At 45.6% G+C, this 208,013-nt stretch overlaps 11 protein-coding genes and 3 long non-coding RNA genes across 31 annotated transcripts; 7 read left to right on the forward strand and 7 right to left on the reverse strand.

The window, feature by feature from the left end:
• Nucleotides 1-927: 927 nt before the first annotated feature.
• On the reverse strand, nt 928-15,639 carry LOC136015889 (uncharacterized). The gene is made up of 2 exons (XR_010613387.1): nt 3,260-15,639; nt 928-2,398 (listed from the first exon to the last, which is right to left on the reverse strand). It is a non-coding gene; the product is annotated as an uncharacterized LOC136015889 (long non-coding RNA).
• Nucleotides 15,640-15,948: 309 nt separating this feature from the next.
• On the forward strand, nt 15,949-76,441 carry PSME4 (proteasome activator subunit 4). Of its 2 annotated transcripts, XM_065682517.1 has the most exons (48): nt 15,949-16,209; nt 23,766-23,906; nt 24,534-24,650; nt 26,607-26,666; nt 30,122-30,166; nt 31,530-31,679; nt 33,166-33,229; nt 35,942-36,016; nt 36,543-36,665; nt 37,064-37,156; nt 38,052-38,317; nt 39,841-40,027; nt 40,717-40,806; nt 42,270-42,334; nt 42,427-42,577; nt 44,053-44,151; nt 44,516-44,585; nt 45,037-45,104; nt 45,647-45,862; nt 47,847-48,004; nt 50,043-50,138; nt 52,385-52,440; nt 52,849-52,905; nt 53,074-53,129; nt 53,227-53,325; nt 53,801-53,863; nt 54,029-54,124; nt 54,727-54,858; nt 56,327-56,536; nt 57,205-57,341; nt 57,668-57,721; nt 58,348-58,477; nt 58,855-58,936; nt 59,538-59,691; nt 60,227-60,296; nt 60,998-61,123; nt 61,462-61,614; nt 62,108-62,212; nt 63,006-63,097; nt 63,495-63,626; nt 64,349-64,557; nt 64,863-64,948; nt 65,874-66,002; nt 67,094-67,249; nt 71,371-71,533; nt 72,766-72,899; nt 73,878-74,016; nt 74,870-76,441. In XM_065682517.1, the coding sequence occupies exons 1-47, from the start codon at nt 16,034-16,036 to the stop codon at nt 74,010-74,012; spliced, it is 5,526 nt and encodes a 1,841-aa protein (XP_065538589.1). In that variant the 5' UTR covers nt 15,949-16,033; the 3' UTR covers nt 74,013-74,016; nt 74,870-76,441. The 2 variants fall into 2 exon arrangements, with proteins under 2 accessions (XP_065538589.1, XP_065538590.1); XM_065682518.1 differs by lacking the exon at nt 26,607-26,666.
• A 4,960-nt stretch (nt 76,442-81,401) lies between these two features.
• Nucleotides 81,402-84,414, forward strand: GPR75 (G protein-coupled receptor 75). The gene has a single exon (XM_065682531.1). It carries the CDS (start codon nt 81,402-81,404, stop codon nt 82,884-82,886), a length of 1,485 nt encoding a protein of 494 aa, XP_065538603.1. The 3' UTR covers nt 82,887-84,414.
• Nucleotides 84,415-84,549: 135 nt separating this feature from the next.
• On the forward strand, nt 84,550-93,683 carry LOC136015898 (uncharacterized). Of its 7 annotated transcripts, none has more exons than XR_010613392.1 (5): nt 84,550-85,124; nt 86,564-86,761; nt 90,486-90,629; nt 91,241-92,887; nt 92,968-93,683. It is a non-coding gene; the product is annotated as an uncharacterized LOC136015898 (long non-coding RNA). The 7 variants fall into 7 exon arrangements; XR_010613391.1 differs by lacking the exon at nt 84,550-85,124 and adding an exon at nt 86,144-86,309; XR_010613395.1 differs by lacking the exons at nt 84,550-85,124; nt 86,564-86,761 and adding an exon at nt 87,314-90,240.
• On the reverse strand, nt 86,763-92,069 carry LOC136015890 (toll-like receptor 2). Its single transcript, XM_065682520.1, has 2 exons — nt 90,734-92,069; nt 86,763-89,713 (listed from the first exon to the last, which is right to left on the reverse strand). The coding sequence occupies exons 1-2, from the start codon at nt 91,066-91,068 to the stop codon at nt 87,100-87,102; spliced, it is 2,949 nt and encodes a 982-aa protein (XP_065538592.1). The 5' UTR covers nt 91,069-92,069; the 3' UTR covers nt 86,763-87,099.
• A 2,472-nt stretch (nt 93,684-96,155) lies between the features above and the next one.
• ERLEC1 (endoplasmic reticulum lectin 1) lies at nt 96,156-111,106 on the reverse strand. The gene is made up of 14 exons (XM_065682532.1): nt 110,876-111,106; nt 110,169-110,273; nt 108,888-108,968; nt 107,982-108,059; nt 107,770-107,833; nt 105,430-105,470; nt 102,957-103,180; nt 99,852-99,981; nt 99,273-99,434; nt 98,531-98,590; nt 98,143-98,267; nt 97,428-97,505; nt 97,166-97,241; nt 96,156-96,446 (listed from the first exon to the last, which is right to left on the reverse strand). The coding sequence occupies exons 1-14, from the start codon at nt 111,023-111,025 to the stop codon at nt 96,375-96,377; spliced, it is 1,446 nt and encodes a 481-aa protein (XP_065538604.1). The 5' UTR covers nt 111,026-111,106; the 3' UTR covers nt 96,156-96,374.
• Nucleotides 111,107-111,110: 4 nt separating this feature from the next.
• On the forward strand, nt 111,111-149,760 carry ASB3 (ankyrin repeat and SOCS box containing 3). 3 transcript variants are annotated; one of them, XM_065682528.1, is made up of 11 exons: nt 111,111-111,317; nt 124,954-125,045; nt 128,569-128,782; nt 129,738-129,896; nt 139,112-139,224; nt 139,842-139,977; nt 141,232-141,409; nt 143,028-143,225; nt 144,680-144,931; nt 147,927-148,060; nt 149,263-149,760. In XM_065682528.1, the coding sequence occupies exons 2-11, from the start codon at nt 124,986-124,988 to the stop codon at nt 149,517-149,519; spliced, it is 1,701 nt and encodes a 566-aa protein (XP_065538600.1). In that variant the 5' UTR covers nt 111,111-111,317; nt 124,954-124,985; the 3' UTR covers nt 149,520-149,760. The 3 variants fall into 3 exon arrangements, with proteins under 3 accessions (XP_065538600.1, XP_065538601.1, XP_065538602.1); XM_065682529.1 differs by lacking the exon at nt 124,954-125,045; XM_065682530.1 differs by lacking the exon at nt 124,954-125,045 and having other exon boundaries at nt 111,111-111,248.
• On the reverse strand, nt 115,384-128,581 carry CHAC2 (ChaC glutathione specific gamma-glutamylcyclotransferase 2). Its single transcript, XM_065682533.1, has 3 exons — nt 128,167-128,581; nt 122,586-122,621; nt 115,384-118,276 (listed from the first exon to the last, which is right to left on the reverse strand). Exons 1-3 carry the CDS (start codon nt 128,299-128,301, stop codon nt 117,893-117,895), a joined length of 555 nt encoding a protein of 184 aa, XP_065538605.1. The 5' UTR covers nt 128,302-128,581; the 3' UTR covers nt 115,384-117,892.
• A 309-nt stretch (nt 149,761-150,069) lies between the features above and the next one.
• On the reverse strand, nt 150,070-152,615 carry MALL (mal, T cell differentiation protein like). The gene is made up of 4 exons (XM_065682534.1): nt 152,410-152,615; nt 151,121-151,288; nt 150,897-151,025; nt 150,070-150,592 (listed from the first exon to the last, which is right to left on the reverse strand). Exons 1-4 carry the CDS (start codon nt 152,509-152,511, stop codon nt 150,530-150,532), a joined length of 462 nt encoding a protein of 153 aa, XP_065538606.1. The 5' UTR covers nt 152,512-152,615; the 3' UTR covers nt 150,070-150,529.
• LOC136015899 (uncharacterized) lies at nt 151,632-165,201 on the forward strand. Of its 2 annotated transcripts, XR_010613399.1 has the most exons (4): nt 151,632-151,722; nt 158,344-159,677; nt 161,004-161,275; nt 164,825-165,201. It is a non-coding gene; the product is annotated as an uncharacterized LOC136015899 (long non-coding RNA). The 2 variants fall into 2 exon arrangements; XR_010613398.1 differs by lacking the exon at nt 151,632-151,722 and having other exon boundaries at nt 156,176-159,677.
• Nucleotides 152,825-171,765, reverse strand: NPHP1 (nephrocystin 1). Of its 7 annotated transcripts, XR_010613388.1 has the most exons (22): nt 171,688-171,765; nt 171,546-171,610; nt 170,675-170,735; nt 169,768-169,904; nt 168,738-168,945; nt 168,351-168,452; nt 167,514-167,605; nt 167,041-167,083; nt 166,186-166,270; nt 165,455-165,549; nt 164,903-165,031; nt 163,668-163,742; nt 162,830-162,940; nt 162,287-162,369; nt 161,023-161,099; nt 159,999-160,098; nt 159,489-159,601; nt 157,181-157,254; nt 156,865-156,909; nt 154,601-154,904; nt 153,210-153,352; nt 152,834-152,908 (listed from the first exon to the last, which is right to left on the reverse strand). XR_010613388.1 is itself a non-coding variant. In XM_065682524.1 (21 exons), the coding sequence occupies exons 1-20, from the start codon at nt 171,754-171,756 to the stop codon at nt 154,626-154,628; spliced, it is 2,043 nt and encodes a 680-aa protein (XP_065538596.1). In that variant the 5' UTR covers nt 171,757-171,765; the 3' UTR covers nt 152,825-152,908; nt 154,601-154,625. The 7 variants fall into 7 exon arrangements, 6 of the variants coding, with proteins under 6 accessions (XP_065538596.1, XP_065538595.1, XP_065538597.1 ...); XM_065682524.1 differs by lacking the exon at nt 153,210-153,352 and having other exon boundaries at nt 152,825-152,908; XM_065682523.1 differs by lacking the exon at nt 152,834-152,908 and having other exon boundaries at nt 153,186-153,352.
• Nucleotides 171,766-172,970: 1,205 nt separating this feature from the next.
• MTLN (mitoregulin) lies at nt 172,971-174,104 on the reverse strand. The gene has a single exon (XM_065682538.1). The coding sequence runs from the start codon at nt 173,683-173,685 to the stop codon at nt 173,509-173,511; it is 177 nt and encodes a 58-aa protein (XP_065538610.1). The 5' UTR covers nt 173,686-174,104; the 3' UTR covers nt 172,971-173,508.
• LOC136015901 (uncharacterized) lies at nt 173,640-188,098 on the forward strand. Its single transcript, XM_065682537.1, has 19 exons — nt 173,640-173,813; nt 174,138-174,220; nt 176,273-176,387; nt 177,019-177,147; nt 177,382-177,498; nt 178,427-178,545; nt 178,719-178,820; nt 179,354-179,480; nt 180,475-180,676; nt 181,479-181,623; nt 183,199-183,384; nt 183,921-183,985; nt 184,232-184,319; nt 184,620-184,689; nt 185,233-185,452; nt 185,675-185,765; nt 186,208-186,321; nt 186,784-186,902; nt 187,553-188,098. The coding sequence occupies exons 1-19, from the start codon at nt 173,793-173,795 to the stop codon at nt 187,696-187,698; spliced, it is 2,259 nt and encodes a 752-aa protein (XP_065538609.1). The 5' UTR covers nt 173,640-173,792; the 3' UTR covers nt 187,699-188,098.
• A 2,570-nt stretch (nt 188,099-190,668) lies between these two features.
• Nucleotides 190,669-207,779, forward strand: BUB1 (BUB1 mitotic checkpoint serine/threonine kinase). 2 transcript variants are annotated; one of them, XM_065682535.1, is made up of 26 exons: nt 190,669-190,750; nt 190,922-190,981; nt 191,313-191,457; nt 191,816-192,012; nt 192,532-192,572; nt 192,840-192,946; nt 194,246-194,298; nt 194,403-194,593; nt 195,276-195,436; nt 195,779-196,113; nt 197,346-197,398; nt 197,898-198,035; nt 198,830-198,925; nt 199,569-199,659; nt 200,045-200,126; nt 201,008-201,188; nt 202,081-202,159; nt 203,038-203,258; nt 203,733-203,873; nt 204,448-204,563; nt 205,055-205,177; nt 205,942-206,103; nt 206,302-206,459; nt 206,553-206,730; nt 206,974-207,080; nt 207,482-207,779. In XM_065682535.1, exons 1-26 carry the CDS (start codon nt 190,734-190,736, stop codon nt 207,675-207,677), a joined length of 3,429 nt encoding a protein of 1,142 aa, XP_065538607.1. In that variant the 5' UTR covers nt 190,669-190,733; the 3' UTR covers nt 207,678-207,779. The 2 variants fall into 2 exon arrangements, with proteins under 2 accessions (XP_065538607.1, XP_065538608.1); XM_065682536.1 differs by lacking the exon at nt 205,055-205,177.
• The last annotated feature ends 234 nt before the right edge of the window (nt 207,780-208,013 follow it).

A 208,013-nucleotide genomic window follows, 5' to 3' on the forward strand; every position in this document is an offset into this window, starting at 1 on the left:
CCCAGGATCCGGTTGGTTTCTGGGCTGCGAGCGCACACTGCAGCCGGCTCATGTTCATTTTCTCATCGACCAGCACCCCCAAGTCCTTCTCTGCAGGGCAGAGACTGGTTGTAACCCCCCCTAAAGACAACAGGGTCAGTCAGGGTAGAAAAGCTTTAAGAGAGGAAGGGTTTGGACGAGGCCGTCTCCTCGTTCAGGGCTGCTGCAATAGGCGTCTGCGCCCACCTGGGCTTCCCCATCTCACGAATCGGGTAACCAGCATTAGCCTTTTCCAGGGATTTACAGGAATTATTAAAACACGAAATAGTTCACGTACATGGCTAAACTGAGGTAATTTGCACTGATACAGTGGGAAGTTAAGCAGTTGAAAGCTAAAAGATACAGAAAAAGCAGGGCCAGCAAGGGGCTGGGCTCCTCAGCTGGCATGGCATGAGGTGAGATGCAAGCTCAGCTCCTGCAAGCTGTTCAGCAAACCTTCAGTGGTACCTATCAGAGCTCCTGTTTTCATTAGCAAGCCTTTCCAGAAGCATTGACGTGTAATTTCTTTTATGTAGGTGCTACATGTGCAAAAATACAGAGCAGAAATTGGTTGTTTAATGGGCTGAGTCTCCAACCAAACACCACAAAGATCTTTCTTTAGTGTTTTCTGTCTGCTTGCAGTTTAATTCCCCCTCGTTTGCCTTTCCTGAAACATCCAAGTGTTTCCAGGCAGAATCTTACAACTTATAACCAACTTCAGAGGATGAGCTCAGCCTTCACTTACCAACACATAAAAGCAGGTGAACTGTGACTTTACAATGAAACTCAAATAATCTTACTTGCTGTGTCCATTAGGTAATTCCCTCCCACGCACCACTTCATGTCCTAGCAGTAATGCAGCATAAGGGTTCCTTATCTGCTTGGATCTCAAGACAAGAGGGCTGTTAATACATAGCAAAACATGAAATTGCTTTCCTGAGCACATTAGTTAACGAGGGAGACAACGTTCAGTGCAGAACAAAACTACTCAGATTTCCAGTACCACAGGGAATAGGAAGAGAATGGACAAAGTTTCATCGTTTGCTTTAACTGCACAACATGTTAACCCAAACCCTTGCCTTGACAGGGATTATACATTTTGCTAGTGTGGCATCAGCACCATTTTGTTTTTGAGGAGGAGGATTCTACAGAAAGAGGAGCAGAATGCAGCACAGACGGAAACTCTTCTGTCATTTGCTGCCATCTATCAGCAGTGAAGAGCAAGGCAGGTAAAAAATAAATGTACAATAGAGCCTATTTACAGTACAAAGCATTGAAACACAAGCCTTTAAACCAGAGCTTGTTCTGGTATGATTACACCGTCCTATGTGCAGATTCCAGTGCTGGCAATGTCAGCCTTTGTTTTAGCAAGAGAATCTTTGACGTTTCAAGTTGAGTTCTCAATGTCACTCAGGTCTCCTCCTATCTGTACTGGCTTGTTCTGAGCATGGGGACCCATTCCTGTGCCTGTCTTTGAGAGCTTCCAGGCTCAGAGATACTCCCATTTCCTATCTTCCTATAGTTATTGTCCTTTTTCTGACAAGTCAGTTTAAGATTTTTTCCTTTGTTTGCCATAAGAACCTTTTGCCATGAGAAGCTTTTGCCACTCTCCCTAGATAAATCCTAGTTTTTCAGTATTTTCACCATACAGAGCCTGAAGAACCCCAGAAGATGATACCTCAAAACATCTAATACTGTACAGTCAAAGTAATCAGTATTAGTAATCAAACAGTATTCAAATACCCCAAGTAGCAAGAGAACTTTATCATATACTGTCATAAAATGGTTTGTGTTGGAAGAGACCTTAAAGCTCATCCAGTTCCAACCCCTGCCACGGGCAGGGACCCCTTCCACTGGAGCAGCTTGCTCCAAGCCCCTGTGTCCAACCTGGCCTTGAGCACTGCCAGGGATGGGGCAGCCACAGCTTCTCTGGGCACCCTGTGCCAGCGCCTCAGCACCCTCACAGGGAAGAGCTTCTGCCTAAGAGCTCAGCTCAGTCTCCCCTCGGGCAGGTTCAAGCCATTCCCCTTGACCTGTCCCTCCAGGCCCTTGTCCAAAGCCACTCTCCAAGTTTCTCACAGCCCCTTTAGGCACTGGAGCTGCTCTCAGGTCTGCCCTTAAGGAGCCTTCTCCTCTCCAGGCTGACCCAGCCCCGCTCTCTCAGCTTGTCTGTCAAGAAATGTAGACACTCTCTGTGAAATCAATTAAGTTTACCCCATTTTCAGCTGGTTACTCTAGGGGGAAGCTAAGAAGAATTGGCTGGTTGCACATCATAAAGCTACAGGCAATTGTAACAAATGCTGAGCACCTACCTCTGTCAAGGCATAAGATATATTCTTTGATTATACTGCAGAGGAATGCAGATGACTAAGAACATCTCCTGCAACAAGCAAATTATTGCGCCTTTAGAGTGAACTTGAGGATGAACAAAAAACGTAATGCCATAAGATCTGTAGATCATCTGAAGATGAAATACAGAGTCTTTCATACTGCTGCAGCTTTGCTATAACCACATGTTGGATTCAGTTTGCTACTGAGTAAATACAGGTGACCTTTTATTACTAAAACAATATAGTAACAGTCATGATTAATACCTGGGTGTGATATTCAAGGCTGCAGTGAATTTGTGATGATCATTATAGTACCAGTTTGTCCTGGCTTGTGGTATGCTCATAGTAATCCCCTTTTTAAGATTCATCTCCTATTTCACCATCATAATTTCACTTTTCTGATCACTACATATCCTTATTAATTCAGGAATGTGCTAGCCAGCTTTTATTCCTCTGTCTCCTTTAGAAGTCATTGGTTTGTGTTCATACAGATTGGCTTCTACTACCGGCACAGTGTCATATAGGAACAACTATTAGTACAACTTAAGCTTTTGCAGAAGGGCTTCTTTATTCTGAAGGCTGCTTAGAAAGGTGCTTTATTTGGCAAGTTTCCTGAAATTGGGGAAAATTCTATCATTAATAGGGCCAAGATGACAAATAGGTCATCTGCGTCTACTCTGAGCATTAAGCCTTTACAAAATCCTCCCAGTACTTGCTCCAAATGCAGGAAAAGTTTTCCCACTACTCTGTTTTTAATCATAACATAAAGAAAGGATATATTTAAGAATATCATTATTTGAAAACACCAAGAACCTGCTACATAGCAGCCAAACATCAGGGAACAGCACAACTGCTGCTACATAAGGAGCCAAGGGTGGCCCTAGCACTAAAGTGGCACAATCTTAGAGTACCTGAGCAGGGCCAGCAGAGCCAAGGGCTAGTAGCAGGATGCATCCAGAAGCAGCAGAAAACCAGAAACACAGCTACAACATAGAAACAAGAGGTATCCTAGAGATAATGCTGAAGACAGAGCTGAAGATTAATTCACCTGTGATTTAGGAGAAATAAGTGTGCTCAGCCCCGAGCTTAAATGGAGTTCCTGGAGCAAGGAGCTGAGGGGGTGTGGTTGTATCCCAGGTGAGGCTGGTCAGGGCAGTTAGAGCTATTGATGCACTTGACACTGACCACTATCAGTAACAACTGTTTGGTAAAAGAATCTCTTATTTATCAAGCTTTTGCTTTGGTTGTTAAAGTTATTTTGAAAGTTGTAGCTTCATTATTTATGCTGTTTGTTCACCTCTGGCACAGAATAGTTGGAGAAGCATTAAGACCTTATTTTCTTTCAATACCTACCACTACTCCTGCCTTCTTTCTGTGTGGCTGTCACCTCACACCCCCATATCCACTCAAAGTTTTCCACTCCTAAAGCTACTATCTTTAGCATACACACAATGTCCCATCAGGCACATAACCTCCCACCTCACTGTCTTAATTCATCCCTTAGCTTGTAACTATGCTGCTATTTTTCTGCACCATTTTAATTTAAATGACTCCTCCTCAGTCCTGTCTGTGGTTGCATTTCTGCCCTCCTGCCACCTTTTTGTAGAGTTTCTTGCACAATCTACAAACTGTTAACATTCCTGCCTTTTCTTTGGCATTCTGGATCTCTCACCATCAACTTCCTAGCTGATATCTTCAGTTGTATATTTTCTTAAGAATTTTTAATATTTGGGCACTCTGTTTTATCACTCTCTTTATCTGAACCAGGCTCTAAACCTGATTCACTTGCTGGTCCCTAGCTGATTTTGATGAGTGGTTTCCAAAGGATACCAAAGCTTCTAGATACAAAGAGCTACTGCTGTTGTTGCCTGGTTATTGCTGTTACCTAGGGAGCACTGAGCACCCAGGAAGAGGGTTAGAAGTTATGGAAGCTTAGCTTGTCTTTTCTAGCTTCTCTTTTTGCTTGTTTTCCATCAAATGCAATATGTATTTGTCTCTGGTTTTTATTCTTTAAAATAATGCCCTGTCCTTCCTTTATGTTTGCTTCTTCAAGCAAAATGATAAGCTCTCTACTTTTTTTACTGGCCTTCTTCTTTCCCTTTTTCCCTTATCGCAGTTTCTTTTCATAAATTGTATTCACACTCATTACTTTAATTCTGAATAAAAATTAATAGGATTTCCATTTTTACACAGTTTGTTTCATGCTTGTACAAAGTTCTTCAGGGTCTTTATTTTGTTGTCTTATTCAAATCGTATCTAAATATACAAAAACTTTTTGAAGGTTTAATCTTGACCAACTGTTCAGTAAGGGATGGCCTTGCTTCATCCTATCAGTAGCTGTTGTATTTTCCTTAGCTGTAAAGATTAGGTTTAGAAGCCTGAAGGACAAGACAGGCACACAGTAGGATTCTTGAAGTGCCTTAGACTGCCTTCTTCAGTACAAGATGTAAAACAATGTGTTCTTTTGCAAAAATAACAAATAGAAATGTTCTAATCATGTAGAAATAAATGCAAAAGAACTTTCATTCCCGAAACTTTAGCAAAGACAGTGAAGGGTTTCTAACCCATAGGGGATTTGCCAGGGCCATTACCAAGAGCCACCAGCAGCTTCTTTAGAGCAAATTAAAAATTAAGTGGAGTGGTTGTTAAGGTGTCAACTGAAGTAAAGATTTAAGCTTTAGGTACTTTACATACAGTATATTCAGTAGTCTAAGCCCTCTGTAGAAAAGTGTAGAAAAAGGGTGTGCCTGAAGAGAAGGCATTTGGATAAAAGTTAACAAGCCAAAAAAGCAAAGTCTCATGTTAAAATAGAACAACACAGGAGGAAACAGTTTTCTTTAGCTGCATCATAAATGCAAAATTACTTTGTACTGTAGAACTGCAAAACTTGAAATTCAAGCATGGAAATTTTAGAGAACCTTAGAGAATGAGCTACCTGGTTACTTATATTATATTGTGATTATTACTGTGTAACCTAGAGAAAAGTGTTAACTGAATGGTTTAAAAAACTACCATGTTCAGTTTTGGAAGAGGAAAAATACAGATGAAAGATTGCTGAAGTAATAATGCATGGACAAAAATCACAATTGTAGAACATTTGCTTGGTGGTTGACTGACGGTGTAGATGTATCAACAGGACACCCATCACACAGGCAGCTGACCTGGCTAAAGCATTCGTTTCCTGACCCATATATAATAGAAGACCCAACTCCAGCAATGTGACTGGTGTGGGAGGACCTCACACCTGTGCCAAGGCCCACTACAGCAAGTACAGTGTTGCGCATAGGAGGGGTCATGCCCACACACATCACATTGCAGGACTACAGCCAAACCTTGCATGGATGGCACCTAAATTTGTCCCTCTTGTGCTCTATAATTCTGGGCTGCTTATATAAAGGAACTCAAGTTATATGGTGACAGATATGAAACTGTGAGCTAATAAACATGTAAAAGCAATGTTAGTCAGGAAGAAGTTGATTCTGCATGCAAACAGTGTTAAAGTTCTTCAATTTAGCAAGCAGCTCTTTTGGAGTTGACATTGTGATCTTTGTTTTACCTGGATTATCATTGAGCAAATTGTGATCTCTGTTTTACCTGGATTATCATTTAGCAAAAAAAACCCTCCCTGAGGTTTTACTGGAGACACCAGTGAGCTCCAAAGGAACAGAGAGAAAGTGCAGAGGGTTTGGGGCTCAGTGAAGAAGTGGAGCCCAGTCCTCCTTCTTACAGTTAGAACGAGCACATGAGAAGGCTTAGTCAGATAGCTTAATAGGAGAGCAGGAAATTTATCTGACATTTTTTTAAATATCCATTCACAAAAAAGTCATTAAAATTTGGGGAAATACATTGACTGAGCTGCTGGTGCTGATTATATTTTCTCTTCTTATGCAATACACTGAGGGAGAGATGTGGTCATTTAAAGCAATTAGTTCTTTATTCCCTTTGAAATATGGGAAATTCAAGCACCACCCTTCCCACAGCCACTAGAACAATGATGTCAGATTTCGTGGAGGATTTAGGGCTCTATAAAAGACCTAAGAAAGCACAAAGGAGTGTGGGCTGGGAAAGGAATGGTTCAGAATGGAGGTGGGTTGACAGCTGTTACGTTTTGCAGTTCTATGAAACAACTTGATTCATTCTCATTAGCTGCATTAACCCACCATTTCTTCTCAAAAGCAACAAAGAGAAACCCTAATTAGTGTTTCAGCATCTTGCCATGTGTTAGTGGAGCCTGTGTCATCAGGTATTTCAGTCCACTCTTACTGAATTGATTACCACTTCAGTTCTTGGTACTGGATAGCTTCAAAAGCTTAATTTGGACTGAAATAGATAAAATAAGTGATTTGCTATTATTACAGGGGTATCTGAGAATAAGTGATGTCCAGGCAACAGCTGTTGGAGTGGGGGGTTGGAATAGCTTCTTAGATTTAGCAATAAATATTGGCATATTGTCATTTTAATTCAGACATTTCTCTGGGAACATAAGTAGTCTGTTCCAAACATTTGCTTTAAGTTCCCATAATGCCGCCTCCTTAAACTGGTATATTGAATTATTATTTCTGTTAGAAAATTAAATGGTAAATTAGTAGTAGCAATGAGAACAAGCTGACATGCTCATCTTGCTAAGACAAAAAGAGAGAAAGCCTGAAGAGCACTAAGTCTGTAGATTGCATCTATATTGTAACACATAAAAACTCTCGGATGGTTTCATATGCTCCTTCTGTTCTCATTTCATTGTTCCGCAGTACAGGATCTTGTTCTGGTAAGAGTAAGCTGATTAGAATCACAATCTTTTCCTGAAGACGTGATGTTGCTGCATTCGTGGTGTCCATCTGCCTGTTACTTCCCATATCTTTCTCCAGGTTTGAATCTGCTGGCTGACTCCAGTTAAATGAGGAAAGCATGTTTAAGACATTAACATGTAATGAATTTGGTGAAAATCAGCATCTGGGTGAAGGAAGATGCTCTCTTGCCTCTGAAAGGTGGGATGCTGGGGAGGGACTCTTCATCAGGGACTGTAGTGACAGGACAAGGGGTAACGGGTTAAAACTGAAACAGGGGAAGTTTAGATTGGATCTAAGGAGGAAATTCTTTCCTGTGAGGGTGGTGAGGCACTGGAATGGGTTGCCCAGGGAGGTTGTGAGTGCTCCATCCCTTGCGGTGTTCAAGGCCAGGTTGGACGAAGCCTTGGGTGGGATGGTTTAGTGTGAAGTGTCCCTGCCCATGGCAGGGGGGTTGGAACTGGGTGATCTTGAGGTCCTTTCCAGCCCAAACTATTCTATGATTCTGTGAAGCTCTAGAAATACATACCATGTTATCTAGATGCAACAGGCAACCCTAATGCCTGCCACAGGTATGAAACAGACACCTACAGTGGAGTCCTGCATGCCTTCTCTTTTGTCCTGGTGGATAGGAGTGTTTCTGGAGTTTTAAAAAGCTTTTGACAGAATCCTGTATGGAATTACTCTGAGCAGTGCCACTGTGAAGAACTGTAGAAGTATTTCAGTAATTAAATGACTGGGCATGGAAAAGTCATACTAAATTCAGTGTTATTAAACAAAGTCATGTGCAGAGCAAAGGCACAACAAACTATGCAAACACAGCTTGGTTTCTAGATGAGCCATTTATTATTCAAGAAACCAGTTCTGGAGTTAATGTGCACAGTTTTATAAGAAGATCAGTGTAAGGCTCAGCAGCTGTCAAGGAAAACCCTTAGGAGAAGAATGTTAACTGAAAGCAAAACAGAAAATAACCCACAGGTCACTGTGCAAACCTTGGCTGTACCAAATACCCTGTTCTAGCCATCCCATCCCTCACCCCAAAATCAGCAGAAAAGGCAACAGTCAACATCAGTAAGGATGATCTGAACCCTGAAACAGCTCCATATGTTGGAAGGCTAAGCAGAATAACACTATCCTGTGTCTTCTTGAGACAGAAGACTATTATCCAGTCCAGCAGAGGATACCACACAGGTCTGTGTCATCATCAATGGTCAATAGCCTCATTATTTCTCTCATATGAGAACTCATGGGCATCACACAAAATTACCAGGTAACATCTTTCTGGCAAACAAAAGGGAACAACTTTTCTCACTGTGCATGAATGAGAAAATGCAGCTGCAGAACACTGATGCCAAAACATAATGAGCTTAAAAAGCAGATGAAGGAGGGGATGAAAACCCGATTTAGCACTATTAAACATGACAAAATAGCCTGTGACTCAGGACATCGGTCTGTGAGCTGAACAAAATGGGGAGTGTGCAGAGGGGAAGTAAAATTGTATGAATGCCCAGTTCTTAGTCTTTAGTTCTTAGTTTTAGTCTTGTCACAGGAAACTGTTCTTTCATGTTTCCGCAGTAAAGACTGAGGTCAGCCTGAAAGCTTTCCTGGAAAAAAAGAGATGTTTGCATGGGCTGGAAAGAGAAAAAGGCACAGAGGCCGGGAATGGAGTGGGAAAAGAGGGGAATATCTACAGTCTGAGTGCAGCAGCTGATGTGCTGTAGAGGTGTGTTCAGCAGTGAAAGCATATCAAGCTGTTGTGCGCTCTGTCGGGATCAGAAAGTGATCCCTGCTTGGTAACATCTCTGGTATGCCTGACACCACCCCAAATTCTCTTTCCTCCCCATTTCCCATTTCAAAATGCCCTGTTGTTCAGAGGTGTTTGTTTGCTGGGGATTACCAGAGTGGCTCTGACCCAGTTTCTGTTGATTTCAGTGGCTGCCAGGCCTCCTGCTGATACCATTCTGGATGCTTATGACCAATCCCTCACTCAGACAAGGAGGCTGGAATCTCCAAGGATAAGTGTTTTTCCAGCCATGTCTCATCAGACCTTTGGGTGAGCAGATTAATTCAGAGGACAGTTATGGGATTTGAGGATGCATTTGGCAAAGACAGGAAAGCATGAATCAGATTCTGCATTCATCCACTGAAGTATTGCTGAAAAAGAAAACACATGGGGGCTGCAGATAGTGGTATCACTGTCTGTGTGAGGATGTAACAGTTAACACTACTGCATTGTCCTGCAGAGCTCTCTTTTGAGATTACAAGCTCTCTTTTCTGCTCTTTTTGTTCAAGACAGATTCTCTTTCTCGCTTGATTTTTTTAAGCCTCCTTAGTTCTTTCACCCACCCAGTTCTTGGTACTTTGCCCAGCAGAAGGGCAGCTTCTGGCTTTATTCTAAATATGGCTCAGTTTCCACTGGGCTTAGCCTTTAAGTTACAATATACCAATGTGGCAAAAGTGACTTTGCCCTCTCCCTGGGGTTTCTCTGGATTTCCAGTCCTATTGTGTTCCTTAATTAGAGCATTCCTTCTATCCTAAATGGCCTTTTTGACAGTTACAATTCCAAGAGGTTGTTATGAAGCGTTAAGTTACAGTCATTGTTTCACCTTGAACTGTTCTTAATGGGACACAGAATAAACCCACCAATTTACAGTTCCTTAAATCCCAGTTTTAGTCCCTGACACAGACACAATTGTCCCTGTGTTGTTACTAGGACATGGGCACAACCAACTTGTCACATTAGCCCAAATGAATGCTATTTATCATTCATGTTTCATGTGAGCCTCTCCCAGGTTTGTTCATCTGCTGCTTGTCTCCATAACACCCCCTGAGAGAAGCTGCTGCTTTAGAGATGTGCCAAAAAGTCTACTGTGCAGATTCAATGCATAAAAGCCTGGGGCAAGAAGCAAAGTATGAATCATTCTTTAGCAGGAGAGAAAGGATTGGTGGCTTCAGGGAATGTTGAAGTGAGTTTGCCTCTCCTCTAGAATTCATAAATACTTAATGTCTCTGATCCACACATTGAAACAGTGAACACAAAATCCTCCTAAAGAGTTAAAGCCTGAACAACCACTTGAGCTATGGCTGTGATAAACACAATTATTTGTGCTGAATGCTGCTTGAAACAAGATGGAAAACCTGAACAAAGATTTTTGGCTGTTACTTCATTTATCCTGTGTTGGGAAAACAGATCTTATACTTTTTTCTTTATTTTTTTAGAAAGACACTGCCAATTTCTTCTAACTGGAACAACATGGAAGACCTTATATGTTCACCTAATGCCTAATTCAAAAGTGGAGAGACTGCAGATATTTTAGGATGAGGAGTTCACAGCTTCCATCCATCAGTGAGATCCAAAGGGGTTTTGAAGGCTCTTCTAAAAGAAAATACCGTTTTCTAATGCAAAGCAGCGCTCTGCTGTGTGTGGTACCCCACTGAAGTCAACAACAAATGGGATACTATCAAACAAGTTTGTATTTCACAGTCTGTTCCTAATTTGAAAGATAAATCCTGCCCAGAGAAGTTACATAGAGTTGCCTTTTAGCTCACCTAAGAACTGGAAAGAGACTAAAATGAGAGAACTGACAACTGCAGATGAAGATGCAACGGATGCATTTACCACTAAAAATAAAAATACCATCATCTACTCAAGCCCTTAAGGTGAGGTTTGCTACAACTCAGCTTTGGCAACCACAGAGTAGCTGTGTGAAACAGCAATGTCCATGGTGAGCAGTGTTGCCATGGGACAGTGTTGCTCTGATTTCCTAGAAGAGCTGGATCGCTGGTGTTGACCTTTGCGAGTTCGCTGTCATCACATGCTCCTCTGCAGCTGATTTCTGTTTGGCAGGGCTATGAGACAGAAAAAGCCACCTCAGTGCCTCAAGAGGAGAGAAAAAAACATCTCTTTCCCCCAGGTTGGCTGCATTTATTTCATATCCAAAGATTTGTTATTTATTCCAGATAGCAGCAAGTAATTTGGAGAGAAATCAGCAGGAAACTCCTATAATGAGGCTCAAGTCTATCATATTTCCCTGCAGGCATAACAGTTTCCAGGGATATATTCAGGAGTTTCAGATATGGAAAGGAAACAGACTGTCAAAGCCAGATTCTCTTGTGTGGATTTAAGACAATTTTGCTTTCCATATCTTAGTCAATAAGACACCTAAAGAACAAAGCCAGGGAATGGAGGGGAAAACAAATTTTGCTATAAATTAATTTATTTTACCAAGCTGAATTTTTCTCTGCTCTTATAGTGACTGTCCAGTCTTGTAAGAACAGGAACCCACCAACTTTAGCTGGGAAAGAGTGAAGGCCAAATAATATCTTGTGAACTGATATAACTGAGGATGGATTTAACTGTCATAAACAGAACCGCTGAGAAGGTAAAGGATAGCAGTGTTACCCATATTCAGTCAGCCTTGTAGGCAGTAAAGTTGTACAGATTACACAGGTGTGATAACATTTTAATCCCTTCACAAGTGCCTTTTGTTTCGGTTTAATATAGGCTAAATGGAGAAACATTCCATTTCTGTTGGAACATGTGTATCTAAACAGGCATTACAGAAACAGAACAGCATCTGGGCCACTCACTACAAGAGAGACACTGAGGTGCTGGAGCAGGGCCAGAGAAGGACAGCAGAGCTGGTGCAGGGCCTGGAGCACAAGTGTGATGGGGAATGGCTGAGGGACCTGGGGGGGCATTGGAACAGGCTGCCCAGGGCAGTGGTGGAGTCACCATCCCTGGAACTGTTCATACACCATGTAGGCAAGGCCCTCAGTGACATGGGTTAGTGGTGGCCTTGGCAGTGCTGGGCAATGGTTGGACTTGATGATCTTAAAGGTTTTTGATTGATTCTGTGATTCAGTATATGTGCTTTAGGTGATGCTGAACCACCTCCCCATCCAATCTGAAACATGCAATAGAGCATTTAGGCAGCCTTACTTTAGGGACCTAAAATTAGTTCCTCTGAATCACGCTTCAGAAGAACCTATTTTTGTCCCATGGGATACAGAAAGCTGATGTTCCTCAGCACCTCACTCAGATCCTGCAATCACTCTTGCCCCATGCTCCAAATAGATGTAGTCTCTGTCAAACGGAAGTTTGTGCAATAGGTGTGCTTATGAGTTTTAGTCATATTGACTACTACTGAGGTGCAGCAGTGGTTCTCATATTTTTCCTCAATAAAGCAAAGGAGGTCATATGTCTCTAGGTGAGATTTATCTAGCTACAAACCAGCACAGATATGTTGTTTTTAAAATCAGAGTTTCTATTTCTTTGGCTTAAAACTACTGATTTAAATCACACTCCTGTGTTTCAGAAGATGGGTTAGAGTGACTAATCCTACTACCATCTTGCTCACACAAGTGCAGTTGACTTCCTAGGGGCAGGAGTAGGTGTAATTATTGCTCATCCCTGTTTATACCACACAAGGAACTGCTACTACCCAAAATCTATAGACCCACCCAGTTTCCTGGGGACAGGGAGTTAAAGGTTTTCACAGCAGGCTGCAATTCTGGGCCCTTCTCTAGTCCCCATGCTGAAGGGATGGAGCAGTTCCTTGCAGTGAAAATGCCCTTGTTAGTCTGAAGACTTGCAGCCAGGAATCACAGATGCTTCTTCCTGGAGAAAGGAATTTACTGCCATCTTGCCTGAAAGGTGGTGAGCAGAATGGCAGCAGCTTTTTGACTCTCTTTGGCACCTTCCAGTGCCTGCTTTGGATGAGTGACCAATTTAGAAACCCAGGGATGAGAGGATGTCTGAGGATCCTCATCACTGACAACACCAAAAAGCAAGCTATTCTTCTTTGTTTCTGCAGTGGGGCTCTTGGAGATATGGGGGTCACAGACCAGGATAAGTGGGATGCAGTAACATGAAGCTCCTATTGGACTGGGTTTTCTTTTCCAAACTGCAACACATATTGAAGTCTGTCTCTCAAAAAATGACTCAGGTTGGAAGGGACAGATGGGTCACTAAGCAAAATGTCTATATAAGAAAAGTAGTCGCTTGGGGGCCGAGAGAGCATAAACTGTGGTTAAGGCTGAGTGACAAGTTCCCTGAATAGCAGTGACAGTGCTGGTGGTAGCTGACCAAAGGCAGCAAACCATCCAAGGAGGGAATGTGTGAACACTTCACAACGTGACTTACGCCACCGCCAACAGTCCCCATTTCTCATGAATGGGAAGATTGTATTTTCTCTTTCACAACTACAGCACTTGGATTCATCAGTTCTCAGGATTTCATGCCAAAACCAACAGGTTGCAGCCATATTTGGGCTGTTCTCAATTCATATTCCTCCTACTTAATAAGAGATGGAAAAGCTGTGGATGCAAGTAGCACAGACGGGTTCCTTGTTAGGAAAGCGAGCCCCTCGTCATATGACTGGGGAACCAAATGTGCTTTTACACACTCTGCCACCAAAACACATTGCAAACTTGAGGAACAAACTTATTTTTGACTCACTTGGCAAAACATGTCATTTTTTTTCCCTTTTAAGTAGCAGAATGCCAGTGTATGGGGGGGAAAGGGGAAGGATTAGAGTTTTAATAACTAGTAAAAGGAATTAGTAAATTAATCAGCTATGCAGGAAATACTTTCAGAATGCAAGTACTATATGTGTACTTACTGCTGTAATTGTGGCTGGATTCAGAATCAATTTTTTCCTCATTTCAGCCTCTGAAAATCATGTTTCTGAGAACACAGAGGGCAGTTTAGTGCTATGACCACCTCAGTAGCTGACAGCACTCTGCATGTTCTCCCCCAAAAGGTAAGTGTTTAATTCTGGTGGAAAGCAGTGATGTGTCTGAGGTATGACAGTCACAGGTCAGCTCAGACCAGACAGGCTTCCTGAGGTCAGAGGTGCTTGCTCACAATGCAAAATACTTAGAAATGTGTGAAAAATCAAGCCTCAGTGTCAGGGTTAGAAAGGGCAGAAGCTCCAGAGGTATTTTTCTGTGATAATGTGGCTATAAAGCAACAGAATACAGCTCTGAAGTTCCTTCTGGATCTGCCAATTTCCATTTCAGAATACTGACTGTCAGTTTGCAACTTTTTTTCCTCCAAGTCCAAACAAACTCTGCATGCTTCAGATTTAATCAGCACTTTGCACATTGGAAATGGCTGTTCAGGCAAACCACCACTGCCATTAAATTGGAAAGAAGAATTGCCCATAGATGACAGAAAATAAGGAAATGAATTCAGACTTTTCAGTTTCAAGGCACTTGTATTTTCACTTATCCTTAAACATGGGGGGTTTTATTACAGGTTCAAGGCCCATTTTATCCGTGCCTGAATTGATGATAAAACTGTTTTGTAGTGTTCAGCTACTCCTGTTTTCACCACCAAAACACTAAAATGATAATGAGGGATGTGGAGCTGTTGGAACGAGGCCAGAGGAGGCCATGGGGATGCTGCGAGGGCTGGAGCAGCTCTGCCCTAGAGCCAGGCTGAGAGAGCTGGGCTGGGGCAGCCTGGGGAAGAGAAGGCTCCTGAAGGGGAGACCTTAGAGCAGCTCCAGTGCCTAAAGGGGCTACAAGAAATAATAGTGAAATCCAAGTATTTTGTACTAATGTAAAGAGTGATAGAGATGAGATTATGTTATACAAAATCTTCAGGGAATGGAAGGGTGTTTCAGAAGTATTGAACACTGAACAGAATCGCTGTGATTCCTTTGGTAAATCAGAGTAGCATGACTCTGCTCATAAAGGCTTATGTGACTATAACACAGGATTGTTCCCTGTGTCCCCTGCAACATGGACTAGAAATAAAAATAACACCTGATCCCAAAGGCATGTAGAAGATGGTATAAACGTGCTCTTCAGGAAAATGCCATGACAATATCTGCACACTGTGGGCACTGCTGGCCATGCCTAAGCTTCCTGTGGCATTTCTCCTCTTCCTAATGTGTTTTCAGCACTTAGTTAGCCATGTTTTGGGGATTTTTGTAATATTAAGCAGAGCTAGTTTGAGCATAAAGATCAAAAACCAGGATTTGCCCATGTCATTATCTTTAAATCTAATCAGGGTGCAGCTGTTGCACAGTCACCACGTCATTCTTGAGGGGAAATTGTATTAATTATATTTAGGACAGCTGGGGATGACTATCAGCACTGCTGGCACCGTTATCACACCCCCACCACGAGCTTCATCCTGCACCCACAGGCTCGCAGCAGGACCAGGCACCGTTGAGCTCTGCTGGCTGGTGATGTTATTTCAAGTAAGCCTCTTAGAGAGCAGCACAATCCGCTGTCAAACCCTGTGGCCAATTATCTCCAACAGAAAGTCCATCCTCACTAAACGTTACAGCAAATTTTTGGGGGCGAAGAGTGATGCTTGGACTTTGCCTGGAGCTCTGCTGGGAGGTGAATGGTTTTTATTCTGAAGTAGGTGTTTGCACGGAATGGTTTGGGTGTGAAGGGCTCTTGAAGCTCCTCCAGCTCCAATCCCTGCCACGGGCAGGGACCCCTTCCACTGGAGCAGCTTGCTCCAAGCCCCTGTGTCCAACCTGGCCTTGAGCACTGCCAGGGATGGGGCAGCCACAGCTTCTCTGGGCACCCTGTGCCAGCGCCTGAGCACCCTCACAGGGAAGAGCTTCTGCCTAAGAGCTCAGCTCAGTCTCCCCTCGGGCAGGTTCAAGCCATTCCCCTTGGCCTGTCCCTGCAGGCCCGTGTCCGAAGCCGCTCTCTGGGTTACTTCAGGCCCTGCCAGCCCTATGGCAGCAGCTCCTTAACCACCCCCAAGCCCTCTCCCGCCCGTTGCTGCCCCACCGGGGCCGCAAGGGGGGCGGGACACGGGACACAAACCGTCCGCTCCTTCCGCCGGAAGTGATCTGCGCGCGGCGCCGTTCCCGGTGTGTCGTCACGGCGCGGCTCTGGGGCGGCGGGCGCGGAGCGGAGCGGGCAGCGGCCATGGCGCCGCCGCCGCCGCAGAAGGAGATCGTCTACAACAAGCTGCTGCCCTACGGCGAGCGCCTGGAGGCCGAGGCCGCCCGCTTCCTGGCCCACATCAAGGACAACCTGGCCCGGGCCGTGCAGCTCCAGGAGCTGTGGCCCGGGGGGCTCTTCTGGACCAGGAAGCTCTCGACGTGAGTGCCCGCGATGCGGTCCCCTCTTTGCCCCGGGGCTGTGGCGGTGTCTGTTGGGACGGGGCCGGGAGGGCGCCGCGGAAGGCAGGCTCCCCTCCTAACGGTTCCGCCCTCCGCCGCTGAGCTCCGGCCGGGCGCCCGCTGCCCCGTGCGCGCCCCGAGCCCGGGCAGTTCCGCTGGGCCCCGTGGTCAGCAGGGAGGAGCCCGCCCGCGGCTTACATAGGGAACGGGGGCAAAGGTGGCTGCGCTGTCACTGCGCCCTTCTCGCCTCTGGAGCTTCCCCAGTCGGTCTTGTGCGGTCGGTTGTTGCGCTTGTCTTCTTTCAAGCCGCCTCTCGCCTGCTTAAGTCTCCCCTCTTGCCTGTTTAAGTTGTGTGAGCTGCTGTCCCCGTGTAACTTTTGCTGCGGGAGCGTCAAGAAGTCTTTCCCAAGACGGGCTGGTTGTTAGTTGGGTGCTAGCCGGATTAAATTCAGGCTTAGTGCTGTGTAAACACCGTGCTGTCCTTGATATCTTGCCTGCGCCGTGGCACGGTGTGGTGTGTGCTGATGTTGGCTCTGCTGTGTGTGCTGGCAAGGGGCTTTTCGTGTAGATAAAGCCACGGTGGTTACATAGATAGCACTGAGTGAAACGTAGGTTTTTCTTAGTGAGTTTTTCAAAGCTGTCTTAACCCTTTTGGGCACTCCGCTGCTGAAAATGGCACATGTGACAATGACTTCCATCACTAAACCATGTTTCTGTGGATGTTTATCAGGGTTTTTTTTTAGCTGAGTGCTGTGTGCTCGTATAAACCGTTTCCTATGTACTAGAGGTGATGAAACGTGTTTTGGACAAATGTGAGGTCTCCACTTACAATTTTCTTCCCTACATAAGTATTTTTTTAAATATTAATAGGGAATTTAATATTTATTTGGCATTCAAATCTGTTTGATCCGTGTGTATTACAATCTAAGTGTCTTTATGTTTGCCAAGAGGCATTCTTAGATAGAATTACATTGATGGTTACAAAATGACTCATATGTTTGCGTTGTGTGACAGTTTGAACCCGCTTGGAAGCAGTTCAGTACTGTTTCCCTTCCCACCCCCCAGCCATCTGCCAGCTCGCACTGGTTTCAGTGGTACCTGTAGCCTTTGTACCTGTGATGGGGCTTCACGTACTAATGGAGTTGAAATGAACTGTAGCAGTTCTTACTGTGACAAAGATTGGCATTAACTGAACAAGCTAAACGTGGCACATGAGTCCTTTGAAAAGGTGCAGGACTGTGCTAGACTCTCACCCAGTTACTCATTCTGTAAACTGCAATTACTGTTACCACTTTAGGCTTCAGGGCAGTGAATTTAGCCTATTGAGAACTGCTGCTCTGCCACTTTATGAATCACAGACAGGTCAGGAGACTCTAATTTGTGGTTTTCCACCTACTCTTTGAAGTTTGAATTCACTGTGTGCGTTTGCAGCTTGTCTGTTGCCTGCAAGTCCCGAGATTCCTGTGTGGCATATTGTATCCAGAAAGACTTCTGAGTATGTTTGGATGTTGGCAGGGAAGGAAACAGTGGGCTTGGTTTAAAAATAAGCTGGTGTATTTACCATGAGAGATGTTTTGCTTCTTAGTTTAACTTGACAAAGTGCTTCTGTGGGATGAAATACGTTAATAAAAGTTCAGGCCAGGATGAAACACTTGCAAGCATATGGTGTTCCAGTGGCATACCCTGGTCAAACTGCGGGATAATGACAGCAAGCTCCAAGTTTTGCTGTCTGTTAGTAGGTGGTAATTTATCTCCAAATCAAGTTAAAGCTTTCTCTCCCTGCCTGGCCAGCCATAGTAAATTGCTTATTTGTTTGAAAACAAAATGCCCAGCATCTTCGTAGCTGTGTGGTGGCTCCTTAGCTTCGTTGCAAGTATCTGAGTTATAAAAGCCAGTATTCTCACAATGTTCTGTGAAATAATTGACAGTTCAGAACCGTGGGTGATGTGTATTTCTCGCACAGATACAAATGTTAACATGAACATTATAATACAGAATCCCAGAGCGGTTTGTGTTGAAGGGGCCTTAAAGCTCATTCAGTTCCAACCCCTGCCACAATCAAGGACACCTTCCACTAGAGCAGCTTGCTCCAAGCCCTGTCCAACCTGTGCATACATATAAAGGAGTAACAGAAAAGACCGTGTGTAGCTGGTATACTAGTACAGTTACATCTCCTCAGGTACTCACACAACCTGCACAAGCCCTGTGGAGCGTGAAGAATGAAAGTGAAACTCTAATCTTTTTTTCATTTAGAAATATGAGTACCAGTTACTATTTCATGGTGACAGCTGAACCCAAGATCTTGCATTTCTGATACTCCCCACAGCTGAAAACATGACTTGCACACAGTTATCTTAAGAGCAGCTCTTTTAGCTGGCTGATGTCACGAACTGAGTAGGAGGTGGGAAAAGCTAAATTGGAGTTGATCAGATAAAATGTCTGTAATCTGATTTGCATGATTATTTTATGCATAAGTTTCAGCCATGGGAACTGGTTCCTTGGTTAGGATGCATGTGAGGAGTGTGGGGAGAGAGAACTCTCTCCTGTGAAGACAGGAATAGTGCAGTTACTTCAGTAACTTCTGGCTTAGTGGGGCTTCTTATGCAAGTACAACTGCTTGCCTCAAAGGCTGACATTTAAACCTGTCATCATTCCTCCAGGATTCCCCAACTCTGGCTAGTAAAATCTGTACCTTATAAAGCCCTAATCCGGTTGTGAAAGCAGAAGACTGGATCCGTGTTGTGTAGCTTGCTACAGTGTGTGTGGAGAAAGCAGGTTGCATCAAACCTATTTGCTCAGGTGGATTTGCATCATACTCTTTTTATGGTCTCTAGGTCAAAAGTAGCTGCTGCTTCAGGTTTTTTCCTCTTTCAGGTTTTACATAGAAACCTTGTGTATATATTCAATTTTTATTTTATTATTTTTTAGAACATAGCTTATAAATGAGATTATTAGTATAATAAGAACATTTAATAGCTGCTTTACATGCAGTTGACTGCAGCCTGGAGAGAACACACACGTCTTCCTGTGCTTTCTACTTCAGTAACAAGGGTAGAGTCGCTGGAGCTGAGGGCCACAGTTTGCAGTTTCTGTTCCTGACAGTGGTGGTTTCTGTGCTCGCTGGCTAAAGGCTTATTACAAAATGACATTTAACTGCCTTGCTGGAAGGGGTGGAAAAAATATAGCTCAAGTGTTTAGCATTAGAATGACAGGACACAAATTAGAGTGAGGATGAAAACGTCTCGGTGGGACTTGGCTGAAGTATTGTAAGCACTATAAATCCTGTTTTACATCCATTTCTGTCTCATTTTTAACAGAAAAATATAAATTTTCCTTTTGGATACATAAGCAGTGTGTGTGTACTGTGCACATATGATTTAAATAGTCTTGTTGAGCATGATTCATTGTTTGTCATGTCATTACCCAGAAAAAAGAGTTTTAGAATCATAAACCCATCCTAATCCTGTCCTGGGTGCTGGAAAATGAAACTAGATGGCTGGGAGTTTAGGAGAGTGCTCTCCTCAGCTTTGTTATGCAAAGGCAGTTTTTAACTGCGGCAGGGCAGCCAACTTGCTAGGGCAGTTTAGGATGTCTGCTTGATAGGATAGTCCACTTCCCAAAAATAGGTCTATTGTAACTGTGGAGTGAGAGATTGGATACCCAATACTTTTAGAACAGGGAGTTGTCTTTTTGGTTGTTCACTGTAATCTCCAGAGAGCCTGTACTCTGTACAGCAAAGATACAAATGGAATTTTCACTTCTTAATCAGGGTTTTTGGGTTGTGGGGGTGGGTTTTATAGGGATTTTTTTCCTCTTTGCATAGCTGAACTCCAAACCAGAACCCGGTGTGACCAGCATGATGCAGGACAATTGATTTACCCTTTTTGCACCTGTGTGGTGGAGGTTGAGAGCTCATCACACATCTGATGGTTTTCTTAAGGGAGGAATGAAAAGGGAAATGAATTAAGATTACAAGAATCATCTGAAGGTAGAAGGTTGGAAGGGACTTCAAAGCTTCTTCAGTTCCAATCCACCTGCCACAAGCAGGGACAAGATGTGCCTTGAAGAATAAGAAGGAAGTCTTATTTTTGGTTTTACAGCAATTTAGTTCTAGATTTATTCCCCCCCCCCAATAACCCAATTTTATTTTGTTTTTTATCCTGAAGAGTCATGTTTATAAGATGAACATACATCTGTGTGATTAGTCCTGAGGCATCCTCCAGGGTTCATGAAGTTCTGCCTATATTCTATTTAGTAATGGCAATATCTCATCCTCAGTGATGGGATATTCTGAAGATACTGCAGATCTGTTCGATTTTGCTCATTTAATCTTGAGGAAAAGGTGATTATCCCCTTTCTAGAAGTAATTATTTTCTGTCAGTGCCTTAATGCACAGTTGGATTAAGACAAATAATTCAGTGGTTTGAACTCTGCCTCCATAAAGAAGCTGTAAATATGGGAGCAATTTGGCTTCTTGGGCATGGTGACGTCTTTGTGTTCAACACATTTCTGTGTACTTGCCTCCTTCTGTTTCTTAATTAAAGAGCATTTTGTAGCATAGAACTCCTGGTAGCAAATAGCAGGAAAGGTAACCAGCCAAACACTTTGGTTATATATAGCAACAGTGGCAGATTAATTGGATCTCTTCACAGTGTTTCTTTGTTGTTAAATTGTATTTTTCAGGCTTCTGCAGTTTCTTCTTCTTAATCATATATGAAGAAAGGAAACCAATATTCTTTGTTGCTTTATCCCTAGTATTATGAGAGTGGAGAAGTCCAGGCAAGTGCGTATGACTGAAGGATAATGAAATGGAAGTTATTAAAGGTTGAAGTTATTAAAGTTATTAACGGTTCAGAATCCTCTGTTCCATGGTGAAAGGAGCCCTTGGTGTTGCTGTGTAACTGGTGTTTTTCCTCCCAGAAGCGTGCCGGCATGAAAAGTGCAAACACTCTGGTAGGCAAACTCCTTTCAGGTTTGTCACTGCATCAAACACCATCTTTTATTGAACAGTAAGAGAAGACTGAGCGAAATGACTCTGTGGGAGCAATAGATCTGTATGGCTGGTCATTTCTTATGGGTGTACAGAATGCCTCTGATTTGCCTGTGTTTTCAAAGCATGTGCTTTTCCTTTGGGAGTCTGGGAATAGCTCTCATGTCTGCTTATGAAATTCTTGTGTTGTCCTGATTTAGCTTGAAAAAGCTTTCACACTTTTACACTGGGTTCCTCACATATAGCCTATGAGCAGTGCATGCTTTTAGGAGGCAAAATACTGCAGTTAAAAGATGTATCCCTCACAAAATCAAATGCCACCCCTTTCCCCCCGCTCCAAAGATTCTTTTTGCATGTCCATTTTATGTATGTGAAAAGTGTAGGTGTTCAGCTGTTGGTGTAATTCTGTAGGTAGGTAATCCAGATCATTTCAGTTCCTGTATTTAGTTTCCTTCCTTCTGTATTTCAAGTAAGTAAAATATGTTGAAAGAGCATTAGTGAAAATACTGCCCATCAAACGGAGAAATCCCCACTTGAAATCAATGCGGAAAGGGAATTGGAAAGAGGTGCTGTAGGGGTGGTTTCATTTTTTCTGTGCAAAGTGGTGGTTTCTGGTTTGCCAGAGCCTTGCTGCTCTTCCATGGTGTCTTCAAAGGGAGCTGCAGGAAAAAGGCTGGGAAAAATTTTGCAAGCAAAGAACAAGAGGTGCTGGTGTATGTGTATTTAAGCAAACCACCTCCTTTTGGTCAGATCTAGCTGTGGGTGATCCTGGGAGTTCAGAGATAATTTGGCTTTAAATTGAGGAACTGGGAAGTAGGATAAAGTACTCAAGCAGTACTTAAATCCCATGTATCTTGTGTCACTGTGTGAAGTGTGCTCCATTGTGTATTGTATTAAGTGATCTGATTTTTAGTTCTCAAGTAGTCAGTTCTCCCACTGGCAGTGACCACCCCACGAGTCCTGTGCCCAGCTCTGGGGCAGCAGCACAAGAGGGATATGGAGCTGTTGGAGTGAGTCCAGAGGAAGCCACGGAGCTGCTGCGAGGGCTGGAGCAGCTCTGCTCTGGAGCCAGGCTGAGAGAGCTGGGCTGGGGCAGCCTGGAGAGGAGAAGGCTCCTGAAGGGGAGACCTGAGAGCAGCTCCAGTGCCTGAAGGGGCTGCAGGGAACCTGGAGAGGGGCTTGGGACAAGGGCCTGTAGGGACAGGCCAAGGGGAATGGCTTGAACCTGCCCGAGGGGAGACTGAGCTGAGCTCTTAGGCAGAAGCTCTTCCCTGTGAGGGTGCTGAGGCGCTGGCACAGGGTGCCCAGAGAAGCTGTGGCTGCCCCATCCCTGGCAGTGCTCAAGGCCAGGTTGGACACAGGGGCTTGGAGCAAGCTGCTCCAGTGGAAGGGGTCCCTGCCCGTGGCAAGGGATTAGAACCAGGTGAGCTTTAAGGTCCCTTCCATCACAAACCAGTTTGGGACTCTATGATTTTCGAGGGGTCCTTCAGAGCTGTGTGCTGCCCTATGTACTGCATCAACAGCACGAGATTTGGCATTTTTCATGATACCAGAGTGAGCCTTGATGCACCATGAGTGTGTGTTTGGCTGCAAATCAGTCCAAGCTCTACTAAATCAAAACAGTGAACAGGCTTCTCTAAAAGTTGTTTTGTAGGGGTTTGTATCTTACATGCTTTGTCCAACTGCTACTTGGAGGACAGACTATTAGTAAGGTTTCTTATGAGTTGCTAAGAGTAATAAAAACAGTAATAAAAATAATGGAACAGTAGTAAAAAGGAGTGTGTGCTTCCTTGGTGAGTGGTGATTTATAGTGTGTGGCACGTGAAATGCTGCACTAGAACCTTTGATAGGTTTTTTGGTGCAGAATGTATTTTAAGACTTCAAATGTATTTCTTTTTTCAAGCTGAAATAAGCAAGTGCTTCTTCCAGAGTTAGTCCAAATGGATCTACACCCTCTTAAGATAGTAACTATCAGCGACAGCAGTGGGAGACACCACCAGCAAAGCTCAGTGTCTAAATCGGTTTTTCACCCTTACTGGGAGTGCTCAGATTTGGACTTTACTTGATTATTATTATTATTAGCTTCTGGATTGTGTCCCATCTCATTCTGAAAGTGCCCCTGCCAACAAGGATTGGGTAAAATAAGGCTGTTTGTGGGAGCTGTTGTGTGGTTGTTTTTTTATTAAGAGAAATACATGGGGATATGGAAATACCAAATTTAATGGCTGGTAGACTTTGAGCTGAGGTCTAAGACTGTGATCTTTGTTTTTGTTTTGTTATGGTATCTGGTGTGAGCATGAAGTTATGGTATGAGTTGAATCTTAGAAGACTGTGAGCTTTATTTGGTCATTGCTTTTCTTCCTGTGGTTAGTTTCGGTTGTTCATCTCCCTTTGCATGAGCTTTCAGCCTCTTATTTGTTGGGCTTGTGAACCAGGTTTCAGTTTTGTTTCATTAAACACCGTGTCACACCGAGTCTGGCTCGGGTCTGGGATATAATGGAAATGTTTGAATATATTGCTGACTCATTGTGTGTTTTGGTTGCAGGTATATACGATTATATGGGAGAAAGTTTAGCAGAGAAGATCATGTGCTTTTCATCAAACTGTTGTATGAGTTGGTAACAATCCCAAGGCTGGAGATCAGCATGATGCAGGGATTTGCACGCCTCTTGATAAACCTGCTCAAGTGAGTACAGATTTCTTCTGACTGGCAAGTAGTTGATTACTTGAGTTGCTCAATATATTGTAATCGTGGAATCCTAGAATGGTTTAGGTTGGAAGGGACCTTAAAGCTCATCCAGTTCCAACCCCTGCCACAGGCAGGGACACCTTCCACTAGAGCAGCTTGCTCCAAGCCCCATCCAGCCTGGCCTTAATGTAATAGTATGTTCTCTTACATGTTACTTCACGTGGTCATCCCCTGTACAGGTGATGTTGTTTAAAAGGAGTTCTCATTATGCAGACACCTTTCCCTCTTCAAAGCTTTAGGAGTGGAATTGAAAGAATGTCAGTTTTTCCCCCCCTGTTAGAAAGCCAAGTGTTCAGGTTGAATCTCAAGTAGGGAGAACATAAAGACGTGTCTCACAACATGATAATTTTTGTTTCACTTAGAGTTATCCTGAAGGTCTTGACAACTTCTGTGGTTGCAGAAATACTGCAAGTGGCCAGCTGCTTTCTGGCCTGACCTTGCTGAAGCTTGTGCCAAGCACTGAAGCTAAGCATGGTTCAGAGCAGTGACCTGGGACATTCTGATGCCAGTGTGTCCATGTGAATGTTTAAACCTAAAGTGCTTGTTTTTTTTGTTTTCTATTAGGAAAAAAGAGCTGCTTTCCAGGGATGATTTGGAATTGCCATGGAGACCACTTTATGAAATGCTAGAAAGGATATTATACTCCAAAACAGAAAACCTTGGACTGAATTGGTTTCCTAAGTAAGTTTGCATTTTAAAACATTTGATAAGCTATAAGTACCTGTAATGCTTTCAAGTACTTTGTAATTTGCTTTTAATAGTTGGAATTTGATGCACAGCAAATATTTTGATTCTATTTTCACAAAGTATATTTCAGTCATATTGTGCAAGACTGAACTAAATCATGTCTATCCTTCTGCCAGTGAACTGTTTGATGTTTCTCTCTTCATTAATGTGATTGAGTTAATTTCTAAATATGGGGTCTTCATCAATATATTTTAGGATGATATCTCACAGTTTAACGGATTTGATGTTGATTTCTTTTTAATGTTATTGTGGTTTAACCGCAGTTGCAGCTGAGCCCCACACAGCTGCTCCCTCACTGCCCCCTGAGGAGATGGGGAAAGAATGAGAAGGGTAAAAGTGAGAAAGCTCATGGGTTGAGATAAAGACAGTTGAAGAGGGAAAGCAAAAGCCACACATGCAAGCAAAGCAAAACAAGGAATCCATCATTCACCACTTCCCATGGTCAGGCAGGTGTTGAACCATTCCCAGGGAAAGCATCATGATGACTTGGGAAGACAAATGTCATCACTCTGACTGTGCCCCCACTTCCTTCTTTCCCCATCTTTATATTCTGAGCATGACATCCTATGGTCTGGAACATCCCTTGGGTCAGCTGGGATCAGCTGTCCTGGCTGTGTCCTGTCTCAGCTCCTTGTGCACCGCCAGCTCCTGTGGGGTGAGCAGAAAAGGCCTTAGCTCTGTGTAAGCACTGCTCAGTGATAACAAAAGCATCCCTGGGTTATCCGCACTGCTTTCAGCAGGAATCCACAGAATGCCAGCTATTATGGAGAAAATTAACTCTATCCCAGCCAAAGCCAGCACAAACAGTCAAGTTAAATTCTGCTGTTCCAGTTTATAACACAATAGGAGTTTTGGAAAAAGATGAATGGTACCGTTCTTAGAATAGATGTGCTGTAATCATTGGTAGTACCTGGAATCTAGGTGTAAGTCTGTGCACAGAGAAAGGAAAGTGAAGTACTTTTTACAGAAAATACATACACAGATTTTCAAAGTGATGATATGGACAAATCATTTTTTCCCAGTTAATGCTACAAATGTTTGACTGATTTTAAAATGAAAACTTGTTTCTGTTCTTTCTTTGTGCTGCTGATCCCTCCCCATTTGCCAGACTCCCCTAATAATTCCAATTAGAGAAGGTCCTGCTCTATAAATTCCAGGTTATAAAAGATATTACATGGAGAACTCACGATGCTTGTTTGAATTGAAACTTCATGTAAAGAAAGGAAGGTGAAGATACTTGCTTTAAAAATCATCCCTTTCTGCCGAGGGATGTTGAAGTACCACCGCTGATCCCTTCTGCTGAGTGGAAGGTCTTATTGCTGATCAGTGACACAAACAAAATACATGTTGTAGCCTTGTAACTTGTTCTAGAGCATTTAATGCTGATTTTCTCTGATAGCTACATAGTTGGAAGAGTAATTCTGCTCAATTGCACTGTTTTGCTCACTGTAGGTACTACTTGTAAGTGAAAATCCAGAAGAGCAGAACCTTTTTTAGTTGGTTCCTTCTAGGCATGTGTCAGCACCTTGGGAAGCTGCTTACTTTGCTCTGTGGGGCTGTGGTCCAGTGTGTGACGCCGGTGTAGTGGGAAGGGGGCTTTTCCAAGAGGGGAAAGGAGGTTAATCTGGGAGGAAGGTATTGGTTGTGGTGGTCCATCTGCAATATGCAGCTTCTATTAACTGCATAGATAGCACACACTCCACCTAAATATGCAGTGCGATTTCTTCTCATACGGTGCTTATCCTTTTTAACATCAATTCTCAGGGATATCTTTCTGGTGCAAATCAAGTGAGACTTTTACAAGCTGATTGATTTGATTTAGAGCTGTTAAATTAACAACTGTTTTAATTCTGTCTTATTTTTGTGTTTTGTTTTTTTTTTTACATTCAGTTCATATCGACCAGGCTTGTCTTCACCTAAAACATTTGTGCTTAATGTATTACATAGGTGGTAAGAAAGACTTTTTGTTCTGTTCAGCTCTGGCCGATGTGTCATCTTATGCATGTTCTGTTCAATCATAACACTTGCCACACAAGTGTCATTTCCTGCATAAATAATTGTATTGGAAAACCGATGTTAACATGACACCACTGTTTATGAGAATGTCGCACTGTATGTCAACCTTTCTAATGGGGACCAAGATACAGCGTGTGTCAAGTGGCTGATACAGTGGCTACATCTAACTAATTTAACCAGCATATCTATTCCAAGGGTCAAATGGAAGGGAAAATTGACATTTGAATAATCACTGGGTCTGAATGTGGCCAGAATGAGCTTTGCTGTAGGAGTGCATGTCATAGAGGCAGTGTACCTTACTATTAAAAACGATGAAATCATGGAAAGTGCTTTAGCAGTGAGGTAATAGGGTCTGGAAAATCCACCCGGCAACAGCCTTGTAGCTGTGGAGTGTGAAGCAGAGTTTGTCTATTGGCAGAGCTGACTGTGAATTTTTGCAGCAAAAAACGAATCAGGAGATTTGGTGGATATATAAATACAGAACACTGGTAGAAGTGGAGTGGAATTGCTGTTGGTTTGCTTTGTTTGGGGGCTTTTAGGAAGAAGTATTTAGCTGTACTAATCCAATCAGATGCTGATATTTGGCTCACAAACTGCAGTTAGAAAGTCACTGAAATCATTAGTGAGAGTACCGCTGGTTGCTCTTCCATTGTCTTAATTTAAGCTCTTGTAATGGAGTGTCCACCACAGGGCTAGAATGTGTCCTGGAAACAGTGGTTTTACTGCTTTTCGCTCATGGAATAGTCAACAGTGTCAGTTTATGTGTTGTCTTATCTGAAACTTGATTCTCCTTGAAAAATGCAGGGAAAACAACCCAGATTTACAAATTAATATGGTCGTGTCCTTCCTAAAAGAAGAAAATGAACGTGTAGTGCCAAAATGATGACTGGTGATAGGGGTTAATAGTATTGTTGATGCTTTTTAATATATCCATGTGGCAAGATGGTAATAATGATCTAATAATACTTCAGGTAATAAGTAGGACCTAAAAACAAAGTCAATGGCATGAGACATTTTCCTCTTCAGTTACTAATAGTAGGAGATGCTTTCCCATGTATGTGGCTTCATTATCTCCCTATTACAAAGGTTTTAATACCTTATCCAAGTGGTCAGCATTAAATACCAGAGCAGGAGTACAAACCACAGGAGGCTGATGCAATCTCGTGTGGTTTATGTATATCATTGTTTGCTGTTGTGCTCTCTTCTTTCCTGGCTGGTTTAGTGTTGGATTTCAGACACAAGTCTGTGTGTGATAACTGTAGATCTTTGTGGGCACTTCAGCAGTAACAGGTACGCAGAAAGTCTAATGAAGAGTGGAGCAGGAGCCACTACTAAAAGGTTTGAGTGAGTTCAAAGTGATAATGAAACCAGTAACCAGCGGCCTCTTTGCAGCTGTATTGTCCTGTCCCTTTCTAACTAGTAGTCATCAAATGGGAGTTGTACAAGATGTCTCCTGTACTTGCTCTGTAGTTCAGGTGTGTCTTGGATGGAAGTTTCCTGAAGTACAAAATTACTGCTGTTTGTTTCCTTCTAGCTTCCATTCTAAATTTGTGATCAGAAGACAGGCAAGGACATAGAATGATGGAATAGTTTGGGTTGGAAAGGATCTTAAAGCTCATCCAGTTCCAACCCCTGCCACGAGCAGGGACACCTTCCACTAGAGCAGGTTGCTCCATGCCCCATCCAGCCTGGCCTTGAACACTGCCAGGGATGGAATATCCCTTCCAGACTTTCTCCTTTGCTCTCTTCCACAAACACATGCTGGGATCTGACTGAAAACTTGTGAATTAGAAACATTTGTTGATCCTGGCATTGGTGTTTCTTAAAACTGCTCTGTCCTTCACGTTCTCCTTAGTCACAGTTTCCTCCAGTGGTGTGTGATAGAGCAGGGATGGCTTCTTTGTTTGGCCACACAAGCATTTTTCATGTTAATCTTTAATGCTCTTAAGGAATGTGCTGGTTCATGCTCTGTTTATCTCCTCTTGGAACACCCGTTATCTGTTTCCTAACTTTCAAGAACAGTATTCACTTTAACCCAGAATCTTGATGAGCTTCTTGCAGAGTCTGATCTCATTTCTCTCTAATGAATGGCTGGCCATTCCCCTTCATATTTTAGAAGCTGCCAATCAGCTCAGACTTTTCATTCTGGGAGAGGCCATGGATTTCCTTGGTCACTGTTGCATAGAACATAAAGAACTTTTCATCTCCTGGCGCACTGCTTGAGCTGAAGCGGTGGTGTGAGGGCTGGGTGGGCTTGTGCTGGCTTGCATTGAGTGTCAAGGTATTGGGGGGAAATGGTGGTTTATCCATTTTATAGTTCTCCTGGCTTGTATGGGATCAGTTTGTTTTGTATAGGACTAGAGAGGGTGAGTGTGTGCATGCCCAGTACTGCTGTGCCTCAGAATGAATTGACCTAAGCTGATCTTTGGTAGAATTCTAAAGGTGATCCATCTGCATCATCTTTTTCTGATCACAGTAGCAGTTCTGTGTGGTAGTTTTTGATGATGAGCTGAAGGATGCAATTTTTCCGTTAAAAGTACAGAAAGTGTACCTAGAAGATGTAGCAAGTTCTGCCAGCACCTTTCTTGTTCATTCAGGGAATGGTTTTTGGTAAAAGTGCAATCAAGTCTGGAGCTTGTCTTGTAATAAAGAGAAAATGAGAAGAATGTGAGAGTTTGCCACTTTTATGGTTCCACTGATGGATCTCTCTCCTCCCCTCCCTTTTATTCTTTGAGTGTGTTGTGAGGTTTAATCTGTTTTGAGTGGTTGATGGCATCCTGTGGCAGTTTGTGTTCAAATGATTTCTCAGACAAGTTTCCTTGCAATGGATGAAAACCCTTCTAAAACCAGCAGTTAGAGGGAAACTAATGAAATAACCAATGCTTTACAGATAGTTCACTTATCTTTCTTAGAACCACTGGACAAACCCCAAAACCAGATTGATACGTGTGTGGGGTATAATAACAACGACAGCTTTCTGAAGTCTGTTCCCTTTATTTATCTTGCAAATACTTATTAAGTCCATAAACCCAATTTTCCTGTTTGTATTTTCAACTTCCCTGAGGAGTTACCTTGCTCTGTTGGTTGTTCATGGATGAAATGCAGGATATTACTTATAATAAACGATAATAATTCTTCACTTATCACTTAACTGCATTAAATGCAAAAGCAGTGTATGAAAAGTAGGACTGGGAGTTTAACAGAGCAATTTGAGTCAATTGTGATTAGGTCTGTGTAGAAGGCAGTTAGCTACTGCATGTTCACAGAGGACATCTAATTGCATCAGCATTATCTTAATCTCTTGAGGGAGAAATCAGCAAGTGGTTGTTTTTCTGCTGTCACTGAAATTAGGTAACACACCATCCCTGATGTTATCTTTCTTGTTTCAGTTCTGTAGAAAGCGTTCTGAAAACACTGGTGAAGAGCTGCAGACCGTAAGTGTGTGTTGTATGGGGGGGGGTTAAAGCCTGCATCCTTAATATTACATCAAGAGGGGGCAGAAAAGTAGAGTGGGTTTTTTGGTTAAAACCAAAAAACCTTTTAAACCTTTGGTTTTAAAACCTTTAAAACCTTAAAACCTTTGGTTTTAAAACCTTTTGGTTTAAAAACTGAAGTCATTCCCTGGCTAATGTCCCAGTTCATTTAAGGAGGTTTTGGTGAAGGGTGGAGACTTTTCAGGTTTACTGCATTATGGATGATCGATACCCCAGGTTTTAGGTTGCTTAAAATGAATGTTCTATGTTATCTAAACAAAGTGTAAGGTGGTTTGGTTTTGCTTGTGAACACCCTTGGTGGAAAATCTGTTAATAGTTAAGCCATATATCACTAGATAAGGCCACCACTGCCTTTGCCCTTCCGTGCTGTTGTGTTCACTGGGAGTGTGTGTGCCTGAGCCAGTGCTCTCTGCACTAACTGACTTTGATCACAGCTTAGGGTACAGCAGAGATGAAGAGACTTATTCTCTTAGTACTGGCTGTACAACCTTTCGTAGTTATCATCTGCTTTCATGGGAGTAGTTGCTCCACACACTGATGCTACTCTGTTGAACAGCCCAATAGGAGATGCTGTTCTAAACACACACTGCTAGTATGAGAAGCATAAGGATAAAACAACCTTAACACTTCTGCCAGATATGTGTGGTTTTGTAGCTAAATAAAACCCCTTATTTCCAGCTTTGATTTTTCTGGTAGCTGGTACGAATGTGAAAGGCACTGAAGCAGAGTGTTTAAAAAGGAAATGTGATATTTGTCTCTTGAGAATTCTGACTTAAGGTTGGGACACTGATGATGGTGCTTCCAGTTGGCCCTTATCAACTGCAATAGTTATGTTATATAAACAGTTGCATCTGGTGTGCATTTTAAATAGTGCAGTGCTTGGATATTTAGGGGTTTTTTTTAAAAATTAAATAACCAGCATTCTTCTAATGTTCCTATAAATACTCCTCATGCCTTAAGTAATCTTTTTTCCATATTGCATCAAATGTAAATAGTTGTTTGATTTTTTTTTCTGACCAGCCTTCACATTGAAATGGTTTTGCGTTCTACAGAATCTTATCTGGTTCAACAAGGCCAGATCCTTCTTACATTTGTGGTCTTGAATGATGCACATGGTGTCCTTGCTCTTAACTCTGTGGTCTGTGAAGGCTGAGTGGGGTGGAGGACTGCCTGTCTATTGCCCCTGGACACATGCTCTTCCTGGGAGCTAAGATTTATTATGACAGATTAGTATATGAGTTTTAAATATGCTTTAAGACGACCCAAACTTTCAAGCCAAGCCAAGTGGTTTCCTTGCTTTCAGGTATTTTCCAGAAGATGCCACTGCGGAGATGCTGGATGAGTGGAGGCCTTTAATGTGTCCTTTTGACGTTACCATGCAAAAGGCTATAACCTACTTTGAGCTATTCCTACCCACAACCCTTCCTCCTGCCCTTCACGAGAAGGGTTTCAAGTAAGTGCAATCGAGTATCTGTTGGTGTAGTGTTCTGTTGCAAATGCAACTGATGATCTTTTACAGGGTGGCTTGAAGTCAACCAGCAAAATGAATGGTGGCTTTTAAGAGCATTGTTGGAAGGAATTCAAGACAGATGCTGTCAGCATTCTTTTGTGAAAGTAACCTGGGGGGATTGTGTAGTGTCTGTTCTCAAAGGAGTTCTCCCTTCTCTAGGGTAAAGCACAGAGTACACAACAAAGCAAGCTAAATTGAATTAAGTGCACTTTTAATCCTGAAGGAATAGTCTTGCAAGTAAAAATCATTAACCGTAACAGAGCTTTAAGTCCTACCTTTTATTTAATTTGGGCCAGGTTCCAATGAGTCCTTCATGTAGGATAAAGTACAGCTCTTACTACAAATATGGAACTGGAGGTGGAGGTCTTCAGTTCACTGTCAAGATTAAGAAATGTGAGACAGAAGAGAAGACTGGAGAAGAGAAGACTCGGGGGAGACCTTAAAGCAGTCTAGCAGTACCTAAATGGGGCCTACAGGAAACCTTGAGAGGGGCTTTTTACAAGGGCATGTAGTGACAGGACAAGGGGGAATGGCTTTAACTTGCCAGAGGGGAGATTTAGGTTAGATATAAGGAAGCAGCTGTGGCTTCCCCATCCCTGGCAGTATTCAAGGCCAGGCTGGACACAGGGGCTTGGAGCAAGCTGCTCTAGTGGAAGTTGTCCCTGCCCATGGTAGGGGTTGGAACTGGATGAGCCTTAAGGTGCTTCAACCCAAACCAGTCTGGGCTACAGGAAATGAGTTTCAGAATTAAAGGAGAAACTTTAAGAGGGCAGGACAGTATCTGGGTCATATTTAAGGTAGAACTATTGGAACTTCAAAGAGCAAGCCAGTGATGTTTAGTGCATGTAGAGATTACTTAGGCTGTGAAGTTAAAAGTACATTTGTGGCATGGGGTTACTGAAAACTTCAAGAAAGGGGGTGAATATAGTTTATACCTGTAATTTGAGGGACTGGTATGGAGGGTTTGCATCGTTGGCTTCAGGTGAATTCCGAATAGAAGCTCTTGACACTTGTAACCATTGGTCAGTAAAGACAAATTTTAGATTTTAAGGTAGAGGGAAATGAAGTGTGATTTATTTTCATCTGTTTTACCTTTGTTGAGATGGCAAAATGTAATGAAGTGGTGAAACTGATGTAGATAAGGAAACTGCTGGTGAAACACTTATGTGAAAGGAAGGGTTCAAACAAGAATGAGAGCAGGGGAGGTGGAAGAAGTAAGCACTGAAACTCAGGATCAGATTTGTGGGTAGAGGGGAAACAAAGTGATATAAGCCTGTCAGTGCTGATCCCTGCTCATGTTGAATGAGTTGAGGGGCAGGTGATTTCTTGCAGTCACCTGGCAAAGTGAGGGATAAACCCAGTGAGGGAGCTGCTTTCACAACATTTAACTGTAATCAAAGTAACTTTCTTTGATTCTGTTCTCTTGTAGGCTCTGGTTCGATGAATTTATAGGCCTCTGGGTGTCAGTTCAGAACCTTCCCCAATGGGAAGGGGTAAGTATTAACTTTTTACCTGCGCTAGAAGAAATTCATTTACATGTTCCTGCCACTTGTTTACAAGGCATTGAAGTCCAACAGTGATATAATGGATTGTTGTTATCCTTCTGCTGTAACTAACACAAACAAGCAGAGACAGTAACTTCATGGCTGTTAGCAAGCAATTACTGGCTGACCAAATGAGAGTGCGCTTGTGCTTGGTCAACAGTGTTTAATGGTGAGCTCGGGCAGCTTTTCTTTTCAGCCTTGGAAATGTGGGCATTTTCCAGAGTGCCTGTTAATGGTTATGATGATGCAAGATGCTATTGTGATTTCTGTTAAGTTAGAATTCTGTAAAGTCCCATCTTTTATATCTTAATGGATCTTTCATGATCCCTGATTTTGAGTAGCAATGCTTTGCCTTGACTGCAGTGAGCTATTGTCATCTTTGTTTTAGATACAGTAACGAACCTGTATTCCTCATGCCCAAAAATACCACTGGGCTATTTCTTTCAAGTAAAATAATTTACCGTGTACTTGTCTGTCTTTTACTGTGTGTCTTATTGATACAAACTTGGAAAAGAAAATCAGGTCTCATTCTTAGCTTAGGTGCTACTGTTGCAGCTGACTTGTGCCTTGGCTTTACTGCAGTGAAACTTGGCATATAACCACATTTTTTCTCATACTCAACACGAACATAAGCTCGTGGACCATCTGCTCCTCTTACTGACCTCCTGCCAGTGTACACTTCTCAGTGTCTTTGGAGACACCTGATATCCAAAACTCCAGTGTCTTTATGAGAAGGTTTGTGTGTAGGTCTTCCTGGTTTGAGTTTTGTTCCATCGCAAAGGAAGACAGGCAGTCTTTGCTTCAACAGTTGACAAGTGTCCAGATTGAAACAGGATGATTGCCAAAGCTCTATTTGAGATTGTCTGTAGACATTGCATCTTTCTGCTGGCTCTCCAAAACCCCACAATTCCATCTACTCTTTCTGACAGGAAGATGACAGCCTGCTCTTTAATACCATGATTTGGTTTGTCTCTGTCAAATGGTCTAACAAATAATCATCAACACTCTTTCATAAGCTGTCTCTGGTATTTTTTCCCTCTTCCACCATGTTCTGACAGTTTGCTCACAACAACTTTATTTTTTCCCCCAAAGCTTTCACTTCTTGTTTCCTTTGCTGTCTGCTCTGCATCTTAAGGGCAGGCATGTTCACTGCATCAGGCTTGGATGCAGAAAACGAGACATATGGGTTCTGACTGTGCAATCCAATTTAAGCCTCTCTATGCTGCAAGCTTTTCCTCAGCTTGCTTTGGCAGAGCTGGACTTGCTGTTTGAAGAGGAGCTATAGAATCAGTTGCCTTTGTGCATGGTAAGGGATTTTTTTCAGTGAGTATTTCCTGTATCAAAAAGGTAGATAATTTAAGGTAGATAATTTTAAAGGTAGATAATTTAAATGGAACACTTGTCTTCAGGCTGTGTCAGATGTGACTGTCCTGAACTGAATTTGTGGGTTTTCCAAAGCTATCATGTCCTTCAGACTGAGAGGTGAACTGTTCTTCTGTGAAAATCTGTCTCCGACCAAGGCAGGATTGTTTAAGGCAGTTCCTTTTGGCTTTGCCATGGCTTCAAGATACTGATAGAAGCATCAAGGCTCTTGGAGACCTAAGGGGTATTTCCCTATTTGGACAAGCTCATAAAAGGAGTGTTGGTGGATTATGTGCTTCCTCACAATCAGGATATGAGAGTCAGACCTTATCTCCTTTTTGTTCAGTCCTGATAACTCTTTCCTGAGGACATTTTTCAGTTCCCTTCTGGACTCATGAGGCTGTCCTCTGGCAGTGGAGTATCTAATTCTTCACAGTCACATACTGCTGTCCCCTCTGACATCTAATGACTGTGACCTTTACAAGCCACAGATGTGCTTAAGCCGAAGCTTACAGATGTGACAGCCATCAGCACACGGAAGGCATGCTTTAAGTAGGATGGATCCTGCAGAAGCAAACAGTGTTAGCTGAATTTTCTTCACTGTCTGTATATAGATGCTGTTTTAGGCCAGTGTCCACACTGAGCTCATATGAGAGTGCTCCTAGTAATGAGGAAGTGCCATGACATGAATTGGCAATCATAGGTTCTTGCTAAGCTGCTCCAGCTCAGAGTTACCCTGGAAGGCTCAAAAGGGGGAAAGATGTTTCTTAGCAAAGGCTAAACTCTGACAGCGTATAGCTCAAGTTTGTCTGTTGTTCATCTACTGTTCTTCAGAGTTGCTCTAGCAATAAATGGTTGAGAATTTAAATGGTAGTGAATGCATTCTGCCTTTCATGTTAATTCACAGAGCATGGGGAAAGGGAGAGAATGAGTGTACCTTGTAGAAGTACTATTAATACGTCTTTACATTAAAAAAGATACATATATATATCTTTTGTATGTATATATATATATATTGAAGAGGTAGGGGTATATGTTCTGGCAGGCTGCCTCTGCCAGAACTGAGATCACAATTACCTGTTTTGTAAGGGCTCAGATGTGTGGTGAGCTGGACTCCTGAAGACAGGAATTCTGATGCATTGTGGAAGATGGCATTGGTAGCTCCTGATAGAGTGAAGTCGCCCTTTACAAGCACTGTGGTGCCATGGGTGGCTTTTCTCTTGTACCTGCAAAGTATATTGAGGGCTTTGTGCATCTTTTATCATGATTCTAATAAATTTCTTTTATGGTTGTTTTCAGCATCTAGTAAATCTGTTTGCTCGCTTGGCAACTGACAACATTGGATACATAGACTGGGATCCATATGTACCAAAGGTAGTATTTCTCATTTTATGGAATTAATCATGTTTGCTTTAAGTCTCCAGTGTTCCTGTGCTAAGAATCATTCATATTCCCTGTGTGGATCTTACGTTGCAGTGGGCCACTCTTTCAAATGAAGTACATTCATTTGAAGACCTAAGTTTAAGATGGGAAGATTTGAGCATCCTTTTGTACCAGGCAGCACTGGAAGTTGCTGCTGTTATCATCTGTGTCAAAACCAAACTGAAGCAACAGCACATCTTACTGTGCAAGTGCTATCTGATTGTATAACTAATACGTAGTTACTGTGGAAATGGCTCTTAGTGGTATTATTTTGATAAATAGTCTGTGTGACCTTTTGAGTTTTTCAGCTTTTTCTAAGATTTATAGCATTTATGCTGTTTAAACCCCCAAACTGCCAAACACCTTTTGATTAGAAAACTTAATTTATGCCAGTTCTGTGGCATAAATTCATAAAGTAGATCATTCATAAAGTAGTAAATCCATCAAGTAATTTATGCCAATGTAATTGTCTTTTCAGATTTTTACCAGAATTCTGAGGAGTTTAAATCTTCCAGTGGGAAGCAACCAAGTTGTTGTTCCAAGATTCCTGACCAATGCTTATGATGTAGGGCATGCGGTCATGTGGATCACAGCCATGATGGTTAGTAGCCTTTTCATGAAGAGAAACAAAACCTAATGCAGAGCTTTAAGCAAGTATGTGTTTAGCATGAGTGTTTATTGTGTTTAGCTGATGGAAATGGCTGTGCCCTTCTGGAAATGAATGTTATCTGCATTCCAAGTGTGTATCCACAGCTGCCAGTGCTACTGGCAGCTGAAGGCTTGAATCACTCTTTTAGGGGTGAATCTCATCTGATGTGATGGGGAGAAATTGCTCCTTAGTGCTGAGCTGAGGGTGGGGAAGGGAGGGGATTTGCTGCTGTGATTTGATGCTTTGCAGTATGACTGTGGTGAGAGTGCTCACTTGTACCTTGTACTACTGTGTTAACTGTTCATTTAACTTGTTCCATGTAATAAAATACTGTGATTTATTTGTTACAGGGTGGACCAAGTAAACTAGTGCAAAAGCACCTGTCTGGCTTGTTCAATAGCATTGCCTCTTTCTACCATCCTTCAAATAACGGGCGCTGGCTGGTGAGTTCTTTGCATGTCAAGACAATAACTTTGGCTGTAATTTTGACAGTCAAACCTGTCGCTTCAAACATGTTGATAGATGCATTATGTGCTCCAGCAGCCAGATTGTCTGTTGGTTGGATATATATTGAGACTTTTCATTTCCAAGATGTGATTGTACTGTCATTCAAATCATACTTTTGCTTGATATCAGAACCACAGCTAATGCAGGTATTCTTCAGATGTCTAACCCAAATGCAGTTCAGAAGCCTAAGCTAGACATCTAATTTATAGATAGCAGGGAAAAAGAAGCCAGCACATTAAAGGAGGGTGATACACAGGATCGGTGTTACTTGTGTGACATAGCTTCTGTATTACTGACCCGCTATCTCTAAGTTAGCAAAATCTAAACAAAGGAAAAAAGAGTTTCAGTGCATATCCAGTTTGATGAAGTATAGCTCTCTGATGGTGCAGCTAGCAGAGTATTCTGCTAGTAAGAATCTCCCTCAGCTGGTGGAAAGTACAGATTAAAATAGCAAGGCTGGCCAAAGCAGTGCCAAAGGAGCTGGCTTGTTCTAGAATAGCTTACTTGTTTACATGTGAATATGCAGAGAATGCTCTCAGAGATGTCCCAGAACTATTGGTAAGTTATTTTAATTCTTGGCTATAGCATTTGTATGTATTTTTCATGATCTTTTAAATCATAAGGCATGGTGCTGGCAGCGTAATTCCTGATATTTTGGGAATGGAAGTTTAATGACAAGCTGCAAACATTGTGTTTTAGGGCTTTTCAGAGTTTCCTTTTACTCAGTCATGTAATTTCAAGATATTGGCTTTACTATTTCTGTTGTACATTTAGCAGCTCAGACTCTGCTACTGCCAAGTAACTGAACAGCATTTCTTGTGTATTCAACAGAACAAACTGATGAAGCTACTTCAGAGGTTACCCAGTGGTGTTGTGAGAAGGCTGCATCGTGAGCGCTACAAGAAGATGACGTGGTTAACTCCTGTGCCTGAGAGTCACAAACTTACTGACCAGGATGTTACAGACTTTGTAGAGTGCATTATTCAACCTGTTCTCCTGGCTATGTTTAGTAAAACTGGAAGCCTGGAGGCTGCCCAAGCCCTGCAGAACCTTGCACTGATGCGTCCTGAATTAGTAATTCCACCTGTACTGGAGAAGTAAGTTCTGCAGAAACATTACAACTTCCCTGTTCCCTTCCCAATGGATAAATACACAAAGCAGTTGTACTAAATGATAAGCAATTTCCGTGCTGCAGTGAATGCTTGCAGTGAAAGGAACTGCTAATACGCACCCCTGAGCAATCACCTGAGTCAGGACAGGGAGTGAGGGAGGACTTTGGTTTCAATTGTAATTTGTTTGGTTTGGGTGTTTTGAAGCACCTGGCAAATGGAATAGTTCTGGGAGCTGGTCGTGGCTTGTGCAGTATGGGGCAGTCCTCAGGTGGTTTGCAGTACTGGCAGCAGTGTGAGTGGGTCAGTTGAAGCAACTGTGCCCCCTTTATTCATGAGCCACCTTGTACTTCCTCACTAGCTTTCAGCTGGGACAAATGTGAATGATGTTTATGTAGTTAGTGTTTATATAGTAATAAGGGTAAGTTTCATATTTCTGGTTTGTGTCAGGGTATGTTGCAGTTACAGATTGTTTAAAATGACTGTCACTGCTTCTGTGTTCATAAGCACATCGCTGAAGTACATGCCCGTATGAAATAGTTTGTACTATTACTAATGCCTTGGTGCCTGAAATTCCATGAGAAGAATATACCTCCTTCTTGCCCCAGGGGAAAGCTTTCTTCCTAGTCCCTATCCGTGTTCTTCCTCCTATGCAGTCTCTTGTACTTTCACACCTCATATTGTAAAAACGATGGAGAAATGAGTTTGTCTTGAAGAGCCCTTTAGACTCAGCTGGTGGTAAAACCTTGCTGAACCTGCTTTTACATGGAAATGCTTGCAGCATAACGGTTCTGAGGAGGACAGCAGTGGATGCATGTGTTGGGCATGATTGTTACAGTTTCTGTTTTGAGAGCAGACTGAACCTCTGCTCCAGTTCAAACTATCACAGGTATGTTTGCCTTGGCTGCAGCTCCCGGTTGGTTTTGTTAAATAGTTGTAGATCCTTTGGATGATGTAGGGCAGGGGTAGCACTGTGACTCCTGTTTCAACTGCAGGTTGTGGGTAACAGTAGGAAGAGTTATGCCACTTGCTAAAAAGTAGTGTAAAAAAAAAAGCCCTAAAAGGTTAAAAAACCACAGTACTTTAACAGGTTTTTATTAAAAAACACATGGACTTTAATGCAGCATCAAGCACTATATCCCTTTAGATGTCATCGAGGCAGGTTTTCATGCTTGCCACAAGAACCTTACACTGAGCTTGAAGTTCAAACACTAAAATCATCATAGCTTTGAAGCCATGTGCTGTTATCGATTCCTATGCTGCAACTGTGAACAGATCTTTAATCCTGAATTTGTTAATAGGCCTGATCAAAGGAAAGGATCATTTTCTATTACAGCAATGTTGAGTCCATTGGAAAAAGATCAGAAAAAAATAGGGAACCATGGACGAGCTTTTATTTTTCTTCAGAAATTTTGTCCCTTTTCCATAGAAAATAACACTTGTGATGCACTTTTCTTTGGAGACTTCAGAAACTTCACTGTTGCTAAAATAACTGCTCTTAAACTTCACAGGACATACCCTGCACTTGAGACATTGACAGAACCTCATCAGCTCACAGCCACGTTGAGCTGTGTGATCGGGGTGGCTCGCAGCCTGGTGTCCGGGGGGAAGTGGTTTCCTGAAGGTCCAACACACCTTCTACCTCTACTGATGAGAGCATTGCCGGGGGTAGATCCAAATGACTTCAGCAAGTGTATGGTGAGTGTGTAAATCCCACATTTTATAAGATAGTTAGCCAGTAGTTCACTCTGAGAGCTGTTTTATATTCGTATGAATAAGTAACTCATGTTTCTTAGCCTGATTTTGTTTCTGCACAGTCTTATTTGTAGTAAGTTAATATCACAAACCTCTAACTTCTAATAATGGTTTTGGCTTGCTGGACAGCACAGAGTGAATCTTTAACACCAGATTGCGATGAGCATTGTACTGGCTTTCTGGTCAGCACTAAAAACCAAGATAAAACAGATGTTCCAGAGGTCCTAGCAGATATTCCTGGTCTTTTAAGATCAATAGGAAGACCTTCATTACTAGATTTTCAGTTAATTAGGTCCTAAAAGCCCACATCTTCAATGGGCTTTAAATATCCTGTTCAAACAGTGTGAAACGATAGGGGTTTTGTAACTTGGAAGTTCAGCACAAAGTATTACCTAGGAAATAGTAATAATGATAATAATGACTTAGAAAATACTTGAGGGGGTTTTGCACAGTGCTGGAAGTTTTATACAAGAAATCAGAAAGAATTATTGAAGTTTTGGGGTGGAAGAATTAGGCTCTGGATATTTTTTTTTAATGTAATGATTTATTTTAGCTCCTATACCTTAACTGCAAGAGCTTCTCAATGTGAATGCGGTAGTGCTTACTAAAGAGCTGTTTGCAACTCTCAACAGATTACATTCCAGTTCATTGCAACATTTTCTACTTTGGTGCCTTTAGTAGATTGTTCATCTGTATTGCAAGAAAGAGATGATCTGTCAGAGGTAAGTGCTGTGCAGTTATAAAACCAAAACTATAACCTACTCTTTAATTGAATTTCTAGTAATGCAATGATCTCTTCAGAACTGTAACAGGTTTGCTGCTCTCTCCTGTATATGTAAAACTAAGTTAAATGAAAATAAAATGCAACAAAAACCCAAACATGTGGATCATGTTTGCTTCAGGTCAGTGTGGTAGAGTGGACATTGGCGTGCATATTGGCCATGTGTTGTTAGCATTGCTGCTTAGTCATAAGGTGTTGCAGAGATAATGTTAAATTCAAACAGCTTAGTATCAATATGTAGCATAATTAAACTCTGAGCTTGCCCTGATTAGGAGGTTGGACCACATGGTCTCCAGAGGTCCATTGCCGTCTACATTTTTTAAGTTAATAAAATAGCAGCTTTGATACCATTAAATTTTTGAAACTTCCTGTCACCGTAAAACATTATGACAGAGAAGACAGTGAAGCTGCATCTGGTGTACTACAGATGAGGCAGCAGCAGTGTCCACTGTGGTACTTGAAACTGCCCTGTTAGAATCATAGATCAGTTGAGTTGGAAAGGACCTTAAGATCATCCAGTTCCAACCCCGCTGCCGTGGGCAGGGACACCTCCCACTAAACCATCCCACCCAAGGCATTGTCCAGCCTGGCCTTGAACAGCGCCAGGGATGGAGCATTCACAACTTCCCTGGGCAACCCATCCCAGTGCCTCACCACCCTTACAGTAAAGAACTTCTTCCTTATATCCAATGTGAACTTCCCCTGTTTCAGTTTGAACCCATTACCCCTTGTCCTGTCACTGCAGTCCCTAATAAAGAGTCCCTCCCCAGCATCCTTGTTAGGCCCCCCTCAGATGCTGGAAGGCTGTTATGAGATCTTCACGCAGCCTTCTCTTCTCCAGGCTGAACAGCCCCAACTTTCTCAGCCTGATTAATCAGCCTGTTAAATGTCTTGTCTACTGCTAGAAGACTCCTCTGGTAGCGCAGAGAATAGATAGTAGCTACAGATAACCCAGATTCTGAGCTCTCAGCCACTGCAAGAAGGTTCATTTCATTGCCCCAGAGCAGTAGCACTCAGAAATGAAGAGGAGTTTACATGCTGGATGCTCAATGTAAATATGGCAGCAGAGCCAAGTCTGTCACCAGGGCTGGTGCTCACTGAGTTCCTGCTCTAAATGCAGATTAGTAGGAAAGCCAAAGGTTGTATCCATGGAGGCAGACCCATCTCACCCCGAGAGGTCGCTTGGCTAGACATCAAGGCCTGGAAATTGGACAGGGCAGCAGAAAGAAAGTGTAGTTGTTTTGTGTAGTGTACTTGAGACTATACAATCTTCAACAGGAAGTGCACTGTAGTCTGTCACAAAAATGGGAAGTGTTTTTGAAGTTAATATAGGAAATAAACTTTCTATTATGTTTTCATAAGAAAAGCCAATCTTTTGTGCTGCTTTTGTGTTGGAAAATGCAGGTGGAAAGAGAATTGTGCTCTGCAACTGCTGAATTTGAGGACTTTGTACTGCAGTTCATGGATAGGTAAGAAGCTATGAGTAGGCGAAAGCTTGGTGTGAAGAACTTGAAACTTTCAAGTTCTACTTACTAACGTTGTACTTACTGTATTGGTGTAGATGTTTTGGACTTATAGAGAGCAGCACACTAGAACAAACCAGAGAGGAGACTGAAACTGAGAAAATGACTCACCTGGAGAGTCTGGTGGAATTGGGGCTCTCTTCTACTTTCAGTACAATCCTTACTCAGTGCTCAAAGGATATATTTAAGGTACGTACAACATGGGCTCTCCATCTAACTTTGAGGCTTAATTCTTCCTTCCTTCCTTGTCTTGTTATGACCTTTCATGTTTAACCAAAGAAGGGGCTGGAGGGGGCAGTTTAGCACTTCATGTCAATGTGTTTTATGATTATATATACATCTGTACAAACCTGCTTTCCTTTTCTCTCCCTACCACTTCTTCAGCTGGGCAAAGGAGCTTTTTCAAGGAACTGTGTGGCTAATGGGATCAGAAAAATGATCTAGATTAAAATAACTCTGAGGGGAGGGGGGTGGAGAAACCAGGTTCTTGCCTTGCAGGTTGGGTTAACAACCCATTTGAACCTGTTTGTGTTACATTACGCATATATTTGGAGATACTTTTGTGGTTCTGTACATTTGGAACCATTGTACTGGACACTTTGGTATGAGTTTTGTCTGGAATTTTTTAGTTTCTGTAAGTTTTAAGTTAATTCCTCATTGTCATTAAGTATTTGATTTGTATTTTCACTGATTGTCCTTTATTGAAGCAATCAGGTACTATGTACACTGTGTGTAATTCGCACCCCTGCAAGGTATTGGATGGTAATAAGCTACTTTAAAACACACTGGCTACTTAGACAGTTGATAGTTAATTCCTTGTTTCTTTGTTAAGTAAGGGATGTCTTGCCTTTGAAATAGCATCATTTTCCTTTCAGGGGAATGCAGCTTATTCAGCGAAAACACTCTTTTCTGTGTAGCTTTTTGAAAGCACCCCAAGCTCACATTAGTCAACAGGATTTCTCTGACCTCCAGTCTTCCAAAGTGAACATGTGCCAAGTGTCTCCAATTTCCAGTTAAAGCACTGTGTGTCTTGTTTACAAACTCTTGCAGGAAGAGGGGAATACAGATCTTCCTGTTCTTTGGTTATTTTAAGGATACTGAGCACTGTCATGTATTTTTCTGTCACTGTGTTACTGTAACTGAGTGCTGCAACAAGTAAGAAGATAAAAAAAAGGGACAGTCCTCAAACTGAAACTATTTTGACAAACCTCTTGTCTCTGCTACTTCTGTAACAGCCTTTATTCTTTACACAGGGTGGTAGTTGTGCAATTAGACATAGGTGTTGAGTGCTGATATATGTGGGAGCAACCTGGTCTGTTGGAAGGTGTCCCTGATGAGCTTTAAGGTCCTTTCCAACACAAACCTTTATGTGATTCTATGGTGACACTTAGAATCTTTTCCTGAGCAGTTACTGTTCACATCAGTTTTAAATCTATTCTGTAGTACTGTCAGCTTTAATTGTGATGGTAGTTACATTTTACTCAGCTTTAGGCGATCTGCAGAACTGCTTTTCTGTCTGCTCTGATTCAGTGTGAATCATGGTTGCAGTCTTCTGCTACAAGAATGCTATGGACAGACACTGCTTTGTGTGTGGCATCAACCACTTCATGACACCCAGTTTTCCTTTTTTAAAGTAACCCTCATCTTTCTGTACTCATCTTTAGGTTGCTTTGGAGAAGGTTTTTAACTTTGCTGTTTCAAACATATTTGAGACAAGGGTTGCTGGTCGAATGGTTGCTGATATGTGCCGAGCTGCAGTAAAAGTAAGAGAAATACTCTGACTTCACTTGTCTTTGGTTTAAGAAGCCAATGCTACTACTTCTTCCTTGTTGTTTTAAAATAAGATCTTTAACTTTTCATGCAAATACAGGTTATTCTTAATATTATATCTTCAAAAATTGGGTGGTTGCATATAACAATAATTTAAGAGGTTCATTCATGGTTTTTCTTGCACTTGGATTTTATTGAGTGTTTAAAATCATGAAGTCAGGCTGACTGAATTGGAGTTCAGACAGAATCTATTCTTCTCTGTTTTACAATACTCTTCTTAAAAGGTTGTCATCAATGTGTGTCTGAGCTCCATAAGGCAGCTCTTTTGAAATGGGTTATTTATGTTGCTGTTTCCAGTGCCGCCCTGAGGAATCCCTGAAGCTGTTTGTACCACACTGCTGCAATGTTATAACTCACCTCACAGTCAGTAAGTTTGTAAGATTTCTGGTGTTACTTGCTTTGGTTTAGGCTGACTTTTGTTAAGTGTGAAAATAATAGCTAAAACTTGCAAGTGCTTTCCCCAACTTCATTTTAATGATGGAAAATTAATCGTGTCTGTTATTTAATTAAAAAATCCAAACCAACCTCTATCTATGTGTAATTTCAAGACAGAAGTCTATCAGGCTGGATAGGAGCACGCTGCTATCAAAATGTGGCAGTTTAAATTGTCTCCAGACATTCCTCAATTTCTCCAAAAGCTTTCAAGACTGGCTGAAGTAACTTCCAGTTGGACCTGGGTGCAGTATGAAGTAGAAGGTTGCAATAGGAGGGTTGGGAAGGAAGCTTTTGGGATGCAGACATCTGGTTTGTGATATAGCTTGTTTGGAAAACTTGACCGCAGTTATCTTTACAGCAGCACTTATCACTTGTTCCTCTAGATGATGATGTGTTACATGATGAAGAGCTAGATAAGGAGCTACTTTGGAATCTTCAGCTTCTGTCAGAGGTATTGCAGAGAACATTCTTCCCATGCATGTATGTCACTGAATCCTGTTTAATGCCCCTGAGAGAAGAAGGAAACAAACTTCTGCTACTAAAACAGAGTAGATCTTGTATGAACAGCACTGCAGAGCTTCTTTTTCTTTTCCAACTTGAAATGGGAAGTGGCTGCTAAGAAACATACCGTGTTTGTGTGGAATAAAACATAAAGGGTTTAAGACAATTATTGAGGGACAGAGAAAGAAGAGGAATCAGGGGAAAAACATAAGATGCCTTTAGTAAAGATAAGTCTTTTAAAATTAATTTCAAAATATGAGTGTTGCTAGAAAATTTGGAATGGGGTTGGGAGGAGATGTTTGTCACAGCTCTTGTGTTGCTTAACCTTTTCCAGCAGCAGCAGTGGTAGCTGATGTGCGTATTGAATTTGAATTCAGAGTGACACGCAGAATGAAAGGTGGTACAGGATCGGTTGAGCACTGTAATCCTCTTTAGTCCTCCACAGCAAAACGAGTTCTGTTTACCTTTGAAATGTTTTGTCTTTCCTATTAGATCACTCGAGTGGATGGAAAGAAGTTGCTTGTGTACAAGGAGCAGCTTGGGAAGATACTGCAGCGAACCCTACACTTAACCTGTAAGCAGGGTTACATTCTGTCTTGTAACCTACTGCACCATCTTCTCCGTTCTGCTACACTTATCTACCCCACAGAGTACTGCAGTGTGCCAGGTGGCTTTGACAAGCCTGTTTCTGAATACTTTCCTATCAAGGCAAGGATTTTCATTTATTTAGGATTAGAGGATTTGACTTTCTTTTTTAAAAAGCAATCATACGCTATATTATTTGTTTTTATTTGGAGATTTCTGAACATAGGGAGCAGCAAAGGAAATTGTATCTGAAAAATGCTTTGGGCTTTGAAACATAGAGCAAATTACAAGTAACTGACAATTATATTGGTAGCAAAGCATGAATGCTGACTTGTTTGGAGTAATTTTATAGCATGAGATGTTACCTAGTTTATGATGTGTGTTTTACAATGACTGCATGAGTACAAGATAATATAAAGCAAGAGTGCCTCCTCATGTTCCTTATTACTATAATATATGCTGCATTTAAGAGACCCAGCTATCATGAAGTATGGTTGGTATCAATAGTGAAGTTTGGAGTTTAGTGGGAAAAGTTTGCTGTTCACTTTATCCTATGACTGGGTATTTAAGTTAGCCAGTTGTACTGGGACACAGTCTTTTGTCTTTTTGTGGATGAGAGCTGCAACCTTTTCTTGTTCCTCTTCATATAAATATGAATATTCCTCTTCATGTAAATATCAGATATGAGAAGTAATGGTGAGTGCATAGCAAAATGAGCATGTCAGTGCAAAACCATAGAAGAAAAGAGATGGGGTGTTTTACAGGTCAGAGTAACAAATGGACAAAGAGCTAAGATGAAAGTAGAAGTGGCAGTATTAAAAATCCCTGATACTGTCAAAAGTAATACTCTAGTCTGCTGTTAAGGCTTTGAGGTCAATATATCAGTGTTGCAGGTGAGCAGTGCAGCAGTTTTCAGCTGGCCTGTTGGAATATAAACATGCATTTTGCTGTGAAGGTGTTCTTTTCTATAACTTCATAGTGGCAGATAATCTAATGCTTGTTACTGCAAGCCAGTGCAGCTTTATAAACTGATGGCAGCATTTAAAGACCAAGAAAGGAATCATAATTAAACGCCCCAACACAAAAATAGATCAGTTTTTAAATTCCTCCTCTGAAACTGAGGAAATTCCCAATTACTTTGCTGGTCCATGCATCAGTGGCTACTTTACAAAGTGTGTATTGTATCAACTCTTGATTGCCATTAGCTGCTCGAGTCTGTCACTTAGATGCTTCCTACCGTGCCTCGTATAAAACTACAGTTGTGTCACTTCCTCAAGTGATATTCCTGGAGGACTAACCTGCTCTTCCAAGGGATGCAATAGCCTACTTGAGCAAGTGCATTACTGTAGTTCCTTGTACTTTTTGTCTAGTCAGATCAGTCCAGCTTTTTAAGGACAGATGGTGAAGTTTTGGATATTACCATGTAAAGTTGGACAAGGGTAGGAAGTGGAACATACAGACTGCAAAGGCCCATCTATTAATACAGTCCTAAGCATGGACTTTATGTTTGAATATGTATTAGTAATAAATATTGACTTTTCTCTTCCAAATACGGAAATGACGCTTATTTTATAGCAAGTCTGAGCTCTTTATAAGCCAAAATATAAGATGATGTCTTTGTTATGGGATAGCCTACCATTGTATGGAGAGTCCAACTTACATTTTAGCTTTCTTCTTGTTATTTTTGAAATGAAAGTAGTAGGTTTCCAGATTGTGGTTCAAAACTGAAAATAATTATTATTAAATGGGCAGCTTCTTTATGTTCTCCGTAGGAGTACCAAAGGTGTGATTGTACTTAAGACTATTTCAGACTTTTGTACCTAGCCAAAGGAATAATAAAGTTACATTTCAGTTAGGCTAGTGCAGTCCTCTTCCTTTTAGTCCTTTCAGGTGTGTGCTATTTTCCAGATACATGTGGACATTATAGTAGGTTTGGGATTTCTGTTTGGTTTTATTGTATTATTGGGGGTTTTATCCTTGGAATTGTCAGGATGACTGCTTTACAGCAAGAGTTAGTTCATTTTTGTCAGTTTGTTAAATATTAAATGCTAATTAAAAGACAGCTTGCTTCATAGTTTGATTAATAAGAAATGTATCTTTTCTACAGGACTGGGGTAAACCAGGTGACCTATGGAACTTGGACATCCAGTGGCATGTTCCTTCCTCTGAGGAAATAAACTTTGCTTTTTATTTGCTGGATACTTTCCTTCAGCCTGAGCTCATCAGACTAGAGCACTATGCAGCTGGAAAACTGGAAATGTCCAGGTTAGTGATGATAATGTTATATGGACAACATGCATTTATCCGTTCACGTCTGGTTTAAGTAGTTATTACCAATCATACTGACACTGCAAACATTAAGGAGTAAAATGCTATGATGTTACACTGTCTCTGATATTATTTCAAGGTTTCCAACTCTTAAGAGTGCATGTAGCTTGGAAGTGCCTGTCACAAAATGGATAATATTATTTTAAACAGACACACTGTAAAAACATGATCTTAGAACAGTTCATGTTGGTATAAAGACACTTCTGTTCGAAGAACTTTTTAAATGCATACCACAAATTGTTTCCATATAACTGTAGTCAGCATTAAGAAAGCTCTTCCTCTAAAACCTTATCTTGTTATTTTGGCACCACTATTTGTGTTCCTGAGTTCTGGAGAGCACAGAAATGATTTAACTGATTTGGTAATCAGCCCTTCTCTGCTTCCTTCCTATGAGTAAATGGAATCAGTACATAGTGTGTCCCTGCAAAAAGTGGCAGTGCTGAAATAGAGGAGGTAATGCAGAGTCAGTGGTCTAAGAGATGGGAATGAAGCCAAGAGTGCTGCTGCCAATGTTAAGCTCTGTTAGTATGAACCAGTGGCTTTCCTAAGCACAAGATAATCATGAGTTTAGTATGTCCTAATGCATTTACAAGTATCAAATAGCTGAAGCTGTTTACAAGCATTGAATCTCATTCTTCATTTCTCATGTTAAACCTACACATCTTGAAGCTATATATGCTTCAGCCGATGTTCATAGCATGTGATGTTACACCTCGTGATGTGAAGTGCGGCCCCACATGAAATGGGACATGGTGTATCAGACTCTTACATGTTTTTCTGTCTCACCATGTCCCCACTTCTTGTTACCTGAAAAAGTCAATACCACTACCACCAGTGATCAGAAAATAGACTTCCTATTCAAGTCTTTGGTTTATTTATATGCTTATTTCTTTTGTTTGGGTTTTTTTCCCTTTCTCTTGACACCTTGTATGTAAAGCTGTTAATTTATAACAGAACTGGGCTTTGGCTTACTCGAGGCTTCACTGTGCTGTCTGACATAACTAACTGGTAGTGATTTGGGAGAGTACAGCCAAGTGCATGATTTCAAATTAAATTGGAAGGCAGGACAGCAAAGAAAGAGTACTATTAGTTACTGAGGGAATAACAGATGAGAATAAATGGGATACTGGATGAGCCCGCTGTTGCTTTCAATTGTAATATTCCTGGGGCTTTAATTCTTGTCAGACTTCTTCCAATATCCCACTAAGTAACAACTGGAAGTGAATATTTTTTATATATTTAGGAGCTTCAGAGTAAGATTTTCTGTTACAAAGAATAAAATGAAGAATTCTTGCAGCCGTTGCTGAACACCTATTTAGAGAGTTGATAAGTACTGCATGAGTACTGAGAGCTGTTCAGTTAAGGAGCCTCTTAAGAGGGCTGAAAGGAGTTATTCTACAAATCAGGGGAGAACAAAGGACGAAGTTTGTAGCTGTATGCTAAAGGCTACTACTTCAGATGAGATGGCTTTAAAAGGAATTCCTTGATTCTCTTAACACAGGAAAAGGTTATTCACATTGATGCCTTACTATTTATCTTCAGCCTGTAAATAATCACTCATAAGGGATGTATTCCCTCCTTCTGCTTTAGTGGGAAGGACTTTGTCTTCCGAGCGAGGAGTTTTCATAGGTTTTCTCTGAGATCTAGATAAAAGTAGTTGGCGCAGGTTTTGTGGTAAACTAGTGTCAAAACAGACAGACTTATCTCATTGTACTGACCTTACCTTCACAGTTTCCGACTACAAAATCTCCAAAATGAGGTTTTCAGTAAACAAAGTTGAACGTTGGACTTCTGAGAGGGAATTAGGCTGGATCCAAAAAGCGCAGTCTGATTTTTGTAGTGCTCCCTCTTGTGGATAGAAGTGGTACAGCAAAAGAAAAAAGCTTGTCTAAAACTCCCCCGGAAACATGGTTTATCATTTGTCTATTTATAAGCATTTAACAGATGACTAATCAGGTTTTCTTCTTTGTTCAAGAGATGATGTGCAGCAGTGTCTTGCTATAGTGCATAACTGCTTGATTGGATCAGGGAACATTCTGCCTCCACTGAAAGGAGAAAGGGTGGCTCATCTGTAAGTAAAATCTTTATGTCACAAACCTTCTTAGCGACTGTATTCCTTCATACTGGGTTTTGCTGCTTTCTTATTGCTGTTATCACACAACTGCTTCTGGTGGCTGTTTTTAAGGAACTCCAAACTAGTAGAAATTTGAAATGGTGGCTTACAAAAACACTTGACTGCTTAAAGAGCCTTTTTCCATGCAAGACTCAAAGGCAGGTGACAGCACTGCCCTGCTGAGGCTACTTTGTGTGAAGGAAGTGGAAACAAGGCATTTACTCATGTGTTTCCCCTCCTCTAAAAGAAGCCTTCTCTGGGCACCCTGTGCCAGTGCCTCAGCACCCTCACAGGGAAGAATTTCTCCCTAAGAACTCATCTCAGTCTCCCCTCCAGGCTGAATAACTGGAAGTAACCAGAGCAGAAGTAACTGAGTAAAAAGAAGTAACTGGAATGTTTTGATTTAAAAAGTAGTATAAAACAGCTTGCTATGAGTACTGCTTTCTATCCCATATGCTCAAAAAATTATATCCAGTTTGAATGTAGGAGGTGTCTTTTGATGAATTTGCTTTAAAGCAGAAAAAAAAGTTTGGGTTTAATTGTTATTTATTGTGAGTTTTGGGGTTATTTTACTGTAAAGTAGCAGAGAAGCTGTGGCTGCCGCATCCCTGGCAGTGTTCAAGGCCAGGTTGGACATAGGCGGTTGGAGCAAGCTGCTCCAGTGGAAGGGGTCCCTGCCTGTGGCAGGGGATTAGAACTGTGTGAGATTTAAAGTCCCTTCCAATCCAAACCAGTCTGAATCTATGACTTCCAAGTCTGTTCCCATTATATACAATGGGAATGCACATAAAACACTCAGACTGTAAACTCCAGAGCTTTTATTGAAAGTAACAAAGTCAGGTACTCAGAACCACCCTTGCTTTAAGTACTGTGTATTCATCCTTAGTACTTACCACTAGTGGTGTGTGATATTCACTGTCCTAAAGTGGCAGTGTCGGAATATGTTTGAATGCAGGTATTGGTAAATGGCTTGATGCATTCAAGTTAAAAACATTCTGTGTGTATACTTCTGAAACAAACTGGCACATGAGGTTTCTTCTCAGAACCTCCTACACTACTACACCTACAACTCTAGTGAACCATAGCTTATCACACACCATGTAGTACAGCATTGTTGTGCTGGGTGTAAAGCAGAGCTGAGTAGGTGTAACTGCTACATTCTCCTTCTTGACGGTTAAGGGTACCTGAAGATTCTTGCCAAGACAGACAGATAATGAGTATTTGTTCCTTTATAATCCTTCAGCCTGCTCAGTGAATGAAAGGAAAGTCACAGAAGTGGGAGAGAGCTTGGAGCTATGGCGTTTAAATCTCAGCAAAAGAAATATGTGGGTAGAATGAACTTTAAAGCTTTGAGTATAGCTGGATGATGAACTGGATCTGATGTCAACTGTGCCTGCCTGCACCCTGCTCCTGCCACCAGGATGCTTTTTTCCCCAAACATAAGGGGTTTATTTTCCTATTTGACAACTGAAAGGTGCCCAAGTATTTGCAGACCTTGTTACCAGGGTCTGTTTGCAGTTTTGCTTGAGTGACAGGCAGGGGACAGCGTGGCAGGAACCAAGGAGAAAGGCTGCTTTCTTCAGCAGCAGCAGGCTGTAACAGCATATGATACCTGAGCGTGTATTTAATCCATGTTTGCATAAAAGGAAATTGCCAAAGACGAAGAATTCGCTTTAAAAAAGTGGGTGGATAAGTTTGACCCAAATCTTGTAAGGAGCATGGCTTTCTTTGCCTTTATGACTATTAATAGTGAACTTCATACAGCAAGAAGTAGGTTATGGGTACATTTCCTTGCTTTATAAAGAAAGGGCCAAAATCATAAGAGCTTCATCAGCTGAATTTGTTGGGAAAGGGTTCTGCCTCAGGAGTCAGTTTCATCTGTCCTTTAGATGAAGTCCAGTAGGAGCCATGCTGGTTTGTGTGTTCATAGTTTTGACAGTGAGACCAAATCTCTGGCTCTTTAATAGAACTGATGAGGTTCTGTTAAATGAGAAATCAAGATTCTGGGTTCATGGTGGTGTCCTTATGATGTATTCGGTCTCTGACGCATAGGTGCAGCTGACTTATAAATGTTAGAACTGAGACATGCTGTTAGTAAATCCAAACATCTCTGGTGCTACTGGCATGAAATGTAACCGGTTAAAATGAATCAAATGTCAATTATTTCTATCATGTTTAGTAATACTTGGTTTGCTTTCATGCAGGGTCCCGAGCCTGGTGTCTTTGGAAGAGACAAAGCTGTACACTGGTGTTGAGTATGGTAAGTAGATGTCCCCAGACTTTTACTAGCTTGGTATGTAATATCTATGTTCTGATTACTTTTTTTACCCTGCTTAATGTGTTACTTTTCATATGCTAAATAATCTCCTTCAATCTGTGATTAGAAATTAAGCCAGTTGTCAAGGTAGATAAAGAAGAATCATAGAATAGTTAGGGTTGGAAAGGACCTTAAGATTATCTAGTTCCAACCAAATATACTGTTGGCTTGATAAATAAAAGATTGCCCCAGAGAGATGTGTCCCTGGATAGAACAAGATAGGTATTTTTATACTAGTCCACACTACCAGTTCTGAAGAGACTGCTCTGTCTTTCCACTGACTTAACCTATATATTACTGTTTGTAATTTATGCTGCTGTATATAAAGAAAAATGTTTAATTTCTCTTTAGATTTATCAAGAGAGAATTATCGCGAAACAATTGCAAAAGTCACACGGAAACTGCTGCGTAAGTTTAACCACTCCTGTCTAAAAAGTACTGTTTTTCTAAGACTTAATAATTTCATAGATAAGAAACTTGTTTCGTTTACTTTACATATGTAAACTTGTAGAAATAAAATTAAGTTTTAAAGCTGTTTTCCTGTCTGATAATAATTTCTTTTTCTTCCACTTGCAGGCTACATACTTGATAATTCAGAAGATGATACCAAGTCTTTATTTCTAATAATAAAGGTATAAATTATAATGCTAATGACAAGATCACTTGTTTTGCAAAATAATCACTTGTTTTGCACAGTAACCACACGTTGTCATCCTTTTCTTTCTGCAGATCATCAGTGATGTTTTACAGTTCCAAGGCTCTCACAAGCATGAGTTTGATTCACGATGGAAAAGCTTCAACCTAGTGAAAAAATCAATGGAGAACAGGGTCAGTGGTTTCTGTCTGTACAGCTTAGATGAGGGGTGGGAATAGTTCCTCATGTTCAGAAAGACTTTCTTCATTTTTTATTACTGTCCTAATTGGTTTTCATAACTCTGAAATCAAATTCCTTCAGAAGAATGTTGCTTTTATACCTTTATTTGGAAATCTTATGAGTAAGTAGCTTAGTGTTTCCGAATTGTAGAGCCCCGTTTCCATACATACTTGGTCCATGGTCTGAGATCTGGCACAATACTCCATCCTTGTCCTTGTTAACTGAGACATTACTGTGACCAGAGCTTCCTTTTGCTCACAGAGCAATAGGCAAATACAAAACTTCACCAGGGCAAAAAAATCAGGGTTGTCTGCCAAGAATTTCTGCATGAAATTTGCCTGTTCCTAGAAGAAAAAGAGTACCAGGGGATTCAGTCAGTACAGATTGCTAGTATCTGGCATCTAAACCAAATTATGTGTTTGCTTCCAGCTTCAAGGAAAGAAGCAGCATATCAGAGCTTTGCTGATAGACAGAGTCATGTTGCAGCATGAGGTAATACTTTCACTTAAATCTTCCCTAACTACTTACACTTGAAAAGCTGATTTGCTGCATAGTCATTCAGTAGAATATATACGCAATACTCCTGCGCTAGTGTTTCTCTTACCTGTGCGACATGTTAGAACAGCTATGTCTTTATTTATTTCCTATGCAATTTAGCTAAGAACACTGACGATGGAAGGCTGTGAATACAAAACTTCCCACCAGGAGATGATCAGAGATCTTTTGTGTTTGTCCACAAGTTCCTATGGTCAGGTAAGGAACAACCCCCTTTAAACCGAAATGTATTGTTGAGCTTTTAAATTAAGTTTTCAGGATCTTTGCTTTTCAATGTATTTCCGTGGCAGCAGGAAATCTTTACTTATTTAATTTGCATTAGTTGCATAGTTTTTGCTTTAAGCCCCTTTGTCAGATAAAGAGCTTAACTGGGTGAAGAGGCTGCAAACTTAGGTTGGGATGATAGCTGGATTCTGAACTCTTTGCCTGGTGAGAGCCCTGTGTGTGTATATATATAAATTCAGATCCATCCACAATGTCTAGGGCTCTTTAGAGTTCTGCTGTCTGCATCTATTCTCGTAGCTGTTGGCTTTTTCCATCACCTCACAAACACATCAGTTGGTCTTGGCAGCATAAAGGATTTCCTTGAACTTTGTAGCTGTTCTCAAGTAAATGCTACAAACAAAAGGCAGGTTTTTATAACTCACTGTGAGGGTGAGAGGCAGCACAGCATGATCTTTACAACCTTCTGTGCACAAACACATCACAAACTCAATGCATAAGTAACTGTATGAGGATGTTGGTTTCGTATCGTATTTTTTTGGTTCAGAAGACTTTCAGTAACATCCCTCTTCCCACAGGTCAGAAGTAAAGCTCAGCAAGCATTCTTCACAGCTCTAGGAACATACAATTTCTGTTGCAGAGATATCATACCCTTGGTTTTGGAGTTCCTGCGTCCCGACCGGCAGGATGTCACTCAGAAGCAATTTAAAGTACTCACTTTATTTCATGTCTGTCTCTTGAAAGTGCTTTTATAGGAGAACTTTTAATGGTGAAAGTGGGGTTTGCTTGTTTATCAGCATGACTGATATTCTCATGCCATGTAGCTTAGGTATGACTAGTGTAAGGAATTATCATAGAATCCCGGACTGATTTGGGTTGGAATGGACCTTAAAGCCCATCCAGTTCCAGCCCCCTGCCACAGTCAGGGACACCTTCACTGGACCAGTTTGCCCCAAGCCCCATCTAACCTGGCCTTCAATGCTTAATTACTTATTAGATCAGTTGTCAAGAGAAACTCTGTGTTTATGGATGTTCCTCATTTCATTGCGTGTTCAGATATCACAAAAATGTATATTAACATCTCTCTTTAAATTATGAAATGGAAATTGAAAAGCCATAGTCCAAGGGAAGTAAAACTCTGTCAGCTGTAGCAGTGTAAGGAAATAGTGTGAACTGGACAAAAAATTATAACCCAAAAAAGTTACACGAAATCAGGTGGGTTTTGTGATGACATGGTGGGTGATTGCTGATGGTGTCAGGCCTGGAAAGGGGGCTGATGCAGTGATGGACCCCCCTCAGTCCTCCTTTCATAGAGGCAAGTTGGACTCTTGTCATATGATCAGAACAGCTGTGGCTTGTTATCCTGCTCCAACTGCCTGACAGGCACTATTGATAGGTGAAGATAGAAGAAATGATAATCATCTCTTTTTCTGCCATCCTTGTACCTTCCTTTCTCCATCCCCATCTCCTCCCAGAAAAGCAGCCCAGCCTAGTTACTTGTTCCCAGTTGGTCCTGGTTTTACTACACTTCCAGCATTTGCTACCACACCTGAATCTGGTATTTCTGCTACTGCTGCCAGGCAGTCTTAACCCGTATGAATTAATGATGTGGTTACCTGGGTGCTGTTCTTGTAAGACTGTGCTCTCCAAAAGGTCACCAGGACTTCCTTCTAATTGCCTGAGACGTTTCTCACGTAGCTCCCACATACCTCTTGTCAGCTCCTCACACAATCCATCATGTTGACCACTTTGCTGTGTCACACATCCAGTAGTTATGCACATCTTGTTCAGCTGCCATCATTTCAGGTGCTCGGTTAACAGGATTATGATCTGCCTGCTGCCCAAATACGAATAGTTCACAGAAAGGCCAGGTCTGGTAGTTAATGATTGAATTGAATTATCTCCTTTATAATGTAATTGAGAAATCAGGCAGCCGTTCTGGGGATAATGAACTGCCAGGGCTTCAGTCTCATTAAAATGGTTTGCAAGAGGAGGATTCTGTGAGAAATTGTCAGTATTCTGACCATAGCCACATAGCTGAATGTTTGTGGTACACTTTAATGATCTGGTAATGTGAAGATTGATTTTTATTCTGTGTGGATGCATGCTTATGTAGTAAGAGATCACTTATACACGAGTAATGCTTCAACTTCCTAAATTGCATCTTCCATTTTACAGGGTGCCTTATACTGTCTTCTTGGAAACCACAGTGGAGTGTGTTTGGCAAACCTTCACGACTGGGACTGTATTGCACAGACATGGCCAGCAATTGTCTCTTCTGGGCTCAGCAAAGCCATGTCCTTGGAAAAACCATCCATAGTCAGACTCTTTGATGACCTAGCAGAAAAAATCCATAGGCAGTATGAAACAATTGGCTTAGATTTTGCAGTAAGTGACAGATTGCTTGGTGCTCATGTCTTTTGATTCCATAAATGCTTGAGACTTGTGTACATTATTTGAGCGAGTGTTCTGATGTTGACTGCATTGTGCTTTCGGTTACAGAGGAATGTTAGATGTGTGCTTTTGAGACTGAAGCAATATAACTTCCCATAGTACAATTGGATTTTCTAACTTCTTGTTAATCTCTAAGGAAGCCTGGTGCAGAAAGGAAGCTTAAGTTGCCTTTCAGTGCTAGCTAGTATGGGTTATGCTGATAGAGTGCAAATACGTGTGTTGGTAGGACAGTGCCATCACATGAACACTGTCAGGTTTTGTAGTGTTGTCCCACTGTGCTAACACCCAGCACTCATTACAACAACTGCCTCTTGCCTCGTCATGGGATAAATGGCATAGTATTTGCTTTAAAGAATGAGTGCCTGTTAACAAAAACCTTTCATAATAAATTTTTATGCTTAATGAAATACTAAAGTTTATTTCAAAGTAGAATAAAACATGGACTTGAAATAATTCTGCTGTGTGAGCACAAAGCTGGGTTCACTGCTTCTTCATGGACTTGTCTACGTGGACAAGACATTCTCTTGCTTCAAAATAGAAACAAACAATAAAAACTTGAAAGTTGCTGCTGAGTCCCAGATCTCTGTATCCTCTTTCAACAGGTTCCAGAGAAATGCATTGAGATAGCTATGATGCTGCAAAAATCAGAACATCCAAGTTCAGACTTTACAGGTCTGTGTTCAGAAGAAATTCAGCTTGGAATTCAGCGACAGAAAGAGAAGAATGCTGAGGCTGTGCGGTAAGTTCAGCTTCCCTTAACACCAGCTTCTACCACCTCATGTTTGCTGCGCATTAAATATAATAATCCAAAATTGCTAAACTGAAGCTTAAGCTTGACAAATTCAGGATGCCCAAGGCTTGTGGTGGTGTAGCTTCTCTCTTGACTTGGCAACCTCTCTGCTCTGCACTCACATTCCCTTCCTTCCTCCTCCTCTTCCCTGTCCTCCCAGCTGGTGCTGGGGTTGCTGCATTGCCTTCACCCACCTTTGGTTGAGGAACATCTGTTTTATTTTTAAAGGGTTCTCTGAGTATCATCTGGTTGACGATTCCCTCTTTTTCCCATAGAAACTATGAAAACTTGATCAACATGCTGCTGGACTGTGTGGAACAAAGAAATCTGTAAGTGTCCCTTTCTGCGCACTGAGAATTTTAGGGATGTTGGATTAGATGTGGCGACACGACTAGATATCACTGCACCCAGAAGTGCAGTTGGCATGGTCAGAACTGAGGAATACTTTGCACTGTCGAGGTAGTTGTCCAAAAGCAGTATGTCAGTAGCAGTCTTGCATCAAATGGATTGTGGCTTGTGTCTTGGAGAGCCTTTGCAAAGGAATCTGCAGAAATGGAATACCTGGAGGTCCTCGTGCACTTGAATATGGATTCTGCTTGCCCAGGCAGGAACATAATGGCCAATATAGGGGAATCTTGATGACTGTCTCCTAGGTAAAGAAGTGAAATAACATTAGTGTTTAAAACTTTTAAAGACTATCCCTACAGGTATGTATTTTACATTGAAATGCCAGGATCAGAAAGGCACCGTTAGCCAAATGCACTTGTGTGTTCCCAGAACACTGGAGGTTTCCCTGTATGACAGTTGAGCTCATTGACTGTAGCAGTGGCACAGAAGATTACTTATATTAGTCCAGACATAAATCCTACTCCATACAGTCATTTCTATTCAAAAGCAGCACAAGCAGCTATGTTCCTTAGTGTCTGTTCTGAATAGTGTTTATTTCTGTTTTCAGCCCCTGGAAGTTTGAGCACATCAGCATTGGGTTTCTGTCTCTGCTCCTGAGGGATGACAGGGTACTGCCTGTCCGTGCCATAAAATTCTTTGTGCAGTGTCTCAACCACGATGCAATAGTGGTTCGGAAGGTAAAACCGGAATTACAGCTTTTGCAGAGTTTCTTTTGCAGATGTTTGGTTTATTACTCAAAGGGAGCCAAATATGTGTTTATATTTGCACCTTTCTTTCTGCTTCTTGCTTCCATGAGGCTGAAGCTAATGGCCACCTCCTTTTGGTCCTGCAAATGAATAGCGGGGAGGTTTTTCTGGGCTGTAAAGGTCACACTTAAGTCAGGGTCTGTATCCCCTGTAATGACAGAGATCACTTCTTCATGGGAAGCATCACTGCGATGGTCACTGGCTTTTTAGCTGGCTTAAAGTGTGTCTGTGCTGAAGTGATGAGACACCTCCTTCTGGAGGTATATATATATGGAATGGATGCATTAATGCCCATTTCTTTCTTCTAGGTGGCCATCTCAGCTGTGGCTGGTATTCTTAAGCAGCTTAAGAGAACACACAAGAAAGTGCCCATCTGCCCTTATGAAACAAGTAGGTTTTATTTGATGTAAGAAGTGTCTTGCCTTAATTTATCCTTTTTTTTTTTTTTTTTATTAATGCAAGTTTTTCTGATTAAGTTAAACTAATCTTTATGGTAAATAACTGCTGAGAGCTGATTCTCCAGAGGGTAATTCTCATGTGGTTCAAAGCCCACATGAACTAGAGTTGCCTTAAATATTTCTGGGTAACAGGAATAGAATCCTAAGCTTTTTGTTTCTCTCTGGTTGTTAATGTCCTATAACATAAAGACTTGTTTTTTAAAGCAGTGGTACACTTGCAAGTGTCTGTGAAGCTATTCGCTTACTTGAATTAAGTTAAAAATTCAAATATATGCTTATTCTCCTTTCAGAAACCTTTGTGTTTGTGAGAATAACTTGTGTATCGCCTTTTAATTCTTTTTAAAATCATTTCAAATGGCACATTTGTAGAAATTACTAAAGAAATCTATTATAGTTAGGGTTAGTTTTAACATCCTAGGACAAATCTTTGTGCAGATTTCATTGGAGGGGAGTGAGACATTAAAGCTCTTTAGAATCTTGTCTTAAAATGTTAATGGACAAGTTTGATGGAGTGTAAATCCTTCTTTAACCAGGTGGAAGCCCAAAGCCTTCAAGCATTCAGGCTGGTGACAGACCAGATAACCAGTGGCTGCACTATGACAGTCAGAGCTTACCAAAGACAAAGGAGGCTTGGGAATCATGCTGCTTTGTGGAGAAGACCCACTGGGGATATTACACGTGGCCTCAGTGAGTATCATTAAGCACAAAGATAGAATTGGGAGAGTCAGCAGGAAAACCCTGTGGGAAATGAAATCGTGCTCATTGGGTTTAATTATTTTAACTGAAACAAAGCCCCAACCACTTACTTTGTCTTTTGTGCTCTTTGCTCCTGTTAGCACTTGTGGGTAGGGTTTGTGAGGGGTTTTATTGCTTGTTTGGTTGGGTTTTGTTGGTTATTAATATTATTACTAATTTTTTACCTATTTCTCTTTGGGGTTTTGGGTACGATGGGCACATATTTCATACTGCTGTTAAACTGTTGAGTTTAAAATGAAATGGGCATATTTGAAAACTACATAGTTGTGAAAATACGCAGAGTATTTTATCACTAATAATTCTGGATGCTTGCAATAGCAAAGCCTTTATAACAGCAAGGCTTAATTCTTCTAAGTTTTGCTCTTTGGGAGTTGATAAATCCAGTTTAATATAGACAATATAGAAAATAATCATAAGCTTTATTTTACTTTGAAACATTTAGCTGTATTTTATGTTTAATATTCAGAACTATGACAGTTTATGCTCCAGTTGAGCATCAACCAAAGCTTGGGCGAAGGAGGGATGAGCTGACAGAGGTAAGGGTTTGGTGGGCTTCAGGTTTGTGGGGTGTTTTAATCCTACTTCTTTTTTAAATGCTGTCAACAGATTGTTGTAGAGATAAATTCCCTTCTCTCTTTTAGCTGTAGTATTGCTTGCCATTTAGAGAGTGCTCACACAAAATATGTGGGAACAGATTTGTTTTGCTTGCAAAGCAGGAGGGAGATGGAACTCTGTGGTTTCATGGCTGTGTGGATATGACCATGGTTTTAACAAGCAACAAGTGATAACTCTTCTCAAACTTAAATCCCCACAAGACACATTTAGTCATGTTTTTCTACTTCATTTTCATACTTTACTGTGTTAGCATGCAAGAAGAAATTATTACTTTGAGGTATTGCAGCTTCTCTGTCAGTAATCATGGGATAATGACAATTGTGTTAATGAGTACTTTTTGTTCCCTTTCCAATCTTTATCACAGTTTAGAACAAGGTAACTAATGACAGTGGGAATAATGATTTTGTAGGGGTTTTACTGGTGAAAGACAACCCAAAGCCATTAATAAAAATCGGGAGTCTTGCAAAACATTGCCCATAAAATGAGGGGGGAAACAGATAACCAAGGCATGATTTTTGCCAAAACCAGAATTCAAGTGAAAAAGGGGACTTGGAAAGATCGGGATAACACTGTGACAGTCAAGCACCTTAAAGCTAATTCTTACTTTTGTTTCCTGTTACAGGCAGAACAGATTATCTATGATCACTTTTCTGATCCCAAGTTTGTGGAGCAGTTAATAAAGTTCTTGTCTTTAGAAGACAGAAAAGGAAAGGACAAATTTAATCCTCGCAGATTTTGCCTCTTCAAGGTAACTGGAGTTCAAGAACTGAATTGCTTCCACTTTGTAGCTGATTATCAAAGCATGGAACAGCTGTATACTACTTGGCTTATACCCCACTGTTGCAAAGTATTGATTTTTAAAGGTGCTCTAAATAATCCTGCTAATCCTCCCTTCTGATTAACTCCTTAGGGAAACATAGAGTGATATACAGAGCACACTTGTCTATAATTCTCTTACAAAAGCCAGCTAATATGAATTTTTCTGCATATTCAAATCTCAAGTGCTTCACAACCTTAAGTTCTTCCTGTGAAGACAGTAGTTTAGATGGAGAATTACTGGCGTCACTTCCATATATGTTTTTACAGGGCCTCTTCAGGAACTTTGATGATGCCTTCTTGCCGGTTCTTCAGCCCCATTTAGAAGAGCTTGTGGCAGACTCTCATGAAAGCACCCAGAGATGTGTGGCTGAAATTATCGCTGGCTTAATCAGAGGTTCTAAACACTGGACATTCGAGAAGGTGCTGTGAAGTAGCTTTTTTTGAGTGATTCATTAATTGAGGGACTAAGCCTGAATTACTAAACAGATGTATAAAATTGAGGGCTTTCAATGTGTCATGCCCAAGAAAGGACTGGAAAATGTTACAACACTTAGTGCTTCATTGCCAGACACAGTTCATAGTGTGGTTTGGTGCCTGTATAATACCAGGTGTTAGTGGAATGCTTCAGGATTAAAACTAAGAACAGTTTGCTGGTAAGCAGCTAGCAAAGCTGATACGGCTTGTAATTTCCAGTTGGAGTAAGTGCTTATGTCCACCTTGGTCTATTACATCTTTATTTCGTCTAGACTTAGCTGTCTACATCATCTTCAGATGAATTTCTGTGCTGAAAAATAATGCTGGGAGAATCAATTCCTTAATAAAAAAGACATTTTTAAACCTGGGGGGAGGGGGAAGTCCTCGGTGTACAAGACTGCTATAGACAAATCTGCTCTTTTGCCTTCTTACTGAGCAGGTGGAAAAACTCTGGAAGCTTCTCTGTCCATTGCTTCGAACAGCTTTGTCCAACATCACAGTGGAAACATACAACGACTGGGGCACATGCATAGCAACCTCCTGTGTAAGTACCCCAGTCTTAGTCTTAGCTACAGCCAGATGGTCGAGTTTGACAGAGAATATGTAGGAAGAGCTTTATGAACAGAGGCATTTGGTTGTATTTTATCAACTGAAACTGAGAACTGCAAATGCAGTATAAAAATAACACCCATCTAAACATCTCAGGGCTTTTTGTCTGCCCTTTGCAGACAAATACAACATTTTAGAAGGGGAGTAAAGCCTTAGTTGTGTTTTTAAGAGCTGCACGAGGTTAGTGGGTGATGTTAATGTGTCTGCTTCCTTTTTTGTGGGAGTTTCTGCACTGCAATTGTACTTTTATTCTTGCTTTACAAGTGGGCAGCAGAGCATTATTCTGTGAAAATTGCCTCAAGTTATCTTGTCACATACAGTGAGATTTCTAGACTGTGGTGGGCTGGGAGTTGTGGTGTCTGGGAAGCAGGGTAAGTGATGGGCCACAGATGTCTTGGATCAGGAATTCCTTGTTGAAATCACTCAGTAAAATTCAGCACAGTTTGTCAGCCAGAACCCCAGCAATTAATTGGCAAAATTCAGACATGATTATTGATATATGTCAAAAATGAAGTCAGAATTTTGTCTGTTATCGTATTTGCCAAATCCTTAAAACGGGTTAGTTTTTCATGGCGTGTTCCTCCTATTGAGGTTCATTGTGGAAAGATCTTTGACTTTGTACTTCCTTAACAGAATAAACCCAAGGGATGCAAAGGAAATCTGTCAAAACTTTCTTTACACTAAACCCAATCCCAATTTCCTTACACCTTTGATACATTTGTTTTCAGGAGAGCAGAGATCCTAGGAAGCTGCACTGGTTATTTGAATTGCTGTTGGAATCTCCGCTGAGTGGTGAAGGAGGCTCCTTTGTAGATGCCTGGTAAAATTGATTTTAACTGTTGGATTGTGGCTGAATAAAGAGGGAAATAAAGCATGGATAAAATGTATTGGGAGCACACTGTGCCAGCTGGCTGTGGAGCAGGGAGCAAAGGTGCTGCTTTCCAGTTAGCTTCCCCACGCAGTGGCATTTTCTTCGTTATTGCTATTTTGTTAAGTGTGATTCAGTCTAGCTAACAGAATGTGAAGGGTTGGAACTGGCCTAGCAGCACCACTGTTGTTTCCTCCTATATTTTCCCCCTATCTTTGCATGCAGCTCATGCAAAGACACTTTCATGCATCTCCACACACAAAACATTCCAGCACAAGGCTTGGAGAGAGGGTTGGGGAAGGGAGGAAGGATTTTTGTGTGACTAAAGCTAAGCTGTTCTCATTCCCAGCCGGCTCTATGTACTGCAAGGTGGCCTCGCACAGCAGGAATGGAGAGTGCCAGAGCTGCTGCACAGATTGCTGAAGTACTTGGAGCCCAAACTCACCCAGGTTTACAAGAACGTCCGGGAGAGAATAGGAAGGTCGGTGTCCTTTTCTGCAGCTCTTGGGTTTTAACTCTTTGTCTTATTTGGGTAATTCAGTATCTAAATAATGACACTGAAATGCACTAATACTGGTCTTAGAAATCAGATCGGTTATTGTTAACAGACTTGCTTTGGAAACTTTAGGTGATTTCTCTGGTTTTGTCTTTTACTGTATGCCACTGGAGTGTGTCCCTGCCCATGGCAGGAGGTTGGAATGAGATTATCTTCAAGGTCCCTTCCAACCAAAAACATTCTGTGATTCTATGGCCTGTTGCCTTTATGTTGTTAAAGCTATTAATAAAAACCCCACCGAACAACTAACCATTTCCCCCTCAAGCCCACCAAATAAACCCAGAAAACACCACCACAACCCAGATTTACTGTGTCTGATCCCTAATAAACCATAAATAAACAGGGAATCCTTTCTCTAAAGCTCTCCAGTGACTTAAAAGCTAGTTGCAGATCTGTTAGGAGATGGGGGTTGTAGCTTGGTGATTGTCTACCCCTGCTTGATTCAAATATCTGTAGATTCAAATGTCTAAATAGATGTCTAATCTATTAAATGTTATTTAAAACATTTGGTTTTAAGTAACTTTGAAGTGAAGATTTCCTATAAGTATTAAACTTCAACAGCTTGATCTCAGCTGACTTTTAGCCATGTTCTCTAAACAGCATTCGTATTAACTTTATGTTCCTGCTTTCTTTCTTTGCCTTTTCAGTGTTTTGACCTACATATTCATGATAGATGTTTCCTTGCCAAATACTGCTGCAACTAAATCTCCTCGTGTCCATGAATTTACTACCCGGATACTTGAAAATCTTAAACCCCTCATGGAAGCAGATGAAGAAATTCAGAATCACGTTATGGAAGAGAATGGAATTGGTGAACAAGATGAGCGAACTCAGGGCATTAAACTCTTGAAAACCAGTGAGTTGCTTACTGAGCTGAAGAAATGGGGGTGTTGTAAGACATGACTGAGGTCTGCAAATCGGTAGAGGTGGAGTACGCAACTTCTCCTTTCAGATCTGTGCTGCGGCGAGGTATCTCTAGTTTAAGGGTTGGGGTTTATAAAGTCACCTTTAGAAGGTCAAACTTAACTCCTGGTATAGCCCCACTTTAATGGGTGAAAATCTCACAAACAGCTCTTGCAGTAAATCTGGTCTATAACTTGTTTGGGAACTATTAGTATTTTTGTCTTCTTAATCAGTGATCATTTCTCTTTATAAAAACAGTTCTGAAGTGGCTGATGGCAAGTGCCGGACGGTCCTTCTCTACAGCTGTCACAGAGCAGCTTCATCTCTTACCTTTGTTTTTCAAGGTAAGCACTTTAATTGCTCTTTTATTAGTTATGCTTGGTTAAAAAGAGATTCTGTATATACAAGAAAGTTATAAGGGACATCATAAATCAGAAGAAGACCTAAAATGGTAATAAAATCCATCCATACCAAAGAGGCCCAATGTTTTTTATGCTTCTCTGTGTTTACAACTGTTTATTCAGCCTGTTAAATGGTTTCCTGACAGTGATCTGTAGATGAATGCCCTGTACATGTGTAACCTGGGGAGCAAGTGTTTAATTCATGTGTATGTTGTTTCTATTCTGATACTTATTTCTTAGTTGCTTTCTTTTGTTTCATGATTATACAGTGGAACTTCTCTTGCTTTTCCTGGCACCTCTCATCCTTGTATTGTTTTATAAGCTGAGTCATTCAGTGCTATAGATCCGAAATAATCAGTATTTGCATGCTCCAGATCATATCTCTGTCTTTTATATAGACATCAGTTATCCAAAAATAATGTACATGACCACAAAATAAAGGTTTACTTATGTAAAGTGAACTTGAAATGCAGATAAAAGTTCCTCTCAGTTTTGGACCTGCATCTAAAATATTAAATCAAATTGGATTTGATACCGCAAGAGTTGCAGTGGGGAGCCAAAGTCGTAACAGCACCCATTTAATCCTCCTTAAGAGCTTCACACTAATCACACTGTTTAGATAAGTAATACGTGGTGCAAGGAACAAGGATCTCAAGTCTGTTCATTTTCCACAGCTTATTGCTGAGACTGTTTTATCATTATATTGATTGTTTTTCCTAGTTAACCTTTCAGCACTGCATTGATTGTGTTTTTTCCTAGACAGCAGCCCTTTCATGACATGGAACTTGCTTTCAGGATTTGCTGTTAGCAATGCTTATTTACTGACACTGACCTTTTGTTTTCTTCCCTCTCTCGTCTTGGCCTATAGATTGCACCAGTAGAAAACGACAATAGCTATGATGAGCTCAAAAGAGATGCTAAGATGTGTTTGTCGTTAATGTCTCAGGGTTTGCTGTATCCTCAGCAAGTGCCTTTGGTACTTCAGGTGCTAAAACAAGTGAGTATGGTCTGGAGACCTTTAAGCTTCTTGTTACCTGATGCATGCTCTTCTCTTTTAATATTGTAGAATCATAGAATCCCAGCCTGGTTTGTGTTGGAAGGGTGCTTAAAGCTCATTCAGTTCCAACCCCTGCCATGGGCAGGGACCCCTTCCACTGGAGCAGCTTGCTCCAAGCCCTGTGTCCAACCTGGCCTTGAGCACTGCCAGGGATGGGGCAGCCACAGCTTCTCTGGGCACCCTGTGCCAGCGCCTCAGCACCCTCACAGGGAAGAGCTTCTGCCTAAGAGCTCAGCTCAGTCTCCCCTGATTAAGTTTAAACCCATTACCCCTTGGCCTGTCACTTCAGTTCAAAATCCAGTTTCAAAATGAGTTGTCACATGAAGAGCTGCCCTTGAATCTGTGCCTTTTTATAGTTTACAGTGTATTTATCAACTGCTGCTGCTTCCTGAAAAAGAACACAAATGAAAACTCCCTCTTGAATCAATTGGTTCATTCTTTGTCATGCAAGAAATGCCTTTTTTCATTCAAGGCTGATCTACTGTAGTAAAACTCCCTATTGCAAAGTGTTGGTGTAAGCTGTGCACACAGCCAGAACAGTAACTGCGGTGCTTCAATCCAGCTGCACCCATGCCCGAAGCTTCCAATAATTTGGACTTCCATAAGCACGAGGAGGTCAAAGTAAAGGAACTTGAAGAAAATTGGCTTTCCAAATCCATTGTATAGGATGTATGTCCTCGAGCAGCACAGAAAGTCTGGTTTATTTATGTGTGCCTTATGACTGATGATGGGAACGAATCAAAGGGAGAAACTTGCCTGCTTTGTTACAGAATTAGGTGTCTGTTAAATATTATATAATTAGGTGTCTGTTAAATAATGGTGTGCTTTGAAAGTGAAGGCTGTGTAAGTTATTGTCTAAATAATAGTTGCACTTTGGGAAATTAAAGACTGTTTGAAACAAGAATATCTGAATAAGGGAACATGTTGGCAACTGTCCCCAAAAGCTTTTTCTTAAATGTTGCTAGCTTTACATTAGGTACCTGATGCTTTAGCATTCTTGCTTTCTTATCTTCATTTATTTCTGTTTGCAGACAGCAAGAAGCAATTCTTGGCATGCTAGATATACCGTGCTAACCTACCTCCAGACCATGGTGTTCTACAACCTCTTCATCTTTCTCAACAATGAGGAAGCAGTCAATGACATTAGATGGCTGGTTATAAAGCTCCTGGAGGATGAGCAGCTTGAGGCAAGTGATACCTCTTCTGAAATGCTTTATTTCACATCACTGGTTTCTCACCCTTGTCAAGCTTATGAAAAAGCCGCTGGCTATAAATGAATACAGCAAGTATGTCTAGCTCAGCATTCCTCTTACTTTGAATATAGAACTGGCTTTACAGAATTTATTCCTTTCATATTCCATTTTCCCTTTTAATATTCCAGGAAAACAGCTGCGTAGAAAATACTTCATTAGTGAGTTTTAAAAGTTCCATTGTTCCTTTTCAATGGAATGGAACTTTGCTTTGATTCATTCTTGGTTTAAGTACAGCTGAAATAAGGATGTTGTCATTTTACTATAAATACTAGCATGGATGTTGGTAGAAAATTCAACTTCCAGCAAGGTAAAATGCCTTCCTGTATGAATACTGTATAAAACCAGTATTTATTACTCTGTAGGTCTGTTTCCCACTTAATCATACCAACTTATTACTGACAAAAATACTTCCAGCTCACTAGGGAAGTATTTCTTTAGTTATAAGTAGATTTCCCTTAGTTTTGTGAAAGTAGCGTGTGTAATGGGACAGAATTTGTCTAGCAGATGCTGGTGATGTTAGGTGATCCAAAAAGATGATGGCTTGCTAGCTTACTTGTCAGTCTGACAGGGTTTTGTGCATCTCTTGAGCTTGTGATGCTTCAGTATGTACAAATGGAAGGAGGTAAAATCCAAAGTCTCAGCTGTGGTGCACACATGCTGTTGGAGATCTGTGTGTGAACACACAGGGTGCCCCTCTAGAAGTACGGTCAGGATCATAAGCTTGTTCTCAGGGGATGTTTGTCAGGCTTCCAGAAGCTGGGGGGGAAAATCAGACAGGTATTCTGTATCACTCATTCACAGAACTGCAGGCTTGTATTGAATGATGTGAATTTAAGTGTGTTTGATCACATTCAAACCCATGACGGATCTTTGGTGTTCACGTCCACCCTGTTCCATTTCCTCTGCACCATCATTTTCAGTGGTTTTGGTGCTGCTGGCAGATGTCAGTGAAATCCTCCTTTTGGGTGCTGAGTGCTTGCTTCTTTCTAGAAGAAAGAGAAGATTCTGAGGTGGGATACCCTTCTGCCAAAACAAAGATCCTGGTTTAGGTCTTCCTGAAGCTGTGTGTAAAACACTATTTACACGTGTGTAAGTGAGATGTGAAACTTGCTGCTGTGAACAGTGAACTGGAAATAATTTGAACAGATAGATTAAAACTTGTGGCTTAAAGGTTTGGTATTTGTCTGTAGAAGTGCGTACAGTACTTAAGGACTACTCACCATTTCAGTCTTCACATGAGATCTCCTGTCTTTCCTGTCACTGCGTGGAATTTAACAGCTCCCAATACTAGGTGACTTGTTTCACACACCCCCCCCGAACACGTGCCTCAGCATCTCCCATAATTCTAAAACACAGCTTTTGTTCACTTCAGTACAATTCACCCACTCGTTTTAAACGCACAGAATCATTCCTGTGCTCTAAAGAGATGTAAATCAGAAAAGCTTCTCTGTGTTCATAACCACTCACGATCATGATGTTACCATGGAAGCTTTCACTTTGCTTTGAAGAGCAGTCTTGTTCTTTCTTGATAATAATTGGCAAGATGCAGTGTCTTGCAGAGTAATTCCTATGTGGCTTTGTAAGGCTGGATTGTCAAGATGAGAATCCTGTGCTGTATCTAGTATTTGGTTGTGTCTTTACCCTATAGAACTGAGATTTTGGTTCTTGGATTGAAAGATTCGCGGTTATGGTTGAAGTGACAGCCTAGGTTAATCTGAAGGCATCTTTCTCACTTTTCTCAGCCATGATTTGATCTAGGAAGCTCTCTGGGCAGGTGTTTCTTATCTTTATATTTTCATTAATCAGTGTATGGGATACACAGCACTTGATAACCATGTTTCATATTACACTGCACTACTACAGGAATCTTTTTTTCTTTGTAGAAGCAGCTCTTCTACATATACAAATACTGCAGTTAGGTTTGGCTTGTGCTGTGGAGTGGGTTTGTTCCAATACTGCTACAGTTTTGTAGACCTTGGTCAGTCAATTCTGACCAAAAAAAACTCCAAAGCAAACCCCATATTTGATTGGAACCGTATTTGTCTGCTGCTGCTCTGCAGATGTTATAGTCTGTAAGTCATTGTGTGAGTATGATGACCTGTGAATTACTTGGTGTCGGGTCTGATGAGTGATCAGCTTCCTAATGTATGACTTTAAAGGCTTTGCTCCTAGATCCTCCTGCAGCAAAGTGTTCCTTTTAGTTAGATGATTAATTTAGAAAGGAAAGTGGTTTTAATACAGCGACCAGTGATGTAAATGAGCACAGTTCACTGGGGAGCTTGCGCACTTCCCAGCCAAGCTCCTTTCTATTCCGGGGTCTTGCATTAGCACATCATGTTTCATTAAATAGCTTAGTCCTTCAGGGGCTCACAAATTGCTGATAAACAGCACTGGCAGCATTTCACATTGTACTTCTTCCTGCTGTTAACAGAGTAGCTCACGTTTGAATAATGTGCTGTAGAGATTTCACCGGCATGAAGTGAAGTCTCAAGAGCTCATTGTTAACTTCTGACATTTAATTACTGCAGCACTTGCAGCTCTACTCACTGCTTTGTGGAGGTTCAGAACACGATGTTCAAGGATATAATTTATTATAATCTGCTGTGTTGGATTCAGAGCATTGGTAGGTGGTTGTGCTCCAGACAGACAAATGTTCTCTTTACTGTTGCCTGTAACAGTATGTACTTACCCAGAGAGTCAGCTGTCAGTGTTTCAGCACAAGACAGTTTGGTTTTTAGGTGTGTAAATGTTGGGAGGTTTTTGTCAGGCTGTAACTATCCAAAGTAGAAGTGAGCTTTGGAGGGATTCCAGTTTAAATATGGTCTTATGGTCGTATAACTTTATGAGTTTAGGAGATTAGAGTGGATGAGATAAATTAGCAATACTGATGGGTTATATGTGCTTTTAAAAGCAAGTTGTCTCTACTTGTAATCCACTTACAGGGTGTTGTGGCTGCTTTAAAAGGAATGGGAAAGATCTGTGTTTTGAGTGGTTTTTGGTCATGTTCTTTGGGGTTTCTGTGTTACCAGAGAGATTATTTTGGGTTCAAACTTAAAGAGGGTAAATTTAGGTTGGAGATAAGGCAGAAGCTCTTCCCTGTGAGGGTGCTGAGGCGCTGGCACAGGGTGCCCAGAGAAGCTGTGGCTGCCCCATCCCTGGCAGTGCTCTAGGCCAGGTTGGACACAGGGGCTTGGAGCAAGCTGCTCCAGTGGAAGGGGTCCAGGCCTGTGGCAGGGGCTGGAACTGGATGAGCTTTAAGGTCCCTTCCAGCCCAAACCAGTCTGGGACTATTTTTTCAGCCTTGGAATTCTGTATTTATTCATGCAGTGAAAAGAAGTGGTACTCAGGACAGCAAAGTGAATAATGCTGGTGTATTAATAATGTGTCTGTAATGAGTTACAGAACTGAGCTGTTGACCACAAAGCACAAGTTGTCATTGTTCATTAGTCCAGCACCTGTTGTGTCTCCAAGAATTCCCATGCTATGGGTAGAACAGAGTGAGCTTTGTTTAACGAACCTTCTCCCTTCTCCTGGAAAAACTCCTCTGCTTTTGTCAATTCAAATGTCACCACATACATCTGAGGGGGGGAACTTACATGCTTTTGAATAAAGCACTTTTTTTCCCTTGGTAAAACTGATGTTAATACAAAGATTATTACAGATATGACAAAGCAGGTTGATTATTTGGGGTGGTGCATCTTGTTCTCATTCAAAAGTCTGCTTTTTAAAGTTCCTAAAGCTTAATTTTGATATGTTACTTGACTGTGGAGGTCAGTTATGTTATTTGTTTGAGTAGTAGGTCACTTAATGACTACTGATGTGAAGGTAGTTCTGTATTACTATATAACTATGTTTATCAGTTTGCAAAGAGCCATGTAGTAAACTAGTAGTAGCTTATGATCTATGAGATAACAGGATGTATCCTAAAGACTTAGGCAGAGTTTGGTTAACTTGGCCTGGCTGGATGTGCTTAAAGGAGAGTGATAGTACAAATACCTGTTTCTTCTTGTGCTTGTGTGCTTAGTAATTGTGGTATGTGTTCTTTCTGCTTGTAGGTGAGGGAGATGGCTGCTACCACACTTAGTGGCCTGCTACAGTGCAACTTCCTCACCATGGACGGGCCTATGCAGACCCACTTTGAACAGCTCTGCAAGATGAGGCTCCCCAAGAAGCGCAAGCGAGACCTGGGCTCTATGGTGGACACAATTCCTTCTGGTGGTAAGGGAATGGCTTCCACTACAACCATGCATGTGGGTAGTAGGTTTGGAGGAAGTAAGTGTTCTGTACTATACTTACATGTTCATTCTGCAAGTGCTGCAGATGGAACAGGATTTGTCCTGTGGTTAAGCAGTATTTAGCAAACTAACATATACCTAGAGAAACATACTCCTGTTTTTATCTTCCTGAACATTCATAAACCATAATGGCAAATCACTTGTCCTTAGGTACTGTATATTGGTGTGTATGTAATGCAGAGCCTAATCCTTGTGAAGTGCTTCAAGAACTGGTTTTACAGCATAAATGATGAATAATACTACTGCTAAAAAGCAATTAATGTTATTTTACGATGTCTTCCTCTGTTAAAGCAATTCTTTACTTTCCCAGAATTAACACTAAAGAGATTTCTCCATCTCCCCTGTGCACAGTTCACATAGTTAAGAATGCAGATGTGACGGATAGCTGTTTCCTCAGTAAATGCACTTCCTCAGCTGTCATATCATTTCCTTACCCGCTTTACCTTCTGCTTGTTAGCAGTGGGGGGGTTATTCTAAGAAAACTCAACACACACACACAAAAACCCCCTTAGTTAACCTTAGTTAGGAGCTTTGGCGCCTGACCAGACACTTAATGCATCTGAGTCACATTCATCTGACCCAGGAGGACTCGGTTTGCCTATTGTCAAAGAGGTCCCGTATTTGAGGACACATTTCTGAGTGCAGAAACAGGGAACAGTGGAGATGTAATTCGTGAGCTGTTTACTGAGAGGAGGATTGGGTGAAAGAAGGAAGCTCATTTGTAAAGTATACAGCAGTTGCAGATGATTTTTTTTTACATGTTCTTCCATTAGAAATGAAGATAGAATCAGAGAATGAATCTGTGATTCTGTGTAAGAAAGCAGAAGCAGGTTGGAGATCCATGCACTTGTGTGCATTTATTTGACTATATGGGCTGTAGAACTGTCTGGGTTTATGTAGAAGCGAAAGTTCTGTGCTATGGCAGGGGGTTGGTTTGCCTTTAGTTTTCAGTTCAGAGTCAGACCTCAGTATCAGTATGTTACGCTTATTAGATCACTTCTGTTTAATATGTAGTCTCTCTTCAGTCATTCCCATCAGTTAAAATTAGCCTGTTTTCACTGATAACCAGATTTAAGTTTGTCTGTGCCATTGTGGAGGGCCTTAGATGAGGTGGTTGCACCTTGCCTCATGTAAGAGAATCCTCTACGATTGCAGACCTGGTGAAGCGCCACGCTGGCGTGCTGGGACTTAGCGCCTGTATCCTGTCAAGCCCGTACGATGTTCCCACCTGGATGCCACAGCTCCTGATGGATCTCAGTGCCCACCTGAATGATCCTCAGCCAATTGAGGTAAAAATTACTTATATTATTATTTCTCTTCAATAAAATACATCTACTTTGACTCATTTGTAGTTCCTCTTTCCTAGAAAAAACCAGGAACCTATTGAGAACTTTATTCCTGCTGCTTTTTTATTGGTTCAAACTATATTTTAAGTCACGGACTGTTTCTCAGTATTCTTTTGTGGTTCATATTTAAAGCATAAACTGGGAACTGCAGTAACTCTCTGTAATGAGGAAAGAGTCTTTTTTTTGTTAATTAAAAACGTCACTTTTGTGCACATCGTTCTAGAAGACATCAACCTGAGCCAAAAGTTCTCTCTGAAATGTTTAAAACAAGCTTTTATGAGCAGCTCTGGAAACAAGTTTTTAATGAAATAGTGATCTTCAACTCTAGTTTTTAGTCCTGTCTGTTCAGTTTTGTTGACCTTTGCTGTTTTAACCAGAATAATGAGCTTATGGCTGAAGAATTCCTTAGATTTAACAGACTTTGCCCTGCTGTGCTTTCCTGAATGAAGAAACTGAACTGGTGGCACTTTTCTGTTGTTAATTTAACAATAATCGTACTAGCAGAGGTAGTTTTCCCCTGATGTTTCTTCTCCGCACCTTATGCAGTTCATCAACTCTTTTTCATGTTTTGAGACCCAAACCATTGGTTTGAAAAACGTAAGGAAAAGGAAGAGAGGAAAAGCATTTCACTTGTACTTTATAATTGGACTTTAATAGTTTTTTCAGACCCGAGAGTTGTAGCTCAAAGAATCCTCTTTCTATGAATGCTGGAGTTGTGACACTGGTCAGCAGACCAACCAGACCTGTAAAAACTGGAATCCTGGGGAACTGGATTGAATTCCCCAGGGCCCGTTGTAACCTTGGCCGCTGCTCAGACTCTTGGCTCTACTCAGCGGTTATTTCTGTTGTAATCAGTGGTGTTTTGCCATGGAGCTTAAACCCGTCACTGACACAGCTCAATGGTGATTGTCTGCTCTGCAGATGACTGTGAAGAAAACACTGTCCAATTTCCGGAGGACCCATCACGACAACTGGCAGGAGCATAAACAGCAGTTCACAGATGACCAGCTACTGGTGCTCACTGACCTCCTGGTGTCACCGTGCTACTATGCATAGATAGGTAAAATGGTTGGTTTTGACATAAATTGACAGAAACATCGTTCACCCCAGGGAAATGCTGGAACCAGGTGCAAGTCCCTTGTGCCTGTGATGGTCTGTTTTTGACCAGATTTATTTGGGTTAAATATCATCTATCTTCTTGTGTTTCCCTGTATAACACCAGTGTTTTATTAAGGCAACTTCTTTTCTTGACTATTGATGTTCCTTTTCATAGAATCACAGAATAGTCAGGGTTGGAAAGGACCTCAAGATCATCCAGTTCCAACCCTCCTGCCATGGGCAGGGACACCTCACACTAAACCATCCCACACAAGGCTTCATCCAAGCTGGCCTTGAACACCGCCAGGGATGGAGCACTCACAACCTCCCTGGGCAACCCATTCCAGTGCCTCACCACCCTAACAGGAAAGAATTTCCTCCTTAGATCCAATCTAAACTTCCCCTGTTTACGTTTTAACCCATTTCTGCCAGTTGGCTGCCTTTAAAATGCGTGGCAGTTGCACTAAAGGCAAGGTGTTTGCTGCTTTTGATGCCTGTGAGAACTTTAGCCAGCCACCCAGTCCAGTATATCATCTACATCTCACATGGGGAATGATTGCTACCACACAGTTTCCTCTTCCACATTGTGGCTTTGCTGCTAGGTCTCTTCACACAGGCACGCCCCCAGAGAGTGAACCCATTCCTGGAGTTTCACTTTGTTACGCTCCAAGATCCTGATCTCTCTTGTGTTGTGATGTTTTGTGACAGTATTCCAAGGGAAGTTCTAATTTATGTTTTCCTTTTGTTCTGTGGCAATAGCACTAGGCAGTGATGTTGTGAATCCTTGTTTTGAATTCTTCCTTCTTTCTTTTCAGGTTTCTCCTGGGAAAATGAGGGCGTAGGAGCCTTTCTGTGAAATAAAAGCAACTCAGAAAATGATCTCGTAGAAAACTTTGTGTTGGAAATCCTGATGCCTGATCAAAACCACTTTTAGATGCAAACATAAAGGCCTGGTCCTATTCAAAAAGAATCTCACCTCCCCGGGGAGCAGCTGTGGGAGCCCCCCAGCCTCCTTGCACCTGCACTTGCAGAGCCCAGTTGTGAGTTTATCACCAGACCCTTCTCGTTGGCCTCCACTGCACATCAGTCTTGTTTCCGCTCCCTTGCACACAGTGACTTACACTGCACATTTCTTACCCTCTTTCTCTGATCCTCCTCTCAGCTCTTTCCATCATCAAAGATACGCAGACCCAGCGAGTGCTGCAAACCACAGTGTTCTCAGTGGAGCTCTCCAGTTCCCTTGATGCAACTTCGTACCCAGTCAGTGTACAGTACCAGGAACCTCTCCTCCTCAGAGTTTTATTTTTCACTGCTTGGATTGAGTGCCCATCGGGTGATGGGCTCTGTACCATCCAGTCCACCTCAGGGCAGGATTGCCTTTTTGTACCTTGTCAGATGTATATAGCTGATCTCCTGTGCACTGTAGATGATGGCAGGACAAACATGGGGAGTGAAAGCTCTTGCTGCCTGGCCAGGTCTTCATAGGTAACTTGACCACGTGTGGAATAAACATCTATGGTTATCTGCTTACTCTTAAGGGTGAGAGGACTCTGGGTGTTTCCACGTCACTAGAGCCCACAGATGTGGAATTACGGACTATCAGGTGACGGCTGATTCACAGAGTTGAAGCATGTGCACGGTGTGGATGGCTCATGACTCCTCACAGGGAGCGTCACTGTTTGAGCAAGCGTATCTTGTTTGGAGATGGTGGGAGCTCTATTTTCTTGCCTGCAGCTTTGTTCAGAGACTGGTATCTATTGGCTATTTAACACCATGTTTAATATGTGTTACATAGTTGTAAAAGACTGTATAAAGTGTAGAGGCATTGCATTGACAAAACATTGTACAGTTTGCAACCTTTTACATAACACCATTGTGAGATTACTTTGTAAAGATTCATACTTAGATGTTAATACGGTAGTAGCTCTGGCTTTTGTATCGAATCAAATGCCATTATTATTAGTTTTTTAAATTATTTTCTTTAACAGAATCTCTCTTTGTGTCTGAAAAGCAGGAGGGTGTTTGCTTTTGGTTTCCTGTATCTCATTCTTACTCTTGTCTCGTTCAGATCTTAACGCAGCACTCGTGGCCATCTCCAAATGCTGGCATCACACATTCTAGTGTGATAGGCTTCTAGAACGTGAGGCACATTGAAACAGTTCATAACCTGGTGTGTGATTCAACTTCCCTGCAGCCCTTCAGGAGCATGTCGAGTGATCTTCCTGCCGAGTGCGTGGCTCATTCCGGACCTGAAAGCACAGCAGTGCTCCTGGGGCAGCATCCACCGAGTGTCAGCATACGGATGTAACCACTGTATAGCGTAGTGCCAAATCATTATTTCAGTTGTGTATGTAGTTTAAGACAAAATAAACGGACTGTTTGTAACAGCTGCATTTCTTCTTTTGTATTTCTGAAGTGGAAGGTTCTTATTTTGAAACTTAAGGTTGTTCACTTTGCTTCTGAGCTGAGGTTAAGGCAACATTGTGCATTAAAGACGTAGTACTAATGGTTGGCTTCTGTAGTTACATAAAAACATCTTGTACCTGCTGAGGCTTGCCAGAAACCTTAGGAACTTGTGAGAAGTTCACTTAAAATTGGAGAAACTCATTTAAAGTGGAGGGGGTTTGCGGGTAGGATTGAAACGGTAGTATTTGCTGCAGAGGATCATGTGCAAGTGTTGGCTGGTTAACTGATGGAGCAGATGATACAAGTGCTGTTCTGCCTGCACTAAGAGCAGCTAACTCTAGGATCCAACTCTCGCTTTTTATTGTAGTTGAGAGTGTCTTTCTTACGTATCTCTAGTCAAACTGTAGCTGGTTTTGGTTGTACTGCTGAGGATATGGTGCTCTGGATAGAGTCATTTCTGTGGTCAGAGCTATGATGGCAAATAAGCCTTTTCTGCTAATTCACAGTAGCTGTTTGTAAATCAGCAGTAAGTGATTTGATCCAAAGAGATCACCTAGAAAACAGAGTGCGTGTTCAAAGTGCAGATCTATAGGATAAATATACCTGTGGTGGTGTGAACAGACTTGGACTGAGTTTTGGGGGTGAAGGATTGTTAGTCTCCTGCCAATGTAGGAACAACTTGAGGTCTTCATCAAACCCCACAACTCCATTGCTCCTTCTGTTCCCCAGCTTTCCCCAAGCAACGGACGCATATAATGAGCTCTGAGCATTCCATCACTTGGTCTTACACTGTCTCTTACTAAAGCCTTCAAGATGAGGCAACTGCAGCACATCAGTCTGGAGAGAGACATCTCCAGTGTGAAAAGAAGGAGATTTTCCCCTTGAACTGTAAGGAGATGGGGAAAAAAAGTACCTTGGAGATGGTCTGGTACCATTGACATCCTCAGTGAGCACAGGTAATCCCAGTGACCACCAAGTGCCCACAGACGTGGCTGTGATGTAAAGCAGAACTCATGTACTGGGGATTTTGGTTTCTTCCTGGAGCTGCAGGTACTGTTAGTGACAACCTCACTAGAGTATTCAGTGATCTCCCATCTTTCCATACCCTATTTGTGCATCTGGGAACCTGCTGAACAGACATGATGCTGATTTTGATAAAAATGGTATAAGAAAACTACCAAGTAGGTGGATAAGACTTGAACTTGTGCTTTTGGGTGGCACCACAGAACCCACGTCAGCAGATCGTGTCATTAACAACTTGAGCTCATCTTATATGGAGGAGGAAAAGGTCATTATTTCTGGTACGGTGTATTATGACTATTCATTTTATAGGCAGGTATCTGCCCTCTCATCCTATTCATGACCAGGCTGGTGGGAGCTTGGTACACAGGGATGATGGGATAACGTCTCCTGTCAGGTTTTGACAGTCAGACAGCCTCAGCATCCCACACTCTGTTCAGTCTCACACTTTCTTCCACAGCTTCAGGCTTCCTGGAATCCTGCAGCAGAGACTCCAGCTTCCTTCCGCCCTGTGCTGTGGAAAACACAACAGTCTGGTAAGATGTAAAAAGGGAGATAAAGCAATTTACCAGCAGAAGGTCCCTCTGGCCGTTGTCCTTGCAAGGTCTGAGCTTTACCCTTGCGGTGATTTACCAGCTGATGTTTGCCATTCTCACTGGAAGGCACGGTCTGTGGATTTCCCCATCACAAAATACTTGCTGTGCACAGTCATGTTGCTGCACAGGTCTGGAGAATGGCATTTCCTGTAAGAGGGGGGGAATTTCACCTCAACCTGATCTAACCTTCCAGGTTGTCTGCAGGCCAGAGGTACCTGTGCTCCAGGGCAGGGGTTTTGTGGTGGTTCATCCAGCAAGGTACCCACCAGAGTGGTGGTTTGATGGAAATCCTAGAATCCCAGCCTGGTTTGGGTTGGAAAGGACCTTAAAGCTCCTCCAGCCCCAACCCCTGCCATGGGCAGGGACCCCTTCCACTGGAGCAGAATCTAACCTGAATCTCCCCCGATTTCAGAGTCTACTGCAAGGAACTGCTGGTTCGGTGGCAGAAGAAAAGCAACCCCTGTGTGGAAGACGCAGCGTGTTGTGAAGCTGTTCAAGGCAGTGCACACACAAGGAGCGCATTGTAAGTGGTTGGTGCTGAGGGCTTTGCCTCCCTCTTGATTAGCAGGTGCTTTTCAGAGCTATTGAGATTTAGATGGGAAAGTCCATGAGGTGAGAGGAAGAAAAGGCTGGTGGTGTCTCCATGGGAAGGAGAGTGACTCTTGATAAAGCAACCTTGAATCAGGCTCTCAGCACACATAATCTGCACAGACTATCAGCAAATCCTTCTGGTCAACGGGGGGACTCAGCTGCATCTGAAGGAGGCTTTTCCAAAGGACGAAAAGGAGATGGTGTCTTGCTGGCCAGCATCCTTCCCTAGCTCCAGATGCAATGGCTTTTCCCACAGAAGGCTTGCAGAGCTCAGCCTGCTCTCCCTGCTGTGGCTCTTGGCACCTGAGCAGGTTTTGCTGCTGGCGATGGAGGTGGACACCGCTTCCCTTTGGGAATAGTGAGGGGTACAGGAGGTGCAATCAGTTCTGAATGGCAGGCTTGGGAAGAACAGCAGTAGCCATTAAATCTGCTCTAGCACCCCAGTACCTCGTGCAAGGTGCTGTGAGAGTGGTGGTTCAGGGATTCCTGCCTTGCAGAGCACTGGTCTCCCATTGCTCTTCTCCCCACCCCAATCCCTGGCCATTCCTTTTGGAAGGAGCAGGCCAGTGCTGTGTGGCAGGCCAGTTTTGCTGTGCCAAAGGGACCCTGCCGTGTTTCCTGCTCCCATGGAGCAGCTCTTGGCCCCCAGCTCATCTTAAGCACAACCCCACCCCTCCCTTGCTGCCGCTGGGGCTGCTGAAGGCTGGGTTGATGGAGTGAGTGACAATCCCCGCCTGCCACTGGGAGAAACCCACAGATTTTCTGTTGCTGCTTCGCACATGAAGGGTTCCAGCTCCCCGTGAGGCCCAGGTCCTGCAGTTCTGGGTCCTAAACCCGTTTCTGCACCTCAGGGGTTTCAAAAGCACAGCAGGGACCAGATGCTTGGTGCCATCCTTAAACCCTATGAGCTTGCCCAAACCAATCCCTTCAGGCACGTACGTGTGCTTCCACCTGTTGAACTGGTAGTGAGGGGGGATTAAGCAGCTTTACCTGGCCATCTGGCACCCAAGGGTGGTGTTACCACTGGGAAAGGACGTGGGTATCCCATGCACGTTGGTTTCATGTGAAGAGAACAATCATGGCTGCTTCCTCAGCACTAATAATGTTGAAGGAATTCACTCCTGCACGAGGCTGATGCTTGCGGGTCCTGTTGAATCGCACAATCCAGCGCAGTCTGATGGTCATAAGTCAGGAAACTCAAGGAGGGAGACCCCAGCTTGTGAGTTAGAAACCTCAGCCTCAATAGGGCCAGGGTTCATGCTCAGGCAATGTACAGATAACGTATAATGAGCACATGTACAAATGCACAGGATGGGGCCCGTGCCCATGTGTAACTGCGAATGTCACCACTGCATTTTCATGGCTCCCTGTGCAGGGCCTGGTGCACTTTGGTCTCTCCCAAGTGCATTCCCAGCTCCTGCCATTGGGCCCTGGTTGCACCAGTGCACCGAGCACTTCCTCACCCTCAAACCCCCGTACTGATCCCTGGGAGAGCTCAGGCATCCGCACTGTCCGTCACTGCAAGGGGCAGCTGCCTTTTGTGACGGTGGGAGCTGGCAGCGAGCAGATAAAGCAGTAACACGGATATGGATATGGATCCTTTGCCTTGATCCTGAGCTTCCGGGCACACAAGGAAACCTACACCCATCCCTATCCTGCTGTGGTTGCTCAGGAAAGCACTGCAGGATCGCAGGGGCAGCCCCCGTGCACAAACCCTGCCTTGGGGTTGGCATGGGGCTGCTCTTCTGGTCGTGGTGAGTCCACATGGAGGGACCTCAAAGCCTCCAGTGCCCAGGTGTGGACCTGGTGTCCTGGTACTGCATGAGTGTGACTCGGCCTGGAGCAAAGCTCCCTGCTGCCCTGTGCCCCGAGCACAGGGGCTGGAACTGGAGGATCGCGAGGTCCTTTCCACCCCAAACCCGCCTGGGGCTCCGTGGCTCCCCTTCAGGTGCAAGCCCTGTCCCTGCCCTTGGCTGGTGCAGTGGGTGCCCTGCAGCAGGGGAAGGGGTCCCGCTGGCGCCCCTGTGTGCGGCTGGACAGGCTCTGGGCCGCTCTGGCAGCTGATGGACGTTAACGGGAAGAGCCCTGGTGGAAGCCATGGGGAGGAACCGCTCAAGCCCGAAGTCTGTGGGGCTGGAGGAGCATTCACAGTCGGTGAGGCCCAGGGGGTGCTGGCAGCGCCCCGGCACCTGGTGCCTTAACCAGGCCGTGTCCTGCCCACACAGAGAGGGGTCAGACTGAGAGCGGCTCCGGTGCCTGAAGGGGCTGCAGGGAACCTGGAGAGGGGCTTGGGACAAGGGATGTAGGGCCAGGCCAAGGGGAATGGCTTGAACCTGCCCGAGGGGAGACTGAGCTGAGCTCTTAGGCAGAAGCTCTTCCCTGTGAGGGTGCTGAGGCGCTGGCACAGGGTGCCCAGAGAAGCTGTGGCTGCCCCATCCCTGGCAGTGCTCAAGGCCAGGTTGGACACAGGGGCTTGGAGCAAGCTGCTCCAGTGGAAGGGGTCCCTGCCTGTGGCAGGGGCTGGGGCTGGAGGAGCTTTACGGCCCCTCCGCCGCGCTCCGTGGCTCCGGCTCCGCGGTGCGGCCGGGCCGGGGGGGGCTCTGCGCCCGCAGCCGCCCTCCAGCGCCGCAGCGGCGGGATCGGCTCCGGCGGCGGCCGCGGCCGCCATGGCGGGGCGGGCGGCGCCGGGCCGGGGGCAGCCCTGAGGGAGCGGCGGCGGCGGCGCGGGGCGGCCATGAACGGGTCGGGGCGGCTGCCGGCGGCGGCCGCGCTGCTGCCGCCGGGGGGGAACGCGAGCGCGGGCGGCGGCGGCGGCGCGGCGGAGCTGCGGGGGGGCACCCACGGCGCCACGGTGGCGGCCTGCGCCTCGCTGCTGGCGCTCGTCTTCTGCCTGGGCTCCTACGGGAACCTCATCGTGCTCGGCTCCTGCCTCGACCCGGCCCTGCGCAAATTCCGCACCAACTTCGACTTCATGATCCTCAACCTCTCCTTCTGCGACCTCTTCCTCTGCGGCGTGGCCGCCCCCATGTTCGCCTTCGTCCTCTTCTTCGACTCGGCCCGCGGCGTCCCCGGCACCTTCTGCTTCACCTTCCACCTCACCAGCTCCGGCTTCATCATCATGTCCCTCAAGACGGTGGCGGTCATCGCGCTGCACCGGCTGCGCATGGTGCTGGGCAAGCAGCCGCCCCGCGCCGCCTCCTTCCCCTGCACGCTGCTGCTCACGCTGCTGCTCTGGGCCACCAGCTTCACGCTGGCCACCTTGGCCGCGCTCAAGACGCGCCGCTCCCGCCTGTGCCTGCCCACGTCCAGCTTCGCCAGCCGCGAGGGCAAGGCCGTGCTCTACCTGTACGTCACCGACTTCATCTGCTGCGTGGCCGTGGTGGCCGTGTCCTACGTGATGATCGCCCGGGCGCTGCGCCGCAACGCCCGCGGGCGCCGGTGCCCTCCCGGTGACGCCCGCAGGCCGCAGCCCTTCGCCGTGCCCGCGCTCTACCGCAACCAGGCCCGCGGCGCGGCCGCGCGGCTCCGCGCCTCCGCCGTCAACCTGGCGCCGGGCAAGGACGCGCGTGCGGTGGGGACGTGCGTGGTGATCGTGCTGTCCGTGCTGGTGTGCTGCCTGCCGCTGGGCATCTCCCTGGTGCAGGACTCGCTGTCGGGCAGCGGCGGCTTCGTCCTCTACCAGTTCGAGCTGTGCGGGTTCACCCTCGTGTTCTTCAAGTCGGGGTTAAACCCCTTCATCTACTCCCGCAACAGCGCGGGGCTGCGCAGGAGAGCGCTGTGGTGCCTGCAGAACGTGGCGCCGGGCTGCTGCTGCTGCAAGCACAAGACCCGGCTGCGGGCCGTGGGCAAGGGCAGCCTGGAGGTGAACAGGAACAAGTCGTCGCACCACGAGACCAACTCGGCCTACGTGCTGTCTCCCAAGCCCCAGAAGAAGCTCATGGACCAAGCGTGCGGCCCCAGTCACTCCAAGGAGAGCGCGCTGAGCCCCAAGGCTTCCGTGGGGCACCAGCACTACGCGCAGAGCAGCTCGACCCCCATGAACACCCGCGTCGAGCCCTATTACAGCATCTACAACAGCAGCCCCTCGCAGGAGGTGAGCACCCCCAACAGCCTGCAGCCCGTGAGCTCGGCCTTCGGCTTCACCAGGTCCTACATCGCCGTGCACTACCGGGAGGGCGGCGGCGCGGCGGCGCGGCACATTCCGGTGCCCTCCGTGTAGCTGGGGATGGTGCTGAGCTGGGCTGCTGGCTAAGGAGAGCACCCCGGATGTCAGTTCCAGCCACTGCAGCTGAAGCCAATGCCGGGGTGCTGCTCCGTGAGGCTTTCAAAAGGGCCGTGTTAGATGCGTTTGGGGTGTAACCCGGGGGGGTTGTTACTGAGCGAGCACAGCGTCGCGGGTACGTGATGCGCTGCCGCACCATGGTGCCTCAGAACAGTCTGAGCCTGCACCGCAAGCGTCACCCTTACACTGCAACCTTGCTCTGTTCAGGGAGGAAGAGCTGGGAGGGGGTTTGGTACTGAGGATACTCGAGTTTAAACTCTGCCCGTTGCAAGAGGCTGAAGGCACGGGTGGTGCCTTGTTGTGGCGAACACCAGGGATGAGGAAAGGCCTTTCGGTTCGCAGGGTGCAGTCCTGCTTCCGTTGAGGTAGATGGCAAAATTCCCATGGACTTCAGCTGAAAGTCAGGATTTCAGTCGCAGCTTCCGGAAGCAGCACAAGGCATCTTACAGCCGATGTTCCATTGCTGCTGGGGAGGGATTGGCAGCGCGGTGGCACGGTAACCAGCCTCTAAAGTATGTGTATGGGTATCGGATGTACGTTTATTCTAAGGATTGGTGGTGTTATGCATCCCGGAATAAGCTATTTGGAGGAGTATTTTACATCCAGTAGAAGTAACTGTGCAATACCTAATGATGGGCTTTACTTGACGATAAAGAGGACTATTCCGCTGTAATAGTACTGATATGCTGCTAGTAATGCAGTCACCTCTGGAACGTCCTAATCCACAACCTGTAACGCAGACAGCAGTGCTGCTGGTTGGGGGTTTTGTGCCTAAAAGCAGGAACTGGGGGGGATTTGGGTGTGATATCGCTGAGAGGTAGCGCTGACACCTCTGCTAATGGATTAGAACCAGAACGGCCACGAGACAACTGCGCGTTGCTGAGGTTAAGAAGCCTGGCGTCAGTTTGCTGTAAAGGTGATTCACACAGTGAGCGAGTAACAGAACTTCAGTGGTTTTCACAAACCCAGCCACTGGTGTTGTGTCACTTGTGCTAGGAATTCCTTGGGAATCGGAATGATGCGGAGGCACTGAAATTCCGGACAGTTACTGCGTGAAGTGGCCAAATCTTCACCTTCCAGCTTCTATGGACCTCAGCTGAGCCTTAGGTATCTCCAGCCTGATCGCGGCCCAGACTCCGGTGCCTCGGTGCAGGAAGATGGCACCTTTCAGTGATGGAAAGCAGCAAAGCCCATTGCCGTGTGCGAGTCGTGGGTTCAAGCCCTTTGTTAACCACGCTGCTTGCAGGGCTCCTTGGAAGCCGGGCGCGTTGTGAACTCTGCCCTTTGGTACCACTCTGGGGTTTGATGAGTTTTGAGTAATTCATTGCAATAAAATGGATGTGAACAACTTTCTCATACGCACGCGCAATGGAGATCATGTCCATGAGTCTCTGCCCAGGCATTTTCTCTATGAACAAGTAAGATGGTTCTTTCTCCAGTGCTCATAAAAGCTAACTGGAAGATCTGCCTTGCTTGCTTTTTCTGATGCGGCGTTTGTCTTTAGTACAAAGTGTGCTGATCCAGAGGGATCAGCGCATGGGGGCTGTCACTTTGGCTTGAGCTCTGTGGCTCCCACTGTGCTCGTGTTCGGATCCCACCACAGAAGGGTGAATCCCTCACCCTTTACTCATGAACGTGATTTGCACTGAGCGTTCCTGTGGGAGTGGAGCCAGAAGGTGCAGCTGCGGGATAAGAGGGGTTTAATTGCCTTTATGTGATGTGTCCTTGAGACAAAAGAACTTGAAGGGGTGAAAAGTCCCTTCAGAGCCCTTTGTGACGCTGCTCTTCTGTTATCACTGCTGCCAGTTGTATTCTTAAGGCAGCCGATGCGTTCATGCGCTGATAGTGTCAGATGGGGAAGTGCAACACCTTTTAGTCTGCGATAGGAGGAAATGGGATTGAAGCTGTCAGTTGTACTAAGTAACTGTTGGGAGGTTTGTGGGGTTTGGAAACACACAGGTACAATGATCTGAATCATGAACCAGTTGCCCTGTGATCAGATAACCGGGTTTGACTCTTCTGGAGCGTAACTTTCCCTTTAGCCCCCTCGTGTCAGAACCCTCTGCTGCTGAGCACAGAACCAGGGAAGCCCAACTGTGAGGACGCAGGAATCTAACTGGGAAGGGAAGCAGCGGAGCTCCGGATGAAGGAAGTGGAGGATGCACGTGAAGAGAGGTAAGAGCAAGAAATGCAAGTGTGTGAATACTGAATGGTGCAGGAAAAGTAGGTCTTTAGTAGGGCAGTTCCTAACATGAGAAGAGAGCATCTGTCAACGTAAAAGGTGGCAAATGCAAGGCTTACAACGTGCTGTACTTGGTTCCTCGCTGCCTGTATGTACAGAGCTAACTCCTTTTCAGAGTCCACGTTCCAAACGTGCTGCCCCATCCCATTCGTCTGGGACCTGCTGCTGGGAAGTCCTTTGGGCTCGCTCACGGGTGAATCCAGGTCTGCGCTCAGCGATTTGCCCTCACCTCATCTTGATTTCGCACCACAGTCTCTTGGTTTTCCTTGAATGTGAAAGTGAGATCAGCTGAACGGTTCCTCCTCCTTTCAAAGCCAGTAAACGCAGCTGCTGAGTGGTGATGGCAGGGCTGGAGTCAGGGTGATTGTGTCGAGTGGAGCTTTATCAGGTGTAAATAATAACCCACAGAACTTTCTTGCTTGTTCGTCAGAGGTTTCTGACAGCAGCACTTAACGCTTCACCATCTGTTAACAGCAGAGACACGTGGAGCTGGCTCTTTGGATCATAGAATCCTAGAACAGTCAGGGTTGGAAAGGACCTTAAGATCATCCAGTTCCAACCCCCTGTCATGGGCAGGGACACCTCACACTAAACCATCCCACCCAAGGCTTCATCCAACCTGGCCTTGAACACTGCCAGGGATGGAGCACTCACAACCTCCCTGGGCAACCCATTCCAGTGCCTCACCACATGGAGCTGGCTCTTTGGATCGTCTGGTGTATATCTGTATGTGATTGTCTGCTGTTAATCTGTAAAGATAACGGACTTTAAAGTCCCATCTCCTCCACCAGTGGCTTGAACCAAGTGGTGCAGCAGATCTGGGCTTGCATCTCTCAGATGCTTACATTAAGTAACGGTTTTCTCTCTCTAAAACCACAGAAAGAAGCTGTTACCCTGCGCTGTTGTGGTCTGTGGTTGCCACGTGTACAAAGTGTGTGTTCCCATCTCAGGCTGCACCAGAACTGAGAGGCTGGACTACAACCAAGATCCCAGTTTAAGCGTGTATTTCTAGCTCTGATTGCTCCAAATGCATTATTACCTCGGAGATACCCAAGTGTGGGGAAGCAATAAAGAGGAACAGGAGGAAACAGAAAGCAGGAGACAGAGGCCCAGATTTTGTAAGAAACAAGAAAAACCTTTTAGATTACACTCTGGGTTTGGAGGAAGGCAGCCTGAGTCTTCAGTAGCTTTGAAAGCCAGGTTGGACACAGGGGCTTGGAGCAAGCTCCTCCAGTGGAAGGGGTCCCTGCCCGTGGCAGGGGTTGGGGCTGGAGGAGCTTTAAGGTCCCTTCCAACCTAAAGCATTCCATGAGTCTGGGATTCTATCAGCCTGACCCTTGGATGTGGTGTGACTCAAGCCCTCTCCTTTCAGGTGACATCCTAGCATTTCAAGAGATGCTGGAAACAGCTGAAGACGGTCAAGCACTGAGGAAGAAAAGGTTGTGTCAGCGCTTGGGCCTCAGCCCTTTGGATAATGGATTATTTATCAGACACGTGCTACAAACCCCCTGCGAACCTGTCCTGGGACTGATCCGAGACAACCCCCTGTGACACAGCACCTTTGCAGGAGGTGAGCACAGGAATGCTTTTATTTGAGCACAGTCCCTCCATACACAACCTTTACACCTCCGTGCATCCTTCCACACACAAGCTTTACACCTCCATGCATCCCTCCACGCACAAGCTTTACACCTCTGTGCATCCCTCCATACACAACCTTTACACCTCCGTGCATCCCTCCATGCACAACATTTACACCTCCATGTATCCCTCCATGCATCCCTCCATGCACAACCTTTACACCTCCGTGCATCCCTCCATGCACCCCTCCATGCACAACCTTTACACCTCCATGCATCCCTCCATGCACAACCTTTACACCTCCGTGCATCCCTCCACGCACAACCTTTACACCTCCGTGCATCCCTCCATCTCGCACACATCCTGAGCGGGTCCGTTCTCCGCTCTCAGCAGCGGCTCGTTGGTCGTCTTTAAGACAGCCTCCAGCTGGCGCCAGAACATCCTCTGTTTGTGCTCCTCGGGGCTCCACTTGAGGTAGGTTTTCCTCTTCAGCAGCTTCCTGAGCTTGCTGAACTTCTGGGGCACGCTGTGGGGCGGGAGGTCCTCCAGCACGATCATGATGAGGGAATCCTGGTTCTCATTCAGGACCCGGTGCTCGGCAAAGTACAGCTCGTACTGGCACCAGCAGCTGCTCACAAAGCTGGGGGAGAGGACAAAGATGACCTTGTGGCTGTTCTCGATGCAGTAAAATATGTTCCCGAGAACGGGGTGCCCCGGTTTGAAATCCCTCTCGTGGTAACAGATCTTGAACCCATCCTGTTCCAGTTTTCCCAGCAGATTCTCTTTGGTCCATTCTGCGTCGTGTTCGCTGTATGAGATGAAGGCGTCGAAGGGCTTGTTCTCTGGCCTCTTCTCGTACTGCTTCCTCTTTGCCATGCACCAGTACCAGCCCATCCTGATGTACCAGAGCCCATCGAAGCGCCAGCACAAGCCCGTCAGCACCAGCACCACCAGGATGGCAGCACAAGCAGTGATGGCCATCTGGATGCCCAGGGAGCAGTGCAGCAGTGTGAGGTGGCTGCTCTCCACCAGCTGGCCCCTTCTGTCTGGTGGGAAGCTGCACCTGAGGCTCTCCTTGCCGTGGATGCGGAGCCGGGGGCTGCGGATGTAGACGTTGACGAACCAGTACAGGTCACAGTTACAGAAGAAGTGTTTGCCTTGAACGGTCAGGACGCTCAGCTGCGTCAGCCGCCCAAAAGTGTCCTCCACGATGGTGGTGATGGCGTTGTCGCTGATGTCCAGCTCGAGGAGAGAGGCCGGGAGAGCCCCGCGCTGCAGGAAGGAGATCTTGTTCCCGGAGAGATTGAAGTGTTTCAGCATGGGAAGGGATTCCCCAAAGTCATCGGGGAGCTCTGCAATGAGGTTGTGGCTACTGTCCAGGTTGGTGAGGGCAGAAAGGCGGCTGGTGGCCTCCAGCCTGGCGATGAGGTTCCCAGAAACGTTGAGGTGCTGGAGGTTCTCCAGGGCCTCCGTTAATGGCAACAGGTTCAGCTTGTTTTTGCTCATGTCACATTTGGTTAGAGTCAACGGGAAGTACTTGGGATGCATATCTGTGACTTGATTGTTCTGAATGATAAACACGGTGAGGTTGGACATGGATCTGAAACGAGGGGGTATCACCTTGATGTCACTGCTGCTTACGTCGAGGTGCCGCAGGGAGGGAGGTAAGTCGGGAAGCGCCGCGATCCGGTTGCTGCTGAGATCCAGGTAGAGCAGTGCCTCCATGGTGCCAGCAAACCACTCTGGCAGTTCCACAATGGAGCAGTTGGACATCCCGAGGTGCTTCACGTTCTTGGGAAGGCTCTCGATGGGGGTCCCAGCCTGGTTCCTGACCAAGGAGATGGCCTCGATGTGCACAGATCCAGGGGGAGGCTTTGCCAGCGGGTCGGTGGGCTCCGGCCGCACGGTGTAGATGAAGTGGTTCCCCTGCACGTACATGTCCTCCAGGTTCAGCATCTTCTTAGCAAAGTTCTGGGGTATTTGGCTTATGTTGGTGAAGGACAAATCGATGACCTTGATGGTTGTGGGGAGGCACAGCGTGTCCAGGCTGTTGATGGGGTTGTTGCTGATATTGACAAACCAGAGCTTGTCAAAGGGGAAGATGCAGATGCTCTCGACGTCTAGGATGTTAATTGTCAGTTTGTTGTAACTGGCATCAACCGACTGCATGTTCTTCATGGGCAGGAACAGGACGAACAGCGACAGCAGATCCATTTCCAGGGCGCTGTGACTAATGTCAAGCTCCAGAACACGGTCCAGCTGAGCTTGGCACAGCTCCGGATCCAGCTTTAACTGGAGCTCCTCCTCGGACAGTTTGCTGTTTGACAGATCCAGTGTCCCGTTTACTGGCTCTCCACAGAAACTGGGCCTCGGCGAGGCTGTGGGAGAGACTGTTCCGTTTCCCCCCCTGGAAGAGCCCGTTGTGTTTTCCTCTCCTCGTCGAGGCACGTTCCCTGTGCTCGATCCGAGCCTCGGACCAGCATCCTGCAGGACAGCTGCATGGAACAGCTCCTCAGGGGGTGCGGAAGGCTCCGGAGCACCCCCTGAGGGTTTGGTGGTGGGCGCGAGCTTCAGGTGGGCTGGGAGACCCGACACGACCAGTTCCTTGTCATTGAAGGACAGATCCGCAGCAGCGAGGCTGAGCAGGCTCTCAAACGCTCCCGGTTCAATGTCTTTAATCCGGTTGTAGGAAAGGTCTAGAACTTCCAACATGCTGAAACCTTCCAAGTCTCTCTTGGTTATCTTTTCTATTGCATTATGTGAGAAATTGAGAGCTCTGGCTGTTTTGGGAGCTCCTGCTTCTGATATAGAGGAGAGATTCAAGTAGGAGTAGTTGTAGAAGGGGAAGGCTGTCGGTGTTCCCTCAGTTAGAAATGCATTTGCTCCACCGAGGAAGAAAGAAATGGAGTAGAAAGGAAGGCTTCCAATAAGGATCCTCATCCTGAAATGTAAAATCCAGCATTATAACATGCTCTATGTTAACGAATACCCTTACCAAACTCACAGTAACCCTGGTTTACTTGCAGGTACAGAGATTGCTTCATCAGTTTTATCGATGGATCCCCTTTTAACTACATTAAAAATACACGCTCATTAGCACTTCCAAGAGGCAATGCTAGAAGACGGTGGTGAACACTCTGAGGGGAGCACTGCTCATTTCAGACCACTGTAGATAGACTGAATGAGTTCTTCCTTCTCTTCTTGCCTTGCCCCCACGCAGGCAGGCACTGAGCAGCCTCTGCAATAGCATCTCTCTGCTGGGTCATCTGAAACCTGCTGGGACCACAGCATCTGGGCACAACCACCGGGTACCTCTGAGCCCTCCAAAACCTGCTCAGCCACCTCAGTGCCTGTTCAAGGGTAACAGGATGGGGAGCCACGTGGAACAGCGTGACCCCATCCCCTGGTGGCTTGCTCCCTGCCGCAGTGAGCATCTCTTTAGCCTTACCTGTAGGAGTAAGGGAGACAGTAAGTTGGCTCTGCAGTAGCTGTTGGAGGCTCGTGTGGGGCAGCCTGCACCGGGGGAGCTCACTCACTGCTGGGCATCCTTCCTGGGGCACTTCCCATTGCCTGGCGCAGCTCTGCCCGGCTCCTCTCCTGCCCTGCTCTATCACTAATCTCAGCCCAGGTCTTGTATTCGTGACCTGAGAATGCGGGTGCAGACGGCAGGTGAGGACCCTGGTGTTATCATCACCCCCTTTGCTGCCCTGCAGACCGGGACCATGGAGCTGAACTGAAGAGAAGGGACCCCGATGACATCCCAGCCCTGTCCCCTGGCACAGGACCCCAGCAGACCTCCCCGCAGCCCTTACATGGATGAGGAATAACCTGCAGCCTGGAGCTGGTGCACCACAGGGGTAAGGAAGCCCGTGGGGTGTTAAAAGCCGGGCAGGCTCAAGGCTAGAGGCCATCGAACTGCTCACTTGCGCTTCCAGCCACCCTCCCCACGCCACTTACTCACCTCGCACTCCCTGTCCTCAGCACTGCTCCTCCAGCGGTACCTGCTGCCGCTGCCTTTTGTAGCACTGGGAGGGGAATGGGGCGGGCTGGGAAGGGCCCAGGCCCCTGGGACAACCGGAACCTGCAGCCCCACTGCCCCCGTGGGGCTGGGGGAGGAGGTTTGCACAGGAGATGCTTCTCCAGCGAGACCCATGAAGTTTCCCCATCGCGTGGTGCCAGCAGCAGCTTCAGCCGCTGCCGAGGGGGAAGGCGGATGTGGAAGTTGCTTGGTTTAATGCTCGATGCTGTGACTGGCGTGGTCGCGGGTACCTGCTGGCTTTGCTCCTGCCGGAGCATCGCTGGGAAGGCCTGGAAGCGCCAAGCGTGAGCACAGGGTTTGGAACGGATTTCCTGCTCTGGGTTGAAGGAGGGTTTCCCTTGGGCTCTCCTATGTGCGAATACAAGCTCTCGTGTGCCGGAATCACCGCTGCGAGGTGAGCAATGGCCCTTTCTGTGTGCTTTAACTTAGGGAAAGAGCTAACAGGAGGTTTGCTCAGTGCCTGCAGTGCTGCCTTGAAAGCTCCGATCCGGGAGCCAGCAGAAGGGGACGGGGGCGATTGCACAAGACAGAGCTCCGGCGTCCTCCGCCGCTTCCGCTGCTGGAGCTCTGCTGCTGTTGTTTTTCCACTCTGTTGTAAGCAGTGGCTGGAAACTCTTGCACTCACCCAGAGGCTCCCCCCATCGAGCCCGGGGTGGGGCTGGAAAACCCCAAGGTTGTTTGTGCTCCCTCTCCAGTCCCACCGGGCACTTTCCTGCCCCGGCAGGTTCTGGAATTGCCCTGGAGTCTCCCTGTTCTTCAGGCAGATCCTGACTTGCTTCAGTAGCAGAGACAGGAAATTAAGAGCTTCTTGGAGCCGTCGGGGGAGATCATTGGACCTGCTGTGAGCTGGGGGGGTCCCTGCGGTCATTGCTGCCCAGTGGGGCTCCCTTCCTTCCCTCCTTCATCCAAACACAGCCTCCTGCTCCTGAGACTTGGCAGTTCCCCCTTGGGGAGGTGCCCAGGGCCCCTCAGACCGCACCTGCGGCTGGTTCTGAGAGTAAAGCACAGCTGGAAGTGGCCAAGTGGAAAAGAGCATTTTCAGTGCAGGGATGGTCATTCCATGACCACGGCATCGTTCCAACCTCTGCTTCCTCCAGCCTGTGTGCTGGGTATGCATCTACTCTCCTGGGTTTTAACTTTGGGACCGTGGAGGAAGAGGAAGGTCCGTGTGAGTGAGCAGGGAAGGGGCACGCAGCGCAGCTGGGAGCAGAGCCAGGGCAGGGCTGTGGTTCCCCACAAGGACTCAAAAAGGAGATTTCATTCCTGAAGCAGGCCCTGTTCCTCTTGTGCACCGTCCCTCTGCAGGGAACAGGTTCTGGGAGGGCTGGAAATGTAGGTAAGGGAGGAGCTGAACCTGCTCCAGTCCATAGGGGATGAGCCTCAGCATTCAGGAGCCCAGGCCTTGAAGGAGCTTCCCCTCTTCAGGTGGGCTTAGATTTGGGTGCCAGCTGAAAACTTCAAGTCACATCTGTACATCCCTGCAGATGTTTGGGAGCAGATGTTGGCCTCTGCACAGGGAGAGGGAATAACAGCCTGGGCTTCCCTGCTTGGGAAAACCTCTCAGAGACTGAGCATGCCCCATCCCTGGCAGTGCTCAAGGCCAGGTTGGACACAGGGGCTTGGAGCAAGCTGCTCCAGTGGAAGGGGTCCCTGCCCGTGGCAGGGGTTGGGGCTGGAGGAGCTTTGAGGCCCCTTCCAGCCCAACCCGTTCCATGATCTTATTTCTCCCTTTCAGGTAAGTGAAACTTCCAGGGATGGTCCCACTCCGCCCGCTGAGCCCCTGCCTCCTCTCAGCCGTGTCCATCAGCTGTGCTGGTGTCAGTGCTCTCCCTGCTTTCTGGTCCACTCTCGCAGCTAATTCATAGTCTGTGAGTTGAAACGACAGTGAAACGCGAGCTCTGGGATGGGTGCCTGTTGTGTGGAGTCTACAGCTGCAGTACTAGAGCAGTGGCCGGGTGGAAATGCAAGTAAAGACGCAGCAACAACAGCGGGACTCTGATCCGCAGAACACTGATTTCAGTTTTGGGTATTGAGTCCCATTTGTGCTGCTTTGGGTTGTGCTGGAGGAGCCCACAGGTGAGCTTGAAGCATCCCGGTGCAGGTGACTTGGGGGGTTTGGGCGCTCCTAACTGATGTTTGTCCTTCCCATGCTGCAGGATCGAAACCAGCTCATTCTTGGAACTCCTCTCATCGAGGCAGTATCTCAGACAAGCAGCACGTTTCACTGCCCCACTTGCAGCTGATGTCATTTCAATGCCTGATTGCCGGTGGTGCCTGGCCCATCCCTGTGAGTTTGCTGCCTGCCTCTCACATCATCTCCCATGTCGCTGATTCTGAAAATGAGCACGGAATCGATGCTGTGAGGCTGGGAAGGCAACGGGCAGCTCACTGCAGCCTTACACCCAAGCACCGAGACCTGCAGCCCTCCACTCCTGCTCTCTGCTTTCCAGTACCAGGAGAGGCTTGGTTGTCCCTGGGTTTGGTGCCGCCAGCTTCCTGCGCCTCGGGGCTTGTCTGGGAGAGGGCTGAAGCCCAGAGTTACTCTCAGTTGTACATTTGTTCTAGAGCTGAATGTGTTAGGACATAGAACTGTGTTGGGATGAGTTATTCCAAGCAGTATCAGCTCTGGGCTGTTGTGCGCTGTGGGTTTTGCCTGTGTGTCCCCTCACCTCTGCCTCAGTGGTTCTCTCCCAAATCAGCTGTTAGTTAGGGAATGGTGGGAGAGGGCGGAACAGAAAAGTATGTGCTGATCCTTGTGCATTTGTATGCTTGTGGCTAGCTCAGACACAGGGCAGGAACATCAGCAGCATGTTAAAGGGGGCTGCAGGAAACTTGGAGAGGGGCTTGGGACAAGGGCCTGTAGGGACAGGGTGAGGGGTGAGAGACTGAGCTGAGCTCTTAGGCAGAAGCTCTTCCCTGTGAGGGTGCTGAGGCGCTGGCACAGGGTGCCCAGAGAAGCTGTGGCTGCCCCATCCCTGGCAGTGCTCAAGGCCAGGTTGGACACAGGGGCTTGGAGCAAGCTGCTCCAGTGGAAGGGGTCCCTGCCCGCAGCAGGGGTTGGGGCTGGATGGGCTTTAAGCTCCCTTCCAACACAAACCGTTCCATGATGCTATGTTGCTTCCTGCGCAAGGGGAAGCGGAGGCTGGGGAACATGGAGGTGGATACACATTCCAGGGTTTGGCAGCAGCGTGGTTTGCTCAGAAAACGTCAGAAGTTGGCATTAGTGGCACATTGAGGTGCTGCAGCCGCTTAGTCAGAGGCTGTGCTTCCCCTTGGCGCTGGGGACTTCCCTCCTGCACCGGGAGTGGGATGCGTTACACTGCACAAGGACTATCCTGATCTTTCCCTCTGCTCTGATCACCTCAGCTGAGGGTGCACAGGAAGCTTCAGTGTGTGGCTTCTCTTCCCTTTAACAGGACCAAGCCCGATGGGCGCAGGGGCAGGCTGACAGCAGCCCTGTGGCAGCCCAGAGCTGCGGTGAAGGAGCTGAGGGAGGGTGACAGTGCTGCTGCTGTGCTCACCTGAGTAGGCAGCATGGCAGGAGCCTGGCCCAAAGCTCCGCAGGCCGGGCAGGTCACTTGAGTGTGGCCAAAGCCAAACTGGGGCCAGTCCAGGACCCACATTCATACCCGCTGCTGCTGGAGGCTCCATGAGAAGGCTGGTGCAGGTGGCTGGTCAGGCAAGGAAAAGAGCTTCGGGGCAACTAAGTTAAAGAACTGAAGTCTGGAGGACATGGCTTTTAATGTCGTCGCTTTACTAAAGCTATTGGCTAAAAAACAGCATTAAAACTTATACCACTTTCTGCTTATTTATCTAATGCTTGATGACATGGGAGGGGGGTGTGTGTCATCTGTGTAAAAGCCTCTTCCAGAGTCAAAAGCTATGTTTAGAAGACTCTGCCCCCTCTTTGCCAGTTTCCACTGTCACATTGCTAAGCCAGGAGAAATGAGGGTAGCAGCAGGAGCCATGACTTGGAGTTTAAACGCCATCACATCCTGCTGCTGCTCTTTTGGTTTTCGGCCCTATGAGGCAATAAAATAGGTTCTATTGCAACAGGCCAGCCGCTTAAGTCGCTATTTTGGGTGCTAAGAAACAAGTCATATGCCAAAGGGTTGGCGGATTTCCGTCTGAGATGGGTTAGGAAACTCGTGTACCTTGCACAATGGTTTCGGGAAAGAGGAAATGCAGCGGGCTCACACTCTGAGTGAACATCACTGAACCCCAGACTGGTTTTGGGCAGGATGGGACCTTAAAGCTCCTCCAGCCCCAACCCCTGCCACGGGCAGGGATCCCTTCCACTGGAGCAGCTTGCTCCAAGCCCCTGTGTCCAACCTGGCCTTGAGCACTGCCAGGTGGAAGTTGTTACTAAGAGCGAGCATTCAGCCACCTCTCTCGGCTGTGAACTTGCCATTTCTGGCCTTCCTCCAGCACTGCTCAGCCCAGGGCACTGGAGGACACAGGGTGCCTCTCGCCTGCTCAGTGTGGAGGAGCTGGTATGTGTCTGGTTTGGAGTAACTCATCCACAAAGGAAGGGATCAAGGTCCCACCTGGTAACTGGTGCACTCTGCCAGCCCTGGGCTCTTCTGAGGGAAGGAGCCTCGAGGGGAGGTTGGCTACAAACCACTGATGAGCAAACTTACTTTGAAAGCAGCTATTTTAAAAGGGTAGTGGGCATCTAAGCGGCATTTCACCTTACTTCCAGGGACGTGAGGTGGCAGCAGACTAACACTTCATGTGCCTGCACCAAATCTCTTACTGGCATGGCTGGTGCCTACCGGAAAAGGTCCATGAGGAGGCAGGTGGATGCACTGAGGAGTCATTGCTGAGAAGGAAACGGCTCAGACACACAAATGCCACACGTGGCTGAATACAGGCAAGGGCAGTGGAGAGGTCTGGCTTGTAGTGACAGCTCTGCTGCACAAACGGCTGGTTGCTGATCACTCGTGTCATACCTTAAGAGTCCTTAGAAGCACAACAGCAAGTCTCAGTGATGGCAGTAAGAATGTCCAGCAAAATAAATACAGTAAGATGAACCCTGCAGTGTTATTATCAGACAATATCCCAGGCTGGCAGGAAAAAATAACACTTGAAGGGATAAGGCAACAGGAGAATGCATTTCCAAGCAGTCAAGAGTGAGGTAACGCTGTGTCTGGACAAGCAGTGGCAGCAGAACAAGTGTCAGTGTTTGCAGCACCTGCTGAAGGCTCCTGAGTGAAGGGTTCTCTTGGCAGCTGAACTTCGCCCATGCAGCTGGGCCATGTTTCTTTTGCCTTTTTAAAGCTGGTAACTTACACCTCAGTGATGACGCCGCCGGCTGCAGAAGGTGCCACACACAAGTCAAAGAGGAAGTGCAAGACAAGATTTTAATCATTAAAAGTTTATCGATAACCTCTTATATACACATAGTTATACACAAAGTGGTTCGTGAGTCCCTCCTCCGCCAGGGTTCTGCTGGTGAGGCTGAAGCTGCTCCTGGCTGGCACCGTCTCACAGGGGGATGTGAAGGTGGAGCAGCCGGTGGCCTTGGTGACAGGTATGGCTTGTGCAGGGGCTCTGCTGCTCCTCAGCTGGGCACCGAGAGGAGCCCGTGCTCGTCTGCTGTGTCCAGAATCTTACAGATGACGGGAGACTCCACCTTGGATGGAAGAGATTGAAACAGTAAAGACTATGGAATCGTACCTCCAGTGCCTAAAGGGGCTGCAGGGAACCTGGAGAGGGTCTTGGGACAAGGGCCTGTAGAGACAGGCCAAGGGGAATGGCTTGAACCTGCCCGAGGGGAGACTGAGCTGAGCTCTTAGGCAGAAGCTCTTCCCTGTGAGGGTGCTGAGGCGCTGGCACAGGGTGCCCAGAGAAGCTGTGGCTGCCCCATCCCTGGCAGTGCTCAAGGCCAGGTTGAACACAGGGCTTGGAGCAAGCTGCTCCAGTGGAAGGGGTCCCTGCCTGGGGCAGGGGTTGGAGCTGGAGGAGCTTTAAGGTCCCTTCCAACACAAACCAGTCTGGATTCTATTTTACAACAGAGCAGGAGGCCAATGAAGACTGACCGCCATAGGCACAGTTCTAGAGCAGCACCCTCTAAACCTGAGTAAGTGCTTTTTACTTTTGGGTATGACCCCCCAGCATACTCAGTGTAATTAGTGTAACTAACAGTGACCCTCCCTTCTCTAAGCAGGTGCAACTGAACCAAAAGCAGTACTTGTTTAGATGTTATGTATATGGGCTGAAGTACATTACTCATACTCTGGGAATCTCTTGGGAAGAGTCACTAGGAGGAAGGAACCACTTCAAACATACACCTGGAGATAACCTCTGTCTGGTGGCACCTGATCACAGGGAATTCCCAATGTCTTTTCTTACCCCAAGGATGTATTGGCAAGAATGAGGCTCTAACATGTATATGGTCACGGCGTGAGGGGAATCGGATTCTTTACATCTGAAAACAGAAAGGAAATGTTGCGGTGTTTAGTGTCCAAGAAACACAGAAGTAATACACATGTATTTCCCTCTAGCAGTTTTAGGAAGTTGACACTCATTGCTTTCTGCAGACAGCAGAGGCTGCCCCCTCTTGACACAGAGAGCAGAGACACAAAACATCAGTTTACTAAGAAAGTGAACTTACTTCAATTTCACAGTCACCTGCCTTGGCTTGTCTGTCAAGTCACAAACATCTCCATTTCCATAGAAGTGAGACACCATCCTGCCACAAAAGATGGGAATGAAAACGTTTGGAAATAGTAAATACGTATCTTAAGCAGGTAGCTAACTTGTGTGATGCATATCTCATCATTCTTCAAGGCGAGGTTGGACAAAGCCTTGGGTGCCATGGTTTAGTATGAGGTGTCCCTGCCTACAGCAGGGGGGTTGGAGCTGGATGATCTTGAGGTCCTTTCCAACCCTGACTATTCTAGGATTCTATGATTCTTCAAATATATGGGGCTTGGAGCAAGCTGCTCCAGTGGAAGGTGTCGCTGCCTGTGGCAGGGGTTGGAACTGGAGGAGCTTTAAGGTCTCTCCCAACCTAAACCGCTCTGTGATTCTATTTAACTCGAATATACAAACCAAAGTAGTAACACTGTATTTCAGTGACTGCAGAAGCAAATAGTTGTTCACTCCTGGGAGACTTCTCTGTGTCATATCCCGAGGGCTGAATTACCTTTTCTGATGTTGCATGCTCATTAGGGGGAAATAATAATAAATCAAATACCTATACACACTGCTCCTGACAGTTGTAGCTATTTGTGAACTGAACATTCACACACTGCAGAAGTGGCCCTGACGATTACTCCTCTCTATGGCAATCATGAGGTCAGTGATGATGGTGATGGTACCCATACCGAACTGTCTGCGTGCCGTCTTCCCGGAGATGATATGTTCTAGCAGCGTTCTTCCTGGCCCACTCAATGTGTTCCTCCTTGTTCCACGTACCCACCACCACAGAAGTCTTGCCAGTTTCCTTGTCCTACAAAAGGGGAAGCTGATAATTATAGTTTGTACGACGTATTTAGCAGCAAGCATATTGTAAATGATGTGTAGAATGTCAGCTCTGTCTGACATGGTACCTACATCCCCTTGCATGAACACAGACAGCACACAGAGGATTTCTTTCCTGAAATCCAACTTAAATCACCCAAGAACAGGATGCTGTTTTTTTCAGTGCAGATTCTCTAACCCCTTATTCCCCACAGCCATCTAGTGGCAGAACATGCAACTATTTGAACATACCTCATGATACTGATGAACGTATTTGCCGTAGCAGAATTCATACTTCCACCAGCCAACACCCTGAGGAGAGGGATAATCTCAGTGTTAAAACGAAACAGAACCCCATAAACCAAGCAAAATGCCCCAAAAGAGCGACATCCACTTCCCTCCAGACACTAAACCACTGTTGATTTTAGCTGTCAACTTTCACATCTGTTAATTAGATGTGTTGATTCGAGATTGGCACTGAGAGGGAATCTCTTAGCAGACTGATACAGGGAAGTGTATCAGAGATGGAGTAAGTGAGTTTAAGCCAAGTTTAAACCTGAAGAGCCACATAGGACTAAATTCCTTAAACTAGTTGTATACTCCCTGTTTATCTTTTAGAGAAATACTTTCCTCTTTGAAAGACAGCACAACTTCAGGTGCCTTTGCTCTGCTGGCTGTTCTCTCAGTAAGTCTGATGAGAGGTTTTTTCCTTCTCATTAACCAAATCAATTCTCAGGATCTACTTTAATTTCACTGTGATTCTATTCAATTTATAAATATTCTATTTATTTACGATTGTTCAGATAAACTGAATTTCAACAGAAAGGTTAAAGATACCTTCCTGCCACATAAGCCTTCTTGATATCGATGCAGGGAGAGGCAAGTATTAGCTGTATCAGAATGCAGCTATCACAGTTCATGGAGAACTTAAATACATAAACTGGTATGTGCAATTAAGGAGTAGCTATTCGATTATAGGTAGCTTATTTCTCACCCCATGGAAGCAGTAAGAACCACTAAGAAATTCCTTTATAAGCTGCTCATCAGTCAGTTTGGAGATGTGGGTTGTTCCCACAGTTAACAGTTGATGGCTGCCAACAGCAACAGGCTTGTGAATGGAAGAAAATTTCTCTTCTTTTGTTGACTGCATTTCTTCCTGAAATGGAATTTTACACAAAAACGCCCATTTAGACTTCACAAGGCCCTTGCAAAGTCATACAAATTAAGTGAAGTTACTTAATACTAAGGGAGGCGACTGTGGGAACAAATATAAAAGCAGTTTGTCATTGTTTTCACTGTCTTTAGCATAGCTGAGAAAAAAAGAGCCAAAGAGTTCACCCATCTGTAAACTGTAGGCTACAAAAAGTTTTAAATCAGTAGCCCCAACTTTCTTGCTTTGTTTTCATTCCAAACAAGGTAACTTACAGATGACTTCAACAAGGTTGGAGATCATTTCGAAGACTGATATGGTCTTACAAAGCTGGGTAACAGAGTTTACTCCATGGAAGTGAAAGTTGTGGGTGTTACAGCATGGAAAATAAGTATTTTCTGTTTAAAGTGAAACAAATCCTACCTCCTTAACCTTTCTAAAAGGCATCTTCATCATTTCTTGCTGTTTCTCCAGCTGTTCCAGATTATGGGGCTTAAGCGGGGATCCTGGCAGAGACTGGCAGAAGATGTCATTCACAGGAGAGGCCCTGAACCTGTCCAAACAAGTGAGCCAAGCATCACTTACCATGCCTTAAAGACAAGACACACTATTTTACTGCTCTAAGTTTCTGGCTGAGGTGTGTATTTTCCTTCTTGTACTTGCACTGTCTCAGCCAAAGCTACCCTGTTCTTATAGCAGATGTCAATATGCTTTTCACCCAGTTTAGTCTCACTCCTAATGCTGCCAGATGACTGGAAATGCGATCAAACCCCTCTTCATCAAAAGGAAAAGCTGCATATTAAAAGAAAACTGCATTGTACATGAACTATGAATGTAGTGTTAAGGCCACACAAAACTCTCAGAAGCCAGGAAACAGCAAAGATTAAACCTGATAGATGCAGTTCCTGTATCATTAAAATCATATATTCTTGCATTGCCTGACATATGTGGCTTTTCTTAGTGCACATATATCCATTATTTCTTTACCACTCTCATCATGCCCCATCCCTGGCAGTGTTCAAGGCCAGGCTGGACAGGGCTTGGAGCAAGCTGCTCCAGTGGAAGGGGTCCCTGCCTGTGGCTGGGGGTTGGAGCTGGACAAGCTTTAAGGTCCCTTCCAAACCAAACCATTCTGGGATTCTGTGTCTGCAAAAAGCATCTTATTTCAGGAAGGACAAAGTAAGAGATGAAGCAGAGTCAACACAGGTTTCTTCTCTGTTTACATGAAGGCCTCGTTAAAGCACCAAATAAGCCTTAACAGAAAATAGTAACGGAAAGTGAACATCACAATGAGAACCACACTAACAAACGAAGCATTTGATTTGTGCAGCTTTCCCTGCTCCTCCTGTTGAAAAGGGCCTTTTTAGAGAAAGCTTATTTACAAACTGAACATGCAGATACTGCTTCAGGAGCAAGGTGGCCTTTGGTGATGTCCTCCTAGGAAGAGGCTGTAATACACAGCACTAGTTGTGGAATAATCACCACTGTAGTTAAAAGAACCTTAAAACATTCCACAAATTACATCTGCACTCTAGATTAAACAAGCCCTGCACCAAAGCAGTCTGGCTTTATCTCAATTTTATTTAAACAGCACTAATAGAGCAGACAAATACTACTTTTTACTGCCTTCCTCCCTGTCCCCAACTCCCACCAATTTAAAAACCCCTCAAATTGTACCCAGAGAAGAACTAATGGAAATACTTCTGCTCAGTCAATGCAAGTCCATTATTGGGTAAGATAATGGGAAGAGCACTGGTGGCTGAAGTACTGCTCGGTGCTCTTAAAGGAACACATGACAGGAAAAGTGCTCTTAATTTAACCTGAGGTTGGTTTGCTGCTTCCTCAGCTGAGCAGCACTTCCAGCCTGCCACCTCCACCCATCTTTATTTAACGGAGATGATGAAGTGGGATAACAAAGACCTTTATGTTTATTTTCAGTATTTCCTGCTAGTGGCCAGGAAGCTTTCCCTGCCTGCCCTTTGGGAGGAGCATTGTGTGCAGTTCTGGTGTCCTCAACATAAAAAGGACATGGAACTGCTGGAACAAGTCCAGAGGAGGCCACGAGGATGATCAGGGGACTGGAGCACCTCCCGTATGAAGACAGGCTGAGGAAGTTGGGGCTGTTCAGCCTGGAGAAGAGAAGGCTGCGTGGGGACCTCATAGGGGCCTATAGGGATGCTGGGGAGGGACTCTTCATCAGGGACTGTAGTGACAGGACAAGGGGTAATGGGTTAAAACTGAAACAGGGGAAGTTTAGATTGGATCTAAGGAGGAAATTCTTTCCTGTTAGGGTGGTGAGGCACTGGAATGGGTTGCCCAGGGAGGTTGTGAGTGCTCCATCCTTGGCAGTGTTCAAGGCCAGGTTGGATGAAGCCTTGGGTGGGATGGTTTAGTGTGAGGTGTCCCTGCCCATGGCAGAGGGGTTGGAACTGGATGATCTTGAGGTCCTTTCCAACCCTAACTATTCTATGATTCTAAGATTTGTCCTTATCAAAGAGTAGAACAATCCGCTTCTGCACTTTCTAGTTTGGGGCTCATACAGAGGCTTTAAAGAGTCAGAGTAAACAGGTAACAGTGTCATACAGAAGCACAGCAGACAACATGTTACCAAGCCCACCTTCATGAGAGAATGTACAACCGATTCTAAATATTTAATAGCATAACTTATTTCCTCCAACAGCAAGTGTTTATTAAATGCATGACTGAGGATTTTGTCCTTTAGACTCTCTCGCCTATTTCAGAGCAGTGATTAAATCCTCACTTGTTCTAACATCTGTGTACATGGGAAATTCAGAACTCCTGCCACTATTTCCCCCTTCATTTGTATGCCAGATTCACTCTGCAATTCCATTTACACCCCTTGAACAGCCAAGAATCCATATGACTGAGACTAAATGTATCCCACAGGTGCATGGCACAATCTGGGGGCAGGAGGGGAAATCGTAAGCTTCATTTTGGAAAAGTAACACTGAAATTGTGAATGTTTCATATGAAAATGACTTCACAGCTGAAGGCAGTAAAGCAGGACAGAGACAGATGGGAGTTCCTCAAGTTGGGACTACTACTAAAATAACATCGAGGTTCAGCCTGAAGACTATACTTTTGTTTTCTGAAGTTATGGAAGTTGAAGTCTATACTCAAAATAACACACTGATGCAATCTGCATTCTTTCAACACCACAAAGATGATCCCCCAGACCTTGAAATCGTGAGCTAAGAGGAGACAGGCTGTTGTTAATCTGCCTGCAGCCTTAATGCCCTAGTTTGTGTTTCCCCAGTGACAGGGCTAGGAACTTACCTGCTGGAAATAGCTGTACTTCCCATCTGTTTCTCATGTGAGATCAGGCATTAAGACTTACAAACTGCAAAGATCATGCAATTTAACCTGAAAAGATGCCTTGCCAAAGTACATATAAGTGTCACAGCTCTGTACCAGAAACCACAGCTGGGTATGACTTACTTAAGCACATAAATGTGTGGCACCTGATGACAATTTGAAGTGATGGCAGCCAAAGTTAGAGTACTGTACCTGTATTTAGGATGGTTGCAAAGCAGAGGTGTCAATATAACCACTTCATATTCACAGGTGGTAACTTCTGCTACTGAAAGGATCTCATGTTTAGCTTCTGGGTGACAGATGTACATCACTGTGCTTGACCTGGGCAGGTTTTGTCTCAAGCTACAAGGTGTGCCATTTCCCATTTCTACAGGGTAGTATGGGGTCATTTGCCCTTCTATGTTTTTGGTAGGTATCTAGGTGAAAGAAAGTAAAAAATTCAGAGGATGAATAAAGCTCCTTTGACTCTTCTGAAACAAAAGATACGCTTACACTCTGCAGAGCGAGCATCACAGCACTGGAAACAGCCCCTGTGTAGTCACTTGGTGTTTCTGCAACATGCAAACATGCTCTGGTTTACTGCCTCCATACCCTGCACAAATGCACTGGGCCACACAGGAGTTTTGACTACAAAAGCAGGTGGTTTCTCTGCATGGGCTGCCTGATGTTTCAGTTCTAAGTGAGCTTGCCAGCTGTGTGCAGTGTTTTGGAAGAGCACCAAGCCAGCTGTGTTCACCCTGCAGGAGACAAGGGGATGAGAGTAGCTCTGCCAGACTCAGCTCAGGTCTGACCAAGCCCATTACCTTCACTGCAGTGCCAGGGCTTGTAGACTCTGAAACACCCCTGCAAAGTGATGCCTGCACTACACCTCTTGGCATTCCCAGCCTGGACTATTCCATATCCAGAGGATCCCACACCAGCTGTTATTGTGGCTAACAAAGTTAATGATATATACAAAGAAAAGTGTGGCTCTCTTCAGACTTGTCCCTTCCTATGTTTCATCCAGCTTCACTTTCAGAAATTAATTCCCCAAACTGGTAAAAAATCCCTCTCTGGGTTCCTAACTTGGAAGCAGCTGAAGTTCCTGGGTACTAAAAGTTCTGCTTGTGCAAAAGCCATGCTGGAACCCACAGACTAGACCTTTTCCTACCTGTGTTGCTTGAGCTAGTAAAGGTTTGCAGTGCACGACAAATCAGGCTTTGTGCTAAAAGGTGGTGGTGCCTTCTGTGGTCAGGACACTAACCTGAGGATCTGAGACCCTTCTGTACCTACTTATTCTGGTTTTCAAAGCACATTACCCTGTCACAGGCTACTGATTCTCTCCTCAAATTGCTCCATCACGAATTAAATGATGACACATTCATGAGGTTAAAGAATGAACATGCCAGCAGCTCAACTGCTCGAGTGTTTCTTGGCTTCCAGTCACTTATCAACTCTATACTTCAATATTCAAAGGTGGGAAATGAAAATACATTCTGTTTGTCTACAAAAGAGCTGAGAAAAAAGGTACCAGTGCCTTCCCTTTCTGTCTTTCTCAATGAAACAGCTGTTTTTTCCTTAAAAATTGAAGAATTATGCCTACACATTTCATTGAAGGTAACTTCAAGAAATCCAAATGCAGATAGCTGGTTTGCACACAACTGAAAGGCACACAGTAGGACTTAAGATACACCTTTAGTTGTGGCAGTTGCTTGAAGTACCACCCAGCCATGTTGTCTGTTATGTGTTCTTTCCCTTTCCCAACTAGAGAACCCATGCAAATTACGGCTAAATTCCTTACGGACCAAAACCAAGACAGTGTATGTGTATCAGAAAGACTGTCCATGCCAGTAAAAGACAACTTCCTCTGAAAGAAAAAATAATTTACCTTACAAGGAACTTAGTTTGAATTTCCAAGAGGCATAACTGCCACTGCCATTAGAATGGGCCACATTCTGACTTGGTTCTGCTCCACCAACTTATCTGGCATGTGTACTTTCTGATCCTCTGCAGAAGCACCACTCTGTGCTATGTAAATCAGCACTGCAAGGGACACGTAGACTAAAAATTGATTTAAGATTTAAAAGGAAGGATAACTGGCAACAAGGTAGGTGTGTGTCTGTCCATAGGTCAGATCTGCTACTGCGAACTCCAAACTCCAATGTGCTTCAGGTACTTTCATTGTTTTGCTATCAAGTCAGTGACTCAGAACTGAGCTTTGGGGCCTAAACAAACAGCAAAGTTCTCTAATGGAAAAGGGAAGCAGAGAGTTTTATGGGAAGGGTCAAGTCAGCTAAGAAATCTCTTAGGGATTTTGTAGGGTTTTGTTAATCTTTTTTTTGTACCCAAAATGCACAAAAGTGTCATTAAGGGAACTGGAAAACTGTCACTAGACCATATGGTGGATTTGTGGTTAAGTGTATTGTCTTCAGAGTAGAAGAGTACGTAATTCATCTAAGATTAGCATAACTTTAAGGTAAATAAGTAAAAGGGCAAGAAGTTTGACTAACCAGACTAAGTAAGCTCCCTGAGCTGGGACTGAGAATCAAAGTGAGAAGAGTGCAGCTCAGGAACAGAGTTTCATTTTTGATTCTCAATTTGGAAGGGAACTTGTAACATTAATCTCATCACATATAAATTGCCTCCACTATTGATGGCAAAAGTTAAATAGATGGTTTTCACTTGCCTCTTTTGCACTCTCTGTGGGATTTTCCTTCTCTTCTTGATCTAGGGAATAATTAAGAATGAGGTAAGCATAAAATCTGTGAACTTGAGATAAAATGCAATTACATACACAGAAGTTTGTATGGTGTGTGTATTTGCTGGTACTTTGAGTATATACTGACAAAAGTCAATGTCATGAACTTGCAGGTGCAAAAGAGGAAAGAAAGGAAATAAACAGTGATCTGGGGTCCAGAGCAAACAGAACAAAATAGGAGCTAGCATTGTCTTAAAACACTTTTGAGATTACAGGACAGGCCAAATCCAGCCCTAGCACCAGAGGAAGGCCAGACAGGGCAGGAGAACATGTCACTCACTACTGCTGTTCTTTGAGTGGCAGCTGACTGCCCTTCTCAAGGTGAGTGGATTACAGGCTGGGACAGTAACAGGCAAGTTCTTCAGCTCACCCACTAGGCAGCCTCAGAGGATACACTCCTAGGAAGAAGTGAGGCTGGACTTCATGCCAGACTAATGATGCTGAGTAAACATCCTTACAGGACTGGGGTTGCAAGCTGTCACAGGTGAGGATTATAGAATCAGCCAGGTTGGAAAAGCCCTTTAAGCTCATCCAGTCTAACCACTGCACAGCACTGCCAAGGCCACCACTAACCCATGGCACTGAGGCCTCGTCTCCATGGGCTGTGAACCCTTGCAGGGCCGGTGCCTGCAGCCCTGCCCTGGGCAGCCTGTTCCAATGCCTGAGCACCCTCTGGGGCAGGAATTGTTCCTCAGCTCCATCTAAACCTGCCCTGGGGCAGCTTGAGGCCGGTTCCTCTTGTCCCATCCCTTGCTCCTTGGGAGCAGAGCCCAGCCCCTCCTGGCTCCATCCTCCTGGCAGGCACTTGTAGGGAGTGATAAGATCCCCCCTAAGCCTTCTCTTCTCCACACTGAACCCCCAGGTCCCTCAGCCTTCCAAACTGCTTAAAGACTCCATTCAGAGTTAGGTGAGCAAAAAGCCACTTTGCTTTGCCATCACCCATTCAGCTGGTCCAAATTTACTGTCTCACACTCCTGCATTCAGCTCATAGTGGTTTGAGAAACCATCTATTTTTTAAGAGTACTGTGAATTGCTACGTAGGAAGCATAAAAAGAATAGTTTGCCACCTAAGCAGAAAGCACAGAGGGTCAACATCCTAAAAGACTCAGATATGGTGACTTGAAGTATATCATCACACTTAACTTCAGCACCCAGCCCCACAAAAGAACTGGGAACTCAAAGTGTTTCCTGTATAGCAGCATCTAGGGGGTATTAGGCATCTCTGCACAGGATTAACAGCAGCAAAACCAAGCAACTCAGTAGTAAAGGAATGCCAAGCAATGCAGTTTCTGAAGCTGTGTTTCTTTTCAGGACTAAGATCCCCAACTGAAGGCTGCAGGCAGGAATGTGAAGGAATGGGATTAAAGGTACTAAATCCCTTCCAAGATTGAGGCATTCATGTTAATCCCTTGCAGGAACAGAAAAACGTGGTGCCACCTTTTACATACTAACCTAAAATTAAAAACCACCAACCTAGATGATGTTTTTTTCTACTGGTTGCATCATCACTGATGAATGAATGCTTACTCTTTGGATTTTTAGGAGTTCTCTGGACTAATACACTACCAAAGTGCTCACCCAGGAAGCAGACATTGGCAGACACAACCACAGAACTTCCAACATCTACTATAATTTCCAGGCAAAAAAATACAACTGCTCAGAAAATTAGTTATCCTAAACTACAGTTTGAGTGTGGGGCTCAGCTACCTAATTCCCACCAAAGCCCCACTTCAGTATTTCTGAAGATCTACAGCAGGATCCCTAAAAAAATACTCTCAAACAGTTCCAAGGTTTGCAGATGATGTGTTATTACAGAAAAGCAGAAGCCAAGATGTGCTACGTACCCTGCCCTCTGCTACAGTTTGAAAGACACTTCTCCCCACCCAAAGAGTGGCAACAGGCTGTATTGCCAAAGTCTGGTCTGTCATGTACTGATTCCATTTCTTATATTATGTATTTTCTTTCCCTGACACTAATTATTGCAGATTTGTGCATCTTATCATAGAATTATACAATGATTAGGGTTGGAAGGGACCTTAAAGATCATACAGTTCCAATCTAATCAATTAGCATGGCAAAACTGGCAGGATGAATGGAATGTGAGGTGCTAAAAGGTATTCCCTATAACAATACATTTTGTAACAAGTAATCTACAAAATTCTGTGCTATTGCACTGGGAATCAGTTTTGTACAGCCTGTTCCTCGGGCAGTAATAATTAAAACCCAACAGTTAATAAGCATCAGCAAAACAAATAACTCAAGACAAACCTGGTTCTGGTAACGGACTCTTCATCATCATATTCCCCAGATAGTATTCTTGGATGTTTATTTTCTACAATCAGAAGGAGTTAAAAGAGATTGCAGTTACCAATTTCCATCCTTTTTCAGGTGTACAGGAATTCAAGTCTTCAGGAGTTAAGCATGAACATGCCAGTGGAAAAGGGGCATAATTTGAGATTACTCAATGTGCAGAAGCCTACCTGTCCTGTTTCCTTCTCCTCGTGGTACTGGCGGATGTGTTTACCATGGCAGACTTCATATGTCCAGTAAGATTCAATCTTAAAATAAACAGATTTCTGTTTAGATACATCCTCCCCCACTCCAGACTCTCCCAAAATTCTGGCTTTTGCAGCAATGAAACACAGCCCAAGCAGATGGCCTTGGGCACCCTCCAAAACAATAGCACAAGGAATGGTCTTGGCGTTCTCTAATGTTCCAAATAAATACACTGAGTAGTTTCCTTGACTTTCACACAGATAAAAACCAAAGGAATACAGTTAAATAAGATGTAAAGGCTCAGTTTTCCTCTAAACCACTGGGGCTAAGCTGCAGTGACTCCACGCAGCCTGGTTTTGACAACTGTCATTGATACAGGCTGTTTACCAGCTGTGTTTGACACACTCTCCCTTCTTTAAGTACTTGCCTGGGATGCCGCATAGGTGTAAATATTCAGCCACTTTCATGGTCTCTGTACCATGCTGCTTTGGTATTAGGCTTGTTCTTTAATGTAAGACATGAGTCTTGAAGCGGGATGACAGTTGATGGCAAACTAGAAAACTTTCAGAGTATTGAGAAGCATGTTTGATTTGGTTTTCTAACACTTTTCATTATATGGCTTGATTCCTGGAAGGAAGTATTTTAAATCCATGTTCAAAATTGCTGTTAGATCAACCCCATTTATTTGAATCCTGACATCTTCAATTATATAGATTTTTTTATAAGCATATTAAGAGATTCATAAAGTTGTAGAGATCTTATTTTGGCCTCAATTAGCACCTGAAGTCTAAGACATATTTATCCAAACAGTTTAATACACCAAACCTTGAAATGGACTGGATTGTAAACTTTTGATTAGCATTTGAATTATCGACACAGAAGTAACATACCCTGTATGAACAGCTACTTTGCTTAAAAAGTGGTTCCAATAATTCTCCTGGAGTAGGACCTTTATAGTCTTTTTCTTCTTCCTAGAATAGAAGGGTATTTCATTACGTTAAAATTAACAGTAGTTTGGTTAATATTCATTTGAAATAATAAAAAACCAAACCAAAAATCTTATTGCAAAATTGAAAGGTACAAGCCCTCATTAATTCCTGCCCTGAAGGAGCTCTGTGGTGATCTGGGGGAGAAAAAAAAGATCATTTAATAACAAGGGGCAAATGAAAGTCACAAATAAAGTAGTCAAACCAGAAAAGTTCTGCGGCTGAGAAGTGGTGAAAGAGCAGGAGCTCTCCACTTGCTTGTGTCCACAGCGGCACAGTGGCGTGAGCACAGGCAAACAGCACCAACAAGCTTCTCATTTGTTAGGCAGTGCTGATGCAGCATAACTGGGACGTTGCACAGCTTTTATGCAATTAAAAAAATGGATCAAAAAAGCATGAGTAATATCGTGAAAGTTTATTTCTGCACCATTTTTGCTCTAGAAACATGCATGCTATTGAAGAGATTTCCATTCCAAGTTCTTGAGTACTAAAGATGTGTCACCTAGCCCAAAGCCCTCTATGCTGTCAGTCACATAAAGAATGAGGGCTGTGTCAAAGTGGGAGGTCCTACCACAGGGGTGCAGCTCATCCGTGCCAGTTCTCAGGGTGTTTCTCATGCCCTGAACCTCTGGAGGAATAAACGACCAATGATAAATCTCACCAAAGGCCTCCTCAAGCTACATTTTCTGTACAAACAAACACATTTATTTCTTTTTAAATTTAAACCTCAAATTGCGCATCCAGACATCCAATTGAGGAAGCAATGACCAAGAATAAACCACTAGTGGTAGAACCACTACTGGGATAGTATTTACAGATACGGCGATCGCGATAGCAATGTTAACAACCTCTACAGCCATTTACTGACCTAGAATTTGACTTAAAAACTTAAAGCATTTTAAAGTATACTTAAAAACCAAGCATTTCCCAATCCTAGCAATACACGGAACATTACAGCAATCACGTGTTGCCAAATAAGGACTTCAAAGCATTCAGACTGGCCCTACTCATTACAGAGCTAGTATGTAATACAAAGTGAAGGCATCTACCACAGACTGAAGCTCTGAGGCATGCTGTAGATGATTCTCTTCTGATCTGGGGCAGGGGCAAGGGGGGAGAACTGAAAAGATGCTGTCAAGACCTGTCTGCAGTTTATAACTACAATAAAGGCTTGACTGAACTTACCTCATTGCCACTGGCCATCAGCGGAAGCAGGCATTTATACTTCTCTTTGTCCACAGTGGTCATTATAATGTAGTTATCCTCTTTGTACAGGACACCAGTTGTAGGCTGAGAAAACAACCGACCTGTGGATTAGTTAGGTGGTTCTTTTAATGCTCCTTGTTAGAAACAGCCCGGAACTGACGAGCAGTACAGTTAATTCCTAGGGGTCCGGGGTATTTCCTGGGTCTCCATCATGCCACAAGACTGAAGGCTTTTCTTGCCTTCTCCTTCGCTTCCTCCCTCTGCCTCCTGCCACCCTCCTGCTGTTACAGAGGACGTTTCCTAAAGCAACACCCCCGGAGCCACGGCACGTTTCCAGCGGCCTTTCCCGTGTTGACTTTCAGGGCAGGCTTCCCCGGGCTTTGCCCAGCTGACAGGCGCAGGCCACGGCCTGAGTGTCAGGACCCACCCCGGCTCCTGGTACGTGTGTACCGCAGCCAAAACGCAGGGACCTGCTTAAGGGACCCCCCAGCGAAGGCTACGTGGGGTTCACCCCAACCTGAAACACTTCCGTAGCGGAACGGCTTCAAACCCAACCGCCAAGTGCGAGGGCTCCGCCGCTGGACACCCCCCGCCCCGGTAACAGCCACAGCCGCCCGGCTCCCCAAGGGGGAAAGGCTCTGAGGGAGGAGTGACCGGATACCCCCGGCCCCCGCCGCGGTACCGACCAGGCTGAACTCGGTGCCGGGCCAGTTCACCCTGAAGGGGATGTCGTCGCTGAGCTGAGGGAGAGCGCGGCCGCCCTCCGCCACCACGGCGGCCGCCAGCAGCCCGCAGAGCAGCGCCGGGGCGGGCGGCCGGGGCCGGCGGTCCCTCATGCCGGCCGGCGGGGAGGGAAGGAGGGAAGGCAGCGAGCGGAGCGCCGCCGCCGCCACGTCTGCTTCCGGGAGGGCGGGCGCCCGCGCATCAACATCCGGGGCACCCGCGGCTGCGGCGGGAGACGGCGGTGAGGGAGGGAGCGGCTGAGGGGAGCCGGCTCCGTGAGGAAACCCCAGCCCTGCGCCTCACGTCGGGGGGGCTCCGGGGCCGCTGACGGCTCGGGTAAAGCCTCCCCGCGGTCCTGCGGGTGGAGGGTGCCGGTGCGCTGAGGAGAGGGCTCGCTGGTGGAGGGTAAGAGCTGCGGTCGCGCTCGTTCCGGTGCCATTTAAAAGTGCCGTAGTGGTGGTGGCTCGGGAGCTACTGCCTTGTGCCGCCTCTGCAGCGAGCTGCTGGAGTGAGGGCAGGGGAGGCCACGGAGCTGCTGCTCTGGAGCCAGGCTGAGAGAGCTGGGCTGGGGCAGCCTGGAGAAGAGAAGGCTCCTGAAGGGGAGACCTGAGAGCAGCTCCAGTGCCCGAAGGGGCTGCAGGGAACCTGGAGAGGGGCTTGGGACAAGGGCCTGTAGGGACAGGCCAAGGGGAATGGCTTGAACCTGCCCGAGGGGAGACTGAGCTGAGCTCTTAGGCAGAAGCTCTTCCCTGTGAGGGTGCTGAGGCGCTGGCACAGGGTGCCCAGCGAAGCTGTGGCTGCCCCATCCCTGGCAGTGCTCAAGGCCAGGTTGGACACAGGGGCTTGGAGCAAGCTGCTCCAGTGGAAGGGGTCCCTGCCCGTGGCAGGGGTTGGGGCTGGAGGAGCTTTAAGGTCCCTTCCAACCCAAACCAGGCTGGGGTTCCATTATTCTAGAGGAAGGAGAAATGTGGGGCAGTTTTGCTGTCTGCTTTGCAGTTGGTGATGGGGTGACATATGCGGATAGTGGCAGTGTTGTGGCTGTGTATAGCGATTCTTAAGCCTTAAACCCCCCTAATTTCTGAAATATTTAGTGAGAGGAGTATATAGAGGGAAAGGAAGCCCATGATTCCAGGAAACATGCCAGTGGTGATGGAGAAGGTTAACTCTGGATGTTGTGTGGTGAATTGAGGTGGTTTGGTTTATGATGTTATGTTCCAGGCCATGTTTCATTGCACTTTGATGCTTAGTTTTGTTATAAAAACTCTGTCTTGGCCATGATCTGGTTTAATTATGTTTATTACAATTGATTAATATCGAGAGGCAATAAGCAAGCAGCGCTGGGTGCGCCGAGGAGTCTCTGCTCACCAGAGACACACACCGGGGTCTTTGGGGTCTAGTCTCTTATACTTCTTGGTCCAGGGTCTCAGCCAATCCCTTCTTCTGTACCCGGATGCCGACGTGGCCCCTTTCCATTATTCTTTTCTTGTTGCTGGAGTCTTTCTCTGGTGAAGATGTTGCTGAACTTCTTGGTAATTCATTAACGGGGAGATGTCCATCACAAGCTTAACCACCATCTTAGCCCCATAAATTCCATTCCTTATCTGGGTGCTTATCCTGTAACAGGATGTAGCTATCTCTCAGTTACCTAACCCCCTTAAAGAATCCAAGCAGTTAATCAAAGCACTCATTAAACAGCAAAGCGGCTCCAAGCAGTTAAACAAAGCACCCTTTGAAAAACAAAGCGGTTGAGTAAGAGGGATTATTCCTTTGATTCTTCTTCTCTCTCATCATTGTATTGACAGGAACATTTATCATAATCATGATCATTCTTATACATCCCACACATGGTCCAGTGGTCACAAGGGGTTCCGATTCCACACAAAGTGCAATGGCGACAAGAACTCCTAAGTTGCTGACACAAATCATTCCTGTATACCTCACCGTTTCAAAATTGGCTGGTTTGGTCAATAGTGAACTGTTTAAGTAAATAGTTTGTAATCCCTTGGATGACTTGTGCCCTGGTCAGAAGAACCATTTCCAGATGGGGATAATATAGATGAGATAGGTTAAAATTTGCTAAATGGCTGCAATTGTGTCTAATCAATATTTTGAGCTTTTCTGCCATTATTTTCTTGTTTAAGGATGTAATTGTGTTATCTTTTCCTGCTTAAGCTGGTGCCAAAGTAGATAGAGCTGGGAGCAAATTCCTCTTCCAGCCCAAGGACGTGCACGGTTTGAGGAAAGTGCTAGAATACCTGCAGAGAAGAGACACAAACTGCGAAGGGCCAGAAGGATGCAGGCAAGGCCTTCGTTTGAGACAACAAGGGAGAGCAACAGTTAAAGGAAACCTCCTTAAATAAAAAGCTGGAGAAGCAGGGAAATCAATGTAGGAATACTGAGAGCATGTAAAGTTGGAATAATCAGGGTTGTACTGCAGTTGGTAATCAAAATGAGTGTAGTCAATGCTCAGCTCTTGTAGAAGACTGTTAGAAAAGCCTGATTTATTGGGAAAGACAGCGTGTTCCTAATCTTGTGATAATTATATAGTAGTAAGTCAAGATGCAAGGCTTGCTCTCCTGCTGCCTGCTTGCATCCCCTCTGCCACTCTGTAGCATGGCTGAACAGAGCGGAAAACCACCTCATAAGAGTATTTGTGTTACAGAGAGCAGATACACGGGAATAGATCGGGTGGGAGAGCTGGAGCAGTTGGATTTCTTCAACATCATCTGCTCCTTAGCTTGAGTATAGCCTGCATCCACATGCACACCTGAAGGAAGGGTTACAAATTGGAGTTAAACATGACAAACTTCAGGAAATGGTGATATACAATAGTGATATAATACTGATGGGCGATGCTGCAATCACTATTGTTGCTTTAGCTTTTAAGGACAAGTGGTCTTCAAAATGTTCCTGTTTGTTGGGGTTTTTCCTGCTTGTAAGAGGCAACAAGTACGTGTTTTCTTATGCTTCTTGCCATTGCCTGAACTGTTCAGAATTGGAGCAACATAAGTTTTCCTGTCAGCTGCTAAAGAGCTGCAGCATGACACAGTCATTCTTGCATTTGTGCTGAAGATTGTTTTACTGAGTGTATTAAAGTAACTTAACAATTGTCAAACACTGCATTCTTCTGTGAGACTGAACTGCACCTTAGTTACCTTTTTGAAGGACTTTCTTCAGGTTCTAGTTTCTAGAGAGCAGCCTGGTCTTTATCTATCCTCATAGGAAAAAAACCAAGATTTGAGAGCATGGAAGTGGGACTAAAGATGGAGTGATGCAAAAGCAAAGAAATCATTAACAATTCCTTTTTTGTGTAGTGAGAGCATGAGAGTTTTGATCTGAAAAGGCCTATGATAATCAAACTTTGGTAATCAGTTTATGCACAAAGCTGTTAAGCAGAACCAATGGATAAAAGCAAATACAAAGGTGTATGTGTATAAAATAACTCCAAGGGCTCTCTGTGTGTGTGTGTATATATATATATATACACACACACCTGAATGTCCAGCATGGTTTCCAAATTGGAACAGGTTAGACCGGTCCCATCAGAGCTTTGTTGTTTGCTCATCTATGAGTAGCACAGAGCAGATAAATGGTTGAAGAAGGAAAGACAAAAATCATACCGGGGATCCTACAAAGCATTTGGTAATTACAGAATGGCTTGATTTCCCTTCTCCACGAGTTTTCTTGTGTTAAGAAGTGCAAATCTGCTTACAGAAGTCTACAATTAAGTCAGATGACACATTATTTTTGTCAGTTCAGTCACAGTGGGTCTGAAGCAGGCTTATTATCAAGGCTAGACACAAAAAGGAAGTAAAATGTTGCATATTCAGGTTATAGATTGATATATTCACAGAGATTGATTCCCGTGTAACTTAAATTAACATAGAACTTTTATTTGGGAGATTCCAAGAGAATTTATAGCTACATCAGTGTACATACTGCCCAGTGGTGTGACCCGTTTCGGCATCACAGGGAGGGTGTATCATGACCAACTGCTGGACAAGTTCCTTTTCTTACAAATGGCCTTAGAATTTGTTTGGAACCAAGTTTAGGGGTAACTTTTTGTATGTGGTTGTACAGTGAAAATGCATCTAAAATCTCTGTAAGTTGCCACAAATCTAGATTTAGTGAGAACATTCAGCATATATGGCACATAAAAAATGTATCCTGATTTTTGTGACAACAGACCTGAAAGCAAACTGGGCTTTTGTTGGGGATTGAAACTGTGGGCAGAGTTGTGGCTGAAACCCCACACAACAAGAACGAATGTGTATTTCCAGTGCTGTAATTAACCCCTAATGCTGACACAGTTCAAGACTGCCTAATAGTAGCCAGCTCTTGTATATTGTTTTTCACCATGAGACCTAACAGCACTTTCTAACAAGATGAAGTAGGACACAAATTGATGTCCATCCTCCCATGGGTACCCTTTAAATAAACAGTTCTGGAAATCCTTCTCCAACACCATTAGTAAATGTGATGCACTTTTATTGTACTGGAGTTGTATGCACAAACTGCAATGTTTTATTACAGATATTGCTGCAATTCCTGTGAATCAGGAAAAGAGATGAACCAGTAATATAATGAAAGATACAGAATGGAGAGCCATACATAATCACAATGCCCCAACAGAGTGCTTAAATAATTAAAGAGGGAATCATCACTGATGTTTTGGGATCATAGTGAGTGGAAGCATCCCCTGCCCTGTTTTAAAGAACAAGGATAAGACTTTGAGGAAAGAACTGTAGGAGTGGATATGCCATTCTACGTGTTTTAACTTTACTACAGCTTCTTAAATCTGAAGTAAGCACGAGAAAGGAAGTGCTGTTGTTGGTTGGGTTTTCTGAGGGTACTATTCTTTTAAACACTTAAATATCCTTGCAATAAATCACATATAACTGGTTTTGGTAACAGTTAAGTATCCAGCAACACTTAAAGAGTTACTTTTTAAGTCCAGGTGCATAAATACATGTGTAAAGGAACATGTTCATTAATGCTGATTTGGGTGATGGTTGTCACTGTCCATCTTTGGTGCATGAAGTAATTCAGTTCCAGCTTTGGGAATCTTGAGGGCTATTATCCTGGAAGTTCATATCCAGCTCCTCTCCTCTACCACTGGGGTTGCTTTTCCACTCAGTTACATCAGCCTTAAACCAGCACAGTGCAGTGGAGAATCAAGACCTTCAAAGGATATTCCATCAGTTTGCAAATAACTCATATCCTAACAGAAAAATGGGGGCTCAGTACATAGACTTACTTTGCCAATACAATCAAGAGGATTTGCTTCTGCAGTGTAGAGTAGCCCATCAAGTGATATCCCCATCAGGTACTCTTAAAATAGTGGCATTCAACTATCAATAGTGAGTAGTGGCTTCTAAAAGCTTCTGTTTCCCCCCCACAATGGATCAATGCTTAAGAGATGCCAGAGACACCCTAAAATCATAATCTGGTATGTAAAAAATCCAGCTTTTTGGTTAAATATTATAACTGGTATAATTATCTCAAATTTAGGTTTGAATTTTAGGATCTTATTTTCTACTCATCCAACTGCCTTTCCCAAATGTTTCCTGTTAACATTCATCTGTGTTCTTGTTGGCTTTTATAGGTGGCCAAGTAAAAGGAGAACAGCTTCTTACTCTGATAATCCTGATATTTTCAAGCAATTACAAATATAAAACAAGAAAATGTAAAGAAGAGAAAGGGACAACCTGTATAGTAGAATAATACAGGGTTTCCAATCTTTGATACAAAATACAGGCTTCTAAGCTGCTGCTAAACACACATTCTCTGTGTGAGAACATTTGACGTTATGTGGCATTTGAAACAGAACCTTTCCTATATTAACATACAAAAATATACATTTGTTAAAAATGAACAAAAATAACTTAGATTTCTGAGAAGCAAAACAAGGCCTTGTTGGACGGAAACTCCATTTGCTTCTGTTTTGCGTGAAGTAAACCTGCCAGCCTGAATTGGTGGCTTCCCAACCCTCTTCCTATGGATGCCTGTACAACGCACTGGAAAGAGGGTTCCTTTCTTAAGTACCTTTTGTCCATGAATCCCTGTAACAGCAGTTGAAAAGTACTGGCTTAAAGTCTACCCTCAGACACGGGTGATTTCTTTAAAAGATGGGTTACAACAGCATCTAAAGCCAGGTAACAAAGATGAGAGTTTCTGAACATTCTTGCTGCATTGTGACTTCAAGTCATACTCTGAATTTTAACACTTTGGCTTTATTCTTTATATTAGAAACTAAAAGGAGGCACTGATAAGTTATGGCTTGTTTGTGTCCAAGTCTCCTGTGCTTTGGCTTTCAGGGGTTTGACATGAGCCAAGGGAAAGAAGTATTCCCTTGACAATAAGAAAGGTTTATCCTCTGTGTTTAAGGACAAATTAATATGTAAAGGGTAAAGTGACTAATTCAGTGGAATAACTTAATTTCAGTGAAGCTGAACATTGATGAGGTAAATGTTCTATTGTGCACTTACTATGCAATTTACAACTCTTACTTAACGTTTATCTCTTCAGCTGCACAGGGCCCCTCACCTTTGCTCTGGAATCAGAAAGAACTCTCACTTAAATCAATGGGAGTTGTATTTAAATGCAGACTTTCATCTTAAAAATACTCTTAAATATTTCTTTTAAACCTGAAATCATAATTAAAATCTTCAAAGAGTTCTCTTGAGCTTTTCAGAAAGATGTAGTCTTTGGCTAAAACCCCAATATACCAAATTGAAACCTAAATAAAACACTTCCCCTGCTCCCCTTTCTATTGGCTCCTGAAAGAATTATTTTAGTAATGGTGTATTTTAATGACCAACTACTATTCTGAATATTAAAATAAGATAGCATAGTACAGAGAAACATGCCTCCAAGTCATATACCCATTGTGCAATGAAACCATTCCTCTGAAGGTGAAGTAAGATCACTAAAAGAAATAAACTATTGTCCTGGGTTCAGGCTTAAACCATGACAACTATTTATAGATTGTTCAGGTTTTGATGCTTTTCTAAGAGTTTCTTTACGAGTGTTTCTAATGAGAAGAGATGCTCATCTACATCCTCTGGTACGAGGTTTCTAATGGAACTGGCAAGTTCAAACAGGTATTCTGTGTTTCTTCCACTAGGACCAACTGCATTCAGAATCTGTTCTGCAATCTCCTCCAGAGGAGCAGGCCCAAGGTAGTTAGGGTTGTCACAGGTGCCAATGTAGAGCAGGACATCAAATGGCTTTACTGAGGAGTCTTTGGGGTAGAAAATGACAGTTGTAGTCCTGTAACCTCCTTTCTCTCTGAAGTCCAGGTATGCCTTTACTTCACATTCTTGTCCAGGTGGCAGTCTGTAAGCAACACCCCATACACACCCCTGTTGCAGGACAGAAGAGGAGAAAATCCAAGCAGAGTTTAAAAGGATACTCAAAAATCAATGCATTTCTATCATTTAGGTAAAACTCTCTTAAATACATTAATTTTCTTCCATTTTCAGTCCTTTTATAGCTCACACTGTTTCTGGAGAGAGTCCCAAACTAAAAGGGTAATTTACAGATTGATCATCCACTTTCTTGCTGTTGCGGAGGCCTTTCTTACAAAGTAATTTGTTGTGACCATTAAATTTGAAGCAGTAAATAGCCTTGGCACAGGCTACTCAGGTGCTGGCAAAAAGGTTTTGTTAGGTCAGGAAGATAAGTTTGTATCTGAAAATTAAAATTTTAAATAGTGCCAAATTTGAAGGAATTTTGATCAGGCCCTCACACTGTTTAGTTGCAGTTTCATGTCTAAGGACCCGAGTGTCACCTACATCTGTCACACTTGGAGGGGTGAGTGCAGGGATCTTACTGCACTGAAACTGAATCAGAGAAGAGCAAGCTGAGAGATGAACCTTCATTTTGCATAATGAAATGGGGCATATCCAGCACCTCAGCAAACAGTGAGGTTAAATTTCATGATTGTCCTTGAGAATCTGAGTATTTCTCTATCCTCTTCATAAATACTTTCTCAGAGGTGTTATCTGACTGTGGTGTGGATTAGTTATACTCTCCTACCAAGTCTTCTATAAATCAGTCAGATCTGTGTAGGAAGAGATGTACGTGGGGGTTTTGTTTTGAAGTAGCATAGAGAAGTGACGATGGTCCATTATCCACTGACAGCTACAGGGTGTTTCTTACCAGTGCTGTTGTACAGTGAATGATAGTTTCTTTTGTCTGCTGGCAACATCAAATGGGGATTCTTCTGCAGTTAAACTGGTCTGCATCAGTGCTACAGTAATGATGGCAAAGCAGTTAAGGTGTGTGTTTTGTTGTTGCTTTGTTCTGTGGTGTGGTGTTGGGGTTTTTTTATCCCTACACTGGATTTCAGTATTCAGTCATGATCCCAGACAGTGCTGGGGTGATGGTATTAATTCATGAGTGTTGGATTTTGCATTCAGACCACATACTGGTCAAAGGCAGTTTATTAAAAAATAATTAAAAAATCAAGAGTCATTTTCTACACATCTTTTGTAGCTGGTTACAGCATTTGATGTAATGAGTACACAAATGGGTTCCCTGCTTCCCCTCAGCATCTTGAGATACTGAGGTGCTGGAGCAGGTCCAGAGAAGGGCTACAGAGCTGGTGCAGGGCCTGGAGCCCAAGTGTGATGGGGAACAGCTGAGAGACCTGGGGGGTTTAGTCTGGAGAAGGTTCATGGGGGACCTGATGGCTCCCTACAAGTGCCTGACAGGAGGATGGAGCCAGGAGGGGCTGGGCTCTGCTCCCAAGGAACGAGGGATGGGACAAGAGGAACCGGCCTCAAGCTGCCCCAGGGCAGGTTTAGATGGAGCTGAGGAACAATTCCTGCCCCAGAGGGTGCTCAGCATTGGAACAGGCTGCCCAGGGCAGGGCTGCAGGCACCCGCCCTGCAGGTGTTCACACCCCATGGAGACGAGGCCTCAGTACCATGGGGCAGGGGTGGCCTTGGCAGTGCTGAGAACGGTTGGACTGGGTGAGCTTAAAGGGCTTTTCCAACCTGGTTGATTCTGTGACTTGGTATCCCTCCAGCTGCACACATGAAATGTATTAGTTTTAAAACCAGCCTCTTCTGCGCATTTTATTCTCTGGTGTCAGATCTGCCATTCAGACCTGCTTTGGTGCTGACAGCAACATACATGTGGGTGTGGTGGAGACAGGGATTAGAGCAGACAAGTGCTGCTAGTTCATTCATTTAGTTTTCAGGATAGGGGATTCCTGTTTCAGGTGATGGGAATTATAATCCAGAAACCAGATAGGGAACATGATTGTGTTTTTGTGGGTGGTTTCCTCTTAACTGGCAAAGAAATTCAGGTAGAACAAGTAGAATTAACTCTGTAGATGAGATGTTTCCAAGCTGTGCTATGTGTATCACTAGTGGAAAAGGACACACAGGTTAGCACGGAGCTTTGCCACTGAAAGGACCACTGCTGCTCTTAGTGTGCATGCACAGGGGAGTAACTGCTACAGTCTGCTAAGATACCTTCAGCATAAGGTAGAATGAGTAACTGAAATGAAAGCAAATGATTTGTTGTATCATTTGATGTTGATGTGTAAAGGGAGATGATGTGGCCACACCAGATTCTGGAGAAAAGGATTAAAAGCCCAACCAAGCAAAACTGGTTTGCTAAACAAGTTTCTATGGGAACAAATAAGTTTGCTTAACAATACTAACTGAGTGACAGCAAACACAACCATTCTTTGTCTCTATAGGTGCCTGCATAACATAATGGTACCCAGCAGTACAGTGATGTGAAACCCCTGACTAGAAAGGTACAGAAATACACAGTGAGAGACAGGGCACTGCATTCTGCTGCTTTTGCTAACTGCAAATAACAGCTGCAGATTTCAATTGTGCTAAACTTACCTCTCCTGGTGGCTGTTGTGTCAGGGGAATAGGTGGGTATGGCAGCAAGAGGCTTATTGATTATATAGATAAGCAAGTATAAATCAAAACTAAATGACTACCAAAATACATGTCTTCCATGTCATGTGGCCTGGTGTTGTGTGGCCTTGCCCTCCCTCTGCTACCACACCATCCTTTCTTCCCTCTCATCCCCCCTTGAAGCACTAGTACATGCAGGGATTCCCTCTCCTGGTGAGCAGCGAGGCTGGAAGGACGCAATCATCACAGCCATACAAGCAAGGGGCCAGAATACAGCATGAACCCAGCAGACAGCAGGAAGTGGGAAAGCATTGCATTTGAGGTGCATCCTGCAACAGCTGCCCTAGGCTCCCCCAGCCTAGCAGAAGGCTCTTGTCCCAGATGGTGAGCAGTCCAGCTGAGGGCTTTCTGGGGGTAAGAGCCCTAGAACTAACCCTAGTGGTTACTTGTAAGGTGCTGCCTTTACTATCAAACAGAATTAGAAATGGGTAAGATGGATTTGAATGGATGGAGCAGTCCTGAGGAGAAGGACTTGGGATGCTGGGTGAACAGAAGCTCCCCATGACCCAGCTTCAGTGTGTGCTTGAGCCCAGAACCCCACCATCTGCTGGGCTCTACCCCAGAGCGTGAGCAGCAGCTCAGGGAGGGGATCCTGCCCCTCTGCTGCGCTCTGGGGAGACCCCCCTGCAGCCCTGATCCAGCTCTGGGGCAGCAGCACAAGAGGGACGTGGAACTGTTGGAGTGAGTCCAGAGGAGGCCACGGAGCTGCTGCGAGGGCTGGAGCAGCTCTGCTCTGGAGCCAGGCTGAGAGAGCTGGGCTGGGGCAGCCTGGAGAAGAGAAGGCTCCTGAAGGGGAGACCTGAGAGCAGCTCCAGTGCCTGAAGGGGCTGCAGGGAACCTGGAGAGGGGCTTGGGACAAGGGCCTGTAGGGACAGGCCAAGGGGAATGGCTTGAACCTGCCCGAGGGGAGACTGAGCTGAGCTCTTAGGCAGAAGCTCTTCCCTGTGAGGGTGCTGAGGCGCTGGCACAGGGTGCCCAGAGAAGCTGTGGCTGCCCCATCCCTGGCAGTGCTCAAGGCCAGGCTGGATACAGGGGCTTGGAGCAAGCTGCTCCAGTGGAAGGGGTCTCTGCTTGTGGCAGGGGTTGGAGCTGGATGAGCGTTAAGGTCTCTTCCAATACAAACCAGTTTGGGATTCTGTGATTTTTATGATCATTGAGAATGGTACACTCAGGCCAGTGACCATTTTCTCTCAATGGGAGCTAATTTCACAATATTATGTAAAAGCAAACACAGACTTGTGGTGTTTAATTCCTTAAGCATTTTATCTGTGTAGTGAAACAATGAAGCAAGGAATATCTCCTTTTTCATCATTGAAAGGTAGTCTTGATTTTTTTCAGTTGATTTTGGGAAGGCAAAATTACAGTTCTGACAAACATCTAGGGTCTACTATTGGTGTATTGTCAGCACTATACCTATCCTGAAAGTGAAGTTCTGCATGTTCCAACTGGACAGCTGAAGTGACTACTCCAGAAAATACTTTCAATATACCTTTGGTAGTGACAGACCCAGAGTATTTCCAGTTTCTTCATTTGGAATTATTGATTTATTTGAAATGATCAAGAGTCACTGGTGTTACACCAAGAAATTTTGAGGGAACTTTACACTGCACTAAAGATAACTCTGTTATTTGCTTGTAGAGAAGCAAAAATGAAGAGACTTACTACACAGGCTGGAAATGCAACAGGACATTCGGTACACTACAGAGACAGAACAGGAGTACTGTACCTCAGGATCTTCCACCAGAGTCACAACTCTTCCAGGCTACAATGAAAGAGAGTAGTTTAGTTAGAGGCTTTTACCCTAAATCCTGAGCCAAACCAAACCAAGAAACACTGAAGAGTAATGAAGGGTCAGAGAACTAATCCAGGACCATCTCAGTAAGGTCTGTTCTTTGAGATCCAGGATAAATACTTTCTGAGCATAGCTTTTGATTTGTTTTAGATAAATAGAATGTGAAATTCTGAGTGGAAGATGGCAGCAACATGGAAGTTAAATTAAGGGCAGGCAGAAACAGAAAGTTTTTGAATGGCCTTGCTTTGCTTGTGCTCTCCTTACTCAATTCTATCCCCATTTAAAACAGTGCCAATAATTCATTAATGTAAAACTATCCTTGAGGAGCACGTCTGTCTCAGTTGTGTTGCTTCTCCACAGCACTAAGTCATGATTTTACTTTCTGGAGTGACAATGAGGAGAACCTCCTCACTTGTAGTCAAAAAGGTTATGTACATGCATGGAGAACAACAACAGAAATCATCCTAGTGTAGAACTAAGCCAGGTATCGCTACTTCTGGCCTGGTTTGCACTAACTGGATTCTACAAAGTGTTAATCGCACACTATGACACATGGCAACTTCTAGGTTTATAAGCTCCTAACTACTTAGATGGTTTGAAAACACACAGCAAAGAAACCTGCTAGTAATTCTTAGTAAGCACCAGGTTATTCTAAGTTGAAAAAAGAAGTTTACTGTGCAAAAGACTATTTTCGCCTTTTCCCCATTCCAGCTCATTCTTCCTGACTGGGCAGAGGGAGGATATCTTGGTAATGGCTTGTTTTGCCAGTGAGTTACTACTTGCTGGAAGAGTAAGAACCCAGTATGTAAATACTGAAAACTGTTGAAATTTGTCGTATAACCTGGAGAATACAATTTTAAAACATAATACCCTATGGAGAGCTACACTTGTAGTTTAAAACTGCTAATCTTGACATCAGATTTTTTGCAAGTGTACAAATGCCTCTGATTTGAGGTGGGGAAAGCAGAGCTATCAACATTCAATTTTAGTATAGGATGGAAATTCATTTTCTTGGGAGTGACGAAGATGATCTGAATGGGACGCACTTGAATGCTTTTCAGTTAGTCTTGAGTAATTTTGAGTCTTAGGTGACTACATTTCAATCTTTAAGGCAATTTCACTGCCATGTCCATGCTTTTGTGTTTAATAAGTCTGTAGTTGGGCTTGTCGCCCTCATAGAATCACAGAATAGTACTGTAAGCATGGGGTTTTCTCCTACACAGTTATCAGCTGCAAGCCAAACAGGAAATCTAGGGTTTTTTTGCAGAGCACTTTTAGATACCACCAACTGTAGACACTACTTATTCAGGTCTTTTATAGTCTTAAAGGCTCTTTATTTAGAAGCTCTGAGGTGCTGTGGGTTTTATGCCAGGTCTCTCCCCACATCAGCCATCTACTCCTGACCTGATTGATAAAATAAGGCAACAAAACTAAATTAATACTGAATGATTGCTATTTGAGTACTCCAAGGAAACAGGTCTGTTACCATGATTAATCACAGTAACTCGGGTGTTCCTTTTGGGAAGTATTTCCATAGCCATAGATACTTCCTTCATATGTGCACTCAAAACTGGTCCCTAAGATCTTGTAAATTGTGGATTAAAGACACGTTCTGTGGTGGGAAGCAGCTTACTCTTTATCACCAGGAATGATTGTTGCTGAAGCCTAAATACTGAATGGAAGTGAAGTACTGGGGTAAACTGGAGTAAGATCTTCCACTCTTCCTGTTCTCAGTGGCACCATAAACTGCTCAGCTACTGAAATAACTAAATATTTACTGATAGATGAATCCATTGACTTTTGTATCTGGAATAAAAGGAAATTTGACCTTAGAAAGAACTGTATCTTGACTACCTCTTCAGGTTGTTTTCAGAAAGGCAGATATAAGTTTATTACCAAGTAGGAATGTAATAACTGGTTTCTTTAAAAGCATCAGCTTATTTTGCCAAAGGGTGGCCTTTTCTATGTCCTTTTCCTGTGGCTTCTTAGGGGGTGACAGGAGCCTTTCTCTGTCCTCTATAGCCCCCTCAAAGGCAGCCATCCAGGGTAAAGCAGGGGATCACAGAGGTGGAAAGGCACCCCTGCAGGTCCTCCAGTCCAACCTCCTTTCTTCCCCCATTCACTTCCAACAAACTAAAAGCCCTTCATTACCTTAAACTGATTCCACCTCAGGTTGATGCGATAAGTCTTTGTGTGCAGATACCCATGGGGTATCTGTCTGGACACATTTGGACAGTGGTAGCAGACAGCTGGAGCTGTGTTCATCGTGGCATTGAGTTTCCCTGGGATTTTTCCTAAGCAGGACTGGGAATGCTGCTAGCGTGAGACTCCCAGATGTCAGATGTGCTGTGCAGCCAAGTGAGAGCCGGTGTCGGACCAAGGAGAGAGGCTAAAGTGAGTGGTCTGAGCTGGGATGGGGGGAGTGAGAGGAGGGGAAGCCAAACGTCACTGGTCTGGCAGCAGCAAGCTGTTAGTGTGGTTCAGACCACACTGTGATAATAACAGCTGTAACCCTTGAATTCATTTATACCTCCCTGCTCTTCCATGCAAAAGCAAACTCTTTAATGTCTGAGAAAGCTCGTGTGAATCGCGCAGGTTTGTGTTTCTGTTGCTGTTTTTTTCTGAAGCTTGCACTAAAAAAATTGGAATTTGCTATTTATGAAAACTTTTTTCTTATTTATTCAGTAAGAAGCCCACAACATTATTTTGCAGGGAGCACTGGTTTTGCCTGGTAAAACTCAAGCTGCTGTAATGTACTATTCAGAATAATCCTCTGAAAATCTTGGTTTTAATTACATCTAATGCATAAGTTGCCATATGCTCTTTCAAATTCAACATCCTGTAAGCTGTAAAATATGGTCCCATAATTATTCTTTATAACTCATTAACCATCTTATTAGAGTATGAATTGAGCAGTTCAAAGTACAATTAGAAGGTCAACCATGTCCTGCTCTACCAGCTTCCAGCCATTGTACCTGAAAGTGCTCCGTGTGGTTTTGTTTGCAGACCCTGGAATGTTGGAGCAGCCAGTGCTTTTAGGCTTTTTAGTGCTTGTTGGCTACTATTTTATTACTGTTCTTTGAAATGTGATAGTACTTAAGGAGCAGTTTGACCAGTAGCTCACGCACAGGAGATTCAATTCATCTCTAATGTCAAGGACTGTAGAGATTTTATAGTGGCCTGGTGAAATCAGAGGTCTTGGCTCCATATCCTCTCAGCATGCACTGAGGGAGCCTCTTTGTCTTGCAAGTAGGAGTAACAACTCATGGACTGCAGGAATACAAAAGACATTAACTGGTTGATGCTGAGAGAAAGTGTATTTTGTTAATGCTAAGTGTTTTATATAAAACATCAGTGCATTAACCATTTAGATAAATAGTGAGTTGTGTCTTCAGTCTATCCAAACAAGCACTGAAATAGAACAATGTATGGGTGCGTGTGTGTGTTTTGTTTTAAGGCCCTGTACACCTGCAGATGATGGTTCTGGGTTATGATCTTGACCAGAGCAGAAATACATGTGTCTCAGCTTCTTAAAATCAAGTATACTTGTGGGTAGTAACCTCGTGTGGGCATTTTGCAAGATGCCAAATATCTGTGCAATGACAGTCACTCTGTGAGTATTATCCTGAATTCCAGCTTGGCCCAGCAGAAAATATCATGGAATCAGAGAATGGTTTGGGTTGAAGGGACCTTAAAGCTCCTCCAGCTCCAACCCCTGCCACGGGCAGGGACCCCTTCCACTGGAGCAGCTTGCTCCAAGCCCCTGTGTCCAACCTGGCCTTGAGCACTGCCAGGGATGGGGCAGCCACAGCTTCTCTGGGCACCCTGTGCCAGCGCCTCAGCACCCTCACAGGGAAGAGCTTCTGCCTAAGAGCTCAGCTCAGTCTCCCCTCAGGCAGGTTCAAGCCATTCCCCTTGGCCTGTCCCTACAGGCCCTTGTCCCAAGCCCCTCTCCAGGTTCCCTGCAGCCCCTTTAGGCACTGGAGCTGCTCTCAGGTCTCCCCTTCAGGAGCCTTCTCTTCTCCAGGCTGCCCCAGCCCAGCTCTCTCAGCCTGGCTCCAGAGCAGAGCTGCTCCAGCCCTCGCAGCAGCTCCGTGGCCTCCTCTGGACTCACTCCAACAGCTCCACATCCCTCTTGTGCTGTTGCCTCAGAGCTGGATCAGGGCTGCAGGTGGAATCCTTACTCCTTTCCTGGACAAGGAGCTCTTTTAAAGCCAATTTGAGAGTGGAGCTACCAGGGTGCAGGTTAGATGCCATAGGGAGCATTAGGAAAACACTTCCATGGTACAAACCCAGCAGTCAGCATGTGCCCGTTGTTGCAGAGCTGTGTGGCAGTGACTGTTTCTATACATGGTGATCAGTTTGCCTTTCTGATCAGTACATCCTGAGCAGCATCTGCAGCCCTAAAAGCTCTGCCCCATCCTCATTCATCTCCAGTGCTGGGTACTTCTGTAACCTATTGTGTCTTTAACGTTTGTTGAGCTCTTTAGAATTACAGAGCAGCCACAGCCCTTCTGTATTGGGAGGGTGGTACAGGCTTTCAATGGGGAGTAAGACTCTTCTCACTCCTGTGTTTTAAATAGCTACATTTACATTAAATTGGGAACACTTCTGGAATTCTAGTTTCTTTTTCTGGGTGACTTTCTTCCTATTTCCAAACGGTATTTCCTCCTCCATGGCTTTTCTTTTGAAAGTAGAAAGGCTCAAACCTGGTGAGGTGGTTGCTCAGATCAACACTTCCGGCCTTTCCTTGCTAACTCACCTTTCTGTCCAAAGCCTGACACCCACATTGAGGTATTCACCCTTAGTTACTGAGATTAATGTCTATAATAAATAACTTGGTAAATTTTGAGCTATTAAAAGGACTGGTGGTTATTTTTATTACCATTCTCCTCCTCTTTGAAGTTCATTTTGTTATTTGTTGGGTTTTTTCAATTGCTAGTACAGAAGAAGGGCATTTTGACAAGGGCCTGTAGGGACAGGCCAAGGGGAATGGCTTGAACCTGCCCGAGGGGAGACTGAGCTGAGCTCTTAGGCAGAAGCTCTTCCCTGTGAGGGTGCTGAGGCGCTGGCACAGGGTGCCCAGAGAAGCTGTGGCTGCCCCATCCCTGGCAGTGCTCAAGGCCAGGTTGGACACAGGGGCTTGGAGCAAGCTGCTCCAGTGGAAGGGGTCCCTGCCCGTGGCAGGGGTTGGAGCTGGAGGAGCTTTAAGGTCCCTTCAACCCAAACCAGGCTGGGTTCTATGAAGAAAAGCAATTGTTGAGCTTTAGGGAACACTTCTTGGCACTATGAAATGGATGATAAATCAGAGCGGAAATACTGCGCCCCTGCTCGGTACAGAAGTCGCCAGGAGCAACAGGAAGCGGCCGCTGCTCACATGAGGGGCTTAATTCAAGGGTAAAAGCGTGGCCGCGGGAGGAGCGCGGCCGAGGCCCCGCAGCCGCCGCTCCCGGCGCAGGCCGGGGCTCCGCACCCGCGGCGGGTTGCGGAAGGAGGTCGGTGTGTCCCGCCTCACCTTGCCCGGCACGCCGCGGTGGTCCGTGCTGCCCTGCCAGAACCGGCGGCTGTAGCCCAGGATGCGCCCCACCATCTTCTGCTCGTAGGGGAAATCCACCTTCCAGATGAGGGAGCCGTAGCCGAACACCCACATGGCCGCCCGCCTGCCCCGCTGCCGGGCGGCACGGCCCGGACCTGCGTACTGCCTCGGGGGCGGCCCCGCCGGGAGCCGGCTCCTCGCGGTGTGGCTGTTGGCCGGGGCAGTATCCAACCCCCAGCCCTCCGAGCTGTGTGCAGGGAGCCGCTGGGTGCCTACTGCCCCCCCCGAACCGCTGCAGAACAAACCGAACCGGCCTCATACGTACTCTGTGCTGACAGGCGCCTCTTTTCCCTCCTCTCCGCCCCTTTCTTCCTCCCGCAGAGCTGGCCGAACGCAGGGATGGATTTCACGGAAGCCTACTCGGATCGGTGTTCTGCCGTGGGGCTGGCGGCCAGGGAAGGGAACGTTAAAGTGCTGAGGAAACTCGTCAAGCAGGGGTACAGCATTGACGTTCCTGATAACAGGGGCTGGGTGCCAGTCCACGAAGCAGCAGCTCGTGGTTCGAGTGAGTGCCTGAGGCTGCTTGTTCGTGCAGGTGAGGAAAACGTGATGTGAAATAGTGGGGTTTTCTGCTAAATTACACTGCCATGAAAACAAATAGATTTCTTTCCCCATATTCTTAGTTGTTTTGTGAATGTATGTGTGTTTTCCTAGTGTCGTGGTTTAAACCTAGCCACACAGCTCGTCCACTCACTCCCCCCCACCTTTCTCCCTCTTTCTTTCCTTCCTTGCCCCCCTGCTCCCGGAGGGATGGGGAGGAGAATCAAGAGAATGTAACTCCCATGGGTTGAGATAAGAACAGCCCAGTAACTAAGGTATAACACAAACCACTGCTGCTACCACCAATGATAATAATGCTAAGAGAAAATAACAAGGGAGGAGAATACAATACCACTGCTGAACGAGTTCGATCCCCTCCAAAGAGAGCCCATACCCTTCCAGGTAACTCCCAGTTACCTCCCTGGGCATGACGTGCTGTGGTATGGAATACCTCTTTGGCTAGCTTGGGTCAGGTGTCCTGTCTCTGCTTCCTCCGGGCCTCCCCTCATCCCTGGCAGAGCATGAGACTCACAAAGTCCTTGGCCAGAATAAACATTACTTAGCAACAATTAAAACCATTGGTGTTATCAGCCCTGTTTCCAGGCTGAAAAGTCAAAACACAGCGCTGCACCAGCTGCTAAGGAGAAAAACTCACTGCTGCTGCTATACCCAGGACACCTAGATACTGACTCTACATAGTAAAGAGAAATGGGCACGTTGAAGCCTGTGAGTGACACTGGATTTTACTCTGCCTTCTCTGCCCAAAGCTGTTATCTGCGTAGGGCCAGCAATAACTGACACTGCTGCTTGGAAGAGGTGATAACAACACTTTTGTGCATACACTGTAGGCCACGGATCTCAAATAACTGGGTTATGTGAAGAAAATCACTGTGGTTTATAATCCATTGCTAAATACAATCTCATTTTTCTCTTTCATTACTCTCCTGTAGCTCCGTCTGATGACTATGTGAACTGCAAGACGTTTGAAGGGATGTCTGCACTGCACCTTGCAGCACGCCGTGGCTCTGTGGAGAGCATCCGTGTTCTCCTGGAGGCTGGGGCTGACCCCAATGATGTTACCATGGAAAGAACCACCCCCCTGTTCCTAGGTGACATGAGCTTTCTTGGGATCTCAGAACATCCAATGGGTGGGGAAAAGCTTATTCACTGAGTTTAAACTCACCGGAGTTCACTCACTGCCTACCAGGCTTTATGTTTTAGTAGCCTAAATAAAAGGCTTTCGACTCAGAGATGGAGCAGGACTAGGAATTACTTTTCATTTATGGATAATTCTGCTTCAGGCTGTGTGTTCAAACAAAACTATGAAACCAAATTGGCTTTCTGCACCACCTGCCCGCTCTTTCTAGCACAGAAATGTTAGAGAAAAAGGCAAAATTTTACGATAACTAAGCATTAGAAATTATTATATTTGAAAATTTATAAATCAGTAGTGTGGGTTTGGAAATAATGTAATGTTCCAGTACAGTTTGTAGTTTGTACCAGAGTTATTCAGTAACCAATGTTAACAATGGTAGGCTAGGTGGTAAGAGCTAACATAATTATATACGGTAAAGGGCATACGGGTAGATTTAAAAAGTATTGTGAAAGTCTATCGAAGTAGAAATTAATGGACACACCAGGGTAGTCAAGTAAGAACAAGACAATACTGGCGTCCACACAATGGTTGGGATATATCCAAAGAACAGAAAGGTGAAGGAGGACAGAGCGAGGAAGACTTCTTACTTCATCTGAGGAAGACTCCTTACTTCATCAATGCGACCACCAGAAGAGGCTGCGCAAGCGCAGAAGAGGCTGATGTCGTAATAGACTGATGTGGCAATCCTTGATACATATGTAGTAGTTAATGATGCAATCCGTGTTAAATATGTATTAGTAACCAAATTTTAGTGTATAAATTGCGAACGCGATGTGACGAGGTCGAAGCCAGATTTGGGCGAGTGCCCCTGGTTTCCCAGCGCTGCAATAAAGCACCTCATATAACCATTCCGGTGGTTATGTGTTTATTCTTACGCTAACATTTTGGCGACCCAGATGGGACCTCGCGGGCATTGCTGAGGCGGATCGCGTTTCGACCCTGCTCCAGCCGGCACCGAGAAATTCTCGGGGAGCCATCGACCGTGACCGACCTCTGCTGCTCACGACGGACCTCTGACACGGTAAGAAAGGTGCTTTATTTAAGTTACAGAACCGGTTTCTTGTAAAAGTATGGTGTATTGACCTTTGGTTAGGTCTGGTAAAAGCCTGCCTGTAATACGCAGCGAAAAGCTGCGTTTGGCTGGGCTAGTAGTAAAGCCTGCCTGTTAGACGCGGTGAAAGCTGCGCTTGGTTGGGGCTAGAGAGCTCTCGGGGTAAAAGCCTAGGCGCCGTCCGTTAGACAGTAGCGAAAGCTCTGCAGGTTCGGCAAACGTGGTTATGGTATTGGTATTTCTGCTGCAGGATCAGCATCTGTCTGTATAATTCCTGTAACGTAGTGGTAAGTGTGTGTGCATGTTTTGGAGATCTCTTTGTATTTACAAAATGCCATTGGTCCCTAAGTCATCTCCATTAGGTTGTTTTTTTAAGTCACTGCAAGGAGGGTCGGTTTGGGCAGAGCATGCAAAAGAGTAAACTAATTGATTACTGTAATGTACGGTGGATGCAATATGAATTAGAAAACCAGGAAAATGGCCTGAGAATGGAACTTTACAGTATAATACCATCTTGCAGTTGATGTTGTATTGCAAAAGGGAAGGAAAATGGGACGAGTTTCAAGGGAGGCAGGAGTGAGCTGGAAAGCCCTGCTGCTGCCTTCCTCCCACCCACCTACCCCTCCTCCTTTACCCCTCTCCTTTCCCCACTCCCTTTCCCTCCCTTCAGAAAAAAAAGAAAAAAAAAGGAAAATGAAAAAAAAAATTAAAAAAAAAAAGAAAAAGAAAAACAGAAACCTTAAAAAAGAAAAAAAAAAGGAAAAAAAAAAAAAAAAGATGAAACCTTTAAAAAAAAAAAAAACAAAAAAAAAAAAAAAAAAAGAGAAAAGATGAATGGCAGAAATCCTATGGAATAATGGTTGTTAAGGTAAATACTAATGAACAATGTAAGGGATGTGTTACTACTAAGAAAAGAGGTATAGGGTGTCTTGCTTTAAAGAATAATTTACAACATCAGAAAGATATTGAAAGCTTGGATTTGACAGTTGCCCCATCAGCCCCACCGGCATTAAATGAAGAAAGGGGGGGAGGAAGAGGATTTTGTAATTAATTAAAAAAAAAAAAAAAAAAAAAAAAGAGAATGAATGTAGGCAGAATGTGATATAATCAATGTGCCCTTTGCAAGCAGGAAGGACATTGGAAAAATTAATGTCCATCAAAAGGGGGGCAGTTCATGACAACAAGAAATCCTTTTGCAGGATCCGACATGGCTAAAACAATGTTGTTGGGGGATTTTGTTAATCAAAGCTGACTAAGCCAAGCAGAAAATAAAGAACCCCTTGTAAAGATCCAACTAGGAGAGGTGGAAGTAAAATTTTTAATAGACACAGGGGCTACATATTCAGTTTTAAATGATTTACACAGGGGGTTAAGGGAAAGAACTATGACAATTGTGAGAGCCACAGGGAAGGAGGAAATACGGCCATTCTTGCAGCCCCTAGATCTGCGATTTGGAGGGAAGGAATTAACACACGAATTTCTATATGTACCTGAATGCCCCATTCCCACTTTTAGGACGGGACTTATTGGCCAAATTGGATGCAATAATCATTTTGAAGATGGTGAATTAATAATGCAAATCCCCGAATCAAAAGCAGGACAGATTTTGGTTCTTAAAAAAAAAAAAAAAAAAACCATTGCTCAAATTCCAAAAGAGGTAAAAGAGGCTGTGATACCGACAGTTTGGGAGACAGAAATCCCGGGAAAATCAAAAGCAGCTCAACCAGTAACAGTGGAATTAAAAGATGGGGTTAGGCCAGTAAGAGTTAAACAATATCCTTCAAAGCTAGAGGCAAAGTTTGAGATTATAAAAAACAATTGAGAAATTTTTGAAATGTCGAATTTTGGAAGAATGTGAATCAGAATATAACACACTAATTTTTCCAGTAAGAAAACGAAACAGTGAATATAGGTTAGTACAGGATCTGAGGGAAATAAATAAAATAACAAAAGATATCCCCCCCCAGTAGTAGCAAATCCTTATACACTGTTAACATCTGTGAAGGAAAAATATAAATGGTTTACAGTGATTGATTTAAAAGATGCCTTCTTCTGCATTCCCCTTGACAAAAGTAGCAGGAAACTATTTGCGTTTGAATGGAAAAATCCACAGAATGGACGGAAAACACAATTAACATGGACCAGACTTCCACAAGGATTCAAAAATAGTCCGACCCTATTCGGAAACCAACTGGCCAAAGACTTGGAAACATGGACCACCCAAGAAAAAATGCAAGTACCAAGATCACAATACCTGTTGTAACAGTATGTAGATGACATTTTTCATTGCAACAGAACAAAGATCCCTGTGCATAAAGGTAACAATTGAAATTCTGAATCAGCTAAGCTTAAATGGTTATAAAGTCTCAAAAGAAAAGGCATAAATTGCATGCATGACTGTGTTATATCTGGGATGTGAAATCTCACAAGGACAGCGAAAGCTGGGAATAAACTGCATAGAGACAATTTGTGCTATCCCAGAACCACGGAACTTGCATGAGCTGAGAATATTTTTGGGCATGGCGGGGTGGTGCAGACTATGGATAATGGACTATGGACTAATTGCCAAACCCCTATATGAGGCCCAAAAATCACATACCTTTGTTTGGGACAAACAACAGAGAAAAGCCTTTCAGAAATTAAAAGAGGCACTGACGAAAGCACCAGCACTGGGGCTCCCGGATCTGACAAAAGATTTCCAATTATTTATCCACGAGAGACAGAGATTGGCATTGGGAGTGTTAACTCAAAAACTTGGCAACTGGAAAAGACCAGTGGGATATTTCTCAAAACAACTAGATCCGGTGAGTGCAGGATGGCCTTCCTGTTTGCGAGCAGTAGCCGCAACTGTTATTTTGATTCAAGAAGCTAGAAAACTAACTTTGGGAAAACACATTGATGTATTTGTGCCACATATGGTAACCACTGTTCTGGAACAAAAAGGGGGACATTGGTTGTCCCCTAGCCGGATGATGAAATATCAGGCAATCCTATTGGAACAGGATGATATAAGCTTGAAAACTACTAACCTGTTAAACCCAGCAGCTTTTCTAGGAACTGACCTAGAGGAAGGAACTCTTGAACATAACTGTACAGAGGTCATCGAGCATATATATATGCAACCAGAACAGACTTAAAAGAGGTACCTCTTGAGCAACCGGACTGGGAACTTTTCACGGATGGAAGCAGCTTTGTGGAGAACAGAACACGGTACGCAGAATATGCTGTAACAATGCAACAAAAGGTAATTGAGGCAAAAACATTACCTCCTGGGACGTCAGCTCAATGGGCAGAGCTGATAGCTCTTACAAGAACGTTGGAACTGAGCGACGATAAAAGGTGAATGTATGAACTGATTCAAAGTATGCGTTTGCTATAATACATATACACAGAACATTGTAAAAAGAACGAGGACTGTTGTCTTCACCAGGGACTAATATAAAATATCAAGAAGAAATTTTGAAACTGATAACTGCTGTACAAAAACCCAAACAGATAGCCAGTATGCATTGTAAAGCACACCAAGGAGGAACTTTGAAGATGTCCGAAAATACACTGGCAGATTGGACAACTCGACAAGTTGCCCGAAAGGTATGGAACATGATGGCCCTGATACCTCTCAAGGTAAGCCCACTCCATACCTATCTTTCACAAGATCCTAATTATTCAAAAGAAGATGAAAAGCTGGCCGGACTGTTGGAGGCTCAAAAGAATTCTGAAGGGTGTTATACAACAACAACTGGACGAATAATAGCACCACCAGCAATAATGTGAAAAATCCTACAAACTGAACACCAAAAATGTCATTGGGGTGCAGAAGTATTGGTAACTTATTTAAGGCTAGGAACAATTTCCACACAGATGTTAACGATGGCAAAAGCAGTAGGATCAAAATGTGAAATTTGTTAAAAAAAAAAAAAAAAAAAACAATCCAATAGTAAGGAGACAAATTGAAATAGGAAAAATTAAAATAGGAATGGAGTCAGGAGATTATTGGCAGGTTGATTTTGCGGAATAACCAAAAGTACAAAGATACAAATATCTGTTAGTAGGGGTTGACACCTTTTCTGGATGGCCAGAAGCCTTTCCCTGTCGCACCAATCAAGCAAAAGAAGTGGTGAAATGGTTACTTAGAGAAATCATCCCACGGTTTGGAGTTCCTTTAGGAATATCATCAGATAGGGGTCCACATTTTATTGCCAACGCAGTACAAGAAGTTAGTAAACTATTAGGAATATCATGGAACTTACACACTCCTTGGAGGCCCCAGTCTAGTGGACAGGTAGAAAAGATGAACCAAAACAATAAAAAGACAAATCTGTAAAATATGTCAGGAAGCCAAAATAAAATGGCCACAAACATTGCCTATAGCTCTGCTACGAATTAGAATAAAACCCAGAAGTAAAATGTCAGTAAGCCCCTAAGAAATCCTCTATGGAAAACCATATGAGGCACCGGAACCCAACCCTAATACCCATATTAAAGGGAATCAGGATGTTTATAATTATGTGCTATCTCTCGGTAGAACCTTAACTCGACTGCGAAGCACTCTGGTGTAGAATAGGCCACTATCTCTGGAAAATCCAGCACATGATATCCAACCAGGAGACCAAGTATACATCCGGAACTGGAATAAAGAACCATTAAAAGAACAGTGGGACTGACCATATCAAGTATTGCTAACCACATTCACAACAGTGAAGGTAAAAGGAATAGATTCTTAGATACATTATACACGAATAAAGAAAGTTTCAAAAATCTGGGAAATACAGGTACTAGGCCCTACAAAACTAAAACTGGAATGTAAATAAGATGCCTGGGTTCTATTATAAAACTTTGATTTTCATATGGTCGTTAACAGAGCTGACAGCTGTTTTTATCCTAGCAATCCCTCAGAAAGATGTTTTAAAACGACCTAAAACAAGATGCCATTCTGACTTGCAAGTTCACAAAAACCACTCCAATAGGACCAACACCAACAAGGATAGTTGGGAAAAAGATAATTGGTCCTATAGGACTGGATATACAATTAGCCATAACGAAACTAAGGTTACAAGAAAAAGGACTAAAAGATCAGTAAATTCAACACAAATAATCCAAGTGTATCATCGAAATCCTGAGGAAAATTTAATGATAGGACTGATTGAAGATTTTGCAAAGATGAAAAACACAAGTAGAATAACAGCTTGTTTACCAATACCCAAAGCGGCAGGAGAACCAACTGAATGGGGAATAATAACATTCTCACTTTCAGAAATTAACAGAGCAATCACTTGTCAGGAAAAGGAGGTAACAGAAAACATGACAATGACAGAATATCGAGAAGAAGGTGTTTTTGGAGATCCTGCAGTTTTAGTACTAAGATCAGTTTGTGAGAGATACCAAAATGCTCAATTTACCTCTGTAAGAGATGAATGGGGAAAATGCATTTACAAGAAAGAAATCAAGATAAACAGGCAAAAAAAAAGGGTGTGAGAATGTGGAAAAACAAATAGTTCAAAACAAGACTGGAATACAATTTGGTCAGTGAGCATTTTACAGAAATTCCAATATATTGGGAACATCTCTTGGTGTCTTAGATGGACAGGAAAACAAAATGTAACAGAAAATATAAACATCAGTAACTTACTGTCCATAAATCGGGTTAGTCAAAATATAATCAAAAATGTTCCTTGGTGGAATTGTACCAGAATCTTAGATTGTGACACTGACCCTGAGAAAATTACAATACCTCCAATCAAGATTGCTTTAAAGGCAGGATGCGCGTGCCGAGGACTGAAAATTGGAGGGAAAGTAATACAAGTCCCCGTTGACAATATAGATTGTAAATATTCAACAGTGCATAGTATGGGACATTTCATTTGGGCAGCAAGTGACGGAACCTGGACTACCCACCTACCCATAGAAGGTCCAGCTAAAGAAATTACTTTAGGATTACCAACTCTTTGTCCAATTTGGAAAAAGTCACCATTCAAAGGCAAATTAGAAATCTTACAAATTCGAACAAGAAGAAATATAGATAATAACGACAATAATGATGAAGACATTTGGCAGGAGCCCTCAACAGGAGTTAAGATAGGATGGGCTTTTGAATCTCTACTTGCCCCAGTGGCAGCATATCGAAACAGAGAAATGATTGACAACCTGTTTAGTCAAACAAAAAGGTTAGCCAGAATAACAAAAAAAGGATTCAGAAATTTAAATTTACAATTGCAGGCAACAACCAAAATGACCTTGCAGAACAGAATGGCATTAGACATGTTATTACTTAAGGAACATGGCGTTTGTGGATATTTAAAGGACAGAGTAGATCACTGCTGTATTCACATTCCTAATGTGACCACAGATATAGAATACGACATTTCCCAGCTGTACAACATTGAAAAAGAAACAGAAAAAGAAAAAGAATATATTGAACAAAATTGGATCGGAGCACTTTTTGATGATCTAGGCCTTCACCTCACAGGATGGGTCCATTCCCTCGTACAAACTATAATAGTGATACTGATTGTATTTTTAATGCTATATTTGATGTATCTTTGTATTCGAAAGGAAATAGCCCAAAACAGGGCATGGACCCATCGAATTATAGAGGCAGTAACTAGGAAACATCTGAAATACCCTACACCTCCACTGACTTATCAGGAAACAGCTACCTAAGAGAATGAAAATACTTACTTAAGTTAAGTGAAGTATTTTCAAAGGGGGGAAATGTTAGAGAAAAAGGCAAAATTTTACGATAACTAAGCATTAGAAATTATTATATTTGAAAATTTATAAATCAGTAGTGTGGGTTTGGAAATAATGTAATGTTCCAGTACAGTTTGTAGTTTGTACCAGAGTTATTCAGTAACCAATGTTAACAATGGTAGGCTAGGTGGTAAGAGCTAACATAATTATATACGGTAAAGGGCATACGGGTAGATTTAAAAAGTATTGTGAAAGTCTATCGAAGTAGAAATTAATGGACACACCAGGGTAGTCAAGTAAGAACAAGACAATACTGGCGTCCACACAATGGTTGGGATATATCCAAAGAACAGAAAGGTGAAGGAGGACAGAGCGAGGAAGACTTCTTACTTCATCTGAGGAAGACTCCTTACTTCATCAATGCGACCACCAGAAGAGGCTGCGCAAGCGCAGAAGAGGCTGATGTCGTAATAGACTGATGTGGCAATCCTTGATACATATGTAGTAGTTAATGATGCAATCCGTGTTAAATATGTATTAGTAACCAAATTTTAGTGTATAAATTGCGAACGCGATGTGACGAGGTCGAAGCCAGATTTGGGCGAGTGCCCCTGGTTTCCCAGCGCTGCAATAAAGCACCTCATATAACCATTCCGGTGGTTATGTGTTTATTCTTACGCTAACAGAAAAATAGGATTACACCTGTATGGGGATGTTTCAAGCCTTGTTTTAACTCCTCCCTACTTCTTTTGTGAAACACCTCTTACTCTTTCTGCAGTTCCTAGTTTAGCAGTTATAGCAGTTAAAGTCCATTATTACAGGGGTTTTTGCTGTGGTTTGATGTAAATAGCTTAAAACAATTGGCAACAGGTAGCACTTGTGGGGGAATCATCATTGAAAGCACGCTGGATAATGATAATTAACGCTATGTATGTAGATTAGAGAAGGGCAAAGAATGGTTCTGGGGCTGTGTGTCCGTGAGAGGATTAAAAAGGACCAAGTTTGTGGTCAGGTTAATGCAGGCTCTGTGGTGGAGCTGCGGCACAGCTCTGTGTTGGATGTCGAGTACTACAAGCCAGAGGCACTGCTTTGGGGAGCAGTGTGTGCCACAGGAAAGAGGGAGGAGAGAAGCTTGCTGTTATCTGTGTTAGCACAGGGTGGGTGGGGTTTTCACAGGTCTAACTAAAAACTCTACAGTCAAATTTCCATTCTCCAACACTGCTTTGGGGCTGTAAATGTAAAAGGCAAGGAAGCAAATAGCAAATATTTAAGGTGAGTTTAAAAGAATTCAGTTTAAGGTGAGTTTAAAAGGATTGTGATTACTGTGCAGGGAAGTGAGCAGTGAGACCATTTGAGTTTTTTAGGGAGCTCTTGAAATCCATTTAATCGGGATTTCTTGTCCTCTTTTTTTCCTGTTCCATTCCCAGCTGTTGAAAATGGCAATACAGACTCTGTAACCTTCCTGCTCCAACACGGGGCGGATGTTCAAGGACCTCATTCCTTGTCTGGATGGAATTCTTTGCACCAAGCTTCTTTACAGGTAACCTGTAAGTGAATCATATAATTTCCATGTAACTGGTGTATTCTGAGTGATAACTTCTGTATTTCTTGGCCTCTATGTAGAGTTGTTTTTCCTAACCTACCCTATAGTCAGAATGTGATCTAAAGGCTGAAGGGTTTGCAGTACACTGAAGTGGAGCTGAAACTGCAGGAGATGCTGATGTTGGGAAACAATAATTATTTAGAAGCATTATTTAATCAGCGTTGATTAATTAATTAGAAATACTGCATGTACTCCCAAGCTTACCTGTTACATTTGGGAAGTGAGTCTCTTACAGGATATTTTGACACGGAGTTGTGTCTAGTGTCTCGTCATCAGTGAGATGTGAGACCTGTTTCTGGATATCCTAATGGCTCTTAAACTTAATGATGAGTGATTCTAATAAATTAATTTAATTTCCATTTGTATGTATACTTTAAATGAGCAAGTGTGGAAAAATCAAATTAAACCTGTCTGATTATTTGCTATTTAATTTTCAGTATATCTTTAGAATTGAAGTATATTTCTTCTTATATCTGCTTAGAATGTGTGGAGAAAAGGAGATTATGTCAGCTTCCTGCTGCTTTGTTATTTAAGAATACAAATATCTATTTCAGGAATGCACTGAGATCATGCAAATGCTCCTGGAGAAAGGGGCATGCAAGGAATGTAAGGATGACTTTGGAATTACGCCGCTCTTTGTTGCTGCTCAGTACGGGAAGCTGGAGAGTTTACGGCTGCTCATATCCCATGGTAATGGTGATCACCCATTTAGTTTCACTGTTCTTAAACTTATGTCAACCTGTCACCACATTTGTTCTACTCCTGCACTTCAGAACTTCACATTTTGGTATTTTTAAATGTAGTTTTAATTGTTAATGGATGGGCAAAACCATCTTCATTGCTTAAATTTAATATAGTAGTCAGCAAGTGATGGTAGGAAATAAAAAATTAAATAGAAAATTAAAAGATCAAGGATCATCAAAGGTCTTCTAGAAGCCCTCCGTAGTACTACATGAATAGACCGGTTTTGATGACATAGCTCTTGTAATAGAACATAGACTTACAGAATCAACCAGGTTGGAAAAGCCCTTTAAGCTCATCCAGTCCAACCTTTACCCCAGCACTGACAAGGCCACCACTAACCCGTGGCACTGAGGCCTCATCTCCACGGGCTGTGAACCCTTGCAGGGCCGGTGCCTGCAGCCCTGCCCTGGGCAGCCTGTTCCAGTGCCTGAGCACCCTCTGGGGCAGGAATTGTTCCTCAGCTCCATCTAAACCTGCCCTGGGGCAGCTTGAGGCCGGTTCCTCTTGTCCTGTCACTTCTTCCTTGGGAGAAGAGGCAAAGAGAAGATACCTCTCTCTGGTCATGGAGTGACAGCAGTTTCACATAGTCACTAAATTTTATATATGTCCAAGTGCGTGTGTCCTGACAACCAAAATGAATTGCCGTAACTATTAAGCCTGACGAGCCATGACCTGACCATGTAAACATGCTGATCTGCCAAACAGGGAGAGAATCTTAGTAACAGCAACCAAAAGATTGCCCTGCCTCCACTGTGTTCATCTCGTGCTGTGCTGATCTCTGACAGAGTTCGTGTTAAAGCACTGACTGTTAAAAAAGTTAGTGACAAGCTAGTTCAGGAATTTCTTCCTTAGATGTAGGTTAGGTGCAAGGCAGAAGCTCTTCCCTGTGAGGGTGCTGAGGCACTGGCACAGGGTGCCCAGAGAAGCTGTGGCTGCCCCATCCCTGGCAGTGCTCAAGGCCAGGTTGGACACAGGGGCTTGGAGCAAGCTGCTCCAGTGGAAGGGGTCCCTGCCCGTGGCAGGGGTTGGGGCTGGAGAAGCTTTAAGGTCCCTTCCACCCCAAACTATTCCATGATTCTGTGTTTCCTTAATGCTGTGGAAAACCTCTGGTGTTACGAAGTTGCTCTGTGAAAACCAATTCATTTGTTGTTTATTCTGTGTCCTGCAGAGGTGATTTAAAGTACTGCCTTTTTTCTTCAGGTGCAGATGTAAACTGTCAAGCCGAGGACAGAGCCACTCCACTGCTGATTGCTGCCCAGGAGGGCCACCTCGAGTGTGTGAGGCTGCTGTTAGCCAGTGGGGCAGACCCAAACCTCTACTGCAATGAGGATAAATGGCAGTTACCTATTCATGCAGCTGCTGAAATGGGCCATGACAAGTAGGTGGTGAAAGGGACATTCAGACAGAAGAGTCTGGTACTAAAAACTTAATAGACAAAGATGAAGTTCAACTTTAAAAGGAAGAAAACCGAGTTCTAGTTGATTTGTAGTTTATAGTTCCTAATTATATTTGAATATTAAATGTTTCTTTGTAGTCGCAGTAAAGTGACCAACTGTATGAAATTCAGCATCTGAGCTGGGTCTGATCCATCTCCTGATGAGCTGAAAGTGGTTTCCACAGTGCTGAACCAATATCAATTCACTCAGTAGTCATTCTAAATTACATTGTAATTACATTAAAATTCATTTAGAAATATAAATAACAATAGCATATGACTTATACCTGCCTTGAACAGCTGCTAATTATAATTCTGTTCCTAACCATTAACTAGCAGAAGTAATCATATGCAAATAATGAGCTGAGCCAGCCAGAAAAGCGAAGGCACAAATCATTCCCTTTAATCCTTCCAGAAAGGCATTTGTAGCTTTGCCCAGTCCCAGTGGTACTTCCACAGCAGAAAGGCAGGAGTGGAAAGAGGTTCCCAGAGTTGGCAGAAGCATCTCTTGAGAGCCCCGTGATTTGCACATGTGCGACAGCACTTCATAGAACCCCAGCCTGGTTTGGGTTGGAAGGGACCTTAAAGCTCCTCCAGCTCCAACCCCTGCCACGGGCAGGGACCCCTTCCACTGGAGCAGCTTGCTCCAAGCCCCTGTGTCCAACCTGGCCTTGAGCACTGCCAGGGATGGGGCAGCCACAGCTTCCCTGGGCACCCTGTGCCAGCACCTCAGCACCCTCACAAGGAGAACTTCTTCCTTATATCCAACCTGAACTCTCCTGTTTAAACTTAAATATATTAATGGTGATAGTAACTGCAGAATTATTAGTAGATGCTTGATCTTAGCCCCTGGCGAGAGCAACTCATCAGTTGAGCTGTCATTAAAGTTTGTGCATCAAATGGATGCCTCTCCTCAAACTGAGGAGGAGGGCAGGCTGTAGTAGACGCTGAGGAAGCTGGGTTTGTCTATTTGCTCAGAAACAGAAGCTGGGTTAGCAAAGTTGCCACTACTAGCCATGTCTTTAAATCAAACGCTGCCTTTGTAGCTTCTGCAACAAGATGTAACTGGCAGCCTCTGAGCAGCATCACTGAATTCCAGCAGCAAAGGAATTGGTGTTTGTCTCTCATTAGCTGGGAAGGATGCAGACCAGAGGTGTGAGCTATGAAACAGAACTGTTTTGCTATTTCACTATCTCAGTGTTGTTGAACAGAAGTAAATACCCATTTTATTTGCAACTCCCACTTCCAGTTTGCTTCCAGGCTTACACAGAAGTCTAGAGTTAGTGTGCGGTGGGGCTCTACTGCTGTAAAAGGGATTGTTGGATGGTAGATAATCTGTCCCTGCTTTAAAATACTTACTGCCAGCCTAAATCTATGCCAAAGCACAATTTGTTGTGGGTCTGTGTATGAAATGCTAAGGGTTGTTCTTTAATGGAAACGCAGTGTGTAACAGGTAGAATTTTCTTCTTGAGTTGTAATGACCATATGAAAACCAACCATACATTTAAAGTGCATCATTGCTTAAGATCACACAGTAAATAGTGCTTTTCAATATCTTCAGGATACTAGAGTTACTAATCCCAGTTACTGATCGAATCTGTGACAAAGGCAAAGGCAAAGTGAGCCCTGTGTATTCAGCAGTGTATGGTGGTAATAAGGAATGTTTGGAGATGTTACTCAGAGAAGGCTACAGTCCAGATGCTCAGGAGTGCCTTAACTTTGACTGCAGGTCACCCATGTGTATGGTCTTCCAAAAGAAGTAAGTACACCTCTTGTATTTTGAAACTATTAGTAATTATATTGGTCTTTAACTTTTATTTCCAGCGTGCCGTTTTCCTGCCCTCCTTCCTCAAACCTTAAGCTGACAGCATTAAACTTTGAGTATCTGAATGGTGAGTGGGTTTGGATTCAGTACCTGAGCTGAGGAACCTCACTGGAATCGCCCAGGGGAAGCTCAGCTCTTGGAAGAACAGTCCTGTAGAACATAATTGTAGTTCTGCTTTCAGAAGGCCTTATCAACACCTCTCTGTTTTCTGGAAACATGACTTAGTGCTGTAATTGGATGCAAAGGACTCTTGAGTAGGCAGATGCTTATCAGTAAGGATGAGTGCTTGGAAAATAGCGTTTTCCTTTTCTGTATGCCCCTCTCGTGCATAAGCCAAGCTGAATTAATCAGCTCACCATGACAGCTGTAAGGAGGACTGGGAACTGAATGACGTGTTCTTTTAGATCATGACCCATTTCTTTTTATGCCTGGTGAGGCACAACCCTGGTGTAGAACAGCAAATAAAGCAGTGCTTACTTCATGATGCAAAGGCTGTAATTTTGGAGGAAAAATAAGGTATACAAGCCTTACTCCTCAGTGTATATATGTGCTGTGCCAGTGAGGTGCTCTACGTGCCCTTATTGATAATTTTTCCTTTACTACAGAAGTTTCTTCTTCCTTTCTCTGTGGGAAATCTGTTCATGGAGGAGTAAGCTGTTACTGTAACAGATCTAGTTGTTGCTGTCCCCAAGCTCACCCTGTGCTCCTCCCAAACTAACTCAGTATCTAAACTAACATTCCAAGCCTTGAATACTGGCACAGTTGAAAAGCTGGCAATGGGGCCTGTGCAGGGCCTGGAGCCCAAATGTGATGACAAGCAGCCGAGGGACCTGGGGGGTTCAGTCTGGAGAAGAGAAGGCTCAGGGGGGACCTGATGGCTCCCTACAACTGCCTGACAGGAGGAGGGAGCCAGGAGGGGCTGGGCTCTGCTCCCAAGGAACAAGGGATGGGACAAGAGGAACCGGCCTCAAGCTGCCCCAGGGCAGGTTTAGATGGAGCTGAGGAACAATTCCTGCCCCAGAGGGTGCTCAGGCATTGGAACAGGCTGCCCAGGGCAGGGCTGCAGGCACTGGCCCTGCAAGGGTTCACAGCCCGTGGAGACGAGGCCTCAGTGCCATGGGGCAGTGGCCTTGAGCACTGCCAGGGATGGGGCAGCCCCAGCTTCTCTGGGCACCCTGTGCCAGCGCCTCAGCACCCTCACAGGGAAGAGCTTCTGCCTCAGAGCTCAGCTCAGTCTCCCCTCGGGCAGGTTCAAGCCATTCCCTTTTCTTTGGTTTGGGTGAATTTTTGGTAGAAGAATTTTGCTTTCTCAGAAGTAGTGAAATGGTAGATGCTTCCCTAGGGAAAAAAAGTAATAGGCTGTCCTGTTCCTTGTGTGCTCTTTGTAGGTATTTCTATTTCATTGATACTTTCCTGAAATACGGGGTCACTTTACTGGGCATTAATCTGGGCTATTGCCTGTACCATGAGAAGTTTGCTTTGTTCCAACGCTTCTTGAAGCTGGGCTGTTTGCTGCCTTCTGGGGACCAGCTCTGGGACTTCCTGAGCTACACAATTCAAGCCCAAGAGGCGTACAAGCAGTGGCTGCCTTATCTGCTCCTGGCTGGTTTTGACCCAGTGGATTTAATGCACAGACTCTGGTAAGCAGATAACGTTATCTTGTTGACTTAACTATTGTATGTTAATCCACAAAGCTGTTGCCAATGTGTGTTTCATAGGATAGCACTTGATAATCAGTTGCCATGATCAGGAGTGGGGAGGGTTCTGGGAAGTCTGGAATAAATCATTCATGGGTAATGGCTGGATTCAATAAAACACCTTTCTTGTAGGCAGAAAGCCAGAATGGAGGTTGCTTCATCACTACCATGGGGGAAAGCACGATTCCAGAGTTTTATATCAAACCTCTCTTCTTAGCCCCCAGATTTAGTTGTATAATATGGTGAGGGGAAGAAGACTTTCAGATACCAAGGAGAGGATGTCAGGAGGGGTGGGAAACAAATGTACAGTGAAGCTGGGCTGAGGCTCAGAGGAAAAGGATGCAGTTAGAGATTGTGGTGAACAGTCACGTTGCGCGAATGCCAGTCTGAGTGTTTGCCATTGGGGTGTTTAAGTTTTTCCACATAAAAATAACTTCTTGGCAATGTTTGATGCTTAATCAGACACTACAGAATGAAACGTACACTTAAAATTACAAAGTATTTGTATTTTCCGTTTTTTTTTCTTGTCCGTGACGATAATGTTGAGACTTTACTACCATGTATCTCAGCTATTAACATGATGTGAGGTCTGTAAACTCAGTACATGCGTTACCTTTCGTCCAGTTAATTTAAAGGGAATATTTAATTTAAAGGAAATACTGATTTGTATTTCAGCTACTGCTAAGATATTGTGGTAGTTTTGAATCCCTTCATTTATGACTTGGTGAGATTCTGTTAATTATTAGCATCTGTGGCTTTCTGACCAGTGATTAGAGGAGCAGATCTACAGCAGGGCATGTCTGTGCTTCTGTACATCAGATTTATTCACAGAAGTGAATGTGAAAGTCCAGCCACTGCAAGATTGCAGTTCAGTGACTGAACAGATATCACTGCCCACGTATATGTGATAAAGCCTTGCGTGGGATGGTTTAGTGTGAGGTGTCCCTGCCCATGGCAGGGGGGTTGGAACTGGATGATCTTGAGGTCCTTTCCAACCCTAACTATTCTATGATTCTATATCATATATGATAGAATATGATTCTATGATTCTATATCATATATGATAGAATATGATTCTATGATTCTATATCATATATGATAGAATATGATTCTATGATTCTATATCATATATGATAGAATATGATTCTATGATTCTATATCATATATGATAGAATCATAGAATAGTTAGGGTTGGAAAGGACCTCAAGATCATCCAGTTCCAACCCCCCTGCCATGGGCAGGGACACCTCACACTAAACCATCCCACGCAAGGCTTCATCCAACCTGGCCTTGAACACCGCCAGGGATGGAGCACTCACAACCTCCCTGGGCAACCCATTCCAGTGTCTCACCACCCTAACAGGAAAGAATTTCCTCCTTAGATCCAATCTAAACTTCCCCTGTTTCAGTTTGAACCCGTTACCCCTTGTCCTGTCACTACAGTCCCTGACTGATGTGTTTTGATATTTTGGTACTTAATCCACAAACACTTTTAGACCAATTGCTTCCTTTAATTATCCACTTTTTAAAATGACACTTCATCATAATCTATAAAACTGCTGGTGTTGTAAGTTTAATATTAACTATTCTGTCCTGGAGGATAGTAGGAGGACAGTAGAAAGCAAATGCCATTTATGGGTATGGTTCATTAACTGTCTCTGTCACATTGTGCAAAACAACTGTAGAACCCCAGCCTGATTTGTGTTGAAGGGACCTTAAAGCTCCTCCAGCCCCAACCCCTGCCACGGGCAGGGACCCCTTCCACTGGAGCAACTTGCTCCAAGCCCCTGTGTCCAACCTGGCCTTGAGCACTGCCAGGGATGGGGCAGCCACAGCTTCTCTGGGCACCCTGTGCCAGCACCCTCACAAGGAAGAATCATAAACTGCTCAATATAATCAATCATAATAATAAAATCAGTCATTAACTGCTCAGTGTAGAGGACTGACAGCTTTGATCACCAGTACAGTAGTGAAATCACCATTCTCTTAAAGCAAGCCAGGCAGTCACATCACTCCTGCAGGGCTTCAGTGAATATATGAAAATCCAGTCAAATATGAAAAATGCAATCATATAAACTAGAAAGGACACAACATAATGTTGACACGAATCTGCTGTAAAAAAAACCAAATGTGTTAAAAGGGGTTAGTCTGGTATTTTTGTGTGTGTAGGGCATTTAGATTTCCATTCAGATGAATTGGATTGTACACATCCAGCCGAGGAGCTGTGGCTTTTCATCACACCTGATGGAAACCAGTTGTTTCACCTCCTTTTCCTTAAATCCTTGTGCGCTTTATCAATTAAGCTGTTATTAAAAGTTCTTCACACAGGCTGAAGGTTTGCAATGTAAACCGTGCTGATTTCATAGAATCATAGAATAGTTAGGGTTGGAAAGGACCTCAAGATCATCCAGTTCCAACCCCCCTGCCATGGACAGGGACACCTCACACTAAACCATCCCACAGCATATTCTGAATACACAGAAATGCAGGCTCTGGTAGAAGAGTTTGAAATACCTGCACATCTTGTGGGGTTTTGTTTTAAGAAACAAGTATCTCAGTAAATGCACGTTTTTCCCCCCAGTGCAATGGCAATGCTTAGAATGCTCTGGTGTCTGGAGCCCTTAGTAACACGTAGGTGAGAGAGAGTAAGAAAGCAGTGCAGAGGAGAATGCCGCCTATTACTGAGGCATTTAATTCTCATAGTACATCTTTTTCTCTTACAGTCTATCTTACTTTTGGAAATAAATGAAGATAAAACTACGTTAGTAAATGCTTATGCTGTTACTTAGACTTCTCTTTAATGGTTTTCTCTTTCTGGGCTTAGGATGGAGGTTGATAAGGATTTGTTAGAAAATGTAAAGCTTTCTATGTGTTGTTTCCATTATTATATTTATGCAGTTGTGTAAAATGCTGGTTTGTGGGGATTTTTGTTATGTAGGATTTTATCTGTGGGAGATAATGCCCTTAATTTCACCCTGGAGTTCACCAACTGGAAGAGACTTCCTCCAGCTGTGGAGCAAGACCTCTCAGAATACAAGGAGACGTTTACTTGGACTCCAAAGAGCCACTTTGGTAGGTACAGTGAGGGGAAACCAGTGTGTGTGTCCCAGCTTCCAGGCTGTGGGTGGGAATTGGCTCTGTGTGCTAATGCACGATGGCAAAGGAGGTTCCATGGTCAACAGACATGGCTTGTCTGGAAACTGGGGAGCAGAAATAGCAGGTCCCCTAAACAAGCAAAACACATTGTCCTCAGTACGTGTTCAGTTCATAGTTAGCATGTTTCAGGTAAGTGTTGTCATGTTAAGGTATCGTGTCCACTTCAAGTGAATGCATGTGCTATAAATATAAAATGCGGGTAGTGACTGAATCATACTGTGCCTTCCTGACATGGGTTGTTCAGCCTCTTAGAACATTTAAGGGAAATGATCAGCATTACTAAGCTACATTTCCTGGACAATATCATGGAATCCCAGGCTGGTTTGGGTTGGAAGAGACCTTAATATTCATCCAGCTCTAACCCCTGCCACGGGCAGGGACCCCTTCCACTGGAGCAGCTTGCTCCAAGCCCCTGTGTCCAACCTGGCCTTGAGCACTGCCAGGGATGGGGCACCCCGTGCTAGTAAATAGATCAGCTTGTCCAGTACAGAACTCCAATGCTTCCAAACCCTTGGAGCAAGCTGCTCTAGTAGAAGATGTCCCTGCCCATGGCAGGATGACCTTTAAGGGCCCTTCCAACCCAAAATAGTCTGTGATTGTATGTATTTAATACTGAAGTTTGTGTCTAAGCAATGCACATTTACAGGCATGTCTGTGTATCTTTTTGGCACAGTGGTTGTCCTAATTGGAGTTACTTAGCAACATGTTAGAATGTTTGTCATCATACACAGACTCATGCTGTCATTTAGTAACTTACCCTAAAACTGTTTTCCCTGGTGTTATTTTGTTGCTGGATTTGCTCCTACCCTTAATTTTCCATTTCTTGCAAAGCAGCACAAGCCCCTCTTCCCAGGCAGAGAGCTGTTCCAGGCTGGTTAGATGAAGCTTGAAGGATAAAATGATTCCTTGATGCTTTGTTTCTAGAAGTTTAAATTAATATAGCAACTATAGCAACACTCTGAAAATGCTGATCTAGCATCAGCAGCCCTTCAGTAGCCAGAACTCTGCCCTATTATCTGCCAGGGAGTGGGGGTTCAGATGAAATCCAGGTAACCACAGGCAAACAACGTGATCCCAGAGCATCCTGCTCAGTGTCTGCCCTGGTTCTGATTTTCCAGCCTCCATACCTCCCCTGTCCCACCTGTGCCGTCTCGAGATCCGGGCCATCCTAAGGAGCGAGCGCTTGCGATCGGACCGCTTTATCCGGGAATTGCCACTGCCAGCTTGCCTCCAGGACTACCTGCTCTACTTGGATGTGCTGCGAGTCAACGGCATCCCAGAAGCAGAGGATTACCTGGGGCAGAGAGAGGAGGGAGCTGCTCCTTCCACTGAAGATGCAGGGAGGAGGGACACTTGTGCCACTGGGACTAGATGATGGCACTGCCAGGGACAGAACTCTGGCTGCAGAGCTTGTCAATGGCAATTAGCAGGCACTGGAGAAGAGCCACTGTAAATAAAGTAGTAATAGCTCTTCCCACACTGTAGTTTTGTACCTAGAAGTTCTAGGATTCACTTGTTTACCAAGTCTGTTGGAGCTTTCTAAGTCTGTAAACACTTCCTGGGTTTTGAAAGGAAGATTTTAACTCTTATGGAGTAAAATGGGCTTGTTCAATGAACACGGCTTATAGAGTGGTCAAAATCTGTTTGGTTTATGGAGTAATATTGGCCTGTTAGAATCCTAGAATGGTTTGTGTTGGAAAGGACCTCAAGATCATCCAGTTCCAACCCCCTGCCATGGGCAGGGACACCTCACACTAAACCATCTCACCGAGGGCTCAGTCCAGCCTGGCCTTGAACACTGCCAGGGATGGAGCACTCACAGCTTCCCTGGGCAACCCATTCCAGTGCCTCACCACCCTTACAGTAAAGAACTTCCTCCTTATATCCAATCTGTTCAATGAACATAGCTTAGATTGGTCAAAATCGGTTTGGTCAGACACTGGTAGTAGACGCTTTATTCCAAGTACTGCATATGCCAGATGAAACTACCAGAGGTCAAGGAACACAATATTACTGTTATGGATTTACAGTTTGGGAGGTGATTTCACTGCACCAGAGACAGGAAAATAATACAAGAAAAGACATTGTTCGCTGAAGGAACAGTGATTTTCTTTTTCCTTTCCTTGGTCGCTTCTACTTGGCAGAAGGTCGGAGCGGGAGGCTGGCTCGGAGCCTGCTGCCTGGCACAGCCCTTGGGCAAGGCACGGAATGTCCCCACGAGCACACCAACGTGACACTACTGTACACAAATCCCTCCTTCCATGAAGTGAGAAGGTAACGGCTGTCCCACAGGGGCTGGCAGGGACACCTTGGTGGACAACAGCTGCATCCCTTGCGCTGGGAAGGAGCCCTCGTCCTGCAGAGGTGAAGCTGGTGCTGCCAGGCTCACTGGTAGTAGATGCAGAAGGCATGGAGGATGTACAGGAAGGTCGTGATGAAGGCGAATAACTGCATGAGAGGAAGAGAAGCATCAGCTTGGAGAGTCTAACCCCATCTCCTCTTGATGCTCTCAACCCAGGGAAGCCTCCAGCCCAGAGCTCTCTCCAGCCTCAAATGAGCAGCAAAGCCCCATGTTTCTATGGGCTGCTGGACCCTGAGAAGCCCACACTGGCTGCATGACAGCAGACAGGAGGAGCTGAAGCTCTGACCAACGTGATGGGCTTGGGATGGCTCTGTTGTAGCTTCAATACTTGCTCTTGCGTCTTCCCCAGGGGAGTCCTGCCTGCCCCAAGGTGTGCTCTGCCCCACTCACCGATGCTGCACTGTTGAGATGGTAGTAAAGGGGCAAGTTGAGCTCAGACTCGGAGCGGATGGTCGCGTTGGCTTGCAGGACAGCAGCACTCATGTACAGAATGGCTGTGGCACTGTGGTACAGACTGTCCTACAAAGCAAGGGAGCAGCGAGGATGAAAGCCTGGGACCATCCTTCTTCCTCCCATCTGCCCTGAGGACCGGCTCAATCCCAGCCCCTCCTTACCAGCACTTTCCAGTTCTCGCTGTTTCTGTGTAAGCCAAAGAAGTAGCTGAAGAGCAGCAGCAGGGAGATGAGGGAGGAGGTGACGGACACGTACATCACCCATCCCTGCAGCAGCGGGAAGAAGACGGAGGTCGCAGCAACGAGGATCCACACCCAAGTCCCACAGAACTGCCAGGGACAAGCACAGGCACCTCCAATGAGCACAGGATGGGGAAGGCCCCTTCTCCTCCCTGAGTCCCTCCTTGCCTCCCTCCTGTGCCAGCCCCAGCAGCTGCTGGAAGCACTTGAGGCAGAATGGACCAGCCTGGAGCATTCCAGCAGGACAGCAGCACCACAAACAGGCATGAGTTTCCATGAACGCTCTTGGGCAATACTTCAGAACATCCCTTACAAAAGGGAAAGGTTTGGTACTGAGTTCAAGGAGACATCTCCCTCTGAGGGCTTTGGCAGAGAGGCCAAAACACGGGCTTCTATCTGGGGAAAGCCAGCAGCGGCGTCAGCTCAGCTCATAAATCTCCTGGGTTGAAATCCCAGCACGAGGAGGTCACCTCCGGCCTCCACACACAGCCCAGAGGGAGTCACTCGCGCTGGATCCACCTCAGGTATTTACAGTGCACACAGAGCATGGGGTTATCTGGAGGAGCTGAGGCTGTGCTGTGGCATTCCAGCTCCCCCAGCTGAGACTCCCTGGGATGGGCAGCGGGAGCAGAGCCCACCGGCAGCTCCTGGCAAAGCCCAGTCCCGGCCATGGTGCCTGCAGAGCATGGTGATGTGTCAAAGTACAGCAGCAGTTATCAGACAGTCCCACTGCCTGCCCTCTGGACCCGTAAGCAATGGAAACAATTATGGAATGCTGCGTGTTTACAGGACACCCCATTGCCTTCAAGGAAAATCTCTATATACAGGGGCCTGCAGGGACAGGGTGAGGGGAATGGCTTGAACCTGCCCGAGGGGAGACTGAGCTGAGCTCTTAGGCAGAAGCTCTTCCCTGTGAGGGTGCTGAGGCGCTGGCACAGGGTGCCCAGAGAAGCTGTGGCTGCCCCATCCCTGGCAGTGCTCAAGGCCAGGTTGGACACAGGGGCTTGGAGCAAGCTGCTCCAGTGGAAGGGGTCCCTGCCCGTGGCAGGGGTTGGGATTGAATCAGCTTTAACCTCCCTTCCAGCCCAGACCCTTCTATGATTAACACTGTCCTCGGGGTGGTTTCAAGGTCTACTCCCAGCTTTTCAGCCCCTCCATTCACTGAAGCCGTTCTCGTGGTGCTGTCCCGCAGCACATCGCGCCATACTCACGATCTCGGGCAGGATGAACGCGTAGGGGATGGTTCTGAGGACGGCGGTGCCGGAGGGCAGGGCCGGCTGCGTGCTGGCCGCAGGGGGACCGGCTGAGGCCATGGCTCCTCCGCGGGCGCCGGGGCTGCGCTCACATGTGTCCGCGCCGCTCCCGAACCGGGTTTTAACCGGCACACCCGCGGGACGTCAGCGCTCGGCCTGCCCGTGCTGGCACCGCGCCGCGGCCCCGGTCCCTCCGGCTGCATCCACACCCCGCTGCCAGCGCCGGGGCGGAGAGCGACACCCAGCCCGGCAGGTCAAGGTCTTCAGTGAGCGGGGAAGGAAACATCAAATCCTACCCCAGGCTGGGCTGGGACGTTTCCTGCAGCCGGGTTCTGGCCCTGGCACGCTTTCAGGCCTGGAATGTTTTCGCTTCCACTGGTGGTGCCTCCTCCCCTTTCTGCTCAGGTTTCGGCTCCGTGCTCACATCAGGCTTCCCCACAGCCACCGCCTTTGAAACCTGCAGCCGGATTTAAGCCAAACTTAAATAGGGAGGATTTAGGTTGGATATAAAGAAGTTGTTCCCTGGGAGGGTGCTGAGGCGCTGGCACAGGGTGCCCAGGGAAGCTGTGGCTGCCCCATCCCTGGCAGTGCTCAAGGCCAGGTTGGACACAGGGGCTTGAGCAAGCTGCTCCAGTGGAAGGGGTCCGTAGGCCAGGGCTGGAACTAGATGAGCATTACGGTCTTTTCCAACATTCCTTGTTCTATGGAATACTTTTTACAGACAAGTCAGCACATTGATAAAAGGTGGAAGCACTTGCCATGGATTCCTGAGTGCCCAGAGGTCTGGAGGACAGCTGCCGGCACAGTTTGATCCCTGCCTCCTGGCAGATACCCTTTGGATTCACCAAGTACATGCTGTTTCTTGCAGAGGACTCTGCCTCGGCCCCCAGCTCCCCAGTATCTGGTGGGATGAAAGGCTGAAAGTGGCATCTCTGCCTCAGGGCTTGGAGAGGACGGAAGGACTCCAGTAACCCTACAGCAGGAGGACAAGACCCCAGTAAGATACCGTATCTCTGTGCTAGGAGAGCCAAGTGGTGCCCTAGGAATCGGCTTCTGCACCGAGCTCTTGTGCAATACAGAGCAAAGATTGACTCTGTGACATTCCTGATGGTGCAATCCCCTCCTGGGCTGGGGAAGTGCATCGTGGCATTGCTGGAGGCTCCAGTTCACAAACGCCGTCAGTGGGAGCTGGCTTCAGTGTGCTGTGGTCTTGGAAACACCTTAAAGCATTTCACACCCCAGACAAAACTAGTGCCCGGCTCAGAATTGAATCCGTGTGAAAAGGAGCCTTTACCATCCTGATCTGCCTTAGGAATACCCCACAGGTCCTTATCCTGCCCTCCAACGTTAGCATATGGCAGCCACACACAGGGAAGCCACATCAATACCCTGAGCTCTCAACAGCTTTTATTTGTGTTAGGTGGGTCAGGCACATTCCTATGAATAACCCAGCCTTTTCCTGAATGGGAAGGGAAAACACTAAAACAGTCTAAATACGGAGCAAGCTCCTGGCTGCTCATTGGGCAAGGGATGGTGTTTTTTCCCCCTAACCTGGCTGACCTTGCTCAGCAGCATTCTTCAAGATCCCTACTGTTTCCCTTGCTTGGTCGCAGTCTGCTGGGGTACCATGACAGAGGAGCTTTTGTTCACCCTGGTTAAACAGCACTGGAAATGAACTGGAAGCTGCCTGAGAGGAGAAAAGTGCTGCCTCAGCAGTTCATAGAATCACAGAATCATGGAATAGCTTGAGGTGGAAGGGACCTTAAAGCTCCTCCAGCCCCAACCCCTGCCACGGGCAGGGACCCCTTCCACTGGAGCAGCTTGCTCCAAGCCCCTGTGTCCAACCTGGCCTTGAGCACTGCCAGGGATGGGGCAGCCACAGCTTCTCTGGGCACCCTGTGCCAGCGCCTCACCATTTGCCCAGCAAAATATGATGCTTGATGTGGCCACAACAGGTATGCGGAGTACCAGCCCACCACAGCCCTAACACTGCAAGTGTAGGGATTTAAAATGTAATTTCCGTCAGTTAAACTGATAAAATAACTTCAATATCCCTCCATGTGTTAAATACGTAGAAATATTCATTACAATTCAGATAGTACAGAGTTTGGTGAGAATTTATTCATGCTGTTACTCCATTCTTCCATACCCTGAGCTGCTCTTCTGTTACCCATTCACACGTTGTGGTCATCGTCCCTTGCTTCCCCCAGGAAGTCATAGGCCAGCTCGGAGATGTCGAAGGCTGTGTGAGTGTTCTCTGCTGCCAGCAGGTACTGGAGGGCCCCATCGTTCTCTCGGCTCTTCTTCAGGAAGTCAGCGATCACCTTCCAGCGCAAGGCCTCGGACTCTTCCTCAGCCCACTTGTAGGGGGGCAGGAGAGTGGAGTGGAGCAGCGGGAACACGGAGTCGTGGTACACCAGCGCGAACAGGGACTTGAGAAACTCCCCATCTCTCTGCAGAGAGCAGCGTTTGGAGATGCATCAGTGCAAATACTGCTCCAGAAGTGCTGTCCACAGGAACAGCACACAAGAAGCTGTTCAACTCGTCCCCAGTTCTCAGGATTACAACAGGAAGAGGTCTGACCTTCCTAAGCAAACATCAGTTAGCTCAAGTGAGCTTCAAACTCCTTTCAGAAGCCCTCCATACTAGTACAGTAGTGGACTGGTTTTGATGACATTGCTTTTGTAATAGGTTATAGAACTGTAGAACTAACCAGGTTGGAAAAGCCCTTCAAGCTCATCCAGTCCAACCGTTCCCCAGCACTGCCAAGGCCACCACTGCCCCATGGCACTGAGGGCCTCGTCTACACGGGATGTGAACACTTCCGTGGCCCTGCAGCCGCACTGGTGCTGCTCCAGGCCAGGATGCTGGGGGCTTCCCGGCTGCCTGGGCACAAGCTGCTCACGTTCGGCTCCATCACTCAGCACCCCCAGCTCCTGTTCATGAGCAGTTTCCAGCCACTCTTCCCCAAGCAGGCTCTGCAGGCACAAGCTGAGGCTGTTTGCTGTTGCTGTGGGGCAGTGCCACATCCTCCCACCCCAGCAGCCCAACCTCTGCTCCCTTCTCCACTGCCCTAGGCAGGGAGTTGCAGCAATCCCGCACTCCTCACAGCACCCAGCTCTCGGCAGCAGGTGAGGCTGCACCACAAGTGCTCTTGTTTCACCCTGTGTGGGGTGAGAATGATGCTCTCCCTTGTAAAGACCAGTTTCAAAACCTAGAGACTAAGAATCAATTATCCGATACTGAAAGATCCCAGCTGCTTTAACGGGACAAGATATAACTAGACAAGGTTTGGGTGCCTTGTTTTCCATATGCACACTGGTGTTGTGCAGTTCATAGCAGGAGATTCAGCAGCGAGAACCATGCAAGGAGGAGTAAGGGTTCACCAGGCAGCAATCCTGCCCTGGGAGTGGCACACACCAAATCAGGTAAAACTGGATGGTTCTGGGATACCAGGGAGTTACTAATTCTTTGAGCAGATCAGCTTTCATTTGAGATTAATGGCCTTGAAAAAGTGATTCTGACTCAACAGTGTGTTGGTTTGTTTGCATAAACAGGGTGAATTTAGACTGGATATAAGGAGGAAATTCTTTCCTGTGAGGGTGGTGAGGCACTGGAATGGGTTGCCCAGGGAGGTTGTGAGTGCTCCATCCCTGGCGGTGTTCAAGGCCAGGTTGGATGAAGCCTTGGGTGGGATGGTTTAGTGTGAGGTGTCCCTGCCCATGGCAGGGGGGTTGGAACTGGATGATCTTGAGGTCCTTTCCAACCCTGACTGTTCTAGGATTCTATGATTCTAACTCCTTGTGGAGCACACACAGTGAATGGAATACCCTCCTGCTCCCACGGGACATGTCTTGGATGAAGAGCCAAAGCCTCTCTGGTTCAGTTACCTACAGCTTCTCCTTGTCCAGAGGGGAGGAGGTAGGACAAGGGACGGGTAAGCCCAGTGACAGGGCCAGTTGAGTTCTTCCTCACCTGTCTACACCCCCAAAATGGGAGATTACAGGAGCCTGATGCGAGGAATGGGCAGGATGTGGGGCCTTTTTCCAGGCAGACTGTGGGAGCTCAGAGCAGGAGGAAGGAAGGTTTTTTAGTGGGCATACACAGCCCCTTTTGAGCCACTGGAAAGCTTTTACCAGGTAAGTACTGGAGGCACCCTTTGGGTGCGCACCTGTAATAGGTCCCGTGCTAACAACCCTATGCAAACACTGGGACAAAAATTTGATGTCATATTCCTCCTTCTCCTGGTTTACTACTATAGGTACAGGTAAGAAACGTTAAGAACTGCATTTACGTATCTGTTTTCTAAGTAACTGTATGGTGAGAGGAAAAGGTAACTAGCAATAACACTGACAGAGAGATCCGAGTTTGATTTAGACTGAATATGTCAGCAAACCCCCTGTAATTTCTTACCTTCTCAGATCTCTTCAATGTTCTTTCTCTATCTGCCCAAGCACTCTAAAATGAAATGAAGCATTAAATCAGACTTGAGGTTGTGGAGATCTAAAGCAATTCCATTTCTAGCTGCAAAAATGTCTCTTAACTGCAGTCCCCCAGCAGGAGAAGCTCCTGTTGCAGTCCCACTTCCTTCACACTCCCATTCCCCCCTTGTGCTATGTTAACTGATTTAAGCAAACAGCCATTCCACCACATTGTACAGACACAAGGACTTGGAGATGTGGACATCCTGACACATCAGATGCAGTTGAACACTGTGTGGATAACGTACCCGAAGTGCATCCATCAGGTCTGGCTGATCCATGAGTTGAGGGAAAGTTGCTAGAATAGGATTACAGATTAAATCTGAAACAGCAAACAAACACGTTCAAGTTTAAGGAGGAAATGGGATGACTCTCAAGGTACTGACACGTCAAGTTATTCAGCACATTCCCTACCCTCAGACTATTCCAAAGGGAAGACTGGCTGCAATAGTACTTCAGTGCAGGGGGCAAGGTGGAGGAACTCTCTAACTGCATCCTCTGTAGCAATCTCCCAGTGGCTGAGAGACAGTTAACTGGGAGAGGAGAGGCACAGACCCAACTCTTTATTAGAAGCCAGAGACCTTTCAGGGGCAGGCTGAGGTGGTTTTCCTCATTTCCACACCTGTCTTTTTATAAACACCTGGAATCGTGCTGCTTGGCTTGGATGTTGTGAATAAACACACGTGTTCTGCTGCCTTAACCTGCCTTGTCTGGTGCACCATGTTCATAGAGTCCCAGAATCAGCCAGGCTGGAAAAGACCTTTCAGATCATCTAGTCCATCTCTCTCCATCAAGAGCCCAGCCCCTCCTGGCTCCATCCTCCTGTCAGGCACTTGTAGGGAGCCATCAGGTCCCCCCTGAGCCTTCTCTTCTCCATCTGAACCCCGCAGGTCCCTCAGCCGTTCCCCATCACACTTGTGCTCCAGGCCCTGCACCCAAGGGTTTCAGGTAACTGGGAAGGGAGCAGCACAGTGCATTGACTGAATGGGGCACATCCCAAATGGCACTGGGCTCCCGCTGGGTCTCCAGTTGCAGCTGAGCTGTTTCACAGCCAGGCAAGGCAGAGCTGCCTCCCCTTTCTCCCTTACAAAGCACAGCATGTCTCGTGCCCCAGAGGCACAGAGATCCTGTGCTGTCAGCATTTAGCTAATGAGATTGGGGATAAGGTTACAAGAGTGCTACAAGTGCCACAGCGTGGAGTGTTGGTTGAGGTGTTTTCTTGTCAGTTGAAGTGTTTGTTTCTTCATGTTGAAGTTGGTGCGAAGTTTGGTAAACACCATTTACTGATAATGTCACAGGGAAGCAAGCCAGATCTGATCCCTTCTGTGAAGTATAATGGGCGTTTTAAGATGCCTATTTCTGAAGTGATGGCTGGTTTTGAAATAACATAAATCTTCTTTTCTTACACCAGAAAATGGCTACCAGAACAATGGCTGAAATGCTGGGGTAAAGCCTTTAACTCATTTCAAGCAAAGACTGAATCCAAGTGAACGCAATTTAACTCCAGGAGAGGCCATCAGCCTGATCTGGTGTCCTACATGATAGAGACCAAACCAAGTAAGTACAGCAGTTCAAAACCGGCCTTCCAAAATGAAGCATTTTAATGTCTCTGTGATGAGTTTATTAAATAAGGGATTAATTTAGGAAAGGGGCTGACTCTCAGGTACTGAAATCAAGTATACACAGGATGTATATTAAAGGTCAAGAAAATCAGGAAGGGAGTTAAGATCTCAGCACCTCTCAGAGATGATTCTGTAATTCAGATGCCTACGTATGGCTTAAGATTGGAAGTTTTTAATGTTACTAAGTGCACGAGCAAGTTTATCTGCATTAGGAATGGGTGATAATTCAGTCTGGAGAAGACACAAGCAAATCACTTCCCAGCACCAATATAAATTCACCTGTAGCACAGTTTGTAGTACAGAAATGTATTTATTCCCTATTTCAAACTGGTTTTAAAATGGAGAAGACCATGAACTGCTACAGTCCTGTTGAAGGGAAGATGGGGAAGCAGTAAGATGGAGAGTTGCGAAATCAGAGCAAGAACCCAGAACTCTTCCTCTTCTGTCTCTCCCTGCTGCATCAGCCCTGAAGTAAATAATAATTAAAACACCCTAAAGAGGATGACTTGGCCTCAAGGACGAAAACATCTGCCTGAGCTCCTCTATAACCCAGAACACGCACACACTGGAAATGAATGAGTAAACCTGTGTGCGGGTCTGATCTCTCATTGCATGGGTGGTGAAAAGGAACCATTCATCTTCCAAATAATCCTTTACCTTTATTTGCTTTTTATTTACATAGAAATAAGCCTTTACCAATCCAAAGAGGCTTTTTTAATGAGAATTTCACTCAAAGCACTTCATTTGCTACATGAACTGATGTCAAATAGGGCAACACAGTAGATATGAGTTAAAATATTAGTGGTTTGAAATGCAAACAGGCTTCCCAGCAAGAGGCTGTTCTCTTATCAGCTGGACAACAAGTTTGTGTTTGTCCCCACAACACCTCCAGACTGAAAGGCAAAACACTGGGCTCCACAGGAGCAGCTCTCACCTGTGCTTTGCAGGCTTATTCTGTCTTTCAGGAGCGCATCACCAAGGATTTGTCGATAGAAGAACAGGAGATGGCTGTAGCACATGCTGCCGATGAGTGTCTCTGGGAGCAAACTGGGGGGAAACAACGTGCAGTTGAGATTGTCAGCGAAAACTGCTCCTAGGAAGCATTGTTCACCAAAACCTGAGGGTAAGAATGGCTTCATGGGGGTTATTATTAGCTCGTATTGGCACCTCCACTGCTTTTGAAGGTGCACATTGATACAGCTACAAGAGCCAGGCTCCTGCTGTTGCTGTTTCCAGTCTTATCTAAACTGAAAACCCTTTTGTATGTGCTCAACAAAACAGCTGTAAGCATCAAACAGATATCAAGCACAACACGCAGGTGACATGACCCTCAGATTTTCCCATAGCCAGTGTTCCAGGGAAGGGGAATACTTTAGATCTCTGGGACCATTCTAGGCAATCTGGAATACTTCCCCATTTCATGGCAGCACACATGAATACTTACTACAGGATGTCTTTTGATTGCACGCTCAATGACCTCAGTCTCAGCAGAAGCACAGGCTGTTTCTTGAGTGCCATGAACTGATGGAAAACACCACTGCCTGCTTAAGAAATAAATACCAAATATAAAATCAGCCAATTTGAAAGAATATTAATTCTATTACAAGAATGAACATTTACATGAGGCAAGAGGTGATTTACTGAAAGCTGTAATGGTTTAAGCGTGGTCTAAAACCAGGAGGAACTGAAGATCTGAAAATACATCACCATGTGGTCTAACACAAACTATTATATCTCTCTAGTATGGTGGATTCATAATATGTGTGGAGCTATGTGGAGGTAGGTGTCCAAATCCAGTATAAGGGCCTTCTGGAGCTTACAGCGTGTCACAGCTGCACGTGGACATTATTATAGCTTCCACAGGAAAGCCATGACTGCCCTCATCTGAACACAAGTGGTCTCTCATCTGAGCCAGCTCTTAGTGGAGCTATATTCAGCCCAATAGGGAAGAACCAGTACAGATGATCTGCAGCACATGCATGCACACGTGGAACTTGTGCAGAAGTGACAGGGGATTGATGGTTGGGAACTCCAGAGCTTTGTGCCATCCATCACCCCATGGCCCAGAACTGATAACTGCAGTTAAAGAAACAATCCAAAACACTTCTGAGAGCTAAACCTCAACCTGCAGGCACTGGAATGACAGAAACATCAACACTGGCACAGTTCTGAAGCCCATCGGCCCTAACAGTCATAGGATCATAAAATGGTTTTTGTTGGAAAAGGACCTTAGGATCATCCAGCTCCAACCCCTGCCATGGGCAGGGACACCTTCCACTAGTGCAGGTTGCTCCAAGCCACTTCCAACCTGGCCTTGAACAACTCACTCTTGCACAAAATGAGAACACCCAAACCAAAAGCAGACTGTGGTGACTGTATGGTAATGGGAGACAATAAGAACATGCTGTAAAATACATATAGCTTTTGTTGTGTGGTTTCTTTTATATAGTGTTGAGAAGAAACCATACCTCTTCTTGATATTGATGGGTCAACCTCAACACCTCTCTCAAAGGGAGTCCCACCATTTAATGGCAGCTCGTACATCCTGTGAAAGAAGAGCAGCATGATTGAAATGAAGAGGTGTGAGGATGTGAGAGAACAGCACAACCACTGTCTGAGAAAGAAAACCAGCTGTCAAACAAAACCTGACCCAGTGCTTGGTGTATAACTAGTGTTTGCCATGAAATGACTGCGCCTACCGAAGTAACCAAACCTCAGATGGTAAGTTTGGAGCGAGTTGATTATATTGTAAGACATGAGCAACATTGATTCTTTCCCACAGGACACAAATATCTTTCTTCTATGAAATTTAGCAACTGTTTCACAATAATGCTCTTGAGGAGTCCTGTATGTAGCACATTTTAGACAGGGAAGATTTAAAACGTCGAAGAATAACATCACCCCAGTTCTGTCACGAGTCAGTCACTACTGAAGCAAACATGCAGTTTCACTCTAGATACCACAGTTAACTTAATGATGTAGAAAAACAATGTTAGAGATCAGACTTAGATGAGATTTAGAGACTTACAGAACAGCAGAGGTCCTGCCTTGTAATCCAAATACATTTAGAATACACACATATATATGTATTTCATAAAAAACAAGTATTGCAAGCCTGATCTACACTGAGCCATTTCAGTCAATCAAGAGAAAGCTTTCCTACATTTAATAAAATAGAGATCTGTACATTTATTACTCTTCAAGCTTGTTGGACCCATGGACTAACCATAAATAGGCTGCACAACACAAGCTTATTCACACTCTCCAAGTGCAGTGAGAGATTCGTTCACAGAAACTCCCACTTGCTTCCAAGTCTTAGAACCCAATCTCCTCATTCTCACACGGAAAGGGATCTACAGCAAAGCACACGTAGAGAATCAAACAGGACGTTGTCACCTTTGATTCAGGTGATGATTCTGCTTTATATAAACAGGACTCTAAATAATTCCCTGTTAACTCAGAGAATTCCATAGTTCTAATATTCCACTGAAGGTTAAACACACAAACTTGCAACATCCCAAACCTGAATCCTGGGGTCCAGGGACGCTTTTCCCACACAAACATAGTAGAATAGACACTGGGTGTGGAAAAAGGTCACACTGAAAGACCCAGTAGCCTGGATTACACCTGCCCCTATCAGTGTGTAAGTGCAAAATAGGAACCTTACTCCTAGCCTAAAATAGATGTATATACATAAGCATGAAAATACAGAGAGAAGGAAAACAAACGTACTTGGCAGGAACAGGCATTCCATCAGAAGTAAAAAGCGTCAGGAATGCCCAGCCACAGCTCAGCTCTCCTCTTTCACCTGTTGACTAGGAAAATATAGGAGAAAGTAAGTCATTTGAACTGCTAAACCACAATGAATAACTGACCACAAGCAGTTATATAGAATAATCATATAAAAAGCATAAGAATGGTAAAAACCCCAGATTTGGGCTAGGCAGCCACTGACTGCATCACATTCCCAGGTGTTTGAAGGCATTTATCAACCAGACACAGTTGATTATCCATGAAGATATTTAAGAGGCAAGGATTTATAAAGCCAAAAAACACACACTTAAGGGAAGACCAGAGTATGTCAAGAATTGGTCTTTTGCAATCCCATTGCACGGCATCTTTGGCAGACTAACAAGTTATTTCAGTAAGCAAAGGTACATTCATGTACCCCACAGTTCACTGCTGGGAGACTGCAGCTTATGTCTCACATGGGGCAGGTGGTTCAGTTGATAAACTGTGCTTGGAATGATTTCTGCTGCACCTTCACACACTCACGTTGCGAATGTAAGTGATGCCAAGTTCAAACAACAGACCAATGTCTGCAGCCAGGGAGTTGGACCTGACAAAACAGTCTCCGTCCAGCAAGCTGGGTAAAATGCCTGTTACCTATAGAGAGGGGAAGCAACAGGAAAAGTCAATGTATCTATTAAAAAGAAACAACTCTGATTTTTAAAGGCCACTGAACACATCACTTATATAAGATCTCAGAAACAATCCATTGCATATAAAAAGATGATGTGCAGAGAAGCAGTTTCAGTTGAAACCTTGCTCCTTCTTTATCTTGCCATGAAACGCAGCTCTGCTAACAAGATAATTTTGTGCTATTAAACACTATTAAACACATTAACAAGCTATTAAAGAACTTTTGATGTCAAAAAGCACTCAATTCCCTCCAAGAACACAGCAACAACTGGGGTAAAACATGACCACGGTACTGCTGTGATGTGGCCCTGCACAGCACCTGGAACATGACACAAAGATTGTACTCTTTTATAACGAAATCAAGCAGAAGCTCGCATGCAGAGTGCCTGGTCTCTTCCCTTCTCTATGAACACCACGCACCATGTGCCTGATCCTGCTCCAACATGAACCAGTGCCACCAGCACCAGTCCCTCCAACTAATCCTCCCCCCCAGCTCTTCTCTCCCAAGTGTTTTTGCTAAATCACTTGGTTTAGTTTGAATTCACGCACTTCAGCAAGTCTTTTCGGTGTGTTCGTTGTGGTTGCAGTATGCTTTATGTCAGCGTGAATACCAGAAGTAATAGCTGTCACTAAATCAGAAGCTGCAAATAGGCACTTCCTGGCTGTGTCACTGCCTGAGGGAGGCACCTACCTTGGGAGAAAAGCTCCAGGTCTGAGGGTTTTTAGGTTGCCATGTAGCTCTCACTGTGTGAATGTTACTCAGCACCTGCAGAATAACAGCAGTGACAAAAGCTAAGACAGGTTTATCTGGAAAGCTTTGCAGCTGTAAGAAAATGCAGGATTATCCCAGATTAATCCAACATTGCACACAAATAAAATCATACTTTCTCTTCAGCTTTATCAGATGGTTTCAGTTTAAAGGACTAAAGACAAAGTCTTCTCTGGAGCCTGAGTGCTTTCAGAGTGCTTTCCAACCACTCCCGCTTCATACACACCAGTAATAATCCCTTTGCCCCCAAGAGGGCTCAGTGCAGCTGCAAGGAAACTGCTTAGATCCTGTTATAAAAAGCTGCTTCACACAGAGGAATACCCAGGATCAAGGTCGGTGGTGGGGGGAATCTGAAGATGACCCTGACCAAGCTGTGTGCAGGCAGGTCACAGGAGAGAGCTCAGCCCAGAAACACTCATCTCCACAAGCAGAAAGGACAAAGAAGCCTCAGTGGCAGGAAGGAATCGAAATGATGGCTCCAAAAATTATGGAACGGAAAGAATGGGAGCCCCAGCCCCTCCCAGTGCTGCCCAGAACAGCCCCAGGGCCAGGTGTGACTCTCATGGTGGTGAGTCAATGGGAGCTGCATCACCTACAGCCTAATGCTGTGGGGTGAGAGGCTGGTGTGAAGAGGAAGGGCACTTTGGGGCAGAACATCACTTACTATGGCGTGTTCAGGGGAGAAACCCGAAGCAGGAAAAGGGAGGGATCAAGGTGCTCTGTGGAGCAACAGGGGTGGGATAAGTACACGTCTGGCCATGCCCAGTGACTGCCTGTCCTGTTTTCTCATTCAGCCCCATTCATAACTACTTGTCTGTCTTGGAAGTAAATGATCTCTAAGATCTCTTCCAACCCAAACCATCCTATTCTCTATTGTGATTATATATTGTGTGTTTATATATATATATGTTATTCTCTATTCTGAATGTGTGTGTGTGGACATTCAGGTGCCAGGGGCCAGCCAAACCTCAGGCCACTGGGGGCCAGTGTGTCTGTGGTGGCTGCAAGTGTGCGATCACAATCCAGCCAGACTGATCAGAGAGTGAGTTAAGCAGACTGTGTGTGTGTCTCTCTGAAAGGAGTTGGCTACCAAAGAAACCAGAGCACAAAACGATCCACATCTCATCAAGGCTTTTTCTGACAGCCAAACAACTCACCTGGCTGCCATCGAAGAGGCAGAGTCGAACATGTCTGCTGAGAACCTGAATGCTGACCCCTGGAAGAGGAATCATTTTACAGCCACATAAAGTTACAATCAGGGATACTCGAGTTGGTCTGGGAGAGATCTGAAATACAAACAGAAGGAGGGTTAAATCCATGGGGTCCTCCTGCACGTGGCATCATTCTGTGCTTATGTACTGAGATGATCAAGTGTAGTGCTCACTAGACTGGATACTTCTAACCAAATAACTTGGGTAGTGTTAGCAGCAGCAGCAAAATTCCTTCATAAGCCTTTAGCTCTAAGGAGACTCCTACAAACCCACAAACTTCAGATGAAACCCAGTGTGACAACTGGTACCCATTTTCTGCCTATTGGAGAGCAGGAATTGTCAACACCTACTGCCTAAGGAGTCTGGATTGACACTGAAATCTGTCATCTGTCTCACAGCAATATCTACCCACCAATATCAAACACTGCTAGCAATTCCTCTTGAGATCCTGCCACCTCTCTTAAACCAGAAGCACATTTTCTTACCAGCAATACTCACGGTATCTTTTTCAGCATCCCACACCAGGTCTTTGAAAGCCAATTGGGATGGAGTGAGTTCAGGCTGCAGAAAGTGACTTGCTCGAAACTGGCTGCCTACAAGAAGAGTGATTTTAAAAACTTAACATTTTTCATGGTCTTTATTGCCAAAAAAATGAACAACACCCCAAAATTCACATGTGGCTAAGTCCATTTGGGTATTTAACTGGTCCAGACAAAACTATGGAGGTATCTTCCACAAGCACCCTTTAAGAGGGCAACTTTTACTCTTTTTAAGTATTCTGCAGTGCTTTGTTCCTATAAAGCTATTAATTTGAAACAGCTTCAAACAAAAAGGCTAATGAAAGATGAGGTGTGCAATGTATTTCAATAGGAAAGAGACTCCAAAAGATTCCTGAGAACAAGGGAAGATTAAAAATCATCACTTTCTCTAACACCACCAAGAAGTACCTTCCAAAGAGGAAAATCTTTGCAATCCCTCGGGAAATTTGTCATTGCCTCCATGTGGTTGGGATTTCACATATAAATAAATGTAATAATAAATTAAAACTTAATTAAAGGACAAAAAGCCTTTGATACATTATTTATGGGTCAGATATAGCCTGTACAATTACCCAACTACAATTAAGCAATACTGATTGGATCCCAATAGGCTGTAGCCAGGATAAGAAACTCTCCAGACACTTGAGAATCCTGCAGTGGAATTATGATGAGAAAACCTTAAGTGCTCACCTTTGTCCAAGAGCTGGAAAAGTGTGGACAGACGGAATCCTGCAGGAACAGCTCCTATGGTTGTCAGTACCTCTACTGTGTCATTCTGTTAGAAAGTGAAAGAAAAAGGGTATTGGTATTCCTGCTGTTTAACAGTGAATTCTGTCCTAATCCAGAACTCCCACACAGCCACTATGAGAGACATGGGACAGTAGCCACCTCTTATGTGAACAAGGGGAAATGGCTTTAACGTGCCAGAGGGGAGACTGAGCTGAGCTCTTAGGCAGAAGCTCTTCCCTGTGAGGGTGCTGAGGCGCTGGCACAGGGTGCCCAGAGAAGCTGTGGCTTCCCCATCCCTGGCAGTGCTCAAGGCCAGGTTGGACACAGGGGCTTGGAGCAAGCTGCTCCAGTGGAAGGGGTCCCTGCCTGGGGCAGGGGGTTGGGATTGAATCAGCTTTAACCTCCCTTCCAACCAAACCAGTCTGGGTTCTATGACCCATCCTCAGGAGCTCTGTTTCATGAGTGAACCCAGCCAGACTCCTGTTTTGTTAAATCTCAACTCTGTTTCAAAGCAGCAGAGCAGCCAGCTACAGAATGAAATTACCCCCTTGAGAAAGAAGTGGTTTAGTACTACTGTGGCAAAACAACAGAAGACATCTTTGCATCTTCTTTCAGCCACATGGCTTGGGCTGCAGCCTATTTCTAAAGTGTTAGAGACATTTCTGTAGCATTTCTTGCTACAAAACCACAAAATAGAGGATGTTAATTAAAAACAACGGTGTGGAATATGAGAAACAGTGTTTGGTAAAGGCAAACCTTGGCTAAAAATAATTAACATTATGGTAAATGAAGTTGCCATGCAAGAGGTACACCTACCTCTGTGATAGCTCTTCTTAGAGCACTCCAGTGAGAATCAGTTCTGGAAGAAAAAGAATGTATTTTTATGATACATCATCCTTGTGTGGGTAAGAAATAAACATTAAACGTTGCTTTTCAAAGAGCAGCAGCTTAATAACCATATCTGAGATACTAATAACGGACATTTCCAGCCACTAAGACCAACTGCTGGACTATCTCATGAGCTGGATATGCGAGCCAGTTACACTTTGATTTTATGAGGAGGAAAAACATAATCAAAGGTCAAACTAAAGCAAAACTCCCCAACAAACCCAGTCAAGTAAAAGCATGTCTGCCCACTGGTAACAGGGCAAGTGACTGCTGTGCTGGAAGGAAAAGTGCAAAGAACCAAATACCCTGTGAGGTATTCTCACAGTAAGAAATGTACCACCAGATCTGAGGAAGGGGAAGAAGGATTTGACACTTATTTGCTATCACATCACTCCATTTACCTTTTTTTGATTTCAGTTCCATCTGCTGTTTCATCCACTACTTCTACCTGTTCTTCACTTTGCTCTGGGCTTTCGTCATCTTCTTTGTAAACCTGTAATTCACATTCAAAATGGCAACCTGCTTAATTTCTTCAAAGTTCTGCTCTTAAACATGCTTTCCCCAACCACAGCATGTTTTAATAGTTCAGAAGAGGAGATTTTCTGTCTGTGATGTAGATTCTTTAACGAGAAATACATCAGCATTATGAAGTCAACGTGCTCTTTAGGTTCATTGTGAAGAGCTCTGTTCCACCCGCAAACTGTGTACCCATGTCTAAATGTTCATCACAACTGTACACATATATAATGCATAATATATGTATGTATACATATGTACACATATATATAGTATATATGTACATATACATAATAGATGTACAATATATTATGCATATATGTGCAGAAGTACATAAACTAGCAAGTTACAAAGCTTTAAATTACAAAATACTCCAACATTTACATGGAGTCACATTTCATGGAAATTAGGAAAAGCCAAATAAGACCCATGGAGTCTTCAGAGCTGATCTTTAGTGACACAGACTATGACCTTCGTATTCAAGATACTTCTCTGCACTTGCATGCCCCATTTTCACAAGGCACAAAATATTGCTTTTGCCAGTTACCTCCACACACATGGATACAAACACGGTGTTAGTTCCAAGTTAACTAGTGAAACACTGCTGTGTGTCCCCAGGTAAGCACTGTGATCACTTTTATGCAGCTGTATTATCATTAATACATATATATATAAAAGAACAGAGGTGAGCCTGGGATAGAAGGAGGCTGCAGCACACTCACCGCAAGATAGGTTCTAGGGACGAGGCCTCTCTCCCCTCTCGAGTTCTCAGCTACCCACCAGCCATCTGCCTTCTTGTCATGTATGAAGAGGATTTCCCCTTTCTTGCCATCAAGAGGAAACAGAGACAAAAGAGAGCCAAATATTTCAGAACAGCTCCAGGCACAATTAAAAGTAACAACACAAAAGCTTATTTTCCCCCCACAACAAAGATCTCACAGCGGACCCGCCACTACAGGAGGTGGCAAAAGGACACTGGATTCCCCAAGCCACTGCTCCCCAGATCCCACAAGGAACTGGTTGAATCCCAGAAGCATGAGATTTAATCACAGTTATTGCTTAACACACAACTATCTGCAGTCCAACAACATTTACAGAGCCACGTTTACCGTGAATGTGAGATCCCCTTCCTGCTGTGCATCGAAGTTCCCAACAGTGATACATTCCTTAATGTTTGGATCATCCAACAATTTATCCTCATCATCATCATCCTCTGCTTCTTCACTATCTTTCTCCTCACTACTTTCTTCGTCTTCACTCTCATCCTCGTCTTCATTTTCATCTTCTGATTGAGGACCTTTCTGATGGTGCTTGTCCCTACCCAAAATAAATCAAACTTAATTACTATTTAAACAAAACTTGTTGAAATAACTAGATGCTTGAGATACTGCCTTCTCTGCATTACCCACATCCAGAATTGTCATTCTTGTGTTTTACTCTCTGTCCTGATCCTCCCTAAGTGTACAGACCACAAGTGTGATGGGGAACGGCTGAAGGACCTGGGGGGTTCAGGTGCAGAAGAGAAGGCTCAGGGGGGACCTGATGGCTCCCTACAAGTGCCTGCCAGGAGGATGGAGCCAGGAGGGGCTGGGCTCTGCTCCCAAGGAACAAGGGATGGGACAAGAGGAACCGGCCTCAAGCTGCCCCAGGGCAGGTTTAGATGGAGCTGAGGAACAATTCCTGCCCCAGAGGGTGCTCAGGCATTGGAACAGGCTGCCCAGGGCAGGGCTGCAGGCACCGGCCCTGCAAGGGTTCACAGCCCATGGAGACGAGGCCTCAGTGCCATGGGTTAGTGGTGGCCTCGGCAGTGCTGGGCAATGGTTGGACTGGGTGAGCTTAAAGGGCTTTTCCAACCTGGTTGATTCTGTGATTCTGTGACTACACTGCATCCTCTGCCCTCAACAGCCACACTGTAATTCAGCCATGAACCAACACCCTCAGAGAATTCCAGGCAGTCGTTCATGGCTGCATCAAGAGAACAAGCCCCACAAGAGCCATCTCATGAGCACTTCTTCCTTAACTGCATGTTAAGGCAATAAAGGGGATAAGCTAACTGTTTCTCATGGACACTTCTAACTGTACACATTGCATGCTTCTAATTCTATAGAAGCACAAACTGTATTTGTTTAAGCTACTTACACTGAGGACTTCTTTGTTGTGTTATCCTGATCCAAGACAAGAACAAGGTTCTGCAGCTGCTGAGAAAGTTTTAGCAACAGCTTTTCTTCTTCTTCTTTCCTCTGATTGTAGTTCCCCACAGGCGCAGGCTCGTCAGCCTGAGAAAGAATCATAGAATAGTCAGGGTTGGAAAGGACCTCAAGATCATCCAGTTCCAATCCCCCTGCCATGGGCAGGGACACCTCACACTAAACCATGGCACCCAAGGCTCTGTCCAACCTGGCCTTGAACACTGCCAGGGATGGAGCACTCACAACCTCCCTGGGCAACCCATTCCAGTGCCTCACCACCCTCACAGGAAAGAATTTCCTCCTTATATCCAATCTAAACTTCCCCTGTTTCAGTTTGAACCCGTTACCCCTTGTCCTGTCACTACAGTCCCTGACGAAGAGTCCCTCCCCAGCATCCCTATAGGCCCCCTTCAGGTACTGGAAGCTGCTATGAGGTCCCCACGCAGCCTTCTCTTCTCCAGGCTGAACAGCCCCAACTTCCTCAGCCTGTCTCCATACACGAGGTGCTCCAGCCCCTGATCATCCTCGTGGCCTCTGGACTTGTTCCAACAGTTCCATGCCCACAGTTGTGTGAACAACACAACCAATTGCTTCAAGAATCAAAGTCCCCCATAAAGTGGATGTTCCAGACTTGTACAAGCTTTCACCCTCCTGGGCTGCTCTCCCTCCCTTCCCAGTGACACCCTGCTTCCCCATTTACTAACTATATAAATGGATCTCAGAGATCCCAGTCAGGGATTGTGTGGTGCTTGGCACTGGTCTTGCCCTGACCCATCTCAGTGGAAGCTGATGTTCTCTAAACACTCCCCATGATGAATTTGGGAGAAAACCATTAACAAATTCACCTCCGTACTTACTTTTTTCAGGTCACGAAGAGCATTTGTGTTCTCATCCACCAGTTCCTTCAGCTGCATGCATCTGCATTGAAAGCAAGGCAGAGAGGTAGTGTTTTCTTGAAATTCTCACTGAAACATGCCAGTTTAGTCACAACTTCACCAGTTCCATGCACACACAGCTTGCGAAAGCCAACACAAACCCAAGCATCAGCTTAGGTGATGACTATTACCTGTGATGTGCAAGTTCCCACTTAAAACTACCTCAGCCCTTGAGGAAGCAGCCAGCCTGTTGCTTCTGCCTGGAAAACAGACGAGTGAGACGGGGCTGGGAAGAGAGCGGTGTAATTAGGAGGCAAATGGAGAGGTGTGTGCAGGGAACCGTCTGCTCCTCCTGATGCAAAGGTGATGGGAATCATGGAATGGTTTGGGTTGAAGGGGCCTTAAAGCTCCTCCAGCCCCAACCCCTGCCACGGGCAGGAACCCCTTCCACTGGAGCAGCTTGCTCCAAGCCCCTGTGTCCAACCTGGCCTTGAGCACTGCCAGGGATGGGGCAGCCACAGCTTCTCTGGGCACCCTGTGCCAGCGCCTCAGCACCCTCACAGGGAAGAGCTTCTGCCTTATCCCCAACCTGAGCTTCCCCTGTTCCAGTCTGAACCCATCACCCCTTGTCCTATGGCTGCCGCCCCTGATGAAGAGCCCCTCTCCCGCACCCTTGTAGCCCCCTTCAGACCCCGGAGCTGCTCTGAATCCGCCAGGGCTCTGCTCAGGGCGCCCAGGACATGTCTCTCCCCACCACACGGCCTCGAGCCATGCACCCCGCCCGCGGGACGCCGCTGTAGACCGGGGGAAGACTGAGGCCGGGGCCCGCAGCGCCCTCCGGGCAGCGCCTCACCTCAGCGACAGGGCCTCCCGCTGCCCGCGGGCCGCGGCCGCGCACTCCTCCCGCAGCGCCTCCACCTGCAACACCGGAGCGGGGCCGTGAGCCGCGGGGCCGAGCCCCGGCAGGGCCGTGGTGCTCGGTCCCAGCCCGGTACCTGCTCCCGCAGCTCCCGGCTCCGCCGCTGCACCCGCTGCAGCGGGCTCCGCGCCCGCCGGGCCGACATGGTTGCTAGGCAACGGGCGCGGCGGCGCCGAGAGATGGCGTCACTTCCTGGGCGAGCGGCACGACGGGAGCCGTAGGCGCTGAGGGGTGACCGGGGGACACGGGAGCCCGAGCGGCCTCAGCCGGCAGCGGAGCCGCCAGGCACGGCCCGGGCCTGCTCGTGAGCAGGAGCTGGGGGTGCTGAGTGATGGAGCTGAGCGTGAGCAGCTTGTGCCCAGGCAGCCGGGAAGCCCCCAGCGTCCTGGCCTGGATCAGCACCAGTGCGGCTGCAGGGCCAGGGCAGGGACTGTGCCCCTGTGCTGGGCACTGGTGAGGCCGCCCCTCGGATCCTGTGCTCAGCTCTGGGCCCCTCACTGCGAGAGAGACATTGAGGGGCTGGAGCGGGGCCAGAGAAGGGAATGGAGCTGGGGCAGGGCCTGGAGCACAGCGGTGATGGGGAACGGCTGAGGGACCTGGGGGGTTCAGATGGAGAAGAGAAGGCTCAGGGGGGACCTGATGGCTCCCTACAAGTGCCTGACAGGAGGATGGAGCCAGGAGGGGCTGGGCTCTGCTCCCAGGGAACAAGGGATGGGACAAGAGGAACCGGCCTCAAGCTGCCCCAGGGCAGGTTTAGATGGAGCTGAGGAACAATTCCTGCCCCAGAGGGTGCTCAGGCATTGGAACAGGCTGCCCAGGGCAGGGCTGCAGGCACCGGCCCTGCAGGGGTTCACACCCCGTGGAGACGAGGCCTCAGTGCCATGGGGCAGGGGTGGCCTGGGCAGTGCTGGGAACGGTTGGACTGGATGAGCCCAAAGGGTTTTTCCAGCCTGGCTGATTCCATAATTGTAACTGACAAGCGTTCTGCAGCCATCTCTCAGGAGAGCCCTGTTCCTGCCCTCCCCATAACAACCTGTAAGGCTGGACAGTGCACACGCTCCTCACTGCTAATCATTCCCCCTGCCTCTACCAAATGGCACCCACAGGCAATGGCACCAGCAGCTGGGCAGTGGTTTGGCTCTTTTTCCCCATAACTTTCACCCCTCTCTGTTCAGCACCACAGTTACAGCCAGCAGCCTGCAGTGTGCAGTGAATCCTCCAGCGCAAAGCAGGAGCACCCCTTCCTACCAGACACAAGGAAACGCTTCTGGAATTCACTAGCGATGGGAAGCAGGAATGCAGTACAGCGCTCTCTGGGCAATTCCTTGCCCGGAGCCCTGGAAGAAACAGAGTCCAAAGCACAAGCAGCCTTCATTTAATTTGCTCATTCACCCGACCAACGCGCGCAGCCGATTGTCCCGCAGGTTTTACTTCCTATGCGTACTTGCACAACGAGATCTGTCACTCAGTGCGGTTCCTCACTCGTTACAAACGCCCGCAAGGAACGTTTCCAGACGAGCAAACGCATCCAGGCACCCCCCGTGGAGGCTGTCGGTAGCTTAACGCTTCAGCAGCACGCTCTGGAGCGGGCAGAACTGCAACGCACTTGGAGCAAGGCAATCGCACAGCGTCCTTTGAAGAAGGGAAAGGTGCCGGCGGCGTTCCTGCATCCTCGGCAGGATCTTGTCTTCCCAGGCCCTGGTGTTCCATGGATGCCGTCCGCTCCCAGCAGCGCTTCCACGTGCTTTCCCCTCCGGCTCCAGCGTGCGCTGAACCCGGTTCCGTCCGGCCGCCTCCACCGAGGTTACCGCAGACACCGGGAGCGCCGCGCTGAGCCGCAGCCCCGCTCCAGGCCGGGGAGCGCGGCCGGGTCCGTGCTCCGGGGGCTCAGCGCGGCTCAGGCCGCCTCCAGCTGCTCCTGCGCGGCGGCGAGGCGGCGCTGGAGCCAGCGCTGGCGCCAGCGCAGGAAGCGGCGGCGGGCGCGGCCCGCCTGCCAGCCCACCACCACCCCGGCGGCGAAGGCGGCCAGCAGCGCCCAGCGCACGGCCCGCGGCCGCAGCGCCTCCAGAGCCATCCCCGAGCCCCGGCCCGGCTCCGCCTCCCGCTTCCGCCGGGGCCGGGGCCGGGGCCGGGGCGGGCCCGTTAAAGGCGGCGGGGAGGGGGCGCAGTGGTTGTCTCGCCATGGCCGAGGCCGCCTCGCAGGTAGCGGGGCCCTGGTGGGGCTCCTGGGAGGGTTGGGGGTGACGGGACCTCGCTAACAGGAGGGGGATGCGGCAGTGCGGAGCTGTGGCATCCCCTGACCGCTTCTTGTCTCTATGGAGTGTCCTAGGACGAGAAGCACTGCCTTTACAATAGCGCTTCTCGCCTCCATAGAGAGCCCTGGGGAGAAAAGCATCTCCCTTGAGTTTCGCTTCTCGTCTCTACAGACTGCCCTGGGCTGAAAAGCTTCCTTTGAGCGTCCGCTCGCAGTTTAATTCAAGTTCCAGCACCGCCTGACCTGTGTCTGTGTTTTCCCCCTTTCCACAGGATCTCCTGCTGGCAGCAGCGTTTGTGTCCGATGCGCAGTACAACAGAAATATCCCGTTTAAGACGTCCCCGGAGGCGGTCAGGTAAGGAGCTCTGCGTGCCACAAACACCCACAGCATCACATCGGGGTAGGGCTCTGTGCTGGTGTGGCAGTGGGGTGCTGTGGGGCACTCAAAGTGGCATAGGGAGAACTAACCATAACTGTGTCCAAAGAGAAACAGCCAAAAGAAAGGCTGGGACTTCGGCTTCAGCAGCTGGGTGCCGAGGAGGCTGGATGGGAAGAACTGGATTTAAGGCTGAAATCACAGAATCAGCTGGGTTGGGAAAGCCCTTTAAACTCACCCAGTCCAACCTCATCACCACCAAGGCCACCCCTGCCCCATGGCACTGAGGCCTCGTCTCCACGGGCTGTGAACCCTTGCAGGGCCGGTGCCTGCAGCCCTGCCCTGGGCAGCCTGTTCCAATGCCTGAGCACCCTCTGGGGCAGGAATTGTTCCTCAGCTCCATCTAAACCTGCCCTGGGGCAGCTTGAGGCCGGTTCCTCTTGTCCCATCCCTTGTTCCTTGGGAGCAGAGCCCAGCCCCTCCTGGCTCCATTCTCCTTTTCGGAGGTCAGATGGGGCTCAGAGCATCTGCATGTTGAGGATGGGAAAGGAAGTAAGAACTTGTTTTTTTTCTAGAGCAAACAAAATCTCCCAGGGCCGCAGCTGTAGCGAGTGCGCTGTGGGGATGAGGAGGTTGGGTCAGCCCCCCTGTGTAGGAGATGCTGGGTGTGAGTGCCAGAGGTACAGGAGATGCCTTGCACCAGGCAGTCAAAGTTGTTACTCCTTGGCTTGACGGTGGGTGACACCAACCGCTGCACAGCAAAACCTCAGCTCATCAAGGCAGCACATTTGCTCAGGTGTGCTTCAAAAGGGTGGTAGCTCCTAGGGGCAGGAGTAATTAAAAGCTTATGTTAAGTGGTGATAAATTGCCCAAGTCAGGAATGTTTTGCCTGGGATGGTGCCTCTTCTCTTTTAGTTGCTGGTGAGAGGCTGAGTGGCTTCAAAGAAGTGACTTTTGCTTTAGGCAAACTGTTGCTGTGTGTAAAATGTAAGAGAAGGTGGCTGGTGTAGAGGGGAAAGGGCATACAACAGACTGGCAGCAAAGCAGTGAGTGAGCATTAATGCTCCTGTAGCTCTCCCCAAATAACCCTTCCCTTTTATGTTGTCTTATGTCTGAACCAGTGAAGTTTCTTGGGTGTCTGGGAACGCAGGTATGGTTAAGGATGTTTCTTACAGAGGATTTGAGCGGGTCTGTGCTGTTGTGTCACTGTAATGCCTGTGTGCATCATCTTGCCCAAGTATGCTTGGTATAACAGAAATGATCAGGTTTTGCATAGCGGTGCCTTGATGGTGTTAAGGGCATAATACTGTGTCGTGCGTGTGATCCCCTGCCCTGTAGCCTTCCTGCAGGTGGTTATTTGGCAGGTGAGATAACCCTTCGGCAGTGTTGGCAGCTCCTTTCTTGGCAAAGGACCTTCATGCCCTGTAGATCTGAGGCTTCCCAGGGGGGCCACTGTCAGGTGCAACTGTCTGATACCTTCTCAAGGTCATTGCTGGTGTTCAGTGCGGGTTTGCCTGCTGTAGGGCCTGAATACTGGAGGAGCTGTGTATAAAGCCAGCTCACTGTGCAGCTCCATACTTGTCTCTGGTGGCTTTTCTTATCTCCTTGCTCTTTAACCTGCAAAAAAGGATGTGAGATAACTAATCAGGCTTAGTTTGTGTGTCATGGGGATACCTGAGCCTGGCAGGAGTTTGCACTCAAACTGGGGAACAAGGTAATTGCAGAAAGGAAGCAGCTTCACCAAATCCACATGTTGCAGCCTTAAACTGGACTGAGGGGTACCTGTATTCCACCTTCCTGATGTGTCTGCTCCCTGAGAGCGCGAGTAGCATCCCTCAGCCGTGAGACTGTAAGGAAGAGATAGGAAATGAGTTGCCGAATCCCTGGCTGGCAAAAACTGTGCTGCTGTTCCCCCTCCTCCTCTGTGACTGCCTGGGACAGCATGTACTGTCCTTCCAGGATGCACTTAGTGAGCCCATGGCTATGTGTGCTGAAGCCTTTATTTATGGTGCCTCTACCCTCCTTCTACAGGCTTTATTACCTCTACAACCACTGGATTATGCGAACAGCCACCTACTTCTTCATCTTTCTCAACCTGTCCCTTGCATTGTTTGAAGAACCTGCTGTGTATCCTCTCCCTTTCCTGGTAAGTTTGCAGTGTAGAAGCAGCAATGCAATAATACTGTGGTGCTTGGTAGAGCAAGCAAGGGTTTCTTGCTTGACACTGGTTGTCAAAGGTGTGTCAAGAGATAATTGATGCCGGTATTTCTTTTATCTTTAATCTACTGAAATGGGGACAAAAAAGGGCATAGGAGCTAGTCAGGGACTATGGGAGCCATTGTGGCTGTCAGGAATAGCTGACAAGACTGCAAAGTGATGTTGCTTTTCTGTGTCTTGGAGCCTTGCACGTGACCCAGGTCCTGTCCTCATGTCTGAAAGCAGAAGTGAAGTGTTGCACTTGGGACTGACTTTTTATAGCCTTTATTTGTCGTGTGCTGTTGTGCTTGTGAGAGATGTGCTCCTTGAATCCTAAGCAAACAAATGGCTGGATTAACCTGCCTGTGGCAGGGAATGTCACAAAGGGAAGCCTGGAACTATTGCTCAGTGCCAGATGTGTGAGGCTCTGAAACCTCCAACAGAAAACCCACTGGAAAACTCTTCTACTGACTCTAGCTGTGGTTTTTCTTTGCCTATACCCCAGCTTGAACATCCCATCTGTGCAAAGGGGGCTAACGCTGCTTTTAGTTGCCCTGACTTGGCCCCTTCTCTCCCTGCAGGTCACTTCAGTGGTCGAGGTGTTGTGCCTTCTGGTGTTCTTTGGCCGACTGACCCATTTTGCAAAGGTCACCCCTCGCAATGTGTTCTGGAAGGACACCAAGAACATCTGCATCATGGTTGCAATCCTGGTGAGTTCGGCCTAGGGGAGCCCCCAGGGTTGAAGCAGACAATGTGGAGGTGACTTGTCCCTCCCGTTGCTCTCCTGGTAACATAGGCCTGATGTACACGGGCTCTAATCGATCATCCCTTGGGCCCACAGCCCTGTTGTGTGTGCATCTGCGCTGTATCAGCTCACCCTGTTGTCGTCACCCTCTAGACCCATTTCCAGCATTACCACTGGGAATTTTCCTCCTTTTTTCCAGTTATCCCTGACAGACTTGGCCATATATGGGGTCCTCAGGATATACAACGTGAGGAGCATTCGATGGTCAAGAATCGTGAGGCCTATCTTCCTTGTGAACTTTGCGGAGAGCCGCCAGGTAAGGAGGAGCTCTGGTGGGATGTACCTCTGGTTGGGGCCCTGTTCTGGGACAGTTGGCTGCTTTCTGAGATCTAGGGGATTTACTAGAAGAGGGTTTGTGCAGAAATGGCAGAATTTAGGCTCCTGTGAGTGAAGGTTTCTTTCAGAGGTGGCCTGAAGCAATAACATGAGATGGGTAAAAGGGTATGTTAGTGCTGGTGCTGCTTAGAAGGCTTCTCCTTGTACCTGTGGGCTTGGTTATGGCTGTCCAGAGCCTTGAGTGTGCTTGGGGCTGGAACGTTTCGTGTACAGTGGGCACAGGACTGTGTTTAGTCTAGCCTGGGTGGAGGAAAAGAGTTAGCTGTGCTCAGGAGGTGTGCACATGAGCAGCACCGCAGACAAGAACTGCTTCTCCCTGGGTCAGGGGCCAAGTTACTTATTTGTGGAAGGCACCTGGGCAAACAGCACAGTGTCAGGCTGTTCTTGCACACTGGAGGTCTGGTCCAGCGGGGGGGATTTGGACTCTGATTCCTTCTGTCACAGGCATACTTGTTCCTCTTTGCCCCGCTGCCCAAGGCTGTTCTGCTTCTGAGTTACAAATGAATACACTGCTGTGGTGGGGAGGGTGCAGTGGAACTCTGGGTCTCATAAGAATGTGTTTTGTGGCCTGGAGTGATGGGCTTCTGTCCCTGACCATTCCCCTGCAGTGAGAGCTGAGTTTCTGATGGCCTGTCTCAAGAGATAAGGTCTCTCCTTCTAGTATCTCCTCTGGGGCATAAGGAGGAAAGGCCTGGTGGTCTCACATAGCTTTTAGCAGAACAGAGCTGGCACATCTGCTATCCGTGTCCTACTTTGCCTGTCCCTATGTAGGGGCTTGATCCAGATGGGCTGGTGAGGGGATAAGCAGGTACCACTTTGCCTCTAAACACTTTCCTTCTCCCTGTCAGATCCGGAGAGCCTTCCGCAGCATCCGCAACACGCTGCCAGAGATCACCTACGTCTTCCTGCTCTTCATGTTTAGCCTTCTCATGTTCTCCCTCATGGCCTTGAAGCTCTTTGGTGAGAGGTGAGAATACTTCTTTTGCTCAGAGCTGGGTGGGAAGGATGTATGTGATCCTTTCAGGCAGGAGGGAATCTGGCAACTCCAACTAGTTGAATACACTCATTGCCAATGCATGCAGGTCCTGTGCAGGACGTGGGAGCTCTGTGCTTAACTTCAGCTTGTCCTTTTCCTCCCAGGAATCTCCAGACAGCAGAAGGCTTGCCATATTTCAGGAACTACCTAGAAATTGTGTTTGACCTCTACGTGCTGGTGACAACAGCGAACAGCCCGGATGTCATGTATGTATGCTGAGCTTGCAGTCTTGCTGCTGAGAGTGCTGCTGTCCTGCTCCTAGTGGCAGGATCTCTGCTTAGAACAATACTGTGTTTTGCTTCTGGAATACTTTGTTGTGCAACAGGGCTTTTACTTTTCCAGCCTGCAGGGGATTCATGAATTCTCAGCCATCTGCTGTATAAATGGCTCTGAACCAGAGCCTGACTTTGGGAGGTGTCTCTGCCTTTAGAAAAGCCAATAACCAGCTTGTGACTGAGACATCACCTTAATCTCTGCACTTAAACTGAGCCCTACTAACAAAAGCATGGAGATTAAGCTTCCTTTTCTACATCCCTTCAGTCAGGGCCTGATAAAGTAGGAGGAAAACCCAGCAGAAGGAAACTGTTCTGTAGCTGGAGTAAGCACAGTTTTTAACTTGGTTGTGATCTGACAACTTTGATATCCAAAGCGGTGCTTGGAAACCCACCTGGAAGGCTGTTTTCTTGTGGTTTATTTCCCTGTTTGCCTAGCACGGAGCAATCTCTCTCCCCTTCTCTAGGATGCCAGCATTTGACTTCAGCTCGTGGTATGCCCTGTTCTTCATTGCCTTTGTCATCGTCAACACTTACATCTTCATGTCTCTCTTCCTGGCTGTTGTGTACAACAACTACAAAAAGCACCTGAAGGTAATGTTGGAGGAGTGAGCTGTGATTAGTGACTGCCTGCTGTTCCCTATCACCTTGTAAGGAAATACCTGGCTTTCCCTTGGAAAGCTGCTGCTTCTGGGAACTGTGGAGCAAGGGATACAGCTTCCTGCCTTTGCTGATGCTCTACAAATAACAAGCAAAGGTCCACCTTTCATATGGGGATTGCTGTGAGTTCTGCTTTGAGCATTTAACAATGAAATACTCTCTAGTGCTGTGGACCCAAGAGGCAGCAACAGATAGGAGACACATGTCTGTGCATTATTGCTGTTACAGGCTTAGTCCTGGCTCAGAAGCTCTGTCTGTGCAGGAGGCTGTTTTCAGTTGGCTATAAACACACAGCATGCTTCTGCCACTGCAGGTGCTCTTAAAGCAAAGGAAGTGCAAAGGGAGGTCTGAGTAAATCACAGCTCTTGCTGCTTCTACTCAAACTGAGTAGGTGCAGCTTGGTACTTGTGATCAAAGGATGGGTGCTGGAAATCCTTGGGTGCTCCCATGATGGGACGGGCTCTCTGTCAGTAAGTAGTCTGCTCAGTCATCCTGGAGGCTTCCCAAGGGTATAAGGTCCTTCAGGCTGCTTGTAATTATGTGCAGAAGAGCATCTCCACCCCTGATCTCAGCAGTATTCACTGATGGATGAGAAGCATGCATGGGCACATCTTTGCTTCTGTGACGTGTGGACACGCAGATGCTGTAGCCTTTGTCATCTCCTTCCTGTCAGACACTATCCTTTGTCTTTTCTTCCTGTTGTTCAATGCATCTCCCAGCAGCACGTGAGCTGTTGATCCCTGCAGGCTGCCTGTCAAACACCATTTCTCATCACCCCCACTGCCTGTGCTGCACTTTGTGTCTTGCATCACTCCAAGTGTGTTCCTCTGAGCCTCTTGCATCTCTGGGCCACAAAAATAAGGTTATTTAAATAGATGTGTTATAAAAAGGGTGCCTGAAGCTGCCTGAATCCCTGTCCTCTCTCCAGAATGAGATCCGAAAGCTCGCTTACATGAAGCGCCGCAAGATGATAGAGGCCTTCAACCTGCTGAAGGAAGAGGAGGGAGCGCAGTTTGTGGTCAGAGAAGCCCGATGGAAGCAGCTTGTCAAGCTGGTGGCTCCTGATACCAGCAACTCCCACCGGGAGCTGCTGCTGCGCATCTCAGATGATGAGCAGAAGGGTTTCATAGGTGAGCAGTGAGGCTCTGCTGTGCACAAGGGGTTGGGGAGGAGCCTGGGGGCAGGAGGCTGATGCTTCAGAGGGTTTGGCAGTGGGACTTGGGGTCTGTAGTGGACTCATAAGGACTCCAGGCCCCTCTTCCTGCTTCCCTTTACGTTAAGTCCTGAAAGGTTGTATTTTTTGCGCCTGTGCCGTAGCCAATATCATGTGCGCTGTAGGTGGCTCTTCATGGCCATTTGACATCAGGCCAAGCTTACCTTGGGGAGTGAATGGGGAACTCCTATTCTCAGCACAGGACTCCCATCCTTGCCAGTGTTCAAGTCCAGGTTGGATGCAGGGGCTTGGAGCAAGCTGCTCCAGTGGAAGGGGTCCCTGCCCGTGGCAGGGGTTGGAGCTGGAGGAGCTTTAAGGTCCCTTCCAACCCAAACCAGGCTGGGATTCTGTGAAAGCCTCCCTTGCTATCAGTTCCCTCCAAGCAATGTGGCTTCCCACACAGTCCTCTTGAGCCTCTTGCTCTGTTCCTGCTGGAGACAGGATATCAGGAGAGTTGGGTCAGTGATGCTAGATTGCGCCTGTCATGATCGTTAAAGCTTTGTGTTGGTTGTTGGCCTGTGTCTTGAGCAAGTCCCCCAGAAATGGGGCAGAGGAGCTGCTGAGGTACTGAGTTCAGCCTCTTCTGCGGTGGATACCACTTTGGGCATGAGCATTTTCTGCTGCCATGACCAGATATTAAGTGCAGATTGCTACAAGTCACGAGCGTATAGGTGTGCATTTGCCAGCCACACTGATGTGAGGTGCTCTCCCTTTTCCAGACAAGAAAGCCTTTGTACAACTGGCAGATCTGCTCAACATCCAGGTGATCACCCTGAAAATCCGCAGCCACCCCCTGGGCCAGTGGATGCCCCGCGTGTACCAGTCAGCAGTGAGCCAGTTCCTGCGCAGCATGGTCAGGCACAGGTGAGCTTCCACCAGTAGCAACCAGCTCTTACCCCTCACAGGCTGCAGAGCAGGGCTGCTGCAAGCAAAAAGCATCTGGCTGTCATGCTGGGAAGTGCAAACTGCATTTAGGCAACCACTGGGGGTTCTGGTTTCAAGTGTTCTGTGGACCAGCTCTGCTCTTGGCCTGCCTTCAGTACTGCGGAGTAACTGGACTTGGCTGTTGGAGTCATACCTCTTCCAGTCCCACTTGTTCCAACCTGAGGTGCTGAGTGTAAGTAGCTCTTCCTGAAAGCAGGAAGTGCTTTTATGGCCTGCCCTGAAGTACCAGATTAAATGCTACACTTACAGGGGATCTTACCTCAGCAGTCTGTGCTGCAAAGCTGTATGGTCCTGTTTCATCAGCTCTTACCAAGCTGGTACTATGAGCTACTAGTGCTGGGTTTCATATCTGAGTCTTGCTAGAGTTGCAGAATCACTGAGGATGGAAGGAACATCTAGAGCTGGTCTGATGTAACCCCTCCTGCTCACAGCAAGGTCAGCTGGAGTAGGGTGCTCGAGGCTACTTCTAGTTGGGTTTTGAGTGTCTCCAAGGATGGAAGATTCCATAACCTCTGTGCAACCTGCTCCAGTGTTTGCCCACCCTCAGCTTAAAAAAAGGACTTTCTTTCCATTTTAAATGGCAAACTCTGTTTCAACTTGTGCCCCTTGCCTCTTGTGCTTTCACTGGATACCACTGAGAAGAGTCTGGCTCCACCTTCTCTCCACCTTCCCATCAGGTATTTATTCACACTGAGCTCTTCCTGACCCTTTTCCCCTTCAGGCTGAGCAATCCCAGCTCTCTCCACATGTTATGTGTCAGCCCAGCCTGCCCTTTAATCATTCTTGCGACCATTTGCTGCACTGACTGTGGTCTGTTCATGTCTTCTCTGTACTGGGGAGCCCAGCTATTGACACAGCACTCCAAATGTGGCCTCACCAGTCCCGAGTAGATGAGGGGGGAAGAATCACTTCCCTGTCGCAGTTACCACTTCCTAACGTAGCCTGGGATGCTGTTGGCTTTCTCTGCCAGCAGGGTGCGTTTCTGGCTCATGTTCAACCTCACAACCGAGTTCCTATCAGATCCCTGCAGTGCTGCTTTTCAGTACTGGTACCTGAGGTTATTCCTCCCTAGGAGCAGAGCTTTGCATTTCCCTTTGAACACGGTGGGATTCCTCTCTGCCCAGCTTCCCAACCTTCCAGGGCTCTAGCACAGTGTCCCAGCCACTCCTCCTAGTTGTGCATAGTCTTCTGTTTTACTCAGCTAGTGCTTCTGCTTGAGAAATGCTGCTTGGCTTGTTGGAAAGGCAGCCGGTCTCAGTTTAACACACAGAGCATTGACACTGGTGTACCTCGAAGGCTTGTGCTCTCCTTTGAGTTGGACCTCAAGAGCAAAGCTAAACTGCCGTAACTTTCCTAAACCCTCAGGTTTGAGGCTGCATGAAGACACCTTCTTTAATGTCAGTGGTTGAGGAGGAGGCAAAGAACCTCTGAAATAACTGTGTAGCTTTTACCTTCTTGGGAGTGGCAAACTCATTTCTCTTGTTCTTCTTGCAGGGGATTTGTCTGGACTTATGATGTGATCATTCTCATAAATGCCATCTTCATTGCTCTCGATGAGGAAACCCCTTATATATCTTACGCTGAGTGGGTCTTCCTTGCTCTGTATATAATTGAGATACTTCTGAAAGTGTACACTTACGAACCGAGGGCGTTCTTCGGCAGAAACCAGTTCTGGAACTGGTGAGTGAGCTGCTGCTTGGGCTGAAGGTGGTGTGAGGACCTTTGTGTTCAGCTCCTCAAGAGCTGCAAAATGGGTCTCTTGCAGAGATGGGCTGCCTGACTTGTATGCTGGGGTGTAACTGAAGTGATTCTATGCATTGTCAGGGGACATTGTGCTCTTTGCTGGCCTGGCCTGGCTCTGACAAAGACTGCTGTTCTCTGCTCTGCTGCCTCAGTCCGAGGTGACTCAGCAGCATGCGGAGATGGTGGCAGGGCAGGGGAAAGCGCATTGCTAGGCAAGGCTTTCCCCTCTTCTCACCCCGCACATGGTTTGAGGTGATGCAGGGCTGTGGTGCAGATGTGAGGAAGAGGGGTTACTGTGAGCAAGCTGCTCTGGTGGAAGGTGTCCCTGCCCCTGGCAAGGGGTTGGAACTGGGTGAGCTTTAAGGTCTTTTCCAACCCAAACCGTTCCATGATTCTACTTTATGTTGTGTGGCAGCTTCAGAGCCTGTTTTCTGTCACCACAGTTCTAACAGCACTGCCTTCCCTCGTGCTAGGTTTGATACTCTCATCATCTTTGCTGCCTTGACTGCAACGATATTGAATACCACCCTCAAATCGAGTAAGTGCAGCTTGAGCAGTCTGCATGCATTGGGAGACTTGGTCCTCAGTAGTCCTTCCCCATCACCTTGGGCTCAGGAGGCACTTGGACAAGACAATGAATTTCTTCTGCAGCTTTTAAGAACTAACCCCGTCATAAATATATGTTATAAATACAGTTATAAATAGAGTTAACAAGAACATGCTTTATCTCTACAGTTCACTGCTTATTTTCTATAACAAAACCCATCTTTTTTCCCTTTCTCAGCCACAAAGTACAACAGCCAACAGATCTTGGACATTGTCTTCATCTTAAGGGTCCTCAGGCTAATAAGGATTGTTGACAGCATTCAAAGGTAAGGAAGAAATGGGATAGGGATATGGTTGGGGTTGTGTTTGGGGGGCAGACTGTGTCAGAGGCTGGCTGAGACAGTGCTTGGAGTTGTTCTGCTGGTTTGGATTGACACCAGCACTCAATGAAGCATCCCAAGGCCTTGTCCCAGCAAGCCTGGGATGAGCTCAGTTGCTGCAGCCTCTGGAGGCTTATTTATAATGACGTGTGGGGAGCATGTGCTGGATGGGATGTGACAATAAGCAGATGTGGGCTTTAGAAGAGCCTGTCCCTAGCAAGAGTTGTCATGAATCCTTTGCTGCAGGTTCCGGGTCATCATGAACACGCTGATAAACATCGTACCAACAATGCTGACATTTGGTGGGCTGACTCTGGTAAGAAACCCTGATCCCCTAGCTCAAACACTCCAGTTTTACAGGAATGTGCCTTGAGTCTCACACTCATGCTGCTTCCAAGAGGATAAATGCAAACCTCTGGATGTTGGGCCCTTGAAACTGTAAGTGTCCATTTGGTTCTTGGTTGTTGCACAAGTAAATGTGTGTAAAGGGGTTGGGTTCCTGCCAGGTCAGGACATCCTCCTTTGCTCCATGGGGCAGTGAAGATGTTCTGTGCAGTCTGGGCTTTATGCTAAGGAAACAAACTATGGTTTGGGCAAGAAGCTGAAGGAGAAACCCATTTCTCACCTTCTTAAATACAGATTCTGTTATGATCTGAGAATACTTCATTTCTAGGTATTTGGGCTGTAGTTCTTGGCTTACTATTCCTGCTTGGTAATTGCTCGTGAGTGGCTTGGGTCTCTTGGACTCTGCTGCTCCTCAGCAGCTTGCCATGTCTATAAGAACTGGGAAACCTGCTGGTACTCTGGACTCCAGCCTGCTGCTCGTTGGAGAAGCAGGCAATGGGGTTTCTCTTCCCAGGTTGTGTACTGTGTATTTGCCATCATTGGCATGGAGTTATTCCATGGGAAAATCCAGTTCTTCCCTGCAAACTCAAATGCTCCTCATGCCCTGGAATGTGGGAATCCAGCTCTCAAGGATTCTCTCTTTGCTCGAGGGAAATACTGCAAGAACAACTTCAACAACTTTGCTTCGTCCTTCATCGTCCTGATGGAGCTCACTGTGGTCAACCAGTGGCACGATATCCTTTGTGGTGGAAGGTCCAGATAAAGCTTGGTGATCCCTGGTTTCCCCTTGTATTGCACACACACACAAATGCATGTAGTGCCAGATGACAGAGAAATGGTCTCTGCAGAGGGCTTTGTTTGGAAGGTGGGTTGTGTGACCTGGTTCCTCCTCCTGTAGCCCAACTCTACAGCAAGATGTTCTCCTGTAATGCTCTGGCCCTTAACTCCCCCTGTACTCTTTGCCAATGGGTTTGCCAACGTGACAGTGCAGCCTGCAAAGCTGTATTTCATTGCCTTCCACATCGTGATGGTGATAATCATTGTCAAGTAAGTACTGGGCTGCTCCCCTCCACTTTGGAGGGAAGAGGAGCTCAGCCTCCTGCCTGGGTACTGCTGATGGTCCCAGGATCATACCTGGTGTGACTTGGAGATGGGTGGGATGTGTGATGGAGGAATCCGCTGCATCTGTTCTTGCCTCTGCTGGGTGCTGCTCTGATGCAGAGCTGCCCATCTCCAGCAGGGGAGGGGATGGAGTGCTGGGACATGAGCCTGGGAATACTGAGACACTCATTGATAAGGCCAGGTTGGATGGGGCTTGGAGCAAGCTGCTCCAGTGGAAGGGGTCCCTACCCGTGGCAGGGGTTGGGGCTGGAGGAGCTTTAAGGTCCCTCCAACCCAAACCAGTCTGGGATTCTGTGATGCCCAAAAGCAGGGGGGGAATGCCAGGAAGGAAATGCTGCCACATGATTCTGTTCATGGTTTCTTTCAGCATCTTTGTGTCATTCATTTTGGAAGCTTTCTTTGTGGAGTACTCCCTCGAGAAGAGTGAAGTCGAAACGGCCATAGAACAGAAAATCCAGGAGCTGGGAATGGGAGTTCAAGAGTAAGCCTCCCCCCACCCCCAGAGGGTAGCGCTGGATGTGACTGGCTTGGTGCATTGATGAGGGCTGTGGGACTGGAGGTAAAAGCCACCCTCTGGAGGAGCGAGCTGAGGCTCCTCCTTGTCACAAAGCTCTTGCTAATCCATCATGACCATAGATGAAGCTGCCAGTGCCATGGTCAGTGGTGGCCTTGGCAGTGCTGGGAATGGTTGGACTGGATGAGCTTAAAGGGCTTTTCCAACCTGGTTGGTGCTGTGATTCTGTGTACGCTTGGTCTAGATGGTAGCAGCTGCCCCTGAGCTCTCCCAGCCCAGGGCTGTTGCCCAGAGGACAGGGGAGATGCTGGGGGCTAACACAGTGACTGGTACTTGCCCTGCCTAAGAGAATCCATTGCTGCTGGGTCCATGTGGGCCCCTGGGGTAGGATGTGCCTCCCCTGGGTGACTTCTGGCCTTTCTTGTGTAGGGATGAGCTCCGGGACGAACAGCTCCTTGATAACATGGAGAGCACTGAGCATGACCTTGAGGGGGACAGTGGAGCAAAGCCAGCATCCAAAGGGCTGGTGTTCAAAATTGCCTCCAAACGTAAGTGCAGCCCTGCTGTGTGCCCAGGGTTTTGTTTGCAGCCTGGACTGTACCTGATCATAGTCCTCTCTGGGGAAGCTCCCAAGCACTGCTGCTCCTTTGGGCTCTAAGAGCAGCTTAAACCCAGCTGGGGCTCTTGAGAGAGCTGTGGATGCTCTCATATTTGCTGTTTCTTTTTACTTCTGTAGCAAATTCTTCTCTTTTTCACCTCAGCCCTTCTGTGCACACTTGTCTGAAGCATCTGAAGATGCTGCCTTGGTGGTGGAGGTCCTGCTGCTGCTGAGAAGTCTGTTTTCTTTCCTCCTTCCTGCACGTGCTTTGCCTTCCTCCTGGCTTGGATCACGGGGTGACTATAGGCTCCTTTAGCTTAACAACTGCTTTTTCTTCTGCTGGCTTTCTGGCTGTTCCTTTGCAGTTCCCTGAGCAGTAGGGTGGGATTACAAATGTGCTGAGGGACCCACGGGAATGGAAATGCTTAATATGTTAAAACAATGGTCTTGTAATGGATAAGTGCTTAAAAATACATGGGGTAAAATGGCAGGGAACAGCACTTTGGGTGCTTGTTAAGTGTCAGACATGGGGAGCTGCCTTAGGGCCTGCGGGAGAACAGGGGTGGGTGCTCACAGTAACCTCCCTTTGCCCACGTGCAGGGTACAGGACTGTGGATGCTCTGCTCCAGCGCATGTTCGAGGCAGAGATACCCCTTGAGGATGAAGGCCCATCGTTTGAGGAGATCCTCAACTTGGCCCCTACCGCTCCTGTTCCCAGCCACCCCAGTTCAGAGAGCGCAGCGTGATGGGGACCAGCCATGGCAGTCGGTGAGGAGGAGCTAATCCTCAGCTGCCTGGGCCTTGGGCATATTCCCTGGCTGCTCACCTCCAGCCTGGCTGTGTGTGGGGACCAGGGCATGCAGCAGAGGGGGCAGCTGGTGCCCAAAGGGGCTTCACTGTGTAAAGGAGCTTTATCTTGCATCGTCTCATGTATATGTTGAAACTGGAACTACCCTTGTGGGGAAGCAGAGGGAGTGTTGATGTATGGACTGTGCCAGTCACTGATGGTGCCATATTCAGTATGTTACGAAATACCTACTCCTTGTAACTGGACTTTTGTATTGCAGCACTTTTATAGCCGTGTATGGACCAGTGCAGCTGAATCCAGCAGCGCTGTTGTACATTAAATTCAGCAGTATGGAGAAACATCTGGTTGGCAGAGAGTTAATGCGTTGGATCACATCCTTACGGGTGCACAGTTCCTGTTTGAGTCTTGGGGCGGGGTTCCCACTTCCCATGGGACTTCCTCCCAGCTTCCCTGTTTACTTGCATCTGCAGAGGAAGTAAATTCCAGCAGAGCGAGGCCAAGTCCTGCTCCCCTAGAACACTGCCTGGTGCATGGTGCAGGCTGGGCCTGCCCGGGCTGCCTTTATTACTGTAAATCGCTGTTATCATAGAATCCTAGAATAGTCAGGGTTGGAAAGGACCTTAAGATCATCCAGTTCCAACCCCCCTGCCATGGGCAGGGACACCTCACACTAAACCATCCCACCCAAGGCTCTGTCCAACCTGGCCTTGAACACTGCCAGGGATGGAGCACTCACAACCTCCCTGGGCAACCCATTCCAGTGCCTCACCACCCTAACAGGAAAGAATTTCCTCCTTAGATCCAATCTAAACTTCCCCTGTTTCAGTTTTAACCCTGTCACTACAGTCCCTGATGGAGAGTCCCTCCCCAGCATCCCTATAGGCCCCCTTCAGATACTGGAAGGCTGCTGTTAGGTCCCCGCAAAGCCTTCTCTTCTCCAGGCTGAGCAGTCCCAACTTCCTCAGCCTGTCTTCATACAGGAGGTGCTCCAGCCCCTGCTCATCCTCGTTGCCTCCTCTGGACTTGTTCCAGCAGTTCCATGTCCTTTTTATGTTGAGGACACCAGAACTGCACACAATGCTCCAGGTGAGGTCTCACAAGAGCAGAGCAGAGGGGCAGGATCACCTCCTTCGCCCTGCTGGTCACGCTCCTTTGGATGCAGCCCAGGATCCGGTTGGTTTCTGGGCTGCGAGCGCACACTGCAGCCGGCTCATGTTCATTTTCTCATCGACCAGCACCCCCAAGTCCTTCTCTGCAGGGCTGCTCTCAATCTCTTCTTTGCCCAGTCTGTAGCTGTGCCTGGGATTGCTCCGACCCAGGTGTAGGACCTTGCACTTGTCATGGTTGAACTTCATAAGGTTGGCATCAGCCCACCTCACAAGCGTGTCAAGGTCCCTCTGGATGGCATCCCTTCCCTCCAGCGTATCAACCGGACCACACAGCTTGGTGTCATCGGCAAACTTGCTGAGGGCGCACTCAATCCCACTGTCCATGTCAGCGATGAAGATGTTTAACAAGACTGGTCCCAACACCAATCCCTGAGGGACACCACTCGTTACCGGTCTCCAGCCGGACATGGAGCCATTGACCACAACTCTTTGTGTGCGGCCGTCCAGCCAGTTCTTTATCCACTGAGTGGTCCATCCATCAAATTGATGTCTCTCCAATTTAGAGACAAGGATGTTGTGTGGGACAGTGTCAAACGCTTTGCACAAGTCCAGGTAGATGACATCAACTGCTTTACCTTTATCCATCAATTCTGTAGCCCCATCATAGAAGGCCACCAAATTGGTCAGGCAGGATTTCCCGTTAGTGAAGCCATGCTGGCTGCCACCAAGCACCTTGTTGTTTTTCATGTGCCTTAGCATGCTGTCCAGGAGAATGTGCTCCAAGATGTTGCCAGGCACAGAGGTGAGACTGACTGCTCTGTAATTCCCCGGGTCTTCCATTTTCCCCTTCTTGAAAATGGGGGTTATATTTCCCTTTTTCCAGTCGTCGGGAACTTCACCTTACTGCCAGGATTTTTCAAACACGATGGCCAGTGGCTCAGCAACTTCATTCGCCAGCTCCTTCAGGACCCGCGGATGGATTCCATCAGGTCCCACGGACTTGTGTGCGTTCAGATTTTGAAGATGGTCTCGAGCCAGATCCTCTCCTACAGTGGGCCCAAGGGCTTCATTCTCACAGCCCCTGCGTCTGCCTTCTAAGACCTGGGTGGTGCAGTCAGAGCCTTTGCCAGTGAAGACCGAGGCAAAGAAGTCATTCAGAACCTCAGCCTTCTCCAAATCCTGTGCAGCCAGTTCTCCTGAAAGCTTCCTCAGGGGGCCTATGTTGTCCCTAGTCTGTTTTTTGTTTGCTACGTACCTGTAGAATCCCTTCCTGTTATCATTAACATCCCTGGCTAGGTTTAATTCTAACTGGGCCTTAGCCTTCCTACCCTGGTCCCTAGCTTCCCGGACAACATCCCTGTACTCTACCCAGGCCGCCTGTCCTTGCTTCCATTGTTTATAAGCCTCTTTTTCCCTTTGAGTTTTCCTCAGCAGCTCCTTATCCATCCAAGGAGGTCTCCTGGCCCTTCTGCCGCACTTCCTTCTAGCTGGGATGCAGCACTCCTGCGCTTGCAGCAGGTGATCCTTGAATATCAACCAACAGTCTTGGGCCCCTGCCCTCCAGGGCTGTATCCCATGGGACCTTACTAAGCAGAGCCTGCTCTCTTGCCGCTGCCCTGAGGGTCCCCAATTACCAATTACTCACTTTAGAGATGGATTACTCCCCACCTCCCTCCAGCTCCATCACCTCCCAGCCAGGAGGGGCGGGGCCAGCCCCGCAAGGGGCGGGGCCGCGCTCACCCAATGGGGTGACAGAGAAAGGGCCGCCTCCCAGCGGAAGCGGGCGTGATTGGCGGAGCTCGGCAGCCAATAGAAGAGCTGCGCGGCGGATTTGAATCCGCACAGCCGGTGGCGAGGGTGGAACATGGAGGGTGCCGTGAGGTGAGCACCGGTGCCGGGTGTTGGGGCACAGGGAGCCCCCGGCCTTTGGCCCGGCTGTGGTTTGCTGGCCGGAGCTGGGGGGATGTCCTGGGACGGGCCTCTGCGGGGGGGGGTGTGCTGCGCTGTGCTGTGCTGAGCCGAGCCCGGCCTGACCCCGCCTTTGTCTTGCAGGAGCTTCGAGGCTCAGATACGGGGCTACCGAGGGACCGACCCGCTGGAGATATGGGACAGGTGAGCACCGCTGCTGGGCGCGGCAGGGCCCCTTATGGAGCCAAACCAGTGCGGGTTGGGAGGGACCTTAGAGCTCCTCCAGCCCCAATCCCTGCCACGGGCAGGGACCCCTTCCACTGGAGCAGCTTGCTCCAAGCCCCTGTGTCCAACCTGGCCTTGAGCACTGCCAGGGATGGGGCAGCCACAGCTTCTCTGGGCACCCTGTGCCAGCGCCTCAGCACCCTCACAGGGAAGAGCTTCTGCTTTATCTCCAACCTAAGTCTCCCCTGTTCAAGTTTGAAAGCAAGACTGGGTTTGAGCAGTTGTTCTGAGTTGCTTGGGGGTGTTTCAGGTACGCACAGTGGGTGGAAGGATGTCTTCCCCCCCAAGAGAAGCAGAACCTCTTGCCCAGCGTCCTGGAGCAGCTCGTAAGGATGCTCTTGAGTGAGAAGAGGTACCACGAAGATCCGAGATTTGTTAAGTACTGTATTAAGCTGGTAGGTATATGCTTTTGGGAAGAATTAAGCTATCCTAATAAAGCAAAGCTGTCCTGCCATTCTGTAGCTCTGACTGCAGAGAGCTGTGGGAGGAAAAGGAGCCCTCAGGGAGGTGGTTTGGCACTTAGATATATTGCTGCTCTCTGTAGGAGCTCTGAGGACTTTTCAGTCCTGCTGAAGGACAGCATGCATCTTTATGACTCTGTTATTCAGCTGCTTGGCTTATTGGGTATCACATGTGGCTTTGCTTTAAAAAACAATGCTTCCCTATGGTGGTTAACTAATAAATGGTCACTGGGTTTATTTGCTTCTTCCTTGGATGTATTTGGAAGCATTCATGCACCTTTATCTCACACAGGCAGGGTTCATCTCTTCTCCTTGCCAGTATTTCGACTACCTGCATGGGCAGGGAGTTGGTGCAAAGGCATCGAGCTTCTACATTGCTTGGGCTCAGCAGCTCATCAGGGAGGGCAACGTGCAGCATGCGGGAACTGTCCTTCAGAGAGGACTTCACAACCAGGCCCAGCCACGAGAGAGCCTGCAGCAGCTCCATCGGTAATTCTGACACCTCCTTCACTTGTGGGGCTGTTCAGAGGGTTGCTCTGATGTCCTTTTCTTGTGTGTATGTGCTATAGCTGTGACAACGATTGGTTTTGTTAGATGTAGGTATAAGGTTAAGAATGCTGCCTTGCCTTTCAGTATCTGTTGGATGTTTTGGAGGGGGTACATATAAAACCTGTACCAGTCTCCAGCAAAGCAGGGCCCAGAAAGAACTTCGATTTATTGACTGGTTTCCTGCCTAGTGTCTGTTAAGTAGATTTAAGCTATAAGGAAGGGTAGCCTGGCCTGCTTCAGGCAGCCTACCTGGGAAATACTGGTGTGAGCTTCACTACTTGGAAGCTCAAGCTTCAGGGATATGTCCGTGCAGTAATCGGTGTCCTGTAACTGCCTTGGGTTTTTAGTGCTGCAGCTCACGGTATGATGAGTAGACAAGAAAATCAAAGGCTCCTGGGGTGGGGAGGTGTGAGGGACAGGTTTATATCATGATAATAACTGTCTTTTCTTGCAATTCAGCTGGCTGCAGACCTCTGATCCTCAGAATCCTCCTTCGCAAGGTGAGGCTCAAGGTAGCTGCCTGTGAGCTGTAGCTTGATTAGGTGAATCTTTCACCTCAACCAGTGAGTTTTGTCCCTGAAGAAATCAAGTTTCCCATAGGAACTGAGTCTTTTTTTCCCCCCTTATTTTCCTGGCTACCCTTAACATTCGGAAGGGAAGTGTCTTCCAAATGAGTTCCTAATTTTCCAATGCTTAAAGTGAATAGAAATTCATTAATGAGAAAATGATTCCTACTCATTAACGCAAACCCATATTACCTGTCCCAGGCGCTGCTGCTATGAAACCTCTTCAAACTTCACATGCTGCAAATCTAATGGCTCCTCAAAAGAGTGTTTCAAATAATAATGAGACCACAAATGGCTGCAGAAATCAGGTAAGTGACTAGTCATCAGCGACACTGTGGAGCCCTCACAGAGGTTAGGTTGAAGAGCTTGACTGAGTAAGGATGATAAAGCATATTCACTGTGCCTGGTGTGGCTCAGGAACGCTCCTGATGGGTTTATGCTGCCACATCTTCATAGAAATATCTCAATTGGGAAGTGTTGGGATGCACTTTTAGTTCCATTTGATGTATTTCCAGAAGCATAAGCAGAGACTGATCCATCCAGCTGGTTGCTTTCTTCACAGGAGGGATGTTATCAATAGATCCTGTGCCGGTTGTGCTCCCTGGAAATTGCCTGCGCTGAATTTTGCTGAAATTCAAGCTACTCCTTAAGTACCCTCTTTAAGAGTGAATGAAGATAATGCCAGAGGATGAGCAGAAGTGGCTGGGCTTGCTCTCAGTGGGATGGTGGTTTCTTATAGAAGCCAGTCTAAACTGGGAAATGAGTAGGAGGTGACTTCAGCACAGCTCTTGAGCCCCTCTGCAGCTTGCCAGCTCAGTCTAACAAGTTCCAGCTCAGGTTCTATTCATACCTCGTGAGCTATCCTGAGTTAGCTTTACAGGTTGAATCCTGTCACCCTCTAGTCGTCTTCCTCCACCTCCTTCCCCACAATAAAACGGCAAAACAAAGAAACCATACTTGTAACTCAGCAGCACCCATCCTTCTGAGGTTTGCCATAGCTGGTTATAGTTGTGTGCAGTGAGAAGGCGAACAGGGAGTGAAACTACAGCCTGAAAGGCCGTGTGAGAAACAGATGAAACCTTTTTCAGCTTGGTCCTGTTTTCTCAGGTGCTCCTGACCCTTAGTTTGGTATTGCCTACAGATTGTGGAAGGTGTCTTGGGTAATGGAATAGAGTTAAAGCTTCCTGTGTCTGCTGCCTGCTCCTTAGCCCTGAGATTGGACAAAGAAAGAAATTGGTTGGGACATCAGGTTTGTCCTTAACAAACTCAAGTGATGTGTAGCTTACATTTCTGATTTTTGGAATAGAAACTCCCTGTTCCCCTAGTTCCAGTATCCAATATCCTTTCTGGATAGAGCCAGTATCCATGTTCAAAAGCTGTCCGAGATTACAGCAGACTGTTACGTGGTTAACTGTTCAGGCTCTGATGACTGGTAGAGCTCTTTCTGACCTGCTCTTGCCGTGCTCATGGTCTGAATTGTCATCCTTTCTATCAGAATTAAATACTGGGGGCTTTATGGTTGCTGGCCCTGTCAAAACGGGTGGTTAACTGTAATACTGGGACTCCTGCTTCTATTTCAGTGTGTTATTTCCCCTTCCCTGCTTTAGGGTCCTGATTCTGCTGGTGCTCAGTCCTGGTCTTCTGGTGGAAGAGAGGAAGTGTAAGTGTTTGACTTCTTTTAAAGTCACAGTGTGGGAAAATTCACACATCCCTGGCATAAATACAGCAAACCTGAATAGAGCTTTTCCATGCTTTTCCTCACAGAAAGTATGTCACATACATCTCCAAATCTGAAGTCCATCCTAAGCCATCCTCTGCTGGTGCTGACTGTGAACAGGTTGCAATGTATGATAAGAGCCTGCTCATCTGTGAAGGCTCCGAACTTTCCTTTGAGGAGCTGAGAGCCAAGAGATACTTGAAGAAGTACGAGCGCCTCAGGAGGCAGCAGGAATGGGGTATTCCTCCCTTTCCATCTAGCTATTCCAGAAACGTTCTCATATCCTTGGAAAACTAATACTGGGCTGCATTCACTTCTCTTTCAACCTCTCCACTGAAGCCTGGAAACCTTCTCAGAGCCCAAGTTAGCATCCCTATATGGAAATGGGGTGGGATGAGCTTGGAAACATCAGGTAGCATGCCAAACCATTGACACCAATATTTACTGTTTAAGCGCATCCCTTAGGTTTGTCTTTTCAAACACAGGTTTTCACAGTGGTGTTTCTTGTGAGCAAAGTGTGAGCAGCTCTGAGCAGTCCTGGTTACCCTGATGTGAGCTCCAGCTGTGGCTCTCTGCCACCTGGAATTCAGGATGGAGAGCATCTTGGTTCCTATCAGTAGGCAGTAATCAAAGACAGCCCAGAGGACAATTTAAGCTGTCATATGGTTCCTTATGATGCCATGCTTTGTCCTTGGCCCAAGTTAGTCACAGGCTGCCCAGAGAGGTTGGGAATGCACCATCTATGATCCTATGTGGGAAATAACTGCTTCTCCCAAACTTGTGCCCCTGGAGCTGAGCTCTGTCCATTGTACAGACTATATATCTAAATTTTAAACCCAAACAGCTTGTAATGTGTGTGTTGAGAAATGAATTTGGATGCTGATGAACTGTTTCACTTGCTATCATTGTTTAATCCTTAGAGAAAGAAGAGAGAGACTCCATAAGGAAAAAGGAGTTGGCTGTCCTTGAACTGCAAGCGCTGCAGCAGAAGCTGGAGCAGCTCACCCAGCTCACCAAAAGCCTGGAGGAGACCAGACTGGAACCAACAGCTACAACATCACCTGGGCCAAACGGGACAGTGGTGAGTATGTGTCCTGTGATTGACAGGAGCTGTCTTCAGGAGCTTATCTCACAACCTAACCATGCTTTAGACAGTCACCAGAGCAGATCGTTAACCCGACTTGCCAGTTCAGGCTGCAGTATTGACTAGTGTAGATACCTGGCATAACTTTAAATAGTCAACGATATGTATTTTAACTGTTAAACCCAAAGGTTTGTTTTTGCTTCTCCACAATTTAGTTTTAATTCCTTATGGAAGTTAGGCAAGAAAAACTGTTCTAGTTTTGCAGAAATAAAAAGAAAATGGCAATGGCTCTACTTGTGGGGGTATTTGAGTGTAAAAGAGCATTTCTCATCCCTAAAGGTGCATTCGCACGTGACACCCAGCGCAGCTCTGCAGCAGAACTGGAGGGCATCTTGTCAAACTTCGCATCTACAGAACACCCAAGGGCTGGTACCGGACCAGCCTCAGGCAAGTGCTTTATCAGCCGCTGCTCCTACACTGCAGCCAGGGAAAGCCACTGGCCACCAGAAGACATCAACCTCCCTGTGGGAAGAAACGTGTCAGAAGGATGCAGTCAGAACTCAGCCAGAGCTTGGACAACTCCAGAAGAGCTTGTTACACCACCCCTTCAGTAATGCTTCAACTCTGGAACGGGCACATCCTGACTCTGCTCTTAACTGGAGCACTGGAGAAAAGTATGTATAAACAGGCTAATTCTTGCTCTTATGCTGTCTTCAGCCTCTACACTTCAACTGAGAATTAACTAAAGTCTTTCTTCCTCTTCTGAAGACAAAATAATCTGAAATAGCCAGGCGAAACCAATATTTAAATCTAGATCAAACTTCCCTAACATAGAATCCTCCTTTCAGTTGTTAATTCCTTTAACCCTGCGTTTTAGTTGTAATAGCAAAGAGGAAACAGAGTGTGTAACTGCAGGAATCATTCAGCATTGCTGGCTTTGGCATGCCTGAAATAAACAGGATATGCTCAGTTCCTGCAGGTCCCGTATGCTACATCTTGGCCACAGAGATCTCCAGAGAAGAAAAGAGTGCTTGTATTTATCTTCTGTACATCTTGCTTGCCTGACTTGGCTTAATACAGGAAACAAAGCTGGGGGCAGAGGGAGAAACCTAGCTCGGCAAAGCAAGCCTGCCTGGGTGGGGCTGGCCAGCCAGTTGTCATTCACTTAGTTGACGAAGTTATTTGGAGGCGAACTGTGCCCAAGAAGAGTATGTAGGCTGAGAGAGTTGGGGCTGTTCAGCCTGGAGAAGAGAAGCTGCGTGGAGACCTCGGAGCAGCTTCCAGTGTCTGAAGGGGGGCTGTAGGGATGCTGGGGAGGGACTCTTCGTCAGGGACTGCAGTGACAGGACAAGGGGTAACGGGTTCAAACTGAAACAGGGGAAGTTTAGATTGGATCTAAGGAGGAAATTCTTTCCTGTGAGGGTGGTGAGGCACTGGAATGGGTTGCCCAGGGAGGTTGTGAGTGCTCCATCCCTGGCGGTGTTCAAGGCCAGGTTGGACAGAGCCTTGGGTGCCATGGTTTAGTGTGAGGTGTCCCTGCCCATGGCAGGGGGTTGGAACTGGATGATCTTGAGGTCCTTTCCAACCCTGACTGTTCTATGATTCTATGTAATGCTTGCGTTTTAACCTTTCTAAAGGACTCTGCTGCCTTTCAAGTTTTATACCTATTGACAGTATATGAGAAGCTTTCTCAGGGGCAGCCTCTAATAACATTCTAAAGGATCTCTCACTTGTTCTGTTTGTGAGACTTAAGTCATTCATGGGGGATAAAAACAGGATCACAAGTTGTGTTTGGGATGTTTCCTTTCTTCTAGACTGGGAAAGGCCTCCTTACTGCTTAGAATGAAGCTGGAATTTAAATAATGGCTTTTATTTCAAGCTAATGTTGTTAATCTTTCCTTTGAAGGCACTCCAACAAGAGAGCTGCTACACTGACATCTGCTGTGGATGTGAAAGAAGGTAATAAGCCCAGTTTTGATAAAGACTGATGCTGTCGGTGTGACTGGCTGGTGATCAACAGCATGTGGCTGCTAGTTCCAGCCCCAGCTAAGCTTTCTTTACTCCATCCCTGCATGCTTGGGCAGTGTCTCTATATCCCTTCCCATCACTTTTCTACCTTGTGGACAGTTCCTTTTTGTTTGAGCTTGGTCAGGAGTTCACTGCTTGTCCTTGCTGGCTCCCTGCCTGCTTTGCTTTCTGTGTCACAATGGATCATTCCTGTGAATTGAAGATGGGCACCACGGGCACCCAGCTGTCCAAGGTCCCATTTGCCCTTCAGGGCGCTCTCCCTTGGGAATCTGCCAAGCAGATCCGTGCACAAGACAAAATCTCCCCCAAAAGTCTGGGTTGTCATTCTGCTCCTCGACTCATTTACTTCTCTCACGCCAGTTTGCTTTCTACTGAAATGTTGATGAACAATCCCAGGCTACTTCAGAAATTCCCTTGTTCTCTTTTCTAGCATCTAGAATGGGGAATTCTTCCTTTGCTTCTGGAAATGCTTCTCAAGCCACCCCAAACACCTCGCTGGGAGGAGCAGCACAGGCCACACCATTCAAAGTGCAGCCTTCACCTACAGTTCATACAAAGGAAGCACTGGGTACGCACCTGGGATACTATGCTAGTTCCACTGGAGGTAATGGGATCTTGCCTGGTAACTTAGGTGGAGCTGCCTCTACAAGGACATTGTCTAGAGATGGGCATGTGCACCATTCAGTCAAAGAGGAAAATGAAATTAAACTGGTATTCTTCTTTCGCTGTTGTCTGCATGACCTAAAACTTTTGACCAGTAATAGATGCTTTAATAACACCCCAGCAGCCACATGGATACATCCAGACACTCCTGGATAAGTTACTGGTGATATACCTACACGCTTCTTCCTTGGCTTCTGAGCTGCTCTTATCAATACTGTCAGGGGCTCCTCTTTTTGAGCTGGAGATCCACAAGAGACTAACATGAAGGAACGTTACGTAGTTAGTAGGTCAGCTCTGGGTGATGCTGAGCTTCCCCCAAAGCTGAAGCAAGGGTGACTTACTCAAAAAGTCTTTGATTATTTAACAGACATTGTCAATTCTAAACATTGCATTCGTTTTCCAAACATCTAAGGAGATAAAGCAGAGATAAAAACTTGCTCCTGTGGCAGAATTGAAATCCCATAGCAGCAACAAGTGTGTGCTGGCCAAGCTGGATCTCCCTGGGTGTGTGTTCAGTGGTCTGGAGTGTTTAAATGCACTAGGAAGGAATGGCTACTGGCATTTGATAAATCATAGGAATACTATAATGAATTGGCATTGGGTTTGACTCCTACTCAATGGAAGAACCTCTGAAAACCACTTCTACTGGGTGTGATATTCCTGTGGGTTCGGGGGCATTAATTTCATTCATTTCTTTAGGATTTCTCATGGATGTGTTTCAAACACCCATCCTGCCTGAACTGTCTCCTCTGGATGAAAGTGAGGAGCAATTTGAAGCCTTGTGCAGAAAAAGTGGTAGGTGCTATTTATGTTCTTCACTCCATGATATTTCCTGCCTTTGCTTCCCATTTCTCCTTCCCACCAGTCCTGATAGCTTTGAGATAAGTAACGGTTTGAGTAGGTGAGAAGAAACAGCTTCTTTCCTGGTAATTTAATTTACTACCAAGATCTAAACCTTGATGCATGGTCAGAGAAGAGCAGAAGCACTTTGCTGTTAGCAAACCTATTGATGCTTCTCTGTAGAGACTTCCCTGGTGTTTAAAGCCTAACTTTGCAAAGAGCACAGCTTCATGTGTGTAAAGCTTTTTACTAAAGCATTTTGGAGGCTGGGTTTTAGCATCTGAATCACCAGCTTGTTGTAACAGTTGTCAGCCACTGCTGCTGCCTGGTTTCCAAGAGTGAGCAGTGAGGTGTTTCACAACTGGTCAGATGCAGCCAAGAAAGCTTCTCTAGCCAGCCTTCCCAAGGCCAGCCTTGGGTTTGGGGTGGAAAAATCTTCCTCATTTCCAAGAGCTTATAGGAAAGACACTTTGAGGGAATCCTGAGGATGCTTCAGGATGCAGCCATGAGCATCAGTTGCCTGGTTAGGGGTGAAAATGTGACTGTTTCTATACTCTTCATGGGGTGAAGGTAACATTGGTTGTCTTTCATTTTTAAGACCCTGAGGGAAGTCCGAAACCCGTTGCGGCGATCCCTGTCGTGCCTGCATTTTCCATCTTTGAAGATGAGAATGAGAAAGAGAACAATGGGTAAGGAGCAGGAAAGTAACACCTGAGTGCAGTTCATTAAGAATTCCATGTAGGATTGATTCCGTCCTATAGAACCGCCGTGACTGTATTTGCAGTACCAGGATTGGCTTGCATACAGTCGCTAGCAGCTGTGTGGAAGTGGCTTGAGAAAGCTGCAGTTGCCTCTCTGTGGAATTGCACAACTTCTTTGTTTGGACAGGGCTTGAGGTGCTTAATTTTCTGGATAAGTGCGGATAGTTTGTTCCTTTGAGCTACTGCAGCGTCTCTAAGTGTCTGCAAATGGGGTTAGTTAGAAGAATAAAAGTTCAAACCAAGAAGCCTTTGTTATGATCAGTCTGTCTGGAAGTCTCTGAACCCTCAGATTCCAAACTACCTCTTTTGTCAGGATCCCACAGCGTAAAACCAAGCCAGAAGAGCCCAGAACTGTTGGAGAACGTCCCTTGACCGACTGTGCAGCAAACACAGAAGTGAGTGTTTGATAGTATTGCAAGAATTAGCCTTAAAAATGGGTTATGTAGTTAGAGGGGCTAGCAGAGATGGCTGCATTTACCTCTTGTCTGTCCCAGTCCTGCAAAAGTCTACTGAATGAACTCAACTGAAATCTAGATACTCTCCCATTCCCTGCCAGTGGGATGAACCTTTCCAGTTAACTTTCATAAAGCTTCTAGGAATTTCCTTTTGGAGAACTCTATCCCTAGAACAAGTCCGACTGCACTAAATGCATGGGTTTGGCAAGGAGGAATGGCTTTAACCTGACAGAAGGGAGATATAGATTAGATGTAAGGATGCAATTCTTCACTAGACAGGGAACCCAGAGAAGCTGGGGCTGCCCCATCCCTGGCAGTGCTCAAGGCCAGGTTGGACACAGGGGCTTGGAGCAAGCTGCTCCAGTGGAAGGGGTCCCTGCCCGTGGCAGGGGTTGGGGCTGGAGGAGCTTTAAGGTCCCTTCCAACCCAAACCATTCCATAATTCTCTTTGGAGGAGAAAGGACAGGGAGCAAGAGACACTTAATAACCAGGTGACAGTTTTCACAGCCAAGGAGATGTATAAAGCTTCAGTCTGCTTGGATACAAGTCACGGCTGAGTAAGGAGATGGGCTTTTTCAACCTCCTATTACATTTTTTTGCCTAGTGTATTGCTGGTTATTCCCAACATCCAGGTCTGATACAAAACTCTGTAAGCCTGCCATTTAGGTTATATTGCCATTCCTTAATTTTTCTAATGCTGTAAGTTGACACATTCAGGCTCAGCGTTACTGAACTGAGTGCAGAGGCTGCTGTAGAGTTAGAGTGTAGGATGGCTTTGACAGCTTAGTTTTAAATCTTTATATCTCCTTTTCCTTGTCTAGGAAGAAACGGGGACAGCAGAATTCCTGAGGGATGATTATACAGTGTGGCATCTCCCAAGCAGTAATAAAACATTAGCTCCCAGTCCAGACAACACGAGAGACTTTGCACGAGCTGCCCAGCTCGTATCGACACCGTTTAGTTACCTCTCAGCACACCCACGACAAGCTTTGGAGGACAGAGGTAAAGTAATGAATACTCCAGGTTGGGAGCATGTAACTCAGTGCCGCATCACAGAATCACAGAATCACAGAATCCCAAGGGTTGGAAGGGACCTAAAAAGATCATCTAGTCCAACCCCCCTGCAAGAGCAGGGTAACCTACAGTACATCACACAGGAACTTGTCCAGGCGGGCCTTGAATATCTCCAGTGTAGGAGACTCCACAACCCCCCTGGGCAACCTGTTCCAGTGCTCTGTCACTCTTACAGTAAAGAAGTTCTTCCTGATGTTAACGTGGAACTTCCTATGTTCCAGTTTACACCCATTGCCCCTTGTCCTATCACTGGATATCACTGAAAAAAGCCTAGCTCCATCATCCTGACACCTACCCTTCACATATTTGCATCACCCCGTTTCTGTGCCTTGGTTACCTCACAGGCTTTGTCACATACCACACAGGTATGGCTCCTGCTGCTACCACTTCAGAGTACTCATTCCTTGCAGGACAGCATCTGGGAGCACAGCCTGGCCCAGTCCATGATCTTTCCAAGGGTTTTTAACTGGGGGAATAAGAGAAAGTGGCAAGGGAAAAGAGAGGCTTTCATTGTGCTGTCAAAGTGCTGCTCTGAACTGTTCCAAGGGGTTGTAAATAGTCATAAAATTGTCTGGGATCCCAGCACCACCTTCTTCTGGGGGCAGCTTTATGCTTGTCTGCCTCTCTTTAGTCCTGGAATACACTCCCTAAAAACCTATTTTTACTCATCTCTTTTAAAATAGGCTTTTGTTCAGTTCTAGCTTTTGTGCTACCTTGGCAGCTTTCACAACTTCACCTTCTTGTCTTGGTAAGAAGACTTAAATGTTCTTGCCTTTGGGGCTATTAAACATTTGCTGTTGTTCCTCCTCCCTTTGTTCAGCCCGTGGGGATGACTTGCCGCAAATGGATGTGGAGTTTTCTGAAGAACTACATAAGCAGCCAAAAGCAAAGAAGCTGAGGTATGTCATGACTTGTGGAGCTTTTCAAGACTTGAGAGTGATGGGTAAATCCCTGCCAGAGCAGGCAGGTCTGATAAGCTGCTCTTGATAGGAGTTTTCCAACTAATCTAGAGCTGACGTGTTCATGTCGGACTGACTGTCCTTACTGTAAATCTCAGCTCTTTGTGGAGGTAAATGAACCCCCAAATGCTCCTATGATTTGCATTCCCTGACACAGTTTACATTAAAAGTTAACTGTCCAAAACATTTTAATGGCTGTGTACCATAGAGTAACAGAGTGGTCTGAGTTGGAAAGGACCTTAAAGCTCCTCCAGCTCCAACCCCTGCCACGGGCAGGGACCCCTTCCACTGGAGCAGCTTGCTCCAAGCCCCTGTGTCCAACCTGGCCTTGAGCACTGCCAGGGATGGGGCAGCCACAGCTTCTCTGGGCACCCTGTGCCAGCGCCTCAGCACCCTCACAGGGAAGAGCTTCTGCCTAAGAGCTCAGCTCAGTCTCCCCTCGGGCAGGTTCAAGCCACTCCCCTTGGCCTGTCCCTACAGGCCCTTGTCCCAAGCCCCTCTCCAGGTTCCCTGCAGCCCCTTTAGGCTCTGGAAGGCTGTTGTAAGGTCTCTCCCTGAGCCTTCTCTTCAGAGTATGTAAAATTACTGCTTTCTTTTCAATATTGGTTAAATTTGCTGGCTGATGAACTTGAAAACTACTAGACTACGAGTCGCATGAGGTGATCAACTCTTATTTTCATAGGAAATGTTCATTTTATTTATCTTAATGTTATGGCCAAGGTCACCAGGGTGGACTTTTGACATATTTTTGCTTACTGAAGATGTACAAACCCAATGGCAGTACTGTCAAGTACTAATGCTCTGTTTTAAATACACAGCCCTGCTCTTCAACACATTGCAGAACAAGAGCATCAAGGAAATGTCTCGAAACAAGGCAATGGAATTCCAGGACCTGCTACAGCTGCTTCTCAAAGGTTTCCTGAGCAGACTGTCACCAGCAGAGCCAAGTATTCCTCATTTGCTGGGCTGGACAGAATTCCCCATGAAAAGCTGCCTGGAGCTGGGCAGGATACGACAGCCCGGAGTGTTAGAGCTGCAGGTACAGAGCATTGCCTACAGTTTCCTTCCATCCCATCTGACAATGGAGCGGTGTTGTGTTCTTGCATCAGTGGTGTGTTCCAATGGAAAGTGCTCACTGCAGTGAGCAAAAGGTCTCATGGCTCCTGCAAGGAGATTGCTTAGGGACAGATGTGAGGAAGGACAAGAGTCTTGTACCTGTATTACCTGATGCCAAAGATACTCTGAAGTACAGGAGTACTCAGGATTATTTAAGGATTCATTGCTAGTTATGGCTCAAATCTATCAGAAACATCTGCCTGGGCGACTTTAAGAGGAAAACTTAGGTACAAAAGCTGGATTGTCAAAATTGAGGAATACTTCACTTATCTCTTTGCCATTTTTGCTGTTTATTCTGGTTTTTCTTTTAAATCGGTGATACTCTTTCAAGTCCAAGCCTGTGTTACCTCTATGGAGAGATACTTTGCTTATAGCGCTTTTTCTTCTTTCCATGAAGTCCTTGTTGAGAACCCTTGGGACAAGGAATTGATTTGCCAGCTCTTATCAAAGCTTCCTAAACCACTCCACACCTATGTCAACTACTTTGAGTGGAAATCTGCAGTTCCACCCATCAGGCTGAAGGCTGACCTCCCACTGGGTAAGAGCCGCCTCAAACGTTTCCCTTGTTAAGCATTCCTTGGCTGTTTTCTGGGAACTTCTGGTTTCTAATTCACCTGTGCGTGTATATCCAGAGAGCTTCCGGATTAGCTAAACCTCAGCTCTGAAACTAGACCTGGGTTTTGGTTTGTCTTCTGTAGCATCAGCATTTTTGAACAGGCGTTCTGAGTAGGGAATTTTCCTCATAATCCGTGACACAGCTCTCAAACTGTGTCCAGAACAGCACCGGTCCTGCGTCAACAGAGTCTGGACGACAGCAATTGCAACATACTTGTATGACTTAACCATTAGTGTTTACTTTTTAAGAAATGCCCTTTGGAATCTGATTGCTTCCAGGGAGTCAGCCTAAAATAGAAACACTGATTATTTTGTTGAGCATGTGGCACTTCGCACACTACTTCCCCTCTTCTGCAGAGAAGAGACTTGTAGAGAAAGACTGGCTCGAGGGTTAAAGCAATAACTTACATAGGCTCGTGCTTTTATCTTGTTCCTGAGTAGCGATCTCTCTTCCATGAAGTTTGCAAGCAAGGCTTAATGTTGTTAATCTCTTAAAGGTTCCAGCACATTCCATGTGGACTGCTTGGTTGGAGAGGGAGCTTTTGCCCAAGTCTATCAAGCTTCCATTCTGAATGCAAGTAACCCTAGGAACAACCAGAAAGTAATATTCAAGGTAAGTAGTGTTGATTTGGAGCAACTCTGCCGGAAAATTCTGGAGTCCTGTAGTAAATGACACCTTTCCAGGGTGCAGGTTTCTTATGTATAAATACAAAGGAAAACGTTTCTGGTCTGTCCTCAAAGCTTTGTTCAGGTTGGGTGCTGTGGTGTTGGATTCATTCTACATGGGAAGTTATTTCTCCTCTTGGCTCAATTTGCCTCCTCATCTTGCCTTTGTAAAGCAGTCACGAGTATCTAAGGAGTAAGACTGAAGCCAGGCTATCTTTCTCAGCTGAACAAAGGCAGCTACTTGTGGGAATGCTCTCAGTCCACAGAAAAAGGAGATCTGTGTGGATTGATGATAAATTCGGAGCCATTCTTTGTTTCACATACATACCCGCTAGCTTTCCCTGTGTGCAGCCAGCTCTCTGGTGGCAGCTGCCTGTTGGGCAGCCTTTGGGTGATGCCTTTCTGGTGCAGTTATTAATAAACACACTTGTGTTGTAGATGGAGCAGCTCGCTCTGCTCTGCCCCGTCTCCTTGCAGGCTGCTCAGTGCAGGAATGAGCAACAGATGATAACGTGTTTACACCGGAGCTGCTGCCAAGAGGAAAGTCTGTGCAACTGCGAGGTCAGCTTAGCCCACGAGGGTTACACTAGGTCACAACAAGCCACATCTGCTGGTTGAGAGGGCACGTGTACAGTTACTAGTGTGGTTGTGTGGTTGAGTTGACACGCACACGCACTCCCCCCCTTTAGCATTTCCACCTTAGATCTGTCTCTGGAGCCGTTGTGTGGATCTTTGCAACATTTGCTCTTTCTCTTAATTTTAACAGTTGAAACTGAGAGCTTTCAAGTAGTTAAAGGTGACTTAAAGCTGGTGTTCTATTTTGAGCATCAGGTATTCAACGCAGCAGGGGAAGTACTAGGGGAAGGAATCGGAAGGGTTTTCCTGTTTCAGCTTCAAAAGCCTTCTCTCTTATACAAAACGTCTGTTGCCAGCCGAAACATCGATGCTGCAGAAACACTGACATTTCAAACAGCACAAAAGAGTGTATATGCCAGAATGGAACTGTGGTGTGTAACTGAAGCCTTGATTCAAGAGGTTTAATCACCGAGTGTATCAACCTGAGGTTGACTACTGTAGAGAGAAATGTTTTATTTGGTCTAGAGGAAAAATACCCACTGTGCCCCTAGAAAACAACCAAAAACCCCGACACGAGAAGATCTTTAGATTTTAATGCTCATAGTTTAAGTATATTAAATCATAGATTTTAATTTTAAATTTTAATAAATTGCCTATATACTCAATATACTTAGATTGAGTACATATTCAATTAAGATACAGATAGATTGAGTATATTAAGCTAAAGTCAGTCAACTTTCTGGTTACAGGTCCAGAAGCCTGCCAACCCTTGGGAGTTCTACATAGCAACACAGCTGGTGGAAAGGCTGGATCCAAGCATACACCATCTCTACATCCACTTCTACTCTGCTCACTTCTTCCAGAATGGAAGCATTTTGGTTGGTGAGCTCTACAACTATGGAACATTGCTAGTGAGTGTGGCTTTTGCTCTGCAACATCTCTGTTCTCTTTGGAGTGCTGTTATATGGCAGTATCGATATGTCTCTTCTACTCTCCTCTTTATGGACTTTCTTTATGGACTATTCTGTCATATATCCATCAGCATGGATCTCTAATCCATATCAAGCTATTTCTGTGTAGCTGATGGCTCTTCATCTTTCTCATTGCAGAATGCCATAAACATTTACAAGAAGCTTCCTGAGAAGGTGATGCCTCAAGCACTTGTCATCTACTTTGCTGTCAAAATTCTTCATATGGTGGAAGAGCTCCACAGCTGCAAAATCATTCACGGTGACATCAAACCTGACAATTTCATACTTGGGGAAAGGCAAGTATTCCCTTTTGCTGCCTGAGATGCCATCGCATCACGATGCCATAGCCTTGATACTTACATGATTGCTGCTTCTTGTCGTGGTTGAAGGTTCCTGGACAATGATACATGTGACATAGATGGTCTCTCTCACGGCTTGACACTCATTGACTTGGGCCAGAGTATAGACATGAAACTCTTTCCTGAGGGAACGGCATTCACTGCAAGGTGTGAAACATCTGGATTTCAGTGTATTGAAATGCTGACACAGAGACCATGGAACTACCAGGTATGAGACTGCACAGACAGCTTGAACATTTGGAGCTGATGTGTGTGTCTGGGGTCCATGAATGGAGTATAGAAAGGTTAGACTCTTGCACTGGAGTTGTAGTTTCAGCTTGTTGCTTTAAAAACACAACCCTGAAGCCTCCTCTTACGGAGCTTGCCTTGTTGGCCCCACAGTGTGTTTTTCAGTTGTTTTTTACTGGTCTCAATACATTTCTAACAGGAAACTTGTTTATGCTTTGTTTAGACAGACTACTTTGGCATTGCAGCAACAGTCTACTGCATGCTCTTTGGTACCTACATGCAAGTGAAGAATGAAAACGGTGTCTGGAAGCCTGAGGGAGCCTTCAGAAGGTTGGTGTCAAAAATCAGTTTCCCTTGTCTATCTGACATGCACCAGTAGGAGCAGGTTTGAGGCTAGGTTCTGACACAGCTTTCAGTGTTGCTTGTGTGCACTTCTCGATGCCTTAAAACCTGGGTTCAGTGTATGGGAAGCGCCTCCTAAAATCACTGACTCAAGCACAGGAAGCGTTGCAGTGGTGACGTGCAGTGTCCTCAGCTACTTGCTGCTTGGACAGAGGAAAACAAGGAGGAAAAATCCCTTAGGTTCACTAAGCAGCATGTCCCAGCTGTGTTACAGCCACATCTACAGTTGCTCCAGCCTGTAACTGGCGAGGGAGCTGGGTAAATACAGGAAACAGTCTTGTAAGAGCTTGACTTCAGCATTTCCTTGATGCATGTTTCTCCCTTTGCAGGCTTGCCAATGCTGACCTGTGGAAAGAGTTCTTTGAGAGCATGCTCAACATTCCCAACTGCCAGAGCCTGCCTTCTCTGGGAGCCCTGCGCAGGAGGCTCAAGGACTTATTCTGCAGGTCCTATGCAAAGGAAATCAAGTTCCTTCGGAACAGGCTCGTTGTGTTGCTCATAGAACACAAGCGGTCGCGGAAGTAAGCACCTGGTTTGCACATTTACTGGGATCTGGTTTTATTGATGTGAAAGCTTTTGTAATGACTTGGTTTAGAAATAAATGTCCTTAGGCTTCAGGAGTAAGAACTTGCATCTTTCTCTGGTTTTGTGGGGGGAAAAATGACACTAAAATTGCTTGTTCATTTAACTTGACCCATGGGCATGCGGGAGACTGTAGTTGTCATAATATCGGGTGTTTCTAAAGGGGAAAAGAGCTGATGAACAGCACTGTGCAGGTGAAGTAACTGCTTTCAACCTCCGCTGGGATTTTTGAGCAGGGCAAGGGAAGAGCATCGAATCATTCATGGTGAAGGGACCTTG

This window comes from Lathamus discolor, chromosome 5, assembly GCF_037157495.1.
Source record: "Lathamus discolor isolate bLatDis1 chromosome 5, bLatDis1.hap1, whole genome shotgun sequence".
NCBI lineage: Eukaryota > Metazoa > Chordata > Aves > Psittaciformes > Psittacidae > Lathamus > Lathamus discolor.

Coding starts and splice junctions, on each gene's coding strand:
- PSME4 (XM_065682517.1), top strand. CDS start 16,034: ATGGCGCCGCCGCCGCCGCAGAAGGAGATCGTCTACAACAAGCTGCTG. Junction 40,028..40,716: donor ATGACTTCAGCAAGTGTATG/GTGAGTGTGTAA, acceptor AACTCTCAACAG/ATTACATTCCAGTTCATTGC. Junction 52,906..53,073: donor AGTCACACGGAAACTGCTGC/GTAAGTTTAACC, acceptor TTCCACTTGCAG/GCTACATACTTGATAATTCA.
- GPR75 (XM_065682531.1), top strand. CDS start 81,402: ATGAACGGGTCGGGGCGGCTGCCGGCGGCGGCCGCGCTGCTGCCGCCG.
- LOC136015890 (XM_065682520.1), bottom strand. CDS start 91,068: ATGCTCCGGCAGGAGCAAAGCCAGCAGGTACCCGCGACCACGCCAGTC. Junction 89,714..90,733: donor CTGAGGACAGGGAGTGCGAG/GTGAGTAAGTGG, acceptor TTTACATTTCAG/GATGAGGATCCTTATTGGAA.
- ERLEC1 (XM_065682532.1), bottom strand. CDS start 111,025: ATGAGGGACCGCCGGCCCCGGCCGCCCGCCCCGGCGCTGCTCTGCGGG. Junction 99,982..102,956: donor TGCAACCATCCTAAATACAG/GTACAGTACTCT, acceptor TTGTTTGGACAG/GTTCAGGGCCTCTCCTGTGA. Junction 98,591..99,272: donor GTTCTTACTGCTTCCATGGG/GTGAGAAATAAG, acceptor CCCTCTCCTCAG/GGTGTTGGCTGGTGGAAGTA.
- ASB3 (XM_065682528.1), top strand. CDS start 124,986: ATGTCAGATGTGCTGTGCAGCCAAGTGAGAGCCGGTGTCGGACCAAGG. Junction 139,225..139,841: donor TGCACCAAGCTTCTTTACAG/GTAACCTGTAAG, acceptor TATCTATTTCAG/GAATGCACTGAGATCATGCA. Junction 144,932..147,926: donor GATTTAATGCACAGACTCTG/GTAAGCAGATAA, acceptor TTTGTTATGTAG/GATTTTATCTGTGGGAGATA.
- CHAC2 (XM_065682533.1), bottom strand. CDS start 128,301: ATGTGGGTGTTCGGCTACGGCTCCCTCATCTGGAAGGTGGATTTCCCC. Junction 122,622..128,166: donor ACCGCGGCGTGCCGGGCAAG/GTGAGGCGGGAC, acceptor CTTTCATTGTAG/CCTGGAAGAGTTGTGACTCT. Junction 118,277..122,585: donor CTCTGGTGGAAGATCCTGAG/GTACAGTACTCC, acceptor GTCCTGCAACAG/GGGTGTGTATGGGGTGTTGC.
- MALL (XM_065682534.1), bottom strand. CDS start 152,511: ATGGCCTCAGCCGGTCCCCCTGCGGCCAGCACGCAGCCGGCCCTGCCC. Junction 151,289..152,409: donor CGTTCATCCTGCCCGAGATC/GTGAGTATGGCG, acceptor TGTCCCTGGCAG/TTCTGTGGGACTTGGGTGTG. Junction 151,026..151,120: donor GCGAGAACTGGAAAGTGCTG/GTAAGGAGGGGC, acceptor CTTGCTTTGTAG/GACAGTCTGTACCACAGTGC.
- NPHP1 (XM_065682524.1), bottom strand. CDS start 171,756: ATGTCGGCCCGGCGGGCGCGGAGCCCGCTGCAGCGGGTGCAGCGGCGG. Junction 165,550..166,185: donor TTTCCAGCTCTTGGACAAAG/GTGAGCACTTAA, acceptor CTCTTCTTGTAG/GCAGCCAGTTTCGAGCAAGT. Junction 162,370..162,829: donor GCATCACTTACATTCGCAAC/GTGAGTGTGTGA, acceptor ATATTTTCCTAG/TCAACAGGTGAAAGAGGAGA.
- MTLN (XM_065682538.1), bottom strand. CDS start 173,685: ATGGCTCTGGAGGCGCTGCGGCCGCGGGCCGTGCGCTGGGCGCTGCTG.
- LOC136015901 (XM_065682537.1), top strand. CDS start 173,793: ATGGCCGAGGCCGCCTCGCAG. Junction 179,481..180,474: donor ACTACAAAAAGCACCTGAAG/GTAATGTTGGAG, acceptor TCCTCTCTCCAG/AATGAGATCCGAAAGCTCGC. Junction 183,385..183,920: donor AGAAACCAGTTCTGGAACTG/GTGAGTGAGCTG, acceptor CCCTCGTGCTAG/GTTTGATACTCTCATCATCT.
- BUB1 (XM_065682535.1), top strand. Junction 190,982..191,312: donor CCGCTGGAGATATGGGACAG/GTGAGCACCGCT, acceptor GGGGTGTTTCAG/GTACGCACAGTGGGTGGAAG. Junction 192,013..192,531: donor AGCCTGCAGCAGCTCCATCG/GTAATTCTGACA, acceptor CTTGCAATTCAG/CTGGCTGCAGACCTCTGATC.